This window comes from Brassica napus, chromosome C9 (assembly GCF_020379485.1).
Source record: "Brassica napus cultivar Da-Ae chromosome C9, Da-Ae, whole genome shotgun sequence".
Classification (NCBI taxonomy): domain Eukaryota; kingdom Viridiplantae; phylum Streptophyta; class Magnoliopsida; order Brassicales; family Brassicaceae; genus Brassica; species Brassica napus.
This window is the reverse complement of record NC_063452.1, coordinates 26,635,076-26,921,298: the sequence shown is the minus strand read 5'-3', so window position 1 is coordinate 26,921,298 and position 286,223 is coordinate 26,635,076. Positions and strand designations below refer to the sequence as shown.

The 286,223-nt window shown below is 36.6% G+C and overlaps 25 protein-coding genes, 4 long non-coding RNA genes, 2 other non-coding genes and 1 pseudogene across 39 annotated transcripts; 18 read left to right on the top strand and 14 right to left on the bottom strand.

Moving 5' to 3' along the window:
• Nucleotides 1-22,954: 22,954 nt before the first annotated feature.
• On the bottom strand, nt 22,955-25,189 carry LOC106350611 (trehalase-like). Its single transcript, XM_048768287.1, has 9 exons — nt 24,658-25,189; nt 24,498-24,569; nt 24,311-24,411; nt 24,112-24,220; nt 23,959-24,031; nt 23,711-23,872; nt 23,545-23,632; nt 23,368-23,467; nt 22,955-23,284 (listed from the first exon to the last, which is right to left on the bottom strand). The coding sequence occupies exons 4-9, from the start codon at nt 24,114-24,116 to the stop codon at nt 23,137-23,139; spliced, it is 576 nt and encodes a 191-aa protein (XP_048624244.1). The 5' UTR covers nt 24,117-24,220; nt 24,311-24,411; nt 24,498-24,569; nt 24,658-25,189; the 3' UTR covers nt 22,955-23,136.
• Nucleotides 25,190-31,582: 6,393 nt separating this feature from the next.
• On the bottom strand, nt 31,583-38,944 carry LOC106414752 (CRIB domain-containing protein RIC10). The gene is made up of 4 exons (XM_013855345.3): nt 36,033-38,944; nt 35,602-35,705; nt 35,369-35,468; nt 31,583-35,250 (listed from the first exon to the last, which is right to left on the bottom strand). The coding sequence occupies exons 1-4, from the start codon at nt 36,088-36,090 to the stop codon at nt 35,045-35,047; spliced, it is 468 nt and encodes a 155-aa protein (XP_013710799.1). The 5' UTR covers nt 36,091-38,944; the 3' UTR covers nt 31,583-35,044.
• Nucleotides 38,945-51,099: 12,155 nt separating this feature from the next.
• Nucleotides 51,100-56,855, bottom strand: LOC106376378 (vesicle-fusing ATPase). Its single transcript, XM_013816449.2, has 21 exons — nt 56,558-56,855; nt 56,126-56,221; nt 55,943-56,024; nt 55,780-55,830; nt 55,243-55,413; nt 54,900-55,054; nt 54,710-54,818; nt 54,358-54,457; nt 54,221-54,276; nt 53,972-54,037; nt 53,818-53,900; nt 53,512-53,645; nt 53,181-53,391; nt 52,628-52,759; nt 52,477-52,537; nt 52,333-52,392; nt 52,192-52,250; nt 51,994-52,081; nt 51,766-51,888; nt 51,521-51,586; nt 51,100-51,405 (listed from the first exon to the last, which is right to left on the bottom strand). The coding sequence occupies exons 1-21, from the start codon at nt 56,731-56,733 to the stop codon at nt 51,262-51,264; spliced, it is 2,223 nt and encodes a 740-aa protein (XP_013671903.1). The 5' UTR covers nt 56,734-56,855; the 3' UTR covers nt 51,100-51,261.
• Nucleotides 56,856-63,739: 6,884 nt separating this feature from the next.
• Nucleotides 63,740-71,167, top strand: LOC106415388 (mediator of RNA polymerase II transcription subunit 16). Of its 2 annotated transcripts, none has more exons than XM_013856078.3 (16): nt 63,740-64,182; nt 64,257-64,325; nt 64,404-64,492; nt 64,581-64,693; nt 64,877-64,978; nt 65,443-65,539; nt 65,766-66,362; nt 66,483-67,101; nt 67,179-67,258; nt 67,572-67,654; nt 68,093-68,329; nt 68,727-68,898; nt 69,183-69,727; nt 69,901-70,077; nt 70,180-70,527; nt 70,623-71,167. In XM_013856078.3, the coding sequence occupies exons 1-16, from the start codon at nt 63,929-63,931 to the stop codon at nt 70,767-70,769; spliced, it is 3,729 nt and encodes a 1,242-aa protein (XP_013711532.2). In that variant the 5' UTR covers nt 63,740-63,928; the 3' UTR covers nt 70,770-71,167. The 2 variants fall into 2 exon arrangements, with proteins under 2 accessions (XP_013711532.2, XP_048624242.1); XM_048768285.1 differs by having other exon boundaries at nt 65,437-65,539.
• Nucleotides 71,168-74,180: 3,013 nt separating this feature from the next.
• Nucleotides 74,181-85,147, top strand: LOC106374594 (sphingolipid delta(4)-desaturase DES1-like). Its single transcript, XM_013814588.2, has 2 exons — nt 74,181-74,351; nt 84,311-85,147. Exons 1-2 carry the CDS (start codon nt 74,181-74,183, stop codon nt 85,145-85,147), a joined length of 1,008 nt encoding a protein of 335 aa, XP_013670042.1.
• Nucleotides 85,148-85,757: 610 nt separating this feature from the next.
• On the bottom strand, nt 85,758-87,132 carry LOC125592828 (F-box/kelch-repeat protein At3g23880-like). Its single transcript, XM_048768286.1, has one exon. It carries the CDS (start codon nt 87,130-87,132, stop codon nt 85,903-85,905), a length of 1,230 nt encoding a protein of 409 aa, XP_048624243.1. The 3' UTR covers nt 85,758-85,902.
• Nucleotides 87,133-87,381: 249 nt separating this feature from the next.
• Nucleotides 87,382-89,366, top strand: LOC106375158. Its single transcript, XR_001275218.3, has 3 exons — nt 87,382-87,980; nt 88,100-88,176; nt 88,269-89,366. It is a non-coding gene; the product is annotated as an uncharacterized LOC106375158 (long non-coding RNA).
• Nucleotides 89,367-96,375: 7,009 nt separating this feature from the next.
• On the bottom strand, nt 96,376-98,099 carry LOC106376380 (monothiol glutaredoxin-S17). Its single transcript, XM_013816452.3, has 3 exons — nt 97,820-98,099; nt 97,670-97,744; nt 96,376-97,335 (listed from the first exon to the last, which is right to left on the bottom strand). The coding sequence occupies exons 1-3, from the start codon at nt 97,988-97,990 to the stop codon at nt 96,523-96,525; spliced, it is 1,059 nt and encodes a 352-aa protein (XP_013671906.1). The 5' UTR covers nt 97,991-98,099; the 3' UTR covers nt 96,376-96,522.
• Nucleotides 98,100-105,438: 7,339 nt separating this feature from the next.
• LOC106376382 lies at nt 105,439-121,238 on the top strand. 5 transcript variants are annotated; one of them, XM_048768283.1, is made up of 3 exons: nt 105,439-107,704; nt 111,035-111,127; nt 114,109-121,238. In XM_048768283.1, exon 3 carries the CDS (start codon nt 114,788-114,790, stop codon nt 117,860-117,862), a length of 3,075 nt encoding a protein of 1,024 aa, XP_048624240.1. In that variant the 5' UTR covers nt 105,439-107,704; nt 111,035-111,127; nt 114,109-114,787; the 3' UTR covers nt 117,863-121,238. The 5 variants fall into 5 exon arrangements, with proteins under 5 accessions (XP_048624240.1, XP_048624239.1, XP_022566162.1 ...); XM_048768282.1 differs by adding an exon at nt 110,507-110,533 and having other exon boundaries at nt 111,035-121,238; XM_022710441.2 differs by having other exon boundaries at nt 105,439-107,661; nt 111,035-121,238.
• Nucleotides 107,822-108,506, bottom strand: LOC111210098. Its single transcript, XR_002661553.2, has 2 exons — nt 108,221-108,506; nt 107,822-108,133 (listed from the first exon to the last, which is right to left on the bottom strand). It is a non-coding gene; the product is annotated as an uncharacterized LOC111210098 (long non-coding RNA).
• On the top strand, nt 118,628-120,015 carry LOC125592565. Its single transcript, XM_048767805.1, has 2 exons — nt 118,628-119,061; nt 119,112-120,015. Exons 1-2 carry the CDS (start codon nt 118,628-118,630, stop codon nt 120,013-120,015), a joined length of 1,338 nt encoding a protein of 445 aa, XP_048623762.1.
• Nucleotides 121,239-127,141: 5,903 nt separating the features above from the next.
• LOC106376384 (allantoinase) lies at nt 127,142-130,987 on the bottom strand. 2 transcript variants are annotated; one of them, XM_013816453.3, is made up of 15 exons: nt 130,740-130,987; nt 130,529-130,619; nt 129,990-130,113; nt 129,829-129,902; nt 129,654-129,730; nt 129,546-129,582; nt 129,381-129,466; nt 129,236-129,295; nt 129,002-129,141; nt 128,785-128,911; nt 128,561-128,716; nt 128,377-128,487; nt 128,127-128,237; nt 127,944-128,042; nt 127,142-127,491 (listed from the first exon to the last, which is right to left on the bottom strand). In XM_013816453.3, exons 1-15 carry the CDS (start codon nt 130,830-130,832, stop codon nt 127,363-127,365), a joined length of 1,515 nt encoding a protein of 504 aa, XP_013671907.1. In that variant the 5' UTR covers nt 130,833-130,987; the 3' UTR covers nt 127,142-127,362. The 2 variants fall into 2 exon arrangements, with proteins under 2 accessions (XP_013671907.1, XP_048624241.1); XM_048768284.1 differs by having other exon boundaries at nt 130,529-130,616; nt 130,740-130,896.
• A 5,407-nt stretch (nt 130,988-136,394) lies between these two features.
• On the top strand, nt 136,395-139,734 carry LOC125592827 (glutathione S-transferase T3-like). The gene is made up of 2 exons (XM_048768279.1): nt 136,395-137,269; nt 137,477-139,734. Exon 2 carries the CDS (start codon nt 138,081-138,083, stop codon nt 138,942-138,944), a length of 864 nt encoding a protein of 287 aa, XP_048624236.1. The 5' UTR covers nt 136,395-137,269; nt 137,477-138,080; the 3' UTR covers nt 138,945-139,734.
• Nucleotides 139,735-154,090: 14,356 nt separating this feature from the next.
• Nucleotides 154,091-155,734, top strand: LOC106373389. Its single transcript, XM_013813565.2, has 4 exons — nt 154,091-154,267; nt 154,340-154,467; nt 154,579-155,174; nt 155,241-155,734. The coding sequence occupies exons 1-4, from the start codon at nt 154,091-154,093 to the stop codon at nt 155,732-155,734; spliced, it is 1,395 nt and encodes a 464-aa protein (XP_013669019.2).
• Nucleotides 155,735-160,019: 4,285 nt separating this feature from the next.
• Nucleotides 160,020-160,481, top strand: LOC125592564. Its single transcript, XM_048767804.1, has one exon. The coding sequence runs from the start codon at nt 160,020-160,022 to the stop codon at nt 160,479-160,481; it is 462 nt and encodes a 153-aa protein (XP_048623761.1).
• Nucleotides 160,482-161,532: 1,051 nt separating this feature from the next.
• On the top strand, nt 161,533-167,422 carry LOC106376385 (L-type lectin-domain containing receptor kinase VII.1). Its single transcript, XM_013816455.3, has 2 exons — nt 161,533-163,682; nt 166,996-167,422. The coding sequence occupies exons 1-2, from the start codon at nt 161,806-161,808 to the stop codon at nt 167,183-167,185; spliced, it is 2,067 nt and encodes a 688-aa protein (XP_013671909.1). The 5' UTR covers nt 161,533-161,805; the 3' UTR covers nt 167,186-167,422.
• Nucleotides 167,423-168,701: 1,279 nt separating this feature from the next.
• On the top strand, nt 168,702-170,002 carry LOC106374596. Its single transcript, XR_001274994.3, has 2 exons — nt 168,702-169,500; nt 169,590-170,002. It is a non-coding gene; the product is annotated as an uncharacterized LOC106374596 (long non-coding RNA).
• A 3,156-nt stretch (nt 170,003-173,158) lies between these two features.
• Nucleotides 173,159-179,275, top strand: LOC106376386 (callose synthase 11). Its single transcript, XM_013816458.3, has 4 exons — nt 173,159-174,274; nt 174,355-178,662; nt 178,746-178,967; nt 179,070-179,275. Exons 1-2 carry the CDS (start codon nt 173,264-173,266, stop codon nt 178,648-178,650), a joined length of 5,307 nt encoding a protein of 1,768 aa, XP_013671912.2. The 5' UTR covers nt 173,159-173,263; the 3' UTR covers nt 178,651-178,662; nt 178,746-178,967; nt 179,070-179,275.
• On the top strand, nt 176,294-176,377 carry LOC125593738. Its single transcript, XR_007329632.1, has one exon. It is a non-coding gene; the product is annotated as a small nucleolar RNA J33 (small nucleolar RNA).
• Nucleotides 179,276-182,202: 2,927 nt separating the features above from the next.
• Nucleotides 182,203-183,969, bottom strand: LOC125592563. The gene is made up of 3 exons (XM_048767803.1): nt 183,635-183,969; nt 182,689-183,487; nt 182,203-182,622 (listed from the first exon to the last, which is right to left on the bottom strand). Exons 1-3 carry the CDS (start codon nt 183,967-183,969, stop codon nt 182,203-182,205), a joined length of 1,554 nt encoding a protein of 517 aa, XP_048623760.1.
• Nucleotides 183,970-184,424: 455 nt separating this feature from the next.
• On the top strand, nt 184,425-185,037 carry BNAC09G22370D. The gene is made up of 2 exons (XM_013814590.3): nt 184,425-184,625; nt 184,734-185,037. The coding sequence occupies exons 1-2, from the start codon at nt 184,490-184,492 to the stop codon at nt 184,934-184,936; spliced, it is 339 nt and encodes a 112-aa protein (XP_013670044.1). The 5' UTR covers nt 184,425-184,489; the 3' UTR covers nt 184,937-185,037.
• Nucleotides 185,038-185,069: 32 nt separating this feature from the next.
• On the bottom strand, nt 185,070-189,863 carry BNAC09G22360D (uncharacterized protein At4g04980). The gene is made up of 8 exons (XM_048768278.1): nt 188,925-189,863; nt 188,116-188,487; nt 187,789-187,884; nt 187,500-187,623; nt 186,341-187,406; nt 186,103-186,268; nt 185,715-186,032; nt 185,070-185,512 (listed from the first exon to the last, which is right to left on the bottom strand). The coding sequence occupies exons 1-8, from the start codon at nt 188,988-188,990 to the stop codon at nt 185,291-185,293; spliced, it is 2,430 nt and encodes an 809-aa protein (XP_048624235.1). The 5' UTR covers nt 188,991-189,863; the 3' UTR covers nt 185,070-185,290.
• A 7,834-nt stretch (nt 189,864-197,697) lies between these two features.
• Nucleotides 197,698-202,801, top strand: LOC106373394. The gene is made up of 2 exons (XM_048768277.1): nt 197,698-198,975; nt 202,171-202,801. Exons 1-2 carry the CDS (start codon nt 198,474-198,476, stop codon nt 202,542-202,544), a joined length of 876 nt encoding a protein of 291 aa, XP_048624234.1. The 5' UTR covers nt 197,698-198,473; the 3' UTR covers nt 202,545-202,801.
• Nucleotides 202,802-206,280: 3,479 nt separating this feature from the next.
• On the bottom strand, nt 206,281-206,387 carry LOC125593670. Its single transcript, XR_007329570.1, has one exon. It is a non-coding gene; the product is annotated as a small nucleolar RNA R71 (small nucleolar RNA).
• A 12,142-nt stretch (nt 206,388-218,529) lies between these two features.
• Nucleotides 218,530-220,276, bottom strand: LOC111204807 (annotated as a pseudogene).
• Nucleotides 220,277-221,734: 1,458 nt separating this feature from the next.
• On the top strand, nt 221,735-224,564 carry LOC106376387 (vacuolar protein sorting-associated protein 28 homolog 2). 2 transcript variants are annotated; one of them, XM_013816460.3, is made up of 2 exons: nt 221,735-221,772; nt 223,794-224,564. In XM_013816460.3, the coding sequence occupies exon 2, from the start codon at nt 223,816-223,818 to the stop codon at nt 224,458-224,460; it is 645 nt and encodes a 214-aa protein (XP_013671914.1). In that variant the 5' UTR covers nt 221,735-221,772; nt 223,794-223,815; the 3' UTR covers nt 224,461-224,564. The 2 variants fall into 2 exon arrangements, with proteins under 2 accessions (XP_013671914.1, XP_013671913.1); XM_013816459.3 differs by lacking the exon at nt 221,735-221,772 and adding an exon at nt 223,259-223,486.
• Nucleotides 221,867-222,962, bottom strand: LOC106376388. The gene is made up of 5 exons (XR_001275502.3): nt 222,660-222,962; nt 222,480-222,570; nt 222,360-222,400; nt 222,213-222,261; nt 221,867-222,107 (listed from the first exon to the last, which is right to left on the bottom strand). It is a non-coding gene; the product is annotated as an uncharacterized LOC106376388 (long non-coding RNA).
• Nucleotides 224,565-251,704: 27,140 nt separating the features above from the next.
• Nucleotides 251,705-252,838, top strand: LOC106374599 (F-box protein At4g05010). Its single transcript, XM_013814593.3, has 3 exons — nt 251,705-252,151; nt 252,237-252,311; nt 252,389-252,838. Exons 1-3 carry the CDS (start codon nt 251,927-251,929, stop codon nt 252,599-252,601), a joined length of 513 nt encoding a protein of 170 aa, XP_013670047.1. The 5' UTR covers nt 251,705-251,926; the 3' UTR covers nt 252,602-252,838.
• Nucleotides 252,839-260,419: 7,581 nt separating this feature from the next.
• Nucleotides 260,420-264,430, top strand: LOC106376389 (external alternative NAD(P)H-ubiquinone oxidoreductase B2, mitochondrial). The gene is made up of 10 exons (XM_013816461.3): nt 260,420-260,658; nt 261,105-261,366; nt 261,580-261,786; nt 261,953-262,203; nt 262,312-262,528; nt 262,618-262,722; nt 262,813-263,088; nt 263,234-263,355; nt 263,806-263,925; nt 264,099-264,430. The coding sequence occupies exons 1-10, from the start codon at nt 260,567-260,569 to the stop codon at nt 264,184-264,186; spliced, it is 1,740 nt and encodes a 579-aa protein (XP_013671915.1). The 5' UTR covers nt 260,420-260,566; the 3' UTR covers nt 264,187-264,430.
• A 921-nt stretch (nt 264,431-265,351) lies between these two features.
• LOC106376390 (vesicle-associated protein 4-3) lies at nt 265,352-267,464 on the bottom strand. Its single transcript, XM_013816462.3, has 7 exons — nt 266,833-267,464; nt 266,428-266,498; nt 266,258-266,339; nt 266,037-266,155; nt 265,875-265,952; nt 265,669-265,794; nt 265,352-265,556 (listed from the first exon to the last, which is right to left on the bottom strand). Exons 1-7 carry the CDS (start codon nt 267,137-267,139, stop codon nt 265,500-265,502), a joined length of 840 nt encoding a protein of 279 aa, XP_013671916.1. The 5' UTR covers nt 267,140-267,464; the 3' UTR covers nt 265,352-265,499.
• Nucleotides 267,465-267,849: 385 nt separating this feature from the next.
• On the bottom strand, nt 267,850-268,414 carry LOC106374600. The gene has a single exon (XM_013814594.3). The coding sequence runs from the start codon at nt 268,276-268,278 to the stop codon at nt 268,033-268,035; it is 246 nt and encodes an 81-aa protein (XP_013670048.2). The 5' UTR covers nt 268,279-268,414; the 3' UTR covers nt 267,850-268,032.
• Nucleotides 268,415-278,636: 10,222 nt separating this feature from the next.
• Nucleotides 278,637-280,996, top strand: LOC106376391 (putative PAP-specific phosphatase, mitochondrial). 2 transcript variants are annotated; one of them, XM_048768276.1, is made up of 9 exons: nt 278,637-278,809; nt 278,889-279,088; nt 279,195-279,406; nt 279,626-279,685; nt 279,854-279,944; nt 280,044-280,179; nt 280,392-280,470; nt 280,556-280,606; nt 280,696-280,996. In XM_048768276.1, exons 1-9 carry the CDS (start codon nt 278,721-278,723, stop codon nt 280,843-280,845), a joined length of 1,068 nt encoding a protein of 355 aa, XP_048624233.1. In that variant the 5' UTR covers nt 278,637-278,720; the 3' UTR covers nt 280,846-280,996. The 2 variants fall into 2 exon arrangements, with proteins under 2 accessions (XP_048624233.1, XP_013671917.1); XM_013816463.3 differs by having other exon boundaries at nt 278,638-278,809; nt 279,854-280,179.
• Nucleotides 280,997-286,223: the final 5,227 nt, after the last annotated feature.

Genomic DNA, 286,223 nt, shown 5'->3' with positions numbered 1-286,223 from the left:
AGGTGGATTATCTCGCTCTATCTCTAATTCCTTTTCCCTTGTGGCACTTACTGTCTCTACTGTGCTTCAATGGGAAGATTTGTATAAGGAGATTGGAGAAGATGTTGGTTTGCAAGACATCATTCGAAAGATACGCGATGGAACGTTGGTCTCAACTAAATACCAAGTCATCGAGGGGAGGTTATGGTCTAAAAGGCGCTTGGTCATACCAAAAGCTTCTTGTTTCATTCCGGTGATATTGCAAGAGGCCCATGACAGTAAAGTAGGAGGACATTCACGAGTTCTTAAGACCGTGAAGCGAGTTCAGGGGTCGTTCTTTTGGAAAGGAATGCAAAAACAGATACAACATTATGTGGCGGAATGTGGGATCTGCAGACGCATAAACACTCAACTTTATCTCCTGCGGGGTTGCTACAGCCACTCCCGGTTCCAGAACGAGTGTGGGATGACATTAATATGGATTTTATCGAAGGTCTTCCGACTTCTAATGGTTTCAACGTTATCTTGGTGGTCATTGATCGATTGAGTAAGTTTGCTCATTTCATCAGTATCAAACACCCGTTCACAGCTTTGGATGTAGCGAAGAAATTTGTCAATGAAGTGGTTCGTTTGCACGGATTCCCTCAGAGCATTGTTTCAGACAGGGATCACATCTTCTTAAGCTCTTTCTGGACTGAAGTTTTTGGTCTAGCGGGTACGACTCTGAAGTATAGTACAACGTTTCATCCCCAGACAGATGGTCAATCTGAGGTGTTGAACCGGTGTTTGGAAACGTATTTGCGATGTTTTAGCTCTTTCACACCCGCGTTCTTGGCATGCGTATTTGGTCTGGGCCGAGCTTTGGTACAATACGACGTATCATAAGTCCTTACAAACAACTCCGTTTAAGGTTCTTTATGGTAGAGACCCTCCTGCATTAGTACGCTTTGAACCGGGTTCCACCTCTAATTTTGAATTAGAGACAGTGTTACGTGAGCGAGACATGATGCTGGAATCCCTAAAGAGTAATCTGTTGCGTGCTCAGGATATTATGAAGCGTCAAGCCGACAAGTCTCGACGTGATGTGGAGTTAGTGGTTGGAGATATGGTTTATTTGAAGCTGCAACCTTACCGTCAGAAGACAGTGGCACGACGTTTTTGTCAGAAATTAGCTGCTAAGTTCTACGGTCCATACAGAGTCCTTGACCGCATTGGGGCTACTGCGTATAAGCTACAGTTGCCAGAGGTGGCTCGTGTACATCCTGTGTTTCATATCTCCCAATTGAAGCTAGCATTGGGTCCTCATGATCAAAGTAAATTTCTTCCACCGGGGTGTATTGTTGAGGAGGAAGATCATGTCTTGCCTGAGGATGTTTTGGACAAACGCTATGGCACACAGGGGGAGTTGGAATTGCTGATTCATTGGCAGGGCAAGCCTTCTCTTGAGGATTTTTGGATGTCTTATGAGGAGTTCCGTGCGTGTTTTCCCACTTACCAGCTTGAGGGCAAGCTGGATTTCGATGGGGGGGGGGGGTATTGATAGACTCAAGAAGGTTTATTACCGTAAGAAAAGAGGAAAGGAAAGAGTGGGAGAACTAGAACCGGAGGAAGAGTGTTGAGAAGAAAAGAGAGTAGCTTCCATCTGAAGTAGAGCCTTTGCAGTTACAGAAGAGAAGTATAAATAGAGTAGTAATTGGATAAGTGTGGTTCATGCTTTGTTGTAGTTTGTTATAGACGTCATGAGTCTGTACATCCCGATCGATATGAGATCGGTGATTTAGAGTGAAGCTCGTCATGAGAGTGTAACTCGAGATCGACTACAAAGTTATAAACACTTGTACTTCGTTATTCGATACAGAGTTTGTTACATTACGAGAGAATAGACCTATAGTCTATCAGTATGCTTTTAGGTGTATTTAACTATTAACATGCACTACATATATGTTTAATACACAATTGTCATGATTCAACAAAAAAAAACCTATCATTTAGTTCCTAACCATAAACCTTCAAAGGAAGCTGCACAGTGTCTCTTCCTGGGTCGCTCAAGATCGACGCCGTATTTTTATGCGCACACAGTCCCATACTGCAAAATTAACAAAACGGCAAACAGTGTGTCTATGCACGAAACCGTATCAGCGATTGATTAGTACACGGCACGTAGTTCTGGAGTTTAAAATGGAAACGTTAGAGTGTGTTGGATCAGAGGGTAATTTAATGGATGTTGCAAAGGTATTTCTTTAAACTAAAGGAAATGAAATACTAGGAGCAAGAGCAACGGGACGTCACGCTTCCAATAATGAGCTAGTGGGAAAGAGTGCTACTGTTACCCACCAACAAACTCATTTATTGCTTCTAAAATATTTATTTTTTGTTTCCTTTAATTTTTTTAAATGATTTTTCATATTTTTATTTGATTATTTCAAATTTTCAAATTTTATTACATTACATGAGTTATTTAGAATATCTTCAAACGTATTCTATTTTTAACTTGGAAATGGAATATGTGTCAAATCTTCTCCATTTTCCATTCTATAATTAAATAAAAAGAATCTAGTTAAAATGGACTTAATCTATAATTGAGGTAGTGCATTGGCATTTAAGTAAAAAACTCAATCACTATGTAATTCTCTATTTGAAAAATGAAGTTTTACACTAGAGATGCTCTCATGTAATTGTTCTTTATATAAGAAGAAGTGATATATAATTTTGTTTTCCATTAGAATAAGCAAAATTTAGTTAAAATATTATTGACTTGATTTTATATTTAGAAAGTTTGTAGAAAACAATAAAGAATGTAACGAATTTGTGTGTGAATAGCTAATTTGTACACTTATTTATTTATTTTTATCAAACGAGTAGACATTTCTATATTTAAATGGATTTGCAGTTTTTTCAGTCGAAGCCGTGTGGTATTGGTGGTTTACCAGTGAGAAAATAAAATGTGAGGGTGCGTTTTGATCCGTTACAAAACTACCATTGATTTCCTTTCTCCTTGTAGCCTATTTCGAAGATGGTATGCGGGGACTCGAGATGGAGCCTTCTAGTGGCGGGGAGGCGATCCGGTTATTGGTACACCAGAAAATTATTCAGTTCCGTATAACTTCCCATAACAGCGTTTATCTAGCTTATTTTCTTGCTTTCGAGCTGGTCGGCTTTGCTGTTGTGCTTAGGTCGTGATGGTTGCGGCAAAGGCATCTTCATGTTTCTTTTTCTTTCTCTCTCTCCTTTGTTTTCAGATTAAGTTCTCTTCAATTTTGGAAACGGTATGCTTTGCTCAGTTCAAACTCTGCATATTTTTGGTGGACAATTGGGTTTAGTAGATGTGGCGACCGTTCTGGCGGTAAAGTTTCGACTGAATTCTCTGTCCTGGTTTTTTTTTCTTTTTGTCCTTTGGTCAACTGGTTTGTTTCGGTAGAACTGGTCCAATTTTAGGTTTTGAAATTTTCTCTTTTTATGTGAAAAAATTTGGAAAGTGGGTCGCAGCCGAGTTATCAATTTGGGCTTCGGGTCGCGTTAAGTTTTTATTTGTGTAATGGTCTGCGAAGGTTTACGACCCTTGTGCAAGTTACGTGTCAAATACGACCAACACCATGGTCAACCACTATAATCACAAAAACGCCATCGAGTCCTTGCACGTGAGAGACTGTCTCGATTCCCAACGCCGTCGGCCCATTAACTTCGTCGTCTTTACTGACTGACATGTTATTGGCGGTAAACCACCGCGGTAATTAAACACACCTTTACTCTCTCTCTCTCTCTCTCTCTCTCTCTCTCACCTCTCGTCTCGCTTCAGCGATTAGTCGTGGAATCTAGAAATTCCGAGAACTCTTTCGCGGCTGTGAGCTCTGTTTCAGCTTGGAGAGCGGCAAATCGTCTTATATTATACCGCTATGGTGTTGGGAGCGGAGAAAACGGAGATGTTGGTGCGTCGGCGGACAAGATCGAGGGCCGAAAAAAAGAAACAACCCACCTACCAAAGATCAACGGTACCCAGGTTCGTCTGCTCGTTTATTGAAAATGTTTAACTATTCCGCCGGTTCCTTGCATGTCAGTCTCGATTCTGGGTAGAATTAGGTTTTTGTAAAGTTTTTGTCTTAATTTTTCTTTTCTCGGTTTTTTGTTTATCTTTTTCTGGTTTTTTAGTTTCTGACTCCGACGCCGGTGAAGCGGGATCAGAGATGGAATCGACCGCAGAGGGATCTTCGCCAGTAGAGCCCCAGGGTGGGGACGTCGGTTCTTCGGCGTCGCAATTTCCTTCGAGACTTTTTGCTGCGAATTCTTACCCAACTGCTTTGCGTCTGAACATTTACTCGAAGGCAAACGTCATCGGTGCTGTGGCGGCTTGTCTTCAAGGTTCATCCGACATGGACATTTTGCTCCGCTCTCAGTTTGGCAAGCTTTTTCAGCTACCTGTCGTCTGCTGCCAGAACTCTACAAACTCATTGGTAGCCTCCTCTGCCGTCAGCTTATTGCGATCCGCAAATTTGAACTTTGGTTCACCTTCGGTCGTCATCCTCTACGCTTCTCGCTCGATGAATTCCATGTCGTCACTGATTTAAACTGCGGATCATTCGATGTTGAAGATTCTGACGCTGACGAAGCTCCAGGTTCTACAATGTGGAACAAGTTATTTGATACAACATTGGGGGGGGGGGGGGGGGCATTACCGTGAGTCAGGTTCTTGAGATGCTGCAGAATCCATTCTTGGCTGGATGGAAACGTGTTCCTTTGGCTCTAATAGCCTTGGTGGACGGGGTTGTGTGTTGCAATAACAAAACCCTTAAACTCACCCCGAGGTATGTCGAGATGCTCGGTGACATTGAAACCTTCTTGCCGTATCCATGGGGTAGAGAATCGTTCTTGGCGACCTTACCTCGTTTTTTACCTCCCTCAGTCAGTAAAGTTATAAAAGACACAGTGGAAGCAATGCGGGTCTGGTTATCTCAACAAACAACAGCTTGCTATGGATTTCCACCAGCTATCCAGTTGTTCGCTTTTGAAGCTTTGCCTCAGCTGTTGTGTAAGATTCCCGATGGAGCAAGAACTGCAACTTTCTTGGACGACCCTACAGCTTGCAAAGATACTGTTACTATCCTCAGCGTACATGACATTTTTGTCGTCGAAGCAGATGCAGCTGTAAGTTCATTCTCCCTTGATCGTAGATAATAGATTTATAATTATGTAACCGATTGAAATTTATAATTATGTAACCGATTGAAATTTATAACTATTGGAACTCATCTGCTATTTATATGTTTTTTTTCAATTTCGTAACTTATAATCGTGTATTAAAAATAAATACTCCAACTTCTTAAAAAGGTGTACACCAAGAATACAATATGTCTAAAGAGTGTACACAATATATCTAAAGAGTTTACACCTAGATTACCACCGACGACAAACCCTTACTGCCAAGTATCAAAGTCCGGAAAACTGGTACATGGCTGAAATTCAAGTAGAAAAAGAGCAACGTCTTTTGTCCAGAAGCAGCGGGTACACATGTCTTCACCCTTGATGTGCTCAATGTGCCAAATAACCCAATCATTTTGGAAAATAGGAGAACAAGGGCAACTGTAGAATAACGGGACGACTGTTGATACGAACACGTGCCTCTTCGTTAGGAACGCATCATTATGATCCCTATGCCATATCCCCTCGGAGGATCTAACCACCATTCTGATCTTAGCAACGTATTCTCTTGTAAATCGAGACAAGTACTCCCCATCATCACTGAATATTTTTCTTGTCATTGCATAGGTATAAGACGCTCGCTCGAATCATGCATCTGCTGCTCTCTTTATCAAAGCAAGACCCTCTACATGACGATCTAACCTGTAGAAATACTCTACACCCTTGACGTAAAGAGTACTAGGGTTGGCCTCCTCAAAGCATCTTCTCAACAATAAATTTCTCTTGCCGACGTACCAAGGGAATTTGAACAAATCGAACGCAGCATAAACCACTTGCAAGTAGCGCGAAGTCTATAAAGATCTGCAGAGGAGTTATGTGCCACGCGTTGCACCACTAAAGCCTGGACCTCTGCCGGGAGGCTGAGTATTGGGAATTCTGGCATTATGAGAAGATATCTGATGATACCTTACTATTATCGGGTGATGTGTTTTAAGAACTAGTACAGAGAGAAATATTCTAACACACAAGTAGTATTAATAAGGAGTGGACCTGTAAGTAACCAACACAAATGAAGGGATGTGTTTTCGAAAGAGTGTCTTGTGGATTAAACCAACACTTGCATCTGTAAGCAGATTATGCAAAAGTTTGCAATGAACCCAATTCGGCAAACCCAATGCGCCAAACCCTAACACCATACCCTAAACCCTAAACTTATAAACCCTAAACCCTAAATACTAAACACTAAACCCTAAACGAGTTTATTGTTTAACTTATAAACACCCCCTAACGAGTTTATCGTTTAACTTACTACACGATGTGATTCAATATAATTCAAGTACAAAAGAAATGCACATGTTTTAGTACGCAAAATGCTTTATGTGGGAATAAAGAACTACTACTTAATGAAACTTATATCATTCCACAAACAACAAGAATTCCAAAATGACAGGTTGCTCCAAGTTAAAAAATAACGAGTTCGTCGGAACTTAGATCAGGGCACTGGTTCCTTGCATGTAGTCTTCTTGTGACCTTCCTTAAAACACCTAGAACACTTGTTCGGTTTCTTCTTTTTCTTCGGCCCCTCCTATTAAAGAACAAGTATATATTACTGGAAGGTGTGTACTATGCCTTTCTAAAATATTAGTGAAGGTGTAAACAAAGTGTTTTACCGGAAACTCTCCGGCTGAAAGTTTCCTTTTGATGTCTGGCCTTCCTTTCGTCCTTTTGGTCATTGGTTGATAAAGCTCGACCTTTAGTATTTCGGCGGGAACAAAGACATCTTTTGGATCTGGAATAGGAAGTATGATACCCTTTACAGTTTCGACCCATGTTTGTTTGACATGGTATTCCGAAACAAACAGGTTGTAGTCAATGTTCCGAGAAGAAGCAGCAGCAATGGCGTGTCGGTAAGGCAACCCACGCATCTGGAATTCTAGGCACGTGCAAGTTCATTTTTCCAGATCAACAGTGAAACCAAATCCAGTTGGCTCATGTGTAACTTCGAATTTCCAAGTGGAACATGGCAAAACCAGAAGTCCCGTAGACAAATCTAACTGTCCAACCAGTATTCTGTCAATATCCTTTGGAATATTTCCCTTCATCTTACTGATCTCGCGGCGTCTGCTCTCTTACCATCTAGTCAGCATCTGTCGAATAAACTCTAGCAGGGCCATTATAGGACTATCACGTGCTGGAATCAGAGCATTATTCAAAGATTCGACAATGTTTGAAGTCATCATGTTATACCTCTTCCCTTCGAAATGTAAACGTGTCCTCAACTTACGGTCGATTTTCTCCAAATAATCTCAACATCTCCAATCCGTAAGCTTTATAAGCTCATAGAGCTTATTAAATTCTGAAACCTTGAATGATTCCCCTGCTCTACCGACCATATCCTTCTATTGCAGCCCTTTATACTTGTCAGACACGTTTCGCTGAAAGTGTACAAGACATATACCATGGTGTGCACGTGGATACCATTTCTCTTTAGCTGCAAAAATTGCGGTGCATCTATCGGAAATTATACTTAATTCACAGTTATCTTCTATAATAGTTGACAACCTCTCGAAAAACCACTTCCAAGAATCCCCGTTCTCGCTATCCACTACTGCGAAAGCAACAGGGAATACGTGGCTATCTGCGTCTTTCCCGCTGGCACTAAGCAAACACCCTTTATACTTCCCAACCATGTGGGTGCCGTCCACCACAAGAACCTTCCACAGATGCTTCCCCCCATCGATACATGTCTTCAGCGACATGAATGCATACTTGAACTTGTTTTACCTTCTTTATCCACTTCAGTTTTAATATCGGTGATTGTTCCAGGATTTGCGTATTTAAGTACGTGGAAGTACTATGGTAGCATCTTGTAAGACTCCTCTTATGTTCCTTGCGCAGACGCAATTGCTAGTTCTTTCGCTTTCCAAGCTTTCCAGTATGTGCATGTATAGCTGAATTCCGTTCGCAATACTTGTTTTTGGCTAGAGAAAAGAAGCCTTTCGCTGTAAGAGCGCTGGCCCGGAAGTTCCATTGCACGAGGTCCACAGTGGAATCTTTCGTATTTCGACCGCAAAAGAGCTGCAAGCACTTTTGATGTACCATGTTTTTTGTACTGTCCTCGAACGTCGGAAGTGCATACATGTCCCAAAATGGCCTTCTTCACCATATAAGTAGGAGAATCACCGAGTTGTTTTGCCATTACCCTCCAACTACATTGTTTGTCAACGCATTTCGCCGTGATGAAGCGTTTGCAATGCCTCAGCTTAAACATGCACACCTTCGCTAGTGCATAGATCACCATTGTCAACTTGAACTGTGCTTTGTCTTTAAACAGCCTTCCAACGTATATATCTGAGTCCTCTTTGGTGTAATCGATCTCCGGCAGCTCGAAACAGCTTCCCCTCATTTCATCAAACACAGGATCTACATCATTATATCCATACATTTTCGAAACTTGTATACCTCTAATGAATGATTCTCCACCCTGTACTTGTGTAGACTGGGTGACGGGGGGATCAACAAACTCTTCACTATCTTCGATCACAAGGTTTTGTTTTGGAGGTGTACACCTCCAAGGATCAACAAACTCATGATTAGCCCCTACTCCATCATGAACATCCGTACACTAGGCGATAGGAGGATCAACGGCCTCAACATCGTCTTCGATCACATGGTTGTGTTTGTTATGTTTTTTTGGTGGAGTAACCAGCACAACATCAACACTTTTGCCGGTTTCACCGCTGCGAACACTTTCAACAAAATTATCATCATCTTCAATCACACGATTGTGTTGGTTGTTAGGTTTTGGTGGAGTTAAAGGAACAACATCAACGACTTCTTCGGTATCTGTTTCTTCGGTGTACGCAAACCGAACTGTTCTAGAAGTGCATATATAATCTCTTACTTCATCGGTGTTCACCTCGGAACGTTTCCAAATGCAAGCCTTTTTCGTTGATTTATACCCGCCCGTAGCACTTGATCGTTGACCTCTACCAGACGCCAGTTTTCCAGATACTTGGCCTCTACCACTCGTCGGCCATATCGCCGATTACGGTTAGTTCCAGAATATCCACCACCCCTTCTTTTTGGTGGACTTGCTTCAAAATCGTCATCGTCATCTTCATCTGTCACGCAATCATTTCTACAATACTCATGCCAGTAATTATAGTCATAGTCCCCATCGTCGTCTTCATTTTCTCCCATATCATCTCCCTTGTTTTCTCCACTGTCAACTTCCATTTCTGCTCCACGCAAACCAAACTGTTCATTGTCCACTGCCATTTCTGCTCCACAACTCTTTTCCTTATCTTGTACAATACAGTTTTCTTGAGGAAGATCATCTGAAACCGGATTAACTCCACATCCCCCTTCAACATTAGCTTCCTTATTTTTTCCATTATCCACCGCCAAATTTTCTCCACAAATATTTTCCTTCTCTTGTTCGCTAAAGCTATGTTGACACGGAAACACTGAAGCAGGATTAACCCCACATCCTGCATCAAAAGGTTCTCCGGATTTATCTTGATCCTTTGAATTTTCCCCCCTCCTACCAGTCTCTGTGTTAACTCCAAAAGATGCTTCAATTGCTTCAACGGGATGTAGTAGAGCTTCATCATTGTCGGGAGCGCCGTCAGATGCATTAATTTGTGACATAATTACTCGTTCCGACCTTTGAAATATCATTTCAGCCCCAACAAACCCTCTAAATGTCACGAAGACATTAACTGATTTGTCTGCTCGGTGAAGAGCCCTGAAAATTTTGTAATCAGTGTCAGTTGTTATCTGAACTGGTGCAGCTCCTACACCAACCATGTCACTCTCTCCATCATTAAGCCAATAGGACATTTCAGCCGAAATTTTCCTTCCCAACAGACAATACTCCGCATAAATACTTTCTTTTAACCCGTCAACGCCTTTGATTTTCGAGCAATCAACTGTTCTACCCATTTTATCATTATCTATCTTGAAATCCCAAGCTCCATTGTAATACATTATCCACCTTCCCGCCATTACGACAATGTACGACTTAGAGAGACCTACACTCGAAGATAAAGTTCCCATTAAATTTTATCTGACAATAACACACACATTCCAACTCAATTTCGTGTTGAATCGGGATAAAACACAGTACCTTCGCTGATGCTGTTACTGATTTCCTTCCCTTTACCAAAAGAACTTTCACCGCAGCTCCGAACTCTGTCAGTAGTGTCCATCAATTTCAGATTTGGTGGATGCATCTCGGTGAAATCAGAGGCACAAAAGCTCTTCAACTATTAGGGTTCCTCTTTATCATCCACCTGTCTTTATTATGTCTCACAGTTAACGATTAAGCAGACCCTAATCTTTATTATTATTATAATAACCCAAAAAATCAACACAATTCTGGCGGGAAAAAGCAAGAAAAGGTCCCACATTTACCCAGATAAAACCGGTTACCAGTCACATAAAGTAACTCCGAGGGGTTGCGAAAAGAAAAAAATTCCCTCCGGCGGAAGGTGGGGTCGGGCTCGCATGTGTGTAGAGCTGCTTTTCATTGGGTCCGAAAGTGTTTGGGTCGTTTTTAAATTGTTAAAAATTTAAGTTATGTGGGTCGCAAGTTCAAAGTTATTGGGTCAAAATGCCAAAACTGGAATCGATTATTTCTCTCTCCCTTAGGTATGCAAAACGCAAATAAAAACTTGGACCGATCCGATGCACAATTAAAACTTTTGCGCGACCCACTTTCATAAGCGACTCCTTTTTATGTTCTTTTTATTTTCAGTCTTATCCTTTCAACTATAATTTTTAAACAAAGCACCAACAAAGTTAAATACGAAATATATTCAAAATGTGGAAAAATAAGAAGCCATATGTTGAACAAAAGAAGAAGCCATATATATACACATGGACCGAATCATATAATTTTATGTAGTAAAATTTCAGTTTGTAGAAATTCATTTTGGTCCACATTTTCAACTTCAATTCTGTTTTTGTTTTTATTCGAATCATAATTTTGTTCGGTGTAGACTATAATGTTAAATTCATTTTCTTCTTGAAATGTCAAAAGTACAATTTAGAACATATGTGATACGTATAAAGTGTTACTACATATTACTAGTAAAGTATAGTGTGGACTAGGGCTGGCACAAAATCCGGAACCCAAGATCCGAATTCGATCCGAACCAAAAAACAACCCGATATCCAAACTGAAATGTAAAAATATTCGAACGGATCTAATGGGGTGGTAGTAACATATCTGAACCCGAAGTGATATTAACCGAACCTAAACAGGTAATCCGAAAAATCTGAATGTAATAGTCAATATAAATATTTGAAATATATATAAGTATTTCAAATACTCAATTCAATGGTAGCAGCAGCGCGATGGTGAGGTGGCAGCAGCACTTGGCATAGAAGGGCTCGAGAGTCGGCTTTCTACGGATTCCGTCGATTGGGGCCGCATGATGCCTCCGAGGATTGCTCTTGCTTTGAAGATTAACTGCGTATGGATGGCTGGTTTCGAACACGCCGGCCAGCGGGAAATTCCGGTGACATCGAGATTTGCAATCCATCTGTGTTCGTCGGAGAGGGTATTTCACAAACCTTACGCCTTCTTTCCCTCGCTCGTGTTCTATTTTTCTCTTAGATCTGAGATTTCGATCTGGATCTTGTGATCTGTAATGTTTGTTTCATCTTGTCTTAGCTACTGCTCTCTAGGTTTCCGACGTTTCTCCATCGTAGGACTGTACTTTCGGACTTCCACTATAGGGATCATTACAATTAATTATTAAAAAAAACATAAACAAACTCTATTACAACTCTCTTAATCAAAATGTGACTCCCTGTCTATATTTGCAAAGTAAAAGTAACCACATGCAAGATTATCTGCCTCTTGTGTTTTGAGTCCTAGCTACGTGATCAAACGTTCTGAAATTCTCATTGGGTCTTTGTATTTTTTCAGGTAAATTGCAAAATCGGGTCATTCTTCAGGTTCCGAAACCATCTTCAATAGCTGAGAACAATCTGTTGCAAAAGTCACATGAAATTGTCTGAGATTTTTCATGTTTTCCATCTCCCAAATGAAAGCTTCAATTCCACATATAAAAGTGATATGGAGGCTCTTGTATTTCTTGTTCCCATCAATCCTTCAAATTCTTCTAATGTACTATACCAACCAAGTTGTGAACATAATTTTTTATCCTTTCAGGACCCATCCATAAAGCATCATCATCTTACTCGGCGTAGTGTGCTATGTGTTTCCTCATCCCTACTTTGTGTGGATGTTGTTTGTGTAACCTTGTGCACCATTGCAAATTATGCCTCATTCTATAAATTCGCCTATGTTTCTGCCAACTGTAAAGTATCTCTGAGAACTTTATCAATACCGTAAAAACCTTTTTGTTACTACCATTCCAAATATACCATAAAATCCAAGCAAAGTGATTATTTTCTATGTGTGATGCAATTCTCCAAAAAAAATAGTCCACATTCGCGTAAACCGATTGCATTGAAAAACTAGGATTTGTGGGAATTCTTGAAAGAATCCATACTTGAATGGCCGATAGACATTCAAAAAATGCATTATTATTCATTTCATCTTCTGCTCCACATATATTACAATGTGTATTGACATTTTTTCCCTATACTATTGAGATTTCTCCTAGCCTGTAAGCAACTTGAAATAATTTGTTAAAAAAATGTTAAACTTTGGAATTCATTTTCCAAGAATGAGCTTGCAAAAACTTAGTGTATGGGCCAAAAGCTAGTGCTTGACGTGCTTTACTTGGGTATTGATGTTCCAATTCATATCCAGACTTAATAGTATATCTTTTTTTTTCCCCAAATTATGTTATATTAATATTATGGCCCAAAGCCCAAGTACCTGAGTACCAACAAAAACCACATAAAACCAATGGGCTACAAACAATCAGGCCTAAACCCAAATACACTAAAACGGGCTCAAGGCCCAATATCTAAAGACAGCAAACCATCGGCCCAAGTCCCAAGCGAGAAACAGAATTCAGCCGCTTCAATTGCGAGCCGCAACCTCACGTCCTCCTCAACTACTACCGGAGAATCACCTCCGACTCACCGCGCCACACCGGAACACTTAGGCTCCTCACCTTCTTCACCGCGACCGCCAAACCTCCCTGGTACGTCTAATCTCAGAGAGAATCAATCGTGACCGAGATCTCATCCGCGCAAGTTCAAAACAGAGACCAAGGAGGAGGCTTCGCTCAAACATCGACCTTTCCACCGGATGTCCTCCATCGTCCTCCGACGAGAGCTCATCCAACAAACCCGAGGCAAACTTAACTTACCTAGTGAACACAACAAAAAGAAAAGAGACTAAACCCTATAAAGGAGCTAAGGGACCAGAAGCCGGCAACAATGAAGCTGTAAGAGCTTCCACGTTCCGGGAGCTTAGCCGACGCCACAGAGCTGAAGAAGCCTCCACAACCCAGAAACTTTAGAAAGTTCTTTTTGATAAAATAAAATGGGTAATTTCATTATTTAAAGTTTATTAAAAGATGGTAAATCTATGGTTCAATGCTGAGGTCAGAGGGCCGTCCAACCTCCTCCAAGGATGCTAATAAAACTCTGTTTGACCATCCAAAACCCGTCTGCAATAATTAATGTCAACAATGTTAAAAAAAAAAAATCATCCATTCAAACATCTCCCATCATCCAATTTAACCCTGATATTCATGTTTGTACAGTCTAGACCCCTGAAAAACTCACTAACTTAAAATAGTTGAAGAAGAGAGCTCGAATAAAAAAAAGTGTTACATGTGGCTTATATTCTCCACCACCACCATACGCACCAAACTCTGCAACATTAAGCTTCTCATGAATAAATCCACCTGTCTTGTAAACACGACAGCTACTTCTGATCCATCTCATTGCAATCTCCTCTGTGTTGGGGGTGGATTTTACATCAACCTCAAGGCCCATTAGACAATAATTAGGCCCATATTGCTAAGAAGCCCTAGGCTTCATCTTTCTATAAATAAGGAGCTCCTTATGAGAAAATGGCTATCTTCTCCCATTTGACATATTAAACACTTATTACAAAGGGTTTATGGATTCTTAGATTACTTTACACTAGAAACTATTCTTGTAATACAATCTTTGATCAATAAACTCCTTTTGATGTTCATTTCTCATTTGATTCTTTCAAGATTTCTCCTAAACCTCAAGAATCTAATCTTTTGTCTTTAGATTCTTTATTGATTGATTCCAACAAACATCACCAGCATAAACACCGTTTTTGGATCAAACAGTTGGCGCTAGAAGGAGGGGGCTAAGGAGAACTATCTTGAAATCTATCAAACTTGAGAAAAAAAAAAAAAAAATCGTCTTGTTTCTTCACCAACACACGGGTTTGGTTCGACGGAGAAGAGATATGGGTAAAAGGTCGAAGCTTTCTTCACCAACGACAAACTTTGCTTTGGACGACGGAGCCACACAAGAGCCCACCAAAAATTCATCTAGGAGAGGCCGGTCAAAACTCAGATCGGCGGAGTTCCATTCCATGATCGCCGACAACAAGGTCTTCGGCGGCTAGGGACGACGATTGGCAATGACGGTCACTTCTGGGAAACAAACAAGACGATACCCGGATTCAACGGCGACCATGATTCAGCCTCGAGACATTCTCGCGGAATCCTCAAGACTGACACCGAATCTGTTCGCGGCAGTCATCACCTACCCTTGACGCGGAGAGTTCCTGATTACGATTACAACGAAGCTCCAAGCCCACCCCAAATCGTCATCTGCTGCTGTCGAGGATATCTCCGCAGGAGGACAAATCGATGGCTCAAGTGTGTCTGAACCAAGATCGATGGCTCGGAGTGAGAAGAGAGATGGCGACGACCATGATTAGATCCCGGAGAAGCAAATCTTCTTTGCCCGACGACGAGTTCATCATGACCAGAGGAGTAAAGTTTCGAACTTGAGTTCGTTTCAATCTTCACCTCGCCACACCGATCTCGATCCTGAGTTCTCTGCACGATCTCATCAAACATGAAGAAGCGTGGTCATGACTTGAAGAAGAAGATGAAGAAGCGTGGTCATGACTTGAAGAAGAAGATGAAGAAGCGTGGTCACGTCAGCTCTGGATATGGTTTTAGCGGAGAGCATCGTCACCTCCGATTGGTGGATCAAACAGTTGCTGCTTTCGAACTTTGGTGGAGCTTACAAACGACACCACACCAGCTCGCTATCGGTTTGACAGAGCTTCTCTGCTCAACGACGAGTCCACCACAACCAAAGGCGTCGCGGTGAGGGAGTTGGAGTCAGATGTGGAGTAGTGAAGTTTCAAATAAAGCTCCGGTCTTGTCTTGTGATGTCAAGAATAAAGCGTACGAGTCTCTTCTTGATCCACACGAGACCCTGGACAGTAGTGAGCTCGATGAACAGAGACGACCCTGAGACGAGAAAAGTTTGATAAGAACAAAACCTGGAGTTAGGATCGTTTCCTTCCACAACCTGCGGTTCAGGGTTGCTGCTGAAATTTATAAGCTTTCCTCCCCACGGCTCTTCCACTAGCTCGCAGATGGGAACAAGCCCAAGCTCAGTCACGATCTTTCGAGCAGCTCAAAGGTTTGAGGAAGTCGTCACCGAGAAGCCCGAGCTTGCCATCACAGATACAATTCTGGTCTTGCTCTGGAGGTATGAGACATGGCTTTACCTGCACCTTTATACGTCACCACACTTCCGTAAAGCTCCTGCTTCTACCTCACGTGTCATGACCGTCTGCGTCTCTTCATCAAGTTGGAGGCCTCTCATCCACTTCTTCGTTAAGTGCCGATCAAGAGCTCCCTTCTCGATCCAAGACTTCATGCAATTTTGGCAAAAGCGATGTGATGAGGAAAAATCAAGACTTCGATGCTCTCATCTCCGAACTCTGCTAAGAACGCAAACTTCATAGCATAGAGCTCTTGCTTCTTCAACAAGCAAGCTCTACTAATTGACAAGATAAGTTTTCCTAACAACCTTATCAAATCATTATTATCCTTACGGATTTACAAGCTTTAAGATGTAGTCAAGTTGTAGTTTGCTTCTTTAATAATTTATTATCTAACCACGATAATAAAATATTTAAAAGAAGCGATAATGGTTGTTACAACGTATTGACTTATGTTCAAAGTCACTGTATTTGATTATATCAATGTTCATGACATGTGGTTGCTAACAAGACTTAATTTTCTTGAAGCTTTGTCCATCCCCTCGCACTGGTCTTTGCATGATCTTGTCGCAAACCATCTCGAGATCATAGGCAGAATGCCTTCGGAGGACGGCTCAGCTACGAGCTTCTCGGAAGCGGCACAAGCGGAACAAGTCAGAATTTTCTCGTCACCACAGCCTGACGAACATACAAGCCAACAACTTGCTCGGCACACACGATCTCAACACGAGACTTCGGGTCGGCAATAGTTCGGTAAACATGTATTTTAGGCACAAGTTTAAATTGAACTTGCTTGTTACTAGGCATGAATTTGCAGTTGACTCGCTTATCGTTAGACACGAGTTTGCAAAAACTTGTCTTTGGCTAGGCATGAGTTTACAGAAACTCTCCTTCTACTAGGCACGAGTTCTCAGTAAACTCGCCCTTGTCTCAGCATGAGTTTAGTAAACTCGTCTTTTGCTAAGCACGAGTCTAAAGCAAATTCGCCTTTTATTAGGCACAGGTTTGATATCTTGTGAATTTACATGTTTTTAACTTCTTATTCTTGCATGGTTTGGTCATTTAGAGTATCATCTAGGCACATTTAGGTTGCATATCATTGCATTTGTACATATCAGGTATTGGAGAGCAACATGGATGAGTTAGAGGACCATTGGAGGGATTTTGAGTCCAAAGAGTGAAAGATGAACACGGATGAAGGCCTTAAAGATCTTTTCTGAAGCTCAATATTTGTGGAGACACTGGAATTTGAGTTAGCTTTACAATGGAGGTGGTTTCAAGTCGTTTGGAGCTGTATTGAGGGATTTATGATCAAAATACTACACACATATCAGTATGACATTCCTAGCGGCCAGGCGTAGCGGCAAACGATGGTCGCTACAGAAGATAGAGCTGAGGCGCCTAAGTACCGTAGCGGGAGTATGTAGCGGGTTAGAGAGACCGCTATAGTTGAAGCGCTTTCTGTAGCGGTCTTCCGTAGCGGCATAATGAGGTCGCTATGAGTTCAAGAATGCGAAAAAATCGTCTAAGTGTCCTAGCGGCCACCCGTAGCGGGCATTTCAGGTCGCTACAGGCGTAGTGACCTCCTGTAGCGACCTTTTATGGTCACTACGGAGAAAAATATCTGTTTTTATGGGTCAACCCCAGCTCGAGTTTTTGTAATATATAACTACTTTTCAGACAATAATGGGGGATCTATCTACTTTTTTATGAAGAACACAAGAACTCTTGAGAGAGAAAGCTTGAATCTTTAGTTTCTTTTCTTCTTATTCTCTTGAATTTGCTTGTTTAATCCTTGTTTATCTTTATTCTCTGTTGTATCTACTTGAATATGCTTCAATCTATTATGAGATTAAGTGTTTTCATGGAGATTAGTGAGTAGTTTCCTTAAGAATTCATGGGTTAGGGAGATTAGAGTAACTTAGTGAAGATCTATGGTGTTATTGTATTAGATCCTTGTATGAACTTGCTTGTTGAGTATTTTTAATGCTTGTTTAGTCTTGATCACTCTAAACCTGATTTCTAAACACTTCTCATCAGACATGATTAGATGAAGTGTTTGAATCAACTCAACTAAGCTCTAGTGAGATTAGCCAAGGACACTTGATGTTAAAATTGCTAGATAGTTATTAAACTTGAACTTAAAGATTGCTTGATTGAATTAAGCCAAAGACATTTGATGTTTAATGATTTCTAAGCAAATGGACATTTACCTAGACATAGGACTTGTCTAAAATTGTGTTTAGACTTAAGAGATTACTTTGATTGAAAGCTTGTCACCTAGATTGGATCTTAGTTACTTGAAGTCAATTCCCTTAGCCCATGGATTCACTTGTTTATATTTCTAGGATATTAGTTTGTTACAAATCATCTATCTTCTTGTTTGCTTAGATTAGGAAGGTTTGTGTATTCTTGGTGTTATAAGTCTCTAGTTCTCTGTGGATTCGATCCTAAAATGCTACAATGACATACCATTCGATTGTGGTATTGTTGGCACATTAGGTTAATTGGTGTGTGCTTAAACGCGTAATCAATTTGGCGCCGTTGCCGGGGAACTAAGTAGATTTGTCATTAGGATTTCAAACTTTCTTGAGACTAAGTTTTATTTTCATATGTTTTATTTTGCTTTGTTTGGTTACTAATTCCCTTTCAAGTGATTGCTCTTTTGCAAGATACATCCACAAGAGAGGAAGATCATGTCTCTTGACTTGGAATCAATGCTCAAGGCTATTTTAGAGAGTCAAGAAAGGGTGATATCTAGAAGCTCCACATCTTGTGAAAGAGCTTATGAACCAACCACCTCATTGGAGTATCAACCACACGGAGACTTTGGTCAAGGACACCAATATAGATATGGTGAGAGACACCAACCTTGGGATTTAGAGTATGAAGAAGAAGAAGATAACTTCCCCCAAGACTCAAATGAAGAAGACATCACCAACATGCTTGAGAAGTTGTTGGAGAATCAAGAAAGGGGAAGGATTGAGATGGAAAGGCAACTTGATTCTCTTTCTAACAAGATAGATGCTAATGGCAAAGCTCTTAGCTCAAGGTTGGATAGAGTTGTAGCACATGTGAAGTCTTTCAACAACAACATCTCTCACATGATCGAAGACCAAGAAGAAAGCGCCACTCCTCTTCACAACGCCAACACTTATGAAGCACATACCACATACATGGAATGTGATTTTGAAGAGGATGCTCAGCTTGAGGATGATTTTCAACATGAAGCTGAAGAGCCTATATACGAGTCTAAATCACTCTCTGAATGCATGGTAGATGAGAATCTTATTATAAGATCTGAAGAACAAACCAAGACTATGACATTCATGAGTCATTATGCAAACATCGATGAAGAAGAAGTAGGCTTTGTTGAGAACACTCTTGAAGATCTGGGTGATGAGAATTTGGTTGTTGAATGCGTTGAGGAGACAAAAGAGAGCTTGGTTTTTATAAACGAGCTCTTGAGTGAAGAAGAAACGCGTGTGATCCCTGTAGCCAAGGAAGAAGCAAAGGGTGAAGAGTCTGTGGAGAATCAAATGAATTACATCAAAGAATCCTCCGAAGAGGTACAAGAAGAAGAGTCTCCAGTAGAAAAGCCCTTTCAGAATCACTTTGGTATTCTCTCCACCAAAGAACTTAAACGTGATGATCCAAGGAAGATACCATTTGAGGAAATCAGGATGAACGAATTCAGGGGATGGTTCTACGACGAGTATGATCCTGGTGATCATGGTTGTCTCGATAAGGCCTTCTGTGGGCCACCTCTTGCCTGAAAAGGCTCTGCAGTCAAGCTTAAAGACTTAAAACAAGCGCACTTGGGAGGCAGTCCACTGTTATCTTTCAAAGGTCAATCAAAATCGCTAGAGGTCAAAAGACGATGCTTTCTCTGTCTACCCTCCTCTGAACCAGCCAATAACTCCAAGTAAGTGTCAATCAACCTTGTACATATTTAGTTTTCATGTTTATCTTAGATCTCTTCTTTGAGCTTACTCTCACACAAGGGACTGTGTGAAGTAAGTTTGGGGGAGAGTCTACTATCTCACATTGTGTTTTGTTTTGTTTACTTGTAATGAGTCTCATGCATTGCATTGCATAGAAAATTTCAAAAAAAAAAAAAAAAAAAAAAAAAAATTTAAAAAAAAAGAGTTGTGTGTTTTGAATTATGCATAGGGAGCCATGATTGAAATTGCCATGAAAAGAACATATCTACAAGCATCTCTTGAGCCTTGAAAACTCTTTTTGAAACATGTTGCTCATATGATATTGACATTGTTCTTGAAACCAATTACAAACTGAACTTGGGCATAATGAATTTAATCTCTCTTGCATATGGGCACTTGCATACTTGATCATGGATTTCATACACATTTGGGTTATCTTATTCCATGTATTATCCTTTGATTAACCCAAATGGCACTCCCCTACCCTTGAACCCTTGCCATTCTTTGAAACCAATATTGATTTGTTGAGTGAGGTCTCTTATTGATAGCTTGTTATGTGCAAAATCTTGAGAGTATTGGGAGCGACATATGTTTGTTCTCATCTATTGCTAGCATAAGATCCTCATTTGAACTAGCATCTAGGATGGTGAGTGAGTTTTTGTGTTTTTAAGTTGTTATATCTTGGGTTTGAGAGAAGAAAAAAAAAAAAAAAAAAGATCAAAGAGTGTCAATAAGAAAAGAAAACCAATAGGAACCAAGAAAATAAAAGAAGAAAAACTCTTAAGTGTGTCAATTAGAATTCCCCAAAGTAAAAAAAAAATGAATGAAAGATCATAATGGGGAAAGAAAAAGAGTGTCAAGTTCTTAGTTGGTTGATCATGTAAATAAAAAAAAAAAAAGAGAGTTCACTTGGTGAGAAATGTGAGTGAAGTGTATATACTTGGGTTTTGAAATATAAAAGATGGGTAGAATTTGTAATCACTTAGGAAGAAGAGTAGAATGATGTGAATGAGCTATGTATGCATGAATTGCTCCTAGTCTTAGATAAATTTTGCATAATGATCATGCTCCTTGTTCTTGAGTGATTACCACCATTAAAAAGATTGTATTTGAACCTTTCTTTTCATTCATAAAAGACCATTAATCTACCAAGCCAAGTGATTGAGATCATGTGCCCATTTGTGAGAATCCACCTTGTGTGTGTGTGTGTGAATGAATGTGAGAATTGGTTGAAGTTACTTGTTGATTGATGAGCACTGCACTTTGTATAAAGAAATAAAAAGAGTTTGATAGGCATTGAGAAGCTAGACTGATAAAAGAATGACCAATGATTGTTTGCTATGATCATTTGGAATGTTGTAGAAGAGCTAGGATGTGTGTCTTTTGGATATGAGCTCCCTTTTTCAAACTTCTTCCTTCTTAGGACTTGAAAGTTTACTTGAGGACAAGTAAAGGACTAGTGTGGGGGAGTTGATATCTTGTGAATTTACATGTTTTTAACTTCTTATTCTTGCATGGTTTGGTCATTTAGAGTATCATCTAGGCACATTTAGGTTGCATATCATTGCATTTGTACATATCAGGTGTTGGAGAGCAACATGGATGAGTTAGAGGACCATTGGAGGGATTTTGAGTCCAAAGAGTGAAAGATGAACACGGATGAAGGCCTTAAAGATCTTTTCTGAAGCTCAATATTTGTGGAGACACTGGAATTTGAGTTAGCTTTACAATGGAGGTGGTTTCAAGTCGTTTGGAGCTGTATTGAGGGATTTATGATCAAAATACTACACACATATCAGTATGACATTCCTAGCGGCCAGGCGTAGCGGCAAACGATGGTCGCTACAGAAGATAGAGCTGAGGCGCCTAAGTACCGTAGCGGGAGTATGTAGCGGGTTAGAGAGACCGCTATAGTTGAAGCGCTTTCTGTAGCGGTCTTCCGTAGCGGCATAATGAGGTCGCTATGAGTTCAAGAATGCGAAAAAATCGTCTAAGTGTCCTAGCGGCCACCCGTAGCGGGCATTTCAGGTCGCTACAGGCGTAGTGACCTCCTGTAGCGACCTTTTATGGTCACTACGGAGAAAAATATCTGTTTTTATGGGTCAACCCCAGCTCGAGTTTTTGTAATATATAACTACTTTTCAGACAATAATGGGGGATCTATCTACTTTTTTATGAAGAACACAAGAACTCTTGAGAGAGAAAGCTTGAATCTTTAGTTTCTTTTCTTCTTATTCTCTTGAATTTGCTTGTTTAATCCTTGTTTATCTTTATTCTCTGTTGTATCTACTTGAATATGCTTCAATCTATTATGAGATTAAGTGTTTTCATGGAGATTAGTGAGTAGTTTCCTTAAGAATTCATGGGTTAGGGAGATTAGAGTAACTTAGTGAAGATCTATGGTGTTATTGTATTAGATCCTTGTATGAACTTGCTTGTTGAGTATTTTTAATGCTTGTTTAGTCTTGATCACTCTAAACCTGATTTCTAAACACTTCTCATCAGACATGATTAGATGAAGTGTTTGAATCAACTCAACTAAGCTCTAGTGAGATTAGCCAAGGACACTTGATGTTAAAATTGCTAGATAGTTATTAAACTTGAACTTAAAGATTGCTTGATTGAATTAAGCCAAAGACATTTGATGTTTAATGATTTCTAAGCAAATGGACATTTACCTAGACATAGGACTTGTCTAAAATTGTGTTTAGACTTAAGAGATTACTTTGATTGAAAGCTTGTCACCTAGATTGGATCTTAGTTTCTTGAAGTCAATTCCCTTAGCCCATGGATTCACTTGTTTATATTTCTAGGATATTAGTTTGTTACAAATCATCTATCTTCTTGTTTGCTTAGATTAGGAAGGTTTGTGTATTCTTGGTGTTATAAGTCTCTAGTTCTCTGTGGATTCGATCCTAAAATGCTACAATGACATACCATTCGATTGTGGTATTGTTGGCACATTAGGTTAATTGGTGTGTGCTTAAACGCGTAATCAAGGTTCAAAGTAAACTCGCCTAAATCGTCATATGCATACGTGTCTAATTAATTGTCTAATAAACCCTATTCGTAAAATTCATAGAGATCGACTTCATCTCTCTCTACGAACATTGGGGGCTTACTGTTGGGGGTGAATTTTACATCAACCTCAAGGCCCATTAGACAATAATTAGGCTCATATTGCTAGGAAGCCCTAGGCTTTATCTTTCTATAAATAAGGAGCTCCTCCTTATGAGAAAAGGGCTCTCTTCTCCCATTTGACATATTAAACACTTATTACAAAGGGTTTATGGATTCTTAGATTACTTTACACTAGAAACTATTCTTGTAATACAATCTTTGATCAATAAACTCCCTTTGATGTTCATTTCTCATTTGATTCTTTCAAGATTTATCCTAAACCTCAAGAATCTAATCTTTTGTCTTTAGATTCTTTATTGATTGATTCCAACAAACATCACCAGCATAAACACATATCTCTTTTGCTTCCTTCAGACCGGATTTCGCTAGCCCTGTAACAATAATCTCTTGTTGCAGAGCCCATCCATTTGGATAATCCCTATTATGTATATTTCAAAAAATATTAAAATTCAAGTAATATAAAGATTTAAAGTGAATACTTGAACCACAAGTTTCATTTACCATTGCTGTTCTGAGTTTGTCAAAGAGGTTAAGATCCCAGCAGGAGCAATGAGCCATGGGTTTTCAAGAGCCTTCACAACTTTCTCGACAAGATTTTCATCTACATGTTACAAAGATAAAACGTTCATCCACAAGAAAATGCGTAGTATAATAGGATACGTGTAGGCATATTTTTACTTGAGTCGAAGGAACTGATCCAGATTGGAGCAAAGTTAAATGCAAAAACATTGGTCTTTTGGTTCTCAGTTTTCCATGTCTCAGGCTCCTGAAGACACAAACACGCTCGCAATGTTTAAGAACCTACACAAATCCAGCATTGTAACTAAGATATTATGTAACTTACATCACCACTGGAGAAAAGCCAGTAATCTAGCCACTGTCCTCCTTCTGCGTTCCAAAACACAGCTTCAAACGCTTTCATTCTCGCTTTTGAAACTTTCACAAAACGGTCTGAACCATTTTTATCCCCACAAATCTCCATTATGAACGCTATATCGAGTTCCATCTACGGTAAACAAAAAAATATCATTTCAAGGCTCACAAGCATATTCCTCTACAAATCTTTAACCATAATTAATAGAGTAGAGAAACCTTAAGAAGAAAAACGTTTAAATCAACAGGAACAACTGACGTAGTAGCCATCGTTGCGAAATTAGGAGGATCCCTGTATATATTATTTGATATTAGTTAAGTGTGACACTTATATAAACTAATCTAGTCGCAGTTTTTGATAATTGATGTAACCTCATCCATCGTGTGCTGAAATCACATCCGTTTTAGCAGAAGTGGCTATATCTCTATGGAACCGTTGTTTCTCTAACGTATTCGAAAACCCTGAAAGAGATTCTTGATCCTGTGGTATACATAGAGATAAGAGAGATTAAACATATTTTCACAGTTAAAAAAAAAGAGATTACTTGCAGCAATGAGACAAGAAACATACGAAAACATAGGAATCAGGTCTAGGCATGTTCCGCATGGCGTAATAGCGGCTTAACATGTGATCATAGCCATTAGCATCACGAATAACCACCTTGCGTTTTCCTACAAAAATTAAAAGATATAATATAACCAACAATTAAACCACAGAACACACCAAATCATTGCTCGACTCATCTGAAAAAACTAACCTGAGGGTTTTTAGTAATGGAGGTTACAGACATGTTAAGCTAGAGAGCAGGCGACTACATCGACTGGAGCACCTGATGAAGACATTTTCGTAACGGCGGTTGCGGAGTTAAACAAAAGAAAAAGTGAGGGAGAAAAGTGAAGAGTCAAATATGAACTCACCATTCTCTATATATAGGAGGCTGGAGAAGGCGTTATAGGAATAGGATTCGTTTCGTTGGCAGAGAACGTGGCTGGATTCGAAGAGATCGAGTAACAAAAAGATACACCGGTATAGGAAGAGCACAGAGGACGAAGGATATCGAAGAAGATGAAGGTAACCCTAACGATTACCGAGTCCACAAAGACAAAATAAAAAGAAACCAATCATATGTTGCTTACCGGGCTGAGCTGTGAGAAGCCCATTAAAATCTCTACAAATAATATGTTGCATTTTAAACACTATCACTTTCTACCACTTTTTTTTACTAGCATTTTAAATCTTTAAAGTGACATTTTTATCATAATAAACTTCCAAAAACGTTTTTCTATTCATAGACGACCGGTACTGTTTATTTTACATGTCAAAATGATGAAGTGTCGGTAATTTTTTTGAAAAAAATAAAAAATAAAAATACAAAAAAATACAGAAAAAATCGAATGAAATTGGACAAAAATGTAAAACATTCAAAACAAAACTTTAAAAAAATCTAAAAATTCAAAAACCATAAAAATTAAAATTAAAATTTCAAACTTAAAAATAAAATAAAATATTAAAAATTCAAAAAATTCAAAAATAAAATCTAAAATTAAAATGTCAAATTTAAAAAAGAATTTTTTAAATTTTATTTTAAAAATTCTAAAATAAGATCTAAAATTAAAACTTTAAACTTAAAAATTAAAATTGTAAAAAAAAAATTGTAAATATTTAACCAAAAAAATTATATTTATTTTAAAATTCCATCCAATTAAAGTGACTGTCACTTATGATGATATCAAAACTTGCCTCCATCAAAACCAATATATCAAAACTTGCTACCTTCAAAAACTTTTTTTTTATAATCTGAATATCCAGACACTTTACATAGCCCGACTAGCGCATAAGTACACTTCGCAGAAAGCATTTCGGGGACCGCTAATTTCACCCCATGTTAATTGATGGTGACCATACGCAAGACTAATAATTCTCTCAAATAGATTATATTGAGTTTTGTCCCAAAAAGATTTTCTAAGAAAGAAAATGACCAAAAATGTTTTATTAAAGATGCAAAAGACTCTTATGCTCTAAATATATAAATACAAATAAATAAAGAAAAATCTCAAATTATTATTTTTTAAATATTTTAGATCTTATATTTAGAATTTTTAAAATTTTATTTTCGTTTTTAAATTTGACATTTTAATTTTAGATCTTATTTTTAGAATTTTTAATATTTTATTTTATTTTTAAGTTTGAAATTTTAATATTTATGTTTTTTGAATTTTGAATTTTTTTTAGTTTCGTTTTGATTTTTTTATAATTTTTTCCAATTTCATTCGAATTTTTTTGTATTTTTACATATTTTTTTTTAAGAAAAAAAACCGATATGTCATTATTTTAACCTGTAAAATGAACAGTACCGCTCGTCTATGAACTGGAAAACGTCGTTGGAGGTTTATTATGATAAAAATGTCACTTTGAAGGTTTAAAGTGCTAGTAAAAAAACTTCAATGTTTAAAGTTCTAGAAAGTGACACTCTCGGTGTTTAAAATGCGATTTTCCCAAAAATATTATAATAGAGGTGGGTCTTAAACACTTTTGTGTTTTAGAGAATGATTCAAACAACCAGAGATACTTAGATTCAAAGATTAAAGAGATTAAGAGATTTTAGTGAGAGAATCAAGAGAGAGAGACTCAAAACTCCATTAGATTAATTATGAGAGAGTTTACATCAGATATATACAAAAGGAAGAAGCATTTTCGAAATCAATCTAAGGGGATAAGATAAGCATGTGTAGTCAAAGGCCAGGCTGTAAATCCCATGGCTGAGATTGCTCACATGCTTCTAATAGTGCTAAAGCACTCTTCTCCTTTCCAGCCAGTGACAGCCTGTCCAAGTCTCCTCTCTTATCCCTTCCCATACTCAGATCAAGTGTAGACAACCTAAGGTAATTCCTCCTTGTCATCCGAGTTGCCCTGGTTACTATGGTAACTTCTTTAGTTACCACAGTAACAATAAAGTTACTGTGGTAACTCTCCAAAGTTACTGTCTGCTCCAAATCTCTTCCTCTCTCAATATATCACATCTTTATTCTCTCATCTCAACACTCCCCCTCAAGCTTGACCATGTGGAACAAGTCAAGCTTGGAAACCATGAAGACCTCCCTCATTAAAAACCTTACCAAAGAAAACCCATTGGGATAAAACTTTGATGAGGGAAAAAGAGTGGAGACTCCATGGTTAAGGGGCTCAGCTCCTGGGAGTAAGATCAATGAGTCCAAGCCTTGATAGTATGGACTCCATTGTCTTCAATCTCGCTGCCTTGGTAAACACATCTGCAAGCTGATCTTCACTTCTTGTATAACATGGCAGAATCACTCCTAAGATTATCATCTGCCTCACCTTATGACAATCCACCTCTATGTGCTTTGTTCTCTCATGAAACACTGAGTTAAAGGCAATGTGGATAGCTGCTTGATTGTCACAATGCATAGTCATAGGAGTACTCTGCTCAATCTCTAGATGCTTCAAGATCCCCTTGATCCACACCAACTCGTTTGTCAGCTTCAACATGGCTCTATACTCAGCTTCAGCACTTGAACAGGAGATAACCTTCTGCTTCTTACTCTTCCAAGTTACCAAGTTCCCTCCAATGAATGTACAATACCCAGTAGTTGATCTCCTGTCCACTCTATCTCCTGCCCAATCAGCATCACAATAACCAACCACTTCTGTACTGCCATTGCAGCCCATCCAAACTCCTTGTCCAGCCGTCCCACTTAAATACCTCAGTATCCTATCAACCATCTTCCAATGATGGACCTTTGGCGCCTGCATATGTTGACTCACTTGATTCACAGCGAAGCATATATCTGGCCTAGTAATTGTCAAGTAGATCAGCTTGCCAACCATCTTCCTGTATAGCTTAGGATCCTCAAACAGCTGCTTCTCTTCAACCTCCCCCTCACGCAGAACCTTATATCCCTCCTCGAGGGGTGTCTTAGCTATCTTTCCTCCAAGCACATCAGTCTCCTTCAACATATCCATAGTATACTTCTTTTGAGACATAAACAAACCCTCCTTTGATCTGCATATCTCAATGCCCAGAAAATACTTCATCTCTCCCAAATCCTTGATGTCAAACACAGATTTGAGAAACTCCTTAGTAGCTTGAATCCCTGCCTTATCACTCCCTGTGATAATCAAATCATCCACATACACTAGAATCACAATGATCCCTGAAGGTCCTGTCAAGGTGAAGAGAGTGTGATCTAATTCAGACTTCCTAAAGCCTCTCCCATTGAGTGTTGTACTCAGCTTCCTGTACCAAGCTCTAGGTGATTGTTTCAGCCCATATATTGCCTTCTTCAATCTCAAAACATTCCCTGGCTTTACTAGATGCTCAAGACCAGGAGGAGGAAGCATGTATACCTCATCTTCTAGCTCACCTTGTAAGAAAGCATTCTTCACATCCATCTGCCACAAATCCCACTCCAAGTTTGTTGCAATGGACAACACAATCCGAACTGTATGTAGCTTAGCTACTGGTGCAAAGGTATCAATGTAATCCTCTCCATAGGTCTGTGTAAATCCTCTTGCAACCAATCTGGTCTTCTTCCTATCAATCTGTCCATTTGCAAGATACTTGATTGTGAAGATCCATCTACTAGATACAGCCCTCTTTCCCTTAGGCAGCTCACTCTCATACCATGTATCATTTTTGATCATAGCACCTGCTTCAGCTCCCACTGATTCTTTCCATTCCTTGTCTAACATAGCTTCTTCATACGTCCTTGGTACATAACTCTCATCCAGACTAATCATAAAGGCATAATGCTCCTTTGGAAACTCAGCAAAGGAACACACGGCTTGAGAAGGATGCTCCACAGCCTGGGCATTGTAGTACACTCTCGTGTTTACCCAGTTGGAAGGATCCCTCTTTATCCTTGTGCTCCTCCTCAAAGCTTGAACCTGATCTTCAGTTTGCACACTAGCCGGCTCCACTTGCTCGTCTTCTGAACTGGCCGGTCTGACTTGTTCTTCTACACTAGACTGAACCTCATCCACTTCTCCACTAGACTGAACCTCATTGTTCTCAACTTCTTGTGATGTATCTTGATCATGAAGACCTGAATCCTCTTGGTTTTGCTCTTGCTCACCAGATTCAGTTCCATTCCCCCTCTCATGATCAAGAGGAGTTGTTCTTCCAGCTCCACCACTCTGATTGGAAGACTCTCTCCTTCCGGTTTCCTGATCCTGGGATAATCCTATCCCAAGCTTCTCTAATAACACTCTCAGTATTGTTGCCTTATCAGATGGAGCTTGAGACAAATCCTTCAGATTTTCCCACTCCTTTTCTTCATAATAACCTTTTGTTTCAACAAACTTCACTTCTCTAGATACCATCACTCTCCTTGCTTCAGGATCATAGCACTTGTACCCCTTCTGAGTGATAGAGTAGCCAATGAACATAGCCTTAGTACTCTTTGCCTCCAGCTTGTTTCTCTACTCTCCTGGAACCATGACATAGCACACACACCCAAAGACACGTAGATGATCAATGACAGGTTTGCTCTTGTTCAACACCTCAAATGGAGACAGATTCTTCAATATCTTGGTTGGAACCCGGTTGATGAGATAGCAAGCAGTCTGCACAGCATCACTCCAAAAACGTTTTGGGACATTTGCATGAAACATCATCGATCTAGCAACCTCCATCAAGTGCCTGTTCTTCCTCTCAGCTACACCATTCTGCTGTGGTGTATAAGGGCAGCTAGTCTGATGCACAATTCCATGCTTGGCTAGATGATTCTTGAAGGCATTGCTGATGTATTCACCTCCATTATCTGATCTCAGTACCTTCACAGTAGCATTGTATTGATTAGATACATATGCTTGGAAGTTCATAAATGCTTCTAGCACCCTATCTTTAGATGGAAGCAATGTAAGCCAAGTATACTTAGACTTCTCATCAATGAATGTCACAAAGTACTTCTGGCTATCTCTAGACAGACAAGGAGCCGTCCACACATCTGAATGAACTAGATCAAAGCAATGCTCATAAGTAGTTTCTGAAGTTGGAAACACAGTCCTACAATGCTTTCCTAATATGCAAGCCTCACACTCTAAGTGATTAAATGACATATTAGGCATGATCAATTCAATTGCACGAGCATGAGGATGTCCCAATTTAGCATGCCAAGTCATACTATCACACCTATCAACAGCACTACTTAAGCACACAGAATCAAGGAGTTTAGAATTCTTAGCCATTTGAAGATGGTATAGCTGATTCTTGCTGTCTCCTCTGCCAATAACTCTCCCAGTCTTCAAATCTTGAAACTCAACTTCATCAGGTCTGAATACTACTTGACAATCAAGATCAATGGTAGCTTTCTTCACAGATAACAGATTTGAAGTGAACCGGGGCATGTAGAAGGCAGTTGTGTCCTTCCCAAACAGCTTGAGCTTTCCCACTCCTTCTATTGGGATCATAGCACCATTAGCTATCATAACACTCCCTGTTGCAGCCTTGATCTCACTTATAAGCTTCCTATCACTGATCATATGATGGCTTGCTCCAGAATCAATCACAATGGGTTTAAGAGCTCCGGATTGTACCTCATGTTTCTTGCTTGCTGCTAAAGCTTGTACACGTTCCATGAACACCCTCCATTCCTTCCTGGTGATAGGATCATCAGCTCTACCTTCTTCCTCCTGCTCTCTTAGTCCCATTGTCTCATTTAGAGAACCACTTATGAGGGCTGAGTAAGAACACTCTCCCACAACTTTCTTCCTACCCTTTCTTATGTTGATATAAGCTTTGGATAGCATTCTGCACCTCCTCCTCTTCCGGAAGCCCTCACTCCTACTCCCGGTTAGCCTCCATGAGCCCTCACTCCTACTCATGGTTAGCTTCTGGAAGCTCTCACTCCTACTCCCAGTTGGCTTCCATGAGCTCTCACTCCTACTCATGGTTAGCCTCTCATCATCTCTTATTATCTCATACGCCCTTCTTATAAGCACACAGATCTCTTCCATTTCCGGAAGCTGTTCCCCTCTTAGAACCATCTCCACCAGCCACCCATATGATGACTCCATGCTCGCCAAGAGCTTCAAGACCATCTCTTGCTCTGGTGTAGCATCCCCATCCACATGGGATCTCAACCCTTGTAGTTCAACCCACAAGTGTTGTAGCTTCCTCACATGGTTATTGCACTCTTCTCTTCCTTGTTTAACTCCACTGATCACCTTCTTGACTTCATACACTCTCCTAAGATTGATCTTGTTCTCATAAACATCTTCAATCTTCTCAAGCAGTGTACTTTCTTCAAGACTAAAGCAATCTCCAATTGTTTCTCTTGCTGTCTGATCTTTCTCAGCAGCTTTACCCTTCAAAGACTCTTCCTTCTCATGGTTTCTCCAAACTCCACACCTTTTCAGAGTTGTTTTCATCTGTGAGAACCACCCCCACTCATTCCCTCTCTCTGTCTTCTCTTCACGCCTTGTTGTACCAGATTGAAGCAGCTCCATTTTCTTTAGCCTAAAGCAACAACCTTTAGCCTAGATCTTCCCCCAAATGCTTCTAATCTCACACGCCAAGCTTACCAACCAGCTAGACCCCTCTTCTGACCTTGTCACACGCCTAAAGGAACTCCCTTGAAGCTGACTCTCCAAAAGAAACACCAACAGACACAAACTTGAATTTTAAAGGATCTAGCTCTTGAAAACTCTCAAGAACTCTCAAGAACACTCAAGAAAAACGAAATCACTCTCTCCTTTTCAAGGAACCTGGCTCTGATACCATAAACACTTTTGTGTTTTAGAGAATGATTCAAACAACCAGAGATACTTAGATTCAAAGATTAAAGAGATTAAGAGATTTTAGTGAGAGAATCAAGAGAGAGACTCAAAACTCCATTAGATTAATTATGAGAGAGTTTACATCAGATATATACAAAAGGAAGAAGCATTTTCGAAATCAATCTAAGGGGATAAGATAAGCATGTGTAGTCAAAGGCCAGGCTGTAAATCCCATGGCTGAGATTGCTCACATGCTTCTAATAGTGCTAAATCACTCTTCTCCTTTCCAGCCAGTGACAGCCTGTCCAAGTCTCCTCTCTTATCCCTTCCCATACTCAGATCAAGTGTAGACAACCTAAGGTAATTCCTCCTTGTCATCCGAGTTACCCTGGTTACTATGGTAACTTCTTTAGTTACCACAGTAACAATAAAGTTACTGTGGTAACTCTCCAAAGTTACTGTCTGCTCCAAATCTCTTCCTCTCTCAATATATCACATCTTTATTCTCTCATCTCAACAGGTCTCACAATATGCCCATGTAGAGTGAGTACAAATTCATCTACTATTATATAGATTTAAACGATTAGAAATAAATATTTTATAAGATTTTATTTAGGAAATATGTAAAAGTTAAAATACATAACTTAATGGAACAGTCTCATTTATAATTGCGAATGATATTAAAATAATCTATTTATAAATAATGATTTAACTACTACCATGAATGAAAGTTCTAGGCTTCTAGCCATGGTTGTTTTTTTTTAAATAGTCTATTTTCTGTAATATTCCATAAATAAAATAATCTATTTTTTCTGTAATATTCCACTTAAATGCAAATTTACTTTCATATGATAATTCTGTTTTTAATTGATATAGATACGCATTTTTTCCTTAAAATGTTTAGAAGTACAATTTAGAAAATATGTGATACATATAAGTGTTACTAATTACTAGTAAACTATAGTTAAGACTTTTTCTTGTCCAATAACTAATTTTATTTTCCCCTCTTTAAAAATGCTAAACTAGTGGGCTGGGACTTGGCTCAATTTGTAGTACTATTTTTTGTCATCTTTGTTTGTTTCTTTCAAACCAATATGTAGTTGTCAATTGGTTTAATTTATAATTTTTATATGTTTACCCAACCAATATATGCTCTAATATAGAGAAGTCAATGTCTATATGTAAAGAGACTGAGTTGGCAACATGCCCTTCAAGTTATCAAGGTAATCCTTTACGCAAATGATTCCTAAGTCGCCGGAGTACTCCCACAGTTGCATGATAAAAACTGTTTAAAATCAAAGTTTGGTTGCTTTTTTTTTTTTTGCTAGCAGTTTAAATTTTGGTTGTTTATAAGAATTGTGTAAACTATTTCTAATATCGATTTTATTTGTCTTTATAGTTTCAAAGTTCTCCCTCAGTTACATTTTAATTTTTTTCCATCAAGTTGTGGTTAAGACTTTTCATGCCGTCATATTCATCGTATAGATAGTTGATCACTAAGAATATTTTCAACGGCGAAAAACTTATATTAAGAATCTTAATCATAAAATATTATTATTTTAATATGTTCTATTAAATAGTTAAGTTTTAAAATTATTCTCAAGTTGAAATAGCTAAAGAATTTCTGTAGAGAATTTAAAAAAATATATATTAATAAAAAAAGTTTCTGTTTTTCTCTACCTTTCAAATTTTAATTATTTTATTTCTGAGTATTCAACAAAAACTCTAAGCGGAGATGCTCTAATAAAATGATATAAAGTTGACCAAAGAAATGGTTGTTTTACCCTTTTTTTTATTGAAACTTTTGAAAAATAATAAATTTAATAGATCTAATGCTTCACCGTTTTGTAAGTACCTAAATTATCAAAGCCATATTTATAATAAAATTTTATATCTATCAAACATTAGAATCTTATAATCACATATGTCAAAGATTAGAATTAGTAAATATTAAAAAAATCACAAAACAGCGGCGGATAGCCAAAAACCCGAAGAAACAATGAAACAACGGTGCAAAACTCTACAATTAGAAGGAACTAGTATTATGGCCCCTGCTATACAGGAGCACATTATATTTTTAATTTAAATGTTAGTACAAAAAATTATTATCATTCTAAACATATGAGCGGTATAAATATACATGTTTTTAAAAAATATATATAAATGTTATTTAAAATATTTATAAAAATATTAAAAAAAATCATACTCGTTTAAAAAAACATATAAGTCAAAATTCATAAAAAAATTAAACACACGATAAAACAACAAACAATACGTAAGGTTTATAAAAAGGAAAGAATACACCTATAAAAAACATGATTTACAAAAATGTATGGACTCTGGAAGCAGTGGGATCATGATAGTCATTTGTTTTGTCTGCAAATTTGGGAAGAGTGTCAATTAAAATCCTAAATACTCACAACTCAATAGAAGAAAGTGTAAAACAATACTTACCCAGGAGCACAAAACTTCTTAACTTTGAGATCTTTATAAACCAATAATGGGGATTTATCAAACAAACCCAGTAAAACGTATATATATGTTTGTTTACATCGAATAAAAGAGAAAAGCTATTGGTGATGGTAAGTTTTAAAAGAAAATTTGTACTTATTTATATAATTTCACATGTGAGTTGAGATAGTGGGCATAAAAACAAAAACAGTTATAGAGTGAGTGATAATGGAAAGTGGTAGTCGTGTAATTAATTTCACTCGGGTTAATTAATTTTTGTTTCAATCGTTTTTTTCAAAACCAACACAAAAAAATTTGTTAAAACTTTTTGATGACACAGGTCATCACTTCCAAAATTGCCAATTGACTTGTGCTTTATATTATAAAAGATGATAAATATGTTGCGTATTAACTTTTAGATATATCTTATTAAGTAAAAAACCGAGAAAAAGTGTAAGACTTTGATAGTAAAATCGTTGAAAAAGTAGACCGTCTTGTGTATTTAAGTTAAATAAAGCATACGGGTGAGAGAATTAATTGATAAGTAGAGTTTTATTTATAGATTTTACCCCGATGAGGTCAAATTCAAGATCATGAGGGCGCTATCCGCAGTGGATAAGAACTATTGATACTAGAAACAAGTTCAAGGCAGGAGAGCTTAACATAAGTTCCCCAGATCTCCTTTCTCGCCATACATTATTTGGTCTATAGCTTTTTTATCCATCGCATGTAAAAATAAGTCTGTTTGAGTCAACTATCTCTAAAGTTCAAATGAGTATCATTACATAATAATATAATATTCACTTTTGGAAAATATGACCCATTTTCTGGAGATATATAACGTTGTCTCCAAAATGAAGGTGTGATACTTGTTCGAGACTTGGATAAAAACGTCTCAAAGTTTCGATTTTTTTTCTCTAAATAGTTTTACCTCTACTTTCAAAAAAAAATTTCCTAGTCTTTTTATTTTATATAAAACATTCAAACTTTGAACACATGTCTACGTATATGAACAAATCAAAAAAAAAATCAGCAAAAAAAATCCCCCTCAATTATGCACAAAGGCGATCAAACTTTTGACTTTTTTTTTTCTTTCTTGCACCTACTCTTATATGTTTAGATTAGTTGGGATACAGTTGATTTATACGAAGATTTAGAAAAAATAGATGATCTTGAAGATTTTGGAGATGATGATGATGAAGCTGACTTCTTTCTTCTACTACTTTTCTTGTTGCTATGTTTAGGTAAATTTATTGGAGTAACTGGAGGTACATCTCTTAGTGTATCAGATATTGTTCGTTTACTCGACCCTTGATCAAAATCTGCATATACAAAAACAACGCAAATGTAACTATCTATCAAGAATACTCCAATTAACACAATGCTTACTAAGATGACCAATTTTTCATTTGAGAGAAAACACTGATTAAAAGAACTTACCAGTTGAAGACGAGGTGAAAAAAGAAGTAGAAGGTCTTGCATTACTAAACGATGATGCCCTTGGAGACAAAACCTCAGCTCCGACCTTGAACTCACTCATCTTCACAATAATAAAAAAGTTCATAGATTAGCTATAAATTACTTATTGACATCTTTGGTTTTACTTGTTAGTATAACTTTAGTTTTGACATATGTATAAAGCCAAGAAAAAGGAAAACATCAAAAGAACTTACCCAACCAGGACCACTACTAGAAGAACCCTCCCAGCCAATATGAGAGACATGTTTTACATTTGTTGGATACCCAATTTCAATTTCATCGCGCTCTTTCTCCCCGGCTGAGAATTATTATTATTATTTTCACATCAGAATTTATTGATAGTTATATTTTCTGAAACATAAGGACATTTCCTTAAAACTAATTAATAATTACATGAAACAAAGTATCTTATGTATAAGTGATTAACTTTCTTGATACATTAAAAGAAACAAAAAAAACTATGCGGACGCAATATATTATATGTGATAGCCATTAGGTTTAAGTGACAAAATGTTTTTGCTACATAAAAAGGAATTATGTTGACCCATAGCATTTGTTCAAGTAGTAGTAGCACGAGGAGAAACTTAATTAAGATAGTATACGAAGAGAAAATGGGAAAGATTACCAAATATTTGAGAGATACATTTGAAGCCCTTGTAGATGCCCTTCATTTTCATTGCCATGTTGAAGAGATCACAAAAATGCAGACTAAATTTGTCTTGGATTATTGTTTTGTAAACTTGATTACTAGGAAAATAGTATCCTTTCTAGGTGATAGTTGAAGCCCAGCAAACAATCTCCTCTCTCCCACTTAAAAGTTTTATTTTCATTAGCAAAAAACATGAAGGTTTTAGTAATTACTAATAAATCATATACATTCATATATACAAAATAAAGAAAGAAACGAAGGAGAAGATAATAAAGTGAAAATAGTACCTAAATGCATGTGATATATGAATAAGGTTTTCTGTACAACAAGATTGGAACTAATGCCTTTGTGACTACAACTTTTATTGTAAGATCTTAAGCATCAAAAATTAACTGTATAAAAGAAACACATTGATGCTGGTATTATATAATTTGACAGTATTTTAGTCAAAATGAATGATTGTTAAGTTGATCATCGTCTATACACAACTACATCAGTTTAATACACGAGCACTATAATTGGTTTGTTTTGTCTCAATGTTTACAAAAGGTAGTATATGACTTAGGAGAATTTTACCTGAAATTAATCTTAGAGATTGATTGGAGAAAAATGATAAAAGCAAAAGTAGAAGAATAAAGGAACAGCCTCTCTTTCGATTCTATGCTTCTTTCATCTTTTGGTTAAACCTCTCTTGATAAATCACAAAACATATTATGAACAAAATGAATCTTAATGAAAAAACATAATTTCGTGAGAAATTATGAAAAAAAAAGAGTTCAAAAGAGAGAAGATGGTGAAGGCCAAGTGAAGAAGGAAGAAGAAGATGGAGACTCAATCAGGCCTAAGGTAAGAGATAAGTAAGTGGGTCACCATGAAAAGGCATCTACACATACATATATATGTGGTTAAATAAAAATATTATAATAGGAATGTTTCAATATGCGATATGATCAGTATTCAATGATTAGTTGGTCTGTATAAATATGACACATAGTATGAGGAGCTTAATAATGATTTTCCTTTTCATAATGATTTATCACCAGCTAAAACTTTATGTGGGTTTAATTAACTAGCAACTAGTTAGTTTCATAAGAAATTAACATGAAGTTCATATATAGATTTATTATCTGGCGTTGGGAATTGATCTGGGGGGGGGGGGTTTAGACCAATGTTGTATAGAACTAGAGACAACTGTTAGTGCATGCATATTTTAATTACAAACCAAGATTTCGTCATATTGTTGAGCTCACGTTTGACTTTTAGCTTTCTTGCAGGTATAAATCTCCTAACTGGACGATAAAAGACAAATCTCCTAACTTTTTTTGTACATTTGTTTTAAAAAACACACAATATATATAATAATAATTAAGCGATATATATATATATATAATATATAATATGATATATATATATATATATATATACACTAATCACTGCATTCAATCCGTGGAAATAGTTCGTTTTCACAAACAGGTATTATGACAATTGGAATAAGTACATTCTAAAAAATGAATATTTAACTGTGTAGGTTCATAAATAGACACATTTCATACACACATGTAAAAAACTCAAGCTTTTTGTGTAAATTTAAAACTAAAACTTTTGATCTATGGATATGCAAAATTTGTTTATTACTCTTGAATGCAAATTAGCAGCTTCAACCTTCAACTCCATTCCACAACACAATCTTTTTTTTTAAATGTTGCAAGTTGCAACCATGCTATGTTTTTTAGCACTGTTTGCATTTGTGAAAAGGAGATTCTCAACCGCGGGACTGGAGACCACGAGTGCGAAAACAAATAGGGCAATGCACTCATCATAAATGTACGTAGGTCGGAAAAAAGATGTTACCAAGGGGTAAGTCGAGACTTTGAGTTGTCTTATACTAATGGTGGTGGGTGAACACACCACTAAATGGTCAAGGAGGTTCTTGTAAAAGCAGATACGTGATGACCTGTGAACCATCATATCGAGTTGGAATTTGAAATCCAGTAATTCAGGTGGCTCCTATTATATGGGGTAACGTTTCATAGCCACAGTTTGTGGGAGTTTTTTATGTCCGTTTTTTGGTCTGTGGGGTTACATTTTCGGTTTTGATAGGTCTAGCCCTGTTTGTGTCAACATTTGTTACTATAGTGGACAAATCTATATTATAATGATTGAGTTTGTTCTTTGAGGTGTTCACCTCAGCATTTTATTTATTTTGGTGAGACCCATCTTTATGCTTTTGTTTTAATATATTATTTATTCGTAAAAACTTACAATAAATATCAGTTACAGCAGTGGTTTACGCATCTTTAAAAATGTTAACAACTCGAATTCGAATAAAAACCACGGGTGTTTTGCATGTTTTATGATTAAGTTTAATTAAATGCAATTATGACTTTTACAAGTTGTCTTCTTCTTTAGACTTTTAGGTTTTATGCAATATTGATTCAGACGGCTCATAATTTTTCACGAATTATACATCAATTTCTTCGCTTTTTTGCCATTTTCATGAAAACATCATGAATCTTTATATATACTACGCGATTATAGGATGAAACGAGTAAAAATTAATTTTTTTTAAGAATCTCGATTTTTGAACCGAATCAATCTAAATCGTCACCGCTGGTGCCCGAGTTACGTTTTCCAACGATTTTACGGCCCTTGGCGGTGAGTTTTCTAACAAGATTGTGTAATGAATTAATGGTTGTTGGATCATTTTAATTAACTCGCGGCCTATCGCACCCAGTTTCTACATAAGCTTTAAAAGGTAAGGCTGATGCGTCAGACAGACCCAAAGAAGCCTCCTAATCTTCTATTCTTTTTCACCGTCTCTAAGCTAGGGCCTAGAGTTCTCCCACTTTGTCGCTTAACTCTCACCTCCGATGATAAACCGTTAGACTCTAAACCGCTCTATTCAGTGTCGCGTATCATTGAAACTCTTTAAATTGATAGAATTTCATAGTCTTACTGAAAACTTGATTAATATAACTTTTCTTTGTTGTTTGTTCTACTTTCCGAAGTTGTCCACTAAGACATGTACGCCATGGAGGGATTCACTAATTTCCCAGACTTCAAATCCGAATTAGAACACATTGGTAGTTTCAAGGAGGAGGTGAACAAATCGTTTACACAGCCGACAACTATAGGAACAACCAATGAAAAAGAAACACAGCTTCTTGGACAGACTAAGAGAGTTTGCATAGACCTGAGGGAGCTCATGGAGATTCATTTTTTTATTTCTGTTAAAAGATCTGGCCACCATATTTATAGGGTTATGTATATTCTCTTTCTCTATGTCTAATAAAAGGTTTCACTATTGTTTGAGGTTTCTAAACTGTGGTAGATAATTATTTTCTTATACTTGCACATCTTGCATATTTACTGGATAGCTAATGAGGATGACAATTAGTCAGCGTATCAGATGTTGAATTTCATCGGATGTCGGTCTCTGTCCGACATATTCATGGGAAAAATGTTGCTAGATGTCAAATTCATGAAGATAAATCGGAAACTCTTTTAGACATCCACACATAAGATATGAAATATGAACACGTAAAAAATCACCTGTTATTTTTATATCAACCTAATCAATCTATTATAATATAAATTATATATACAACACAGAAAAATAAAAGTTAAAATAAAAAAAATCCCGACTAAACAATGCATCAATAACGTACCCGTCCCGCAGTCTGAGCTGGGGGCTATGTGTAGCATCCCCGCCCCGCAGTCTGAGCTGGATCAGTCCAAAGTCGAGTGTTAGTTGGACTGATCAGACGAACAAGGCATGTGCAACATGTCGTCTGGATTGTATTGGCCGGATTAAGAATCTACTGTGGGTCTGGACTTAGCAGTTGAGCTTGTCGGACTAAGCTGGTCGGATTCAGACAAGGCAGTTGGACTTGTCTCTTGAGAGTAGTTAGTCGGCCAACGGACTGATTAATATACGTTCTGGCAGGAACGAATACAGAGCTAAACATAAACTGATTAGCCAAGGAAAATGGCGGAAACGGTTACTCGCGGTTACCGGAACGGTTACTAAGCAGTTCCGGAACGGTTACCTGAACGGTTACTGAGCAGTTCCGGAACAGTTACCTGAACGGTTACTGAGCGGTTACCGGATACTAACTGACAAGGACAATTGAGTCTTGGAACTGCTACGGCAGTTATAAAGCAGTTGGCTCGCTGGGATATTTATATCTAACGGGGAACAATTATGGAACTGCTGGGAGTTATGTTAAAACTGTCCGGGAGCAGTTATGGAATGGGAAAAAGGTGATTTCCGAACGGATGGAGAGCGGGTAATAACTGGCTTGGATGGTTAAGTCCAAGAAGTAACCGCCAACTCCTTTTAATCTGATTTCCGCGGAAATGGAAGGACATTTTTTCTCTACGCGGTTCTGGACAGACAAGAGGAGGGAGAGAGCCGAGAGAGAGGAAAAATTGATCGGAAAGAGAGAGAGATGGCCGGAGGCATAGCTATTTCTCTAAGCATAGCTAGCGTATTGTCTGTTATGGATGGCTAGTTGGAGACCAAGCCGTCTCGCTTTGTTACTTGGGTCACGTGGGGATGGTTGGCTGAGTGACTAAGAAACAAGGGGATTCGGTTAAGTGTCTCATCAAGCTACTGGTTAGATAAGGAAGGACGGGAAAGCATGTAGACAGCAAGGAAGGAGTGTATGGATGGATTGTCACACAACGAAGCACCGAGGCATTAAGGTACATATTTATCATGCTGCGAAAATTAGTAGACTACTAAGTTGCTGGATTAGACTTAGCGAATCATGTGTACTGAACTGAACCTCATAGAGGAAAACTGGGATAAAATCCTAAATTAGAGAAAAATCGGGTATCGATCATGTTTGGTCGAGGGAAGCAAACTGGGGTCGTACTGGCGGTAAGGAAAACCAGGTCGGGGCCTTTCAAGTGGTATCAGAGCGATTACGGTTCTAGGACAGAGTTGGAAGGATTATTCAAGATTTGTCTAGACCGAAAGGATGTGAAAAATGCTAAGCGCGAGCATTGGAGAACTGACGAGAGACTTGATCTTGGGAGTGATCAAGTCAGACTTACAGTTTGAATGGGCAAATGTAAGTTAGAAGTCTAACTGGAAAGAAACCGCAGATAAGATCATTGATGAATGATTGGATTCGTTGAATGAAGTCTGAGTTAAGATCATTTGGAGAATGACCGGATTGCTTAAGGTCTTTTGGATTACTCGAGAGAGTTATCGAATAAATTTTTCTAAGTGTTGGAAACAACCGAGAGGTTTATTTAAGTCAATGGATCCAGATACTGAAGTGAAGAACGGGAAAGATTGACGAAGTGTATTTTGAAGCTTAAGGATAATAAGCTGATTGGAGTTAGGATTGAATCAAGTGGCTCAAGAAAGCCAAGGATGCTTCGGAAAAGTCTAAGTAAGACAAGGAACTGTCAAGGACAATGATGTCGGATATTGAGCCAAGGAGCTGACGAGTTTAACTTTGTATGGACAAGACGTCCATAACTGAATTTGGAAGGAAGACTTCATCAGAAAGGTTCAAGGCAGAATAACCGAGTGGATGAGCTGAATGTTGTAAACGGAAACAGAGTTGAACAGGTGGTCCGAGGATTGAGATGGAATCTCAATGAACTGGCTAAGGCAATTGATGGATTGCTAAGAGATAACCTGAAAGAGTCAGGAAATCGGAAAAACTGAATTGGACAAGTCGTCCATGGAAGAGCCTAAGGACTAATGGCCAAGGCACCGATGCTGGAATGTGAGTACGGAGACTTACATTCGAATGGAACGTCTGTTGAGAATGCTTAGACGGATTCTAAGATTTTCAAGGTAATGGACAAGCTCGTCCGGGAAAATGGAACTGGGAGTGTCATAAAAAGATTTTGGAAAAATCTGAATAAGACTTACACTTAGCAAGTGGTGATTGTAGGCAAGTCTGGATATAGGAACTGGACAAAAGAATTGTCAAGGTTGACTAAGCTTGATCGTCTTAGTAGGCTCGTGCGGTCCGAGAGTTGAGATCATCGGAACAAGAGATTGGAAGTCAGGTGTACTTGCCAAAGACTTGTTAGGTGATCAAGAAACTACTCGGATGTACAAGATACTATAGATGATGAGTTGTGGTCAAAGTTTCAAAAGTGGTAAATGATCGGTTCCTACCATGAGCGTCTAGATCACACAAAGTACTTAGGGGCGGTGATGCTTACTAAGACTTGCTGGATTTTGGATGACGGCTCGATGAATTGGGACGATCATTTGAGTTTAAATTAATTATCCCTTTCATGCGAGAGTCTAGATCAGTCTAGGAGCTTATGGCTAAGATGCTCATTAAGGCTTAGCTGGATTGCAAGACGGCTTCTCGATGACTTGGAATAATAATGCTAGATCAGACTGAGTGTCTGATTAACTTGACAAGTGGGGATACTGAACATTAGTGCTAGTAATGATGATAAGTCCTTAAGAACCAAGTGGGTTTGCTGAGGCATAACTGTACTGATACTGTATGTTATGGCGTCTATGGAAACTGAGAGTTTCCAAGGCGTGACTGTCTGTCATCGCGTGTTCTGTCCTGACGTATGTGGGAACCGGAGAGTTGCCAAGACGTAACTGTTATCGCGTCGGTGGGAACTAGATTAGTTCGACATCGCGTGTTTGTATTGTAGTCTGCGGAAACCCATTCTGATGTCTATGGGAGATCTACCTTCCAAGACATAACTGTACTGTCACTGGAACTCAAGGAGTTCACTACTGTGGGTTTCCGATCGCGATGAAAGCATGGATGGGAACTAGTGAGAGTTTGCCATCACATGTCTGTAGGACGTCTGTCTGTTTAGTATAATGAACTGAGGTCGTTGGGAACTGTTGAGTTTATAAGACATAACCGCGACTGAATCAAGACATAACCGCGACTGAATAATGGGAACTAGAAAAGTTTGCCATTTTGGAACTGTGAACCAGGAAGGACTGGGGAATCTGAAAGGAAAATTGTGTAAGGGATCAAGTGTAGGATCTGGTAAGAAATGTCTGTAAAGATCAAGAATGATCTGGAGGTGTCAATAAAGATCAGTAAAGATCTGAGAAAAACTGATGTCAATCATAAGTGGTCAGGGACTGGTTAGGATCAAGGAGTGATCCGAGGAAACAACTGTAAGGATCAAGATGAGATCCATGCGTTCTGAAAAGATTAAGTTCCTAGTACTCGGAGTTAGTCCATGCAAAGGAACACTGGAGTGCGAGAATCAAAGAGTCAAGTCAGGATTGGACTGAGACGGGTTGGAACTGAGTTCCAGAAGGACTAAAGTTGAATCAATAAGTGATTGTGATCGGTTAAGGTTTAAGCTGGAAAAACTTAACTAAGATAGTGAGTTAACACTTCGAGAATTGAGGTAAACTGGTCAGCACTGTTGGGAGTCTAGTGTGTGTCCAAACACAAAGAGAGTGCTCAGAAGTAAGAACTACTATGCCTACTGAGTTGGTGAACTGAACTGAGTCTGCTGAGACTAAGTATGTGGAAAGGCACTGAATTGAGGAAATCGATAGCTGAGATCGAATCTGTGAGTGGGATTTTGACCAGAAAGTCTTGAGAACAGTAATGGTCGAATGACCGAAAGTATGAGAACTGAGTTAAGGCATGAGTGTCGTATGTTGGAACAATTCTGATTGGATAGAACAAATTTCTATTAACTGCAGAATTCGAGTTCGTTACAGACGAAGGTGGATTCAATGCAAAGGTGGCTTATATTATTTATTCGTAAAAACTTACAATAAATATCAGTTACAGCAGTGGTTTACGCATCTTTAAAAATGTTAACAACTCGAATTCGAATAAAAACCACGGGTGTTTTGCATGTTTTATGATTAAGTTTAATTAAATGCAATTATGACTTTTACAAGTTGTCTTCTTCTTTAGACTTTTAGGTTTAAAGCAATATTGACTCCGACGGCTCATAATTTTTCACGAGTTATACATCAATTTCTTCGTTTTTTTGCCATTTTCATGAAAACATCATGAATCTTTATATATACTACGCGATTATAGGATGAAACGAGTAAAAATTAATTTTTTTAAGAATCTCGATTTTTCAACCGAATCAATCTAAATCGTCACCGCTGGTGCCCGAGTTACGTTTTCCAACGATTTTACGGCCCTTGGCGGTGAGTTTTCTAACAAGATTGTGTAATGAATTAATGGTTGTTGGATCATTTTAATTAACTCGCGGCCTATCGCACCCAGTTTCTACATAAGCCTTAAAAGGTAAGGCTGATGCGTCAGACAGACCCAAAGAAGCCTCCTAATCTTATATTCTTTTTCACCGTCTCTAAGCTAGGGCCTAGAGTTCTCCCACTTTGTCGCTTAACTCTCACCTCCGATGATAAACCGTTAAACTCTAAACCGCTCTATTCAGTGTCGCGTATCATTGAAACTCTTTAAATTGATAGAATTTCATAGTCTTACTGAAAACTTGATTAATATAACTTTTCTTTGTTGTTTGTTCTACTTTTCGAAGTTGTCCACTAAGACATGTACGCCATGGAGGGATTCACTAATTTCCCAGACTTCAAATCCGAATTAGAACACATTGGTAGTTTCAAGGAGGAGGTGAACAAATCGTTTACACAGCCGACAACTATAGGAACAACCAATGAAAAAGAAACACAGCTTCTTGGACAGACTAAGAGAGTTTGCATAGACCTGAGGGAGCTCATGGAGATTCATTTTTTATTTCTGTTAAAAGATCTGGCCACCATATTTATAGGGTTATGTATATTCTCTTTCTCTATGTCTAATAAAAGGTTTCACTATTGTTTGAGGTTTCTAAACTGTGGTAGATAATTATTTTCTTATACTTGCACAGCTTGCATATTTACTGGATAGCTAATGAGGATGACAATTAGTCAGCGTATCAGATGTTGAATTTCATCGGATGTCGGTCTCTGTCCGACATATTCATGGGAAAAATGTTGCTAGATGTCGAATTCATGAAGATAAATCGGAAACTCTTTTAGACATCCACACATAAGATATGAAATATGAACACGTAAAAAATCACCGGTTATTTTTATATCAACTTAATCAATCTATTATAATATAAATTATATATACAACACAGAAAAATAAAAGTTAAAATAAAAAAAAAATCCCGACTAAACAATGCATCAATAACATACCCGGCTCCGCACTTTCGCGGGGGCTATGTGTAGCATCCCCGTCCCGCAGTCTGAGCTGGATCAGTCCAAAGTCGAGTGTTAGTTGGACTGATCAGACGAACAAGGCATGTGCAACATGTCATCTGGATTGTATTGGCCGGATTAAGAATCTATTGTGGGTCTGGACATAGCAGTTGAGCTTGTCGGACTAAGCTGGTCGGATTCAGACAAGGCAGTTGGACTTGTCTCTTGAGAGTAGTTAGTCGGCCAACGGACTGATTAATATACGTTCTGGCAGGAACGGATACAGAGCTAAACATAAACTGATTAGCCAAGGAAAATGGAGGGAACAGTTACTGGCGGTTACCGGAACGGTTACTAAGCAGTTCCGGAACGGTTACCTGAACGGTTACTGAGCAGTTCCGGAACAGTTACCTGAACGGTTACTGAGCGGTTACCGGATACTAACTGACAAGGACAATTGAGTCTTGGAACTGCTACGGCAGTTATAAAGCAGTTGGCTCGCTGGGATATTTATATCTGACGGGGAACAATAATGGAACTGTCGGGAGTTATGTTAAAACTGTCCGGGAGCAGTTATGGAACGGGAAAAAGGTGATTTCCGAATGGATGGAGAGCGGGTAATAACTGGCTTGGATGGTTAAGGCCAAGAAGTAACCGCAAACTCCTTTTAATCTGATTTCCGCGGAAATGGAAGGACATTTTTTCTCTACGCGGTTCTGGACAGACAAGAGGAGGGAGAGAGCCGAGAGAGAGGAAAAATTGATCGGAAAGAGAGAGAGATGGCCGGAGGCATAGCTATTTCTCTAAGCATAGCTAGCGTACTGTCTGTTCTGGATGGCTAGTTGGAGACCAAGCCGTCTCGCCTTGTTACTAGGGTCACGTGGGGATGGTTGGCTGAGTGACTAAGAAACAAGGGGATTCGGTTAAGTGTCTCATCAAGCTACTGGTTAGATAAGGAAGGACGGGAAAGCATGTAGACAGCAAGGAAGGAGTGTATGGATGGATTGTCACACAACGAAGCACCGAGGCATTAAGGTACATATTTATCATGCTGCGAAAATTAGTAGACTGCTAAGTTGCTGGATTAGACTTAGCGAATCATGTGTACTGAACTGAACCTCATAGAGGAAAACTGGGATAAAATCGTAAATTAGAGAAAAATCGGGTATCGATCATGTTTGGTCGAGGGAAGCGAACTGGGGTCATACTGGCGGTAAGGAAAACCAGGTCGGGGCCTTTCAAGTGGTATCAGAGCGATTACGGTTCTAGGACAGAGTTGGAAGGATTATTCAAGATTTGTCTAGACCGAAAGGATGTGAAAAATGCTAAGCGCGAGCATTGGAGAACTGACGAGAGACTTGATCTTGGGAGTGATCAAGTCAGACTTACAGTTTGAATGGGCAAATGTAAGTTAGAAGTCTAACTGGAAAGAAACCGCAGATAAGATCATTGATGAATGATTGGATTCGTTGAATGAAGTCTGAGTTAAGATCATTTGGAGAATGACCGGATTGCTTAAGGTCTTTTGGATTACTCGAGAGAGTTATCGAATAAATTTTTCTAAGTGTTGGAAACAACCGAGAGGTTTATTTAAGTCAATGGATCCAGATACTGAAGTGAAGAAACGGGAAAGATTGACGAAGTGTATTTTGAAGCTTAAGGATAATAAGCTGATTGGAGTTAGGATTGAATCAAGTGGCTCAAGAAAGCCAAGGATGCTTCGGAAAAGTCTAAGTAAGACAAGGAACTGTCAAGGACAATGATGTCGGATATTGATCAAAGGAGCTGACGAGTTTAACTTTGTATGGACAAGACGTCCATAACTGAATTTGGAAGGAAGACTTCATCAGAAAGGTTCAAGGCAGAATAACCGAGTGGATGAGCTGAATGTTGTAAACGGAAACAGAGTTGAACAGGTGGTCCGAGGATTGAGATGGAATCTCAATGAACTGGCTAAGGCAATTGATGGATTGCTAAGAGATAACCTGAAAGAGTCAGGAAATCGAAAAAACTGAATTGGACAAGTCGTCCATGGAAGAGCCTAAGGACTAATGGCCAAGGCACTGATGCTGAAATGTGAGTACGGAGACTTACATTCGAATGGAACGTCTGTTGAGAATGCTTAGACGGATTCTAAGATTTTCAAGGTAATGGACAAGCTGGTCCGGGAAAATGGAACTGGGAGTGTCATAAAAATATTTTGGAAAAATCTGAATAAGACTTACACTTAGCAAGTGGTGATTGTAGGCAAGTCTGGATATAGGAACTGGACAAAGGAATTGTCAAGGTTGACTAAGCTTGATCGTCTTAGTAGGCTCGTGCGGTCCGAGAGTTGAGATCATCGGAACAAGAGATTGGAAGTCAGGTGTACTTGCCAAAGACTTGTTAGGTGATCAAGAAACTACTCGGATGTACAAGATACTATAGATGATGAGTTGTGGTCAGAGTTTCAAAAGTGGTAAATGATCGGTTCCTACCATGAGCGTCTAGATCACACAAAGTACTTAGGGGCGGTGATGCTTACTAAGACTTGCTGGATTTTGGATGACGGCTCGATGAATTGGACGATCATTTGAGTTTAAATTAATTATCCCTTTCATGCGAGAGTCTAGATCAGTCTAGGAGTTTATGGCTAAGATGCTCATTAAGGCTTAGCTGGATTGCAAGACGGCTTCTCGATGACTTGGAATAATAATGCTAGATCAGACTGAGTGTCTTATTAACTTGACAAGTGGGGATACTGAACATTAGTGCTAGTGTTGATGATAAGTCCTTAAGAACCAAGTGGGTTTGTTGAGGCATAACTGTACTGATACTGTATGTTCTGGCGTCTATGGAAACTGAGAGTTTCCAAGGCGTGACTATCTGTCATCGCGTTTTCTATCCTGACGTATGTGGGAACCGGAGAGTTGCCAAGACGTAATTGTTATCGCGTCGGTGGGAACTAGATTAGTTCGACATCGCGTGTTTGTACTGTAGTCTGCGGAAACCCATTCTGATGTCTATGGGAGATGTACCTTCCAAGACATAACTGTACTGTCACTGGAACTCAAGGAGTTCACTACTGTGGGTTTCCGATCGCGATGAAAGCATGGATGGGAACTAGTGATATTTTTCCATCACATGTCTGTAGGACGTCTGTCTGTTTAGTATAATGAACTAAGGTCGTTGGGAACTGTTGAGTTTATAAGACATAACCGCGACTGAATCAAGACATAACCGCGACTGAATAATGGGAACTAGAAAAGTTTGTCATTTTGGAACTGTGAACCAGGAAGGACTGGGGAATCTGAAAGGAAAATTGTGCAAGGGATCAAGTGTAGGATCCGGTAAGAAATGTCTGTAAAGATCAAGAATGATCTGGAGGTGTCAATAAAGATCAGTAAAGATCTGAGAAAAACTGATGTCAATCATAAGTGGTCAGGGACTGGTTAGGATCAAGGAGTGATCCGAGGAAACAACTGTAAGGATCAAGATGAGATCCATGCGTTTTGAAAAGATTAAGTTCCTAGTACTCGGAGTTAGTCCATGCAAAGGAACACTGGAGTGCGAGAATCAAAGAGTCAAGTCAGGATTGGACTGAGACGGGTTCGAACTGAGTTCCAGAAGGACTAAAGTTGAATCAATAAGTGATTGTGATCGGTTAAGGTTTAAGCTGGAAAAACTTAACTAAGATAGTGAGTTAACATTTCGAGAATTGAGGTAAACTGGTCAGCACTGTTGGGAGTCTAGTGTGTGTCCAAACACAAAGAGAGTGCTCAGAAATAAGAACTACTATGCCTACTGAGTTGGTGAACTGAACTGAGTCTGCTGAGACTAAGTATGTGGAAAGGCACTGAATTGAGGAAATCGATAGCTGAGATCGAATCTGTGAGTGGGATTTTGACCAGAAAGTCTTGAGAACAGTAATGGTCGAATGACCGAAAGTATGAGAACTGAGTTAAGGCATGAGTGTCGTATGTTGGAACAATTCTGATTGGATAGAACAAATTTCTATTAACTGCAGAATTCGAGGACGAATTCATTCCAAGTGGGGGAGACTTGTAGCATCCCCGTCCCGCAGTCTGAGCTGGATCTGTCCAAGGTCGAGTGTTAGTTGGACTGATCAGACGAACAAGGCATGTGCAACATGTCGTCTGGATTGTATTGGCCGGATTAAGAATCTACTGTGGGTCTGGACATAGCTGTTGAGCTTGTTGGACAAAGCTGGTCGGATTCAGACAAGGCAGTTTGACTTGTCTCTCTAGACTAGTTAGTCGGCCAACGGATTGATTAATATACATTCTGGCGGGAACAGATACAAAGCTAAACATGAACTGATTAGCCAAGGAAAATGGTGGGAACGGTTACTGGCGGTTACCGGAACGGTAACTAAACAGTTCCAGAACAGTTACATGAACGTTTACTGAGCGGTTACCGGATACTAACTGACAAGGACAATTGAGTCTTGGAACTGCTACGGCAGTTATAAAGCAGTTGGCTCGCTGGGATATTTATATCTGACGGGGAACAGTTATGGAACTGCCGGGAGTTATGTTATAACAGTCTGGGAGCAATTATGGAACGGGAAAAAGGTGATTTCCGAACGGATGGAGAGCGGATAATAACTGGCTTGGACGGTTAAGGCCAAAAAGTAACCGCCAACTCCTTTTAATCTGATTTCCGCGGAAATGGAAGGACATTTTTTCTCTACACGGTTCTGGACAGATAAGAGGAGGGAGAGAGCCGAGAGAGAGGAAAAATTGATCGGAAAGAGAGAGAGAAGGCCCGAGGGCCGATCGGAGTCTCAGATATGGCCGCGGGTCTGTCTGTTTAATGTGACTCCGTCTGATCCGAACGTTGATCAGATCGTACTGATGATACCGGAGAGAGACAGAGAAAAATACCGGGAGAGGGTGATTCTGATCGAGAGAGACAGAGATCGCAGAGAAGAGACCGGTCGGATTCTAATCCGTCTTTCCGCGTACTGAGCGATGATAGGGAAGCCATGTTCTGATTGATAGCATGCGTCTTGATGGTTCGCGATTTTATTGGATGCGGTGGCTCATGCTATCAGACCGTTCTGATGAACTGAAGGAAGGATCGAATACTGTGCATTGAACGATCCTAGCCGTGGAGAGATGTGGTACTGAGGTGATCGATTTGATTGGATCGTTGGAGGCGATCGGGACCAGCAACATACTGAAGGAGGATCGACTGGAAATAGGATCGAGTTTGCTGATGCGTGTGGCACAAGAGGGCGTGTTACTGATACTGGAATGACTGAGGAGCAGGATGGCCGTGGGGAGAACTGACTGGATCGAGGGCTGTGGAGCCGACTGTGTACTGACTGATCCGGGTGTGATCAAGGACTGGTTCTGGGGCGCTAAGCATAGCTAGTGTATTGTCTGTTCTGGATGGCTAGTTGGAGACCAAGCCGTCTCGCTTTGTTACTTGGGTTACGTGGGGATGGTTGGCTGAGTGACTAAGAAACAAGGGGATTCGGTTGAGTGTCTCATCAAGCTACTGGTTAGATAAGGAAGGACGGGAAAGCATGTAGACAGCAAGGAAGGAGTGTATGGATGGAGTGTATGGATGGATTGTCACACAACGAAGCACCGAGGCATTAAGGTACATATTTATCATGCTGCGAAAATTAGTAGACTGCTAAGTTGCTGGATTAGACTTAGCGAATCCTGTGTGCTGAACTAAAACTCGTAGAGGAAAATTGGGATAAAATCATAAATTAGAGAAAAATCAGGTATCGATCATGTTTGGTCGAGGGAAGCGAACTGGAGTCGTACTGGCTGTAAGAAAAACCGGATGGGGGCCTTTCACTATGTCATATTCTATTTAAGGTTTGAATGATAAAAAGACAACGCATTTGAAACAAAAACAAAAAAATAAAATAAAAAGCAATATTGTTTCATTCACCAAACGAAGAATGTAACAGCATAAGAAAGCCCTCTTAGTTCCATCCATTCCTCCACCGAATAAAATAAAATCCAAAGAGTTTATACCAACCAATTGTTCAAAAGCGAAGAAAACGACTAGCGTGAGAAATTTTTAGAATCGGACAACATCTTGGAGACAATCGAAGAAATGAGTGATCTTGATTTTTTCTCTCCCGGCATAGATAGCTTCTGCCGATCCACCGTCTTCTCCTTGCGCTGCCATCTCTATTAGCATGTACAACTTCTTGATTGGCATCTGCACATAATGTTTGAAAAAAGATTTTAGAATTTATATCATAAACATAAAGTTTGTTATTCTGTTTTTCTGTCAGTTTCATTTATCTGCTAGAAACTATGTTAGAGACACATACATCATCGAGAGCCTCAGCTGCTGCATCGATATCATCCTCTGAGAAGACATTAAGCTGCTTCAGCACCTGGCCAACACAAAAAAACGAAGAATTAAACCCATTCAAGAATCGATAATTGATGGACTATGGAGAGAGAGAGACTCAAACTACTATCGTGGTTAAGGAACTACAATTCTACATACGAGTCCATGCATAGTCCACGAGGTACATGAGGCAAACAATTAGTTACTAAAGACCATTTTTACCTTCTTTGCGTCCTCTGTTCTCAATGTTGGAACAGAGTAAGTGATGGAGAAGGCCTCACAGATACCAACAGAGTCTAAGAAGGTTAGTTGACTTGTTGTCCCAAACACGAGAAGTTTCTTCCCCTGTCAAGACAACATTTTACCAAATCAGAGATGTTCAGTTTTAACTTGTAATGATCGAACATAAAACAACATGGATGATAATTAACAATATGGTGAATGAAGCACCTTAGGAGGAAGTCGTTTGAGAAGGACCATCAACGTCTGAGAGATAATGTTTGAGAAACGAGGACCGATTGCTACGTATTCCAACAATCTGCAATTTTCAGAAATTCAGTACTGAGCCGGAGAAAGAAACCGCCAAAGTATGCTATAAGATTATCGAGCAGAATCTTGAAAGGAAACAGATATCATGTAATAACAAACCTTTCGATATCATCAAGGATAATGATGCTCATAGGTGATTTATATGCATCCTCAAAGACCTGTCTCATTCACACCAATATAGTTTGTCAGCAGTTGACAGAACATAAGAACAACATATACAGTTCTCTCCCAAACACAGACCTTGACAATGTGAGCACATTTTGTGCTCTCCTGAAGACCAATCATAGTTTCAGCAGAGACCTACAAAATAGCGAATCAATATCACACTCAGAGAAAACAATAGTAAGGTCTGAAGATAATTTACAAAGAAAGATAGACACTTACGATCTTAACATATGGGAAGTCACTATCGATACCAACAGTTGCAGCTAAAGCAGTTTTCCCACTGCCCAGAAAAAAATGTTTAAAAATCAGCCAAAGGCTTGAAAAACAGCAAGCCATAAAGAACGTGTGCTATATAAACTACGGAAGATACCTTCCACTCGGCCCCTCTAGAAGACAAGTGACAAGAGGACTTCTAGTACTAACTTTAACTTGCTCGACTAGAAGCATAGCTCTTTTGTAAATGTGATTATGTCGATCACCAGAATCCACCATCCCATTGAGTCTGCATAAATGTCAGAATTGTTAAAGTTGAGGCACTGGTAAATCAAAATCCAGAGGTAATGCATACAGTACATGCGTGCCAAGCGGGAGATGGAAATACAATTAGACTGGACAGAAATAAAACAACAAAAAATAAACAGGGACAAGTTTAGATCGAATCAAAAGTACCATTGCATCTAATTACAATTTCAAAAACTAGACCCTCTTTACAGTTTCAGAAATCAATGAAAATTGCCTAATGGAATAAGAAAGGCAGTCCCTAGGTAACAAAAATTTAGAACTGCATTTTTAGAGCAAGACGCACATGACAGAAGAGAGTTAAGTTTGGCTTTGAAACTAGCATATCTTATGTTCAAAGGGGCATTCTATCAAGAAGTATCCAAAATCGTCCAGACCACCAAACATTTATGACAGAAAATTACCTGCAGCGCTCCAGGTCATCTGTGGAGGCTCCAAAGGCAGGCTGAACTTCATGGATTGCATGGAGAAAATCCTCCATAGTGATCTTGATATTCTCTTCTTCCACTGGCTTTGTAAGATCATCCATGCTTAACTGTCTGTTTAACGCATATGATGTAGCACTTTTAACAACACCTTCAAGCTCCGCCCCGCTGTAATTTTTTGTTCGAGCAGCTGCGAGAAAATATTGGCATATCATGTCAGTGACACACTTATGCAAGTATCTAGTAAAAGATAAAGACATGAATACCAAACATTCCATGATTTGAAGAATCATCATCTAAGAAGCCATACCAAGCTCTTGGAGATTGATATCATGACCAAGGAAAGAATTTTCCTTCATCTTGTTTGTGTGAATCTGAAGAATTTGGAAACGTCCAGCTTCATCAGGAAGGCTTATCTCAACTTGAACCTCCAATCTTCCCGGCCTATAGTCAAAATAATAAAAATAAGAGGCGCATGAGCGAATACACTCTGGATAGTATCTTCTCAAGTGAACATTAACGAAAATTAAGGTATAAAGCCTACTTCAAAACATTGCGGTTATGTAACTGGAGGATAAAAGAATCGGTAACTATCTATTACACAAGATCGATATACCTTAAAAGAGCTTCATCAAGCAAATCCTTTCTGTTTGTCATTCCAATAAGCAAAACATTGTTCAACGCCTCCACACCATCTATCTGGAAAAGAAGTGTTAGCCACATCCGTGAAAATACCGAATTAAAAGATATTAGCAAGATCTTTGACTGACCTTTGTCAAAAGCTGGTTCACAATACTATCATGGACACCTGTGCCATCTCTGGTCGAGCCTCTTGACTGAAAATTACAAAGCATACAATTGTAATTATTTTTGTTTAAAACTCATATAACCAGCACATCATGACAATCAATATCCAAACTCTATTAACCGGAATCAATGGGGCTGGTCGTCATACTTAAAAGTATATTTACAACTTCAAGCTAGCAAAATTTATCTACTGTATCGTCAAAGTCGCATACCTTACAAATAGCATCGATTTCATCAAATATAATGACGTGTAACTCACTCGCATCACCTGAGAAATAAAATAAGAGTGCCTCATTAGCACATGCGTACAAAAGGAAAACACAGATCAGGGAAAACAATTTTTTCTTACCAAGGGTCCTCTGGTCTTGCTCAGCATCAGCAAATAAGTCTCTTACATTCTTTTCTGTCTCACCAACAAACTTGCTCAGCACCTCAGGACCATTAACGATCTATTATTCCATCAAAATAAAACCAGAAGCATTAAAAATGTTGGTTTCTGGAACACTAGCAGTGAATCAACTAAGAAACTAAGTTAATCAAACATTAAAAGAAAGTAAAACAGGTGTAGCAAACAATAAGCTAGAGATTTAAGCTACTAATGTATGAAGAAAACTAAGAGAACTAAACAGTCAGTAACAGGTTCACGCGAAAGGGAGTCCACCTATCAGTAACAAAGTTCATCATACAGTGATCAGAAATACCTTTGGATCCTTTCCATTCAGCATCTTTCCAATTTGCCGTGCCATAAGGGTTTTGCCTGTACCAGGAGGTCCAAAAAGAAGCATTCCCTTAACGTGCTTTATCCCCAATCTGCACGATCAAGAAAAACTAACATAAAAGGAAAATCCACAACGAAAGTCTAACATTTGCTTAAAGAATAAAGCACAGAACCTGCTCGTGACATGAGGTGGAAATACACGAGAGGCAAAAGCTCTTCTAAATATATCAGCAAACTCTGCACCCAGACCACCTATGCCCAGCGACTCAAGGTTAAATTCCTTATGCTTGAATATATTGCTGCTAGCAGCTTCTCGTTGGTTAACAATCTGCATAAGAAAGGACAAGTCAAAATGATACACGATAGTAACCTATATCTGTTTCCATAAAATAATATACATCAGATGTGATATTAAGTTTGCTATTTCAAATGTAAAACTGAATCATCAATTGATAGGAATTGTTAGAGTAACTGATTCAACAACACATAGCACTACATAGTTTATCGAAATCAAACCTTTATGCCACTTGCGTTTGATGCTTCAAACACAATATATGTATCTGGAGAAAGCATCCCTCTTTCGATGCCATTAGATTGATTTTGACCCTCTACATCCGCTCGATTGACCGTAAGAATGTAATTAGTTCCATGATACTCAAACGTCGCTTTCTGGCCTACAGTCAAGACCTGCAGCAGTGTTGCATAGTTAAAATAAATCAGGGCTAATGTGATTTTGTGAAAAAAACTAAAGGCCAAATAACCATATAAAGGATACCACATAATCTATAAAGAGATGGGAAATAACCCAGAATATTAAAGGATTTGCAGAATAGTCCCGGGATGCATGCACTAAAAACCATTGTTTCAGCAGAAAAACATCCATCTACATAATGCTCCAATTGGAAATGTATACCAGCTAATTTGTTTTTTATAGACCCTTGATATTTAGGAGTCATCGTTTCTGTCAGTTTCATATTAGATGCATGCTTCAAAATCACAATAGAAAAGAAACATGAAACAAGAACAGACACTGCAGAAGAAGAATCTCTCTACCTGGTTGGTGTATTTCCTCTTAAGTTGGGTTGAAAGGAGAGCAGCATCAACCTGTAAAGTAATATTTTCAGAGAATTAAAGTTCAATCACAAACTGTAAGGAGATGCATGATTCAAAACCTGCAAAGATCCCAAGAAACACATAATAGATATCAACAACAAACCTGCTCGCTTTTAGTCCCTTTCTTAACAAATTCTAACTCAAGCGTCAGCATAGCCAGCTCAAAATTTTCTGGAGGAACAAATCTGCAAGAACAAGACAGTCTTTTTATAGAAGCCAGAAAGTCCTAACGCCAGAAGATTTTGGTAAAAGAAAAAAAAAAAAGAAAAGGCTATATGAAAATTACCTGCTAACAGATACCATGTCACCAGTGGAAACTCTAGCATGCCTCCGTTGAATAGCATTGAGAGCAAGGTTTCCATCACGGATGCTTCCATGCCCAGTAATCAACAGTTAAGTTCACAAAATTTAAAAAAAAAAAAAAAGTAAACGCCATCACGAAGAGAACAAGTTCAACATTTGTTAGGAGATCTCCGGATAGGAAATCTAATTTATACACAGATGCTAACTTATTCGAGGCGATCTTTTAATCCACGAGATCTACTAACAACATTTTGATCATCCAAGAAACACCTAGATGGCTGATATTCGAATTCCCGAAACCTAGAAAGCTATGCTTACAAAATTGGGTCAATTTCACATAAACAATCAAACTCATGAGATCGCATTTGGCATCAGCAATGTTGACAATATAAAGAGAGAATGTTAAAAAGGATATCATAGAGAGAGAATGAAGGTGTCGGCGACGTTGGCGAGGAAGAGATCGGAGCCGGGAACGGAGAACTGACGGAGATCGGAAGAGGAGCAGTAAGCGAGGTTAGTGAAGGCTAGATCTGCCGAGGGAGTACTGGTCACCGTCATCGTCATGACCTGGGATCCGGAACGACCTGCCATGGCTGTTTCGATCGCAGTCTTTGTGATTTTCGTATCCTTCGCGAGGAAGAAATTGAACGAGAAGAAGAAGAAGAAGAAGGAACCAAATGACGAGGAGTATAATATTTTCTTCTCGAAACATATGTCCTAGTTTTATGTCATTCGTGTCGTGTGTTTTACTAAATTTCTCATTCTACTCTTTTTAATTACTTTACTACATCTTCAACCGCACAACCGCGCAGATTTTTGTTTTTATTTATTTTTGTATAAATATTTTGTATATTTACTGTATATTTTATTGTATATTTTTTTCATTGTATAGATTGTTTCAAACTTTCACATGTATTTATATCTTCTTCTATATATATATTTTTGGATTATTATTTCATTATTAAAATCGTAATTATATATATAAAGATAAGTAAAATATTGTTTTATTGTCATATTCAAAGATATTGTAACATTTCACAAATTTAGAAAGTTTTTTAAAAATTAAACTTTCGCTTCATAGATTTATATTATCGAGTAAATAATTAAACATTAGTTTTTGTTTAATTTTTAGAATAAACTATATAGTTTAAAATTTGTTTTCATTGGTTTAAGATAGTAAAGATTAATCATTGTTAGATAATACTCCCTCCGTTCCCGAAAGTAAGATGTTTTAGATTTTTCACTTGTTCAACAAATCCACAAAGATAGATTTTCTATATGTTTAAAGTATTTTTTTGTACTTTTAAGAAACATTAAATGATATTATTTGAATTGATTAAATTTCATTGGTGAAAAGTTATTGTAAAGTGTATAATAAAGTAAACGAACAATTAAATTATAAATCATTGATTGAATTCTTAATAAGCGTGAACACTTTAGAAAATCTTACTTTCGGAAACAGACGGAGTATGACTTTTTTATTTAAAAAAAAAATATTTATAATTTTAAAAATTAACATCGACAAATATTTAAATATTTAGCATATAGAGATATAGTATTACAACATTAAATTATATATATTTAATTTATACTATCTATAACTCCAATGGATCATCTATTGTTTAAATCCAATTATTGATAGCCCAATAAAAATTTCTGGTATACCCAAAATTTAAATGATAAGATTAGATATTAAATGAAACATAACTTTCTATGAATAGGTCCATTAGGTCTATTTTTAAAAAAATCACACATGAATCAAGGTTGTGACTTCTGTTTTAATATATAAGATAAAAATGATTAAAAGAGGTTTCATTAAGAGTTAAAAAGCCTTTTTGTCTTTACTTATAAAATATATAAATATAAATAATAATTTAAAGAAATAATAAAAAACATTTTTATTACTTTCAAATATATGTTTTTCAAGTTGAATCATTTTTCAAAATGTGTTTTTTAATTATTTTGAAATACAATTTTTTTGAAACTATTTTAGGAATTATTATTGTATATCTAAAATATTTTCTAAAATCATAAACTCGACCCCTAAGTATATATTTGTTTACTTAAGAGTATACTAGATTTTGATTTCAAATTTTAGACTTGATTTTTAAAATATTTAAAATATTTATTGACTTGATTTTTTCATGAAAATTACGATTTCAATTTTTAGACATTTTAAACATTTTAAAAATATAATTAAATACCATTTAAGTTTTTGAACTACAACATAAATCCAGTAATTTTAAATCAATACAAACAATGCCGATTCTGAGTGGAAGGCATATAAACATGTGCTTCCGGTCTTGTTTACAATATTTAAAATTTTGACCGTTCATTTCATAAAAATCAAATGTCAATCAGTTGGCTAATGCCTTTAACTGTTACCATTTTAGAATTTTATTACAATTTTTGTTCATTTTAAGATACAATTTTTTTTGTTCTCTGGCCCAATATGTTTCAGAGCCAAGCCTACGAATTGAAAATTTCTATCCGAACACCAGCATAGACAAATATAAATGATCACACACTGAAAATTTGCATATATAGTGATACTTATAGACATATTACGTCAAAAATGTTACGTCAAAAACATTTTTAAAAATGTTTAAAAAAGTTGATTTTAAAAAAGATAATAAATTAAGATGTTGATTTTAAAAAGATAATAAAAATGTCTAATAAGAATGTTCATGAGATTCATTCTTATTAAACATTGACGTAAAAAAATTTGTATTATATATTTATAGTTTGACTGTACAAAAAGTACTTATATTATTGTTAAAATTGCAGAAGCAACTCCTAAGAAGATTGTGCAGGCAATGGGTGTAGAAAAGTCTCACACTATCTCATGTGAAAAGCCATCTCCAGGTCATTCATTATATACACACAAAATATGTCTATAAGTATCACTATATATGCAAATTTTCAGTGTGTGATCATTTATATTTGTCTATGCTGGTGTTTACAGAATCAAACGAATCTGTTGATCTCAATAGATGTATAGGAACAAGATGCGGAGAGTACACGGTAAATAAATATCACACGCACTTATGTTTGTTTTATGATGTCCATGATTTGTTTCATTTCGTTCGGATAGAAAATTTTCAATTCGTAGGCTTTGGCTCTGAAACATATTGGGCCAGAGAACAAAAAAAAATTGTATCTTAAAATGAACAAAAATTGTAATAAAGTTCTAAAATGGTAACAGTTAAGGCATTAGCCAACTGATTGACATTTGATTTTTATGAAATGAACGGTCAAAATTTTAAATATTGTAAACAAGACCGGAAGCACATGTTTATATGCCTTCCACTCAGAATCGGCATTGTTTGTATTGATTTAAAATTACTGGATTTATGTTGTAATTCAAAAACTTAAAAGGTATTTAATTATATTATAAATATTTTTAAAATGTCTAAAATGTCAAAAAATTGAAATCATAATTTTCATGAAAAAAATCAAGTCAATAAATATTTTAAAATATAATTAAAAAGACAAAAATACATGTTAGTTTTTTATAGGCTTAGCATTTTACTCTCACAAAATCCAAATCAGAACAGATAAAAAATTACAGATTCAGTTTGGCCAAGTTTAGGTGAAAGTACATATTATGTAAAAGAATTGACCTACGGGTCTTGTTTTGGGTCTATGTCCTATTCGACATCCCATCAGATATTTGAAATACCCAAAATTTCTTGTATATATTAGTTATATTTGAGTATAATAGTATATTTTTGGTATTACGAATATTTTTTATGTTTCGGGTTAGAGTTTGCGGTTACCGTTTATAGTTTAGAGTAAAATTTCATATTTTCATAAATATGATTCAGATATTCGGGTAAATATTTTTGTAGTTTTGTTCAGTATTCAGATCAGATTTTGGATAAAATTTTGGGTATTTGAATATTGTTAGGTATTTTGACTATTTTGAGTTTTCGGATCCATTTTGGGTATTTTGGGTCTTTTGAATCCTAAATATATGAAAATACCAAAACATATACTCGAATACCCGAACTAAAGCTTGAATGTAGTTTTTTTTATTTTAAAAGCCATAGTTCGATAAAAAAAATAATATAGTTTGGACAACTCTCTCAAATAGCTATTTTAAAGTTTTTGTCACAAAAATATCACTCAATAAGGAAATGACCAAAATAGCTCATTTTTATTTTGAAAATTTTAATATTTATTTTTTATTTAAAAAAAAAATAAAACTATATCCTCAAAACCTACCTCTTAACTCTAAACTCTAGTCTAGATTGATTATCCCTAGGGTATAGATGTATTTTTACTCTTTAATAAAAAAATTTTTAGTCATTTTTCTCATTTATGGCTATTTTATGACAAAAACTTAGAAACGACTATCCTATGAAATTTCTCATATTTGATATATTGGGATACATGTTTAGAAATGATGATATTTTAGTATATTAGATTTGTAAATATGATATATTGATCCGAGGGAAACACTTAAATTAGCTAATTAGAATCATCACTTTGAACTGAGACACATGTTATAAATAACTAGAGGCTGGTACATGAAGTACAAACCAGACCCATTCTAACGACTCCAGGAAGATGGTGCTTAACAGACGGTTCCTGGAAAGATAAAGACCTATTTTCAGGGCAAGACTGGTTTAGCACGTTACCAGGTTTTGATGGTTTGTTAGAGGCAAGGAATGTAAGGGCATGTCTCTCACCTCTTCATGGAGACATTAATTTGGGTAATGGAATGCATGAAGAATTTAAGACAGTTTCAGGCTACGTTTGCAACAGATTATTCTCAATTGGTGAAGATGGTTTCAGAACCAAAAGAATGGCCAGCATTTGAAAGCTACCTGGAAGACATTAAGCTTTTGAGAAAAATCTTACTCAACTCAGAAATCGTTCATGTACCTAGGACGAAGAACCTAAGGGTTGATAGCTTGGCATGCAGTGCTCGGAAACAAATGTCTTTCGTCGTACACATGGATGGAAAGTTACCGATTTGGTTTATAGAGTTAACATGAGTCTGTGAATGTTTGTTGTCCAAAAAAAAGATTTGTACATATGTATAATTTTTTTTGTCCACTTAGTATACGTACCATAAGATGATTTATAAACTTGATCCACTGAAGTTAATCAAGTAATAATTAAGAACAAAGTTAGTCGAGTACTAATTAAAAATTGTTAGGATTAATTAAAAGCATTGAATGTTATATAGTTAGAGAAATATAAGGTATGACCAAAAAATAATTAATTAATAAAATGCTGCAACAACCTTTCATAAGTAAATTTTTGGGAATATATTTTTTTTAATAGTATAGATGTGTTTCTTACCTATTTAATGAAATATTTTGGTTATTTTGACTCATGTATATTATATTTTTTTTAAAAAATTAGTGATATCCTAAAAAGTTTCTCAAGATTTTTTTTTAATTTATACTAAGTCTTTTTGTCTTATGCATGGATTATATATTATAATTTGTTCTCAAAATGTTATATGAATTTTTATGGTTGTCATGATACGGTGTTTGCCATGTGGATCATCATCATCCCCAATGTATTAATCTTGGAGGATTACAACATGTTTTCGTAGCCAATTATCATCACTAGGATGATTCTTAGAATCTTAAGAAGAATAAATTGGTCCATATAAATATATATTATACTTTTTATTAAACTAATTATCAAATTGATTTTGTAGTTAGTGTACAAAGGAATAATCTCAATTATTTTCTTAAATTAAAGCTATGAAATTACCTAATATGATTAACATATATATGATAATTAATGATTATGAATAATATATATTTGATAATTATTTTTGTATCATCTCTCTTTCTGTTTAATTTTATATTATTAAAAAATTAAACAATCACATTAAGCATATAAATTTAGCAAATAATAAAAAATTTAGATTTTTTCTTATATGTTATATTTTGAATTTCTAAAAACGACTATAATTTATTAAAAAAGTAAAAGTCCCACACTAAAATTTTTGTAATCAATGATTTAACTTTTTTTTGTTCAAGCAAGATACAAATGATCATAATTCGTATGAATATAAAGTCTCATTAATAGATATTCATATTATATATATATATATATATATATATATATATATATTAATATCATTGAAATTAAATTTTATACTATATAAAAATATAAATATGCTAATTTTCAAATTTGCATTGAAAAATTATTGAAATCATAATATTTTAATTTGGAATTTATATTGATAAATCTCACATTAAAACTTTTGTGATTAATGGTTTACATTTTTATTACAACAAATATACAAATGTTAATAATATCATATGAGTAGAAAGTGTCAATAATAAAAATTATATTAAAATATATTATATATATGTCAATATCACTAAAATTTAATTATATACCGTATAAAGTACATAGAATGATTTTTTGATTTATTTACCAAAAACACGATTGTAAATAAACAAAACGCATTGGTTTTGATTAATGTTTTAATATTGGAAGCACTATATATATATATATATTATTTCATTCAGATTAAATATTTTAGTCTTGATTTTTATTCCTAAAAAGTTTTTATGAAATATCATCACAAGATTGCAATCACCTCCTTTTGATTTTATTCGAAGAATGAGAGATTTGATCGTTCGTCTAATATTTGTTTCTCCCTAATATCATATCTAGCTATTATAATTGTAAGAATGAGATATTTGATCGTTCGTCTAATATTATGTTGTTTCATGCGTAATTAATTTGTTTAATAACTAAATGCAAATACAATAAAATAAATATATAATAAGAAACAATAAATACGTATAAATGTTTTAAACAATTGATTAATCTACAACATATAAACTATAAAATTATTGATTAACTACAATTGATTAAATATTGTATCTGAAATAGTTATATAATCATTTAAACTTTTTAAAAATGTATACTACTAATGATCTAAAATAAATATCTACGTATATAAAACTGAAAACAAACATCTGCGTGGTTGCACAGATCGAGATCTAGTATTGTATTTAAATATAAAACAATAAATACTAGATCTCGATCCGCGCAACCACGCGGATTTTTGTTTTCATTTATTTTTATATAAATATTTTGTTTTCAATTCTAAATTGGTATATATTATAATATATGTGTCTATCAATTTTTAAAACATAATAAGTTTACGGTATATTTTTTTCATTGAAGAAATTGTTTTAAACTTTCACATGTATTTGTATCTTCTTCTATATATATATTTTCGGATTATTATTTCATTATTAAATCGTAACTAAATATAAAGATTAATAAAATATTATTTTATTTTGATATTCAAAGATATTGTAACATTTCACAAATTTAGAAAGTTTTTAAAAAATTAAACTTTTCCATTCATAGATTTATATTATCGAGTAAATAATTAAACATTTAGTTTTTGTTTAATTTTTAAATTAAACTATATAGTCTAAAATTTGTTTTCATTGGTTTAAGGTAGTAAAAATTAATTATTGTTAGATAATATGATTTTTGTTATTTAAAATTTTTTTTTATATAAATAGGGTTAAATTGCAAAACAAAAAATTTTCACCACATCGTTTTCATTACACCCACCGTGTTTTTTTATTGGTTGGTCATCCCGGCGACAACCGTGGCACAAACAAACCCTAAAAAAAAAATTGGATAGTGAAATTGAATTTTGGGATTTGGAATTTTCTACGCACTAACTCTCTTTCTCTCTCTACACGCACAGTGCTTTCTGTCGCCTTCAATCGCGACTTTTTGTGCTTATAAAGATTAGGGTTTTATTGCTCTCTCGCTTGACATGAATCAGCCCCAAGTTTCTTTGGGTAACAGCACTGGAGGAGACGCGGAGGAAGAAGAAGAAGAAGTGAATCAACATCAGGAGGAGGCTGAATCTAGGGATCAAATCGTCGTCGAGGAGAAATCAGCTGAGGGAGACGATCAGATGGAGGTTGATCCCGTGAGTCCCGCAACTGTGTTCTGCGTTACTCTTAAACAGCCCAACTCCAATTTGCTCCATAAGATGAGCGTCCCTGAACTCTGCCGTAACTTCAGGTCTCCACCTCACTTACTACTCTCCCTTCCACAAAGTTTTCAAATTCATCTTTTCTTCTTTTGTTTTATGTCAGTGCCGTCGCGTGGTGTGGCAAGTTGAATGCTATTGCTTGCGCTTCTGAGACCTGCGCCAGGATTCCAAGGTTTGATTTTTTCCTTTTTCCTTTTCAATCTTAGAGATGAAAGTTCTTACCTTTCACCCTTGTCATCTCTTGTTGCAGCTCCAAGGCAATTCCACCCTTTTGGATCCCAATTCATATCTTAATACCCGAGCGACCTACTGAGTGTGCCGTGTTCAATGTTGTGGCAGGTATTTTCATATTACTTTTCTTTTCTTTTCAATTGAAACTAGTCTTGTGTTGTTAAAATGACTATGATACTTATTTTTCTTTTTGTAGACTCTCCTCGTGACTCTGTCCAATTTATTGAATGGTCTCCCACTTCTTGTCCTCGTGCATTACTCATTGCCAACTTTCATGGACGGATTACTATCTGGACGCAGCCTACTCAGGTTAGTGCTCTTATGGATGTGCTCTATTAGTAATCAAACAAACAGAAAAGAGAGTTGCCGTTTTCCAATTGGTCCACCTGTATAAATCTTATGTGTCTTGTTCTTCTAAATGTTGATCTCCCACTTGTGTCAATATGTTTGGCAAAACCTCATGTAATCTTTTAATCTGGTTTGGTCTTGCAGGGTGCGGCTAACCTAGTGCACGATGCTACCTCCTGGCAGTGTGAGCATGAATGGCGTCAGGACATTGCTGTTGTTACAAAGTGGTTGACGGGGGCTTCTCCTGTACGTACTTTATATTTTTACTTCTCTGACACTATCATTTAATTACTTTTTTTCTTTTTACCTTCATGAGTTTGTTAACTGATTACCGGATGGGTTGCATGTGAGAGTGGGGAATGGAATTGCTAAATTTTGTGTATAATTGAACCTGAAATATCTCTACGTTTTGGAAGAAATGAGACAGAGAGACCAAAGTTTCCTTGAAGTCCAGCTTAACTGATATATATTAGCTTTCGTTGCAAAATTACTATACTCCTAAAATATCTTCCATTTGCATTTCTCTGATACGTTTCTGTAATGATTGGCATGAACACGTAAGGAATGAATAACAGCTAGATGATACTGCCTTTGCAAAGTATATGTTGTGAAAGACTAATTTAATATTGTTTCTGGCCCATCAGTTTGCTGCTCTAGTTTATCCTGGAAAATTTATTCTGATTGTGTTTTTTTTTCTTTTCGAGAATCAGTATAGGTGGTTATCCTCCAACTCCAAGACAAGTTCTGGAACAAATGCAAAGTCAACTTTCGAGGAGAAATTTCTCTCACAGAGCTCCGAAAGCTCAGGTTTTCTTCTTCTCATCTCTTGTATCTTACTTTATATTGATATATTTTGAATTATGAACGTAACTGCGAGTTTTTTTTAACATACCTTATATATATATATATGTATTGATTTTCATACCTATATATGTGACAAGATCAGTGCAACATGTTACGCTTTCCATGGTTGGCATTTGTGCATTTTCTTTCACTTCCAGTGACGGATCTGATTCTTGACCATTTGTTGCAGCTCGGTGGCCCAACTTTCTCTGTGTATGCTCTGTTTTCTCATCGGGGTCCGTTCAGCTTCATTGGTCCCAGTGGCCTTCTAACCAAGGAGGCACTGCACCAAAGTGGTTTAGTACAAAGAAAGGTCTTTTAGGTGCAGGGCCTAGTGGGATTATGGCTGCTGATGCTATCATAACGGACAGTGGTGCCATGCATGTAGCAGGGGTTCCGATTGTAAATCCCTCAACAATTGTAGTATGGGAGGTGACCCCTGGCCCGGGAAATGTACTCCAGGCGACTCCAAAAATCTCTACAGGCAGTCATGTGCCACCATCCCTTAGTTCTTCCGCTTGGACAGGCTTTGCTCCTTTAGCTGCATACTTGTTCAACTGGCAAGAATACTTGATATCCGAGATAAATAAAGGGAAGAAGCCTACGGATCAAGAATCCAGCGATGCAATATCACTTAGCTGCTCGCCAGTTTCCAATTTTTCTGCTTACGTAAGTCCCGAAGCTGCAGCTCAGTCTGCGGCAACCACTACATGGGGATCTGGAGTTACTGCTGTTGCTTTTGATCCAACTCGTGGTGGTTCAGTAATAGCTGTTGTTATAGTTGAGGGTATTGTTCACGTTCTTCTCTGAGCCTCATACTGATTTCATGATAATCAACATTTTCTATACATTGAGTTGTTTTCTTTAAAACAAAATGCTAATCCCATGCATCTGCATACGTTTGCAGGACAGTACATGTCGCCATATGATCCAGATGAAGGTCCTTCAATCACAGGTTGGAAAGTACAGCGCTGGGAATCAAGTGTTCAACCTGTTGTACTGCATCAGATATTTGGAAGCCCAACTTCGAATTTTGGTGGACAGGTCCCCACACAAACTGTCTGGGTATCGAGAGTGGATTTGAGCATACCACCTACAAACGATTTCAAGAATCATCAAACAGCTGTTGCAGGGCCTAGTGTGGATGCACAAAAGGAGCCTGATTCTGGTGATGACAAGGCTAACAAGGTTGTTTTTGACCCTTTTGATTTGCCAAGTGATATTCGTACACTTGCACGGATTGTCTATTCTGCTCATGGTGGTGAAATTGCGGTTGCTTTTCTTCGCGGCGGAGTTCATATCTTTTCGGGTCCAACTTTTTCACCCGTTGAAAACTATCAAATAAATGTCGGTTCAGCTATTGCTGCACCCGCATTTTCTCCAACGAGCTGCTGCTCGGCTTCTGTATGGCATGATGCTGCGAAGGACTGTGCTATGTTGAATATCATTCGTGTTCTTCCGCCTGCCCTTCCACCTAACCAATCAAAGGTTGATCAATCAATGTGGGAGCGGGCGATTGCTGAGAGGTACGTCATCCCTGGTATTTATTCGCTAGCCTGTTTGGTTGTAAAGAAACTTATATGGTTGCACTTTGTTTGAACAGATTCTGGTGGAGTCTTTTGGTTGGAGTTGATTGGTGGGATGCAGTTGGCTGTACACAGAGTGCTGCAGAGGATGGCATTGGTATAATTTGTGGTGCTTATAAGTTTTCTTGATTTCAATGCTGTTTAATCTTTTCACTCAGAAATTAGTTGTTCTTTAGCTCCAGAACAACCATTTTTTAGTTTGCTTAGAAATGATCTCACTTTTAATAAGCTCCATGGCATTCAAAGAACCTATTTTCTACTTGTTTATTTTGTAGAGAGTATTGTACTCTATGATTTTATGATAAGCTTTCAATAACATAGAGCATAATGATTCAGATGTTACTGTCTTGATTGGATGATACACGGTTGAAAGCATCGGATGACACATTTCCTTTTCTTGATGATTACAGTTTCGCTGACCAGCGTGATTGCTGTCATGGATGCTGATTTTCATTCCCTTCCTTCAACACAACACAGGCAACAATATGGTCCTGTATGTTTTTCTAAACTCATTAATCTTTTCACCTTTTCAGAATATTTGAGTTGTTTGCTTGGCCGTACCGTATCGTTAGCCTTCATAAAACTTGGTTTACCTTGTGCTTTTTCTGTTTCTTAATGATTAATTTTAGCTGTATAAAGCTACTCTATTATACGAGCCTGTAGACTCTATTTGTGTTGGTTCTTCTATTCGACTATGCGATCGTAGTTTTAAACATTAACGTTACCCCAAAAAACGGAAAAAACACCTCCCGTAGTTATCTGAATTTGAATGGGTTGAGTAATATGGATATTGGATCTGACTCTTAAGACGATGAATAGAATCTTGGCAGGGATTTTGTCCTCTTGTGATGCTTTGTTTTTTTTTCTTAAACTTTGTTTTCAAGTTTGGTTTCTACTCTTTGGTAAAATCTTGTAATTTTATGGTTTTCAGAATCTAGACAGGATCAAATGTCGGTTACTTGAAGGAACCAATGCTCAGGAGGTTCGTGCCATGGTCTTAGATATGCAAGCAAGATTGTTGTTGGACATGCTTGGAAAAGGAATTGAATCAGCTCTTGTGAACCCTTCAGCGTTGGTTATTGAGCCATGGCGAACAGATGGTGAGACCATATTAGGCACCGATCCTGAGGCAATGGCTGTCGATCCTGCTCTTGTTTCCAGTATTCAGGTATATCTACCTCCAATTCCGAGGATGGCGTTACATGTTTTTCTTTTTATGAGATGGAAATGTAAGTATGAATATTTTGAAGGGATCATGCAGTGTTTTCATTTAAAGTCTTCACTGTGTTAGTTTTGATGAGGTATCTTCCTTCTTACAATCAGCCAAGACACGTTGTGTTTAAAACTTTGAATTAGATTTGGTTATTTTGCATATATAATTTTAGTTAGCTAATTGCGCTAGTGATTGTTTCCACGAAGTCAACATATCATTTTTCTGTTCATGATCATATATTACTGAATATGAAATAAGACCATATCACTATCTTGATATGCAAAACTTATTTTCCTGTTGCTACTTTTCTGTTTTTTTTTCTGATTCTTTTTCTTTTTCATATCTTGTACAGGCTTATGTGGATGCTGTTCTTGACCTGGCTTCTCATTTTATCACACGTTTAAGACGCTATGCGAGTTTTTGTCGGACACTTGCAAGCCATGCTGCTTCCACTGGAACTGGCAGTAATCGCAACATGGTTGCCAGTCCCACACAAAATGCATCGTCTCCTGCAACAATCCAGGGTCAGTATGCTGTTTATTTTGTCATTTCTTATTTTCTCTAGGCGTGAAGAATGGATAATGGAGCATAGCGGTAGAAATATCATTGTCTTGTGGGTAGGTTAGAATTCATGAAAATGAGATGAGCTTCTGAAGTCTAGATTTTCTTCTGGTCTGTAAACTTTAGTGTATAATCCATGTATCTCCCCTTCTTAGGTTAGTGGGTGGTACATTTGGTTATCTGTGTTGTTGGACTTGGCATGTAACTTGTAGCACATTGAGGGATATCTCAACTCTTTTATCTGCAGCTGTTCCTGACAAGTCAGTGAATCACGGACCAGGGCAACCTACTGCTACTACTAGTACTACAAACTCCAGCGGAAGCACACAAATGCAAGCTTGGATGCAAGGTGCCATAGCGAAATTTAGTAGCTCAAATGATGGAGTGTCAAACTCTACTGCAAGCCCAGTCAGTGGTTCAGCTACCTTCATGCCAATAAGCATCAATACAGGAACATTTCCTGGAACACCAGCTGTTCGGCTCATTGGGGACTGTCATTTCCTTCACCGGTTATGCCAGCTGTTGCTATTCTGTTACTTCCAGAGGTTACAGGCTTCACGAAATCACCAGAGAAATGCTGATGCCAGTTCACAAAAGCTTCAAACGGGGGCTACCAGCAAGTCGGAAGAGGTCAACTCTGCTAAACCAAACCCTGCCTTGAACAGGATGGAGGAAGCCCAGGGATTCCGGACTTCTCAGTTGGGTGCTGGAGTGAAAGGGATTGATGATAATTCTGCCCGTACAACAAAGATGGGATCTGGGAATGCTGGTCAAGGCTATACTTTTGAGGAGGTAGGCACTTGTATTCCTTGTCTTCACTTTTATACAATTATACCTGGGCTTAAGCTGATCATCATGGGTGAGAATAATGAAAACCCTAGGTTGGTTGATCGAGAAAAAAAATATGCCCTGTTGATAAGTTCAATATTCTAGAAAGATCTTTTAGTTACGCTTTGATCTTTCAGGTGAGAGTTCTTTTCCATATACTAATGGATCTCTGCAAGAGAACAGCTGCGCTTCCGCATCCCTTGCCTGGCTCTCAGGTAGGTAGTGGGAACATCCAAGTTCGACTTCACTATATTGATGGAAACTACACTGTGTTGCCTGAGGTGGTAGAAGCAGCTCTTGGACCACATATGCAGGTAGTGCTGTTTGGTGAACTACTTTATGAAATTGTATCCTTTTAGCTTTCTTTCATCCCTGATTCTCATTATAATTTTTTTATAATAAAACTGAATAAACAGAACATGCCTCGTCCAAGAGGAGCTGATGCTGCTGGCCTTCTACTTCGGGAGTTGGAGCTTCATCCCCCATCCGAAGAATGGCATAGAAGAAATTTATTCGGTGGTCCCGGAACAGATCCTGAGGATGCGGTCCCGTCAGATGATACTTTTTTCACGCAGGGTCATTCCCTAGATGTGTACGACAGAGTCCAAAGTCTTTGGCCAAGAAAACGCAGAATGTCTGAAAGAGATGCGGCTTTTGGTTTAAATACTTCTGTGGGTTTGGGTGCTTATCTTGGGATCATGGGTTCTCGTAGGGATGTTGTCACCGCCACGTGGAAAACTGGTCTTGAAGGAGTTTGGTACAAGGTTAACTCTTGATACATTTCCTTCCCTGCACATTTCTTTAATAATTGCAATACGAAAGTCTGCCGTTTGTAACTTGACTGTTTTCTTTATTACAGTGCATAAGATGCTTAAGGCAGACATCTGCATTTGCTTCACCAGGTGCTTCTAAGCAGCCAAATCCGAATGAACGTGAGGCGTGGTGGACCAGCCGTTGGGTTTATTGCTGCCCCATGTGTGGTGGAACGTGGGTCCGTGTTGTATAGAAGATCTACTATGCCTGGTTTGTCAAATTACCAGTTAATTTGAAGATAGTGCAAAAACCAAACCAATGGGATTAAAGAGGTATAAGGTTAGCTTGTACACCCAAAAGCTATTCACCATACTTGCGATAATTTAAGTTTTGTTACTTGACAAAATTGCGTGGGATAAGAAGCGAAAGGGTATCTGCAAGGGTCTTTTTATGTAGTGACTTGTTAGACTTGGTAGAAGCCCGTATGGTTTATAGCTTTGCTTCTTGTGGACTGTTTAAACTCTCCAGACTATGGTGATGGTGTAATATATAGAGTCCATGATGTAGTAGAATCCATGATTAAACTTATGTATTCGTTGACTTTTGATTCGTCATGAAACCAGTAGATGAAGAAAGACTAAATGTTTTATATTTTTTCTATGTTTTTTATTATTATTGTCAAAGCTTTTTAGACTAGACCCGCGTTTAGACGTGCTAGTCTCCGCTTATAAAAAACATAACTAGATATTGACCCGCCCTCAGAGGGCGAGTATACTTTTTGTTTTTTTAATTTTTTGCCTAATATAATTTATGTCTGTGTTTGTATAATTATATTTTTGTATGATATGAATTTAATAGAATAGATATAATTTTCTCTACTTTAAATAAATAATTTATCAAGTTTCATAATTATGTATTTGTGTCGTACACATTTGGGAAATTATTTTTAATCTTTATTCACCAAATTTGCAATTTGTAATATTTTTTTGTACTTTCATATATGATAACATTTTTAATTTCCCACATTTTATTTCTAAACTTAAGTAGGTGTTTTAACAGAATAGTTATAACAGATGACCCTAAAAATTGTTTGATAATAATATAGATTAGTAATATCTAATTAAGATCAATTAGGCAAAATAATTTTAAAACGATAGGAATTTTAAAAAGCCATACAAATACACAATGCAAAACAATGTATCAAATTTGAGGCCTAATACCCATATAAATAAATAAATCCCGACCACAAACTTATTATAGAGAAAAAAATCTTTTTAGAAAGATCAGCTCTTTTGATCAAAAAAAAAAAGATCAGCTCGAAAATAGAGTTTCTCTCTCCCTCTTTCTATTACAACCGACCGGATCTTGTCTCAGCTCAAACTTAATCGATCTGTAAAAAAGATTGCTCAGATCAGCCCAGGTACATGTAATATCACTCGTTTTGTTGTTAGATTAAATATATTTTGTTGCATGTAATCTTATTTTGAGGTGGAATCTGAGAATTTTATTTTGAATGAAATTTCAGATGTGACGGATCCTCTGTTTCTTCCGATCTGAGTGAAGCTGATCTTAATCGAGCTAATATATGTGTCTGAAGTGTACTGGAGGGAAGGAAAGGTTAACAAAACCAAAGCGTTGATCTTGTCTCCATTGAAAAAGAAGATGTATGAAAAGAAACACGTTTTTGTGTCTATAGCATCACCAAACAATTTAACTCCTACATCTGAAAAGCCTCTACTCTACTATGGCCTGTAAGAAATATTTTAAAGCTTTGATTTTGTATATTAAACAGTCGACATAAGTAAGGTTAAATATTATTAGCTATCGTAAATATAGTGGTAAAGTCCAGAAAATATATTAGTAGTAAATTTAAATGGTGCTAAAGTCCAGAAATATATTTTAAATGGTTCCGATCAAATAGAAAACAGCTTGTAAAAGCGGAAGTTGCATATAAATAGAGGTTTCCTACTATTAAAGAGTGGTGGTTATTTTCGAAAAAGAAAATGATGCGGTGGTTAGTTATGAAAATTAAGAAGGCATAGTAGTTATCACATTAAAAAGGTATGTATCGTTAAAAATAGTTGTTGGATCCAATTTTTATCAATGGGTCAAACAGGTGTTTTAATAGAATAGATACTACAATAATATAATGACATAAATAATGCTAATGTTTTTTATTTATTTTATTATATATCTTGTAGCATTTAGATCGTCTAAATAATAATTTAATCTTCTTTTTTTTCTTCTTTTTTGTCAACCAATAATAATTTTGTCTTCTAACAAGGTGTATGATCACGATCGATAGCTACTAATTGCTTTGATTTTTGGTCAACTACTAATTTATAATATACATCTGTTACATATTCCGCTTAAATGGATCAAAAAGCATCTAAAGTTATTAGAATAAATTTACGACGTGTGAAGACATGCGTTGATGAATGTCCAAAATTAGACAGATATTTACCTAGGGTTTTGACTTCCTGATTAATTCACAGATCATCACAAAGATCTCTGTAAATATTTTCTTTTGTAAATTGGTATTTCAATTTTGTTTGTTCTTTAAAGATGTTTTAAGTGTCTTTTTTTGTAACATATATTCTATTTTGTAGAATTATCAAACAAGATCTTGCAAACATATTCGCTTTTCTGGCAGTTCTCGATATTCACAATATTTGCTCAATTTACTCCAAACGAAGTAGAATACAGTTTGTCTGATCGGCAACTAGGATAGTTGTACTTGTACGGTGATGAACTATAATTTAATAAGTTGAGAAACTTTGATGTTGAACTTGACTGTAATTTATCTCTCCATGGTTAGACTTAGAATTTTGCACACGAAGTTATAGATTATCAAACGACTAGTGTTCCACCCGTACTGCGTACGGGAAAAAATGATTAGTTTATTATATTAATCAGTGTGTTTTGTAGCAAATGTATTGCGAGGTTCATGCTAATACTCAACGTATTGCAATATCTGTAGACAACAAATATATATGTACTTAAGTTCTGTTAGGATAATTGTCACCTTCTCTTATTTCTTAGAGGGACAAAGTGATTAATAGTTTTTTTCTAAATCTTATTTAACATTTTAATTCGTTTTACTTGGTTGCAAGGTTTGTGTTAGCTTTTGTTATGTTATGTATAAACTATTGAGTCCTAAGTCCAGAACTATTTCAAGCTTTTAAATCCCAGGCTGGCCTTGAACATGCTAATTTTTCAAAACATTTTTCCTTTGTAGGATAGTAGAGGAAGAGATCACGCCAAAAACTCATGCATGTTTTACAAAACAAAAAAACAATTGATAAAAAGTGATAGATTGATCCAAAAAAAAGTGAATAGTTTAATCTTATAAGTTTGAACTGTAAAATGCCAGCCCAATTCTATTATACTACAACAAATAAAAACAAAATAAGATGTATATTAATATAAATCATTAAGAAAATCACCTATCACAGTTAAAACAACTGCATATTACTGGCTTAATTGTCTCCCTCATACACCTTCATGTGCACGTTCTCTTCGTTCCTCTCGTTGCACCATCTTCCAAAATTGCACCTCCATTTTTTTTTCCAAAACCACATCTCTCTCTCTCTCTCTCTCTCTCTCTCTCCTCGTCTCACAAGAATAATAAGCCGAGGGGAGAGACAAAAGAATAAAAACAAGAATGGGGAAAGGAGGACGTGAGAGTATATCAAAGGAAGAAGAAGGAGTCATGGCTACAGATTTCTTCTGGTCTTACACTGATGAGCCTCACGCTTCAAGAAGACGTCAGATTCTCTCCCGCTATCCTCAGATTAAAGAACTCTTTGGTCCTGATCCATGGGCTTTTCTCAAGGTCTTTCATTTTCTATCATTGTTAGATCTGTTAATTTTTTCCTGATCCTCTTTTTGATAATTTGTTTGAAGATGTACATCACATGAACGAATTAGTCAATATGAGATCTCAAACTGATTTGAGTTGGCGTTTAATGAAATCTGATTTGTTTTGATCCCACAACATTGGAGTTTGTGACTCATTTGTGATCTTCCATGCTCCCTTTACGATCAAGTAGGATTTTCTTTGGTCTCTAATACGGTTTCACATTCGGTTTACCGTTACGGTTTGTTTGTAAGTCGGGTTTGATTTGGGTTTACATTGGAAAAGTAAAAATAAACAAAGTTAACTAATATGAGGATCGACCAGATTTAAAAATTAAAATAACTATGGGTACAAGGTCACATGACTATCTATATTATTAAAAGAGAAGTACCCATTTGAAAACACTACAAGAAAACACAAATTTAACGACGGCCAAAATCGTCGTTATTTCCTCGGAAAAGAAGGCTTACGAGGAAATGGCGATGAAAGACGTTTCGTCGTTATATGATTGTCGTAAGAGAAGATTCGTCGCCATTTCCTCGTTAATTAGCGAGGTTATATTTTCCTCGTAAAGAAGAATTAAGTTTTCGTCGTAAAGACCACGTGGGGTTTCCACGTAACGCGGTCGTTGTGCTTCCTCGTAAGAAACTCGTAAATGATTCGTCGTAAAAGACCCGCAAAAACCTCTAAATAAATTCGTCGTAATAAAAACGTAAGGAACACGGAAACAATTCGTCGTAATAGAATTGTAACTAAATCCACGTAAAATCCTCGTTAATTGTTCCTCGATATTTCGTCGTTAATTTTCCTCGTTAATACATCGGGAATTAGCGACGCAATTACTTTGTTTTCTATTTACTGAATTTATAAATAAAAATTATATTTATTTAATTTATTAATAAAATTTTAATTGAAATTAAATCGAATAGAAAATTTTTTTTGGCCGAATTAAAATGAAATTATATAATATATAAATAAGTTTTGAATTTTAAAATACAATAACAAAAAAAAAAACTAATGCTGCATTGCCGCGTCGTAGAATTCCTCGCTCCTTCTCGAGAGATCTTCCTCGTTGACTTGCACGGATGTCTCGCCTGGAATGGGGTTTTGTTGTCTCATGGTCCTGAACATGGCCTCCCATTCCGGATTTGTGGCCGCTATGACGTCCAAGAAGTTCTCGAGACCAGTCATACGAGCTGTGAACGACGATTTTGTCGAGGCCAACTCGTTTTGTGTCGACGACAGCTGATGTTGTGTCGTCTCCAACACGTCGCGCAGCTGAGAGACTTCATCATCCCGTCTCTGGCCATAAGAGGAAGTCGCTCTCGGAACATCGTTGACGGAACCAATCCCCAACACACGTCCCTTTTTCTTGGGAGCGACCTTAAAAAACAATAAAATATATATTAAAATTTAAATTTTAAAGTAAAATGGAATTAATAAAAAATTTATATAAAATTTACCTCCTCGTAAATTCTATCCACTTCTATTGTGGATAAGACGACGGGTGATCCGTCGGCGGACTCCTGCGCCAGCTGGGTCTCACGCTCGTCAATACGAGCTGCCACATCATTGTAGATCTTCTCAGACTTCTCATCTACAAATGCGCCCGCCTTGTTCTTGTGGGTCCGATCGAAAAGTTCCATAAGAGTCGGTAAACGTCCCAACTCCTTGGCCTAAAAATAGTTAAGAAAGTTTTTTTATATATATATATATATATTAAAAATCAAAAAGTTAAATATTTAAATTACGTACCATTTCCAAACGGACGCGGGCGTGTGGCTTTTGGCCCGTACTATGTTGCATCGCCCTGTGGCCGTGCTCATCTACCGAGTTACGGGAGGCGGAGCAAGACTGGACGACTCTCATGGCATCAGGATCCCTCCAGTAACGGATGAGGCCATCCCACACGTCCGTGGTGATGGTTGTGGGTTTGCCCCGCTCATAGCCCTTCACGATCCAGTCACCCTTCCAGTTGGAGACCGTGTCCAACAAACGTTTCTTCGCGTTTCTTCGCCTTGTCGATAAACTCTTTCCGCACCTTCTCAGTGACCCCCATGGACCAATTAAATTTTTGCTGCAAAAAAAAAAAATATTAATAATTAGTTTAGAAAAATAAAATTTAAAAAAATATAAATCAGGAATAAATTGTAAAAACTTACAGCGTAAATCTTGAACCACGTCCTTCTGATGTAGATCGGAGTGGATTTCCAGTTGGGATGTGCCATGGAGAAGTAACCTTTAATCGTCTCGGTTACTTCTGTTGCAAGGCAGTTATCAACCCCAAACCTGGAAAAAAAAAACAAATTCAAAGTTTTAAATATTTATTAAAGTCACAAATGAATTTTAAAAAATAAATGTAACATACATACCAAAGTGTTCCTTCAGGTCGGTCGGGGTCTATGATCGGTAAGCCTTCTCTGCCTGGCAAACCGAGAATGTCCTCAACAGTGTACTGAGAGTAAGGACAACTCGCTGGCACCATCAAATCAGCATGAACCTGATGGGCGGGCATCTGAGGAGGCACATGAGGAGCTGGCATCGGAGGAGGAGCTACCGGAGGAGGCACATGAGGAACTGATGGCGATGCCGTAGAAGAAGGCGAGACTCTCTGAGAAGATTGAGTCTCGGGGACGGTCTCCTGCTGACCCGAAGAACCGGGAGCTGAAGAAGAACCGGGAAGTGAAGGCGGGTCTAACCGACTACCCGGTGGACCGAACATCTGCGAGTAGTGAGCACTACGCTGGTGTCTACGAATAGTCTGCAAAATTTAAATTTCTAAATTAAAGTCAAGAGTAAATAAAAAATTATGAACAGTATTAACTACGTAATTAATAAAATGAGGAAACCTAAATTTTGTAAACTAATTTCGTAAACTAAATTCCCTAAACTAACCACCTAATCTAAATTCCCTAAACTACTTAGAGAGGAAAGAGAGTTACCATGTTGAGAGGAAATGGAGAGGCTGTAGAGAGGAATTAGAGAGGAAATGAAGAGGGCTGCGGTTTCGCCTATATATAGGATTAGTGTTCGTCGAAAATTCGTCGCAAAATAACGAGGAAAGACAGAGGCCCGTCTTTCGTTTTGTCGCAAGGCCCAAGCAAATTAACGAGGATATACAGAGGCCCGTCTTTTATTTAACGTCGTTCTTGCGATGATTTTTGTTTTATCATCGATTTTACGTGGGCCCGTCTTTCGTTTCGTCGCAAGGCCCAAGCAAATTAACGAGGATATACAGAGGCCCGTGTTTTATTTAACGTCGTTCTTGCGACGATTTTTGTTTTTATCATCGATTTTACGTGCAAATAGCGAGGCTTTTTTTGCTAACCCCTAAAATCTTAAACCCCAAACCTCAAACCCTATCTTTCTTATCTCCAAACCTCAAACCCTATCTTTCTTATATTTCTTATCTAATACTTCATATATTTCTAACCCTTTAACTTCAATATATATATTTTTTTGAATTTGAAAGGTTTAATACGTTGGAAAACAATTTTACAAATTTTGAATTTGACGTATCACACAACAAATCAAACACACGCTACAAATCATATATGAAAGGTTTAAAAACAAAAAAAAAAGAGAAGAAGATATTTGAATACAAATGATGTAGATTTATGTGGGCTACACTTACGTATCTCGTCATATGTGTTTCCAATATCTTTCTTCTCTTTTTTTTTTTAAGTTTATATAAAATTGAAAATTAATTTTTTTTTAGTTTATATGAAGTAGGATGGGGAGTTTTAGGGTTTGCACATTTGGGGTTTAGGGATTTGGGTTTCATTTTAGTTTAGGGTTTATATTTACCGACGAATTAACGACGAAAAGTAAAATAAAAAAGCTAACCTCGCTCATTCCACGTAAGTTAACGAGGCTCTTACGACGTTTTGGTCTTACGTGGAATAAGCGAGGTCCGCTTTTTTAATTATAAATCGTCGCTTAGTCCACGTAAGTTACGAGGCTCTTACGACGTTTACTGTTACCGTGGAATATGCGAGGTAATGTATTATTAATCGTCGTAAAATTCCCGTGAGATAACGTGGAAAGTACGACGACTGTCTCTAAACCCCTAAAACGAAACCCCAAATCCCAAACCACATCTTCTTTATCTTCTACTTCATATATCAAACACTTCTATCCTTTAACCTCAAGCAATTCATTCTAATCCAAACCGAAAATTATAAAAACACAATTCCTTTACTTATAATTAATGTCGATATCTTATTTATAAATAAACTCCCATTATCTTTAATTATATATAATAAATCAAACTCATACAAATATGAAATACATTAATCGGATTCATCGACATTCTCGTCATCACTTGAAACATCATCATTTACATGAAACTCGTCTTCAACAGCTTCCTCCGTGGGATCTTCGGTAAGATCTTCATACTCGTGATTATGCGGATCAATGAGAAGGATGTCATCAATTTCTTGTTCAGGTTCATGAACTTCATTTATTTGTTCTTCTTGCAATGGTGGTTCTTCTCCTACGATGATTCGTCCTCGAGGTGTAACTTTGATCACGGCTAACCAATTTATACCCGACTCTCTCATCCGTGGGTATGGAAGGAAGCTAACTTGGTCTGCTTGTGAAGCTAAGATGAAGGGCTCGAATTTGTTGTACCTCCGGCCACCGTTGACATCTACTACACCGAATTTGTTCAACCGAACACCTCTATTGACGACGGGGTCGAACCATTCACACTTGAAGAGGACGCATTTTAGCTTCAATATCCCTGGGAATTCGACTTCAATAATCTCCGTCAAGATTCCGTAGAAATCTGTTTCTCCTTTCACACAAATTCCATAGTTACTGGTTGCCCGCTGTTTACCATACTCATATGTGTGAAAAGTATAGCCTCGTGTGAAATACATCTGTGATGTGGTGACCTTTACAAGTGGAGATTGAATTACTTCGTGTAACCACTTAGGATAATCTGCATCGTCGTCATAATCAACCTATTTAAAAATAAAAAGAACGTTGAAATACAAATCATTCATGTATGAAAATTTTAAAAGTATTTGATTAATACCTGATTCTTCAACCACTTAACAAAGTGTTGATCTTTTCTTTTGTCTACGTCACTTGTGGATATACCAGGAAATGTTTCTTTGACTTGTGAAACAAACATGCTGTAAATTCACATTTTACATGAATTAATCTCTCTCAATTATATAATGTATACTCAATTTAAGTTACCTTTCAAAATAACGCATCAATGGATCCTCGCAATTGAGTAGAATATAGGTGTGTGCACTATGAGCGTCTTCTTCACTCGACCACCAAACCTGTTTTGATTTCCCACCAAGTCGTCCAATCTGGCTAAAGATTTCTGGAACACCAACAACTGCATATGTGGGCGCAACGCCACCATCATCATATCTTCTTGGAGCTCTTCTTCGGGTACGTACTTTTGACGCAAAGTAGTACGATGTGAAGTGAGAAACTTCTTCTGTCAAACTTCCAGCAATTATAGAACCTTCAACTTTGGCGAGGTTCTTTGCTTTTCCCTTCAAATATTTCATGGCTCGCTCGTACTGATACATCCATCCGTAATGTACCGGTCCACGAAGCAATGCCTCATATGGGAGGTGGATAGCTAGATGCTCCATCACGTCAAAAAAGCCTGGAGGAAATATCTTCTCCAAGTTGCACAATAAGATAGGAATGTTCTCCTGAAGCTGTTCTACGACTTCTTCTTTAAGAGTGCGTGTGCTCAAATCCCTGAAAAATGCTCCAATGCCTATTCCAAAAACAATTAAACACATTGTTAGTCAAATACTATTATTGTAAACTAAACCAATTTAATATTATTGTCCTATTGTAAACTACCTGCAAGTGCTTCATGTACGTTTGTTGCAAGTAGCTCCGCAAATGCAAATGGCAGAAGTCGTTGCATAAAGACATGACAATCATGACTCTTCATCCCGGAGAACTTTTGACCCTTTTCAACACATCTTGAAAGATTTGAAACATACCCATCAGGGAACTTCACTTCTGATGCCACCCAATTGAACAAAACCGACTTTTTTTCTGAAGACAATCTAAAAATTGGAACGGGAACTTGGCCATTGCTTTTTATATGTAACTCACTTCTTGAGCAAATATCCGGCAAGTCCAACCTCGATTTTATGTTGTCTTTTGTCTTCCCTGGGACATTCAATATTGTATTCATGATGTTCTCAAAGAAATTCTTCTCTATATGCATCACATCAAGGTTGTGGCGCAGAAGAAGATCCTTCCAATATGGTAACTCCCAAAATATACTCTTCTTGTGCCAGTTGTGATGAACACCGTAAGAATCAGGCATATTACGAGGGACATGCCAATTACCACCCCAGCGAACTGTTTCGTTAGCTCCGTAGTAGTCGATTTGCGCTTCAATTTGTTCTCCAGTTAGATATGGAGGAGGAGTGTCTCTCACAACCTTTTTGTGCCTAAACAAATTCTTGTTTCTTCGGTACGGATGGCCAACTGGAAGAAATCGACGGTGACAATCGAACCAACTTGTCTTTCTACCATTCTTCAGTTGAAATGCATCTGTCGTTCCATTACAATATGGACAAGCTAATCTCCCATGTGTAGTCCATCCAGACAACATCCCATAGGCAGGAAAGTCACTTATGGTCCACAAAAGCATAGCTCGCATCGTAAAATTCTTCTTCGTTGAGCAGTCATACGTCCTCACCCCTGTTGACCACAAATCCTTCAACTCTTTTATCAGTGGTTGTAGGAAAACATCAAGTGACCTTTTTGGATGCTTCGGACCGGGTATTAATATGGTCAAGAATAAAAACTCCTGTTGCATGCACATCTCCGGTGGCAGGTTGTATGGCGTAAGAAAGACAGGCCACAATGAATATTGTCTCCCTGACATTCCAAATGGACTAAATCCATCTGTGCATAATCCGAGGTACACATTCCGGCTATTGCTAGCGAAATTCGGATGTACTTTGTTAAAATGTTTCCAGGCTCTTGCATCTGATGGATGAGTCATCTCACCATCCGTCTGAGTATGCTCGGCATGCCACCTCATCTTTCCAGCAGTCTGCTCCGATTGGTACAATCTTTTCAATCTATCTGTAATTGGTAGGTACCACATCCTTTGGTACGGTACCCTATTACGTCCCCTTCCTTGCGGCTTGAATCGTGGTTTCTTGCAGAATCGACATTCTTCCAACTTCTCATCATCTCCCCAGTAGATCATGCAGTTGTCGATGCAAACATCTATCATCTCCGAAGGCAACCCAAGACTATAAACCAGTTTCTGAATCTCATAATAAGAATCAGCAGACTCATTGTCTTCCGGCAAATACTCTTTAAATAAATCTGCCCATTCGTTCATGCAACTTTCAGGTAGATTGTGATCAGTTTTAATATTCATCATTCTAGCAGCCAATGACAATTTAGAGAGACCTTCTCTACAACCACTGTAAAGTGGTTGATTTGCCGCATCTAACATTTCATAAAACTTTTTTGAATCTATGTTAGGTTCTTCATCTTCATCATCATGAGCTACGAATGCATCAGTTACCATATCATGAACCCTATCATAATCTACCATCGGCTGATCCTCCTGATGGTAACTATGTGCATTATGCAATTGATGATCAACCGGTTCTTCTTGAAAGTTGCTATTACTACTACTAGCTTCATTCTGATCATAACTATAACCTTCTCCATGTTGAAACCAGATATAATAATTTGGCGTGAAACCTCTATTTACTAAATGCTTCCAAACATTTTCACGATTTGCCAACTTTGAATTGTTACATTTCCTACAAGGACAGAATATTTTACCGCTTTCTTGGGCGAGCGGTGTAGAATCTGCTTGATGCATAAAACGCTCCAACCCAGCAAGATATTCTTTCGTCACTCTCCCGTTAGCATCTCTATGCATATACATCCACCTCCGCAACTCGAAAATATTTCCCAAGCCCGACATTTTTTTCACGTTTTTTTTCTTGTTGGTGTGCTTAAAATTATGTTCAAACCTCCATATATATAGAAAATTTTTGAATCTGGTAGTTGAATTTTGCTAGGAATTTACGACGAAAAATTAGGTTGGTGGCAAAAAAAACGTGTTAAGTTGGTGGATTTCTCGTTCTTTCCTCGTAAGTTATTTCCTCGTAAAAATCTTGCTAAAATTACGACGAATTTGCGACGAAACACATTTTTCTCGGAAAAACCACGTCAACTTACGACGATTCTACGAGGAAAAGCTTTACTCGGTATTTTACAAGGCCATTACGAGGAAACTTTATTTCCTCGCAATTTCATCGTTAAGTCATCGTAATTTCACGAGGAATAGTTTTCCTCGTTAAATTTCCTTGCTAAAACTGTGTTTTCTTGTAGTGAAATGTTCTTACTTCATTAATTAAACTCTTTTTTTTTATTGCTTGTCTTTTTCAGTTGCATTTATAAAGTATCTTAAAACGAATAAAACTGCCTAATTTATTACTTGTCTTTTCAGTTACATTAATGAAATATGCTTAAATGAATTTAAACTTCCTATTTTATTGTTTGTCTTTTTCAGTTACCTTAATGAAATATCTTTAAATAATTTGGACATAATGTCATTTAATCAACCAAAAAAACTCATGAGTTATCTTTACGTGCATAATTTTAATAATGGAGATTTTTAAAAGTGTTCATCATTAAAATATTACCTAAAACATGCAGCACTAATATATAACATGCATCAATAAAACTAGAATTTGACTCACACAATTGTATGAATATTATTTTCAGTTGATTAAATTAAAAATAATTATTTATTCAAAAAATATTTAAGAATGGCTATGGTTTTAAAAATTATATGGTATTATTTGCTCATAACTCATTTGTCATTTGATAAATTGTTAGAAAAAAAATTTTAGCATAATATAACTCAGTTGTCATTTGCTAAATTTATGGTTTTTATTTATATTTTTTATTATTTAATTATAATATTTTCATTTTATATTTGAAAGATAAATGAATTTTCTTTCAAACAATATTTTTGTAAATGTATTTTTAAAAAATAATCAATTAAAATTGTTATTATCATTATTTTTGACATAATATGAGTTTTCGTTTACATCAAAACTTATCATATTTTAGGATAATTTTAATTTAAAATGTAATTTTCATATTTTTCAAACAAATTCTAAAAATATTTTTTAAATATTTTGTTATAATTGATATTGAGTTGCATTTCAAATAAAAAGGTAAAGATATTAAAAATATTATAATTAAAATATGTAAAATTTAATATAGTTTTGAGTAAATGATCAAAATAAAAAAAATTACACATAAAATAATCATGATTTTTGTTAATTGGGTGGATCATTATTTATATGATATCGCACACGAAAGAAAAATTTTTGCTTTTAAAATTATCTAATTAACTCTATACTCATTTTTTTAATATTTTTTATATGATATCACACATTCGTAAAAAAATAGATAGTTTAAGAAGCAAAAAAAAATATTTACTTAATGAATATAATATGAACGAATATTACAAATACATCATTTAATAAAATAAATAATTAAAAACTGAAAATTCATATCCGCGCTGGCGCGCGGATCAGAGTCTGGTATATATTTAAAATTAATAATTTAGTGGATACAAATCTACTAAATTAATTAATTAATTAAATTTTCGATGTAATTAGGATGAATGTTTGGTCCCGCTATTAGTAAAGTGACCCTGAATATTATTTGGGGTTTAATATACTTTCTCAAAATATATTTAATTAAAAAATACGTTTTAAAGAATTTTTCAGTTTATTTTGTATTGAAATTTCTACCATACGGGTTGGTTTGGTTTTAAGTTTATGAATTTCGGTTTGGTTCAATTTTATCATTTCTAGCTAGCCCTCATTTTTGTTGTTGTTGTCTTTTGAGTAATCTGATTGAGAGATTGATTTTGCGGTGTACAGGTCACATTAGTCGTTATTCTCCAACTTTCAGCAGCTGCAACCCTTCACGACTCAGGATGGCTCAAGATTCTAACCATTGCTTACTTCTTTGGATCATTCCTCAACCACAATCTCTTCTTAGCAATCCATGAGCTAAGCCACAACCTCGCCTTTTCAACTCCGGTCTACAACCGCTGCCTCGGTATTATTGCCAACCTTCCAATTGGTGTACCAATGTCAGTAACATTCCAAAAATACCATCTCGAGCATCACCGGTTCCAAGGAGTAGACGGTGTTGATATGCATGTCCCTACTTACACAGAAGCTCATTTAGTAACCAATGTTATTACCAAAACCATTTGGGTTTTGTTACAACTCTTCTTCTACGCTCTTAGACCATTATTCATCAAACCAAAACCACCCGGTTATTGGGAATTATTCAACTTTATTATTCAGATCGGTTTAGATGTATCCGTGGTTCTCTTCTTCGGATGGAGATCTTTTGCCTATCTAATCTTATCAACGTTTGTTGGAGGCGGAATGCATCCAATGGCTGGACATTTTATCTCGGAACATTACGTTTTTAACCCGGACCAAGAGACTTATTCCTATTACGGTCCACTGAATCTGCTAACATGGAGTGTTGGATACCATAACGAGCACCATGATTTCCCGAGGATACCGGGGCATAAGCTGCATAAGGTGAAGGAGATATCAGGAGAGTATTATGAAGGATTGGAGTCGTATAAGTCATGGTCACAAGTGATATATATGTATATTATGAATAAAACAATTGGACCTTTTAGCAGAATGAAGAGAAAACTCTCAACAGCAGCTACACGTAATAAGTCTGAATAGTTTACTTGTTCATTACTCAACATGTGTTTTTACATCAAGCTCTATGATTTTGTTCTGTTTTGATTTTTATTCGTTGTTTTTTTTTTGTAATGTATTCAAGAATTTCAAGTGACCTTATGTTAGTTTATCTCACATTAAGACTTTAAAACATTTGATAAATTTGTTTTTGAACCATCACCAGTGCAATGTAAAATTCAAACAACAAAGACTGCTGCCATATGTAAGATGCTTGGGCATCCTTTTCTACCATTCCAATAGTATCATTCTAGAAATAAAAATGCTAAAAACTCTAGTGGACGTTTTGATATTTTCCATATTTGATTGGCCAATAATGTTTGATTAATTTAAAAGTAGGTCTGTGGAACCCAAACCTCCATTAGTTTTTTTGATAAATTGTTCTGAGATTTAAGGAAAAGTTATATATAGCATATAAACATTATACAGGGCAAAGTAATCATTGTTAAAAAAAAAGGCTTAAGACAGGATCAAAGGAATCCAACCATGACTAAGAGATTGTGAAGGAACAGAACAATTTATATATGAACCACCGATTCAGATCAGGTACTTTGGAGAAAACACTTTCCAAGCCAAAAACTATAATCAATCGATCAACCTTTTAACAGTAGCTAAACATTCTATTTAGCTTCAATCAGGATTCTGCTTCAACAAGCAAGCATTTCAACATTCAATCGTTTTTCATAAATAAAAATACAAAATTCCAGAAACTATCCTTAATTAGCGAATGAAGTAGAAAACTAAAATATCCATGTAAAAAGACAAACGAACAAATGATGAGATGTGTCTTGCTTGCTGCAGATAGATAAAAACAAAACCACGTAAAGGAGGCTGCATTCAGGAATAGGGACGGGGACAAGCGTTTCAACATACGTCTCAAGAAAATCACAGGTAGAGAGGGACAAACTAGTCTCAACATTTGTCAAACTTTTCTCCTCTAAGTTGTAGGAAAGCAATTTTGATTCTCTCCCAAATTTTACAAGAGCTAATAGCAATCCTGCATAAGTTACCGCAGAGGATAGCCAGATCTTATCATCGATACGACAACTAGCCGAGATTTCAAGAATGCCAAGCGAGAGATTGCAAATCTTGCTCCAGGATTTGATACCACCACCACCATCATGTTGGGCAGACCAAACGATTAAACCACCAGACATGTCGTCAACCCCTACTATACATAGACCACCTCCTCTCAATCCCGCTATAACCTGAGGAAGTCCTTTACCACAATTACTCGGACATGGGCACAAGTTGAATGTCTCAGACACCAAATCAAAGCTCAAAAGCTTATCAGTTACTTTTACATTATCATCACATAGCTGCCAGTAGATAGTTTCACCAACCAGGGTTCCAGAAATTGTATCGTGGATCATGTCAAAGTTTTCCAAACACAGGCAATTAATCATCCGAGACACACCTGACTTTAAGGATAACACAAGTGCTTGAGAGGAGCGGCTGCGTCTGCCTTGCATTTTTAGAACCAACACAATCTTGTAATCTTGACTTGAGTGGTCATACCCAAAACCCATCTCATACCAGTTGTAGCGATAAGGTGGGTGTATTGTTCTTAATTCTCTCAATGAAGGGTTCCAAAGACCAAAAGTGTTATTTTCAAAATATAAGCAAAACAGTCCATGGCAGTGACCAAGTACTACAGTAGTATCGTTAAGCAAACTACTGTCATCTCCGACGTTTACGCTAACCTCTTCGAGTATCATCATCTCAGGCTTGGCACTTTCAGAAAAACGACCAAGTAGTAGAGTATCCTCAAAATGGAAGGACACGATCCTCGTTGGGGCACGGGTCATGTGCTGTCTACAAAACCTCTCTTCTTTGAACAAAGATCGCCAACTTTTGCAGACACATCTAAACCTCATTAAATCCTTAACAGGAACCCTAGTGAGTATTTCCACCACTAATTCAAACGGAAGCTCTCTTCTTCTCCTCATCTTCAGATTTCTAGATGACATACCTTAACAACGGCAATCGAATTGAGCAGCTCTCCTCTGGCAGGCGAAGATTCCAATAATCTCTCTTAACCTTCAGATCTGTTTTTTTTTTATGTCTTACAAAAGCGTCTCAAACTGATGTCGGAAAAAGCTCTCTCTCTCTCTCTCTTTATAGGCAGGCTGTTTGTCAAATCTAACCTAAGACCATGATTATTCCTAAAAAACCTAGTTTAAAAAAAAAAAAAAAAAAAAAAAAATTAAAATCAAACCAATCGCGGGTCGCCACGAATCAGTGGGGCCCACGAACAGTGTAAGAAACTCACTAAAATCGGTTCTTAATTAGTAGTTTTTGTAACCGATCCTTAGGAATTTTGTGGGGACCCACACACTAAGAAACCCACTAAGAATCCGGATAATCATGCTAGAATAAGATTTTCCAAATCTGTTAATGGAAGCGTCTTTAGTTTAAATAAATTTCCAATCGTCTTTTTTTTCCTTTTTTTTTTCTCTTCACCGTGACTTTTTTTTTCTATGCGAGATCGGGATTTCTGGGTCCAACAAAAATTATGACTAGGATCAGGTCTCGGTTGAGAAAAGGAAACACCAGTTTCAATATACCTTTTGTTTAATGAAAGGAAACACCACCGTTGGTGGTGAAAGAAGAATATTGGTATAAGATGCAAAAGAGCCACAGTCATGTTGATCTTAAACCACCAACACCGACTCGACTCTGTCCAGTTTCTGCTTCTTGTCCTAAAATCTTGGAACTTAAAGTCACCTGCTATTCTTCTTTTTGTTTTCAAGGCATGCACATCTTGATGATCCTGGAAGCAGTGAATGGGAAGGAGGAGCAAAAGCTGCTGCTGCTGGTAATCAAATTTGTTTCACTGACACTGTTCTAGTTGCATGTTTTGTCTCTTTGTATACTTTCTTGTTACTTTGTGTCTTTCTTCAAGTTGATGATGATATTGTCTTTTTTATCCGGCAGGGGGTATCACCACATTGATTGACATGCCCTTAAACAGTGATCCTTCAACTGTATCTCCTGAAACTTTGAAACTCAAGGTAACCAAGCCTCTTAAGTTTTTTTTTCTTCTAATTCTACTATGTATACACGCATCATTGCTGTGTCTGGAGCAATGTCTGGTATTTAACAGATTGAAGCTGCGAAAAAGAGAACACATGTTGATGTTGGTAAACACTATTTGCTATCAACACTTGCCACATTTGTTGATTACAGGGAAAAAAGAGCTCCTAAATCTCTTTTTGTGTGTTTCTGGGAGGTTTGGTGCCTGATAATGCACTTAATTCAACTGCTCTTGCATCTCTCTTAGATACTGGAGTTCTTGCAATTTTGGCAATTTTACCAAAAGAGCGGTGAGCCGAGAGAAGTTTTGTCTGAGAAAGGAATCACTGGGACACATAGTCTTGAAGATAGATTGAAGACATTGATCGACTCCAAAAAGGTTATGCTTTCCATGAAAGGTTGGTTCACTGGATGAACTAAAGTGTGGATTTAGCTCAAAAGTGGTGAAAACACTAAGAGGAGAGGATGTTAGTTTCGGGTCGTGTGACATCTTGAGTGATGAATAAGTAAGACAAGGGATCAAGAGTTTCTCAAACTGATCCACGTTTCCTCAGCTTTATTGAGTTGATTGGAGGATGTGATATCTTATGGAGCTAAGTAACAGTGGTGACCTCAACTTATCTGAGTAACAACAATAGTCTCTCCTCTCATGAGAAGATTCTTGTTCCGGTAATAATAATATGTTGAGGTGTTACAGCTTATGGTTTGTCTGGTTATTTTTAGGATTTGAGGAAACTTTTTTTCGCATATCAGATTCATGATTTGTTGGCATGCTCCATTTTCCAGTTGTACAACATGTTTTTTTACATCAAGCTCTATGATTTTGTTCAGTTTTGATTTTTATTCGTTGTTTTTTTTTGTAATGTATTCAAGAAATTTCATGTGATCTTGTGTTAGTTTATCTCACATTAACACTTTAAAATATTTGTGGATGATATAAAAATTGTAGTAATTTTCACACATCCCCAAAACATTAATTACAAAGTGATTTCACACATGTCAGATCTGCAATCAGTTTAACAAAAATACATGACTACTAAAATTGATGATGTGACTTATGAGTACATATGACATGGACAATTACATTTGATTTATATTTTTGGTAAACTTTTTAAATTATGGTAATAAACAATTTTTGTTGATTTATATTTTTGGTATTTTTTTTGGAATATGATAATAACTCATACATTATTATTAAAATAAATATATTCAAATATGACATTGAAAATTTCAAAATATTATTTAATTCTAATTTTTATTCTTATAAAAATTTTATCACTAAAATTTTCAAAATTGTTTTCAAAAGTTATAAATTTATAATTGTAATATCATTAGTTTCTTTTATATATATACAAATTTAAGAAATACTATTTAGTTTTATTTTTTTGATAATTATACAAGTTTTATATTAAATTTTTATTAATTTTATACAAGTTGATTTAATGTATTTAACCAAAAAATTGATAAAAATCTATCTAAGATTATAATTCTAAACATATACATGTATATTCTTAAATATAATTTAAACTAAACAAAATTACTTATTTTATATTAATTTAACATTTAGTTAAATCAAATTTATATTAATATATTGGTAAGAAACTAATAAAATCTAAAGTATTAGTAAATTTGTTTTACATATAATTTAAATTTTAAAAATTATTGCTGGACATTGTGCAGGAAAAAAAACCTATTTTACTAATATAGTATCATCAAAACACAGCTTCAAATTTTAATGTTAACAGTCTCACAGAGAATCACTTAGCTAAATAAAAGAATAAAATTACTTTTTTTTCATGTCTATTTATTAAAAAAACTCAGAAATACAATTGAAAAATAAGTTCATAGAAAATACATGTAATAAGCTAAGTAATAAAATAAAGTTATTTAAAAAGATGTAGAAAAAAATATTTAAAAACACGTCATAAATTTCAACTGAAAAGTTTATATGAAAATTTATAAGTAAATAGCTGTTACTTTTAAGTTCTTATATCCCCCGGCCCCGTTAATGTATTCTTAATTCTATTTTATTTATTTTAATGAGTGATCTAATGTTTTCAATAAGATACATATAATAAAATTAATACTGAGTTATAAACTCAACACATGAATCATATATAATTTAGTTTTATATAAGAAGAAGCTTAACTGAACATCTTTTAATCTGAAACAAAAATATATATTATTACACTTTTTTAAGAAAATATTTTTTTGTTAAACAATATTTTTTTGCACTTGGTTCATCCTATTTATGGAAGCCTCCACATCCAACAATTCACCATGTAATAAACTTTGAGGGATCAACATGAAATTGTCTTGAGGAATTTGATGTCTCACTTTACGAATCCTTTTCACTTTTAGTGATTTGTGAATAATTGTTTGTCCACCCATGGTATAAGAGAGGTAGTATGAGAACTCTTCGGCTTCTGGAGAAGATGGTGCAATGCAACATATGCTTACATACACACCATACAGCTCTCTAAAACACTGAACTGAAAACAATAAACTGTTCCCATGTTCCCTCATAATTGATACCTTATTGTTGATGTTCAACTTGAGAATAAAGGAAATCCCAGATGTGAACATATCATGCATAGGTCTTTCCCCGCTGTAACTGTGCTGGTGGCCAAAGGTAAAGTGATCATAGATATCCTTGTATGAGGCAGTGTAGTTGCAGAGTCTGGTACAGGGCATGAGCAAAGAGAGAGTTTTCATTCTTTTTCATGGGCTGATAGTTCTCCATAGCATACATTTTTGGTGCAACCTAGCACAGAGCATGGGATAGAAATCGATTCAAAAACTTTTTCCATAGCTCTACATCTTTTGACGCCGATAGGCAAAGCACAAAAAGGACATTTGTTCCTCAATTTAGGGCAGCAAATAGAGCAAACCGTATGGCCATTATCACACTGGCACACAAAACCAACGAATAATAACCAAAGTTACATTCCAAAAAGAAAGATTGAGAAATCACATTAAATCATGAAATCCACTTTAAGAAAACAATAGAAAATGGCACGCAATCTCAAATATCATCTTTCTAACTCAAAGTTCTCAAACTGTAACCTGGAATATCGGAGCAATGAGTGGCTCGGTACAAATAGGACAATCGAGAACTTCAAGATCGAGCGTGGCAGAGCGTATTTTATCATCTGTTCTTTGCCTTTTTTGCAAGTGAATGCTGCTTGAATCATCTGTATTGCTTGAACCACAATGCATAGTGATATACTTAACGCAAAAAATGGAAATAGAATTCAATCAGTTTTTTAATCAACTCATATAGATATGATATATGATTTCTAAAGTAGAAGCTAGGGTTTCGTTTGGGTTTGGGCCTTGGGCCCAGTTGTTTTACTTTGTTGTATGCCCTTTGGTTTTAGGCTTCTGTATGTAGTAATGTTTGGGTTGTGCCCTTTTGGATTTCATCCTAATAATAAACTTCAATTGGAAAAAAAATGTAGAAGCTGGCATGCTACATTACTTACTTGGAGGGAAATCGTTTTAAAGTATACTAAATTAAGACATGCGTCTTGCGCGAGATAAACATTATATATAAAAATTATGTATTAAAAATCAGCAACTATTAAATATATAATTAAATTGGTACGAACATATAAATCAATTTTATTAATCTAAAAATATATTTTTTTAATATTTGATAGAATATGTAATTAAATTTAAATGATACTAACATACATAGTACATTTTAGTATATTTTTAATATTAATGTCTATTAAATGATGATTTCTACTCATATAGTTTTTTTGATCATCTGTATCTTTTATAGAAAAAAAATTAAATTACTCATAACAAAATTTTCATTGTGGGATTAATAGTTTTAATAGTTTATAATTTTTAAAAAAATAAGTTGTCAATGTTCGTTCAAAACTTTTACCAAAAAATAGTTCAAAATAAATTTTGAAACTATAAGATTTATGTATTTTATATGGTTTATAGTTTAGTTTAAAACGATATATATATATTAATCTTAATAATTAATTAAATTATATTTTTTACTTATATAATTTTGTAATCATTTGAATGTGAGACTTTTAACAGTTTTAGTAATTTATAGTCGTTTTTAAAAATTCAAAATATAACATATACAGAAAAATCTAATTTTTTTATTATATGGTTGTTGTGGTTGTTTAATTTATTTAATAGTTTAATATTAAACAAATATGATAGAAGATACAATAATTTTTATCAAATCTTTATTATTCAAAATCATTAATTGTCATATATACTTTAACCACATTAGGCAATTCCGTAAATTCTATTTAAGAAAATAATAAAGTACATTAATAATGAATTTATTGTTAGTTTAATAAATAGTTTATTATATAATTAGATGGACCAACATATTTCTCTAATGATTATACGAATCATCTTATTGATGACACGTGGTTACAAAAAGAAGTTGTAATGTTTCTCAAATAATATATAGGGGATAATGTGACTAATTAACCATGCACATAACCCTTCTATAAGGCCTCAACCGTCTGGACGAGATCAATATACTTTTATACTAACCAAAATCAGACTAATACAAATTTATGTTAAAAACAGTTATATTGGGATCAGACATATTGTCTTGTAACATGTACTATTTGCTTAATTATAACTCATGTGAAGTTATGATGTCCAAGTGCCCACCTTTTATAGGGAAATTTTAATTCATATTTTTTCCAATTTCGGATGTGGGATATTTTTTATTTGCATGAAAACGCGTGTCTATTTTTGGTTTATTATTTTTTCACAAATTGAGTTTATTTATAAAATTTATACAAGTATTGACTTTTTATACATTCAATGCAACATTCCATCATTCATACGTAACTTTTAGTTTCTGGTAAAATATTTATTATTCCCTCCGTTTCGTTTCTGAATAAGTGTCATTTTGCATTTTTCACACAGACTAAGAAAATAACGGAATATATGTAAATTATTATTAATTACATCTTTTTGACCAATAGTATTTGAAATAAATAAAATTATTTATAAAACCAATGTAGTTTGCAATTAATTTTCAGATGAAAGTAACTATAATTTGTATTGGAATTATAAAACGATACTTTCTGTTTCTGTGTAACAAGAAAAGAAAGTTAGAATAATACTTATTATGAAACGAGTAACATATTTACCATATCAACAAGATATGAATTAAATGTGATATACTGTGTTTCCAATTCGGAGCAGAAGAAACAATAAACCGTGTTTTCTTCGACTGTCATCCACCGATTCAAATATCGGTTTTATCAAAAAAAAATTACAAATCCATAACGTTTTTTCAAGCAGTCATTTATTTTTTTCACAAAATTGAGTCTATTACTAAAAATTATACAAGTATTGACTTTTTTTACATATTCATTCAATTCAACATTCCATTATTCCTATGTCACTTTTAAATTTTGGTAAAATACCTTTAGTAATATACTAGGTAATTTTCCCGTGCTCATGCACGGATATAAATATTTATAAAATAAATATACTACAATCATTGATTGTTATTTATTCTTAATTTTAATTAATTTATAATTTGTACGCATCATTTATATTAATAATATTATATTACTTTAATTAGATATATGATTTTATATATGTTACGTCTAGTCGGTTTTATTGTTTTTTACAGTCGATTTAGTTATCATTTAGGTATATTTAGATTGCATATATTCTCTGAATTCAACAATAATATTTTTTTAGATATATTAAAATTATGATTACTTTTCTTATTTACGTTGGTTGTTGTCTTAGATATGTAAATATATTTGAGGAAGATTATATATAACTTAAGATATATATTGTGTTTATAATGAAATATAAAATAAACTAAAGTGTCTGGTTCAAAATTACGTAAATTAATATAACGATAATATTCTATAGTTTCATGCATATATATAAATTTTACAAATGAAGAAAAATAAACAAAACATTTCAATAATACTAATTATAAACTATTTTTGCCAATTAAACATATATCAGTTTATGTTACTTAATTATTTTATTGAATCATCTACGAAAATAAATAGATACATAAAAAATTATTTCGATTACTTTGAAAATATATATTTTGTATTGCTTAAAATTATGTTTTAAAAGAAATAATGTTTATTTTTCTAGTATCAAGATTATTTGTGTGAATGCTGGTTTATGAAATCACATTATATGCAAATATATATATTTTCATCTAAAAAAAATATAGATATAAAGAAATATTTTATTACTTCAAAAGTAGATTTTATGTTATTTAAAAATATTTTTAAATGGAATATTTCTATTTTGTGAACTTTCTTTTTTAATGAAGCCATATTATATATACATATATTTTTGTTTTTAAACTTTATACATGATTCCTTTTTATTATATATGTTATTTGGAAAATTTTAAAAAGAACTAAATAAAAAATTCAATAATAGTATTAAAGTGTAATATTTTTAATTCATTAAGGGTATCAGTGTAATCAACCATCGTGAGAGTTAACGTGAACGCGACACATAAGAAACTTACTTCTCAAATAATCCCCTATATATTAAAAGAGAAACATTATAACATTTTTTGTAGCCACGTGTCATCACCACAATCATTTTTAGAATCCTTAGAAAAATATGTTGGTCCATCAAAATATATAATAAGCTTTTTATTAAACTAATCATAAATTGATTATTAATGTTCTTCATTGTTTCCTTAAATAAAATAACAGAATTACCAAATGTGGCTAAAGTATATATGACAATTAATGATTTTGAATAATAAAGATTTGATAAAAATTAGTCTATTCTCTATCATTTTTTAATTTTTAACATATAAAAATAAATAAAACAACCACATTAACTATATAGTAAAAATTTAGATTTTTTTTGTATATGTTATATTTTGAATTTTTAAAAACGAATATAAATGACTAAAATTGTCAAAAATCTCACACTGAATTTTTCATGGTTTAAATTTTTTGTTATAACAAGATATAAATGATTACAAAATTATATAATAAGAAGTCTCATTTAATAAATATTAATATATTAATATTTTAAAAAATAAATTATATACCATATAAAAATACATATGTATTTTAATTTCGAAATTTGCTTTGATTTTTCGTTTGATAAAAATTTTGAACAAATATTGACAACTTAATATTTAGTTTTAAAACTTTTCATAATGTTTTTAAAATTATAAATGACTAAAACTATTAAACATCCCACAAAAAAAAATTGTTATTGGTGATTCAAAAATTTTGTTACAGAAAATACACATGATCAAAAAACAATATGATTATAAAATATTATTTAACAGATTTCAATATTAAAAATGTACTATATATCTATGTTAATATCATTAAAACTTAATTTTATATCATAAAAGAGAAAAAGTGTTTGTTTGAATTAATAACATTTATTTATGTATTTGCACCAATTTAATCATATACGTAATATTTACTGAGCTTTTAATTATCAATATATATGTATTATTTAATAATATGTAAAAGAACATATAATACGTAAAACTAATTTATATAATAATTATTCCGCGCAAGGCGCGGATCTTAACCTAACCTAGTATTACAGAGATTTACCATAACAATAAGAGAAGAACTAAATGTGATATAAAAGCGTTTCCAATGTGAAGCAAAAGAAACAATAAACCGTGTTTTCGTTGAATATGGGCTTAATGAATATGGGCTTTATCAAAATAAATTACAAATCCATAAAGTTTTTCCATGTAATCATTTATCTTTTCACAAATTGAGTTTATTACTAAAAATTATACACGCATTGACTTTTCTACGCATTCATTCGATACAACATTCCACTATTCCTATGTAACTTTTAGTTTCTAGTAGAATATTTTATTAATTTATTTAGGGTATAAACTAGAGAGGAATTAAATGTCATATACAGTATTTCTAGAGCGGAGCTGAGGAAACAAAAAATCTGTTTGAATGTCATCCAGCGTTACAAATCCATAAAGTTTCCCCATGCAGTCAGTATTTCTTAATGTGGACTACTCGAAGAACCGGACAATATGTGAATGATCATCATTTAACCAATATTTTATATATATTCCACTCCTCCCCTTGGTGTTAATATGTTAACGAGCGTAAGATATAGAGTTCTATCAGTGGACGTTGGAGCATGCAAGGACTTACAACAAGCCAACAAATCATGATTCTGATATGCGAAAAAATGTTTCCTCAATCATTGAAATAACCAGACAAAACCTTAAGTAAATAACAATGTCTTATAACACCTAAACCGGAACTAGAATCTTCTCACCACAAGTCCACAACCAGGCAAAAAAGGGAAAGAGAGATAGGCTAGTGATTACTCAGATAGTGTTGCTCCGAGGTCACCGCTGTTACTCAGCTCCATAATGATATCACATCCTCCAACTAACTCACCTTTATAGTAAAGCTGAGGAAATGTAGGCCAGTTTGAGAAACTCTTTATCCCTTGTCTCACTTCTTCATCACTCAATATGTCAAACGACCCGAAACTCACATTCTCATCTCTAAGTGCTTTCACCACTTTTGAGCTAAACCCACACTTTGGTTCATCCGGCGAACCTTTCATAAAAAGCATAACCTTCTCCGAGTTAATCAACGTCTTCAACCTATCTTCAAGACTCTGTTTCCCTTTCTCAGACAACACTTGTCTCAGCTCGCCGCTCTTTTGCATCTCCAGGACAATGTCTGATCCTCCTAGAAGCTCCCCGTTGCAGTACAGCTGAGGAAACGTTGGCCAGTTTGAGAATTTCTTCAGACCTTCACGCACTTGGTTGTCAGAAAGTATATCGAAGCTTCCGAAATCAACATTCTCCTCTCTTAAAACGCCCACTACTTGCCTGCTAAACCCGCACCTAGGCTCTTCAGGAGTGCCTTTCATGAACAACATGACAGGGTGAGAGTTAGTGAATTTCTCCAAACGGTCATTGAGATTTTCAGTGGTGGGCGCAGGCTGAGCTCGGTCTTTCACGGTAGCTTTCGCGTTCTCCTTCACGGTTTCAAGAATCGTCGGCCGTGCAGCTAACCCTAGGCTTGCAGGCTCAGAAGAAGTACTAGAACCAGCTATTTTGCCAACCTTGTTGGCTAAACTCGATGGATCTGCGCCTTCAAGGGTATCCACAGCTTTGCCATCCTTCAATAACAACAAATCGTGGGAGACAAGAAAACACTTTAAAGTCAGACAAAGGTAACAACTTTCAATATCAATCTCAACAGTTACAGTGACAATAAGCAAAGGTATGAACACAGATGAAGTATTACTAATGTCTTCTTCTCCTATATGCTCAAAACCTAGATTCATTGGGAGGGTTTCATCTTCTTGCTCTACCAAACTCGGTAAACATTCTAACAAGAGACACAGACTAGTCAAAAAAACTAAACCCTAAATCATAATACTTCACTGCTAAACTTTCGATCAAAAACCCTAAACCCTAATCTTTCACTGATCTAAAGTTGTAAACTTTTACCTTGAAGAAGACGAAAAAGGGAACAGCAGAAACAGAGTAAGCTTCAGATATCTCAGGATGTTCCTCAGCTTCTACCTGACAAGAGCATCAAAAGGGGAGATGAATTGATTGGTCAGAGATTCAGAGAAGAGAGAGAGAGAGCGAACGAACCCTAAAGAAGTGGGCGCGAGGGAAATCAGTAGCGAGGTGAGAGAAGACTTGATCCATCTGCTTCGAAGCATCACACCACGAAGCCCAGAAGTGAAGCGCGATTGGTGCGCCGCTCTGGCGCAAGTTATCAAGCTCAGACTTTGAAGCGATATCCTTCACCGCACCACCCATCTTCCAAGCGATTAAGATTAATACAACAGTGGCTTCTCTTCTCTCTCGGAAGGATCTCCAGCACTTTTCTGTGATCGATTACTAATAAAGGTTAGGGATTTATGTAAATAATGCTGATGACTTTTTTGATCAAAAACATAGTTTAAGGACTATACAAAAACAATTAGGATTAGTTTGGCTAAATTGCTAAATTGCCTAATCCTTTTAAATTAGGCAAACATATCTTTGTTTATAACTATTATTTTAATTAATCATATCAGTAATAACTAAATACTAAAATTAAAATATGCAAATTGCAAAATTTGTGAAGTGAAACCCGGTTAAGGATGGTGCACCGGTTCCTTACAATATGCATAACCAGAGCCATTATTGCAACAAAGAGATATGTTGAGTCACTTTGGGCATTTCTAACCGTAATTTATTTTCCACTCTAAAATAGAATTTAAAGTAAAAGTATTCTAGCAATATTTTGTTTTTCATTCTATAATAGAGTAAAAAATAAGTTTATATAATTTTTTTTTTTCATCAGTCTATTTTTCTCTCTAAACTAGAATATTATTAGAATATAACTCAATTTTATTATAAAATTACTACATTTTAGTATGAAAAATAGAATAAACCATTGAAGATGGTCTTACATGAACCCGTTCGTCTGATAATCTTCTTACATGAACCCGTTTGCCTGATAATCTTGTTCCAAAATAAGCTCATGCTCTCTTTTATCACCACAAGAGGCAACACAATACTTAGGCTAGAGAAGTGTAGACCGGGCTGTGAGCCTGTGACCTCACCACATGAAACACCCGGTAAAGCAAAACTATCTCCCTTATAGGGAAACCCAGTTAAGGATCTAACGTGAATCAGTTATTTGCATTATACACAACCAAATCATTACAACAAACCTGTTGAGTTCACTAACATTAAAAGCAAAAGTTTACCACAAAAGAATGATGCCTATAAGCATAGTGTCACTGAACCTTAGAACTGAAAAAACTAAAGAGGCTTGCTTAACTTGAGTTTCAAAGTTTCAGGAGAGAACAAGTGTTTAAGGGCATATCAATCAATGTGGCATAACTTACTTCCCTTCTCATGCGTCCACGTCGGCAAGCACGAATGGGCATTTTGCACCACCTGTCACATAAAAAAAAAGCAACTATACTAATTTTTAGTTCGCAAGATAATTCTGAAAAATATTATGGGCTAATATCAGGTTTGTTTGTTTAAGCCCATTTGTTTGTCTGTCAAGCACATGACGTCTTTCATCCTAGCCGCCTCTGATTAGATTCTTGTAACGTCTTCTCTTTCCCATTAATTTTCTCCTTTAGTCAGACCATTAACATCGTCATACCACTCGCTGCATTATTAATTCGAGCTCAGACTCTTAGTTACCTAACCGGCGAAAGGTCTCTTCATACGCTTAGAAAAATTTTACTATTTTTTGGTGATATTTCTTCTTTCCTTTTTTGCAGATTTGGTTTCGTCGATCGACTGCGACTCGACTTGGGTTTGTGCTTTCAGTCCGTAAAAAAACAAGAGCTGATTGGCAGCGTTTATTCAGGTTTGAATTTTCCCAGATTCCAGTCTATAATCGTATTTGAATGGCTTCTGGATTTTTAATATTATTATTGGTTTACAGTATTGGGGAGGTGAAATCCAATCCCTTCGCTTCGAGCCAGGCTTTAGCAACGCGAGGGGAGAAACAGGCCCGGTTCACCATAATGTAGACCTGAGAACGTAGGCAATTGTAGAAAATTGATTCTTTTTCTTTGAGTAAAGTCATGGCTTCTCAAGCATGCCTCCTTTATTCCTCCCAGCATGCCTCACATCTCTCTTGCAATATGAGGCTATCTGACGGCCCTTTGTTCAATCGCTAATACCACTCAAGAATTGTATCTCAAGTGTGAACTAACACTCTAATTTCTTTGCAGGTTTAACACAGTCAGAACTCAAAGCTACATGAAGGGATGAGTGAAAGAAAAGGCAGTGCCTCTCAATGATATACGAAGGTAAAAACGGTCAGTTGACTAAATAAGGAGAATATATCCTCAATTAAACCGAAGCTCATATCAGATGTGGTGTATTACTGTTCATCACCATAATTGAGGTTTATGAAAAATTTCTTTTATTTTCATAAGTCATAATCATTTTTTTTTTCTTCTGGAAAAGGGAATTTTGGTCGAGAGACATTTCACGACTTACATAGCTCGAGAACAACTTTTTCAAGCAAGGTGATGACTCTGTAAAAAAAATTCCAAGCTATTTTCTTTTGACAACTATACATAATTTTGGCTTATTTCTTCCTGGTCAGATTAGTAGATATCTCTAATGCAGAAGCTTTGATTTTTGTTAAGTAGTCAACAGGACGGTTGATGCTCTATGTTTCTTCAAATGCTGAAGATTTTTCTTACAAAGCAATTATAAGAAACAGAAAAACTTCCGTTAACTTGAACCATTAGGTTTGGCTTTGCTAGGAACCATATCATACAATGATGCTCTTTTCATGTTTCCTGTTAAGAACTACTAGATTTTCTTTCTTAGGAAGCGACTCTTTTTCTTCAGGGATACAGCTTCTGCATCGAATGGAGCCTTTTATTAATCAGGTCTGATGATACAAAACTCTTCGTAGCATGGTTTTCTGCCTCTATGTATCCGGTCGTCTCTTATCTAAGAGATAGCTCACGAAATATGTCTTTAATTGAAATCTCATTGAAGATGTTGGCTGAAGAACACTGGTGTAGAACTATACGATGGCGTCACTTAATGAAAGGATGTAGGAATACCAAAGGCAAGTTGACCGAGAAATATAAACTCAACTGATTCTCTAGCAGGGGATGGCATGAGAATACCTTTTGTACAGAAACGTACTCATATCTTTATACTGTTTCTGTCTTGCTCATATTTTATACTATTTTGTCTTATAAAATACATTATCTTAAAGAAAAATAAACGAAACATTGTCGTTTGTGGTTTGGACCACTGAAACAATTTATCATATATCATTACTTAAGATATGTTTATGGCTTTTGACTACTTCCAATAAAACTTATTACAAAAATGTTTTTAGATCATTTTAATTGATTTAGGAGTCTCCACCCCCATCAACCATGGTACCTTTAAATTACTTTCCATATTTTAGGTTAAAGCATTCATCATAAATTTAGCTAATACCAGCTACGTTCATGTCAAGATCAACTTTAGGTTAAAGCATCCTCGATGAATTTCGATAAGGTTTTCAAATTTCCAACTCTATTTTCTTATAAGTGTTTACTTAAGAGCTTAAAGTGATAATAGATGTATGTTTCAAATATAACAGATATGAAAGGTCTGTAATCTTCTACGCAACCAATGATCAATACATTTACATATGTTAATGCGCTAATGTATCCAACGTATTTTAATGTAATACCTAAACATAGAATGCATTCATATTAAAAGTCTCTTACCTATTTTTAAATTATTTATAAAATAAACAGATTATTTACTAAAATTAAATAGTGAACAAATTAAGGTATTAAAATAAAATATAGCTTCAATATTTACTAAGCCAATGTTATTAGTCATCAAATTATAAATTTCGGTATTCAAGATATAATCTCTCAAATAATTAAACTAAATTTATAAAATATTATAACAAGTTGAATACATAAAATAAAATGACATTAATGTTTAAGTTAATTTTTTTTACTTTAAAACTATTACAATTTATAGACAAAAAATGGGTCGTGATGGCACATCATCTTTAGTATTCTAATTTTGTAACACCCCATCACACAAAATTAAATCTAACTAATGAAACTTTAATTAAAAAAAATAAAAAATAATAATTATGCTCATATAAACCTAACCAAAATATATATAATAAAAAACCATTTAACCATATTCTAAAAGTAATCAATAGCAACTGTTTTGAAAATTTTAATCGGTTATATGAAGTAGATGGTCTACTTGATCATAAAATATTAAAACATACAAACAAACTATAAAACAATAATATTAACTTTTTAATAGTGTCTACTTACCTTAGAGTCTAGATGATAACATAGAGAACAAGTGTGAAACAATTGTGGTGTGGTCTTAATAATAACAAAAATATACATACATATATATGTAAAGATTTATGTTGCTATTAACAGCGGTGCGGTTCGGTACGGTTTGTAAACATTCAAAACTTTATTTATTATATTCTACTACAGTAATTCAATTTTTGTTTTGTTATTTTGATTATTTGAATTAAATTCAAGATAAAATGTCACCGGTAAATGAAATATCTGTGCTAATAAAGTTGTCTTTTCTTTTTCCACAGACCGCCACGTCAGTAGGGATGGTGGACGTTTTTGGACACGCGGCAGCTCCTGAATCTGCAAATTATTTTTTTGTTTATGAAAGTTATATGGACCGTCTACTTGCGAAATCGTGAAAGCTGCAACAACGAAACCTATCTATGCTCTTTTACTTGCGGCCATACTTTCCATTTCTACTGCATTGATCAATGACTTTGTACAAACATAAATTGTCCCATATGTAGAAAATGTCATCTATGATTCATCATTATTACAATTTATAAGGGGTTTCTTATGTTCCAATTTTCTGTTTTATTTACAAACTGTTTTCGATTTTCGTTATTATTTTCAAACAAAAGATATAAATGTTTTTCCTCTTTTACTAATATGTTCTATTGCTAGAGTTAGTTTCATACCAAAAATCAAATAAGAAGAATATATGAACAAAACTTCATCACACACGTTTAAATTCAGATTACTCTCTAAAATAAAATTTCGATAACGTTCCTTTTATATAATGTCCACATGATACTTAACACTATAAGTATGTTCTATAAATAAAACATCAATACTATATGTTTAAATTCCAACTAACTTTGTTACGATTATCAGTTTTTTATTATATTTTTATTGAATCCATTAGTCACAACCACTTATGCTATTTCACTTTGAACTAAGTATCATCAAAACAAAGTAATACACTATGGTAGCTAACTACTATCAAAAGGATCAGAAAAAATATCAATCTCTTTCGACATATTTTTATTTTCATATTTAAGAACATATTTTTTTTACTAAGACCATAAAATTAATTGTGAATTCATTTAAGAAAAAAACATACGAACCCGGCGCTTAACGCCGGAATACCACTAGTATAGATAAAAGTAAGCAAGCAAAGAGACAAAACAGGATCTGTCTGGTGGTTTAATCGTTTTGTCTGCCCAACATGATGGTGGTGGTGGTATCAAATCTTGGAGCAAGGTGTGCAGTCTCTCGCTTGGCATTCTTGAAATCTCGACTAGTTGTCGTATCGATAAGATTCGGTTAGTGTATGCGATAACTTATGGAGGATTGCTATTAAAATTTGGAAGAGAATCAAAATTGCTTTCCTACAACTTAGAGGAGAAAAGTTAGACAAATGTTGAGACTAGTTTGTCTCTCTCTACCTGTGGGTTTCTGAAGACGTATGTTGAAACACTTGTTAGTTGTCCCCCTTCCTATTCCTGACTGGAAGCTTTAAAAGTAACAAAGCGTGTTTATTAAAGCTTTACTTTAATAATATGCCCTCTTCGCTTCTCTTTCTTATATTTCATAGAAATGAGAGTTACTCCTTCACTCTGATTCTCAAGAGAGAATTATATTTTGGCTTTTAAAAGTTTATCTTTGATCTATTAAGATAGATTGTGTAGTTAGGATTCAAGCATGTTATTTCCCTTAGTTGATACGTAAAAATGATTTGTCAATAGTCTCATGTATAATATACATGAATCAAAGTATGATATACTCGTATTGGGAAAAAAAACTCATATACTTCTCTCTTTTTCATTTATTTTTAATATGAAATCTATCAAAAACACAATTAATCCCTAATACATCTATCGATTTACAAGTTCTACCATTCCTACTTCAAACCTAATTCCCTTCTCTTTATTACAAATCTAAACTTTTGGCTCTCTCTTCTTTAGATTACTTTTTCCCCATTAAGAGTATATGAGACTTTTATCCATAATAGATGTACTACTGTAAGCTAATTTACGTTCTGATTATTGTTAAGCTCTGTACAATCTTTACTTCTATGTTTTACTTTTGGGCAGTGGCTAAAATTTTAAAACCTGCTAAGACAATAAAGTTCTAATATGAGTATATTCTGGATAAAATAGTTTTTTATTTATTGTTAAGTGGGTTACTATTTTGGAATTATATTCTTTACACAAATTTAAAGACTTTTATTACTAATACATACCTTAGAAATCCAATCATATGCTCAATATCTTATACCAATTCATTTATTAAGATGCACTATATTCTCTATGAGCTAATGTAATCCAAAAGTTGCCCAAATTTTGTTATCATGTTCTTTTTTATTTATTTAAAGCTGTCAAGCAACATGTAAAGCTACATCAACCAACATGAAAAATAAAGTCATAATTCGGCAGTTGTACAAAGAAACTATCAAGGGAAGCAAAGAATTTCCTAGATCGGAGCTCGGCTATCACTCGAGGCATCTTGGTCGAAGGATATTAAAAATATAATTCAAAAACTTTTAGTAATTAAAAAATTGTTGAAATATTAAAAATTAGCAAAATTTTGTTGAAAATTTAGAAATTAACAATAATAATACCGTCTATGGGTCTAGTAGTCCGTAAAGATGAGGTGCTACCTGCCTAAGTCAGGTGAGACTGATCTCTATGACCTCTTGCATTGAATGTGTGAATGTGTCCGAATGCACTACATACCTCGGTCGGGGATGATACTGAAATAAAAATATAAGCTAAATAACTAATATTGCTATTAACTATTGTATATATGGGTTTTAGATTTAAGTTTTGATTTTTAGATTTTAGTTTCTAGTTTTTGTGTTTGAATTGGTAAAAAGGTTAATTACTTACATCGTATAATATGGAGCTTGGGTCTATTATTTTTGCCGTAAAAGGAGACTTGATGCTTTGGTGAGATCTGTCTCTCTGAAATCTGGAGCAGCTATCGAAACATCTTGCACAAACATAAAGACTAATTAGACATCTATATACACACATGTAAAAGAACTAGTTACACATAACACATATATATATTGTTAATGTGTAATATATGATTACAATATCCATTTTCAGAGATCTGATGTATTCCACTAGACACTAGCTATAGACTTGTACTGCAGATGTTTGTATTTCATATTGAATATATAGCATTGTGATATATGCATTTCATATTGAAAACAATGTGATATATCTATATACAAACATAAGACTAATTACACATCTATATACACACATGTAAAAGAACTAATTACACATATATATTGTTAATGTGTAATATATGATTACATTATCCATTTTCGGAGATCTGTTGTGTTCAAAGTAAGATGTATTCCACTAGACACTAGCTATAGACTTGTACTGTTTATATGCATTTCATATTGAATAGCACTGTGATATATGCATTTCATATTGAAAACAATATGATGTATCTATATACAAACATAAGATAACTTTTAGATGCTTGCCAAAACAACTAAGCTCCATTCACTCTGATTGAAATGGGCGATGAGAAATGCATTAGACACTAAGAACGAGATAGGATTCATTGATGGAATTCTAGTTCGTCCTGAGGAATCATATCTTAGTTTCGTCTTTGGTCTTGATGCAATTGTATAGTTAAATCCTCGTTTCTGAACTTGGTTTAGTGAAGCCTAAGAATAGAGTGAATTAATAAATAAAATAAAAAGAAATGATATAGTAAGCAGACCAAATTCATTTCTGTTAAATAGACAAAAAGAATCAACGTCCGCATACTTATCAGATCATCGTGCTCATAAAGACATAATGTAGTATACAAGAGAAGTGTATCATGCCTGAGGTAAATCGGTAGCGAGGTGAGAGAAGACTTGATCCAACTGCTTCGAAGCATCACACCACAAGCCCAGAAGTGAAGCGCGATTGGTGCGCCGCTATGGCGAAAGTTATCAAGCTCAGACTTTGAAGCGATATCCTTCACCGCACCACCCATCTTCCAAGTGATTAAGATTAACAATTTATTGATTTAACACAGTCTCTTCTCTGCTCTCTCGGAAGGATCTCCAACACTTTCTGTGAAAGGTTAGAGATTTATTATGTAAATAACGTTTAGGACTTTTTTGATCAAAAAAAATGTTAAGGACATAACTGAAACAATTAGATTGTCTTTGTAAAAAATTCTAAATTGTCAATTTAAATTGCTAAATAACCCTCTAAGTTACCTAAACCCTACTCAATACAATAGGTACACTAATTAGAGAACTTGGGAATACAACACTGCCTCTCAAATTGGATTCTGAGATAAAACTGAATATTTCTCTCCAATATTCCTTAACTGTCTTCTTTCTGTCAGAAGAGGATCTTATTCTGTGAAAATTTTATAAACATCAAAAAGTTATTCTCTTTGAATAATCCCCACTCTACGATCGATGGTCCAATAGTATCAAAATATGCAGAACATGTGAAGTGAAACCCGGTTAAGGATCAAATGTGAACCGGTTCCTTACAATATACATAACTACACCCATTATTAAAACAAAGAGATCTGTTTAGTCACTTCTATTAAAAAAAGTCAAGTTTTACAACAACCCATTTGCCTGATAATCTTCTTCAAAACTAAGTTCAGATGCTCTCTATTATTACCACAAGAAGCAACACACATCATTAAAGATTGTTAGAGGTTCTTAAACTCTAATTGGAATATGAATTACACCATAAGCTCTAATTGGCACTCTTTTCCCCACTCAATAACATGAAGGTAATATGTAGTAAGGGGATCTTATTAGCAGTGTCGTCTCTTAGCCATGACAATATTGACATTTAACATGCGTGTCCGCTCCATAAGTCTATAAAAATTTTAGTGTTATTTTAAAAGCCTAATTTTTTGGGTAAAAGAAAATGTGTTTTCACCTCTTTACCGGGAATTCAAATATTGAAAAAAATCTCTTCCAACGCGAATCGAATCCTGGTGGCGGAAGTTACAACCGCAGCCCCTTTACCACTGGGCAACTCGGCGATGGTTTTTAAAAGCCTATTTTAATCTGTTAAATTATAAAAGAAAGTATTACATTATAAGTCACATTTTGAGTTTATTATATCACTCTAGGACACTTGTTGCTCCGCACACATTTTTTCACAGTTTTTGATGTATGTTATCCTTCTATCGTAACTACAAGTTATAATCTAACTAATATTTAACCTTCACAAAAATGAACACACTAAATTGATTAACAAAATAAAATAGAAATGAATTAAGAGAAAGAAAAAGTAAACACACACAATTCAACAGCTAGCATTCCTCTCTCCTCTTTTTAATTTCCAAATCGTATTGAATTTTCACCATCTCTCCTGATTCAGCTTTCACCATTTCATATTAAAATTTTCAAAATCCATAAGCTGGTGAATCTGATGGCAAGAACTTCTTTGCTTGATCCGACATCAAGCAGAAGAAAATTTCTAAGCTTCAGAAGCTTGTAGCGATGGAAAACCATTCGAGGCTCATCTGCGTCTTCCAAATCCTCCGCATCAGAAACTGCTGCTATAGCTGAATCCCTAACCGTCGAGAAAAACACCAGACCCTAGAAGAGCAAATCGAGAAGAAACCTGTGAAGTTGGGCCTCCAGAGGATCAAATCGAGAATCCACAATCATCGTTTGTGGTAAACTTTCTATCATATCGAGAATCCACAATTATCGTTTGAGGTAAACTTTCTTACTTATAAGTGTACACATGTACAATATAATATGTGTACACTTATATTATACTGTACACCTATGACGTTATGTTGCCCAGTTGTTGAATATGGAACTGTATGCAACTTGAAGATCCAACAAATATGATGTAAATTAATTTACTGCAACATACCATGGTGCCTAATGTACTTACTTATACATCAACAAATTTTCAAATTTGTACTACAAGGAAGCAAATTTTGCTTTTAACAAACAAGAAAATGTTGAGCCAAATTGGCTATTAGATCACTGAAATTACAGAATTTTCCTATTGAAAAAGTTTAAGCTTTCACTTTCTGGTAGATTCATCGTCATCTCTACCTCTAGTGCTCCTTCCTTCGAACACCACTCCTGGCACGCCTCCTCCCGCATCTAGCTTCTTTTTTTGTCTTTCACATTCTGATATATCCACCAAGAACAATTCACCAATAACAAAAACAACTTTTCTCTTTCATTTGTTCTCTTGTCAATTTGTTTCTTAAGTACCCGAATCAAAGACGTGAACAAATTGGAAAAGATGTGTCGAGGACAAAAGAAGATCCACCACCATTCGTCGCAACTTCCGATGTGTATCCACTTCGTCACAGATCTGGGAAGAAATATAAAAGAGAAAGCAAATCAGATCCATGAGTTTTTTTTCTATATGTAGATCTAAAATCTGAAGAAGAAAAAAAATTAGTGATACAGAAAATGAAAAAAAAAATTGTGATGGTGAAAAGGAATCATTTGCAAAAAAAATGTATTTACGGAAAAAAATAAAAATAAAAAAAGAGCTAATTAGGTAGATATACTAAAAGAAGTGGAATACCATGGTTAGGTTGGGAAATGGTTATGATGGCGGGAAAAAAAGGAGGGAAAATAGGGTATGAAGCTAAATATAGGAAACATGGTGGATAGGGAGTACATTTACTTATAAAAAAAAGCAGAAGATATTCCTCAGGAAGAAGGAAAACAAGGCAATGAACAGAGAAGATGATAGTAAAGAACATTTCCGACGAAGGCGATAACACAGAAGAAAACTCCGACGAAGAAGAGCTAGCTCCGGCCACAGTCTCGACGGAGCCGGAGGCGTTTCCCTTCCTTCTTTGATCTCGTTTAATCTTTGCTCTCCTCTCCTCCGGTTCTCTTTGGTCGATATGCAAGTCACTCTGTAACTGTCGAGGCTTCAACCCGAGCTCTATTGCGGTTGACGGTGACGGAGTCTAGCCTCCTATGGAGTGATGGCGAGACTCACAGCGGGACGGTGGAGATGGGAGTCGGCATTTAGGGTTGAAGCTTTTGTCAGATCTGTTTTTCCTTTCTGCAGACGGTAGCTTTGTGACGGCGGCGCGTGACGAGGTAAGACAGCTCCTTCACCACGGATCTACCTCCCTCTGTGGCGGTGAGACTGTTGGAGGAGTTTTGTAATGGGCGGCGGTTGCGATTTGGTGTTACTTGCTTCGCTTTCGATGTCAAGACCTGCCTTTTTCAGTCTGAATTGTGTTGTTCGGTTTCTTAGTTTAGAGTTGGGATGGTGATTGTCGGAGGGATGGATTTTGGTCGGAATGCGCCATTGGCGATTGTCTGTTAGTACACGAGCTGAATTCTTATCAATAGGAGACTAATAGTTGGAGCAATTGGAAACCATCAAACTTCATCATCGCTTGTTGGAGCATCATGTTCTCTAGATGTTGTAGTGGCTCAAGTTTTAGTTTGTTGATGTCAAGAGTACCCATGTTGAGAGTTGATTTAGCAGATTTTACTTCGTATGGTGGTGGTTGTAGTGGTCGCTTGCCGTTTCGTGTCTTCTTCCATGAGTGTGTCTAGAGTGGTTCGTTTCGTTTGGCAAGGCTTCATAGTCGTGAAGAGTTTGTTGGACTTCTATCTTGGATTAAGTGGGCGTTGAGAACGTCGCAGCCGTCTCTGAAGGTTGTGTCAATCTGAATCATATAAGGGTTCGTCCTGTCAGGTTATGAAGTCATAGGGTCTTGGTGTCTTGGACGTTATCGGGTAGCGTGCGTGAGCAGCAACGATAAGTCGTGGTGTCTTGGGTGCAGGAGGTGGAGTTTTTCGTGTGGCGAGCTATGGGCAGCAACGACAACTCCCGATCATTGGTCTCTACTATGTTTTAAATTTTTCTAAGTCTACTTGTTTAATGTTCTTGGGCAATTGGTAATCATATGTCTAGTTTTTGTATTAGCTTTGGTCTGTTGTTTTGTTGCAAAGCTACCCTGGTGTGGGTTCTAGTTGCCGCCTTCATGTGGGTTCTTGTGTCTGGGGATTGTTCTTTCATCCGCCAGTTGATGTATCAAACCGTGTTTCCTCTATGGAATGAATTTCATCCGTGAAAAAAAGAACAGAGAAGATGATAGAGATAACGCATGTGATAAACTGTGAGGCTCTTTTGGTTAGATAAATCACTTTACTTAACGATTGTTATTGGTTTTAGTTACAAAAAGCACCTCAGTAGCAAATATGCGTGCTCTATAATGTAATAAGAAAACATAAAGTGACCTGCAGCGTAAAAAGCTCATTATAAAAAGGCCCAAAAATTAAGTAAACCTAGTTTACTTATTAAAAGTTAAAACAACAAAAAGTCTGTACTCTAGAACCGAAGCGGTGTGCATTAGACGTTAGCAACACAAATCACAAACCAAAAATCATATTCTATTCATCGATCTGTTAGTGGAATCCCTTTTCATAGAGGTATGTTTAATCAATTATATGTGTGTCTTAGTTTATCGTTTCAGATTTTTATTTTATAGCTATTTCTAAACCCAATTTTTTATGCAGTTCTAAAATTTTCTATGGTGGGTCTCGGTAAGTATTTGGGCAAATCAAATCCAGGTGACTTTGTTCTTTTATTTTAAAAAGAGATGGTGTGTGGAAATGATCAGAGAAAAAAAAGAAAACGTGATGAACAATTTGTAGAATCTCAAAGAGGAGCTTTAGATAAATTTATTAAGAAAAAAGCACAAATAGGGAGAGTTATAGAGCAGAAACTAATGTTGAATCTCATGAAAAAGAGTCAAATCCGTCTATTGAAAATATTGACATTGATGAGCCACCAATTCTTCCTTTTGATATCTATGATCCTAGAAATAGGATTAATCTTGATAGTAAAACAAGAATTTCAGCAAGAGATTGCAAAAGAAAAAGAACGTTGGAGACAAGTTTTATATAGAATAATTGCTGTTGTGAAATGTCTTTCAAAAAGAAAATTTAGCGTTTCGAGGATCAAATGAGAAACTTCACCAAGATAGTAATGGTATTTTTTTAGGAATGATTGAGATGATTGCTGAATTTGATGTGATTATGCAGGATCATATAAGACGCATCCAAACTCATGAGGTACATCACCACTATCTTGGTCATAACATTCAAAACGAGCTAATTTCTCTTCTCGCATATAAGGTCAGATTTTCTATCACAATGTTATTAAAGAAACAAAATATTTTCCTGTTATCCTTGATTGTACACCAGATGTGAGTCATCAAGAGCAAATGAGTATAATTGTACGATGTGTGAATACGCCAAATAAAAATATTAGAATAGAAGAGTATTTCTTAGAGTTTCTTAAGGTAGATGGTACATCGGGACTAGGCCTCTTTAATGAATTACAAAGTGCTCTTAAGTCTCTTGATCTTAATATTAAAAATGTGAGGGGACAAGGTAATGATAATGGTTCTAATACGAAAGGAAAACACCAAGGAGTTTAAAAATGATTGCTTGAAATTAATTCAAAAGCATTGTTTATGACATGTGCTTGTCATAGCTTGAATCTTGTTGTTAGTGACATGGCACATTCTTGCGTGAAAGTTGTTTCCTTTTATTGGATTGTGCAACGCGTATGCACTATACTTTTGAGCTCTACAAAAAGATTGAATGTTTTACTTAAGCTTATTTCATGTTTCACAGTAAAAAGTTTGTCTAATACTAGATGGGAGAGTCGAATAAAAAGTGTAAAAGCTATAAGATATCAAGCTCCTCAAATAAGATCAATTTTACTAGAGCTATATGATTTGTGTGATGATGCTATTTCGAAAAGCAAAACTGAAAGTTTGGTTGATGCACTTGAGAATTTTGAGTTTTTGCTTGGTATTGTCATTTGGCATGACATATTATTTGATATTAACATAGTAAGTAAGAAATTGCAAGACAAAACCATATTTATTGATAATGCCATGAAACAAGTAGCAGGTGTGATGTCTTATTTTGAGAAATATAGAAATGATGGATTTAGCTCTAGTATGAACATGGTAAAGATCTTGCTCATGAGATGGATATTGATGCTATATTCCCAAAAAGCGTCGTTGTTTTAGAAAAAAAAAACAGTTTGATGAAACTAATCATGAAGAAGTAATTCAAACATCTGAAGATGATTTTAAAGTCAACTATTTTCTTGTTGTTGTGGATATGGAAATTACTTCTTTGAATGATAGATTTGAGAAAATGAGAACATTTGAAAATGTTTTTGGTTTTTTATATAATTCGGCGAAGCTAAAGTTACTTGATCCTACTGAATTTTTTTAAAAAAAACTGTACTAATTTTTATAAAACATTCTCTCATGATAATTTATCAGATGTTGATTTGGTTGGTTTTTTCTCTAGGTTAAGAATGTTGCATGTGAGTTTATATGATGAAGCAATGACACCGATTCAGGTTCTTGAGTTGGTGAAAGATATGAGTTGTTATCCAAATTTTTATATTGCTTACCGGATTTTACTAACAACACCTGTAACAGTTTCATCAGGTGAAAAAAGTTTCTCTAAGCTAAAATTGTTGAAAAATGATTTGAGATCATCAATGTCTCAAGAAAGGTTGAACGGTTTATCAATTTTATGCATTGAAAACGAAATTTTGGAGAGTTTGAATTTTGAATTAATTATCAATGATTTTGCATCATCAACTAAAGCTAGAAAAAAACGTTTCATGTGACAGTTTTTTCATCTTTTAAAGAATTGATACTTTTTTCTATTTGTTTCAGGTCTTAGAACTTCTTTTTGTTCAAGTTAAAGGAAATGCAATGAAGAAAAAATATAGAAAATATTTTTAAAATGGTCCATATTCCATGTTTCGCCTAGGGCTATTATATTGGTTAAGACGGCACTGCTTATTATAGACAATATAGGCTCTCTCTCAACTTCTGTGAAAACTGCATTCTAGGAAAATCAAAGACAAGTCAATGACAAGATAGAATAGACACAAACCTAGTTACACCTATATACAGAACAATGTACAAAAGTTAAGAAGACAAGACAGTCACACCTTCCGTAATGCATCTTTTGATAGATGCAATATCACTTTGTTTGGAGGAAACTAATATGAAGTTTCTCCAAAGTCTTTCCAACTTTTGGAGGATGTTTTTTTGCATTTTCCATTCTAGAAAGCTGCCAATGACCACATTAATACTAATTGTAAACAAAAACAATAACAAAATCGACAATATAATATAACCATAAAATACCGTAACATCATTTTCGATACACCAATTTTTAGAAAAGTTAGTTTCCTGCCGCGATTCATTAGTTTTCTGCCATGATTCATTAGCTACCAGCATCGATATGTTGTCTGAACAAGATACTTGCATTCACTTTGACAAACATCATGGCGGAAGCTTTGATAATTTCTTCTCCACATCCAAATCTCTTTAAAGAAATTAACATTCTTCTCATCTTATGCTTCACATCCAATGCTGACATTTTCTAACATATTCTTGTTAACTTTCCTTTACTGTCTATGGTTCCAAGAGAGTACAAAATCTCAGTATTTTGATGATTGTTCACATGTTAAAAGTTGATTTTTAAAGGCGTTATTGATTTGACAGAAAATTCACGTAAGAACAAGAATTACCTGCTTGTTACATTCCCCCTGATCTGTTTCATCTTCCTGGCTATTGGAAAGCTTATCGAGCAGACCTTGTGCATAAACATCTGTCTCCTTACTTGAGACAAAACCATAAGTTGTGTAGAAACAATAGTCTCCTCACCACTAGGTCCACAAGTTGAGCATGAGAGCTGGCCCTTCTAGCTGCACGTGGGAGTATAATTGATTCAAATCTGAACCAAGAGGTATCTAAGTAAAAAATATTTACCTGATTGGATGCACTTTGAGATGACAACATTGTGTGTATTCTCTAGTTTTAGTGATTTCATTTGTCCGTTAGTCCACAATTGGATCTCATCATCATCATTATCATCTCCACAATCTTAACTTAGATATCTTTAATATGTAGTATCGAAAGCTTCTAAGTTTAGTTTTGAGGCAATAAAACATTCAATTTTATCTGCAAATCTATCTCCGGCTTCTATAAATCTACTTACAATCCCCAAAATTCTTTCTTTAAACTCTTTTATTAACTCTGATGTTGTAACTTATTTTTTTTATGTGACAGAAAGAGAAAAAGAAAACAAAATAAGATAATAATTTTGGGTGTTTCGAAGGAAGTTACCAAAAGAGGAACAAATGATGCAACTCAGTTTCTCTCGATCCTTCTTTTACTTGATGTCTCTGTAGAGGATGGATTTGACCATCCCACAAGGCCCGAGGAATAGGAAGGCCTGGCCCGAGTTAGGAGGAACGACGGCTCGATCGGTCGGCTCGAGAGTCAGGTCTCTCGGCTTGACTCTCGAGTACTTTTAGTCGATCATCATCGACTGAAGTACGTTCGGCTCAGCAACTACCCGAATGCCTACGGACTTTTCGGCCCAACAGAGGAGGCCCACCAAGACGGCGTAAATTAGGTCAAGGGCGAGACGCCAGGACGCCTATATAAGGAAAAGGAGAGGAAACGAGAAAGGGATCGAAAATCATCTGACTGACACCTGGCGGCTAGATTAGGGTTTTCACCTTTTGCTTCATCTCGCCGTTAGTTGTACTATTCCGGTAGCATATCGAGCCACCGGCTTTCTTTCTGTCGCGATCTCTCCTTTTCCCTTGTAACCGATTGAACGTTCTTTCTCCGACCATTAATAAGACGTCTTTGCTTAAACCCACATCTTATTTATTTACCGTTTCTCGATCAAACAGTTGGCGCCCACCGTGGGGCCTACTAGCAAAGTAACGTCAGAACTATGGTCATTGGCAATGACAGTTCTTCGTCAGGCGAGGAGCGCGAAGCTCTGGAGGCGACACCGGCTCCAGAGGTGACACCTACGCCTACACCAGTAACTCCACTTCCCCATCCTGCAACCATGGAAACTATCCTGGCACGCCTCGCCCTACAAGAAGCGGCGCAGAAGGCGGCAGTTGACCAAATAACGGCGATACCAAAGATCCTTGCTCCTCTCGCTGCAAACGCCGAAGCTTCGACGGCGCAGTATCGTCGACACCTGTTCGCCACAGAACGAACCACCGACCTGGTACCTACGCGGGATGACGATAACCAAAGCGCCGATAACAACACCAATGCGCACACCGCAAGCGAACTAGCCGCGTTAAAACAGTCGGTCCTCGATATCAATTCTAAGATCCACCAGGTGACGACATCCGCGCCCCAAATCGAGCATGTACTCGCGGAATCTCTTCGCACACCCTTCACGCAAAAGGTTGCCGGCGTGCGGCTACAGAAGATGGAGAAACTCCGTCTTCCAACCTTCAAAGGTCTCTCCGACCCTTCTACTCACGTCACGTCTTTCAACATAGCGATGCGACGCGCAAACCTGACCGACGAAGACAAAGACGCCGGCTTTTGCCAACTCTTCGTCGAAACCCTAGAAGGCCCGGCCCTTACTTGGTTCACCGGCCTCAGAGAGAACTCCGTCGACTGTTTCCACGACCTCTCAACGGCTTTCCTTAAGAACTATATAATGTTCACCAACCAGGAAGCGACCGTGTCAGATTTGTGGAACCTCACTCACGCCAGCGACCAAAGTCTCCGTGACTTCATGGAGAAATTCAAAGCTATCGTCTCGAAGATCGATATTCCCGACCATATCGCCGTCGAATCTTTGATGAACACCTTGCACATCGACTCCACATTCCGCCAGGATCTTTACCGATACCCGACCAAATCTGTCTCCTACGCCATCGCTCGCTCGCACAATTTTATCCGCAAGGAAGAAGACACCAGAGCAAAGTTCGCGAAAGAAGCAGCGGCGAGACAGAGATCCTCCCGAACAAACGACCCCCGCCCCGAGCCTCGCCCCGAGCCTCGCCAGCACTCCTCAGGTGGAAATACCACTCAGAAGCGAGGCTACGTTAGCTCAGTCGTTGATGAGGAATCTCCAAAGTCGGCGGCTATCGCGCGAGAGAAAGGCTGGAACCACTGGGATCGAGATTCTGCTCCGAAGCAATCAACCCCAACCGAACCAGCGAGTTCAAACTCCGAGGAGCCAAAAAAATGGTGCCTCTACCACAAAAGGGATTCCCATGACACGAAGGAATGCAAGGTCCTCATCGGGCAGTTTTTCGACGGGATCACTAATGGGACAATCCAAATGCCCACTTCTCCCACGACGCCGAAAAACACTAAAAGCTGGAGTAAGAACAAGGAGAAGAAGGCACAAAAGTCCCAAAAGAACACGGCCCCGAATGAGGAAAGAGCAAGCCCTGAGCGCGCTCCCATCAACAACGTCGGCCCCGCCAACGATTCGTCAGAAGACGAACACCCGCGTCGCCGGCGACGAGTGGAAGTCATACTCTCTCGCCCTTGCGACTCCTCTGATGACGACGTTCCGACAGCGCAACCAGATCTGCATGGTAAATTGAACAGCAAGGATAAACAGTCTCTCGTTCCCTCGAAAGCAGATAAAGACCTACGCGTTCTATTAAAGCGAAAAAATGCCGCGAACGTAAACACAGGAACAACCGACCTTCGTGCGACCATCTCAAAATGCAGCGCTCGGAGAGTCGGTCAAACTGATGACCTTCGTGACCAGCTCAATTCGAAGGCCGACGATCTGCGAATCCAACTCAACCGTTCGAAAGGATCCGATCTGCGACGACGCCTTGAGTCAAAAAAGAAACAGCCCGCAGAAATTCCTACATTCGAGAACACAACCGACGACTTGAGGAAGCAACTCGAATTAATGCGAGCTACCCGAGCCCCGCACATCAGCGTCATAATGGGCGGATCGCCGCCTTGCGGTGACTCGGTTCGAGCCGTCAAAGATTATAAACGTCAAGCAACCACCTCTCAGAAGTGGCCTTCTCCGGTCGAAAATGATCGCCAGATCACTTTTTCGGCACTAGACACCAAGGGTGTCCACATGCCACATAACGATCCTCTCCTCGTCGACCTCGACATCGGCGAATGTCTGGTCGCAAAAGTCCTTATTGATACCGGCAGCTCAGTCGATCTCATATTTCGCGACACACTCGACAAAATGGGAGTTGATTTAAAAGATATGAAGCCTTCCTCTCGCACGCTCACCGGCTTCAACGGAGCCTCGGAGCAAATGATAGGGACAATTCGCCTTCCAGTTTACGCAGGCGGTATAACCCGCACCGTCAAGTTCTCCGTCATCCGCGCCAAAGCGCCCTACAATGCCATACTCGGAACACCGTGGCTGCATTCCATGAAAGCCGTCCCTTCGACTTATCATCAATGCATCAAGTTTCCGGGAAAAGATGGTAAAGCTCAGACGATTCGGGGCGACCAACAAGCCGCGAGAGAACTACTGATCGCAGCTGTAAAGATGCAGCAGCAAGCTTCCCTTGTCAACTCCGTCAGTAAACCACTCAACAAGATATACCCTCAGAAGGAGGAGGTTCGCGAAGTCGCAATTGATGAATTCGACCCGACGAAAACCATCCGAGTTGGCGTCTACCTGTCCGACGACGTATGTTCACAAATCATCTCTTTCATCAAAGACAACGCCTCGACGTTCGCCTGGAAGACTTCCGACATGAAGGGGATCGACCCCGCATTTACCTCTCATGAACTGCACGTCGATCCAACGTTCAAACCCATCCGACAGAAGCGACGAAAACTCGGTCCAGAACGATCTAAAGCCGTAAACGAAGAAGTCGACAGGCTCCTCGACGCTGGTTTTATAACCGAAGTCCGATACCCCGAATGGTTGGCTAACCCGGTTGTCGTCAAAAAGAAAAACGGCAAATGGCGCATATGCGTCGATCAAAGGACAGTTACCCACTCCCTCATATCGATCGTCTCGTCGAATCAACTGCCGGTAACAAACTCCTAACCTTCATGGACGCTTTCTCGGGATACAACCAGATCTTGATGCATCCCGACGATCGCGAGAAGACGGCATTCATCACCGACAGAGGGACCTACTGCTACAAGGTGATGCCCTTCGGACTAAAAAATGCCGGCGCGACTTATCAGCGACTCGTCAATCGAATGTTTGCCGATAAGCTAGGCAACACCATGGAAGTGTACATCGACGACATGTTAGTCAAATCGCTCAAGGCCGACGATCACTTAAACAACTTACGCGACTGCTTCAAGATCTTGAATGACTACGGGATGAAGCTCAACCCGGCCAAATGTACCTTCGGTGTCACTTCGGGAGAATTCCTCGGCTACATCGTCACTCAACGAGGAATCGAGGCTAACCCCAAGCAGATCTCGGCGATCCTCGATCTTCCAAGCCCGAAGAACAGCCGCAAAGTACAGCGACTAACCGGAAGGATAGCAGCTCTCAACAGGTTCATCTCGCGATCAACCGATAAGTGTCTCCCCTTCTACGAGCTACTAAGGGGCAACAAGAGGTTCGTCTGGGACGAGAAATGCGAAGAGGCGTTCAATCAGCTAAAGCATTACCTCACAACCCCCCCCAGTACTATCAAAGCCAGAGGCCGGCGACACATTGTCTCTCTACATAGCCGTCACATCCTCCGCTGTCAGCAGCGTGCTCATTCGAGAAGATAGGGGAGAACAGAAACCAATCTTTTACACAAGTAAAAGAATGACAGAGCCGGAGACGAGATACCCAACACTCGAAAAAATGGCCTTAGCTGTCGTTACCTCGGCCAGGAAATTGCGACCCTACTTTCAGTCGCACACGATCGAAGTGCTCTCCAACCAACCGCTCCGAACGGTTATGCAGAATACCAACCAGTCAGGACGATTGACTAAATGGGCGATGGAGCTGAGCGAACACGACATCGTGTACAGGAATCGCACAGCAGCAAAGTCACAGGTTCTTGCAGACTTCCTGATCGAATTAACACCAGAGTTGGAGCAAGACCTCATCCTACCAAGTTTGAACTGGATCCTCCACGTTGACGGTTCATCCACGAGTAAAGGGTCGGGGGCAGGAGTGCAACTGCAATCACCAACAGGAGAACTCATCCGGCAGTCATTCGGTTTTGGTTTTGCGGCGTCAAACAACGAGGCTGAGTCGAGTCTCTCATCGCAGGGCTCCGTCTCGCCAAGGCAGTAAAGGCCAAAAGGGTCAGTGCTTACTGCGACTCTCAACTTGTTGTCAGCCAGTACCTCGGCGACTACGACGTCCGTAACGAAAGGATGGACGCCTACCTAAAACTCGTCCAAGACCTCACGCGAGACTTCGAGTTTTTCGAACTCACGAAGGTTCCTCGCGGAGAAAATGTCTGTGCCGACGCCCTCGCTGCTCTAGGAAGCAAGCTACACGATCAAGTCAAGAGGACAATCCCAATCCATAAAATCGAGAAACCAAGCATCGACACTAGGGCGGAACAGACCGCAATCGCAGCAGCGATTAGCGAAGCAATGGACATCGACGAAGCAGAACCTCCTTCGCAAGACGATCAGCCAACAGATTGGCGCAAGGAACTCATCAATTACCTCACTGAAGGTTCATTGCCCACCGAGAAGTGGGACGCGCGGCGACTGAAGCGACGTAGTGTACACTACGTTGTCATGGACGGGGAACTACACCGATGGACCGCGACGAAGGTGCTACTCAAATGTATCTCCGGCGAAGAAACGAGATTAGTCATGGCCGAAACACATGAAGGAGCAGCAGGCAATCACTCGGGGGGACGAGCTCTTGCATTAAAAGTGAAGAATCTGGGATTCTACTGGCCAACCATGAACGCCGACTGCGAAAAATACGTGCGCAAGTGCGACAAATGCCAGCGTCATGCTCCCACCTTACACAGCCCAACGCAGTTCCTTCATACCCTGACTGCTCCATACCCATTCATGCGATGGGGAATGGACATCATCGGTCCAATGCCGGCATCTCGCCAAAAGAAGTTCATCCTGGTTCTCACAGACTACTTCACCAAGTGGGTCGAAGCCGAAGCCTATGCCAACATCACCGACAAGGAGGTGCAAAATTTCGTCTGGAAGAACATAATCTGCCGACACGGGCTCCCATACGAGATCATAACAGACAACGGTTCGTAATTCATCTCGCATCATTTCAAGGGATTCTGCGACAGATGGCGAATTCGACTCAACATGTCGACCCCGAGAAACCCGCAGAGTAACGACCAAGCTGAGTCGACGAACAAGACCATCATCGACGGTCTGAAGAAACGACTCGACTTAAAGAAGGGTTGCTGGGCGGATGAACTAGATGGTGTCCTGTGGTCCCACAAAACAACTCCTCGCGGAGCGACGAAGGCCACGCCCTTCTCAATGGCCTACGGCGTCGAGGCAATGGCTCCCGCAGAAGTCAATGTGACGAGTCTGCGCCGATCACGAATGCCGCAAAACGTCGAACTCAACCGTGACATGCTGCTCGACGCACTCGACGACATCGAAGAAAAGCGCGACCAAGCACTGCTCCGTATCCAAAATTACCAGCATCAAATCGAGAGCTACTACAACCAGAAGGTTAAGTCGCGTCCCCTCGAAATGGGCAATCTTGTTTTAAGAAAGGTCTTCGAAAATACTAAGGAGTGGAAAGCCGGCAAGCTCGGAGCCAACTGGGAAGGACCGTACAAGATCGTCGAAGTCATCAAACCAGGAGTATACCGCCTCGAGACTTCAACGGGCGAAGCAGTACCGAGAGCTTGGAACTCCAAACATCTCCGCCTCTTCCATCCTTAATCAAGACAAATGCCTCACCGGGTAAATGCGCCACTAAGGCCACTTTTACTCACAATCTAAGAACTACGAATGGCTTGATTCCCACGAAGGGATACGTAGGCAGCCCAAAGAAAAAGGGGGTCCAGCCGAAATAAAAAAAAAAAAAACCTCCTCCCCGAGGAGTCGATCTCCAAAGAAGACGACCACTTAAGCGATGCCGACACCCCACTTTGGATATGTCTCGATCAGACACGTATTTATGGGAATCGACCGTGTTGCGATATAAACCAGCACGGCCGAGACAATGACTTCAACCCACCCTGTAATTTACTAAAGTAATGTTTGGCCCACCGAACGCTTGGAAATTACGCTAGGGTCGATTTGGAACCATCAACGTCGATCATCATATAACAAAACTCAAATGACGAACGATCGCGAGTCAAAGAAATCGACCGAGACAACGTCATAACGAACCCAAAACTACAACGATTCGATATCTCGAATACTGTTATACCAAACAAATAGTCACTTCAAATCTTGACAAAACATGCATTTGATAGACGAGTACAAATAAAAAAAAAAAAAAAAGATGATACGATTCGAAGAGTTATAACGGAAGAACAACAAAGTAAAAGCCTCGAAAGGCTAAGTCCAAAAGAAAACAACAAACAAGGAAAACTAAGCTTCCCGATCACTCTCGCGATCATTAAGGGCGGAAAGCTCCGAAGCCCTGACGCTCGACTCGCGGGCAGTCGGAGAAACTTGCGCCGCAGCATCCCCCGACACCTCGCCAGTGTTTTCCTCGCCATCCCGACGAGACTCTTCTGGAGGCAGCGAATCGCGACCCTCGACTGAAGTGTCCGAAAGCACGAGGACAGGAACATCATTTCCATCGACCCGGGCTCCTCGACCAGGCACCCCTTCCTCAAGAACGGTCAAAGGGTTTTCGATAGGAAGCATCGGGTCCTCGCGCCTTTCTCCGACCGGAAAAGTACACGAGACATGCAGATTCGCCGCGGCCTCCGGGTCAATTAAACCATCGTTGGAACCATACGGATCGAGACCCGCCAGAATCCGAGCATCCACAAACTGAGACTCCAACACGAGAGGAGAGAGTATAAAATCGCTTTCAGGGATCTCGCCAATCTTTCGCTGCTCAGCCTCTTGTTCGTACTTCGTCTCGTAATCGACGAACATATCGATAGAGGCTTGCGGTATATCGTTCCCGGCTCCTTTCAAGGCCTCGAGGCACTTCCTAGTCCCGAAGGCTTGGCTGTAAAGTAACCGAGCCTCGTCGTAAGGACCCCAGCGCTCCTCTCGAGAACGAATCCTGGCGAAGCAACGATTAGCCTTGGCGGTCATCTCTGCCTCAACCCTTCCCCTTTCTCTCGTCACCTCCAAGATTCTGGAGTCTCTCAGACGTTTCATCTCTCGCTCGTGCGTGGCAGCGAGCGAAGCCTTCTCGCTCTCGAGATCAGCATTCTTCTGTTCAAGCTCGCGGATGGTTCTTCGAGACGACTCCAGCGCGGCTTTAAACTCATCGCGCCGAGCAACGGTGCGAGCCATCACCCCATCGAGCTTCTGCAGATTGGCCCTTGACTCATTCAGTCGACGAGCGGAAACCTTTTCCTTCTCAGCAAATTCTTTCTTGGCCAGCTCGAGCTCCCCCAAGGCTCCCTTAAGCGCCGTGTCGTATTTATCGATTACGACATTCATCGTGCTATCACCCTGAACACGCGACACAATGGAAATCGTGAGAGGTTACGAGTCAAGGAAATAAAAAAAAAGAGAGACCAAGCCGTTTACCAGCAGTTTGGCCCTTGCAGCTTCTTCGTATTCACCCCCAAAGATAAGGTCCTTCACGGCAGGAAGAGGTTTCGCCCTCCCCCTCAGTTGACAGAGAAACTCCCCACATTTCTCTGGAACGTACGCTAAGGGAGCCGGTCCCTCATAATGGAAGTCGACCTTATCGGAAAAATTGAAACCGGGAGCCCTCCTTAAGATAGCCGAGCCACGGGAAGAAGTACCGATCTGGACGGCCCCCCCTCCGACGGGAGCTGGAGTTCTCTCGCGAGGAGACGTCAGGACAGGAGACCGCCTCTCATCATCATCTTCGTCGTTTCCCCTCCTTATCAGGAGTGGCGACCCTTCGCTATTTTCCTCGGAATCACCCGAGCAGACGGCGTTAAGGGAAGTCTCGCGTTCCTCTCCTTCGCTTACTCCCTCCTCGTCATTCCGTCCCTCCAAGGCTTCAGCCCCAGAACCCCCCTCTTCGGGCTGTATTCCTTCTCCTCGAGCACCCTCTTCCTCTAGCTCGATCTGCTCGTCAGCATCTTCCAACTGCTCGCCGGTGGACTTCGTCTTTGTCCTTTTCTTCTTGCTCTTCTTCCGGGGCTCACTGGAAGGAGGGACATCACCTGTCTCCTCAATACTCCTCCCGGCTCCCGAACCATCGCCTCTTTTTCTTTTCTTGCCCTTCCCCGCGCTTCTGGCATCGGAAGGGAAAACCTCGTCAGAACGAGGAACCGCCGTCGAGGGCCCTTCCCCGCCAGCCAGCCCCAGCTGGGCCGCTATTATTGCGCTCAAATCAGGAAGAGTGCCCATCTTCTTCGCCTCGGTGATTTGTTTTTGGATGTCCCTCGGGAAAATGTCCAGTCGCTTAGCACGAATGGGAAGAACGGTCGGAAGGTCGGATCTCCACTCTCCTGAAAACATAAGGCAAAAGGGTCAGGACGCGACAGAAAAAGAAATTTGCGACTAGAAGAGCACTCTCTAGAAGTGCGAGAGAACATACTTCGAGCGATTCGATCCTTAAGCTCACGGATCTTTTCGACGGAGATCTCAGACCAACGATAGACTCGGAGAAGAGCGACGGCGCGAACACTCCTCAAGAAATCTTCGGGATAAGCTGGGGAGGTAGGATGGCCAACTGCATACAAAGCAAAAAAAAAACGGTGGGTTAGAATCGACAAATCTCGTATGGTTCGCGACAGAGTATTCTACCGCAAGAACGGTTCCAAAGAACTCGGTGATCATCTTGGGGAGGCTCCTCGAAGGCCGAGCTGTCAGACTTAAGGAAGAAGTAGGAGCGCTGCCAATTCTGCGTCTTATTCGGATGACCGGCACACACATTGCAGTTCGGTCGCATCTTCACCGAGTAAGTGCCATCTTTCACGTCGGTTATCGAGGTCATCTCCTCGAACGACCTAACGCTCATCGGCATGTCAATCTGCTCCGCCAAAACCGACAAAGTGACCGCTAGACGCAGCGAACCATTCAGCAGCTGACTGATCGCGAGATCTCGACGTCTGACGTATGCTGTGATCAGTCGCGGGATGGGGAACCAGTAACGAGTGTCTTCCTGAAAATAGGACTCATACACCGTCTGGTACCCCACCGGAGGAGACCAGGGTCTCTGCGCTTCCGTAGGCACAAGGAAGGTCACGCCTACGGCACCCGCGGCCCGAAGAACCCTCTTCACGCTTCCAAGAGTCAACTTTGTCTCCTCTACGCCTTCCCAGTCCTGGCCGGCCAAGAAGGCAGGACGCAATAAATCGGGATGGAGTTGAGGAAGCTCTTCGAAAATCCCATCGGGGTAAAAAGTGGTCGGGAAGAACTCGGCCTCAGAATCGTCGTCCTCCGAGAGACCAACCTCCGCAGGTCGAGCCCTCAGAGTGATCGAGTCAACGGGCATTGCCCCGCTCTGCCCGTCTCTCGAACATTCCATTGCATCCCTCGCAACGACGTTCTGACATCCTTCTCTCGCGAGTCTCGCAGCATCCGCAACAAGAAGCCGTTGAGAGCGGGATAGATTCGCCGTATCCATCATCGCCGCGCGATGAATCGCCTCCGGGTCACCGACACGACCCCCGCCGGGATTCCTAGTCGGATTCGACGTCGCTGCGACTGCCTTTCCCTTCTGTTGCTTCGATAGCCTCTGACCCGACGACATTGCAGAACGAAACGGCGAAGGATGTTTCGAATGAATCTAACAACGCTTAGAGAGATAAAGGATAGAGAGAGAAAGTACCTTTGATCGCGGAGAAAAACTTGAAGAAATGAAGGGGGGTCTGCGTATTTATAAGGAAAAGAGAGAGGGGGGGAACTCGAGGTGACATCATTAGGTCTATTCAGGCCTAAACGGGCCTCGAAATCCGCCCTAGAAACCCAGCGGACCCTCGCGACGTTTCGACTTCTCGGTTCATTTAAAAAAATGAGGGGGAATCCGAGGCGTCGTCATTAAGTCTAAACAGGCCTAAATGGGCCTTGAAACTCTCCCAAATCTCCAGCGAACCCTCGCGACGAACCCTTCCTGCGACACGACGACTAAAAGAAGAGACAAAAGCCTCTACTGCTCGCGTTCGAGAGAACAACGCAATGCAACTCATCGACCAACCGTTCCAACCTTCCGATAGGCTTCCTATTCCCTCAAACCTCCAAACCTTAGAATCCATCACGAGCTGGAAAGCACTCTGCTCACTAATGGACTAGGGGGGGGACTTACTGTAGAGGATGGATTTGACCATCCCACAAGGCCCGAGGAATAGGAAGGCCTGGCCCGAGTTAGGAGAAACGACGGCTCGATCGGTCGGCTCGAGAGTCAGGTGTCTCGGCTTGACTCTCGAGTACTTTTAGTCGATCATCATCGACTGAAGTACGTTCGGCTCAGCAACTACCCGAATGCCTACGGGCTTCTCGGCCCAGCAGAGGAGGCCCACCAAGACGGCGTAAATTAGGTCAAGGGCGAGACGCCAGGACGCCTATATAAGGAAAAGGAGAGGAAACAAGAAAGGGATCGAAAATCATCAGACTGACACCTGGCGGCTAGATTAGGGTTTTCACCTTTTGCTTCATCTCGCCGTTAGTTGTACTTTTCCGGTAGCATATCGAGCCACCGGCTTTCTTTCTGTCGCGATCTCTCCTTTTCCCTTGTAACCGATTGAACGTTCTTTCTCCGACCATTAATAAGACGTCTTTGCTTAAACCCACATCTTATTTATTTACCGTTTCTCGATCAAACAGTCTCCTATAGCTTCTTGATGTCAGATAGGATCCATGCATGTGTTGGCTGGGTTGTGGCTTTTCCTAAGCAACTCTTTTGGTTGCTTGTAGCGGAGGCTCATTCTCGGTAGCAAAGGGTTATTTGGCTCTATGGAGTGTATGTGGTGTGTCTTTTCACGTCTGTTGTTTCTGCTTTTTCTTTTGTGTACTTTGCGATAAAAATTTTAAAATACTACTTATGAATTTACTTTTTATTTTAAAAATATTATTTTATTGAATTTCACATCTACTTGTCTATTTGTTTTGTAATAAAAACGTTTTTAAGTTATATTAGTGAAATATGCTCATTGGTTAAATTGTCTTCTTTCTGTCGGTAGATCTTATTCTCCGACAAATCCATAAACATCAAAATGTTATTCTCTTCAAATTTTAAATTCCTCTGAATCTCCACTCCAATAGTATTAGAATATATGCAAAATTTGTGAAGCGATCAAATGTGAACCGGTTCCTCACAAAATAAGCATAACCACACCCATTACAAGAAAGAAATCTGTTGAGACATAAACCCCCCGGTTAAGGATAAAAGGTGAGAACATGTTTCTTACAATAGACATAAATCATCAATAACATGAAGGTACTAGGTAGTAAGGGGATCTTATTAGACAATAGGCTGTTTACTCAGAAATAATATGGCTGTACTTTCTGAAGAGTTAAGGTGAGACATTTGAACTGTGAGGGGCTTGAGAAGAGACAATGGGTTAGACTTTAACAAATATATTATTTTTACAAAGAACATGGTATTGAAAGGAATAAAACATGCACTTATTTATAGTAGCCGAGAAGACGAGTGCTAATCGGTTACTTCGAAGTCAGGACAACTTCCTTAGATTACAAGTCTCAAAGAAGAGCTGGGCATGACTCAACCAAGTGAGTTTTAAGTGAAAGCTAAGAAAGAAAATACCTGTTTATGATAAACGACTTCTCACAGTTACAACATCACATTAATATGAACTTTAAGTCCTTGCACAACAGTTCACATCAGCAAAAAGAAAGATAAAAAATCTAATTTTACATCACGTTTACAACATCCACTCTCCAGCAACTTAAAGTTCTAGTGTATAATGTTTCTCCAAGCCATATATATCCTACAAAATCCTGAGATGAGACAAAACTGAAACATATCAGTATATCAATTACTGAACAGAGTGATCATTAGAAGATTCTTTTTTTTTAATGAAACAGATCATTAGAAGATAAGAAAGATCAATACAGATGAAAGCTAACAAGAAAGCTCCATGATCAAACCGTTGTGAAACCAAACAACAATTTAAAGCAAAAATTGCACTCTGATATGCATATACCACAGTAAGAACAAAACATGCAACACCTACAGAAGAGCCAACGTCGCCCAACTTATCATCAGATCATTGTGCTCCTCACGAAGACGAATGTAGTATATGAAAGAAGTGAGTCCATGTCCTGAGAAAAACCCTTCCCCTTCCACAAATGCACATTTACATTACCACTCATAGGTAAGTTTAAAAATACAAAGATAAACAATCCAACAAGACGAGTCTAGGCAACAGCAGCATGTCCTGAACAAATCTTTGAACAAGAGACTTCTTCGTTTTAAAGGCCACCCTATTTATGTCTTAATTACCTATTTACATTTGTAACTTTAGTGCGGAATAAGATCCGTTTACAATCCCTTTTTCAGTCTCAAGTGGCGAGTAGCAGAGATCCACAGGCATCAGAAGCATGTTTGCCTTCTCCAAACACCAAGTTTCCTCTTACAAATGTTGAAACTACTTTACCTGATAACTTTCTTCCCAAATAAGCTGAGATGCTCTGTTGTCAACAACACAAAAGAACAAACATACATAACGGTTAGACATTTGGCGTTTTCAGGTTTAACCGTTTAACCATATGCTCTACTACGTTTGGTTTTGGTTTAGTTCCAATTTGTTTTTGTTTTTTTGAGATAAATGAACCATTCGGTTATTTATGAAATTTAGTTCGGTGTTTTGGTGTTATGTTCGAGTAACAATGTTAGAAACCAGCTAATATCTGATAAATTTTGGATTCAAATTGGTTCTGGTTTTTCAGATATATCGGATAAAAGGTAGATTTGTTGGAAAAATTTTAATATTTCGGATAAAAAAGTATTTCGGGTAGTTTTTTTTTTGTTTGTGTGAGCATTGGTTCGGGTTCGGGTCCTGTTCCTGGTTTATATGCCCAAACATATGCTCTACTTATGGATCTCTTTCTAGTTAGAAAAAAAAAAGGAAGACTGTACATACAGGGTGTTTGAAGTGAATAGGATGGTCTTCATCAAGATCAAACTCCACTTCAGGTTCCCACACAACAATATCCGCATGTTTCCCAACCGCAATAGCTCCCTGTAATTTAAAGACCCATTTTACTCGGAACAAATACATAAACACTGTGACTAATAGAGGATATTGACATTTAATATGAGGCACCTTAGAGTGTAGTCCAGCGAGTTTGGAAGGCCTATCGCTCCACCAAGAAGCTACCTGCTCGAGAGTCACTCCATACTTTCTTCCGTATGACCATGTTACTGGTAGAACAAACTGCAGTTCGCTCCCCAGACAAAAAATTCCATGAGTTTTTTTTTATTTCATAGTTTCTACATGTTTCAGGCTTCATCATTCATGACTAATAATATCGATATGTATTACAATCAATAGTTAAAAGACTTGTGTGACAAACCTGTAAAGACGATATCCCACCCCATGCTTTCAAGAAATTACCATCACTCAAGAGTTTGAGTTCAGGCTTTGTTGGTGAATGATCAGAGCTCAGCATATCAATGTCTCCTTCCTAAACCCAAATCCAAAAAGTTTAAAAATCAAGAACTTGTGGTAAAATATATAATGGCTCAAGATTACTATACCATCATAGCTTCCCACAACTTCTCTCTATTCGCTGCATGGCGTATGGGAGGTGAGCATTTGAAACGTGTGTCGCCTTCTGGAATCTCTTCAGCTGAGAAAGCTAGGTAATGTGGGCATGTTTCAACGGTAACACTGTCTCCTTTGCCTTTCGCTTCCTTCAAAATATAGCCAAATTTAAGAAAACCTAAGTGATGGTGCTTTAACTGCTTGAAGTCCTAAGTACCTTTATCATCTCCAAGGAAGAAGAGGCATCAGACAGATGAACAATATGAACATGTGCTCCTTCTGCAGAACCACCAATCCTTGTGTTCTCGGTAACCGATAACAAGTTTCTGATTGCTCCCTCCTCCCTAGTTGCTCGGATAAAGATTTAACAGGAACAATGACCGATGATGTTTAAGAACTTTTATATAGAGTGAAAGAATGAAGCAGCGTCTCACCATGAACTTGGCCTGGTTTTTAAGTAAGTCAGGTAAGAACGAGGATCATTATCGGTGCCATCATCAATCTCTGAATCCATTTCGACCTCTGCGTGTACAAGCAATGGTCGTTTGTATTTAGCTAATACAGAAAGACCTTCCTGCAGAAACAAACAATGGTGGATAGGATAAGATATAGTCAGCATTGTCTTGTACTAGTTGTTCCTATATCATAGTTGACTCAAGAAACAAAACCTTTATGTGAGTGATGTTTGTCATGGGGAAATCGTTGATCCCTGAAGGACACATGAAGGACTGAACAAAGAGATTGAGAGAAGTCATGTTAGAGAGATAATAAGAAGCAATACGTTTGATAGGCCACGTTAGACATGATACATACCTTGAGACCAAGAACTCCAGCATCTAAGAGAGACGAAAGAGCACTTGAGTTGAGTGCATTGTCAGGCACCAACCCTCCCCAGAAACCTGGACAAAAAAGAGATTTAGGAACTCAGCCTTTTTTCTCCTCTGTAATCAACAAATGTGGTAAGGATTGAGTGTTTACCAACATCAACAAGTATTCTCTCTTTTGCAGCTTCGATCTGTTAAAGCACAGACATTGAAACAATGATGTTGTATGCATAGAGTCAACCAACTAAAGAGGATTGCTTACCTTGAGTTTCAAAGTTTCAGGAGATACAGTTGAAGGGTCACTGTTTAAGGGCATGTCAATCAATGTGGTGATACCCCCTGCCGGATAAAAAGACAACATCAATAACTTGAAGAAAGTAAGAAAAGAGACAAAACAGGACAATCTTGCAACAAGAACCGAGTCAGTGTTTGATTACCAGCAGCAGCAGCCTTTGTTCCAGAAGGAAACCCTTCCCATTCACTTCTTCCAGGATCATCAAGATGAGCATGCCTTTACCAAAATCAAAAAGAAGAAAGCTCCAAGATTTTAGGACAAAAGAAAAAAACAGAAACTAGAAGGAGTCAAAGATCAACTTACACATCAACAAGACCAGGCATGATGACAGCTTCTCCATAATCAGTCACTTTCACTCGGCTCCTTTGCTCCTTATACCAATCTTCCTCTTTCACCACCGACACAATAACTCCTCCGTTCACTTCCACTGCAATCCGTAACGTTCACACAATTAATGGGATCCCCGACATTTAACTCAAAAGTATGTCGAAACTGGTGTTTTGTCTTCTCAAACAAGCCCCATACAGTCTAATAATCCTAATCATAATCATGTCCGAAGATTGATCGAGTGTTCCAAGGCTACTAATCAACTTACCAAAACAAGATTCTAATAAGATTCTAAAGATTCCCTCAAGATGCTTTAAGACAATCTCGAACCACTTGTATTTTGTTCCTCATGAACTCTAAAATAAAGGTAGGTTTTGTCTCCAATGTGTTCCTTTATAATAGAAGAATGTTTTGTTTTTTTCTCAAACCAACGACCTAATGCTAATCCTAATCATAATCATAATCATAATCATAATCCTAATCATAATCATGTGTGAAGATTGATCAACTCTCACCAGAGCCGGAGATGAGACCGTCTGGTGTGAGGATGCGTTTGCTCGAGATCCAATAGTGATCATGAGGAAGAAGACTGCACTGCGTCTCCTTCTGTAAAAACAAACAAACAAACATAGGAATCAGTAGAAACATGAGTGACAGGAAGGAGAAAGAGACAAAGCCGCCATTTTGGACGGCTATCACGTGACAGAAACATAAAACAAAACAGACCTCGTAAGAGCGAGAAGCGAAGAAGACGGAGAGAAAAGAAGCGATGAGAGCGAGAAGAGGCAGTAATCTCCATTGAAGCAGCGACCTCTCCATCTCTCTCTCTTCTTTGTGATGTGAGAGTAGTGAGGAGGGAGAAGAAGACTCTTATTGGTTGCAAGTTGGGCCCTCTATGATTATAAAAAGCCTTTTAAACCTTAAAGATTCCATCAAGATGCATTATTGAACAATCTGAGGACTCTTTAGTGACCGTTGGATTGTGGAAACGATTCTAGAGATGGACGGTTGTGGAAACGATGATGTCGAGCAACTTGGAGATTCCGTCATGGCGCCTCACTTGCGGCACTCATGTTGGATCCCACTCCTTTGCTTATCACATTATTTAATAACCGAGACGTGGAAAACATCTTTTTTTTTTTTGGAATATTGAGAACTAATCTTTTTGCTTGGAATTTAGTAAAACAAACCCTTAAGGCCTTACCAGATTTGGTTCCCATTAAACCAAAGTAAAGAAGCATCGATCGGATCGGTTCCCATTAAACCAAAGTAGTGAAACCAAATTTGGTGATCCCATTCAACAAACTGTATTTATAGCTAGCTACAACTAGCCGCCACGTACCAAATTGTAACTTTATTGAAAAATAACCACAAAGTGTAATTTTAAGACACAAAAAGCTACATATATAATTGCGGCTATCTTATAGAAATTAATTAAAAAATACGAAAATTATATAATCAAATTAATCAATGAATACCGAAACAATAATTATCAAACTGAGTTTCTAATTTAAAAAAATTAATAATATAGTATTTTGTAATAGACAACATGAGTCTCTAAATAATTAAACAATTTGTAAGATACAATATTACTCTTCAAAATTTCTTTTCACGTTCCATGTTCTACTCCGCTGGTGCTCTCGAAGTTGTAGCTGAACTATCTCGAATCCAAGCAATCCCAAAGCAACTGAGTTCAAACTGTTTCTCTGCAAATTATTAGATAAAACAACACATGATTAGGGCCCAAACAAGGATAATCATTAAGAGAAACAACAGGCCATGTGATGTGACCACATTAATTAGTCTAGCTGCATATTTATGGTTAGTCAGATCGAAAGAGTTTACACGCACTAGTCTACTTACTTCGTAGTGATGAGGAGATTACAGCACGAAATTATGCTATACTACTCGACGAACGATCACCTTGACTTATATAACCTGATACATATGGGCCTCACCATTCGTCTGGCCCATCCGCTTTAGTTATTCTGTGAAAACCATTCGGGCCCAACACAGAAAACCCAGCCGTGTTGCTATTGAAAAGCAAGCCCAATTAACTCCACCTTCGGCCTTCAGACAGAACACCCGACTTTTGAGCGGTCTCTTCCACACTTGGTCTGTGTTTACAACTGATTAAAGTACTTGTCATTATAGCTAGAAAGATTTACACGGAAGCTCGCATTCCTCTTATTTAATTACACGCTAGGACACATTGTGTCACCAAGACACTTTTTTTAGGAGCTAGTTTATCTGATTTGTTCCCAGCTAAATCTTAACTGATTTGTTCGATTCTAACCAGGGAATTGCCAACTAGCTTATCACTTTGGCAGGCTTTATTCACAGCCCTTGATGCTGAAAAGATTTAAACGGCCCAGATCAAACTTAACAGATCTTGATAAGACATATATTTGCCACTTCACCACAACCATTAGATTTACCACCAATCGACGGCCCTGATTAATTCTCTTATTTCTCACCTTCTTCGGTTCTCCACATGGTCATCTTCTCCAAAATTGTTCATCCTAGAAATTTCAAGCTTACTAATTAATCAAGCAAATTTAACCCTACTGATGATTGGATCCTAAACTCTTATAACTCGAGGTTTGTGTTCTAAGTTTGTTTAATTTTTTTGTTCACATTGCGTCTAAGCCGTTAACTCTAGTTTCTCCTTCCATCTATCTTTCATGGCGGACCAATGTATGGTTATCGCCGGTGAATGGAAGATATCCGACGACGGTTCAACCCCGTCGCTATGACCATGACTTTTGGGATCCTTTTTCCTAGACGACACACTTGCGGTTCTCATGCCCCGAGGTGATTGTTGGCATCAATGTAACCAAAATCGCCCCACACATCATTCATTGCACCACCGGTAATGCGTTCGACCACACTCTGCTTATCTCGGGGGTACTACCAACTTATTGGAAGCCTGAACCAGACGACACCGGCATACATCATCATAATTATCCAGATGTACACCAATATTCATCGTCCACACGTACAACTCACCGGCTACATCCAACACCGGCGTACATCATCACAATTATCCGAATGGACACCAGCCTACGCATCCACACGTACACCCCCACCAGACGACATCCAATTCACCCCAACCTCCCCTGTTACCCCTCAAGTGTCCGAGACTAGGCCACATTTTCAAAGTGCATAAATCGTTGTACATGTATATACCTTGATACATGTATAGCTTCATACATGTATATACATTGATACATTGATAGCTTGATACATATATACATACACGTTGTGTGTTTTGTGTGTTTGTTTATGTACTTGATATTTCAAATTGTTCTATTTATTGTTGTACACAACACATTTATGCTTTCATTTTTTCTGTACATATTGAATTTGCACTTTAGACGAAGCTTATACACTATAAGTTAGAGTCTTGTGTACATAATTTTCTTGAGTTTTAAAACTGTGTACACATGTACACTATAAGTTCTAAGTACACATTGACATAGAATAATGTGCGCATTGTTTTACCGTGACTCCAAAAGGTGGGTTCCTATGTCATTCCATGTACTTAAACTCATCAATTCTATTTGTTTTTACACATATATCATTCTCATATATCTTAACATTTTCTGTAAATGATTAATTGTCTTTATAGCTAGGTTGTCTACTTTATTTGTGTCTATGCTTTATTGTCCATCGAGAAATCTTTAATAATATTCATGCATAAACTAGTTTCCCAGACATCGTACACCTTCTTACGGATAAATTGAACAATTTACCAAACAAGAACCATGTTGCACATTTACAATAAAAAATCTCACTGTCCCATACTCCCCAATCCTCTTCCTTCTCCTCCCCACACTCCATCATCAGTAGCACAGTCAGCTGCAACCAAAATTACACAACAAAAAAAAACAAAATCAATAAGCATCTCAGATTATGTACACATGTACAACACAAACATCATTTACGCTCGTGTTCATTTAAAAAGTACCTACATTTCAGAACATGTACACAAGTACAACTACGTTTACCATTGTACACATGTACACCACATATTCAAGTGTACAACCTACAATGTGTGTACACGTGTCCACCGACTAACCTGAGGATCATGCTCAACATCTATTCTTCGTGGTTGTTGTATCGTAATCAATCACATACCCATCCTTAAACTCCCCCACAAGGCAGCCCAGTAATGAACCCAACGACCTCTCCATCTCTTCACTTCCTTCAAGCACTTATCTTCACCGGTATCGGTTTGTGTCGGTAACCTCTTATTAACCGCTTCATCCTCCTGTTTCGCGGCCTAACCTGCATGTACTATATTTGATAATTACAGACCAAAATAAAATTTACACATGTACAACCTGTTCAACGCTCTCAATGTACTCATGTACAACATGTTTCGTACATCTGTACATTACTCATCCTATTTTTACCTTTCTCTCATTTGGTTTACCCACCACTCCATCTTTGTTGCCTCTAGCTCCGGAATCCTCTCCATCTCTCCTTAGCTTAGTCTGCGCCTCCCCTTCTTCATCTCCCGCCCCAACCTACACGTACAACATTTCTTAATCACACACCACATTAAAAAACGAAACCCCAAAACCATAACCCTTTTCCGAATCCCACAACTCGAAACCAGAAATTCCAAAACCCAGAATCCCAAAAACACATCAACGATCTTAGATAACTCCAATATTGGAGCCCTTTCGCGAACCCAACCCCAAATTCGACACTTAAACCTGGACGCATTCGAAACCAGAAAAAGATCTAACCTTTGTCTTTCCCCTTTGATGCTCGCTTCTTCCTCGGCGACATCATCTTCTCCGTAAGTCTCCGCCGTATTCCGCCGTGTAAACGTTCTCCGCCAGCCTCCGCCGTATAAACGTTCTCAGAACCATCTCTTCGTTTCTTTCTCGGTGAAAATAGTTTTACCAATTTAGATCTGAAAAGATCTACTTTCTACGGGCCCAAAGATAAAAAAAATAAACGTATTTCAACTTTATTTCAAGTCCACCACCCATTACCCAATATTTTTGAATTTCAAATATCCTAAACAGTCTAACTAGAAATAAAATGGCTTTTTACCTAATTGCCCATCCCTGGTTTAGCGTTTATGAAGATAAATGAGTCTTTAACCACAATAAACTGTCTTGGTAGCACATTGTGTTTTACTGTGTAATAAAAACACACAATGTGACCATTTGTGTTAATAACTTTTATAGTTAATACCAGTCGAAGAAGAAGAAGGTGATGGCTCTAAGGAAATGACTGTTCGTATTTCTGGTGATAAAACGCAAATTGATAAAGCGACAGCGTTGCTAAAGGAAGCCATGGATCAGATCTGTTGTTTCTCTTAGCGAATGGTTAATGCCCTAAACATGTAATTAAACTTATATACCATTGTTAGAATATAACCAAGAAAAAAACTTGAAGCAATATTAAAATAAATCAACATCTTGCCACGTTTTTTGAAGCTCACTATTTTCTTTTGTAATGGTCTTCATTTTGTTCATCAGGTTTTGAAGTTGGATGTGACAGATTCAAACACAAAATTTGATAGAGTGGTTAGTTTACATTGCTAATGACTTTAAATAAGTTTATTTTACATTGTATAGATTATCAAAATCTTTGATGACTGACTGATGCAGCGTGTGCCCAAAGCTTTCGTAGACCAGAACAGTAAACGTTTGAAAAAGGAAAATCTGTCGGTAGTTTTGATGAACGAGGAAGGAGCAGCATGCCATGCGAGACTTCTGTGGATGCACACTGGGTGTTTCATACTTTCTGGCTGGAAGGAATTTTGCACCAGAAACGAGTTGCAAATTGGAGACACATGCGAATTTAAGCTTCTCCAAAGCATGGAAGAACCTATGTTTCAGTTATGCACCTGCAGAGAAAGAAAAAAAGAGGAGCAGTTAAGTAGCCGGTTTGTGGAGATAACTCCTACACTGTATAGCTTTGAAAAGGATAAACAGGTAACTTTTCGACCCCTCTCTTTCTCTCTCTCTCTCTCTTCAAAGCATTCAAGTTACTAATTAATTTATGAATCTTTTGCAGCAACTACCAAAAAGATTCACGTATGAGTTTCACTCAGGATCTCAAGGTTTTGCTGGTCCCGGGGAAGAAGGTGAACACAAGTCTCATATTTTATGCCTAACCAGTATATCTACTAACTTATCTTTTATTTGAAAAATGTTTTTGATGTTAAGTAGTGCATCCATCACCTCAACTGGTTCTTCGGCCAACACCTCCCCGGACAAGGGTTGATAAGGACGTAGAGTTAACTAACAGGTAATAACTTTTCTATTGCATCATGTATTTGAAGCCTTGAGAATGAATAAAAAGTATAAGGAGGGTCAGATTTTCAGTGAGCCCTTGCTTAGTCGTACCTTTCCATTTGTTTTCCACGGTTCTAACTTATTTTATTGCATGTCTATGACTAACCGCAGGCTGCTCAGATGTTCTACCCCGTGTCATTGAAGAGGAGGACTGTGTAGCTTTAACGCCATATTCTACTGTTTCTGATGAAACTAGTCCAGAACCTACTCGACCAGCTGAAACTGGTGATGTCCAAATGCTCTGTACTTCTGTAGGAAGAGAGGCAGCACAATATACACCGCTTTTTAGTAATGAGTACAACATGCCCTACCCACCTCCAATATATCCACATTCGAGAACTGACTTCACTCAGCCTGGGGTTCGGGAGGCAGAAGAATCTTATACAAACACCATTTGCCTGTCGGATACAGGAACTTCATTTCCTAGAGAGCAGTGGCAATACCTCAACAGCTAGTCAAGATTCTTTGAAAGGGAGAACAAGGTAAGAGCACCTCCATTGGTAGTTTTAGGAAAGGTTCTTTAACAAAAAAACACAAAAAAATAAATGAAAAATGAATAAACAGCACATAACCGGTTATAAACAGAGGCATTTTAGTACGTGGCGGTTTTGTATTGGGTACTTGTAAAAGAGAAAAGGAATCCAAAACCCGTCTCTCTCTTTATCGCTTTCTTTTCATGTATGTCCTTTGACGATCGATCCAAGCTACCTCCTCCTCTTCCAAATCCATGGATGAAATCACCGAAATCTGCGGTCGATTGGTGGTAGCTCTCTTCATCGGCGATCGATCGGTAAAATCAGCAAGGGAACGACTCTACCCTTGTTCGCCGAAATCAGCAAAAAAAAATATGGAGAAAGCAATCGAGAGAGAACGAGTTCTTCTTCAACATCTCTGTCCTTCTTCCTCCTCACACAGTTTTGAAGCTCTCTCTCTGTAAGATTTTCATCTCTCTCGATCTCAAGGCTACGGGATTCTGGATTGTTCTCGATCTACATTTTTTTTTAGACTTTTGAGTTTTTGATAGTGAATTAATTATTTGATTTGAGCTCTGTGTACACTTGATTTAAGGACCATCTCTCAATTCCAATATGAAGATCTTCTCTTCTTAGATTTTCTGATTAATTGTCTGTGAATTAATAGGGATTAACGTGATATCCGATGGCTTCAAGTTCCGACAACAATCGTGGTATTGAGTTTTATCTCACGTTATTAGTCAGATACGTTTACTGATTATCTCAATGTAAGCCTATTTATATTATTTTTTTGGTTTTGGGTATTGTTTGATTCTATAGTTGAACTGGGTTTTGTTTGTTTTGTCTTTCAGGATCCAAGCATCAAGGAATTAGCTGAGCAAATTGCCAAAGATCCCACCTTTACTCTGTACCAAGTGCATCAAGCTAAGTCCAAACGTGTCACTGGCAAGTGGTTAGTATACTTGTCTTTTAATGCATGTTAGAAACGGTTTAGGTTTGGAATTAAATGGACTTTAGTGTGATGTGGTCGTGTCTGAGTTTGAGTTAAATGGACATTAACTGTTTATTGGTTAGACATAAATTGTGTCCGAGCCAGTATTGTGTCAATTGTTAGAGAGTGATTATGGTAGGTGTGCTTTACAGTAACTGTGTATTGGTTAGACATAAATTCAACAACCAAACACTCTCTTTTTAAATATGATGAATTCACCCTTCCTCCTTTGCACATTCCTTTTCCTTTATATATTTCCTTCTAGCTTTAAAACTCTCTTATGGATTCATACGGCCATACATCAGGCTTTATAAACCTTCTAAACAGTCAAAACCCTCATCCGTCAACTAGTGTAGATGAACTTGGAGCCTCCGATGTCTCTGTCTTCGGTAGTAAATGGGCCCAAGATGCACAATTTGTTACTGACCGTAAAGAAAGGCGTAAGTGGACACCAACAGAAGATCTTGTTCTCATCAGTGCTTGGCTGAACACTTCCAAAGATCCTGTAATTGGTAATGAGCAAAAGGCCATAGCGTTTTGGAAGAGAATTGCTTTTTATTTTGCATCAAGTCCCAAGCTTGTCGGTTTGTCAAAGAGAGAGCCTGATAATTGTAAACAAAGGTGGGGGAAAATTAATGAGGGTGTGTGCAAGTTTGTAGGCTGCTATGAAGCTGCGGTTAAACAAAAATCCAGTGGCCAAAGTGAGGATGATGTTATGAAGATGGCACATGCGATTTTCTTCAATGACTACAAGGTAAAATTCACACTTGAGCATGCATGGTTAGAGCTTCGCCATGATCAGAAATGGTGTGGAGTTTCTAAAGAAAATTTGAAGTCTAAAAGAAGAAAGATTGATGATCAATCTGCACAGTCATCAACCAGTGTGCCTGTTGGGGAAGAAGAAGCAGTTGGTCGGCCAGCTGGTGTTAAAGCGGCAAAGGCGAAGAACAAACGCTCTGTGAGCAAGGAGGAAGGAGTAGTGGATTTTCAGAAGATGTGGGAGATAAGAGAGAGGGACTATGTTATGAAAGACAAGCTTAACAAGCAAAAAATACTTGATAGCCTCATTAAGAAGATAGAGCCACTTACTGAGACTGAAATTGCTTTGAAGAACAAGCTAATTAATGACATGTTAGCAAGTTAGGTTGTGTTTCAGTTTAATGACTAAGTTTGTTTCAGTTTGATGTATCAGTTTTCGCACAACCGAAATCAAACCGAAGTTCACAAGTGGATTTTACGTATTCTACAGATATGCCTTCAAATCTCGGCAATATGATGAGCGTTCGGAATCAAGTTCGTGATAAAACAATACATCAACAATTGAAAGCTGATTTGGTTGAACATATTTGGCAAAAATTTGGAACAAATCAAGATTTCTACTAATCGGTTTTTCTCGTTTTTGATTTGTATTTGTACCTTTCATATGTTTTATGTAATTTTTATTAATAAATTTATGTATGCTTTTTTTTTAAATCATTCTAATAAAAAAAAATTTAAGAACCCCTATGGGGTTCTACCATTGGAGGAAGAAAAGGGGTTCTACCATTGGAGGAAGAAAAAATTAATTTTACTAACCAAGGTTCTAAACTTATCAAATCACATTTTTTCCAACTAATTTAATCATTAGAGCTTCTTAGGTGTTCTAATGGATGGAGTTGCTCTAAGATTCCAAAATCTATGTAGCTCTCTATGAGCCTACATTTTCTCTACTAACATGTTACAAAAAACATTGTAGAGTCAAGTGTAGAACGTTTTGTGAGTACTCCCACATCAGCTGGTCAAGGTGCAGTATCAGATCAGGATGAATGCTCTCTACCATCTCCGTTGGTTGGAACTAATCAGGCGGACCTATCATCAGCAAACACTGAAGGCCAAAATATTGCAGCAGAAACTGGTCGGTTTTACTTCCCTTTGTGCATTTCAGTATGAGTTTAAAATCTGATAAATCCCCCCCCCCCCCCCCCCCCCCCCCCCCTTGTCCATGAAGGTTTTGTGGAGTCTTCAGCAGGTGTAGCAGCTCCGGGACAGAGTGCTACTCAACCTGTTCCCCCTGTGTTCAGTGATCCATTTCCGCATAAACTGGAGATGCTGCAAGATATCAGAAAGAACTATGTAGAAGCGGTTAGTTGTTGTCAATAAAATACCCCCGGTTACCTCTTAAATTGTTTGTGAGCAGAAATCACTCTTGAAAGCTGAATTCCAGAGGAGGAGTGCTGAATTAAATGAACAATTCAAAAGAAAGGATGATGACGTAGAAGCCGAGTATACAGCCAAGAACTCCGACCATACATCATCTTTACGTATGTTCAGTAACCTTCAGCTTGAACTTGACAAGAGTCAAAGACAGTCAGAGATCAAAAAGAACTATGAAGAAGAGGTTAGTTGTTGTTAATATCTAAATACCCGGTTACCTTCCCCAGTGTTGACTGACTCTCTCTTAAATTGTTTGTGAACAGGATTCACTCTTGACAGCTGAACTCAAGAGGAGGAGGGCTGAAGTATATGAAGAGTTCAAAAGAAAGCATGTTGACAAAGAAGCCGAGTATACATACAGCCAAGAGCTCCGACCATACATCATCTTTTCCATCTTCAGCACACTGCCCAATGCCTCAGCCAAGATAGCCTCTCATCTCTAACACAACTCCCATCATTATCAGCTTCTCCTGTAATTGCAAGTAATGTAGCTGTCAATGTAAGACACTGATGAGTTAGTGATGTTGACATCGTAAAATGTACTATGCGCTCTGTTTGCTTCTTTGGTTACTCATGTTTTTTGCTTTAATCCTAGGATATCTTCTTTCTGTTTGTTTTTTTCTTCCCGGGTAGTATCTATCACCAAGCCAAATTTAGAACTTGCAAGTGTTTCCACATATCAGTGCTGAAAAAAACCAGAAACATAATCTTCAAAATTCGTTGAGAAGATTCATATAAGTATACTCCTCCCATCTATATAATTCGTCCCTTTTGAATTGATTCTGATTTATAATTATTAAAATTGGGTGGGTTTCATAATTTTAACCCGGGATTACGGGATTATTTAACAATGGGTTGGGTTAGTTGAAAATTGGTTTTTATAACGCTCTTGCCGGTTAATTAAAGGCAATCATTATTCCAAATCGGTTCGTTATAATGAGTATTTGTATAGTTCATGATGCATGCCAAATTAAAGTAAAATTATTTACCATGTATAGGAAAGATGCAAGAAATTATGAGGTTTATACCCAAGAAGCTCTATATCGTATAACAAAGACAACCCCCGTTGTTGCTTCCTTTATACATTGCTGAGCTTTTTAATTGTCATTTGCAGGTGCATATCACAGATACTAACTTCAAACACATTTTCCTGTTCATGATTTCTGAGATTTATTACATTAATATATTTTGATCCCCGTTTTTAAAATTCAATATTATTTTTATTTACAAAATTTTATATAGTAGAAATTATAATATTTATCTATAGTTTATTTATTTTAATTTTAATATAATTTATTTAAATTTATGTAAACTTTTTTTTTAGTTTTCTAAAATTAGGTTTGAATGTTTAAAAAAATTTTGAATAAATATTATACATATCTTAATTTAAATATTTAAAATTATGGTCACTTTTGTTTTTGAAACTGAAAAATTATGGTCACTTATATGTTTTTAATCCAACTCACCACCAAAACTATATAACCCATGTTTGTGTCAAATTTAATGAAATAACTAAAACAAAAATCAAAAGAGTTTTCTAGAGAGAGGGTAGAGAGAGATATGAAGAGAAAAGAAGAAAGAGAATGTGATTTTGGTTACTTAGTTTTGGTTTTTTGTTGAGTGATTGGGTGCAATTTCTCTAAAATTATAGGTGACCTCTGGCAATCAAAAAATATTTGTAGAACATATATACACTATATGAAAAAATAAAGAGCTTAAAAACTCTGCTATTTTCTCTACTTGACCCTAAAAATAAAGATCTTAAAAAGGTTCGCTAAATAAGTCATTTGGAATTCTTAATAAAATTTATAAAATACTGAAAATAAAATATGGGTTGAACAACAACAACAAAAATGCTAGGAGAAATAGTCAATATGTAATTATTCTTTTTGAACAACCACTACCATTAACACTAAAGGTTTAGTACAAGAAACACTACAAGAAAACACATGCTTAACGACGAAAATTAACGAGGAAAAACAATCCTCGTAAATTTGCGTCGAGTTTACGACGAATTTAAGTGAAAAACTAAAGTCATCGTTATTTTCTCGTAACGTAACGACAAAACTGTTTCGTCGTAAAGTGGATGTAATTTTACGAGTATTTTACGAGGAAAAACTATTTCCTCGTAAATACGACGTAAACTTTGCGTGGTATTTACGAGGGAATAGTTTACGTATATTTAGCGAGGAAATTTTTGAATCCACCAACTTCATAGGTGTTACACGTTTTTTTTGCCCACCTAATTAATTTTCGTCGTAAATTCATAGCAAAATTACAACTACCAGATTCGAATTTTCCTATAAATATGGATGTTTGAACATCATTTTAAACACACCAACAACAAAAAACGTGAAAGAAAAAAAATGGCTGGCTCCGGGACTATTTACGAGTTGCGGAAGTGGATGTATATGCATAGAGATGCTAACGGGAGAGTGACGAAAGAATACCTTGCGGGTCTGGAGACATTTATGCATCAAGCAGATTCAACACCGCTCGCCCAAGAAAGTGGTAAGATGTTCTGTCCTTGTCGGAAATGCAACAATTCGAAACTGGCAAACCGTGAAAATGTTTGGAAGCATTTAATAAATAGAGGTTTCACGGCAAATTACTATATCTGGTTTCAACATGGAGAAGGTTTTAATTATGATCAGAATGAAGCTAGTAGTAGTAATAGCAATTTTCAGGAAAAAGAACCGGTTGATCATCATTTGCATAATGAACATAGTTACCATCAGGAGGAGATGGTAGATTATGATAGGGTTCATGATATGGTAGCTGATGCATTCGTAGCTCATGATGAAGATGAAGAACCTAATATAGATGCAAAAAAGTTTTACGAAATGTTAAACGCGGCGAATCAACCACTTTACAGTGGTTGTAGAGAAGGTCTCTCTAAATTGTCGTTAGCTGCTAGAATGATGAATATTAAAACTGATCACAATCTACCTGAAAGTTGCATGAACGAATGGGCGGACTTGTTTAAAGAGTATTTGCCGGAAGACAATGTGTCTGCTGATTCTTATTATGAGATTCAGAAACTGGTTTATAGTCTTGGGTTGCCTTCGGAGATGATAGATGTTTGCATCGACAACTGCATGATCTATTGGGGAGATGATGAGAAGCTAGAAGAATGTCGATTCTGCAAGAAGCCACGATTCAAGCCGCAAGGACGGGGACGTAATAGGGTACCGTACCAAAGGATGTGGTACCTACCAATTACAGACAGATTGAAAAGATTGTATCAATCAGAGCAGACTGCTGGAAAGATGAGATGGCATGCCGAGCATACTCAGACGGATGGTGAGATGACTCATCCATCAGATGCAAGAGCCTGGAAACATTTCAACAAAGTACATCCAGATTTCGCTAGCAATATCCGGAATGTGTATCTCGGATTATGCACAGATGGATTTAGTCCGTTCGGAATGTCAGGGAGACAATATTCATTGTGGCCAGTCTTTCTTACTCCATACAACCTGCCACCGGAGATGTGCATGCAACGGGAGTTACTATTCTTGACCATATTAATACCTGGTCCGAACCATCCAAAAAGGTCCCTGGATGTTTTCCTACAACCACTGATAAAAGAGTTGAAGGATTTGTGGTCAACAGGGGTGAGGACGTATGACTGTTCAACGAAGACGAATTTTACGATGCGAGCGATGCTTTTGTGGACCATAAGTGATTTCCCTGCCTATGGGATGTTGTCTGGATGGACTACACATGGGAGATTAGCTTGTCCATATTGTAATGGAACGACAGATGCGTTTCAACTGAAGAATGGTAGGAAGACAAGTTGGTTTGATTGTCACCGTCGATTTCTTCCCATTGGCCATCCTTACCGAAGAAACAAGAATTTGTTTAGGCACAAAAGGGTTGTGAGAGACACTCCTCCTCCATATCTAACTGGAGAACAAATTGAAGCGCAAATCGACTACTACGGAGCTAACGAAACAGTTCGTTGGGGTGGTAATTGGCATGTCCCTCGTAATATGCCAGATTCTTACGGTGTTCATCACAACTGGCACAAGAAGAGTATATTTTGGGAGTTGCCATATTGGAAGGATCTTCTTCTGCGCCACAACCTCGATGTGATGCATATAGAGAAGAATTTCTTTGAGAACATCATGAATACAATATTGAATGTCCCAGGGAAGACAAAAGACAACATAAAATCGAGGTTGGACTTGCCGGATATTTGCTCAAGAAGCGAGTTACATATTAAAAGCAATGGACAAGTTCCCGTTCCGATATTCAGATTATCTTCAGAAAAAAAGTCGGTGTTGTTCAACTGGGTGGCATCAGAAGTGAAGTTCCCCGATGGGTATGTTTCGAATCTCTCTAGATGTGTTGAAAAGGGTCAAAAGTTCTCCGGGATGAAGAGTCATGATTGTCATGTATTTATGCAACGACTACTGCCCTTTGCATTTGCGGAGCTACTTCCAACAAACGTACATGAAGCACTTGCAGGTACGTAGTGTATTATATCACAATAATTTACAAAATAATATATGACTAACAATGTGTTTAATTTTTTTTTGAATATAAAAGGCATTGGAGCATTTTTCAGGGATCTGAGCACACGCACTCTTAAAGAAGAAGTTGTGGAACAGCTTCAGGAGAACATTCCCATCTTATTGTGCAACTTGGAGAAGATATTTCCTCCCGGATTTTTTGACGTCATGGAGCATCTAGCTGTCCACCTCCCATATGAGGCATTGCTTCGTGGACCTGTACATTACGGATGGATGTATCAGTATGAGCGAGCCATGAAATATTTGAAGGGAAAAGCAAAGAACCTCGCCAAAGTTGAAGGTTCTATAATTGCTGGAAGTTTGACGGAAGAAGTTTCTCACTTCACATCGTACTACTTTGCGTCAAAAGTACGTACACGGAGAAGAGCTCCAAGAAGATATGATGATGGTGGTGTTGCGCCAACATATGCAGTTGCTGGTGTTCCAGACATCTTTAGCCAGATTGGGCGACTCGGTGGGAAGTCTAAAGAGGTTTGGTGGTCGAGTGAAGAAGACGCTCATAGTGCACACACCTATATTCTACTCAATTGCGAAGATCCATTGATGCGTTATTTTGAAAGGTAACATATATTGACACTTCGAAACACATATAAGTATAATTAATTGTATAATTGCGAGAGATTCATTCCTATAAAATGTGATTTTACAGCCTATTTGTTTCTCAAGTCGAAGAAACATTTCCTGGTATATCCACAAGTGACGTAGACAAAAGGAAAGATCAACACTTCATTAAGTGGTTGCGGAATCAGGTATTAACTAAAACTTTTTTTCATACATTATCTGTATTTCATTAACATTCTCTTTATTTTTGCAGGTTGATTATGACGACGACGATGCAGATTATCCTAAGTGGTTACACGAAGTAATTCAATCTCCACTTGTAAAGGTCACCACATCACAGATGTATTTCACACGAGGCTATACTTTTCATACATATGACTATGGTAGACAGCGGGCGACCAGTAACTATGGAATATGTGTGAAAGGGGAAACAGATTTCTACGGGATCTTGACGGAGATTATTGAAGTCGAATTTCCAGGGATACTGAAGCTGAAATGCGTCCTCTTCAAATGTGAATGGTTCGACCCCGTCGTCAACAGAGGTGTTCGGTCTAACAAATTCGGTGTAGTTGATGTCAACGGTGGACGAAGGTACAACAAATTCGAGCCTTTCATCTTAGCTTCACAAGCAGACCAAGTTAGCTTCCTTCCATACCCTCGGATGAGAGATTCAGGTATAAATTGGTTAGCAGTGATCAAAGTTACACCTCGAGGACGAATCATCAGTGGAGAAGAACCACCATTGCAAGAAGAACAGATAAATGAAGTTGAGGAACCTGAACAAGAAATTGATGACATCCTTCTCATTGATCCGCATAATCACGAGTACGAAGATCTTACCGATGATGCCACAGACGAAGCTGTTGAAGACGAGTTTAATGAAAATGATGATGTTTCTAGTGATGACGAGAATGTCGATGTATCCGATTGATGTATTTGTTTTATGAATAAGATGAGGGAGTTTGTTTTATGAATAAGATAATGTGGGGTTTGTTTTATGAATAAGGTAATGTCGGGAGTTTGTTTTATGAATAAGCAAATGTGGGAATTGTGGTTTGGAATGGAAATAAAGATGGGGTTTGGAGTATATGAAGTAGAAAATAAGGAATATGGGGTTTGGGGTTTCGGATTCAAGGGATTTAAACATAACACTCGTTAATTCCACGTAACAAAAAATCGTCGTAAAGGACTCGTAGGTCAACGAGGAAATAACGAGGAAATATAAAAATACAGAACGCGGGACTCGTTAATTCCACGTAGGACAAAATCGTCGTAAATACCACGTACGATGAATTCGTCGTAAAAACCACGTAGGATGAAATCGTCGTAAATACAACGTAAGACAACGAGGAAATAACGACGAAACCTAAAAATAAAGATGGGGTTTGGAATATATGAAGTAGAAAATAAGGAATATGGGGTTTGGGGTTTGGGGTTTGGGGTTTCGGGTTTCGGGTTTGGGGTTTGGGGTTTCGGGTTTTTGGTTTCGGGTTTCGGGTTTAGGGGTTCGGGTTTGGGGTTTGGGGTTCGGGTTTAGGGGTTCAAAGTTTGGGGTTTCGGGTTTAGGGGTTCGGGGTTTTGGGTTTCGGGTTTTTGATTTCGGGTTTCGGGTTTCGGGTTTGGGGTTTCGAGTTTGGGGTTTGGGTTTAGGGGTTCGGGGTTTGGGGTTTCGGGTTTTGGATTTCGGGTTTCGGGTTTCGTGTTTCGGGTTTGGGGTTCTAGGGATTTAACCATAACACTCGTTAAAAATAACGACGAAACTTAAAATTAAATATGGGGTTTGGAATATATGAAGTAGAAAATTAAAGATGGGGGTTTGGGTTTCGGGTTTCGGGTTTGGGGGTTGGGGTTTGGGGTTTCGGGTATGAGGTTTCGGGTTTCGGGTTTCGGGTTTTGGGGTTGGGGTTTCGGGTTTCGGGTTTGGGCTTTCGGGTTTCGGGTTTCGGGTTTGGGGGTTGGGGTTTAGGAATAACGACGAAACTTAAAATTAAATATGGGGTTTGAAATATATGAAGTAGAAAATTAAAGATGGGGGTTTGGGTTTTGGGTTTCGGGTTTGGGCTTTTGGGTTTCGGGTTTGGGGATTGGGGTTTGGGGTTTCGGGTATGGGGTTTCGGGTATGGGGTTTCGGGTTTCGGATTCTAGGGATTTAAACATAACACTCGTTAATTCCACGTAGGATGAAATCGTCGTAAATACCACGTAAGCATAAATCGTCGTAAAGACCACGTAACCAGAAATCGTCGTAAAGATCACGTAAAAAGATTTAAACATAAAACACGTTAATTCCACGTAAGCATAAATCGTCGTAAATACCTCGTAGTGTAAAAACAAGAAAAAAGGAAAAGTGATCAAAATACCAGAATAACATGTGGCAAGACTTCCAGCAATTATAATACGTAAGTCTCGCCCACATGAATTCTAATATCTTATCCTTTTCCTATTTTTTTCAAATATTTATAATTTGAATATGATTTTGCTGAGGAATGTGATTTCAGATAGGTGTGTGATTTGGGAGTTTATGTGTGGTTTGAGAATGAGAGTTGTGGGTATATTTATAGGAAAGCAAGCCTCGTTAATTCCACGTAGGCAAAATCGTCGTTAATACCTCGTAAACAAAAACACGGGCCTTTGTGATTCCTCGCAATTTCCTCGTAAAAAAAAACACGGGCCTTTGTAACTGCTCGCTATTTCGTCGTAAACTTACGACGAATTTGCGACGATATGTAATCTTATATATACACCCGAGCGCTCACTCTTTCTTTCCTCTCTACTTCCTCTCTACTTCCTCTCCATTTCGTAGCAATGGTAAGCCTCTCTGATTCCTCTCTAATTTGGTTAGTTTAGGATAGATTAGGTGGTTAGTATAGGGAATTTAGATAGGTTTGCGGATTTTATGTTATTTAGTGTTGATTAGGTGGATAATGTTGGGAAATATATTGTTGATGTTAATTTTAAAAATTTCATTTTTTTCCCAGGTTCGAAAAGGAAGACTTACTGCCCATTACAGAGAGATCTTCGGTGAGCCGGGTAGTCGTTTAGACCCGGCCTCTTCTTCCGCTCCCAGTTCTTCGGGCCAGGAGACTGTCCCCGAGACTCAGTACACTCAGAGAGTCTCTGGGTCTACTTCTTCTAGTGCACCATCGGCTCCTCATGTGCCTCCTCCGATGCCTCCTCCTGTGCCTCCTCCGATGGCACCTCCGATGGTCGCCGATATTCATCCTGATCTGATGGTGCCTCCGAGTGCTCCTTACTCGCAGTACACTGTAGAGGACATTCTCAGTCTGCCAGGCAGAGAAGGTTTACCAGTCATCGACCCAGACCGACCGGACGGAACGTTGTGGTATGTTGCATTAATTTTTTTTTAATTCGTTTAAATTTCTTTTATAACATTAAAAATAATTTATATTTTAAATTTGTATTTTCCAGGTGGGGGGTTGACGGATGTCTTGCATCGGACGTAACCGACACGATCAAGGGTTACTTCTCCATGGCACATCCAAACTGGAGTAAGACGCCTCACTACGTCAGAAAGACGTGGTTCAAAATTTACGCTGTAAGTTTCTATTAATTAATTATATATATTTTAATTTTTTCATGATTTATATATATACTTTCTAAAAAACTAATTGTTAATTTATTTTTTCCAACAGCAAAAATATAATTGGGCCTTGGGGATCACTGAGAGGGTGAGGAAGAAGTTTAACGCGAAAGCGAAAGTTCGCTTGTTGGACACGGTCTCCAACTGGAAGGGTGACTGGATCGTGAAGGGGTATGAGCGTGGCAAACCCGCTGAGCTCACCACGGATGTGTGGGATGGCCTCATCCGTTATTGGCGCCTTCCTGATTCCATTAGAATCGCCCAGGCTTGCTCTAACTCCCGTAACACGGTCGATGAGCACGGGAACGGGCCGATGCTTCACACTACGGGCCAAAAACCCCACGCCGGTGTCCGTTTGGAAATGGTAATTAAATATTTTATTAAATAATTTTTTTAATACATATATTAATTTATTCTAACTTTCTTAACTGTTTTTTAGGCCAAAGAGACGGGACATCTCCCGTCTCTTATGGAACTTTACGAGAGGACCCACAAGAACAAGGCGGGCGTATTTGTAGATGGCAAGTCCGAGCAAATCTACAACGACGTAGTTGCTCGGGTTGAAGACCGCCAGACTCAGCTGACCCAGCAGTCTACCGACGGATTACCCGTCACCTTATCCACACTTGAAGTGGATAAGATTTACGAGGAGGTAAATTTTCAAAAAAATTAATTTTTAATTATTCATTTAATTTAACTTTAAATTTTTACTTACAATATTTATTTTTTGTTTTTAAGGTTGTCCCTAAAAAAAAGGGACGGACGTTGGGTATTGGTTCCGTCAACGATGTTCCGAGAGCGACATCGTCTTATGGTCAGCGACGGGATGATGAAGTCACGGAGCTGCGTAGAGAGTCCGCTCAGCTGCGTAACGAGTTGACCGCGACAAAATCTCGTATGGGTGGAGTCGAGGGCTTCTTGGACGTTATTGCGGCCACAAATCCGGAATGGGAGTCCATGTTGAGGAACATGCGACAACAACATCCCATTCAAGGCGAGTCATCCGACGTACATAACGAGGCGGATGTTACGAGGAGGAGTGATGAATTCTACCGGGCGATGAACGACCCTTAGTTTTTTTTTTGGTTGTTGTATTATATAAATTCAAAACTTATTTATATATAAAATATTTTCATATTGATTTATTTTTATTTTGAATTTTAATTTATTATTAAATTAAATAATTTTAATTATTTTTTAATTATATTTTTAAATTCTGTAAAATAATAAAAACGAAGTAAATTCGTAGCCAATGTACGACCTCTTTACGTGGAAACCTTACGAGGAAATGACGAGAAACATTTAACGAGTAGTTTACGAAGAAATAACGAGGAAAAGTTTACGACCATTTTACGAGGAAATCATTTCGTGGTTGTTACGTGTATTTTGCGAGGAAACTCTTTCAAGGTATTTACGTGTAGGTTACGAGGAACTATTTTCGAGGTATTTACGAGGTATTATAGCGACGTCCTTACGTGGAATATTGACGTGGTCTTTACGACGAATCGTCCTACTTCGTCTTTACGACGAAATATATTCCTCGCTAAGTTACGACGAATTAGCGAGGAAATATGTGTTACGACAGACGTGTAACGAGCAAACGCGTTTCCTCGCTAATTCGTCGTAAAGCCTTTTTTACGACGAATTAGCGAGGAAAACCACCCTCGTTAAGATTATGTTTTCTTGTAGTGAAAAGCATACATCTAAAGATAATAATCAACAAACTATAAAACTAATTTAGTTTTGACAACTTTTACCAGTTAGAGATATAAATATATGTGCCTTACAGGAGAATATTTATGCAAGAGATCTACTAAATTTTTTAAGTTAAAGTAGCTATTAAATTTTGTAACATGTGTCACAAGTTTTCTTAAAAAGTATCAAACATTATTTACCTGTATATTAATATTTAATAAATTTTTAGAAAAATGATTTTCAGCTACACGAAAATGATGCCTAGACAAAAACAGATTATATGATTCACATGACAATATCCATGCAACTTATGAGTTATTTTGCTATTATCATCAATATTATTCTAATAACTAAAATATGTGTCAAATTTGAAAAATGGAAATTCTATAAAAATACTCTAACTAAATTTTTTAAGCTTTTTGGTATCCAAATTTTTTTACTACCCAGTTTACTATTCTAACTAATTATTTTGTTCACTTAAATACACAAACTTTTAAAATGGTACCCCTTTTAATATCTAAATTTTGTTTATTTTAATTAAAAAATACTAGTAAATTTCAAACAAAATTTTAAAAATCTTCAAAATCTAATAAAAATATTTTATTTTAAGATTTAGGAAATAATGAGAATTTTTTTAAAAATAAAATTTAATTTTAAGAAAAAAAATTAAATTTGTTTTTTAGAAATAAACTATATTCAAGATTTATATATTAATATGAGCAAAATAATTAGTTTAAGTATTAAACTAGGTAGTTAAAAAGTTTGAGTATTAAAAAGTTTAATAAAATTATTTGGGGTATTTTAATAGAATTTTCCCAATTTAAAAAGCGTCAACTTCTAATGAAAATTTGACATATTTTTAGTTGTATAACATTGCATTTGAGTACTTGATCTATGTATTTATTTTATTTATTGATTTTTTTGTCTCTGTATTATTGTTCTTTTCTAAAAAAAATAATTGTTGAATTTCTATCAATTATTGATGGAAATTCCAAATATAATACATTTTTAGGTATGAAATGATATTGATGGTGTAAGCAATATACTGCATAATATTTAAAAGAATGCTTTTGTTATTCAGACTAACACCACTCGTCATTCATCACCCATTACATATTAGTATTATTTATACGTTTACCAGTATATAATTGACCTTATATGATACATAATTTCTTTCTAGCATGTCATCTTTTCTTTTCAACATTTCTTGCTGTATTTTCTTTAGTACAGCTGTATTTTATAAAGAATCATATTTGTGGATATTGTTTTTATATGTCCAAAGATTGGCAGATTTCCCTATTCTAATTTAAACCAAATACGATATTAATAATTTTGTGCGTTTAAGGCAAATACGCGTTGACCAAGAACATTCTGGCTGCGTCATAACTCCTTAAACGCCGGATTTCTCTTCTTTTCATTTCCCCCACACTTTACCTATGTACTGAACAAATCATTTATTTTTTTTGAATTATACACAGTTTCCCCAAAGGCTTCCCAGGCCCAAGGGACTAATCTGTGTCGCTGCGGCCCGAATGTTAAATTTCGCAGTGGCCGGGAATCGAACCTAGGTGGCGGTACTCACAGCTGTGAACCCTTTACCACCAGAGCTAGACGCCCCGGTTGAACAAATCATTTAACGCCCATCTTATCTTGTTTTAGTTCACAAAAAGATTTTGGTCAAAAATTTTAGTCTTTTGACCCTTTCGTTTTCATATCTAATAATGCAGCTGCGCATTTTACCAAGAGCGGGCCCTAAAAATCATGGGATTTATATACATTAATAACTAATGTTTTGAAGACCATAGGCCAAAATTTTATCTCGCTATTATTCAATTAGTTCAATTAATTAATTAACTAACTGTATTCAATTAGGCCAAAATTAGCTCAATTAACATAGCGAGATAAAATTGAATTCTTAATAAAGAAATTTTTAATAACAATAACAAAATGTACTCCATCCGTTTCAAAAAGATAACATATTTTAGATTTTTCACACATATTAAAAACACACATTAAAACTTGATTGTAAATGCATTGTTTTTTGTGAATAACAATTTTCCATAACTTTTAACCAATAGAAATCTAATAAACACCATTAACTTTTTTAAAATTTACAATTTTTCATTAAATAATATATTGAAAAGGTAAAAAAATGTATCTTTTCGAAACAAATGTTTTTTCTAGAATGTGGATCTTTCTGAAACGGATGGAATAATTTTCAATTACTCTCTCCATATCACTTTAAATTGTGTTTAAAGAAAAAAAATTATTACAAAATAATTGATGTTCTCACTATTCTATACAAAATTTAATTTGACCAATTACAAAATACTTTTATTATTTTTTATTGGTCGAATTAGTTTTATTTAATGATATTTTTATGTATTCAAGATAAATTGTATTAAAGTTTGTATTTTTTAATCTATGTACAAAATCCTTAAACACAATTATATTGAAACACATGGAGTAGTAGACATAAAGTTCAATACTTCAATATTGGTATCTTGTACAAACTCTAAAACTGAATTCTTAATAAAAATAATTTAGAGTTTTGACCACATAACAAAAATATTTAGAGCATCAATCATTGAAACTCAACTAGTTTCTCTGGAAAAGAAAGAGAGGGAGAGAAATTGTTTTCATATGAAAATCTTTCAAACAACTCTACAAAGTATTTTAATCTCATTGACTCAGCCTTCTACTTGTAAAATTTAATAATAAAATAAAAATACATTACTCCCTCCGTTTTAATGTAAGTGTCGTTGTAGAATAAAATTTTCGTTTCAAAATAAATGTCGTTTTATAATTGTAATGTAAAATTTATTGACTTTTTATTTCAATCTATTATTGGTTAAAATGTGGTTAGATGTATTGGTAATGATATATTTATTTTAAAAATATGCAAAATTAAATATTTTATTAATCTGTGTGCTCAAATCTAAACGACAATTAAAATGAAATGGATGAAGTAGTATTTTATAAAACGTATATTGATAATGAAGTTCTTGCAAAAGTCTTCTGTTGGTATTAAATCACTAATATGTACACCCTCTGGATTTAATTATAAGATGTTTAAGGTTTTACACACATATTAAAAAACAATAAATACACTATTTTAATTGTTACCTTTTTATTATATCAATATACAGGGATCCGGGGATGGCGACGGCGATTATTTTCTAGGTTTCAATGGTTGGGCGTAATTGGGATCCGGGGAATCGAGGTGGAGATCTCTTCATACGAAGAGAAGATCCTATAGAATCTGGAAAACGGGGTTTTGGGAAAGGGTCGAATCATTTGGAATTTCGGTTTTGGAGCTATTTATGGGGAATAAGAGCCACAATATCTCGGTGGAAGGATCTCCTTGATTGGATTTCAAACGGGAAGAGAGTTTTGGTTCTTTTGGGAGATATCTTTAGATCTTGGATTTCCCGAGTTTGGAATTTATTAGAGGGATTGTGGGAGTTGATCAAGATTTCCCTATTTTCCGATTGGCTACGTGCCCTACGGGAAGAGATTTGCCAAATCAACCAGATAATTTTGAGTTTAATAGGTTTGATTCTGTGGCTTGGGAATGAGGAGTTGCAGTTTTGCTATAAAAGGAAGGGTGTCCTCGAGGTTTCAATCATTCATTCTACATTTCTCTTCTTCACGCTCTCTCTTAATTTTGGTGATTCCAGTGATTTTGGTCTTCGTTTGGAAATGTCTCAGAGTCAACTTATTGGGAAATCTGGTGTTTTGGGGAGCGGGGAGAATACTCGCAAAAGGTTAAAGATTTTGGTTCCTCATTTTGATAACAAGGATCTTATCAAACAGTATGATAAGACTCTCATTGGGAGGTGTTTGAACCCTGGTGCACAAGATGTGAAAGCTCTTATAGTGATGTTGCCCAAAATATAGAAGGTGGAGGAGCGTGTTGCTGGAACGGATCTTGGTTTTGGGAGGTTTCAGTTTGATTTTGTTGAGGAGGAGGATATCGAGACAGTCCTCAAGGCGCAACCTTTTCACTTCGATTATTGGATGATTGCGCTGGCTCGTTGGCAGCCAAAGATGCCACGGAACTTTCCATCAGCCATACTGTTCTGGATTAAGGTTTTGGGCGTTCCTCTGGAGTTTTGGGATGCATCATCCTTTCAAAGCATCTGTGACGCTCTTGGAGAAACATAAGAAGTAGATCTTGACTATGGCAGGATCAAGGTGGTCATCGATGTGGGAAAGGAGTTGAGTTTTGACACAACAGTGGATTTTGTCGGGGGAGAGTTCCATGAAGGAGATGAGGCCTTCATTTCTTTGAAGTATGAGAAACTTTTCGGTTTCTGTGACCACTGTTTCTCTTTATCTCATGGTCTTGACGAGTGTCCTTTGATCACAAGGAGTCCCCAGAAAAAGAAAGACGTCAGGGAACTTCCGATAAGCAGACAGGACGACCGTGCTCGGAGCTACAAGGGTGTGGTGATCAATGGTGCAATGGATCAGCAGGGTCAGGGGAGAGATAATAGGGATCACACTGGAAAAGGAAAGGGGAAGATGTATGAGGAGCCTGAATCAAGATGGGTTAAGGTCCCCGAGAAGAGGGGTAATAGGTATCAATCTTACCGAACCAATCAAAGAGGTGAGGACGGAGGTTTCAGATACAGGAGCTCCCGTTCTGATCGTTTCAGGGGCAACAATGCTGAGGAAAAACCAAGCCTCCAAAGAGAACTAAGGCGTGGTATTAGCCTAAGAGTGGGGGAAACTGGGGAGGTTCCGGAGGAGGGCGAGATTCCCCGGCAGGAGGAGAGGCAAAGTAGAGGGCAATGACAGGAAAAAACGCGGGAAAGTGCTGTTGATTCAACAATCATTCTCGCATCAGTTCAAAAGGTAACACTGGAACCTCAGATAGTGGAAAATGGGTTAGACGTGATCAATGATTTATTAGAAGAGGGGAATAATGAGACTGTTGGTGATAACATGGTGTTAGATGAGAATCTGAGTAATGTTTTAGGAACTGTTGAGGCTAGTGATGACGGGTTTCTGAATCTATCTGATGGTGAGGTGGAGGTGAGTAATGAACAGGTTCAGGAAGAGCTCCCTGAGGTTAAAGAGGATGAAGAAATCAATGAGGAAACGGAGGGAAAGGAGCAACCCCCGGGTGAAGTGGAAAAGAAGAAGGTGGTGCGTAAAGGATTGTTTAAGCAAACGGCGGTGGCAGGGGCTTCCTCTAAGGCGCGCAACATCCAAGCTATCATATCTACTCGTAAGCGCGCAACCAATAACACCAAGCCTGCAACTCGTCAAGGTGAAGGAGCGAAGCATCATGAGGAGAAGGGTCCTTCATACCCTTCGGCCACCTCATCCAAACCCTAGTTCTGATGATGATACAAGTATCAGAAGGGGGAAGCGAGCATGGAGTGTTTTCTTGTTTTCATTTTGTTGTTTTTGTGGTTTTTCTTGGTTTTGTTCTAGTAAGCTCTATGAGCATAGTTATCATTTCTGTGTTGGGTTTTCATGTGAGTTTGGTCTTTTTGGAGTCTTTGGTCAGATCACACTATAAGATCTTGATATGGAATAATAAATTTGTTTTGGTTTACTGGTTTTGCTATGGATCTGCGGTCTTCGTGTCTGGCCAGGGGTTGATACGATACGGGTTTCGTAGTGATGGCATGAGATGTCTTGTTATGTATCCTATGTGTTTGACCTCTTTAAGTCAAACATAGATACCATTGCAGTTTTTTTAGACAAAGTTTATGGATGTGGAGTATGGGTGCACATTTTCTCAGATGAGGTTAATATGGCACGTTTTGGAGGTTTTTATTGAGTGGGTTTTGTTTGGTATGAAGTGGACTCAATGGTTAATGCAACTATGGAGTGGTTATTTGGATTACGGCAACTGTATGGTTTTTCCTAAGATATGGTTGTTGTGGAACTTTAGGTTGAGACAAAGGATTTATTTTAAGTGTTTATGGGTTGTCCCGGTATGTTTTGGTTATGAGGTTTGGTTCGATGGGCTTATTACATCTCTGTGTCCAAACTTATGCTCTCTTTTTATTTATTTATTATATTGGATATCATGGCTTTATGAATGTTTGAATGGGTATCAAGCTACGGGCTTTAGGCGGTCTAGTTATAAGTATGCCGTTTGGATAGAGGTAATATTAAGGAGACGGGTTGATGTTTTCACGAGTTACGTTGGTATCTTCATATCGGTTTATGGACAGATAGGGCCTCTTCACTCCCGGTTGACTAGCTCTGTAGAGCTTATTTTTTGGAATTTTTTATGAAAGTATTGAGTTGGAATTGTAGAGGTGCGGGAAGTAATTGGACAATTAGCTATCTAAGGGAAATTTGGCATAAACATAAACCGGATTTTCTGTTTTTGTCGGAAGCAAAACAAGATTTCAATTTCATTCAAGGTTATCAGGCTCACTTCGGTTATGACAATTTAGTTACGGTGGACCCAGTTGGTACAAGAGGAGGACTTGCTTTATTTTATAATAATGAATTCCAAGTTAATATTTTATATACTAGTAATAGGATGATTGATGTGGAAGCGATGGCTCTAGGGAAACAAGTTTTTATGACTTTTGTGTATGGAGAGCCGGTACAACAGTTGAGGGATCATGTATGGGAAAGGTTAACCAGGTATGGTCTTGCAAGATCAGAACCGTGGTTTATAATAGGAGATTTGAATAAGATTACTGGTAATCATGAAAAAGAAGGTGGGACGCTAAGGCACCCATCATCTTTCTTATCCTTTAATAACATGATAAGGGATGCAGGATTAATGGAATTCCCAGCCAGAGGAAATAAAATGTCCTGGCAAGGGAGAAGGAACAAAGGTTTGGTTAAGTGTCGTTTGGACCGTGCGCAGGCTAATGAGGATTGGCACGCACTTTTTCCATGTTCTTATATAGAATATTTAGGCATGGTGAGTTCTGATCATAGACCAGTGGTGGCTTATTTGGATAATAAGATACAGAAGCGACGAGGACAATTCCGGTTTGATAAAAGGTGGATCGGACATGATGGTTTGCTGGATTCGATTGAGAGGGGTTGGGGGACACCGGCAACAGAGAATACAAGGGTTTTCGTTTCAAAAATTATTAATTTTCGACACGAGATTTCCACTTGGCGTAAAAATAATCCACCATATGGGAAGGAAAAAATCAGTGAGCTGCAACAGGCGCTGAAAGAAGTTCAAAATGATAATAGCATAACTCAAGAGGATATTTTGGATGTCTCGAGGAAATTGCAGGAAGCGTATAAAGACGAGGAAGAATATTGGCAACAGAAAAGTCGTAATATGTGGCATACATCAGGAGATTTAAATACAAAGTTTTATCATGCATTGAGAAAACAACGTCGGGCTCGTAATAGAATCGTTGGCCTATATGATACGAATGGTGAATGGGTTGTTGAGGAACAAGGTGTAGAGAAGGTAGCAGTAGATTATTTTGACGATTTATTTCAGACTACCTCTCCTACAGAGTTTGAAGGTTTTTTGGAAGAGATTATACCTACAATTACTCCTCAGATGAATAAGAGTTTGATTCGGCTAGCAACTGAAGAGGAAGTACGTCAAGCTTTGTTCATGATGCATCCGGAAAAAGCTCCAGGACCGGATGGGATGACGGCTCTTTTCTTCCAGCACTCTTGGAATATTATAAAGAAGGATTTACTGGAAATGGTTAATGATTTTATGTCATCAGGGATTCTGGATGCAATGTTAAATATGACGAATATTTGCTTAATTCCTAAAACGGAAAGGCATACGCGAATGACTGAACTCAGACCGATCAGTTTATGTAATGTAGGATATAAGATTATATCGAAGGTCTTATGTCAGAGATTGAAGGTGTGTCTTCCTTCTCTGATCTCGAAAACACAGTCGGCTTTTGTACCGGGAATGCTGATCTCGGATAACATACTTATAGTCCAGGAGATGTTTCATGGATTGCGGACTAATAAGGCGTGTAAGGATAAATTTATGGCCATAAAAACGGATATGAGTAAAGCTTATGATAGAGTTGAATGGATTTTTATTCAACAAATTATCTCTAAAATGGGTTTTGATCAACATTGGATACGCCTGATGATGGAATGTATTTCCTCAGTACAATATAGAATATATTTCGGCAAGGGGATCCTCTTTCTCCTTATTTATTTATTATGTGTATGGAAACGTTGGTAGCGAATATTAAAAAGGCGGAGAGGGAGAAACTTTTGACGGGTATAAAAGTCGCTAGGGCTTGCCCTTCGATATCCCATTTACTCTTTGCAGATGATAGTCTTTTCTTCTGTAAAGCAAAAAGGGAAGAATGCCGGACTATTCTCCGGATCCTTAAGGAATATGAAGTGGTATCAGGTCAGCAGATAAACTTTGAAAAATCTTCGATTCAGTTTGGGCATAAGATTGAGGAAGATTTAAGGCAGGATTTACGGGACATCTTGGGAATACAAAATCTAGGTGGAATGGGATCATACCTGGGAATACCTGAGAGTTTGGAGGGCTCAAAGGTACAAGTTTTTGGTTTTGTTCAAGAGAGATTAAATAATAGGGTCAATGGATGGACTTTCAAGTTTTTCACTAAAGGGGGTAAAGAGGTGATTATAAAATCCGTGGTAACAGCTCTACCAAATCATGTAATGGGATGTTATCGTATTCCGAAAACAGTGATGACAAAAACTGACCAGTGCAGTGGCACGGTTTTGGTGTAGTCCAGGAGGTAATACTAGAGGGATGCATTGGAAATCTTGGGATAAAGTCTGCGTGCCTAAGGCTGATGGAGGTTTGGGTTTTAAAGATCTCACAGATTTTAATACGGCCATGCTCGGGAAAAAATTTTGGAGGTTAATTGAGAAATCAAACACTTTATTTGCAAGAGTGTTCAAAGGAAGGTATTTCAGGAATGCTTCACCCCTGGAACCAATTAGATCTTACTCGTCATCTTATGGCTGGCGTAGTATTGTCTCAGCTAGATCTCTGGTTAGCAAAGGACTAATCAAAAGGGTGGGATCAGGATCATCTATTTCAGTATGGAATGATCCTTGACTTCCATCCACCCGCCCGAGACCAGCAAACAAAAATCAACACAACGTTTTCCCGGATCTCACGGTGGATTCTCTTATTGATGAAACATCAAGAGCATGAAATTCACAGGTTATCAGGACTTTAGTGGACCCCAATGATGCGCAGATAATTGAGAGTATACCGTTAAGCCGGTTTCGGACAGCGGATCGGGATGACTGGCATTTTACAATGAATGGGGGATATACAGTTAAATCAGGATATGAGGTGGAACGAGTGTATCCAGACAAAGTTAGGCCACCACCAGAGTATGGCCCATCAGTTTCTTTATTGAAAGCACAATGTTGGAAAGTGCGCTGTCCATCAAAGTTAAAACATTTTCTTTGGCAATTGGTTACATGTTGCATAGCGGTAAAGAAAAATCTAAGGTCTCGAGGTATTCAAGGGGATATGATCTGTGCACGATGTGGAGCACCTAAGGAGTCCATCAATCATGTTTTTTTTGAATGCCCTCCGGCAATCCAGGTTTGGGCATTGTCACGGATTCCGTCAAACCCAGATTTTTTTCTCCTGCAATCACTATTTGCAAATATGGATCATTTATTTTGGAGGGTGCCCCCACCAATGGACGATAATCATTTTGCATGGATTCTATGGTATATATGGAAAGGAAGGAACAATAAGGTCTTTAGCAATTTGGATATTGATCCCCGCGATACCCTCAAGTTGGCGGAAACAGAATCGGCCCTCTGGGCTGAGGCGCAAATTAAAAATGAACAGGGATCTGATCAGACCCGATTGGTAGTGAATGCGACATTGCCCACTATCTCCGGTAGATGGTGTTTCACGGATGGTTCATGGAAGGAAAATGATCGGTTTTCGGGACAAGGATGGTGTAGTACTCTAGAAGGTTTTGACAGTTTGATGGGAGCAAGGAATACTAGAGCGGGTCAATCCCCACTGCACTCGGAGATGGAGGCGCTCATATGGGCAATGGAATGTATGAGGAACTTAAGACAATATAATGTTACTTTTGCGACGGATTGTTCTCAGTTGCTGAAGATGGTTTCTGAACCCGAAGAATGACCCGCATTTGCAAGTTATTTGGAAGATATCAAGATCCTGCAAAGAAGTTTCCACAGCTCAGAGCTCATCCATATACGAAGGACGCTAAACACAAGGGCGGATAGTCTAGCACGCAGTGCAAGAAAGCAACCCTCGTTTGTAGTCCACATGGATGTGGAGCTACGAGTTTGGTTCACAGAGTCTATATGAGCCTGTTTGTTTGCTGACAAAAAAAAAAGATTATATCAATAAAGTTTCACCACTCATAATTTTACTTTTTAATTTATGTTTAAATTTTAAAAATAATTGCATTAATTATATTTCAAAATATCATACATTTGATAAAAATATAGAACTCGTATCCGGAGGGAGTAACAATTAGCCCAAAATTACAATATAAAAAGGTAATATGTAACTAGTAAGAACAAAATCCAAACTTCAGTAATTGTATCCTCCACAAGCCATATAACTGATTATTTTAGGGCAAATCTCCAAAAATAGCACATTTCTAAGTTTATATCACAAAAATAGCACTCAAAAACTAAAATGACCAAAATAGCATTTTATCTTTTGAAAATTTTAATTTTTTTATTTTTCAAAATTTGAAATCTTATCCCCAAAACCTCATTTCTCAACCATAAACCCTAAACCTTAAACCCTAAACTCTAAACCCTAAACCCTAAACTCTAAACCCTAAATCTTAAACCCTAAACCCTAAACTCTAAACCCTAAACCCTAAACTCTAAACCCTAAACCCTAAACCCTAAATCCTAAACCCCACCCTTTAACTCTAAACCCTAAGTTTGTGACTTTTGATAAAACATTAAGTGTTATTTTTGTGACTTTTGACCTTGAGTGCTAGTTTGGGAACAAAAACTTGATTTAATGCTATTTTTGTCTTTTTCTCATTATTTTAAAATAATAATAATATGAAATTTAAGGCTGTTATAAACTTCTAGATCCAAAACTACATCAAATACTTATACTAGTTTGTCTAAACGTCTCCTCTCCAGTTTTACGGCTATTGTAGTTGAGCTTAGGACATTTCGTATTTTTGTTCAAAGAGGAAATTTTGCAAAAGTCTTCACTTCGTATTAAATAACTCATATGTAACTTTCAGACCAAGAGTACAACAAAGTACAAGAAACTGACCCAACAATCCCAAAGTCATATATATACTTTGACAAAACAAAACTAAACAGTAACGGTGAATAAAAAAATAGTATGAAAAATCAAACCTTTCAACTTTCCCTTTCAACAACTGTCATTAATATTATTAGCTGAAAAGCCATTACCAATCCCCAAGTATGACACTTAACCTCACGCGTAGCTTCTTCCCTCCGCCATGAAAGCTCCTCTCTTTCTCCTCACCCTTCTCCTCATCCTTCTTCTAAACCCAATCTCAGCCGTCGATTTCGTCTTCAACGGCTTCGACGACTCTCCTTCACATCTCTCTCTCTTCGGAAACGCGACAATCGAATCCAAAGTCCTCACCTTAACCAACCAAACCTCATACTCAACAGGCCGTGCTCTGTACAACACCACCATCCGCACAAAAGACCCAACAACCTCCTCCGTCCTCCCGTTCTCCACCTCCTTCATATTCGCCATGGCTCCATCCAAGAACGCCGTCCTCTCCGGCCACGGCCTCGTCTTCCTCTTCGCGCCCTCCACCGGAATCAACGGAACCAGCTCCGCTCAGCACTTGGGTCTCTTCAACTTGACCAACAACGGCGACCCGACCAACCACGTCTTCGGCGTCGAGTTCGACGTCTTCGCTAACCAAGAGTTCAACGACATCGACGCTAACCATGTCGGAATCGATTTAAACTCGCTTGAATCTGTCTTCTCCAACACGTCTGGGTTCTGGTCGGGAGATGATGAGAGGAGTCCGGTGTTTGAGCCCTTGAAGCTTAACAACGGAAGAAACTATCAGGTCTGGATTGATTACAGAGATTCTATAGTCAACGTTACTATACAAATCGCTGGTAAGATCCGACCTAAGACTCCCTTGCTTAGCAAGCCACTGAATCTCTCTGGAGTTGTGGAGGACGAGATGTTTGTCGGGTTCACGGCGGCTACAGGGAGATTGGTTCAGAGCCATAAGGTGTTAGCTTGGAGTTTTAGTAACACCAACTTCTCTTTAAGCGACGGTTTGATCACAACTGGTTTGCCTTCGTTCGTCATACCTAAAGACACAATCTTGAAAAAGACATGGTTTGTGTTTGTATTAGCATTGATCTGTTTCTTGGTTTTGTCCTTGGTGGGGTTTGTTACGTTTGTTGTGGTGAGAAGGAGGATGGAGATAGCGAGGAAGAGAGCGTTGATGGAGGATTGGGAGATGGAGTACTGGCCACACAGAATCTCGTACGAGGAGATTGAGTCTGGAACCAAAGGGTTTGACGAGAAGAATGTGATTGGTGTCGGTGGGAACGGGAAAGTGTATAAAGGTTTGTTGCAAGGAGGAGCTGTAGAAGTTGCGGTGAAGCGGATCTCGCAGGAGAGCAGCGATGGGATGAGGGAGTTCGTAGCTGAGATCTCGAGTCTCGGTCGGTTAAAACACAGGAACTTGGTTTCTTTAAGAGGCTGGTGTAAGAAAGAAGTTGGTAGCTTCATGTTGGTGTATGATTACATGGAGAATGGAAGTTTAGACCGGTGGATCTTCGAAGAAGATGAGAAGAAGCATGTGCTTAGCTGTGAAGAGAGAATACAGATTTTGAAAGGTGTGGCTTCGGGGATATTGTATTTACATGAAGGATGGGACTCTAAGGTGTTACATAGAGATATTAAAGCTAGTAACGTGTTGCTTGACCGTGACATGATCCCTAGGCTGAGTGATTTTGGGCTAGCTAGGGTGCATGGACATGAGCAAGCGATTAGGACGACCAGGGTTGTCGGTACAGCTGGTTATTTAGCTCCTGAAGTGGTTAAGACAGGACGCGCATCGACACAGACCGATGTTTTTGCATACGGTGTGCTCGTTCTTGAAGTAATGTGTGGGAGGAGACCTATTGAAGAAGGGAAGAGGCCGTTGATGGATTGGGTTTGGGGGTTGTTGGAGAAGGGTGAGATTGTTAGTGGGCTTGATCCTAGGATGGTGGTGATGAGAGAAGGTAGTGATGAGGCGGAGAGAGTTTTGCAACTTGGTTTGCTTTGTGCACATCCTGATCCGGCGAAGAGACCGTCGATGAGACAAGTGGTTCAAGTGTTTGAAGGTGAGAAGTGTGGAATCGAGATACAGCGAAAACACAAGGCACAAAGTAATTCCAAGAACTCGTATATCTTTTATTAGAAATCCTTTACACAATCTCTTACAGATTTGTTTGATCCGAATTACACAACTCGACACGGATCGATTTCTAACAAACCCAACTTGCTTGACTCAACACCTGTTGATCAAGTCTACCAATTCACTCAGCTATGAAACCCCAAAACCCTTTGTGTTTCTCTCTGAGAATTACAACGTGAAAGCTCTAACCCTAATCTTAGGTAAAGCCACCATATATATTAAATAATATTTTCCTATTATCTAATATAGTATTTCCTATATTTTAGCATCACCAAATATTCCAATTCGTGATCTAATAACATTCCTTTAATGCTTATTTCGTCAACCAAGCATATGGAAATATGACACATCATCGCATCTTGACGTTTCCTTTTTATTCTCCGAAGCATGTGTCACACATTACTCTCCATGTGTAACACATGTACACGAACCAAAACTCCACCACAGCAGCAACCTATCAAGCTCCAAGTTCTTGAGCTTACATTCTCCCCCTTTTTCACTGAGTTTTACAACTCAAGCTCAATAACATCTAACATCTAACTCCCCCTGAATCAAGTACCATCTCCCCCTACTTGAGTGGAAAACTCTGTGAAAAAATTCATTATACTTGTTGGACCATCAAAACCCTCAACTCCTTCTACGCCATCGAACTGGTTCTTCAAGTTCAGTATATTGATCAACCATTCGAGTGTATGACACATTGGTATGCTCGTGTGACACACCTTTCGTAAATTTGGGATACAGATCTTTCTTAGCTATCCATACATATCCATACCTTCTAGGTTCCACATAACAAGGGTTCATCCTCCAAGCTCGCTCAATCTGGTGTCTTCGAGAATAACAAAAATCAACCTTATGACCATGATTCCCACAAAACAAACAACCATTCCTCCTAGTTATTGCAGGCTTTGGAGAGTGTAGTTTTGTCTGAGCATTAGGTTCTTTTTCCACAGGTGTAGATGTATGTCTTTTCTCAGCTTTCGAGCTACTTTCGGGGTTAGATGGAGTACCTTTTACAAACTTGATAACATCGAGTGGAATAGCTTGATCTTTTGGAGCAGCACCCTTGTATCCTAAGCCCCAATTCACCTTTGGAGGTTGTCCAACTGATAATATCTGATCTAAAGTTTCAGATCCTCTGTTCAGCATCCTTAACTTTTTGTAATTTTCACTGAGTTCTCTTTGCAGCAGCTGACTTTTCTCGCGTTCCTCATTCAATAGTTGTTTCGTCTGATCATATTTAGTCTCCATACTCTTTAGATTGTAGGCCTGCTCAGAGATTTTCTTATGTGAACTATGTGGATCAGACTCCTTCTCTTCTTTTGACACTCTAGTCTCAGATTTATTGTTGGTTTCCAACTCTAGAATGTTCACTTTTGCTTTCAGCATTGTTGTATCTTTGATAAGCTGAATATTTTCTTCACTGAGTTTAGCAAATTGACCAAACAAAACCTGATACTCAGCTAGAAGATCCACATTTATATCACTTTTTGCATCACTATGTGACACATCGGAGTTGGTGTGTGACACATCGGAGTTGGTGTGTGACACACACGACGCATGAAATTCACTTTTAGTGATGTCTTTTTCAGACCCCATAGCTCCATGAAGAGCCACGAAATTTAGAGCATCTTCTTTTCTTTCTGGCTTTTTATCATTGCAAATTCTCCTCATCTTCATCTTCTTTGTGTTCACACAATCTGATTTTATATGCCCATAACCATTACATCCATTGCACTTGATTTCGTTTCTCTTGAATGATGGACAATCTGTTTTGACATGTCCAATACCATGACAGTTAAAACACACCGCTCCCTGCATTTTATTTTTTCCTTCTTCTTTAGGCAGTCTGTCGTTGAACATCTTATACAAGAGATTCATGGTTTCTTCAAGTTTCTGAATCATCAGGTGAATAGATTCTTCAAGTTTTTGAGCTCTTTGGATGTCTTCATCAACTGTAACTGTAGAGTCTTGAGCAGGCTTTGAAAACTTAGATTCCAGTTCCATCTCCTCAGCCTTCAATATCCCTACTACCTCAGCAAACTTGAGTTCATCAGTGTTCATCGTCAAGTTTATTGCTGCTTTATGTGCTGCAAACTTAGTAGGCAAACATCGCAAAAACTTCTTCACCAATTTCGCATCTTCGTATTTTTTACCTAAAACTTGTGATTCATTGGCTATGGAGCTAAGCTTTGCACTGAAATCTCCTATCTTCTCATCATCAGTCATCCTTATGTCTTCAAACTGTGATGCAAGCAAATCCAATCTTATCCTCCTAACTTTCGCAGTACCCTCAAAAGCATTTTGTAGTATATCCCAAGCCTCCTTAGCTGATTCACATCCCTGTATAAGCTCAAATTGCTTTCCATCTACAGAACTGAAGATTGTATCCAGTGCTTTCGCATTAAACCTTGAAAGTTTTTTCTCTGTTGCAGTCCACTTTGTCTTCGGTTTAAGTGTCTTCAAGCCATCTTCTTGCATCACACATGGTTCTTCCCATCCAGATTGAACAACTGTCCAAATATCTTCATCAGCTCCACATAAGTTTGCTCTCATTCTCACTTTCCAGTACCCATAATTCACATCATTCAGCAACAACATATTATTTGCCAAAATCGCCATATTCTCTTCTCAGGATCTCACCTTGGTTCGAAGAACTCTTCTTCGTTTAGATGTCCTGCTCTGATACCAATTGTGGAATCGAGATACAGCGAAAACACAAGGCACAAAGTAATTCCAAGAACTCGTATATCTTTTATTAGAAATCCTTTACACAATCTCTTACAGATTTGTTTGATCCGAATTACACAACTCGACACGGATCGATTTCTAACAAACCCAACTTGCTTGACTCAACACCTGTTGATCAAGTCTACCAATTCACTCAGCTATGAAACCCCAAAACCCTTTGTGTTTCTCTCTGAGAATTACAACGTGAAAGCTCTAACCCTAATCTTAGGTAAAGCCACCATATATATTAAATAATATTTTCCTATTATCTAATATAGTATTTCCTATATTTTAGCATCACCAAATATTCCAATTCGTGATCTAATAACATTCCTTTAATGCTTATTTCGTCAACCAAGCATATGGAAATATGACACATCATCGCATCTTGACGTTTCCTTTTTATTCTCCGAAGCATGTGTCACACATTACTCTCCATGTGTAACACATGTACACGAACCAAAACTCCACCACAGCAGCAACCTATCAAGCTCCAAGTTCTTGAGCTTACAAGAAGGCTGAGGTCTTTGGGGCTGAAAGTAGTGAAGATGTCGAGTCATGGATGGTGATGAAGTTTGGATCTTGGCGAAGTTCGAGAGAGTTTTCGTATGGAAGCTCGTCGCATCCGACCATTGAGCAGGTCAGATTACAGTCTTTAGACGTGTCTCTGTCGTCTTGGAATAGCTCTATTTTGGACGGGCGGTGATGATGATTAACATAAATGGCTTAGGAGAACTCGAGGATGTTGTTGTTTTGGGAGATGGCCTTACTTTGGTTCTTGCTGTGCACATACAAGGTTTTGTAAAGGCATTACATTTATACATGTATTGTTGTTGTTAGTGTTTTTGTTTTCTTTTTGGATTTTTTTTCCAATTTTTTTTGTATTGTAAAATAAATAAAATAATAATTTGTGTCAAAAAATTAAATAAATAGATTCATTTTATTACCGCAAATAAAGATTCAAAGAATGCTAATTTAGGAATAAACACAAGCTAACTCTAAATAAGATCAAATTACTAAAACGTATATGCTGCGTATCATCTGTTCTATTAAAATAAAATCTTACTAGACCCTGATCCGTGCGTCAATTATATTCGTTCATATTATATTCATTAAGTAAATATTTTTTTTTTGCATCTTAAACTATCTATTTTTTACGAATGTGTGATATCATATAAAAAATATTAAAAAAAATAAGTATAGAGTTAATTTGATAATTTTAAAAACAGAAATTTTTCTTTCATATGCGATATCATATAAATAATGATCCGCCCAGTTAACAAAAATCATGATTATTTTATGTGTAATTTTTTTTTATTTTGACCTTTTCCTTAAAAATATATTAAATTTTACATATTTTAATTAGAATATTTTTAATATCTTTACCTTTTTATTTGAAATGCAACTCAATATTTTTAGAATTTGTTTGAAAAATATGAAAATTACATTTTAAATTAAAATGATCCTAAAATATAATAATTTTTGATGTAAATTAAAACTCAAATTATGTCAAAAATAATAATATTCAATGATAATAACAATTTTAATTGATTATTTTTAAAAAAATACATTTACAAAAATATTGTTTGAAAGAAAATTCATTTATCTTTCAAAATATAAAATGAAAATATTATAATTAAATAATAAAAAATATAAATAAAAACCATAAATTTGGCAAATGACAACTGAGTTATATTATGCTAAAATTTTCTTTCTAACAATTTATCAAATGACAAATGAGTTATGAGCAAATACTACCATATAATTTTTAAAAACATAGCCATTCTTAAATATATTTTGAATAAATAATTATTTTTAAATTTAATCAACTGAAAATAATATCCGTAGAATTGTGTGAGTCAAATTCTAGTTTTATTGAGGCATGTTATATATTAGTGCTGCATGTTTTATGTAACATTTTAATGATGCACGTTTTTAAAAATCTTCATTATTAAAATTATGCACGTAAGGATAACTCATTAGTTTTTTTGGTTGATTAAATGACATTATGTCCAAATTTATTTAAGGATATTTCATTAAGGTAACTGAAAAAGACAAACAACAAAATTGGAAGTTTAAATTCATTTAAGCATATTTCATTAATGTAACTGAAAAGACAAATAATAAATTAGACAGTTTTATTCGTTTTAGGATATTTTATAAATACAACTGAAAAAGACAAGCAAAAAAAAGAATTTAATTAATGAAATAAAAACATTTTCAAATGGGTACTTCTTTTTTAATAATACAGATTTGAAAGTTACTTTGGCATATTTTAAATTTGGGTCTATTGAACAATGTTGTGACTAAATATTAAACATGATTCCTATACACTTAGATGATAACCAATATATACTTAAATTAAACCAACCATAATATCGAAATCTATCTAACTTTAATCTTAAGTCATCTCTGACCGTCTGTCATCTTCTCCATCTTCTTCCCCTCTTCCATCATCTGACTAATCATAATTTAAAAATCATGAAAGCTATTCTTGATGTTACCAAGCTTTTCGATGCGGAGCGAGTACGAGGCGGAGCGAGACCTTCCTGTTATTATTTTCCATTGGATCTCCGTAGATCTCACGAGAGTTATTCCAGATTTTTTTTTTTTTTTTTTTTTGATAATCCAGGGGTTCTCCACTTACGTGGGTCATTCCCTTGGGTCCGGTTAGGCAGCGGTCCACTTCAACCGGGAGGGCTTTATCTGGGCTGGGGACAAGGCCCAACACCTAGTACCGCATTTGGTGACAGAATGGACAGTTCGCCTCCGCCTGGCGTCAAACTCGTGAGCATGACAATTGGCCCACAGAGTTATTCCCGATGTTACCAAGCTTTGCGATGAATTCTTGATAAGGAAGATGTTATATGAGAACTTAGAAGTATTCGTGGAACGATTTGGAAATTTCTGAATCAATTATATTGTTCCCACTGCAGAGAACGCTCCCATTTGCTGCTGCTAAGCAAACTTGGATACATACTTAGTTGATTCACTCTTACATGTTATTCATATGTTCTGATGGTTGATTTCTCTTTCTATGTTTACTTAGTTGATTCACTCTTACATGATATTCATGTGTGCTGATGGTTGATTTCTCCTCTATGTTTCAGTTTTTCTAAATAGGATATCGAGGATGTGATTGTAGTCAAGAAACTATAGAAAAATTCTTGGTTATCACTGCTGAGACAAAGTAGCTTTAATTCGCCACTGTCAGGGAAGTCTACTCAAAAGGGCTCACCTACATTTTGGGAGAGTGCATTAAGGTCGGACTCCACGTAGAGACGACATAGATGGTGACAAAGCTGTTCAGTGTTTCAGAAATAATCACTGAACATCATAGATTTTTTAAGTCTGAAAAGAATAAATCTACAACATACCGCCATATATGTTACTAAATTAAAGCCATCCAAGTTAAGCGAGTTGACAGGTTTACAACACACTGTATCAATATATTTGTTTCTCCAGTAGCTCCTCGTGTCTTTAGAATCATTGCTTTGACTTTTTAACAACTACGGAAGTCATTAACGTTTCAGAAACTACTTCGACCAGATTATTTGATGCATCTCCACTTGAATTCTCCTCCTTTTCAGTTTGAACCATTGCATCAAAAACAACTACATGTGAATCATACAACCTTTCTTCGTTAATCACTTGAACACCAATGATCTCTTCTATGGTTACATCTGAGCTTTGATGCACTAGAGCTTTCCTTTCTCTTCCTTTGAAACACTTTTGGCGGAAGCTTTATCAGAAGTATCACCACCAAGGGTCCTAAAATAACTGAGCCTACGTTTTCATCAGTATCCTTATCTATATGTAATTTGGCTACCATTGTTTAGAACAGCATGTTGCTAACATTACTGTCACTAGCATCAACTGCTCTCTTTCCTTTCTTGAACAAACAACAACAAATATTTTTTAAAAGACAAGCAACAAAGATACGAAGAACCCATTTAGCAAAGTTACTCATCAGAATGTATACAGAATCACAAACTCACGAGTAGATCGAAATCGAAGGTTCAGAAAAAATAACTTTTGCGATCACTAAACCCAAGAAGTAGAGAAAACTAAAACTAGAAATCAAAAGTATAAACATATAAAAATGAAAGATATCCTAGTTACAATAAAGTTAGTTATCCATATTCTTTGGGGCAATTCTTTCGTATAGTCATTTTTAAGTTTTTATCACAAAAATAACTTTTTAAAAAGAAAATGACCAAAATAGCTTATTTTTATTTTAAATTTTTTAATATTTATTTTTCATTTTTTAAAATTTGAAACCATATCTCCAAAACCCCAACCTTTAATTCTAAATCTTAAGTATAGATTAGTTAATCCTAAGATAAAAATGTATTTTTACCCTTTAATAAAAAATTTTTTGGTCATTTTTTTCTTTGGATATTATTTTTATGACAAAAACTTAAAAATGACTATCATAGAAAATTTCTACATTCCAAGTGGACGATTAATATATCCAGCTAAAGCTTAGGAAATTATAGAGTGATGTTTGTTTTCTGGACATAGGAAATTTGGGTCAGTTTTCCTTGAATCTACTCCGTTCAATTTTTTCTTCAACTACGAAACAGATATGGATAATATATTTTACGATGCAGTATCATCAATTTGTTTATTTTACTTTATCAAATTTGTAAAAATTAAGAACAAAAAAGTTATCAAAAGTTACGCAAACTAAATTTTAATAAATTATTTAGAAATAATAAAATAATTTATATTTATAATTTTATTTTATTCAATATATATATATATATATATATGATCTTTTAATATATTAAAATGATGATTTTCAAGGTAAATTTGAAGTGGTATCAAATAAAATTAGATTTTTTTGATAATATTTTTAAACATAAAATTAATTAAAAATATGTGCAATGTTCTTATATAAATATTATATTTGTGGTCTTATTGATAATTTTTTTTTTGTAACAAGTCTTATTGATAATATAATTTGTAATTTTTTAACGCTGATTTATTATGATATTACAATTATGAGAAATATTATATAGATGATTCGACAACCGACAATACTACATACCTTATAAGGATCTACGTTTAATTGCATCACCTGAGTAGTCCTATGAAGATTCATGCCTGACCATACTTACTTGCACCATGTTGAAGATCTCTTGTAAACATTTCTTCCGTCTTTCGTAGTCTGCATAATTGTTTAATAAATCAATTTTTCCGGGAACTGAAATATGGACCTCCTATAGTATGCAATCTGCAAAAAATTGTATAGTATGAGATTCGTACCCTATACTTAGGTGTAGAAACCTTTAAACCTTAAGGACTAAGTAGGGGTTATTGGTTGTTGTATTTTAATGGATTTGAAAATCCGAACCAAATTTAGTGTTATTGGTTCTATGATTTTCAAATCTGTATTAAAATCATGTGTTATTGGTTTAATGATTCATAAATTCTGTATCAAATCAAGTGTTATTCAATCGTACGGATTTACTAATATATTTGATTTTATAATGGATTTGAATGGATTTGTTTGGATTTTTTAGTTAAAAATACAAATAGTCAAATTTGAGGGAAAACTTCCGGATTTACATATTTTACTTGGATTTATAAATACTATTTGGATTTCTAAATCAATCAAAACATATAAATCAGTAACACTTCATAAGCTACGGTGATTCTACGATATAATCCGTAAATTTAGATCAGATAGATTATGGATTGAACATTTTTGGAAATTATGTGGATTTGGTTTTTCTGGGATTTATCTTTTAAAAGTCAATAGAAGATCTGGTAGCTGGTTATTATTTTTTTTTTTTTGAACAATCTGGAAGCTGGTTATATAGAACGATTTTGACCCGTTTCTTTTTTTTTTTTCTTTTTTGCTAACATTTGGACCCGTTTCTTGAAAACCTTTAAATGAAGATTCTTTAATTTACTAATTAATGTTTATGTATGCCAGATAGCTAGGCAAAATAAATGTTTTTTTTTCATCTTTGGGCAGAGCATAAAGTTGGTGCACAGAAAAGGGAAGAGCATAAAGTTATGGTCTTGACATCTTATAATGTTTTAAAAGACTACTATACAAAAAATGACAAATTGAACGACAACAAGATTCGACTGATGCCTAAAAGTTTCTCTTTCTTTAGGGATCAGAATCCAACAAAGAACGTGCTACTTACCAAACGCTTTCTTCTTTGACTGTGATATTCTAGACGTTATTCCCTCGTGAGTTTAGCAAAAGAGTTTTTACTCAATACGTTCTTAACTTTCTTTTAAAGATTAAAAGGAGAGATACCAACGCGAAAGTGGCATCACTTTCATTAATACCTCATTAGACTTGAGCACCTTCGCTAGTAATGCCTTTACCAGTCTGTCTTAGTCCTCGTAAATGCGGTGTCGTTTTGATCCACGAGCGAGCATCGAATAACGGGTATATAATGCGTTTTTGGCTTGTTTCTCTATCGATCTCAGTGATTTGTCTGGAGCTTCTGACACGCGCGTAGTCGCACGTGTTTCACCACTTCACTAACCCTACACGTCTCCACTTCGTAGACGCTCACCCTATCTCATATCCACCGTACAATTACATCCGAAAGAGAAATCGAACGATCGTTATTTAAAGGCGCATGTATTATTGTACGACGCGACACACGTCCTTATCTTCTCCACTACTTTATTTTTAGTAACACCATTATCTCCACGCACAGTTTCGTTTCGTCACTGTCTTTGAAAACTTAAAGAAAAAAAGATGAAATTATTTTGAAAAGATTCCAAGTGAAGTAACCGTTTTAATCCGACGATGAGTATGAGACCCCGGCCATCTCCGGCCACCGCGCACGCGCCGTCGCAGGAGGTGTACAACATCATCCCGATCCACGATTTCTTAACGGAACACCCGTCGCTGCGTTACCCGGAGGTTAGAGCGGCGGCGGCGGCGCTTAAGGTAGTCGGAGACCTCCCGAAACCTCCGTTCGTCGATTTCACGCCACGCATGGACTTGATGGACTGGCTAGGTCTCCTCTTCGGTTTCCAGCTCGACAATGTTCGGAACCAGCGAGAGAATCTCGTCCTCCACTTGGCTAACTCCCAAATGCGTCTCCAGCCGCCGCCGCTTCATCCCGACGGCCTCGATCCGACGGTTCTCCGTCGTTTCCGGAAGAAGCTCCTCCGCAACTACACCAATTGGTGCTCGTTCCTCGGAGTGAGGTGCCACGTCACCTCCCCAGCTCATAGCCGTCATCAGACCAACGTCGTTTTGAATCTCCGGAGAGAGCTGCTTTACGTTGCTCTGTATCTATTGATTTGGGGAGAGTCTGCTAATCTCAGGTTTATGCCGGAGTGTATCTGTTACATCTTCCACCACATGGCGATGGAGCTTAACAAAGTTTTGGGGGGAGAGTTTGATGACATGACGGGGATGCCTTATTGGCCTTCTTTCTCCGGCGATTGTGCTTATCTGAAGAGTGTGGTTATGCCGATTTACAGGACGGTTAAGACGGAGGTTGAGAGTAGTAACAACGGGACGAAGCCACACTCGGCCTGGAGAAATTACGATGACATTAACGAGTATTTCTGGAGAAAGAGAGCCTTGAAGAGCCTTAAATGGCCTCTTGACTGTACCAGCAACTTCTTTGACACCACGCCAAAGAGCAGTAGAGTGGGGAAGACAGGGTTTGTGGAGCAGAGGTCGTTCTGGAATGTGTTCAGAAGTTTTGACCGGTTATGGATCTTGTTGCTTCTCTACTTGCAAGCTGCTATTATTGTTGCTACGAGTAGGGTTCAGTATCCATGGCAAGACAAGGATGTGGCGGTATCAAAGCCTTTCCTTTGTTTTTGATCTAAATTGTGATGTGTTAGTATACAAGACATTAACTGTTCTTCTGATTTCAGGTTGCGTTGCTGACTATTTTCATCTCCTGGGCGGGATTGAGGTTGCTCCAGTCTGTGCTTGACGCTAGCACTCAGTATAGTTTGGTCGGCAGAGAAACGTTCTGGCTTTTCGTCAGACTGATTTTGAAGTTCGTGGTGGCTGTGACATGGACGGTTTTGTTTTCGGTCTTCTACGCAAGGATTTGGAGCCAGAAAAATAAGGATGGTCGTTGGTCTCGAGCTGCATACGACAGGATTATCGTGTTTCTCAAGGTAGTATTCGTGTATGTTATTCCTGAGATGTTGGCTCTTGTGCTCTTTATTGTGCCTTGCATAAGGAACTGGATTGAAGAGCTGAATCTTGGAATTGTGTACTTTTTCACCTGGTGGTTCTATAGCAAGAGTTTTGTTGGTCGTGGGTTGAGGGAAGGTCTGGTGGACAATGTCAAGTATTCAATCTTTTGGATTGTTGTATTGGCCACTAAATTCATATTCAGTTACTTCTTACAAATCAGGCCTCTAATTAAACCGACCAGGGCGCTCCTCAACTTGAAAAATGCGCCGTACAATTGGCACGAGTTTTTTGGAAGCACTCACAGGATAGCGGTAGTGATGCTGTGGCTCCCTGTTATATTGGTTTACCTGATGGATTTGCAAATCTGGTACTCGATCTACTCATCGCTTGTAGGTGCAACAATTGGTCTGTTTTCTCACTTGGGGGAGATCCGGAACATTGATCAGTTGAGACTCAGGTTTCAGTTCTTTTCAAGTGCTATGCAGTTTAACCTTAAACCTGAAGAGCATCTTTTGGGTCCTAAAGCAACAGTTCTTAAGAAGGTTCGTGACGCTATTCACCGTCTGAAGTTGCGTTATGGAATTGGTCAGCCTTTCAACAAGATCGAATCTAGTCAGGTTGAAGCGACTTGGTTTGCATTGTTGTGGAATGAGATCATCCTAACGTTTAGAGAGGAAGACCTTATCAGTGACAGGGAGGTTGAGCTCCTTGAGTTGCCGCCTAATTGTTGGAATATTCAGGTTATTCGTTGGCCGTGTTTCCTCCTTTGCAATGAGCTCCTACTTGCGCTAAGCCAGGCAAACGAGCTCTGTGATGCTCCTGATCGCTGGCTTTGGTCGAAAATCTGTAGCAGCGAGTACAGGCGTTGTGCTGTTATAGAAGCCTTTGATAGCATCAAATTTGTGATTCGTAAAATTATTAAAAATGGCACAGAGGAAGAGTCCATAGTGAACAGGTTGTTGAACGAAATCGATGAAAATGTGGAAATCGAGAAGGTCACCGAGGTATATAAGCTGACAGTACTACTCCGGATTCATGAGAAGCTAATATCACTTCTTGAGCGTCTGATGGACCCAGATAAGAAAGTATTCAGGATTGTGAATATACTGCAAGCCCTGTATGAACTCTGCGCATGGGAATTTCCAAGAATTAGGAGGAGCACTCAGCAGTTAAGGCAGCTTGGTTTGGCGCCCGTTAGTTTGAATGCAGATACCGAGTTGCTGTTTGTCAATGCCATAAATCTCCCTCCTCCTGGTGATGTTGTCTTTTATAGGCAGATAAGGCGGGTACATACAATTCTCACTTCTAGAGATCCAATGCATAATGTGCCCAAGAATCTTGAGGCCAGGGAGCGTCTTGCTTTCTTCAGCAACTCTCTCTTTATGAACATGCCCCAGGCTCCAAGTGTAGAAAAAATGTTGGCTTTTAGTGTGTTGACTCCTTACTATGACGAGGAAGTAATGTATCGACAAGAGATGCTCCGAGCTGAGAATGAGGATGGGATTTCGACCCTGTTCTACCTTCAAAAAATATATGAAGATGAATGGGTCAATTTTGTGGAGCGGATGCGTAGAGAGGGAGTGGAGAACGAGAACGATATTTGGTCACAGAAGGTTAGGGATCTTCGCCTCTGGGCTTCATATAGGGGACAGACATTGTCTAGAACAGTGCGAGGGATGATGTATTATTATAGTGCCTTGAAGAAGCTTGCCTTTCTTGATTCGGCTTCTGAAATGGACATCAGTATGGGAACTCAGATTGCCCCTGAGCCACCCCGTTCTTACTACACAAGCGATGGTGGGGATAACACACTGCAACCAACAGCTTCTCAGGAAATTAGCCGAATGGTTAGTGGTATAAGCCATTTGTATAAAGGGTCTGAGTCCGGTAGTGCTATGATGAAATTCACATATGTTGTGGCATGCCAAGTTTATGGACAGCATAAAGCAAAAGGAGACCATAGGGCTGAGGAGATTCTGTTCCTGATGAAAAGTCATGAGGCCCTTCGAATTGCATATGTTGATGAGGTGAACTTAGGATTGGGTAACGTCGAGTACTATTCGGTTCTTGTGAAATTTGATCAACGACTTCAGAGAGAGGTAGAGATCTATCGAATCAGACTGCCAGGCCCCTTGAAGCTTGGTGAGGGCAAACCGGAAAACCAAAACCATGCTATAATCTTTACACGGGGTGATGCGATTCAGACAATTGATATGAATCAAGATAACCATTTTGAGGAGGCACTTAAGATGAGGAATTTGTTGGAATCTTTCAAGAAAAACTATGGCATTAGGAAGCCCACTATTCTTGGAGTCCGTGAGAAAGTTTTCACTGGTTCGGTTTCTTCACTCGCGTGGTTCATGTCTTCTCAAGAAACGAGTTTTGTAACCTTAGGACAGCGTGTGCTTGCCAACCCACTGAAGGTGAGGATGCACTATGGTCATCCTGATGTATTTGATCGGTTTTGGTTCATCCCCCGTGGTGGAATTAGCAAGGCCTCAAGAGTGATAAATATAAGCGAGGATATATTTGCTGGATTCAATTGCACTTTAAGAGGTGGGAACGTGACTCATCATGAATACATTCAGGTAGGCAAAGGAAGAGATGTTGGTTTGAATCAGATATCTATGTTTGAAGCAAAAGTAGCAAGTGGTAATGGTGAGCAAGCTTTAAGCAGAGACGTTTACAGACTGGGTCACAGGCTAGATTTTTTCAGAATGTTGTCTTTCTTCTACACAACGGTTGGCTACTACTTCAACACAATGCTGATCGTATTCACTGTTTATGCATTCTTGTGGGGTCGGCTTTATCTAGCACTGAGTGGTGTTGAGAAAATAGCAAAGGATAGGAGTAGCAGCAATGAAGCTCTTGGTGCAATCTTGAATCAGCAATTTGTTATCCAGCTAGGACTTTTCACTGCACTTCCTATGATTCTTGAAAACTCCCTGGAGCGTGGGTTTCTTCCAGCAATTTGGGACTTCATAACAATGCAGCTACAACTCGCATCCTTTTTCTACACGTTTTCCTTGGGAACTCGAAGTCATTACTTTGGTCGGACTATACTCCACGGTGGAGCCAAGTATCGTGCCACTGGAAGAGGCTTTGTGGTGGAGCATAAGAAATTCGCTGAGAACTACAGATTGTATGCTCGAACTCACTTCATCAAGGCGATTGAGCTGGCGATTATCTTGCTGGTATATGCGGCTTATAGCCCCTTGGCTAAGAGTTCTCTCGTCTACATACTAATGACGATTTCGAGCTGGTTCCTTATCACATCCTGGATCATTTCTCCCTTTCTGTTTAACCCATCTGGTTTTGATTGGCTCAAAACAGTTTATGATTTCGACGATTTCATGAGTTGGCTTTGGTCCAGAGGCGGGTTGTTCACCAAAGCAGATCAGAGTTGGTTCACTTGGTGGAACGAGGAACAAGATCATCTGAAAACAACTGGAGTGTGGGGAAAACTGCTAGAGATTTTACTTGATCTTCGGTTCTTCTTTTTCCAGTATAGCATTGTGTACCATCTTCGCATTGCGGATGGTCAGACCAGCATTGGTGTATACTTGGTTTCTTGGGGATGCATCATCGGGATCGCTGCGATATACATCACAACAATCTACTCTCAGAAAAGATTCTCTGTGAAGGAGCATATTAAATACAGATTCATCCAGTTCTTAGTAATATGGCTCACGGTTCTTGTGGTCGTGCTGATGCTACAGTTCACTAAACTTACAGTTGTTGATCTGTTGATAAGTCTCTTGGCTTTTATACCCACGGGGTGGGGATTGATCTCCATAGCGCAAGTACTGAGACCGTTTCTGATATCAACGGTGGTTTGGGACACAGTAATCTCCGTTGCTCGCCTCTACGACTTGTGCTTTGGGTTGATAGTAATGGCTCCAGTTGCATTGCTTTCTTGGTTGCCTGGTTTTCAGAATATGCAAACTCGGATTTTGTTTAATGAAGCCTTTAGCAGAGGGTTGCAAATTTCTATCATTCTAGCTGGCAAAAAATCCGCTTGAAGCAGATCTTGGGTATGAATCTAATCTTATCGTATAATGTTACTGATTATTTTTAAGTACATCTATTAACACGATTGGTTCAATCATATTTACAGGGTTCTTAGATTGTTGAAGATTACCATATTTTGGGAACTTGAATTCAGACGGTAACTTATCTACTTGAAGCAAGGTTCTCTTGTGTCTTCATTTGTCTTTAGCAGCAGCATAGTCTTTTACTCTCTTGTTACCGTGGCGCCGCACCAGATTACTGTTTTTTCCCCACGGTGGTTGGAGTTGAATGTGGATTAGTTGACCTTGGCCTTTGTGGGTTTGCTAAGGTAAGTATGAATCTATGTATCTTCATTGGGTCTGATGAAAGATAAAGTTACTGATTATTTCTGAAGACCAGACAACTAACTGATGATTATGTCATATTGCAGGGTTGTTATAAGATTTTACCATATTCAGGAGCTTAAAAGTGACGGTAGTAAGCTTCAACACTGCACCATTTTTGCTGATCGTGTACAGATTATTGGCTCGTGCATTTTAGTCTCAAGTTCACTTTGAACAAGCTCTTGTTTCTTGCTCTTTATGCACATATTATGCTTGTGTGAAAAACCTTTTATTTTAAGCGTCTTTCAGTTTTCTTTTTCCGCTAAAAGTTTCTTATATCGCTTTTTCAAGTGTTGATTCAGCTTCGTTACTTAATTCATGAGAAGTTTATCACGTTTGCAAAGCATTAGTAAATTAGAGGGCAAGGTCACTGTAAAAAACCAAAAAACCTTGGCAGGAATCTTATGAGAATATGAATTTGAGAATGGTTTTAACTTGACAATTCAAAACTGTAGTGAATGTTGCAGTCTTGCATATGTATACCATATACCCATTTGAATATGTTCTTAATTTATTAATTAAACTAAACTCTCTATTTTTTTGCTTGTCTTTTTCAGTTGCATTTATAAAATATCCTAAACCGAATAAAACTGCCTAATTTATTAGTTGTTTTTTTAGTTACATCAATGAAATATGTTTAAATGAATTTAAACTTCCAATTTTATTGTTTGTCTTTTAAAGTTACCTTAATGAAATATCCTTAAATAAATTTGGACATAATGTCATTTAATCAACAAAAAAAAACTCATGAGTTATCCTTACGTGCATAATTTTAATAATGGAGATTTAAAAAAACGTGCATCATTAAAATGTTACCTAAAACATACATCATTAATATATAACATGTATCAATAAAACTAGAATTTGACTCACATAATTGTACGAATATTATTTTTAGTTGATTAAATTAAAAAATATTTATTTATTCAAAAAATATTTAAGAATGACTATGTTTTTAAAAATTATATGGTATTATTTGCTCATAACTCATTTGTCATTTGCTAAATTGTTAGAAATAAAATTTTAGCATAATATAACTCAATTGTCATTTGCTAAATTTATGGTTTTTATTTATATTTTTTATTATTTAATTATAATATTTTTATTTTATATTTGAAAGAGAAATGAATTTTCTTTCAAACAATATTTTTGTAAATGTATTTTTTAAAAAATAATCAATTTAAATTGTTATTATCATTGAATATAATTATTTTTGACATAATTTGAGTTTTCGTTTACATCAAAACTTATCATATTTTGGGATAATTTTAATTTAAAATGTAATTTTCATATTTTTCAAACAAATTCTAAAAATATTTTTTAAATATTTTGTTATAATTTTAAAAAAAATATTGAGTTGCATTTCAAATAAAAAGGTAAAGATATTAAAAATATTCTAATTAAAATATGTAAAATTTAATATAGTTTTAAGGAAATGGTCAAAATAAAAAAAAATTACACATAAAAAAAATCATTATTTTTGTTAACTGGACGGATCATTATTTATATGATATCGCAAACGAAAAAAAAATTTATGTTTTTACAATTATCTAATTAACTATGTATACTCATTTTATTATATTTTTTTATATGATATCACACATTCGTAAAAAAATAGATAGTTTAAGATGCAAAAAAAAAAAATTTACTTAATAAATATAATATGAATGAATTTTATAAATACATCATTTAATAAAATATTAATTAAAAATTGAAAATTCATATCCGCGCTACGAGGATCTAGTTCTAAGTTTAAATGAGCTTGTGAGTCCACACATCATTGACTTTCTATAGAGTTGAAAAAATTACCTAATCGGTGGTGATCCAATGGTTGAAGTTGAACTGGTCGGTCATTTTGTAAGTTGATTCTTTCTATTATCCTTATTCTAACGTCATTAATTACAGTTCCATAAGGATAAGGGCCAGTCTTTTCCACTAATTGACCACATTTACTCCAAACAAAGAAATGTATATTCAAGAAATTAAAAATGGGGAAAACGTCATTTAAATCCCGAACTAACCAAAATAGCTATAAAAATCCTCAACTTTTGGGTAAGCCAAAAAATTCTCAAACTTTCAAAAATTTCCTAAAATAATCCTAAACTTATGTTGACTAAGCCTTTTTAAACACCCCGAAGTTAACCGTTAATTTTTCTTAAACTTCTGTTAAATAGTGAAACGATGTGTTTTACTCCATAATTAAAAACATAAACTCGTGTCTTTTCTTCTTCTTCATCGACTCTGCAAATCCTTAATTCCCAGGAAAAAAAAATTCCTCTTCACCATGGGATCAACTCAGAAGCTCGTGGATTTCCAAGCAAGTGTGTATGTCATGAGCTTGTGAAATGTACACGTCTAGGACGCAAGAAAATCCTGGTCGAGCGTTCTTCAGGTGCGTGAGTAAAAGAGATAGGGGCAAATTTTCTCTGACCAAAACCGATATAAATGATGATATGTTAAGAAAATTTGGTCTGAGAAGTTATTGTTTTAGACTTCTTTGAAACAATTTGTTGCTATATTGTTTAAGAAATTGTGTTGCTTTGATGTTTAAGAACATGTGTTGTTCATGATGATTAAGAAGATATGTTGTTATGGTGTTAAACAAAATAATAAAAGAGATAGTTGGAACCGTTTGGGTCACAGGAGAGGAGATGACAAAGAAACGTAACAGACGTAAAAGGCGTGTAACAAGAAAGACGTGTTATCCATGATGTGCTGTTAACAAAATGAGAGGAGATGAGAGTTTTGAGTCATTACATAATAAAGGAGATTGTTTTAGTCATTACATAACACAAGAGATGGTTTCAGCCATAACATAAGAAAAGAGATGGTTTTAGTCGTAACATAACAAAAGAGATGGTCTGAACCATTACATAATAAAAAAAGAAGAATTGATTAATCTTGAGATTGTTCTTGTGAAAAACCTTGTGTTGATTCCTCCTACAAAAAACGCAAGTGTAAGCGACATATACAACATGTTCTCGACTAAACAAGTGATTAACAAAAAGAAAAAATAGCACATCTTGAAGTCTTGGCCGACCCCTTGGCCTTTTTGGTTCTCTTTCAGCTGTCGGATTAGAACATGTAGTTTTGTTGTGACCAGTGTCTAGGCAATTAGAACAAGTCATCATACGCTTTTCTCGTCCCAGTTTTGAAGATTCATTAGCTCCTTTTTTTCTATCATAGTTGTTTACTATGTGAAGCAATGATAGCTTTTTTGGCATTACGAACCATGCATTGCCTTCTTATATCCTCTAACATTTCCAACAATAGCTTTTTTCTAGCTTCTCTAATTGTCTTGTTGAATGACTCACTAAGGTTGTTAAGGTTGTCATTGCAATCTGATCCTAACCTAAAAAAAGCTCTTGACCATGTATTGGGGTTTGTTTTCTGAAGGGAGTTAAAGGCACCTGAGCAATATTTTTTTAGTGTGTCCATATGCTCTTGATAATCCCCTAGAGTGTAGCTTCCTGTTATCTTCCAAAATAATCTCTCTAATTCAGGATCTTTATTGTCTCTTTTCCAGTTTGCAAGGATATGTCTTGAACACATTCGGTGTTCAGCTTCTGGAAGCTCATTCTTGACAGCATTCACAAGTCCCTGTTGATAAGAAGACACAATCAAATAAGCACAACACAAAAAAGCAGAAATTAGCGCACCACAAACCTTCTGCTTGTCGGATATTATTGTTGTTGTTGCTCCTTCTTGCAGTCCTAAATCCGATTTCAAAAGCTTCACAAACCATTCCCAGTTCACATTATTTTCAACCTCAACAACAGCCCAAGCAATTGGCACAATCCTGTTGTCTCCATCTCTTCCTACAGCAGCTAGTAGATGCCCTTTAATATCCCACTTCAAGAATGCACCATCTAGCCCAATGATAGGTCGACATGATTCTATCCAAGATTCTCTTTGAGATGTGAAACAAACATATAACCTGTCAAACCTTTGCTTGCTTCCTGGAGTAGCACCGGGAATAGTCTCAATAACCATTGATGTATACTGATTGGACCTTTTTATCTCGGCTTCATAATCCCATATACGTGAGAAATGCACTTCATGGCTTGTTTTTCTCTGTCGGAATAGCTTAGACTTCGCTTTTGCACATCGTTCCTCTGTGACAATCAAATTGTACTCTCTCTTGACCTCTTCAGCCATCTCCTTTTTCGTAAACTTCCTGTTGATCCTTAACCTCTCCGCAAACAGCCAAGCAATTGACGATACCTTAAGCATCTTTGAGTAGTCTGATCTCATGCAATTATGCTCATTGATATACACTTTCACTTGCATCTTGTGCCTCCTTGGTTCGTAAGAACAGTAAATCCTCCAAGGGCAATTCGACTCAACATCAGAGCATCTCGCACCCATCTTCCTTGATGTAGACTTGTACATTTTAATGTCATAACAGGTCTTCAGAGAGTACCGTAACAATGCCAACTTGAAATACTGCTGCACAAGCAAATGTCTTCCCCAATGCCAAAAGCTCTTCACTGTCAACACTATTGGAAAACAACTCTCTTCGTTCTACCTCTTCTTCGTCTTTGTCGGAAGATAATGGATCCGGTATCTTCTCATCATCCCAAATATCATCACCACTCTCTCCATCACTTACATTTCTTCTTCTCTCGCGACATCTCCAAAATATTGTGATAAGTCCTCACAGTTCTCTTCTTCCACGTCTAATCCATTTTCTCCATTCTCTTCTACTTGATTTTCTTCAACCTCATCCTCTTCGTTATCACCACCATCTCCTTCTCCATCATCTCGGTCAACATCCTCATCATGACAGTCTCTCTCAGTGTCAGGTCGAGGTTCGTTGCGTCTCTCCTCTGCGGTGATTCGTTCAAGCCCACGACCTTTCCCTGCATCGTGCTCCTCTTCAATTGTTTCATTCGATGTAGCTTTCTTCTTACGACGTTTATGATCAAGCTTCTTCGGCCTCTCCATCTGTTTTCTTCAAATAGTCAAGAGTTAAGCTTGATTCCTGTGTAGTAATCTATGGATTTAGGTGAATGATATTGGGAATTAGGGATTGTTATCGATGGAGAAAAAGAGAAGACGACGAGTTTTTTTTTTTTATGATAGAGTAAAACTCATCGTTTATTAATTAACGGAAGTTTATAAAAAGTTAACAGTTGACTTGGGGATGCTTAAAACGACAGAGTCAAACATAAGTTTATGATTATTTTGGAATTTTTTTTAAAGTTTGAGAATATTTTGGTTTACTTAAAAATTGAGGCTTTTTTAGCTTATTTTGTTAAGTTTGGGATTTTATTGACGTTTTTTCCAATTAAAAATTAATTACTTGCACATTAAATACTAAAATAGAGAGAGACTGGGATATTCAAATCATTTAAGTCATTTGAACAGAAACAAATGTCTATATAGTTTGTCACTGACTCACTAGTGAAATCCTAATTTTTAATTTATAACTCGGAACAACGTTGAGAGATCTGTTCATCAAAGAATGTCAAACCCAACATCTTTGTGTTTTTTCTATGAACTCTCAAACTCTTCTTTCATGGAAGTAAATGAAGACAAGACCCCATATATGCAAAATAATCTTCAAGGAGAAGAAACTTCATTAGGAAAGAGAAAGATATGTAAGTTGTTCTATAACAAAACCCATAAAACTATATGCCTTGGTGTTTCGTCTTTATCTGATTGATTTGGCTCCGTGTTCCAATCACAACGCTTTGATATGTTGACAGCTTCAGTTGTGGAGACAGAAGATGAAAGGGAAGTGAAGAGAATAGCCTTCTCCTCTCAAGAACCTCTAGAAGAAGAAGAAGAAGACATTGATATGATCGAGGAAGATCCAGAAAGAGAGGATCATATAGATAATAACGAGATAACCATGGAAGACAATGTTCTTGAAGAAGAGTATGTTGTTGACTTTTATGGTTTCTTTTGAAACATTGTCGTTGACTTTAATGTTTTTTTTTCTTCTTTTCGAAACCTATCTTCTCTTGGCATCTGCGTTGACTTTTTCTTATAATCTTTGCTTTATTGCTTCCTATGTCGTGTAATTATTTTGACTTATTTGGATAACTAAGAACTTCTAAGCCTTAAACCCCATAACTTCCTCGGATTAGAGACTAGATGAGATTAACAGTCCATGTAATTATATATACGAAATGGAAAAAAACATTCTCTGTTTCTTTGAATTGCTCCAAAATCAAAACTAGACACCCACAAAAATGTTATGTTGCAAATTTACAATCATCTTTCAAGCGTCAATATCTTCTTGATTTCAGCATTCCTGGCATCAGGACATGTTGGATGAATCGGCTTGATCAGGATCTGTCTGAATCTCATGTGCAAGTTGTCGTGTTAAATGATCTGCTCGTTCATCATGTCCTCCTGCAAATGTATAAACCTTGAAAGCAAACTGAAAAGCCCTCCATAGCCTTTTAGCTCTCTCTTCCTTCACATTATTCATCTTGCTTTCTTCACTGTTCTTCGCATTTTCATTCGCTTCTCGCCTCTCCTACAGAACATATAGATCTAATCAGTTTCAGAGAACCAAATTCTTGATTTATATGTATATCTACCAATGTTCTAAGAACCGGTCTGCGTTTAGGCAGCAAATTGATTATAAACGAAATGATTTTTCTAAAACGATCCTTTAAAAGAAATCCCTATAAAGCGTCTGATTACCGCCTGTCCATTTCTTGAACAGTGATATATACCTTTAATGCTAACTCCATGCAGTTTGATGAAACATCAACCATTGTTTCTTTGACTTGGACAAGAACTTCGAAATCGATATTAATGTTGTGTCTCTGGAACATTTTAGCTTCTTCATCTTTTGTTCGTTCCACCGTTTCGATTTCTCCTTTAAATTTGTTGAAGTAACGCTCAATCTTGTCGAGAAGATCGTTTAGTGGCGGCTCAATCTTCCAGTTCTTGAGCTCAACTAGAATCCCATCTAACTTCTTATACACAGCACCAGCTGTTCTTATGGCTTCTAGTTTCTTCTCAGGGAAACCTTCAAACCTCGCAAGAACCTAAAGAACCGAACCAAGTTTAGTTTAAGAAAGAACCATATATATATATATATACTTGAAGACAACGTACTTGTGTTTCATCGGTTAGTTTCTCAAGAACAGATTCCACTTTGCTATGAAACTCGAGCAACTCTTTCATGTCTTTTGTCTGAAATTTCTGTATTGAAGATTTCAACTCTTCGATTGATTTTGCGTATTTCTGAACATCTTCTTCGATTTGCTGGAAGTAACTCGACCTGTGACACAAAAACAAAAGAGTCAAAAACTCAAAAGACATAAAGAGATGACTTGTGACGCAAGTCTTTTACCTTTTTGTCATCTCTGCAAGTGCATCAGCCATTCCTGATCTAGCACCTTTAACAGGAGACTTATCTGGAACATTGTTTTGCCCTTTACTTGCTTTTGACGGCTTCCCTTCGACGCCGCGGCCTTCAAGCTTCCCTTTGAGAACCCAATAGAGATTAGCAATCTGTGCTGATCTTCTAAGTTTGCTAGTTGTTCTCTTTCCACGCAAGGTTCTTCCGCTGCCCGGTGGTGCTGGAGGTGCCGGCGTGGTCGGACTATTACCTCCAGAGTCATGTCTTCTTGAAGGTGGTGGCGGTGGTGGAGGAGAAAGAGTTTTTCTTCCTGGCTGTGGTGACGATGGAGGTGGCTGTGAGAGAGGAGTAGCTTTCTTATTGAGAAATGATGGTGAGGGAGACGGTGGTGGCGGTGGTGGAGAAGGTGGTGCCAGTTTAGTTACTGAGATTGCTTCTTGAAAAGATTCTGTGGAGTCTGTCTCTGAAGTTGTGGGTTCACTATGATCCTCATGCTCTGTTTCAGAACCTTCCTTATGATGCTCTCCATCAGTCACCACATGCTCTGTTCCAGAACTTTCAATATGATGCTCTCCTTCAGTCTCATGCTCTGTTTCAGAACTTTTGCTATGATCCTCTGTTTCTGAAACAGAGGAGTCGTTATCTTCATCGTCCTCTCCTAATTTCTCACTCTCTTCTTGTTCTTCTTCTATAATATTCTTGAGATCAAGATCTTGAAGGCTGTCTGAGTCTCTACGCGACAGTATCCGCATCGCGAGCTGCTTCAAATCAACAGGGCTTAACTTATCCAAAGCTTGAGCTCTTAAGTTCCAAAGACTCGGAGATGTTGAGCTACTACTAGACATCATTGTCCCGGGAATAACCGATCTCGGTGTTAGTGGAGAAGGGAAAAAAGAGTTGTTGCTTTCTGAATAGGACACAGATCTTCTAAAGCTTCTTCTTGCTTCTGATGGAACACCTTTAAAACTCTTTCTTCCATCAGAGTCAAGATCCATCATACCAAATCTTTCTTTTGTCATCTTGATGAGTCCATCAAGAGCTGCTAAAACATGTTCCACTGCAAAGAGAAACAAAAAGAAAAGTTCAAGAAGAGTGTTGTTTATCAACAAGATCCTTCAAACAAAGTGTTGGTTGGTTGTAGTAAACAAACCAAGACGATCTGACTTGTTCTTGCCAACTCCACTGTTCCTGTACTTGGACCGATAAATCCAGTCACTATCCATAATCCAAGAATCACCAATGGCTCTGAGATCCTCGTAGAAGAAAATCAACATCTGTTTTTGGGGCATTTCTGGGAGTCAATCAATCAGATCAACAAGACTCATCAAGTAAAACAAATAACCCTAACTCAAAAATTATTATTTACTTCTTTTTTTCTCTTTCTTGCAAAGTAATGTTTATTATGTAATTCAAAAACTCTTTAAACCCCTTCTGTGTACCTTATCCATCTCAGCTCCTTCCATGTCAAAAGATTGGTTAATGGTTACAATCTCTGGAGAAAGCTTTTGTAGATCCTTCATTGTATGTGTTATGATCTACAAAACAAACATAAAAATACATAAAGAAGAATTTAATAAAATCAGGACGAAATATTCCGCCTGGCTCCAAATTTTAAATACTTAATATATATATAGATCATCCGGCGCCACACGATCCAAAACATATATATATATATATGTATATGTATGGATCCATCAGGTTTTTATAAGCCTATAAATCTTAGGGTCAGCCCCTGAATAAGATGTTATGTCAAGAGAAATGATCACCTCGGTGACAGATAGAGAACCATCAAGAGAAGGCAAGTCAATCATATCTCTGAAAGAGAAGATGTTCTTTCTCAGTTCCACCATTAATATGAAATTTGCTGTACATTTTGGTGAAGAACCTTCGAAATCGTTGTGTCTCGGTGTGTTTGGTTTCTTCTGTACCGACAAAGGAGACACCGCGCTGCCTGAAGCAGTAGCTTGTTTTGGAGATTTGAAGCTCTTTGGAGAAGCTTCTGCAACGGAAGGTGTCTGTGAAGCTGTGCTTTTGATCTTTTTACTCTTCTTTTTTTCGACATTGTTCTTTGATGTTGATGCACGTCTAAAATCGTGTTTGCCCTTGATAAGTTTCTTTAGAGCAAGCCCTCTTGCAACCTAAAAACATCAGAAACCCTTGACTATTTCAATATATATATATATAATCTTAGTCTTAATAACTTTTTTTCCTTTGAATATTTATATGTGAATTAAATTTGCTGTTCTTTGAATATTTATATAGCCCTATTAACCTTCAAAAATGTAAAAGTCTAAGAAATCAAGAATCTTGTCCTCAAACTAGCATTTTAACATGTAAGGCAAAAGCAAACGTGATAGTTAAGAAATTAAGGAAATATTATTTACATGCAAAAACAATTTTAAAAAAAAAAAATCAAATGTTAGAAAACATATTTGGTATTCTTTTGAAACACTTCTGAGAAATTCAATGAAAACAGTACACAACAACCCTTTTGTTTGTATTAAATTTTTCATTTAAAGTTAACAAATAAAATACTAATACAAACAACTGATGAATTGAATTGTAAAAGACAAACCTGCAATCTTGTGAGCTTGCGACAGAACGTTATTGGCTTGAAGCCGCAAAGCCTCCCGCTCGACATTGCGAGTAATGAAGTCGAGAAATTTATTTCTCAACCAAAAGAGGATTTAATCAGGAGAATCCATTAGAAAGAGAGTTCTCTTTCTTGATGAATATGTTTTCAGGTAATTCTTTTAAAAGAAGACGTGCGAAGAAAGAAAGAATTGCTTTTCTTCAACCCTTTTCAGCAGATGATCTCTCTCTCTCTTTGGATGTAGCTCTTTTGGTTATTATTAGACAAGTTTCAAATGATAGGAATCGTTGACTATTATAATCACTGTTAATTCTTCTCCTGAAGGTTTTGCTAAAAATTGCACAAGCTGAGAGAGTAGATAAGGTTTAAAATTGTCATTCATAGAAGCTAAACCAATCTGAGCATTACCGTCAGGGGTTAGCTGTTATTCTTAGGTTTCCTAAGGTTTCTTTTCAACGGTTGATTATAATTGGAGTTTCTAAATTAGTCCAATTATATATTCAACTCAACGAACTGAGAAATGCAAGAAGAAAGGAACTGTAAGAAGAAGAAAAATAAGCATGTTACTATACTGTATATACAAAAACAGAGGAAGAGAAATGTGAATAAACTTCTGAGCTTTTGAGCCAAACACAAAGTACTATTGAGATAAAAACATAGCAATTGTGTTCGGTCCGGAGAACCATCGAAAACGATCTGATTGTACATTGTAGTGATGATTTCATTTCAAACAAGGACTTCCTTTTTTGGAGCAAAAAAGTGGTACACATCCATTAAAAATAACAAGGCTCGTTTATATTTTAAGTATTTTTACTTTGAATCTGAAAACGTTTCATTTTTTTAAAAAAAAATATGTAGTAAATAAAAACTAATATCAAATTCTAACTAGTATTTAGAAATTATTAAATCAATAACACAATATCATATATAGAATTGATCATAAAATGTGAACACTGATCACTACTCAAAACGAGTATCGTAATAGACTCGCAGTCGATATTGAAATATCTAGATGGTATTTTGATATGTAAGATATAATTTTATAAGTCAATTCAAAGTGTATTGTCAGGCAAATACATTTTCCACTCGACTTGGTTTTACTAGTCAACGTCGTACGACTCGTATCCAGGCACTTGAATTAATTGATGGATTATGTCGATACTATGACTCATGCATGATGTTGTGTGTGTGACATATTGAAATCTTTAGGTGATGCAAATCCAATCTACAGGTAAAAGCTCCCGAAACTTCATCATATCAGTTGATTTTTTTTCCAGAAATTAGCTGTCTGGATACGACGAATTTTCCACGCTAAACTACATAAATAAATTAGGGATTTTTGCCGATAAAGAACAAAAGAAGCATACCTTTGTCCCCTTAGAATAAAAAATCCAATTTTTATCCCTTTAGAACAAAAAAAAATGAAAAACCTGTTTTGTCCTTTTTAATAAAATACGGTTAATAGTAAGAACTAAAAAGGAAACGGAGTAGTAAAAAAAACATCACTTTCTTTGTCTCCGACTCCCGTTTCTAAAACGCAGAGGCGATTCCGCCGTCTGACTCTTTCTTTATTTTGTCCGTCTAAGTTCGTCGGAGACGACGATATCGTCGTCACGTCTCTCCTTCGTCCTCCTTCTGTCGTCTTTACTCTTTGAGAACCATCGATTACAAAGAATTGAAGGTTAGGGTTTGGAAATCCCCTTTATGATTTTTTTTCTTTTTGTTCATTTTTGTTTATGTGTATGTAGTATAAAGAGCTTGAATTGTTTAAAAATACAAATCGATTCGCGTTTATGGTTTTGATTGTCGTTTGTGGGTTGAGTTGATTGTGAGGTCATTGTGGTTCTTGTTCTCTACGATTCTGAATTCTATTTTGTTTGGTATCGACTTTGTTTTGTGTTTTGAATTCGTAATGGACTTGAAAAGGCTAATGAGTTTATGTTTTTGATAACTATGACATGTTGGCTTGGCCATTTTGTAATGTAATTTTGTCAGTATGTTGACTCTATTTGCTATTAATGTTGTTATGCTTGTTATGTTGACTCTATTTGCTATTAATGTTGTTATGCTTGGCTTTATTTACAGGAAGTTAAAACTGATGACGATGACATGTTTGATTTTTTGAAGAATTTGTCACAATCATCGAACTATGTAGATAAGGGGATGCAAGAATCTTTACAAGACGCCTTGGAAAACCTTTCTCAAGCATCACATGTTAAAGGTTTTGATCCCTCACAAAAAATCAAGGACGAAGAACCAGCAGAATGGGTTACTCCACTGTCTTCATTTAAGCCTCCGGATTGGAAACCACCTACTCTGAAAGATGAGGAATTACTTGAGGACCGGGTGCATGACATTGATCACTCACTAGTGTTTGTCCCTGAGGATTCATGGGCCAAAATAATTGAGTGGTCCTCAACTTCCAAGTAAGTTTATATTGTTTCTTAAAACGTTAGAATAGTATCATTTTTAACTGAATTTTGCATTGCAGTGAACTGAAAATAGGACCTTCTATGTTAACAAGTGAGTTAGCAGCACGCGTCATGGGACCTACAGAATGTCTTTTGAATCACGTGAGTCTAAATTTGTTCCTTAATATTTTCAGTGCACGACTTACAATCTCTTATAAAATTTTCAGAAAATTGATGCTATGATGTACTTATTCACTGAGAGGACTACTTTGCGATGATGGGAACCAAGTAAAGTAGCATTCATGAGTTGCATGTTCAGTAATCAAATGAAGACCTCTTTCGAAGAGTTTCGGAAGGACAAGAAGAAATTCAAAGTATCAGAACTGCTTCACCGGTACGACATTGGTGAACTTCCAGCACACTAACGAACATGACTGATGTGGGATCTTGACGTTACACGCATGTATGTGCCTCTAAATGTCGGTAAACACTGGATCTATATGTGTGTCAACTTTGTTTCTCGGTCGATAGAGGTCTTTGACTATGAGGGATTGAAACACAACAAGGAAGTGGAGCCATTTGCCTTTCTCATCCCTAGAATTGTCAAATCTGTTCACTCTTCAAAGAGTCGGCAGCAACTCAAGGTCAGGCAATATACTGTCAGTTACACCCCAATGCCCTACTTACTAAACAAGAGTAACAGTGATTGTGGAGTATATGCCATGAAGCACATTGAATGTCATCTTCTAGGCTTGGACTTCTCCCTGGTGAATGACAACAACATTCGAGAAGCGCTCCAAAAGATTGCTTACCACCTATGGGAAGCTGCCAATGATCATGAGCTTATTTTGAGAATGACACAATACACTCCTCCAAAGACGATCACAAATCCTCTAGTGGAACTTGATTGAAGTTCTTTTGTTTATGACTTGTTAAGGAAATAGGTTGTTATTGGCTCTCTTATTTGACTCTTGTATTTGATTCTTGTAGTTACTCTTTATTTTTTACTTTATTTGAAACATTTAGTTGCTCGATTTAACTGTTGTGACAATCCTTCCTATTGGATGCAGCACATGAATGATCAGGTACATACTTTTTGATGATAAAATACGATGAGCCTGTTAATCCATCTGCACGAACACGCCAGGTGCAATCATCATCTGAACAACGAATGTACCACACTTTTTTATCCGATCTGGCAACCACGTAGTCGAAATTATGTTTCATTGCACATATTTCGAATGTTGCCTTCAAAAGTGTTTTGGAACTAAAAGATTGACCCTTCTTCACAACATCCACCAAAGAAAACCGAACACCATCTTCATTGATCTTCTCTTTGTCACACTTTTTGTCATCTTCACTATCAGTTCCCTCAACATCTTCTTCTGAATCCATATCAGCTGCATCGTCAGACTCCATATCACTTGAATCGTCAGACTCCATAGGCGCTTCCTCTCTGTTAGGCGACTCAGTACCTTCTTCCGCTATGTTAGAGGCTTGAGTACTCACACACAACTGCGTCGAAGCTTTGTTCTTTACATATGTAAGAAAATTTCTTACTTGCCGATCACTGGTGATGATAACAGGTGGTGAGTAGATGCTATTGATCAAATCGGAAGGTAAATAACTCAGCTCTATATTGACCATGTTTACATCAATTCCAAAGTCTTCACACACCATAACCTTTAGGTTTTCAAAGCTTGAACTTGTGTCCAAAGTAAGTAACCTGCCTCCTTTTTCTTCATCAACAAGAAATCCCCATCCATTGTTCATCGACGATTTCCACAAACCACATGAAGCATATATGTTAATCTTCATATTTTAGAATGACAAAAGTTTGGAAGAACTGAAAAATGAAGAAAACTTCCACGTTGAATTTTCAAAATCGTGGTATGTTGAAGAAGAAGACTAGATTTTAGGAAAAACAATTAAAAAAGGAAATAAAAAACATTTAAAAGATTTACTGAATATTTCCTAACCGTTTTTGGCTAGATTTTTGGATTTTGTAATTTTATTAGGTAGAATTTGCATTCTATCTGTTTAGAAATTAGAAGGCCTAGTAGAATATTGTATACCACGGTGTAGACAAAAAGACAATTCGAATAAAGCATTTCATACCTTAGTAGATTATTTAGTTTTTGTAGCGCATCAAATCTACCAGTTATGTAGAGCATAGAGGGAATGAGGATTTTATATTCTTCCCTAGTAGTTGTTAATGTTTTCGGTGTATTGCGCATTCTACGACTGGTAGATCATTATGTCTTTATTAGATTATACATTCTAAACCTCCGTTGATAGTAGATCTGATTTTCTAACACTTTTACCCCATTTTTGAAATTACTATTCAAACATTTTTTGAATCCAAATTTATTTTTTTTATATGCAGTTGCTTATCTACATCAAATATACAATTTTCCAGATTTTTGTGCATTCTAAAAAAATTGATATAAATTTTTATATACAAAAAGGGTAGTGAATGTCCAAAAGTGACAAAATTTGATTTTGTTTTAAGGGGACAATACTTTAGTTTAGTTGTTCTATATTGCCAACTTTCCCAATAAATTATATATTATATATAATTTTTGTCAGCTGTGGAAAAAGAACACAAATCCTAGTTGACGATACAAGCCCATGTAGTGCATACATGCATGATGCATAAGTTATATCATTTGATTCGGTTTGGTCTATCGGTTTACAGAAAATGGATTACACTTTTCATTTCGTTCGGCTAGGTTTATCAGTATGCATAAAATTAGCAGTAGATATCGGTCTAAAACTAGTTTTTAGTTCGGTTCTAGGCTTCTAGCTTCAATAATTCTTCAAACTTGGTTTTCTTTATATATATCCCCTATATATTATTAGAAAAGCATTAAAACTTTTTTTTGTAGCCACATGTCATCATTAGAATGATTCTTAGAATCATTATAGAAATATGTTGGTCCATCTAATTATATAATAAGTTTTTTATTAAACTAACAATAAATTCATCATTAATGTACTTTATTATTTCCTTAAATAAAATTTACGGAATTGCCTAATGTGGCTAAAGTATATATGGCAATTAATGATTTTGAATAATAAAGATTTGATAAAAAATAGTATATCTTCTATCATATTTGTTTAATTTTAAGCTATTAAATAAATTAAACAACCACAATAACCATATAATAAATATTTAGATTTTTATGTATATGTTATATTTTGAATTTTTACAAACGGCTATAAATTACTAAAATTGTTAAAAGTCTCACATTCAAATTTTTATGATCCATGGTTTAAAATTTTTGTTATGACAAAATACAAATGATTACACAAATTATATAAGTAAAAAGTCTAATTTAATTAATTAATAAGATTAATATATATATCGTTTTAAATTAAACTATAAACCATATAAAATACAATATTTTAGTTTCAAAATTTACTTTGAACCACTTTTTTGATAAAAGTTTTGAACGATCATTGACAACTTATTTTTTTTTAAATTATAAATTACTAAAACTATTAATCCCACAATGAAAATTTTGTTATCAGTAATTTAAATTTTTTTCTATAAAAAATATAAATGATCAAAAAACTATATGAGTAGAAATCATCATTTAATAGACATTAATATTAAAAATATACTAAAATATATTATCTATGTTAGTATCATTTAAATTTAATAACATATCCTATCAAATAAATAAAAAATTTGGATTAATACAATTGATTTATATGTTCGCACCAATTTAATTATATTTTTAATAGTTACTGACTTTTAATTATTTAATATATATTTATTATTTTATAATATGTAAAAATATTTAATACATAAAATAATTTATATATATAATGTTGATTCCGCGCAAGGCACGGATCTTAACCTAGTATATATAATATACCTAGATGTAATATATGTCTACCAATCATGAATGTATGCATGATCGTCTATAATGTATTATGTATGCATTACGCTTTATTGTATGTGCATGGCAAGACATTGTTACTAGGAGTGGACACTTCGATTATTTTCTCGATTCGGTTCGGGTTTGGCTCGGTTTGGTTAGTTCGGTTCTAGTATTTTTCCAATTGAAATAAACCATAGTTAGTTTGGTTTGGTTCGGTTTGTGTTCGGTTTGTATTTGGTTCGGTTGGATTTATTTTTTGGATCAGTTTATTTAGGTTCTTCTTAGTTTAATTTTTTTAATAGAAGAATTATGTTTTAAAACATAAATTATGTAAACATAAACTATGTAAACTAAATTCAATATAAAACTGAAACAAAAATCTTTAAATAATCACAAAATATATAATTAAGAACTAAAACAAATGAAAGGTAACTAAAAAAAACCCAACATCATTAGTAATGTCTCTTATATCATTATTAAAAAGTTAGCAATGAATCATCTTCCATGTGACGCTGTGGAGAAGAACTTTTGTTTTTAATAAATTTTTCTTTAGGTTTTAGGTTTTTGGTTTAGATTTAACATCCATATTTTTACGTATATAAGAATATAAAGACTTTTCTATTTTTTTAAATCAAATATTTTAATGATTACATATTCGGTTAGAAGAATATATGTTAATAAATGAAAAATGGAAAATATGTGGTATGGTATTAGAATTTTAGTATATTGGTATTACTAATATTTTTAATTTAAATAATTACAAAAACACATCGGTTTCTCGTTTCGGTTCGGTTTAAAACCGAACCATTCGGGTTGGGAAAATCTTCAACCAAATGGTTTGAAATAGACTTTGATTCGGTTTGAATCAGTTTCGGTTCAGTTGGTTCGGTTTGACTCGGTTCGGTTCGGTTTTTTTGTCCACCCCTAATTGTTACACAGCAATGTCATGCAACGTTAGGAGTGTAAATAATGTATTATATTTACTTGACTTCATACGCGTATAAACTAAGACATGCATATATATTACTTATGTACACACTAGAATAATAGATCCTTATATGAAGCATGGTGAACTTTCATTGGCTCTTTGGCTTTTTAATATTCAGAAAAAAAGTTTCTCAAAGGTCACAATCTTGACCTAGCTCGTATTCTATACAATTAGTAACATGATAGCAAAACTATCTTTACGTTAACATCCAACTTAACTTGCTCATATGTTAAACCATGGAAAAATGCAACAAGATATTTAATTACTCTCATTTTATATTCAAAAGCGCAGATAGTATTCTACGCATACAGTCTTTGATATGAATATATATTAGAACTTCCATTTAGTTTTTTTTTTGAACAAAAACTTCCATTTAGTTCTTAAAGTTTTTTTTTTTTTTTGTAAAAGGAGTTCTTAAAGTTTATATTCACGTAATCACGATAGATATTGCTAAGCTTCTTGTCTCGTCGATCCAGTAGACAATTATAAAAAATATTCAAATATATATCTTCTGCAGTGAGATAAGATAGACTGCATATTTTGAGTCTTGACCTTTTCAAACAATCAATTAATGTCGACATGAGTTACATATTAAATCCATCTATGTTTTATGTACTATCTTTAAATCAATCGACGTACATAGTTAAATTTTCAAAACCAAAACTGGTTTTCATGCAAATAGTAACATTGAGGCTATTCTATTAGTTTATGTTCTAATTACTCACTAAGTTTTTGTTTTTTTTTTTGAAAGAAAACTCACTAAGTTTTAGTTGGAACGCCAGAGTTATTTTTAGTAGATAGATTAGATGTAATATCATAGTTCTCTTTTCTTATTTTTTTTTTTTGGAAAAGAACTTTTTATTTAATGTAATATCATAGCTAGAGAGTACATTCTTTATAAAAAATAATAATATCATAGCTAGAGGGTACTAGAGAATCTTTATCGTTCAGAACCTTAAGAAAACAAAATCAAAGCATTATTATTCTAATTAAATAATTTCGATGTGAACATGTGTAAAGAGAGATATTTATATGATGACATGTAGGGAGATGTTTTAGTTTTAGATACCTATTTAGAATTTCGTGGTAGAAATGCCTTTAGTGCTGCAAATTATTGTGGTTCTCTATAACACTTGAATGATATTTTTACCATTAAAATAATTGAAATAATAATATACAATACAAAATTAATAATTTAATATTTACGAAATAAATTTATTCAAAAATTTATTAAATTTTATGTTAAACTAGTATAAAATACAACATAATTTAATAAAATAATAACATTTAGAAAACTATTAGGTAATAAATTTATTTTCCTTTTAAAATCGCAAAATTTTTTATTTTTTCAACCATAATAAAAAATTGTATTGTTTATTTTTTCAAGCATAAATATAAGCATAATAAAAGATTGTATTGTTTATTTTTTCAAAATAAATTTCATCTTTAGTTCTTATTTTTATTTTAATAGTTTGATGTTATTATATTATATTATATCTTAAAACTCATTTTTCTATAATATGTATTCAAGATATGAAAATATGTCAAATAATCAAATAAATGTAGATGATATTCAAATTTATAAAGTCTAATTAATATATACATGAAATAGTATTTTTAAAAAATATATAAACATATTCTTATAAAAAATTATAATTTTGAACTGCTAACTCTATAAATTAGTAAAATAATATAGCTTAGTATTAATTTAAAAAGTTTTTATTGTATGTGTTAAAAGCTAAATCGAAGTATTTTTCAGATTTGGTCCTTTCAATGTCTGAGTTCCAAGCGGTTCAATGTATTCCCAAATGGTCTTTGTCTTTGGTTGACTAAAAAATAAGCCATACATTTTTTTTTGGAAAAGTTAAGGCATGCATTTTTATAAAAATAATAATTGTTAAAAGATAAAATAATAATTCAGTATATATATAATAGTTGTTACTTAGTTCTTATTTAAGAATATAAATTATGCTATGGTTTATACATGAATTTTTCTTATAACATCTCTATTATTAAAAACTGATTCATTTAAAAAAAAATAGACTGATTCATTATTTATCATTTTTATCGTTGGTTTATATTTATTTTAATTAGATTAATCGAACTTTAACAGAGCAAACATCGCTTTTGGTTTTGTTTGTATAAATCTAAAAAAGGGTTGAATGGGTACGATATAAGGCTTCGTACAAAGAAACAGAGGCTAAAACACACACAAAAAGAGATCAAAATAAAGACAAAGATAATGTTAACAGCGAGGGCATGGATCATCGCTTCAGGTTTGGTCGGAGCTATATCACTAATGCTCCGATCAGCGTTGAACTTTTCCGTCACCGGATTCCATTTCTCTCTCCCTACCTTTAACCCCCTCTTCTTCATCATCAACGGAATCATCTTTGCTCTAGCCGCCTCCTCTTCTCTCTTTGGCCATGGATCTGACTCTCCGGCCACGGAGCATAACCACGATCATGATACATATCATCACTATGAACATGATGACGATAACCATAGCCAGAACCATGCCCACGACCGTTCTTGGAATAACTCATCATCCGATTATTCGTTTGATCAACACAATAATAAGGTTCCCGAGGACGAAAAGTTAACGGTGAGGCCAGAGAGTGGAGGATCTTTTGGTAATCGTAAACCGGTTTCTTCTCCCAAGAGTCGTTTTCCGTCAACGGCGCCGAAGAAACCTGCTGAACTCCGACGTCCACCTACGGTCCCTTCAAAGACTTTTCCACAAGGTATGTATTATACTATTATAGTATTATATGTCCCTATGTATATCTTAGACTTGTTACTTGTTAGTAGTAGTATAGAGTATACTTAAAACTTTTTTACTTTACAACTCATAGCCATTAATTAAATCTTATTTTAGTATATGAAGGTAAATGTTCCAACCTAAAATAAATTTGTGATTAGATTGATTCAACTTTCATAATATACTTAGAATGTCTTCTAAATTACGGTTTGAGGTTTTGTTCCTATGTATTCGAAGATGATGGCTAAATATTTGGAAAAATCGATATACCAGTTATGGATAGAGTTGGATTGCGTACATCAGATTTTTATACAAATTAGATATATTTCCAACGTAAAATCGAATTGGTGACAACTGAATTGATTTATCTTTAAATGTTACTAGGTGCGTGCCGGACATTAACATTAATATTAAATTGATAATTACATATTTATAACTATATAATACTTATGTTACATGTATATGGTTAATATGAAAGATTTAATGTTACATATTGATATTTATACTATGTTCATATGAACAAAGAATACATTAGAAAGTTTAGAAAATGTTCACATTTAACACTAATATTAAAACATCAGAAAAAAATAATTGAGAAAAAAACAAATATTTCACGCGGAACCTCGATAAAAAAATTAGCCATAAAATATAAAAGAGAGATTTGAATTATCTGAGATTTATTATCATTGGTTTCATTGTAACAGCAGATATGATTTACAGTTTCTTTCTCTGAGCCTTGAATCAGAAAAGAGGTAATTCTAACAAAAATATTTAAAGATGTAAACAATCCTCAAAAGATAACAAATTATATAATTGATAGGACAACGTCAATGAGTTTCAAAGTTTTTTAAAAGCTTTGAGATTACCTTTGGCTCTCAGACGTATCGAAGAGGATCACGCACAACAAATAAATTGCACTTGATTAGCATACACATCTTATATTATATTCTTGATAAGTGATTTAACTTTATAAAAAAAAGAATTACCTTTTTCGAAAGGGATGATCAGTTCCTGGATAAACAAAGTCGTCTCTTTTTGTTAGTTGAATCACTACTGATGCAAAAATATAGATATAGATACAACATGGAGAGAAAGAGAACAAAAATAAACGGAGAAAAAGAATCTCCCATAAAATTACCAGTAATGGTGTTCCCGTCTATGAGTTACTTATTGATTATCATACACATGCGTAAGATCACAAAAGTAGAATTTAAATTAGAACGATCAAAAACATATGAAAACTTAAAAGATAGATGCGTGAAACTAATTGGGGTGGCGTGATATATATATAGCAAATTAGTTTAAGTTTCTAAATGACATAGTTTTCAAGAGAAGCTATGAGACAAAATATCCTCTAATAAATTTTAATTCAGCAATGAGATAGAATATCTTCTAATAAATTTTTAAAGATATTCTGGTTATAATATATACATAATTTTGGTAACTCAAATCTTGCTATATATATATTTAAATATTAAATGCATGATATTAGGAATGAAGATATCTCGTCAGTTGATTGCAACTGGTTTTTGATAAAACAAATCCCACTATAAGGATTTAAATAATAGATAATAAGAAAAGAATAAAAAAATTTAACGTTAAAACCCCTCAACTAAATTTGTTTTGGGTAAAAACCCCTCAAACTAAGTATTTAACGAAAAACTCTCTAAACTAACTTTATTTAATGAATTAAACTCTAACATGTCATAATTACTATTACTACCAGTAAATTTTTAGTTTAGGGGTTTCTATACTAAGTAAACATAGTTGAGGAATTTTACCTTTAAAAATGAAAACAATTCAAAATATTGTAATAGGAGGATAAATTTTCAAAATACATTTTATAAATTAATGTATAAGCTTCTATAAATGACTTAGAACCTCTTATAATAATTTAAAATGTCTGATTTTTATAAATGTATTTATAATTTTATAAATGATTTATAAAGCATGCATTGAATTATTAGACATTAATAGTTATTATGATATTTTACATACAAATATAATTCTTTCTATACGAATATAAAATCATTATATCAATTCAAATAAACACTTTTGTTTATTATTTTATGTAATTTATAAATATATAAAAAATTGATCGCATCATTACTCTTTCGTAGTTTCAATTATCCTTTCCTTTTAGATATAATTATAATAAATAAAATTAAAAATCATCGGTCAATCAAATTATAACAATTTGAAGAGTTCATTTATGATCAACACGTAATAAAAAACCACTTATGTGACTTCTCAATCAATATATAGTAGGATTTATATTTTTATAAAAAATTTATAACACTATATAAATAATTTTAAAATTCTGATAAATTTATTCGGTAAACAACGATAAATAATTTAAAAATCATATTAATAAACATGTTTAGATTTTGTAATATTTAAAATAGTTATTATATAATTATATTCGAATACAATTCATCAAGTAGAGTATAAAACTATTATAATTATCTTATATAAAAATTCGTTCATTATATTTTATAGTTTATAAATATTAAAAGTAATAAATATAACATTATTAATCTTTCTATAATTTCGAGAATTAGTTGCCATAAATTGTTATTTGTAATATTCTTTAGATTATATGGCAAGTGATGTTAAATGTTTTTAGATTTACATTAAATTTTTAGATATAATTTAAATAAATAAAAATTAAAAACAATCGACCAATCAAATTATAACAATTTTTTTTGAAACTTCACCTATGAGCGATACGTCACGAAACCTCACTAAAGTGACTTCTCTTTTAATATATAGGGGATTTTGAATCCAAGACTTTGTTTCTAATATTCTATTTCTAGCCAATTACGTTGAAAATCATATATGCAAACATTATCCAGGCCACACGAGATCTTTTTTCCAAAAGAAAAAGGGTCATTTTATATATGAATATGTTTTGCAAATAACACTAGAAACATATGATACATAAAATTTTGCCTCGGACTAATCTATGATACATTCAATTAATTTGAAATGATATTTTCATGTAATCACGTACGGTTTTCGTTGAGAAAACCATGATTAGTTTTGGAAGTAATCTAGTTAGAATATTTACTTTTTGACCCATAGTTCAAATTATACAGAATGTTTATTTAAAACTGCTAAAAGCCTCAATTAACTAGAATTTTTTTTTATCTATATGTATAAATGATTATTATATCAGATGACAAATCGGGTGATGAGAGCGAGACCATGGATGAGATGTGGAAGAGAGTCAAAGCCGAAAAACAACCAACGAAACCTAACACGGTTCAAGGCCACGTTATTTCAAGAAACGACTCAAGAATGTCCACATCATCGTGTCCATCACCGTCGCGAGCGAGGAGGCCTCCTCCGTCGTCGTCGGGGTCGGGAAAGAAGTTGACGGATAGAATTCCGTCGTGGGGGAATTTGAAAAAGGATTTATCAATGGGAAGAGATGAGCTCAATTCACGAGTCGAAGCTTTCATAAGAAAATTCAACGATGAGATGAAATTGCAAAGGTTGGAATCTTTAAGACGTTACAAACTTTTCCGTCGTCGGAGCGAGGAACAGTAAAGATGTCGATATAATGGAAGGAGCATACCAAAACGATGGTGCATTTTATACTATTTTCCTTTTTGGTAAGCTTTGTTTCATCCACACTCCATACGGGTATTAGTTTGTATCTACTCAAAGCCAGAATGTTCAAGTTAATATTCAACATTCAACGACGTGTGTCTTCTGTAATCATTATCTAGAAGGTTAGATGTGCATTTGTGTGTCTAAACTTTAGATTTGCGTTGGTATTGTAAGAAAATGTGTTTCTTTATTAATTAGTTATGTATAAAAATTGGTATAAAACATGTAAAATCGTGTGCCACATTCTTTCTGATTTTACTTGTTCTTTTTTTTTGTGTAAAGTGAATAAGTGATTATGTATCTCAATCTATAATCACATTTGAAGTCAACAGAGGTGATCTCCAAGATGTGTGGGGTATAAAACAAAAGATTATGTTGATAAAATCATCGCGAAAATCATTTCCAAGATGTGTTGGCCAATAGCACTGTGTCACACACACTTCAAAATCATCGTGAAAATCCTCAATCACTATAAAATCATCGCGAAAATCCTCAATCCACAGACTGAAGCCATTACTGCCTCATCTCATCTCAAAATCTTAATCTGTCTTCGTTTCGGGTCGGACAATTACGGATAATGTCCTTATTATTCATGAAACTCCACTTCAAGCAAGGAAGTATTGTTCCATGGCTGTCAAAACATACATGAGTAAAGCTTACGACATGAATAAATGGAGCTTCTTACACATGGTCCTCTCAAAGCTCGAGTTCGACCCTTTATGGATCTCGTGGATAATGGCGTGCGTAGAGTCGGTATCATAATCTTTTATGACTAATGGAACTCCCCAGGATTCAGTGACTCTATCTCATGGCATACGACAGAGTGATCTCCTCTCACCATACTTATTCATCTTATCCACGAAAGTACTTTCCGTACTCGGTAACAATGCACAGGAGAAAGGGACTCTATCCGGGATAAGGGTCTCATGCAGAAGCCCGCAAGTCACCCATTTCTTGTTTGTGAATGATACCATGTTTTCTGCAAATCGAGTGCAGCGAGTGTTTCAAAATTTTAAGAGATCCTTGGCATTTATGAAGCGGTTTCGGGACAGCTTATTAATCTTCAGAAATCATCTATTACCTTCTTGGACAAGACCTCGTCGGAAGTGAAGACTCGAGTGAAGACAGTCCCGAACATCAACACATAAGGGGGTTGGGAAAATACCGTGGCCTTCCCGAACTCTTCAGGCGGAAAAAGAGAGACATCTTTGCGTCCATCTTAGACACGATCAGACAGAAGATTAATAGTTGAACGACACATTTCCTTTCAGCGACATGTTCTTCTCAAGGCGGTCCTCGCAGCCATGCCAAACTACGTTATGTCCTGTTTCTGACTCCCGTCTTCTCTATGCAAATAACTACAATCCCTCCTTACCCATTTTTGGTGGGATGCAAATCCGTAGAAGAGAAAGATGTTTTGGGTTGTATGGTTTACACTTACGAAACCAAAATATGCGGGAGGACTGCATTTAGATACGTGGAGCACTTCAATGATTCTCTCTTAGCAAAGATAGGATGCCGGTAATTAGAGACCGACATCACTGCTGGGCCCATGTCCTTCTCGGTACATACGCAAAGAACTCAACCTTTTAGAATGTGGATCGTCTTCAGAAGCATCCCATGGATGGTGTAGCATCCTCGTTGGCCGTGACTTACTAAGAAAGGTTTGAGCTTGGTGGTGGACAATGGAGAAAGCATAAGAGTTTGGAAGGACCCGTGGCTCTCTTGCTCCTTTCTGGAATCTCCCATCGACCCTTTGATATATGGTGTTTTAGACATCTTGTATATATGCTTTTCAATTGGTTTTCATCGAGTCTTCCTAGTTCTTTTCGAGCCATTACAGGTCTGGAGTTGCATTGGATGGGAGATAGACCAGCTGGAGGAAAAGAGGAGAAAAACAGTGCAATTTGGTGATTTTCACGTAGAACAGTCGAGTGGAGCAACCCGAGTGCATGTTCCAGCGGCATAGGTTCTTAAGGAAGTTTCCAAATATTTTGGGATTTTACCTAGGGCTTTCCCCATTTACTCTCAGGCCGCCATAGACCTGCATATATATCTTTTCTTATTTTCTATTATTATTCGACGCGAGTTTTTACACAAGAAACCATTGAAGACTTTTGTACTTGAAGATTTGCTACCTTGAAAGGGAGAAGGCTTCATCTCTCTCACCTTGAGAAGATTCCTGAACCCTATCTTATTTATTTATTGATTCAACATGTTTTCTTCATCTATTGTCTTTGTGATTTCTCTGTTCATGGCTGAGTCGTCGCTTGTTAGGTTTAGGGTGTTAGGGATCATGGATCAATGAGTTAGACATAAATAGGATTGTTATTCTTTGATATATCTATCTATTGCTAATCTTAATGCTTGTGTTAAACTGGCCATTTATCATTTGATCATAGGTTCAATCTAATCATCAAAAGTGTTTTAGGTTGCTAGAAAAAGCATAGATAGGCGATTTGTCTTTAGCCAACGAAAGTTGATGCTAAGGCAAATTGTGAACCAATTTAATCTGAACTTAATGCTTGTCATCATTCTCTGATCCAAACGACAGTTTAGGCATTAGGATTGCTTGATAAATTGGTAGACACCACGACAGTGGGTTTATCTATTCTTGTTGTTCAAGTTCTAGATTGGCTCTTATTGCCTTCTTGAATAGTTGTGTAGCTCATGATTCTAAGTATCCCGATGAATCACCCTGAACTTAGCTCTCTTAATCTTCTGAAAACCTTAAACGAATTTATTACTTGCTTGTTACGAAACCTTAATCTCAAAACCCCATCATTGTTTTAGCTAAGTATTGATCCAATAAAGATAAAGTGTAATCGTTGGTCTCTGTGGATTTGAACCAAAAGTGCTACATCGACATACCATTCGATTGTGGTAGTGTGCACATTAGGTTAATTGGTGTGCGTATACACGTAATATCAATTTGGCGCCGTTTCCGGGGACCATCTTTTTAGCTTTATTTTTTGGTTATTTATTTAGTCTAAGACCTCTAACTTGCTCTATCCTTTTTGTTGCAGCTAATTTTTCAGGTGCATGACCAATAGACATACTCGGAGAAACGCACAAGGAGAGTTAGTTACATTTAGCGACCAGGAGCTAGCAAGGTTAGAAAGAACAAATCATCAACAATCAGGGCCGAACAACGCCATAATGGGCGACTACGGCAATCAAGAGCAACTCACTTGCTCAGTTGCAACAGATGCAACAACAGATGCTTCAAATGCAGCAGAACATCCAAGCTCAGCAGGATGCTGTTGAACAGGCTGCCCTCACGCGACGGGAACAACAGGCGCAGACTGCTTCAATCGGGCAGAGAAACCTCCCTTACAACATCCCTACTACTCGTTCTGCCATAGTTCCTCCACCCTGCACCAGGCAGGACTTCGAGATCAAGCCTGCTTTGATCGGTCTAGTACAGAGAAAGGTGTTTTCTGGTCTCTTTACAGAAATTCCAATGGAGCATATTGAGAGCTTCTAAAAAGTCTACAGTTTCACTCGCGCGAATGGTGTTCCACCAGACTACATCAGGTGCATGTTATTCCCATTCTCTCTTGATGGAAAAGCTGCACGGTGGTTGAACTCTCTCCCTACCGGCTCTCTCACTTCATGGGAACATGTCCGATCAGCGTTCCTCAGCCATTTCTACTCTAAGGCGAGAACATCTGCATTGAGGAACAAAATCACCTCCTTCGGATAGCTCACTGATGAGCCTTTATACGACGCATGGGAGCGCTTCAATGACTATCGCAGAGAATGTCCTCACCATGGATTTGATGATGACTACCTTTTGGGAATTTTCTATGATGGAGTTGACTGGAAATTTCAGAGTGCTATGAACTCTGCCAACAATGGAGACTTCATGACTCAGACCACTGATGGAGCGTTTGAGCTGATTGAGAACATGGCTGCCACCTCAGCCAATAAGAACAAGGAGAGTGATTGCTCCAAGAAAGGGAACATTTCTGACACTCAGAAGATAGATGAGCTGACTGTCAAGGTTGATCAGCTACTGAAAAACAACCAAGGGTACGTCTTCAGCATGGAGCAAGCTATGGCCGGGCAGATTCAGAACCAGAACCAGCGACAACCGCAGAGCAATCGGCAAGCTGTTCCAGCTACCGGGAACAGTCAACCAGATGAGCTGAAGGGTCTGGGTATGATGATGCAACAATTGTTGCAGGCGTATGAAGATTCATGGCAATGCATTGAATCAGGTTTCTACAGACATCAACACTAGGATGGACAACATGTTCACTGAACTGAATACAAAGTATGATACTGTGAGCAACCACATAAAGAGGATTGATGTTCAACTTGCTCAAACAACTGAGAGTGTCAAGAGTCAGCAAGGTACCCTTCCTGGAAAGAATGTGATGAATCCTAGGGTTGAGCACTGTAATGCAGTAGAGCTGAGATGTGAGAAATCTGAGGGAAAGGAACCGGAGCAACTGTCTGTTGAGACTGTTCCAGACGCAGAAGAGAGAACAGAGCACTCTGCTAGCTCTAAATAACTGCTCCCGACGAACTTGGTGAGACTCCACCAGTTCGATTCTATGTTCCTAAGGTTCCATATCCAATTCCACCAAGACATTTGATGGACGATCGCTTAACCGTCGCAAGTCGTTACCTTAACCGTCCTACGGATTAGCCGACACTTTTCACAAATTTTACGAACGGGAATTTCCTCTTAACTAGGAAATACAAGATCTTTATTTATTTTTTGAAAGGGTCCATCATCCTAAAATTAGCGCTCTTGCGCCGAAGATGAACGGGGCTAAGCGATCTGCCTATTAGTGCAGAGCAACTAGATGGGTTTAGGAAGATGGTGAGAAGGCTTCCTCAAAATATCTCATTTGAACATGCTTGGGAGATTTGGCCATTGCATATGTTCTTCAAAAATTGCAGAGAATCTCAAAAGGATATCAAGGCACTCTTTACTGAAGCACTGACACCATCGATGAAGGTACTGCCTAAGGTTGATGACCCTGGAAAGTTTGTTTTTCCTTGTTCCATTGCTGGAGTGGAATTCAAGGAAGCTATTTGTGATTCTGGGTCTAGTATGAACCTTTTCTCAAAAGCGATTGTAGACGAGTTAGGCATTATTGATGTTGAGCCTTCTCTGGTGACTCTGGCTTTTGCAAACTCTTCCATGGCAGTCCCTTATGGCACAATTCGCAACCTTCCTGTCCAAGTTGGGAACTGTATTCTCCATACCGAATTTCAGGTTGATGAGATGAGTAAGGATCAAGAGATGCCTTTAATCTTTGGAAGGTCATTTATGGCTACAGTAGGAGCAGTCGTCGACATGGCTAATAAGATTGTCTCCTTCTCCAACATCAACAAGAAGGTTTTTTACAAGGTTGTCCCAACCAGATCACAAATCCGCTACGCCTCTTGCATCTCAGTGGTTAGTGGAGAACAGCTGGAAATTGTTCTTAAGAAGGAACTTGGTAAAAAGGGTGAGATCAAAGAAGTCCTGGATGGAGATCCTCACACTGATAAACTCAGTGGAAATGCAAGGGTGAAAGAAAAAGTCCAGAAGAAAAGGGTCAAGGGTGGCCCTATGATGACTTTGATACCTCGCTTGTGTGATGAGAAATCCATTGAGTATGAGGTAAAGTGCAAGGGTACCTCTAAACCTTTCTCTAAAGTCAGAGTAATTCTCACACATGAGCTGAAAGAGAAAGGAGAAGCTGCTGTGAAGGGGTTGATGAGCAGAGTTCTGAAGTTGAACATGTCTGATTGTGAAGCTTGTTTTGGAACAAGCCCTCATGATCTACCCGACTGATCCATGTCACCAAGTCAAGCTAGTGACTTAAACCAAACGCTTGGTGGGAGGCAACCCACTGGTAAGTGTAAATATAAGTTGGTTTTATTTTTTTTTACTTATTTTTTGTTTTAGTTTATTGAGTTTCAGGTCAAAAAGCAAAAACATCTGAGATACTTCAAAAATTCTAGGTTGCACCAACAGAACAACCTGCCCTCTGAAAAGAGCGGCTGTTCCAGGCGACCATCTGACGATAGAACATCCAAAAATTTTATGGAGCGCCCGCTCCACTCAGTTTGAGTCAGTTTTTATGATCGTGTCAGTCAAAACTTTGTGGGAATTAGGACCATACTCTGTGTTTATCACTGACCACCTCGTACTTTAGTTATCTTATTCAGTGACCTTAGCAATGGTGAAAGACACACATGTGGACCTGGAACACCCTGACATTATTACATTTTGTTCTCCAGAAGATTTCAGCTTGTCGAGGTTACACTGGAAAGACTTAGCTCCATTTAACTTGAACATATTCTTGACTGCAATTCTTATTGTTATGGACATTAGATCAGGGAAACGAGAGCACACTCATGACTTCTTATTCTTTATATCCATCTTGCTGATCCTAAGTGGCTAGCTCATCTTTAGCTAGTTCCCACCCTGCACCTTAGCCTTTATTCCACCTTCATGCATTTGTTTTTCAGTGTCATATGTGCAGATATGTGCAAAAAGGTCGGAGAGGAAAGGATCAACGCAGCCTCTTACTCGTTACTGCTGCAGAAATTCAGTCAGAAAGGAGAACAAGCAGATTAAGGAAGCAACTGCTCCATAACCAATGAACTGCGCAAGAGCAGGGGTGGAGAACCAGAATGGTTGCGAAATCAGAACCACCAGTGGCACTCAGAACCATCATGTATTACCTCCTTCTTCGTCACATCACCATATCAGTCTTCAAAAAAAAAAAAAACAAGAAAAACAAAAATAAGGTGATGGAGAAGGGGAAGAAAGAAAAGAAACATGGAGCCACTGGGAAGGTCGAGCAAGAAGTTGGTACCAAGTGTTGAAGAGTATGTAGAGAAAGTGGAAAGCAGAACAATCAGTCGCATGTTCCATCATCAGAACAGCCACACCAGAGAAAACAAAAACGAGTAGAGACTGTGGACATCAATGGGTCCGTCCTCTCTTGCAGTTTTACGCGATATCCGGCATCCTCTACAAAAAAAATGGTAGCCCCTAAACACTCTTAACTCCACCATTAAATAGCCTGTTCCACATCTAGACCGTCTACCCTGAATAGTGCATGTGATGAGAAGCTCACGCTACTCTTAATTGAATGTAAGGAACTTTGTCTGGAAAGTGTAGCTTTTGCAGGTTTGAGATGTAGAGTATGAAGCCGATCTTGAACAGTAGTCAATGGGGTCTTGGTAAGAGTGTGTTGTCCTAGTTTTACTACTTGTATTGTTTAGAGATTCGTGGTTAAAGTATGGTTGCTGAGAATAGGAGAGTTCCACACTTTCAAACCTTTCTCCCAGTTCTTGATACTTGACATTGTTTGAGGACAAACAAGAATCTAAGTCTGGGGGAATTGATATATGGTGTTTTAGACATCTTGTATATATGCTTTTCAATTGGTTTCAAGTCTTTATCGAGTCTTCCTAGTCCTTTTCGAGTCATTACAGGTCTGGAGTTGCATTGGATGGGAAATAGACCAGCTGGAGGAAAAGAGGAGAGAAACAGTTCAATTTGGTGATTTTCACGCAGAACAGTCGAGCGGAGCAACCCGAGTGTCTGTTCCAGCGGCAGAGATTTTTAAGAAAGTTTTCAAATATTTCGGGATTTTACCTAGGGCTTCCCCCTTTTACTCACAGGCCGCCATAGACCTGCATATATATCTTTTCTTATTTTTTATTATTATTCGACGCGAGTTTTTCACAAGAAACCATTGAAAACTTTTGTACTTGAAGATTTCCTACCTTGAAATGGAGAAGGTTTCATCTCTCTCACCTTGAGAAGATTCATGAACCCTATCTGATTTATTTATTTATTCAGCATGTTTTCTTCATCTATTGTCTCTGTGATGTCTCTGTTCATGGCTGAGTAGTCGCTTGTTAGGTTTAGGGTGTTAGGGGTCATGGATCAATGAGTTAGACAAAAATAGGATTGTTATTCTTTGATATCTCTATCTATTGCTAATCTTAATGCTTGCGTTAAACTGGCCATTTATCATCTGATCATAGGTTCAATCTAATCATCAAAAGTGTTTTAGGTTACTAGAAAAAGCATAGATAGGCGATTTATCCTTAGCCAACGAAAGCTGATGCTAAGGCAAATCGTGAACCAATTGAATCTGAACTTAATGCCTGTCATCATTCTCTGATCCAAACGACGGTTTAGGCATTATGATTGCTTGATAAATTGGTAGACATCACGACAGTAGGTTTATCTATTCTTGTTGTTCAAGTTCTAGATTGGCTCTTATTGCCTTCCTGAATAGTTGTGTAGCTCATGATCCTAAGTATCCCGATGAATCACCCTGAACTTATCTCTCTTAATCATCTGAAAACCTTAAACGAATTTATTACTTGCTTGTTACGAAACCTTAATCTCAAAACCCCATCATTGTTTTAGCTAAGTATTGATCCAATAAAGATAAAGTGTAATCGTTGGTCTTTGTGGATTCGATCCTAAAGTGCTACATCGACATACCATTCGATTGTGGTAATGTGAACATTAGGTTAATTGGTGTGCGTATACACGTAATATCACCCTCTCTCTCAGGCGGCAGTTAACCTGCGGGTCAGTGATCTCATGTGTTCTATCACAAACGCTTGGGAACCTGAACATATCAAAATCCACCTACCTCAGTATAAGGGAACTATATACAAGCTAATCACAAACTCTGCTCCGGTGGAAGATATTCTAGTATGGCTACTGGAAACTACAAGTGAATATACAACAAAGACATGATATGGAGTTACTTGTGCAACAGCTACTGAAATCAGGTGCTCAACGATGCCCCAACCTTCAATTGGCTGAAACACATTTGGAACTTAAAAACGTCCCCAAAGATCAAGGATTTCCTCTAGAATGTGGGGAACAAAGCAATCCCAGTAAGCTCCAATCTGACCAGCCGAGGCATTCCTTCTTTTGAATGTAAAATTTGTGGAGGTTGCGAAGATGACCTTCATGTCTTTACGTCCTGTCCTTTTGCGGTGAACGTTTGGGAGAACATTCCCTTAGCATGGAAACCGATCCCCTGCTTCCGTTCTTTGCTGTGCTACTCACTCTTAGCAATAGGATGATCACTTTGCCCCCTGTGGGTCTTGTTGTGCCTTTATGGCTTTGGTTGCTGTGGAATCTTTGGAAATCTCGTAATAAATTATGCTTTGATAACAGATCCTTTACGGTTCAAGTGGTGCTCCACAAGGCGATTACAGACGCAAAGGAGTGGCAAGCTGCGCAAATATCTGACCCGACCACTACCGCTCTATGTGTACGCGCCCTCATTCCAACAACCGCTCCTCATCTCCTCAACCTCCCAAGCCTTTCAGGTCCTCTCGGCTTCGTAGATGCAGTTTGAAATCCAATTTTAGGCACATGTGGTATTGGCGGCATGTTCAAGAACACTTCACCCCTGATTCCGGACATCTGCTCATCATGCCGTTCAGTCTCATCAGCTCTAATGGCGGAAGCCATCGCGATCCGTTCTGCAGTCATGTTAGCTGCTTCATCAAACCTTCGATCACTTACAGTGTTGTCGGATTCAAAAGTCCTCATCTCCATGCTGAAGACCAAGACATCAAGACCATCACTTTTTGAGATATTGTTTTATATCTATCATTTTGATTCTGTTTTAGAAACGATCTCTTTTATCTTTGTTCCTCGCTTGAAAAACTATAATGTCGACTCTGTGGCAAAGTTGGCTCTCGCCATAGCAGACACTCTCTCCTCCGATGGAGAGTTGACTCTCTCTTTTTTAAATTAATGAAGTGGTTATTTGACTAAAAAAGATTACGTTGATAAATACATCAAATTTTTGAATTTTTTTTTTTGGCGCTGTCACTTCTTCGAAATAAATCAAACAATATAAAAAAATGAATATTAATAGTTAGCGTCAAAGTTCAAACCAAAATACTTTAGCAAAAAATTGTAAAATGTTGAGGATATTCAAATTATAATCTTCTCAATCTTTTGAAAATTCTTGGATTCTTTTATCAAACTCATTAATTATAATCTCTAGCTTAGCTTCTCTGCTTTCTTGCAAAACCCAAACTTAAGTTTTACCTGGATGTATATTTCTAGATTCAAGTTCGTGTATGAGGTCAGAACATTATAAGCCAAATTTGTGAAAAATGTCTTTTGAGTTTTGTTTCAAGTAAGTGTTATAGACACATCTTCATGTTTCATCTGGTGCTGGAAAGCGAGTATTTTTTTTTTATTTATTCAAAAATCTAATTTCATAATTCATTAAAAAGACATTATATTCATAGTAATTTAAATTTGGTGACTTGCAAGATCCATGGATAAAATTAATTACATGAAAATATTTTGTATATATCATTTTAAATAATTTAAATAATATTTTAATCAAAATTAGATAAGAGAAATTAAAATTTTGTATTTTTTTAACACTGGTTAATTATGTTATTATAAACCATGAGAAAAACTACATAGACAATACTATAGCGGCATGCCAAAAATTTCTTGTAAGAAACTCTGAATGTAAAAGCATTAATGAATCATTGGTCAAACCACTAGACCGAAAGGACTTACACAATTAAAATTTTGTATCTAATTCTTAATAAAAAAAGGTTGTATCTAATTCAAAAAAATCTAAAATTCATTCACAAACGAAAATAATACTCTCTTACCTCTTTTCTCTTCCTATCTCTTTTTATCTTTTTCCTATAAAACAAAATTTTTTTTGCTATTTCACGAATAAGCCCCAAAAAAATTAGGAAAATTGGCTGAATAGCTAAAAAATAAACCATATTTAAGAATCTAACTAAAAAAACGAGTCACCATTATTACAACATTATATACTATATTGCCCTCAGTAGCCGGTCATTAAAATCTCAAACACCTTCTTCTTTAATTACCAATCACCACCACCGTCGCCTCTTTCTTAATCACCACTGCCTTTTTTATTGTCACCACTTCCACTACAATTATCACAAATCTGTAATCTTTGTTCACTAGTTTATATTTTTCTAAGCCACAATCCTATCAACCATCATTTCTTCCTCCATAATCACCACCGCCTCCATCAACTATGTTATTTTGTCACTCCCACCGCTATGTCATCATTTTTTTTTTTGAATTATTAAATCTGTAATCTTTGTTTTCATATTTTTGCCATCACATCCTTTAAAACACTTCTATCTCTTTGACATCAGTCACCACATCTTCCACCATAACCACCACCACCCGTATGTACTATGCTATTTGAACGACATGTACTATGCTATTTCGTTGTTATTATTTTATTTTAATAATGCTTCATATTATGTATCATGTGCGTGTTTTGACATTTGGATTAGGGTTTATATTCCTTTTTAGGATTTAGTGATTAGTGTTTTGGGTTTAGTTTATGGAAGGTTTGGTTTCACATTGGGGTAAACAATTACGGGTATGAATGGTGACCAGGGAACGGCGAGGAATAATGCATTCCCTAACGTTTCTAAAAAAAAATCATCATTCATAAGGCATAATAATTCCTTCTCATTCCCTTTCATTCCTTTTTTTGTACAGAATTAAAGAATAAAATTATTTCTTGTTAAATTTGATAAGGAACAATCATTCTTTTTCATTCCTGCTATTTTATTCCCGTACATTCCTTTTTTATTCGTTTCTCTTGTTTTCCGAATGGTCACCAGTCAGACCCTACATGTTTCCCTTCAATCATAGACATTTCAAAATTTGAACAATAAATACTATACTATTTCGTTTGTTAGTATTCTATTTTGGTAATGTTTCATATTATGTACATAGTGCATATTTTGACATTTAGATTAGGGTTTATATTTTCTTCTAAGGTTTAGTGATTATTGTTTGAGTCTGGGTGTAGAAATCAGCCATAGATATCAAGGAGGTGAACACAATTCATTTTAGAAAATATACCATTCTATTTAATAATTTTACTCATACTTGCTATACCATCTAGTTTGTTCTATACTATTTCTAATCTATGTTATAAAAAGTTATTGGTTCTTACATATCCACGTTCGTCACTTTTTTTGTAACCACAACTCTCACTACCACCACAACCACAACCTATCTCATTGTCTCTTTTACATATTTCAAATTATCGCCACTTCACCATCACCACCGTACTTACTTCCATTGCTATGCTACTACGATAATCATCAACGTCACGATCCGTAAGCCACCCTTTCCGTAATCACCACAGCCGCCGATGTGATAATATTATCGACACCACTGTAACATCGAAACCGTTATCATCACCGATTGTTTCATAACCGTCACCGTTTTTCTTCCATCACTGTCACCACCCATGTTTCGTCACCTCCTCCCATTTTTTCTTTCAATTTTAACAACATTAATTATTTTCTTTACCGTGTACCCGCAAGACACAAGGTTAAAACTGGATGGAAATGGGAAAAAAATGATATCCAATTAATTATGTCAAATCGATAGCTATATTTTTAATATTGATCCCAAAATTGGTTAGGTGGCAAATTAACCCAAAAAATTATCCGAGAGAATTGCTTTTTTTTTTTTTTTTAATTTGCTATCGGCGGGCGAATATCCGAAATCTAAATTAAGTCAAGCCTGTTGTAAATAGAGAGTTTAGAGTCTGAATATTTTTCTGTTATTATTAATGATCAAGGGGGTTCCTTTATATAAGGATTACAGGATGAAGATAAATGGAAAGTATACAAAACCTAAACTCACTAGGATTAGGAAAACTACTAATACATAATAATGGAAAGATTACATCTACTAAGAAAAAGGAAAGGGTTTCCTTTTCTCCAAGCTTTGTGGCTGCCTCTCTCTCTCTCCTGAAGTCGGCTCTCTCTCTCTCTCCTCTCTCTAGGCTTCGACCATCTCTCCATCTTCTAGGTATTGGGCCGGTCTCGGTCGGGCCTGGTTAATGGCAATCCACTCCATGATTTATAACACTCCCCCTTGGATGCAATAACCATACAAGATTTGTAGTACGCTTCATGTTGCCTCATTAAAACCTTATCAGGAAAACCCAGTGAGACAAAACCATGATGAAGGAAAAAGATTACAACACGCACTACTCCCCTGATATGAACCTCAGTGTAGGTTTCTACATTCTACGCATCTTGGTGCGTGATATTTCCTGTATGTACAGGATGGGAGTAATCGGCCAGTTTCATTACTGAACCGTAATTAGACCACTTTGACTTCTTAGGTCGTTTCTCATGTCCTTTGACATTGAGTGTCCTGGTAAAGCATGTGTCTAAACAATGTGAACCATATTGTTCTCGGGGATCACTATTGGGTCTTTGCAAATCATGTTTGCATGTGTCCATAGTCTAGACGTGATCGTCTACTCTTAACTCTTTACTATGGTCGGATAAACCAAGTACTTATGGACAGTGTACTAGACATGGTTATCATGAACCTATGTCTCGATCTGGCTGATCCATGTCTGGGTCATAGACCTCGTCTGTACGTGTCCATTACTTGTTTCATGAGTGTTCAAGATCAATGATCATTGTTGTGAGTTTATAATCTCATATTATGGCTCTGAGGCCGAACACTCTCATGGATGTGGACATCGATTTCTTTGCCTTAGGCAGTACCATATCTATCTCGGACATTGTAGTCCTTTATCCATCTCTTGATGGTGTCTCATGACCTCTGTTGCTGTGGATTATATCACACACTGAAATATATATTATTAGGTCATAGATCTCGGCTCTCACAAGCTTATGCACTACAATACATTTGTATCCGGCTGATCTTTTGTCTCTATTAGCCCGTGATCAATAAGAAGGGCCAGACGCATTTTAGTCTTAAAAGCCGGACGCGTCTAGTAGAAGAGCCAGACGTTCTTTGCTGAAGAGCCGGACGCCCTTAGATGGACAGAGTCAGATATCTTTAGTTTGAAGGGCCGGGGCCGGATGCCTTTTGTTCGGACACCCTCATAAATTTATTCTATGCCTACTAACCTCCTTAAGGTTTAGTATAATCACAAGGAATTTCAAATATATATGGACTGTATTGGATTGTCTTTTATACAACTCCTAGATCAATGATCATGCGTGATCAATTTCTTTTACATACTATATGCAGCTGCTTTATGTTTCAGTCCATGAATCAGCTTAAGAATGAAACTGTTCTTTCATTTTATCCAGTGATCCATATGCTGTTTACTACAACATTTGTATCTAATTTCTTTCTTATGACCAGACCATTTTCAATTTCGAAAATCTGTAGCAGCAACCACCACATAGGAGTTTATCTCCTTATAATTTGTTCTTTTGATCTCTGTGAGTACCTTGTGTAACAAGCTATGATCTAATGTTGTTTAGTAGGAAGACATGAACACTCTAGACCTCGTGATCATGTGCCTTCTCTCACGGTTTCTTTATCTCACAAGATCCTATCTATTTCACTGGTTTATCAGATGGCGTTTTTGTATATGTATATGGCCAATACGCCCATCTCTCTTTTAGATACTTTGAACCTCCACGTTTTATCTTTTCTAATCTCTATGATCTTTTATGATTGTATGAGTACTCTTTCGTGGGTTCATGATCCTCGTTCATCTCTTTATGTTAAAGTGCTATAACTTTATGTATCTTTATACAAAAATGTGTGTTGACACCTTCATATGGTTCCATTATGTTCCAGACATGATCTGATCACTTTGAGATTTCATTATCCAGGACCTTTGTTACCTAGTAGCTTGGCGTCCCAAGCCACATGGTTTGGTACGTTAGATGTGTAGCTGCGCAGCCTTTTCTCAATGTCTGGTATGGTTTCTCTTATAATCTCGGATCTGTATTCTATGCACCATTTTTCTATCCGAGATTCCTTTATCTTATGGAACACTTGGTCTATCTTGTATAGACTGTATAGCAACTTGACCATGTCTCTTCTAGGACATTCATTTGGTGCTAAGCTGGTTAGTCATTTCTTGGGTCAGTGTCTGGCATTTCGATTAGCTTCTCAATTAGCTAGCTTTATATAATCTTTCTTTGGACGTTTTAAATTATAATCTCTAGTCCGAGGGTCTTTGCCAAGACAATGATGGTTAAAACCATTCTTATCATTTTCTTTGTCCAGCTTATAATATTTCTCCTTTAATATTGAATATCCGGATTCATTTTTTTCATGCAATCCGTACCTGGCCACTATTTTATCACCCATGTTTTGGCTCACGGTCCTCTGAATTCGTGGAGAAGATCTTATTCTTATATATTCCCAATCCTCTTCTGAGGTTCCATCTTAGACGGCACATATATGTATGTGGTGGTTTATTCAAAATCTCCTAAGATGGTGTATGTCTGGTTTTATGACCTGTATTCAATCTGAGATGGAAATATCTATGCTCACTTATATGGCCTGATGCATATGATCATATTATCATTCTATACATGTAAAACATAATGTCTCCAAGCTTATAGACTTTTAGAATCTTAGTCTTATAGATAATAGCTTACATGACCGAACCTTTCTATAGGTAATGGCCTCTTCAGCCGGTTATGGCCTTTGTGGCCGAAGGCCGGTTATGGCCTTTGTGGCCGAGCCATTTATAACATGGCCAAGTAATGGCCTTTATGGTTTGGCCGTTTGTATCATGGCCTCTACGGCCGAGGAATGGTCCTTTATGGCCGAGTAATGACCGAGCCATATAACATGGCCGAGTAATGGCCGACCATAGTGGTACACGAACTTGTAGTATTGATCATGGGTTTATCCTCTCTCCCCCCTCATGACCATACTATAAGGTCGTGGTGCTTTGGACAGTTAAGGCTAATGAGTTTCCCTTTATGTACATGTTTCACAACGTGAGATCTTTTACGGGATAACTCTGTGCCTTTTCAATCTTTGCATCAGGTTTAGACTTTAGGATGGATGATCCTATCATGCCATATAGTGTAAAATTTCGTGGTGTTATCTCAATATGGTTACCACATCTCATGCCTCTTTATCATACTGATCTGTAGCATAGTTTTTGATCAGTATAGATCATAGGTATAGTTTCGACCACTTTCTTTCAAGGTCTTAGGCGTTTTTCTTCTTAAAATCTAAAGGAACTTGTTTCCTTCCTTACCCATTGTTTCTACTTGGAAACCATACATTATAACTTCAATGGGTAACATGTTTTTTTGGGTGTGTATAATGCCTTTTAAGGCAATGCTTTGGCCATGGTTTCTTTACTATGCTTACTATACCCATTCATGATTTCTTACTTGGTTTTATGCCCCTTTAGGCAACTCTTTAAAATCATTTATATGTTCAAGTAAGATCAGACAAGATAATGAATTCAAAATCAATTCTTATTATATATATATAAAATTGTTAAACATCAAAGCAAAAACATAAAGCAATAAGACAAGTCGTATCGAAATTTAGTCCTTGAGACAATCAGAAGTCTCAAAGTCCATCTGGTCATCTTTAGCAATGTCGGAATCATTATCGGCCTCATATCCGGAATCGTGAACCATGTGAGCCTCCGGGTTCTTGTTCTTCAGACTTTCTTGGTAAAGCTCACATAAGTGCTTAGGGGCTCTACAGTTCTTGGCCCAATGGTTTCCCATTCCACATCTGTGACAAATGGATTTGGTCGAGTAAGACGGTTTGGATATGCCACCTCGACCACGGCCATAACTACCTCGGCCACGACCATAATTGGAACCACGACCACGGTTATTGTGGTTTCCTTTCTGACCGGTCGAGTAGTTGTCTCGGCTGTTCGAGTAATTGTCACTGCCACGCCCCTTGTAACCACCACGGCCATTGCCGTGTGATCTCTTATTGTTTTGGATGTAATTGCACTCGTTGGGTTCTTTCTTTTCAACCTCATTAGCTTCCTGTAATGGTGCTGTTCCAACAGGTCTAGCTTCACTGTTCTTCATCAGGAGCTCATTGTTTGCCTCGGCCAAAAGCAGGCACGAGATCAGATCAGTATATGTGGCGAAGCCTTTCATTTTGTACTGCTGTTGCAGTATCACATTCGATGAATGGAATGTAGAGTAAGTCTTCTCAAGTAACTCTTCCTCGGTTACTACTTCACCACAAAGTCTCAGCATCGAGACCGTCTTAAATAAGACTGAATTATACTCATCCACCGACTTATAATCCAAGAATCTAAGATTCTTTCAGTCGTTTCTAGCCTTTGGAAGTAACACCGTTTTCTGGTGATCATATCTATGCTGTAAAGCATCCCAAAGTTCTAGTGGATTTTCTATCGTGATGTACTGATCTTTTAGACCTTCAATGAGGTGATGACGTATAATACTTATAGCCATGTACCGATTCTTATCGGTCTCATTGTTGCCTTTGATGATAGTATGACCAAGTCCCTTTGACCTTAGACTGATCTTTGTATCTAGCGCCCACTGCAAGTAGTTATCTCCGGAGAGATTAAGGGCTGCATAGTCTCTGTTTGAGATTTTCGACATCTGAATCACATCATCATTCAAAATTAAGTCTCACAATGTGATCATGTGGCCGCAAGATAATCAACAAGCTCGGCCACAAACATGTCTTACGCATTTATAAAAATCAAGCAATCTAATCGACCATGGTGCGAAACAATCATCAAGCCACACGGCCATGTAGTTCTACTTAATGCAAACGGTTTCAAGATTTTATAAACTACATGCTGGTCGATTCCTTTTAAACAGTATGAATGCAATCCATATTCAGATTCATATGTATGCAAATAATCTTAATCAATTCTAGGGTTTCAGTTTAAACATTAGTAGGATTCGATTTTAAGATTAAGGTTTCAAGGCCTTTAGGAATATAAATTGAGATTAAGTGTTTTTAAACATTTAAACATTTCAAGCAATTCAGATTCGAGTTTTAAAAACAATCCTAATCATAGCTCTAGGCGTTCAATCAAACACTCAAGTTTCAAATCAAAATTAAAACAGATTTTTCAAAATTAGGGTTTTAGGGGATTTCGAAAAACTTTGATCTTTGATCAAGGGGATTTGATTTGAGATTCAAAAACCTTTAAGGTTCTGATTTTAATTGATCAATGGATCAATCTCGTTTTTAGGTTAGATCGAACTTATAGAGCTTCGATTTACTCATAGGAGATTGATCTATTTAACCTATGGCTTTTAGTTTTAAAGATTATCTTTTAGGGTTTCAATCTTTACAAAACAACCAGGTTCGATTCATGTTCTCAGAATTAGGATTACCTTTGTTTTGCAGATTGTAGAAACTAGACCTCCAAAGATCAGAGACGAGCTGAGACGAACGGACGCGGGACGGCTCCTGTCGGGTCGCGTTGCCGAGAGCTATCGCGAGCTTGTTTCTTCTCGCGGACGGTTGCGTCTGGTCGGGGATTTGGTCTGAGCTGGACGCAAGCTGAGCTGAGGCTGAGGACGTTGATCACGGACAGGGAACGTCTGAAGCTGAGCTTGATCGGAGTTGAGCTTGATCGGAGTTTGCAAGCCGGAACGCAAGCAAGAACAATTTAGGGTTCTTCGGGATTAGGGTTTCAAAAGATCAAGACGGCGCCGCGTATTGTTTCTGCCAGTGTGGGCGCGTCTTAGATCGGATCGACGAACAGTTTACGCTGATGGATTCGTCTCGTCAAGAGCTTCAAGATGATATGTAGCTCGTCGTCTAGTTCCTCAGGGTTTGAGAGATAGATCGATTTTAAATTGCGCCTGGTTTAGGGTTTATGTGTGACGGATTTTAGGTTATGTTTTGTCTCAGGGTTTTGGAGTCTATCGTGCTGATAACGTGTTGTAAATAGATAATTTAGAGTCCGAATATTTCTCTGTTATTATTAATGATCAAGGGGGTTTTTTATATAAGGATTACAAGATGAAGATAAATGAAAAGTATACAAAACCTAAACTCACTAGGATTAGGAAAACTACTAATACATAATAATGGAAAGATTACATCTACTAGGAAAAAGGAAAGGGTTTCCTTTTCTCCAAGCTTTGTGGCCGCCTCTCTCTCTCTCCTTTCTCTAGGCTTCGGCCATCTCTTCATCTTCTAGGTATTGGGCTGATCTCGGTCCGGACCTGGTTAATGACAATTCACTCCATAATTTATAACAAAGCCAAAATCTAGAAAAAACAAACCAGTTTGAATTAGTCACCGGTCTGATACTCTATTATATACTTTTTGTAGTTTGAAATTAATTTGGGGTCTTCTTCGTCTTCCTGATTCATCTTCTCGGATCAGAAAGTCTCTCAGGTCAAAAGATTTGTTATCTCTCTCTTTCTTTCAAAGTCGTATGATTTACGAATCTTCTTCGTCCTCCCTATAGTTTCCTGATAATTTCCATCAATTATTGTTTGTTTCCCCTAATTAACTTGAATTTTAGGGGGTTTTAAATTTCTCTAAAAATTGGCCCAGTTTGATTCGTGTAAAGGAGACAGATAGATGACTCAGGGCAGAAGCTTAAAGCTTGTTTGTTTCAAAAGGTCATAAAGAGCCAATGGCATCATCTCACTTTTACTGCCTCTACTTCATAGACAAGCCACGAGTTCTTAGGCACATTTTCCTTCTTCAATCCTTCCTCTGAGTATCTGTTTATACCACATCCAGAAGCAAGAGAAACAAAACAGGTTATTTATAGTACATATTATACTGAAAATGAATCATCTAAAGACATAATAAGTCAACTGACATACCCAAGAGATGGTGGAATTATGAGTCTTCTCTTATCACCAACTCGCATCCCTGAGAATAAGAGATACAGTCATGTTATTTAAAAAAAAAATATCAACATCTTTGTGAAAATTTCAATTGAAATTATTAAAGGTACTACTATACAATACCTTCAACACCATTGCTGAGACCTTTTATGACTTTTCTCCACCTGCAAACAAAAACGAAGCATATTGTGTGTTTTAGGATGGTTGAAACAACAATTACAATATATCTAAAATATTTTTTACCTAAGCGAAATTTTAATGGAGATCCTTCCAAGTTTGATTCAAATAATTTCCCAGTGTCTCTTAACTTCCCAGTATAGAGTATGCTGAGCAGCTGATGAAGACATTTTCGTAACGGAGTTTAGAGATTTAAACGATGGGAAAAAAGTGGAGGAGAAAAGTTGAGAGCACATGAGAGCTTACCTTCGAAGAACCCTATATAGAGGAGGCTGGAGAAATCCGTTACAGGAAGAGGAATCGCAACGTCCTTGGAATACGTGCGTAGAATCATAAAGATCCGAGTAACGGAGTTTAGACTACTATGCTAAGCCGGCAGAGGAATCGCCATAGGACGACGGATTTGGAAGGAGATGAAGACAGTGGTTGCCCTACTGACTAACGGGTCAATGCGAAGCCCACCAAACATAGACCAGAAACATTCACATGATTTTAACCGGCCCATTCATGCCAAAATTAACAGTGTTATGCTTCCTTCATTTATAAAACACTTAGCATACGTTATACAGCTAAACTCGCTGCATGCAGGTAATTAAAAAATTCCAACATTCAAAGGCTTTTCTGTAATCTAAACCGAAGCCCAAAGCTACATAAAACGTGTGCAGCTCAAATGGAAGTCATACCACGCGCACTCCTGAGCAGATCGCGTGAGACACACCGTCTCCATACCGAGGCGACACGTGGCGAAAAACCCCCGCCCTCCTTGAACGACGTGGACGACCTGAAATAGCAGATAGTTTAATTTTATTATTAAAGATATTGATCCCAAAATTGGTTACATGGCAAATTAACCCAAAAAATTATCCGAGAGAATTGTTTTTTTTTTTTTTAATTTGCTATCGGCGGGCGAATTTCCGAAATCTAAATTAAGTCAAGCCAAAATCTAGAAAAAACAAACCAGTTTGAATTAGTCACCGGTCTGATACTCTATTATATACTTTTTGTAGATTGAAATTAATTTGGGGTCTTCTTCCTCTTCCTGATTCATCTTCTCGGATCAGAAAGTCTCTCAGGTCAGAAGATTTGTTATCTCTCTCTTTGTTTCAAAGTCGTATTAATTGCGAATCTTCTTCGTCCTCCCTATAGTTTCCTGATAATTTCCATCAATTATTGTTTGTTTCCCCTAATTAACTTGAATTTTAGGGGGTTTTAAGTTTCTCTAAAAATTGGCCCAGTTTGATTCGTGTAAAGGTCTCCTCACTAAATCAGATTAAAATTTTGATTGCGCTTCTAGTGAGATTTAGTTAGCTTAGTGAAGTAATTAGCTTATGTCTGGTCTGTTGAGCTTGAACTTGTGTCTGGTCTGCTTCATTGATATAGAAAGGAAGAAAGCTCTTGTATTATGATGATGATGATGATGGAGGCCAAGTTATGGAACGACAAGAGAGAAAGAGAGATGTACGACAACTTCGCAGAGCTCTTCGCAATCATCAAAGCAACAGAGAAGCTCGAGAGAGCTTACATCAGAGACTTAATCTCTCCTTCAGAGTACGAATCCGAATGCAACAAACTCATCCTCCACTTCAAGACGCTCTCCGCTTCCCTCAAAGACACGGTCCCAAGCACCCAACGATTCGCAGACACATACAAAATGGACTGTCCATCCGCTCTCTACCGTCTCGTGACATCAGGTGTTCCCGCCACCGTGGAACACCGAGCCACCGTGGCGGCATCCACCTCCAACTCTGCCTCCATTGTCGCTGAGTGTGTGCAGAACTTCATCACGACGATGGATTCTTTGAAACTAAACATGGTTGCTGTCGACCAGGTCTATCCTCTCTTGTCTGATCTGTCGGCTTCTCTCAGCAAACTGAGTATTCTGCCGCCGGATTTCGAAGGGAAGACGAAGATCAAAGATTGGCTTTCGAGGTTGTCGAAGATGGGAGCAGCTGATGAGCTTACGGTACAGCAGTCGAGGCAACTTCACTTTGATCTTGAGTCTTCATACAACTCTTTCATGGCAGCTTTGCCTAAAGGTGGTAATTGAAAAACCAATGTAGGTTTGGTTTCTTGGTTTTCTTTGTTTTACTCTATAGATGGAGTCGAATGTGCTTGTGTTGTTCCACCTTTCCATTCAATGTTCTTTCTGTATTTAGTTTAGTACGCACGATGAACCAAGAAAGTGAAAGATTAAACAAAAACAACAAGAAGAAAGAGGGAATTTGGTTGGGTCGAGACCGGAAAACAAACGTCGATATAGAAGTCATAAGATAGGTGATGATGATCTGCGATTTCAAATGAACAGGTTCAATCAACTAAAAGACCTTCGGTCTTTAGCATTCCCGGAAAGTTTTGCACTATTCGTCTTAATTAAACAGCGACGCTAGCCATGTCTAGCAGTCTTAAGAAAGTAAACCACACCCGTACCCAAAGAATTATGATGTGACCAAGTTCAGCTTCTACTTTCTCTTGAATCGATCTTTTGGCTTGCCACGTTTCTCATAGCCTCGGAAACCCATCGTCCCTCCCTGCCTCAGTAGTCCTGTGTTTTCAGACTCGTACGTTTCTATTGGCATGCAGAGATACTATCAAATATCAAATACGAGACATCTAGTATTGCTAGAAAAACCTCCCATCCCTTATTCGTTCATACTACTAGTTTATCTAACTAAGGTTTTCTCTATTTTGTACACTGACTTAAGAAACCATGTCTGGGGCAACTGGAAAGTATTATATGCCCTTTTGTAATAGGCTAACACGTTTTCTCATTTCCAAACAAAAAAAATTATGCGGTTTTACGAATGATATTTGCCATATTGGGAGGTTCAAGCTTCTTGACATATTTTCTTTTGTGCAGGTTTGTTATGATTTATGGGTTGCAGGAGCTGTGGCCTTCTATTCTTTTATATTTCATGCCTTGTCAGTTTTTTTCTTTACAATTGTTCTAATATTTCTCGAGTAACCGTCAAGCACTAGAAATATAATCCTCTGAAGTCTGAACGATACATGTTTTCAAACATGTGAAATGGTCCAAAAGTCCCCTTTGTTCGTCTCTAATACTTTCTGCCTGGAATCGTAGCCAGCGGTGAATGGAGGAGAATTCTTAAATTATGATGGGATCCAAGTTTTTTTATTTGAAAATTGAGAGAGACAAGGTAAGCATTGATGAGATGAAGTTCTATCGATTGGATTAGCTTTTTTTACATGGTACGATTTTGCAATGGCTAGAGGACAAATGTATTTAAAGCTTTGAATCCTCTGTTCTTTAACTCAATAATGTAGGTTTTTACATTTTGTTCAAGTATACTGTATTATTAAAGGAATGACTAGGGTTAAACCCGCCCTATCAATTTAAAAAACAACTAAACATATTTCAAATTTTAGTATATATTTGAATATAGCTATTTATATATAAGTGTTTTTAATCTTTTGTATTAATCTTTAATATTGCAAAAGATTATAATAATAAGATATTATTTTTATATTGTGGAAAAAGATACAAATTTGATAGTGATATATCATTTAACTAATTATTCACTGTTTAAAACTAAAAAGAAATTTTGTTTTGTTACTTTTAATCCCAAAATGGATAATAAACCAACTGATTATTAAAAAATATAATTAAAATAAGTGCGGGTTTATAACTTTATTTTTTATTAATAATTAAATTTGATTTCTAAATTATCAATATCTATTGAATTTACATAATTTTTGTGTTTGTGAAAATATAATGTTAACCTACTTTGTTTAAAATTAAAATCACACATTTAAAAAGTATCACTGTAACTATCATAATTATCATAGTCTAAGAATGAAAGGTTAAACTCAATCGAACAATAGTTTATTAGAGCTTAATGGAGACAATAACATTATATTCATGTTTTACTGATAAATTTTAGATTAATTTCCAAATGTGGTAAATTTCTTCACTTGACGATGTGTTTCATGAGGAAAAAAACAAATTCTACTTAATTAATAGAAATTTATTTATTAGAATTTATTATTTTTTTAAAAATAAGAATTATGTTTTGATTATGTAATAATCACTGTTGTGTTTTTCTTTCAATTTTCATGTGAATATTTTTAAGATTGAGCTTCGTAACCACAAAAACAATATCCATGATATTACTTTCGTTTTCATTTCCATTTGTCGGATTTTGATGAAATGTCAAAAATAATACGTAAATGGATTTTTTTTTTTTTTGTTCTTATAAATATTTTTTAGTTTTCTGTAGTTTTATATTTTGGATTAGACATGTAAATTTTTAAATAAACTATTATTTGTTAATTATTTTTCACCAAATTCTAGTTATTCAATGTAATTTTTACAAGCAAAATATATAGTTTTATTTATTATATCTTATTAATTTTCAAACTAATTTTTATAAGATATTTGTTTTGATTATTTACTAAAACCTCATATTCTTTCGCCTAGTTACTCCTCATGCAGCTAAAAAACTTATATTATTCCTACAATATTTTTGTGCAAGAGAACAAACCAATCATTTACAAAAAATTGAAGGAGAAATTGAAGACACCAATGATGTTCCACGCCTCTTTGATCTTATTAAAGTTAAGGATGGAGGATGAAACTTCCATTCTAAGCAGCCTTGGAAAACTTACTTTCTTCATTCTTGTTAGCTTAGATTCCATGGGTTTTGAGTTTGTTATTTCTAATTTATTATGAGACTCTAAGCCATACCTCCTTATCAATCAAACTCCTTCACTTTTATCAAACCCAAATTAAGCTTTTTCAACTCAATGTTTTTCTTATTCATTACCCTTTTGTTCAAAACTTCGGTTACGTTCTCTCCTGCTAACTCGTAAGCACTTCGCGTCAGCAATGTTCTGTATACTCTAATCTTGGTAGCTTGTCCTTTCTACTCCAACCGCAGATTGCGGCTTATCTCTTGTCTCATAAGTTTCATTTTTTTCCAGAGTTTCCACTGCCCCTGATGATGTTTCTTTTGTTTGCTCTTTTTTCCTCAATCTATCTAACACGTTTCTCTAAATATTTAGAGTTCTGTAGCTCGGACAGAGTCTCGTGTGTAGAATCTAACTTCAACCTCTCCCAAGTTCTCAGTCCAGGAGCAAATAAAATTGCTAGGCCATGTCCGTTTATTAAACGCAACGACTTAGATGAGCGACTGAAAGGTCTTCTTCATTGGTCGTTCCGGTGAAACACGGGAAAACGCGGCGATCAAATAATAAAAGAGATCCAAGAGTATCTGTGATGCTAAATAAAACATCAACTCCATTTGTCTTCTTTTCTCTCCCCAGCGACATGTTTCTCTCTCATCAGCTACTAAAAACACCCGTTTTCTTTCTTTCTCTTACATGTCTTTCGTTAAATTTTGTACTGCTGGTTATTGTCACAGTGTTAACTAAACGAACAGGGTCTGAGCACTGTGGGGGACCAAATAAAGTCTATCACTGGTCACTTGCCCTTCCATGACATGAATATGCTGCGAGGGAACTCATTCTATTTGGTACCAATAGGTTATTGGTGCAGCAGGAGCAGTCATGAACCCTCGTTGCAGTTCTGTTGGATATAAAGAGAACATAATATGTTAGCTTTTCTATTTATTTGTTTCACATTAAAGGTATATTAATCGTAAGTGCAATACAAAACATATAAGTTTGTGATGGCTTGATACCTTCCATCAAAGAGAGCATCGAACCAGCATGCAAGACCATGCACTCGGGTACACACGAACACTGTAAATTTCAACGGAACATAAATGTCGAAAAATTGTGTTTTCCACGAAAATAAAGTGACAGGTATATAAGTTTAGACCATGTCATTCACCAAACAGAAAATAGTGCACACTGAGATTTCTTTTATGCGAAAGGGCAAAGATTATGTGATGTTAACGAAACACCATTGAACCAAATTTCATGTATAAAGAAGCTATACACCTATCTAAGTGAAATTTGACTCTCACCTGCCAAAGCACACACACAACACACAAAGTCACTCTTAACTCTGCTTAACCAATGAATCAGTTAACCCCAATAACTTATTCTTCTTTGTTTTGTTAAAAAAAGTGAAAAGCTTAGTCAAATCATAATCGCATGGCATAAAAAATCGACACCGCAAGCTCCACGTACTCGCGGCCTGATAGAAGTGAATATAATCAAATAAAAATATGTGATTCTGAGATGCTCCAACGCGAAGAACCCCTACAAAGTTAGTGGAGTCATTGTTTTTTTTTTGCTGAAGTCTTCTTTGATGAGGGGGCAATGGTGTGAGCTCACTGTTGCTGCGTGAATGGTTTTATAGCCATTTTTGTAGAGGGAAATAAACAGTCTCTTCATATAAAAATGTAATATTATTAGTATAGATTTGGAAATAATAAAAATGTAAAACTATACATTATTTCAGATATTATATTTAATGTAATATTACCATTTCTTTTATTGTATATTTATTTATTCTATTTTTTTTGTTTTTTTCTGATAATGTATATTTACTTATTTTAATTTCTTGTTAATTTTTTTGTATATTATGAAATGGTAATATTACATTATGGAAGATTGTTTGAACCGTAAGAAATAGAGATTGCTTATTTTTGGTTTATTCCGGTCAAAATTATTATTTTCGGTCATATGATTTAATGAGCCACATGACTTCTTTTGGAAAAAAGATTTGTATCCTAACATGGACACTCCTCTTTGTAAAATTAAATATAAAAAATGTAATATTATTATTTTCTTATATTGTGTATTTTTTTATTCTAATTTTTGAGTTTATTTATTTAACGTAATATTATTATTTCTTATATTGTATATTCTCCTATTTTAATTTTCAAGTTTATTTCTTTAACCTTTTTGTAAACTAAACGTAAAAAATGTAATATTGTATATTTTTTTATATTGTATATTTTCATATTCTAATTTTTGAATTTATTTATTTAATTTTTTATATGAAATGGTAATATTACATTAAGGACAGTTACAAAAAAAAAAAAAGCCACGTGTTGCTTTTTGGAAAAAGTTTTTTTCGCTGATGTGGACGCTCTCTGAAGCCTCAAAGGTCTATTTTATTAGTATAGATTAAATTTTCAGGAACCCTTTGCAGTGGAGAGAAGTTTCAGTTTTTTTTTCCTGTCAACTTCTGGATTTTATTAAATCCATAAACTTGGCCCAACAAGCTTACAAATGAAATCTATTTAGTACATTAGAGGCCCAAAAGACATAATAAACATAAACTGAAGCCCAATGGAAGAGAAATCCAAATGTCCCCACGTGTCTGTCCGTTTCCAGAAGAGTACGCAGTCTTGCTCCACGCGTCCTCCATGCAATCTCCGGTCACCGACAGACTTCACCACCGTTTCGTCCGCGAAACTCCTCCGTTCTCTATCTATCTCCACCATAGCAGAGAATTGGAACCTCAGTGTATAAGGCTCACTCCCTTGATTCCACTTGCATTCTTCTTTCTCAATCAACCGCCAAATCTGTAGATACTCCATATCCTATCGCCGGAAGTGGTAGTACTGCGAATCCTTGTGAAGATTAAGATCAGACCCTATGTTGGAACACTTTGGCAAAGTGAAAGTTCCATCTCTACTGAATCTGAAACTCAATCAACCAAGCTATCTCGAAAACTTCATTCATCTATTCATCAAGGTTACTTTGCAAGAGTTCAGAATATATGCACAGATTGATACCAATCTGAACAGAGAATCAAGTATAACCGAACGAGAGAAAGGAATTCTCAGATTCAACGGGATATAAAATAATCTTGAAAAGAAAGAGGGCAACATAAGCTCTGATTAAGCATCAGAGAGTTATTATATTCAACCCAATTTCAGAGATTTATGAAGATGAAGAACAGCTCAGAAAATGGATTGAAATACACATCAAAATCGCGTAGCGAAGAGATTAACCCGCTACCGGAAAGCAAAAGTTCGATCACTAGACCGAAAGAAATATTTTACAACAAAAGAAAAGGGAACAAATCTCGTACTCCCTCTGAAAAATCAGAATCTGTGAAGAGGGAAGGTACGAGAGAATTTTCTCTCTCAAGATAAGAGAGAGAAGTCCCTTCCATCGTCTGGAGAAGTTTCAGTTTACTTCCCTCTTTTACACTTAGTTATAAATTATCTTATAAAGAGCTCGTGCGTTGCAATGGGTTTTGTTTGATGTTTTAATTTAATAAAAAAAATAAAAATAATAAATAGAGCAATTTGCACACAAAATATATAAAGATTCGGTATTTTGCGTGAATGGAAAAACATGTGGCCCAAACTCCTAGCCCAACTCCTACCAGCGAGAAAATACCGTGATGCCCCTATAACTTCTTTCTTTAACATTACGAACCAGAGTAGTTGTACAATGATTATAAGCTTGTAATCAATGAGTAAAGCTATACACACACTCCGTTTATATTTGTGTACTCTCTCTCTCTCTCTCTCTCTCTCTCTCTCTCTCTCTCTCTCTCTCTATCTCTCTATCTCTCTCCCTCTCTCTCTCACGCTCATGTTATTCTTTACACATTTTTGTTTATCTCTTTCATCTCTGCATGTCCGAATCTCAGTTTTTTTTGTATATTTCAATAAAAAATCCAATCCAATCCAAGAGTTTTTGTCTTTCTTCAAGGTGTTCATATTAGAACCGCCGTCTCTTCCACTGCTCTCCATAAGATTTTTTAGGTTTATGGTAAAACAAATCTCCTTCTCGCTTCATGCTCCATAAAATGCTTCCTTTAAGACCATCACCATCCACCGCCGCGTCTGCTATATTACTGTCGCCAGGTACCATTGTCGGTGGGTCAGTTCAGGAGACATAGTTGGTTAAGGATAAATTACTCGAGTCGTGTTTTTTTTTAGTTTGTTACCATAGTTCTTGAAAATGTTTTTCATTTTTCTTTAATGATGTAATTTGTGAAATAACCGGTTAATGGATTTTACTTATCTTTGTTTGTTATAGTTATCCGGTTACGAAAACAAACACATGAAATATCATAATATAGAATTTTATAATATACTAATGCAATGTATTTATTCGGCTACATTGTATAACAAACTTATAATGTATACAAGATATCCAGTTATCTCCAGTAGTTGCTGGTTATTTAAATTAGTGATCGATTATCTTTTGCCTCTAGTAATATAACACATATGTGTCTCTATTGATATATCTATAAACATACAATTATTCGGTTATTTCCAATAGTTTCTGGTTATTTAAGTTAATGGTCGGTTATTTAAGTTAATGGTCAGATATATCTATAAACATACAATTATCCGGCTATAATCATATATCAAATAGAAAATTATTTACTTTTTTGATTATAGTTATTCGGCTACATATGGTTTCTCGATTATCGTTATCCGGCCACATACATTTTTTGATATAGTTATCCGGTTATAATGATACATCAACTGAATCGATAATCTTCTTGTAATGAGCTGGAAGGCGAGCAACTGAGACGAATTATATGAAATGTGCTTCTTCATGACATCTTGCATCTGACTGAATGAATCACGTAGTTCATCAAAGTCTATGTTTTAAGGAATAATAGGAGTAACACGTACCTATAACATAAAATACATGAAAATATGAGTTAGACGGCTATTTTTTTAAATTCATGTATATTTCCCTTGTTATCCGGTTTTTAAACGTGTCTTCGCAAAATACAACATTTCAAAAAAATGAAAGGCTAATTTATAAAACTCATGTCCAACATCTTGTTATCTGGTTTAGATATATTATGATTAACAAAAGAAAAGAAAAACAAAAAAAGTTTGAATGTGGGAAACACTTACGTTGTCGGAAGCATAAAGGAACGTCACGTTGGCGGGATTTGGGCCTGGAGTGTGGCTCCAGTGTGTCTAAAATATGCCTTAAATCGTCAGGTTTGTGGTAAGGGGTGTCTCTGAGCCCAACAGGTTCCACGCCGGCAGCGAAAAATCCGAGAAGCAAAATTGACGGACTCCATTGATGCTTGTGATACAGAGGAAAATATGGAAACTTGAAATAGAAACGATGAAGGAAGAGTGTATGAGAAGTGACATTGACAACGAAAAAACACAAAAATGATCGACAAAATGCTCGATAGATAATTCAAAACTATCAGAAATTGAACGAACATTGATTCACAACGACAAAAACACAAACGGATTAGGACAAGTTTTACGGGAATGAACTTACAAAGAATCAAGAGTACAGAATCCAGTGAGACTTGACTTGGTTATGAAGAGTTCGGACAGAGTAAACAATGCTGTTGGGAATGATGAGAGAAGTTGTGATTTTAGAACCAAGAGCTCTTGGCCTAGTGGTATTGGAACTCCGGCTGGAGTGCCCGCCCTGGGTTCGAGCCGCCTTGGCCACCTTCCCGCCTATAACCGTGCGTGCCCGGATGGAAGGTCTCGTGGGGATTAGTCTGAGCTTACCGCCTGGGAACCCCACGGTCATCAAAACAAAAAAAGTTGTGATTTTAGAGAAATAAAATATGTAAAGCCGTGTATCGGTTATAGTGAAAAAGACAATTACTCTCTCTCTCTCTCTCTCTCTCTCTCTCTCTCTCTCTCTCTCTCTCTCTCTCTCTCTCTCTCTCTCTCTCTCCTGACAATTTTTGTCACTCGGGATATATACATATATTTGTTTTGTAGATGAGTTAGGCTTTAGGTTGTATAATAAGAATAATAGGGGTACATGAGTCATTAAAAAAAACATGTAAGCATAAAAGGTTGAAATCCATCGATGCAAATTATCAAGTTATGTTTGTATAGGAAGTGCAATTTCTCTAAATCATATTTTTAGGATTTTTTTTTTGCATATGTTGTGTGAGACTTATTTTATTGTTAAGAACTGTTTTTACACATAAATTCCAGTTAATATTTGTATTTTATAATCATGGTACATAGGTGAATTTTTATCAATTGTCCTAGAAAAAATACTCATACCTATAAATTTAAATCCAACCCAACCCGAATTAAGAATTAGAATGAGAACAAAAATTGAAAGTTAAATAAAGTCATTCGAGTCAATGACAACATCATACACTTTCTTATGTAATAATTTAATATTTTATTAAACTTATCTGATTCATAATAATTTTCTTGATTCATTATTTCTTAATGATATATTTCCATAATAACATTTAATTTAAAATGAAGTAGAAAAATATTGCATAGTAAAAACAAAAAATGTAATAAGACGGCCATGAAACTTGATTTTTTGACAAAATGCATATAAAAATCACTTTGGTGACAATAATAATAATCTATTTCTTATGACCAAACATGAAAATATATGTCAAACATGAATTTGATTTTCGTATGATGAAACATGTTTGACCAAACACATATAAATAGCAATCATGACGACATCCTAATTTTTGATTTTGGTTAGTTAAATAGTTTTAACATCATGTGTCATCAAATTCTTAAGAAAAATATTATTATTAAATAATTTTAAAATTTTATTTTTGTTAGGATTTTTTTTAAAAAGGGCTCATTTTCAATTAAAATTAAATATATATATATATATATATATATATATAATACTCTTTTACATTTTTTGTTTAGGATTTTAGGAAACGAAAATTACTATCAGATAAATTTTTATAATTATTTTCTGTTTAAAATTTTAGAAAAATTAAATTGTTATCAAATAATTATTTCTAGTTATTATTAAATAAGTTTAAAAAAATTTATTTATACAATTCATATCAATACTAATTTTAAACGGAGGGAGTAATTTTTAGTATCATGTTCATCATCAAATTCTCTCTTAAAGACATTACCAAATAACTTTTTACAATTTTATTATGGTTAGAACTTAAAAATATGATACAAATTTCTTTTATTGCGTTTTCCCGCCAAAACCGAGAAATTGCGTTTTCCCGCCAAAACCGAGAAATTGCGTTTTCCCGCCAAAACCGAGAAATTGTGTTTTTCCCGCCAACACCGAGAAATTGTGTCTTCCCCGCCAAAACCGAGAAATTGTGTTTTCTTGCCAAAACCGAGAAATTGTGTTTTTCTGCCAAAATCCGAGAAATTGTGTTTTTCCACCAAAACCGAGAAATTACGTTTTCCCGCTAAAACCGAGAAATTATGTTTCTCGCCAAAACCAAGAAATTGCATTTTCCCGCCAAATTTATGAAATACATTTTTCCGTCAAAATAGTGAAATTATGTTTTCCATCAAAATCGTTAATTTTTTATTTTAACGATAAAACCGTTTTTCGGGTTAAATTGTAAAGTTATGTTTTCTTTTGTTAAACTCATGAAATTATGTTTTAGGAAGCCCATGGACACCCATTGTCCATTTGGTATTCGCCCAATTGGACCATGTACCAATTGGTCTTTTGTCCAATTAGACCATTTATTAATTGGACACGTCCATAGCCCGCCGAAAATGAATTGAACTGGGCTAGCCCATGGTCAACCCACCCAGTTGACACCTCTAACTGAAAGTAACAAATTCCATGTAAAGTTCAAAAGTCATAATAGACCATGTCATGTGAAAAACAAATATGGAAGAGGTGCTTACTTCTAATGCGTTATTTTTTTCTTTCCACTTGGTCTAATGCATTGAACCTAATCAAAGATTTTGTCATTTGAATCATTAATGTTTAAAATGTTTTCTTTAAGAAAAAGAGTACCAATGAATTCAATAAATAAACAATACAAAAACAAGAAGTAGTCTAAGCGTTTGTGTTTTTTTGGATGGGTTGTGACTAGCATTGATTCACTTAATTTGTTGAAAGCTATGATCGTTATGCTGATTTCTGAAATGCATGTGACGCATGTTTTCTTTATTTGGTTTTAGATTGGACTCAGATGATGATGAGGATGATTCAGAAAAAAAGAAGGAAACAAACACCTTAAAGGTATTTTTCTAAAAAATTAGCTCTTTGCACTAAGTGCTTATGAACATTTTAGTTTTGAAAGCTTGTGAAATTTGGATCAATAATATAAGGAATAAAAAGGGTGGAACCACCGAGCAAGGGGCCAAATGGTGGAGCAGTGAATAAGAACAACACAATTGTGTCATAGAAACGAAAGCTGCAAGTCAGCATAAGCTGTTAGGTAACTAAACTTAACTAAAGATATAGCTTTAAAGGCTAAAAATTTTGAATATGAAGAGTTGGATTGGTTACAAACGGACAAATGAGGTGTCAGATGAAACATGTTAAAATTATATAAACAGTTTTTACCATGTAACACTGAAGATTCTGTAGAACATTTGGTTACTTACCCCATCTATTGACCCCCCATAACTCAAGTTCGACATTCATGAAGTACACTTTTTCTTTGTTTTTCTAAATTATTGATATATTGGATTTTGGCCCACATTCTCTGACCCCCCCCCCCCCCTTAAAGATAATTCTGGGTCCGCCACTGGTTACAAACTAACTGGGTGCAGAAGAGAATAAGTGGCACAAGTGTGGCAGTGTTCATCCTCCGAAAAGAAACTAGAGAACGGCCAAGTCGCATTTTTCATATAAAGTTTTAATAGTTTTTCTTATTGGTGAATGGTTGAGTGGGTGAGTATTTGGGTTCCTAAAATTTTGAATTGTTAAATCATTCAAATCTATGTTATGTTGTCGTTTGGGACGTTAATTGTTTTTAATGAATTTTTATTTTTAGTTTTTAAATGAGTAGTAATAATATGCCTTATGTCTTCGGTTTGATAAAACTAATCATCAAATATTAATTTTTTTATGGTTACAGCGTGGACAAATGATAGTTCTCCTCGAAACTAGATGCAATACTATAGGATGTATGATTGTTTAGGCAAAATAATCTGTTTGTTGTTTTGGAGTTTAGGTATATAATGTTTTATTGTTTATCTTTTGACAGTATCTATAATAAATTTATTATCAATCCTTCAATATTTAGATTAACCGAATTCAGTTGTTGAGAGATGTGGTTTACAACTTTTTAAAAGTGTGCGTTTTTATTGATTCTTTTTATAACTTAAAAACAAAAGACAAAAAGAGTGACTATAAACTATTAGCTAGGTAATACTTAATTAAGCATAGAAATCAAACGTATGATAATGCTTTGCTTTTCTAGGTTGAGGACAATACACGTAAAATATAAAAACAAGAGGCATTTGTATTCGATGGATGATATATAACAGCATGCAAGCCTATTTCGTATATATAAATGAGAAATAGCTTCAGTTATAGCATGTGACATCCAAAGACAGCTATAATTTAGATTTTTAACCACAATACAAAATATGTTATACTTTGTTAATACTTATTTTGATCACCGATCCATTCTGAGAAAATAACAATATTATGAAAATACGATTATGATTTATATTAATATATTCAAACTAATTATATATAGATAGCAAATACATCAACTGACGAGGAGGAGAAAAACTAATAAATGTTCTAATACCCTTAAAAGTTATAAATTTAATGGTTTTAATCCCAAAATAAAATTTTAAAATATTGTTCATTTAAAATTTATTATATATTCAACAAAAAGTTCTTCCATTTACATATTATATTAACCTCGAAACCATAGCAAAGCTACAAAGTAAAACCTATTCCTCCACTTTATTCAAAAACAAAAAGTTGATATCAGAGAATTCAGAAAACAATTATAATTCAGACAAAAGCATTGACAGCTGTGAAAGAAACTCTTCAGACACATACCCCATTGTTTATTTCAACCTCAGCCTACGGTATTTGCAGCAGAGCCTTCGTCAAGACATCCGCCAGTTGCTCAGTTGTCCTGACATCAACCGTTTCCAACATTCTATCTTGAATCGCATCCCTGACTTGATGACAATCAGATTCTATATGTTTAGTTCTCTCATGAAACACTGGATTGGCCGCTATATGTATAGCTGACTTGCTATCACAAAACAACTTAGTTGGTTTTCGTTGTGGAGCACCTAAGTCGCGCAACAGTCTCCTGAGCCACTTTATTTCTCTATTTGCTTGCGCCATCTACCTTTACTCCGACTCAGCTGATGAATGTGACACAACTCCCTGCTTTTTAGTCTTCCATGACACCAGCGAATCACCAACCAACGCCACATACGCACTCAGAGATCATCTAGAAAAAGGACATGCAGACCAGTCTGCGTCGCATTAGACTGACAAACTCGTATCAACCTGAGACCTCAACAATATCCCTTGACCAGCTGTTCCTTTTAGATAGCGAACAACCCTCATAGCAGCACCCCACTGCAACTCTCTAGGTTTCTGCATAAATTGTGACAGAATATGCACTGCATACGAAATATCTGGTCGCGTAATGGACAAGTAAATCAAACGACCAACCAACCTCCTGTATTTCTCAGCATCACTCAAAAAGGGACTCAAATCCAGAGCCAACTTGTGTTGTATTTCCATCGGTGTAGCAACCGGCTTTGAGCCTAGTAGCCCCACATCTGCAACCAAATCAAGAGTATATTTGCGTTGCGTAAGCATGAAGCCTTCTGCTCCACGACCAACCTCAATGCCTAAGAAATACTTTAACTTCCCTAGGTCCTTCGTATGAAATCATCTCCCCAAATAATCTTTGAAGTTAGTCAAAAAATTGATGTCATTTCCACATATGAGTAAATCATCAACATAAATGAGCGCCCGAAGTTCAACGTTCCTTTTTGAATAAATGAACAAGGAATAATCTGCATATGAATGTTGAAACCCGAAACCTTTAAGTGCATCCGTGAGCTTCTGGTACCAACATCTGGGGGACTGTCGCAGCCCATATATCGCCTTATGCAGTCTACAAACTTTGTTTGGACCTGTCGCTTGAAACCCTTGCGGAAGCCTCATATACACTTCTTCTCGAAGATCTCCATGCAAGAAGGCATTATGCACATCCATCTGATGTACAATCCAGCCTTTCCCTGCTACTATTCTAAGCAAACACCGAATGGTTGTCATCTTAGCTACAGGCGCAAACGTTTCTTTGAAGTCTCTGCCTCTAACTTGCCGATTACCCAACGCCACTAGTCTAGACTTTGGTCTCTCCACAGTTCCGTCCGCATTATATTTGTATTTATAGATCCACATATTACCAATGGCTTTCTTCCCAGGAGGCAAGTCTACAATGCTGAATGTTTTGTTAACTTCAAACGCATCAATCTCCTTCTTCATCGAATCACGCCATATCTCATGTTGCACAACTTCTTTATAGCTTCTAGGCTCCTTTCCATTTGTTATAGCCGCTAGGAAAGCTTTGTGTGCAGGAGAAAATTTATCATCAGAGATATAATTAGTAATAGGGTATGGCGTTTTACTTTAGACTGCCTCCAATGACTCTGATTTTTGGATGGAAGCGGTGATGTGATCGTGATGGGGTTCTTCTGTGAGACAGCGTGCATTGTAGTTTACGTAATCTTTCAGCCTCGTTGATGGCTTTTTCTCTCTGCACCCTCTACCCATCTCTGGTTCTGACCCTACATTCTCCACTTTCTCGGCTTCTACCTTATCAGAGCCACTCTATTCCTCACTACTTTGTACTTGAGCCACGTTTGGTTCTGAAACTATGGGTGTACTGACCACTCCAGAGACTACTTCAGTTGTCCCATAACACTCCCCCTGTCACCAGTGGCAACATCAATAACCCAATCATCATCTGGACTTCCAGTCAGTTCCCTAATCTCCACGTTTTTCTCTGTTTCTTGCGCAAAGGGGAACACATTTTCAACAAAAGTTACATCTCTAGACACCAAGAACTCATTCTTTTCAATGTCATATACTCTCCATGCCTTCTTTCCAAACGGATACCCCACAAACACACATCTTCTGCTTTGTGCACCAAACTTATCCTTATTTCTGTCTCGTCTATGCACATGACACAGCGAGCCAAACACACGCAACAAGTCATAAACCGGTTTTGCCCCAAATAAGACTTCATACGGTGATTTATCTTTCAGCAACTTTGTTGGAGTCATATTGATTACGTGTGTTGCTGCTGTTATTGCTTCTCCCCAAAATTTCACCGGCATGTGTGATTGAAAACAGCAATGCCCTTGCAACATTCAAGATATGTCTTTGCTTTCTCTCCACGCGCCCATTCTGCTGAGGCGTATTCACACAACTAGTTTGATGGATTATCCCTTTATCTTGAAAGAAACCTCTCAAACACATGAACTCAGTTCCATTATCGCTCCTCACCATTTGAACAGGCTGACCAAACTGCTTTTCAGTATAGGCACAGAACCGTTGAATCACATTCCTCACTTCCGACTTTGCAAGCAAGAGATGTGTCCATACAGCTCTTGAGAAGTCATCTACCACAGTAAGAAAATACACACTTCCACTCGAAGCTGGTACTCTATAAGGACCCCAAACATCCACATGAATCAACTCAAAAATCTTTCTTGTTTTATTGATACTATCAGGAAAAACATCTCTTGTTTGCTTTGCTCTAAAACACACGTCACAATGACTAGAGCAAGCCTCATTTTTAACACCAGAAAGTTCAGATAAAGTAGAAAACACTGAAACTGCAGGATGCCCAAGTTTCCTATGCCATAAGAGCTGATCGTCAGTTCCCTCAGCTTTGCAGGCACGAGCAACTCTCACATCCTTGAAGAAATAAACCCCATCACGTTCTTCAACGGGTCCAATCAGAGTCTTCGAAGAACGGTCTTGCAAAACACAAATAGTGTCTGTGAATAAGGCAAAAAAATTTGTGTGTCTCAAGAGTTTGGATACCGAGATAAGAGTACAATCCAAATTTGGTACTAAAAGCACATCTCTCAGACATATACGATCCGCAAAACCAACTATGCATGGTCGGGTCTGTCTCACGTTAACCAGGAACGACACGTTTCCTGTCATATGGTGCGACGCACCAGAGTCAATAATAACATCACCAATAGACCCATGTGAGTATCTGAGTGATGGCTTTCCATTGTTCTGGTGACAAGTCAGAGGCACTAGACCCATGTGAGTTAGTCGCATGAGCAGTGTTCACAGCACCACGTCCACTTGCTCCCCCACGGCCATAACCACCATTAGAACCTCCACGTCCACCTCTGCATGCACCTCTTCCTCGTCTCTCGTTCTTCCACTCAGGGAAACCAATTAGCTGCCAACAGTTGTTCTTGTCGTGGCCTGTCTTCCCACAATGAGAACACACTATGTCTCTTGTTCTGTTCCCATAACTTCCATTAGTACTTTCCGATCTTGTCGTCAAACTGCTTGCATCTCGATTCTCACTTCTTGAACGTGAGTTATCCTCTAGGTGCAACTCTCTCAGTTGCTTTCTACTAGCAAACCCAATAGCCTCTTGTTGAGCAACTTCTCTAGACTTGGCTGTGTTTAGCCTTGCCTCCTCTCGGATCACCTTTGCATAGGCTTTTCCCAAATCAGGTAGATCATCTGCTTCTATTATAGCAGTCACAACATTGCTGAACCTTGAATCGTCCAGTCCCATGATGAACTGATGCACGCGCTCATCCTCTCTTTCTTTCTCATAGATCGCAGCCGCTGAACAGCTACACGCAGGAAGAGGTTTGTATGTTTGTAGCTCCTCCCACATCATGGCAAGTCGACCATAATAATTTATCACAGGCTGTCCGTTTTGTCGACAAGACGCCAACTGTTCCATCAACTGATGCACATGTACTTTATTCCCCACTTCAAAACGCTTCTTTAAATTATCCCACAGCTTGTGAGCTTCAGTTATGAATGTCACAGTAGATCTTACCCTCGGTTCTATTGAGGATCGGATCCATCCCACTATCATCAAGTTAACACTCAACCACGCCTCCAACTCAGCGCTATCATCGCTTGGCTTTGGCAGAGTTCTATCAACAAAACCCATCTTCTTCTTTGCTCTCAGAGCATTCTCCATCTCCATCGCCCACTCGTTGTAATTATCACCCTTCAACTGAACAGATGTAATCAAGGCACCTGGATTGTCTGATGAGAACAGAGCGTATGGCGAAGTCACCATTACATTACTCTGTTTCATAGTCAGTTGTTTCGCATCATCACCCATTATGAAGCTTGTTTGTCACGCAACAATTCTTGTACGAAGAAATTCTACAGATCTCCGCTCTGATACCATGTAAGCTTATAGAATTGCTTGATCTTATTCATGTACGTGCAAGAGTATTTATACAACCTCCTTAACCGACTTGGTTAGGATAAACACCTCAACTAATTACATATTTATCTGTTACATAACTTATACTTATCTCCTAAATATTCTCATCCTTATCTCCAATAGAAGTGCAGCGACGGAGTCATAGACACAGCGACAGATTCAGAGACGCGACAGAGTCAGAGACGGAAGCATCGAAAGGTCGAAGACGGAGTGAGAAGCAGCACTCGAAGCTGAGAAACCTGTGAAGATAACGGTGGAAGAGAGGATGGAAGGAGTCGCAAAGAAGAAGGATTCTTCTTCTTCTTTTTTTCGATTATTCTATAAATTAGATCTTTTCTCCACGCTACGCGCGGATAATATATTTAAATTTGTTACATTTATCATTTTTATTTGTATGTGAATGTTTGTATATTAAATTATATATAACTAATTTTTAAATTTAATTTTATTTTTATATTTTTAGTTTGAAGTAAGTATTTCTATTATATGTAACACAATTAACTAATAAAATATGAACAATCAAGTCCAAGATTTTAGAGTTATGTAAAAAAAAAATATGTATAGAACATAAATTATCATAGTTTAAAATATCGGAATCTCATTTCGAATAAATTCACGAAAAGAAAAAGTACTCCAATAACCTACTTAAAATATAAAACCCCATTTTAAAAAAAAACGTACTTAATAATATTTTTTTACGTGTAATAGTTGAAAACTGACAATTGAATATCGATCTAGAATATTATTTTAATATATCTAATGGTAAAATATTAATTGTAATAAACAAATTTTGAATTTTGTAATATTACATGAATTAGAAGTCTTTAAAATCTAAAATCTATTTTATTAACATAATATATTTTCTATTCTTTTATTATTTTGACATTACAAAATATTGCTTTAGTTTTATTTGTATATTAATTTTTTAATAATTTAGTTTCTTTTTAAGTAATTTTAAAATTATCAAGAATATAATATATTTAAAATTATTTATTTAAATATATTCAAATATGATGTCTCATTTTTATGTGTGCTTGTGTTGAGCATATTGTAGTTTGTATATTTAATAACACCTTGTTGCGTGCCGTTCTATGGTTTTAATAAATGTGTTGTCATTTCATTTTTATTACTACTAACATGATTTTTTAGTGATCAGTGATAATGTATTTTTAACGTTATGTATTATATTTTATCGTATATTTTCTAACTCTTCATGCTGGCACTTTTTTTAGAATCATTTTAATTAGATAATAAGTTTAAAGATGTAAATAAAACTGTGTATGTTGTAAATTTAGACTTTTTAGTGTAACTGAGCACTATCAATTATGAAAATTATATTATGATTTTATTTTACTAAATCTTTCTTTCTGTTTACATTTTTTGTTTTATTTTATATTTTTAAAATTTTATTGCATTATTCTTTAATTGTAGAGAATTGTTATTTCCAATTTTTGTTTCATATACTTTAAAAGTCTTCGATTTTTGTTTGTTTTCCTTCTCCAATTACAATGTATTGTTCGACTGTTTCTTTTTTTTTTATCAAACTACTAATATCATCAGATAGAAAAGCTTAAACTCCAAGAATTAAGTGAGTATTTGTGCTAGAGAAAAACTGATTTAGCCACTAATATAGTGAGATATTACAATATTAGAAGGTATGGAAACTATTCGCTGTTGTCCTACGCTGGACATAATTAAGTTGTTGTCAAATGATTTTATATTTGTGATAACTGGAAATACATCTTTATGTCTTCCTTAAATCATCCTTAATTGGTTTACACTTCGACAATTTCTAGTATACTGAGAGTAACATAATATTAGATGTTGATTATCTCCTTCCAATTAGGAATGCACAGAATGAGAGAAATTCAAGGTGAGACCACTTTACAATTTTGTCCTCATATCTATATAGATTTAGTTTATAGATTACTCTATATGTTTCAAAATGTAATCAGTTTTAATTAAAATTTGTAATATTTAAAAGTTATTACTTTTGAAATCAGTAATTTACATAATTTAATTGGTCACACAATATCTAATAAATATAAAGTTACATTGAAATATAAAAACAATTTATATAGTGAAACAAAAAATAATTTTAAACTAAAACAAAGGGAATATTCAAATTATATTGAAACATTAGAATAGTAAGAATCAGAAAAGCTGAATCTCAACGTCGATCATTTACGTCGGCCATGCCTTAGACCATCTCCGATGTATTCCTCTATTTTTTTCTCAAAAATAGAGGAATTTCATAGTAGAGATGGATTTGTCTCCAATGTATTTTTTTATTTTCTCTCCTAAAAAAAGAATATTTTTGATATATTCTTTTCTAAGTTTACAAATAATATTTTTTATTCGTGAAAGTTGAAAACCAGCCCAATTTATTTTAGTATTTTATAAAATTATGATATTATTCATATTAAATATTTCTTTACAAACTATTATGTAAAAAAATATATATAATTATATTTATATAAATAATATATTTCACTAAAAAAATATTTTCGGTTATAATTGTTTAAGTAAAAAGTTAAATGATCATTTTGTAAAAACAAATAGAGGAGGTGACATGGCAAAAATATAGTTTCTTATTGCTCGATTATTTTCGCCTACGTGGACACTCTATATGAGGCTTATATCATTCAGTTTTAATTAAAATCTGTAATATTTAAGTTATTACTTTAGAAAACTGTCATTTAATATATAAATTTAATCAATTACACTGTAATTTACATAATTTAATTGGCCACACAAAATCTAATAAGTATAAAGTTACATTTAAATATAAAAACAATTTATATAGTGAAACAAAAAATACTTTTAAACCATTATATTATAAAGCAAAGGGAATATTCAAATTATATTGAAACATTAATATAGTGAAAATCTGAAAATCTAAAATCTCAACGTCTATCATTTACGTCGGCCATGCCTTAGACCATCTCCAATGTATTCCTCTATTTTTTTTTCTAAAATAGAGGAATTTCATAATAGAGATGAATTTGTCTCCGATTTATTTTTCTATTTTCTCTCCTGAAAAAGAATATTCTTAATATATTCTTTTCTAAGTTTACAAATAATACTTTTTATTTGTGAAAGTTGAAAACCAACCCAATTTATTTTAGTATTTTATGAAATTATGATATTACTTACACTAAATATTTTTTACAAACTATTATGTAAATTAAAAATATAATTATATTTATATAAACAATATATTTCACTAAAAAAATATTTTCGGTTATAATTGTTTAAGTAAAAAGTTAAAGGATCATTTTGTAAAAACAAATAGAGGAGGTGACATGGCAAAAATATAGTTTCTCATTGACCGATTATTTTCGCCTACGTGGACACACTATCTAAGGCTTATATCCTCCTTTTATTACTTGTTTGATATATATTTTTCTTTTTTCAATACATTCATCGGACAAATAAACAGAGAAAACTTTTTACTAAAACTAACTCTAAAAGTGAAGATAAATTACATATTTTTTTTTATTTATTTATTTTTTTTTTTTGAAAAAGGACACTCTATTTAAAAAGATAGATGACATAGGTTGGAAAAGTTGGATACATAAAATAAGAAATAAAAGAGCTAATAAACCCAAAGGATTAGTACAACTCTTTAGTTTGACCAAGATAAGAATGATACTTGTCCGCTTGATTTAGGAACTTCGACCCCTACGGCCTCGTTTCCCTTTTCCACGAACTGTGAACCATTCATTTCCTTGATACTTTTGTGTAGACTTAACCAACCTACCGCTTCTTGTCATACTTCCAAATTCATCCATTTGTTCGGTAATACAGAAATCACTCTCTATATCACCAAGCTCTTGGTTGGATTCGCTTGAATGAAGGGTCATGGTTAAAGGATCATTTCCTGAGAGTTTAATACCCTCACTGATGATAATATCTGATGGAACATTGTCCATAATTTTGTGGAAAGTGGGAGCAGATGATGAACCTGCTAATGTAGCGGCTGGAATAGATTTGGCATCCAAAGATGAGTGAGAGACAGTAGAGCTATCCTTCTGAGTAGTAGCTATTAGAGAGTGAGCAGGGAAGTGTGGTGGCGTTGAAAGAACCTGCTCAACACCAGCTTGGGTTTCCATTTCTGAATTTCAACTTGTACCATCTCTTGATCTGAGACAACAGTGAACTGACCTTGTTCTTTATCAGTTTGACTCCTTGGTGATTCATTAGACAAATCTTCAGTGTGACTTGTTTCTTGAACAGCTGGGAGAAGACACCTTCTTTTCTTATGTCCTAATTGCCCACATCTGCCGCAAATACTCGGGATCCAAGTGTACTCATTACTCAACATCCACCAAAAATATATTACCTTGTTTGTCATCTAAGGCAATTTGCTTTGGGAAGGGCTTATCAAGTTCTACTTCAACCAGTAGCTTTGCTTCTCCCAAACAAGTCGGATCAAGGCGAGGTTTGTGCGTTTGCATAGGCTCACCAAGACCTGATGCAACATGGCTGAGGCCTAATCTTGAGTAGCAACAATCCGGAACATTTTTGAGGGTTACCCAAACCGGAATTGTTGAAATTTCAGGAACTTTAAGTGAGTTCACTGGTTTCCAAGGTGAAACAAACAACAAGCAGTCATCAACATGCCATACACCTCTCTGAAATACCCATTGTCGAGTTGAATCATGAGGAATGTGAAACATATAAGATGACTCGCTTATCTTACGACAACCTATTCTGCAAGATCTTCCCCACAACCTATTCACTACAGCATGAATTAAACCTCCGGGAGGAAGAGAGCAGCGATGAAACTGACCAATAACATACTCTTTTTTATTCTCCGGTCCTAAAGTTAGTACTTGAGAAGGAATTGAAACCTGAGGAGCTCCGTCGAGTCGGAATGTAGGCTTGGCAGCTCGATAAAGATTCCTGGTGGCAGGACTCCTGGTGGCAGGACTCATTCTGGCAGCCCACGGAAATCGTAGCGTTCCATCATATTTAAGTTCCGAAACTGGTATCTTCTGAACTGGTATAAGAGGAAACTCTCTAACAGTAGTTATGTGATCTCTTTTCTTCTGGTTTTGACCAAGTCTGTCAGTCAATGTCGGCCAGAAGGAATCAAGGAGTTTTTTTAGGTATTGAGGGTCAAAATCCTTTGGTGTTGCCGGTGTTGGTGGAGTAGCCGGATGAGCAAAAGTGAGAGGTTTAGCCCACGCTCCGATCGATGGAACAAAAGTAGCCGAAGGGTCGGAGGATAACTCTGACGGAGGAACAATTACTGGAGATAAATCAGTCGACTGAAGCACAATTTTTTTCCCAGGAACACCAGCTTGGGAACAATCTTTAGGAGATGAAGGAACAGAGATAGTAGTTGAAGAGCCATTCAATACGATCTCAATTTCAGGGATTGACGAGCCTGTCTTCGTGACCAGAAGAAGCGGAGGAGGTAGGCCAGGATCATGGTCGGTGTTGGAGTCAATCACGTTCTCGAGCGGAGAGATCGACGAACGGAATGCCTCGGATTCAGGACTAGACATCTGTAGCGACCAAGGCGAAGTGGGAGAGTGGAGAAGATGCACCGGAAGGGGAGAGGAGGAGACGGCGGAACCGTCGATTGCAGCGCTGTCACGAGTTAGGGTTTCGCCTCTTGAGTCGTCAAAGAAAGGGGCGCGTGTAAACGCGTGATTAGAAATTTTTAAACTCTTTCCTTGTATTTCTAATTTTATTTCATTTTTTTCTTATTTTTTGTTACCTTTACATTTTCACTGAAGCCGGCCATGATCGTAAGTATAACCATTAAAAGCCACATTAGCGGAAGCATCGCGACTCGCGAGAACAATGAAAGCTAACTGCCAGCTCGCCACAAACAAGATAACCACACCATTTGTGACAGACTCAAAACTTGTATGATTGGAGGCCATGCATTTCCAAGTAAACCACGAGCCGTAGCATAATCCACTACAAGAAAAATGTGTTTTAATAGCGGACGAATAACACAATATAACGATACTATAGCGGTTTTTGAAGCGATATATCATCGCCCGTCATAATAGGTAAAAGACATTAGATAGCGGTTTTTTGCGCTCCTATCTTTTCTTTCAATACGATAGCGCTTTTCTATCTGCAATTAGATATTATTTAATAGTGTGTCATAAATGCTATTACTTATATTAAAATTATTTATTTTAAAAATTATTTATGGAAATTTAATTGTTTGAAAATAAAAACATAATTAAAATTTAAACTGGTTTATATATTTAAAATTTTGTTTATTATTTAAACTGATTTATAATAAAACTGGTTTACAAAAAGAATATGGTATACAAAAGAGTGAGTTGTAACCATTGGATTAAAAGGAATCAATAGTCATAGATTAACTAATCAAAACTGTTTTTATTGAATAGATGTTTTAAAAATTATAATTTTATTATGTAACTAGTTTTATTTATATAAAAATTCAATTATCATTTACAATTATAAAGTTACGATAAAAACTATTGAATTTCAGATTTAACATATAAGATTTTAAAGCAAAGGTTTGTGTAATAGGGTTCAAAGGTTATATTTAAGGTTTGAAAAAGAAAATTTGAAAAGATCATATATTTATAATTATTTTTTTTAGTTTTTTTGTTTTATTAAAACTTGGAAATATTAGATTTGGGATTTTTTATTTAAAGTTTAGTGTTTATACGGTGTTTGAATAGGGATATAGGGTTTAGGGTTTGAAAAGATGCAAAAGATTTAGAGTTTGAGGTTTAGATTTAAGATTTGAATTGAAAATAAATTTTGAAAATATTAAAATTTAACTTTAAACTTAAGATTTAATATTAGAATAGGAAAATATTTGAGCTTTAGGTTTGTGTTTATAATTTAGGGTTTAAAATATGTTCTGAGTTTAGGGTTTTAAATAGCCAAACATGGCGTTTTTAATTATGTTTTGCTATTAAAACTAAGTGTTACGTTAAAACCATACACTATTATAACGTTTTCAAATATGCCACTCTATCATAGCATTTTGAAATGTACAAACGCTACGTAAGACTAAGGCGTATATCAACCATAGCAAAAAGACAAAAAATGTTATCCTCTACTGCTATTGAAACCTATATTTCTCGTAGTGATCATCATATATCAGAAAGCCTTGCTCAAGTAAAACTTGTATGGTTGGAGCCTATGCATTTCCAACAACCTACGTGGGATCAAAATGGAGACGTTGTAAACTATCAGAAATGTTTCTGGGGTGTACATTTAGTGGCCGACCTAAATCAAAACACAGAACTAATGTAAAGTCAAATACTTACGAAAACAGTAGACCCAATGTGTGACCAAAGTGAAATGATCATGTTAGAACCTGTCAAAGAAGCGATCCAGGCTGTGGTACTGGGATCTTTGCAATGACCCCCAAAGTGCACCACTTGTCCATTAAAAAACTTCAACTCTTCTGTGTTCATGATTCATAGATTTAGTTATCTCTAAGCTACAAACAGAAGCAATATAAAGTGTATACATGAACAACATGGAACACTATCAAAATAAGTTACCTTTTGTATGTATAGATTCTTTTTTTGAAAAACAGCTTCGCCTCTCCCAAGACGAGAATCGTTGAAGAATTTCTCTTTTTTGTTAGCCATGGATGCGGGGGTTTTGATTTCGGGTATGTGGAGTCGTGGACAGCGAGAGACGGGAATACTATATAATAGAAGGTGATGCTTGGGGGTTTGAAGAGGTCAATTATCATATGAGAGTTGCAACAATGAAGAGTGGAAGAGAGATCAATGAAGGTCAAAGCTTTATCCTCAGTTGAATGCGTCTCTGAGCAGAAGTGAAGAGGGAGATAGACAGACTGTAATTAAAGGATAACAGTGAGACATAAACAAAGGTGAAGAGACGATCGGTTTCAACGGAGTTAAATCTCCATCGACTCGCTCGCAACAAAGAAGAAACTAGGGCATGTCGAGCTGGCGTGGAAGTTTGAAGCTTTATGATAGTATGATTATTTAATCCTCTTTTAGTATTAGCAATTTATATTGGCTAACATAATTCAACATCCTACTCTTGTATTTCAACATTTCACATCATTTTTTCTCTTTTTCGCAAAATAATTCCATGCCTAATTATTCAACAATCACTTTTCAACCTCTACAAAAGTTTTTTGTTTAATAAATTTTCAATATCATATCTCACCATTTACAATCATATTTTTTATCTTTTATAATTTAACAACTATATATTAATAAGATGTTTTATTTTAGTTCACTTAAATAACTAAAGTGACATAACTATTAAAAATTGCCAATTTTATTTTGTATTTATATTCTTAACTAATTTTTAAAAATAATAATAAAATTAATATTATTAATTTAAAAGTTAGAAAACACTAAAACGTTGATTAGAAGCTAGTAAAAAAATATAACGAAAATAATTTTCTATATCCAATTGAAACTAGTCCCTATTTATATATCGTAAAATTGTGAATTTTGATAAATTTTTTATTTAAAAAAAATATTTTAATCTTAAATAATTGAATTCAAATAATTAAATAGAGATAAAAATGATAAATAATGTAGACAACTAAAAATTGAACGACCGTGACTCATTGAAGAAGCCGAGAGAGTCTGGTTCGGATTAAAACCCGGATTTGAGAAAAACCGGTGAAACCGACTAAAAACCGATAAAACCGGCTAAAAACCGGTAAAACCGGTGACCCGGTTCAACTTCAAAATCCGATTCTAAAGAAATCGACATAAAATTAATGTGTTTTCAATTTTTATTAAAATTTAATATTTTGTAATCAATGTTTAACTTTTAATATTTAATTGGTTTTTTTAAATTCTATTTTTATAAGAAAAATGTTTAAAAAACTCTTTTTGACTTTCAAATTCTATTATCATTTTGCCATATTCATAAATTTTAAGACTTTTAGTTGTAAAAATAAATAAATACGTAATTTAAACGGTCAATCATTTGTTATTTTTTATCAGCTTTAGTGGATTTAGTATTCACTTGTTAACTGTATATATAAATAAACTTATGGTTATTTTTTATTATCTAATTAATAAAAGAGAACATATAACATATTATATGTTGAACTACTTTTTAGGTCCAATTAGTGTAAATATATGATTATATATATATAAATAGAAAATCCAGTTTAACTGGTTGAACCGGTCCGACTACTCAACCAGGAGCTATATCGAATCCGTATCTGGTCCGGTTTTAAAAACACTGTCCTTTTTCTTATTATGTTGAGTAGATTCAACTTGTGTTAATCCAGGTCATTTTTTTCTAAATTTAACAATCTCATTGCATCACTTCAACTATTAAATTGTTGACTCAACTATCCTAGTGTTGATTTGTTATCTATAATCCTTTAGTTCCATGGTCAAATTTTTTTTTTGGAATGAGCTCACTCTTAATAAAAAGAGTGTTGATTGATATACCCTCATTATTACACACAAATTTATTTTCTAATTAATAAGCTAAAATATGGATAAAATTAGAATTGTGCTGAGTTATGTATGAACTATAAAATAGTATTGTTTGTAAATTGAACAAATCTACATAGCACTTATTACTAAACAAATGGCACTTATTATGATGAACACATTAGTAATTTTATTTTATTTTTGCTGGATTTTTACAACTAATCAAGTAAATGAACAGAACATTAACACCAGAAAAACATACAAAATCTAAACATTTCTTAACATTAATTATTATTATTATTATTGGAATTTAGTTCTATATCAAAATATCACAACTCACTATTTACGAAAAAGAGAGTAAATGAATGAGATCCTAATTCATTAGCTACATCAACCAAATCATAAATAAACATGGTAAAATCCTACTGTTAGACAACTTTTCTGTGCTTAATCACTTAAATCTAATCTCTAACTTTTATGATAATCTTATACAAAACCTTAGCCACAAAGCATGGCATTTTTGTAATTTAATACGAAAGAAACTTTCAAAATACTTATTCCCACGTGGAAAATGACATGATCGCCGTCAGCTTCCATTTGAGAAGAATTCAGTGACCCAAGTCAACTAAGTTTCAAAACACACCGTTAAATGCACATGTTACACGACAATCGAAAAGGTACACCGAATAATCCGTGAACCTTACCTCATGTGATTCCTCATTTTCGACTAACACAAAGGCGGTGTAGAGAAAAACAAGATTAGCCAGCCGAAAAAGACCGATCACCACTTACTAAAACAACCCAATCACAAAAGGCCATGTGTCATACTTCAGTTTTTTTTTATTAGCTTACGCTGAAACTGAAGATTATAAAGCTCATCAAATGAGCTCTTCTACTTCCTTAATTTTCCTCTTCCATTTCTCTCTTAATTTAAAATTACATATCTTCAATCTTAGATTCTCTCAGACGATTCACACAATCTTTTAATTTTTCAAAAACTATTATTTCCTCTGTTTAATCTATCTTAGATTTGCTTCGGGCTCAGTTTATCTGAGAGAGTTATGGCGTTCGCAAATAGAGGTTTCAGCAAGTTTCACGGCAAAGAAGAAGCGTTAGGGTTAGGGTTTGTGAGGATCACAAGAGGATTAGGGAGGAAAAGGATTCTGATATCGAAATCAAATCAAGAAAACGTTTCAAATTCCGATCAAAATCTGTTGAAGAGATCTAAAAGTGAAACAACAGAATCCAATAACTCTGTTCTTGAATCTCTGCATCAGGATATTTTGGTAAGTTAAAAAAAAAAACTCATTTCTCTGTAAATTATTATTATTAGTTTTGATTTGATTTTGATTATGGTAAATCAATTCGCAGATTCGAGTACTTTGTCATGTGGATCACGACGACCTAGCCAGACTAAAACGTGTATCTAAAACAATCAGAAATGCTGTAAGTTCCCCAAATCATAATATCATAATCTTTTTGATTAAACAGTAAATGATCTTTTATTTTTTTAATGAATTTAGGTTTTAGAAGCAAAGAAGTCGCATTTTGATTATAGCACACCTAAAAAGGCTCTGTCTTTTCGAGACCCATTAGTTACCCTCAACGAAGATTCAAATTCAAATTCTACGAGTGATCAAGATGATGAGATTGAACCTCCTAATGCACCAACTCGAAGGAAGAACGTTAGTCGTGAATCAGGTTTGTCGAAGATCTCTATGGTATTGTTTAAATGAGGAACCAGTGCAGAACATGAAGACATAGAGTTCTCTTTTGCTTCAATCCTTAGCACTGAAGCTATTTAAAATTCAAGTTTATTATATTTACTAATCCATGTGAATATAACAATTATTTGCAGACTTTGTAAGATTAAAATATTAATCTGTAAATAATTCATTTGGGTTGTGATCAGACTTCAGAGTATCCTAAGTATTGATTTTGTCCTTTTCAATAAAATTTGTTTAATTCTGCTATTTCATAACTTTTATCCTATTGTTTACTATATACATGTAGACGAACACATTGAATGAATCTAAAAATTTGCTCATATGAATAAATTGTGCCAGATAAAATTATTGCTTATAGATTGTTAACCATATATGCATATTCACTCAACAGCTCAAAATGGATTGTTTTCTCTTTAATGCATTGCTCTCCACTTGTATATGTAGAAAAGAAAATTATAAAAAGAAAAGACAGTATATTCATGAAAGTTTTCTGGCTCTTTTATATAATACAAACCACACCGACAGCTACTGTCTACTTTTACTATCTGGAAAAGTTCTAAATTATCGACCCATGAGGTCTCTCTCTCTCTAAACAAAATGGCGTATTCGGAATATTTGAGTTCGGTAGAACCATCCATTCTTCTTTTTTCAGGTTAAACAAATGCTAATGAAAGGGACTTTAACCCCCCCAAATTACGTGTCCCGGGCCTGTACCATGCAATAATACACAAACAAATGTGTTGATCATATAGTGGAATTCAGGCCACCTAATCAACATGTTCGGTCCAAAATGTTATTTTCTTTATTTTGTGGTTGACATTATTTAGAGAAATGTAAATGGGAAAATAGGATTGTAACATGATGTTTTTGTGGCATATTTTTTTTTCCATCTATTAATATTATTATTAAGGGACTAAAGCCCAAAACTAAATACATAAAACCAAAAAAAAGACAAACAAAAGAACTAACATTGGGAACTCAGCCCAACCGTCCATCCAATACGGACTACAATTAATACACCCAAAAGTCCAAAAAGGTAAAACTCCAGTCCACGAAAACCTCGCGATCCACGTGTCGAAGAAAGAGCGAGGCAAGACCACATGTTGGAACCTCAACTGCGAAGAAACATGCGTTACTCTACCCTTCCCACGTCATCGCCGTTCCGAGAAACCACTGCCGATTTCACTCGCTGACATTTCGCTGCAGTCACCGCAAACGGAAACACATCGCTCTTCTGTTAACACCAAATCACCCTTCCACGGAGAGCTTCCATCGACCAATCGAGATCTCATCCGGGAAACACCAACACACTCACCATGCTTTTGCTTACAGATCTCCGTTCATCAGAGATCAACCTGGCGGATCTACGAATCGATTAAAAGCATCAACCGCCTACAATTGATCCTACAACTCCGACTATCATACATGACCAAAATATGTATCTTTGGAGAAAATGAGACCCATCGGAGTTTGAGAAGGAGAGGCAGTGAGACAGAGGAAAACAGAGTCGTATATCGAAGGGAGCCGGGAAAAACCCGGACTTTAGCCGGTGATAGCGATGCTTGAAGGAGCCATCACCTCCCAGAAACAAAAGCCGGCCGTCCATCGCCGGGGAAGAAGGCGAGAACGCCGGAGTCAGAGCCTGTCGGATAATACCGAAACCGGAAACCAAAAACCGACGGTTTCTCTCACTCTCAAGACAAGATCTAACCTCTCTGAAAGATTTTTTTAAGATAAGAGAGAAATATTGTTTCTTTGTATATAAAAAAGGTCATCCGTCTTTAATTTGCACAAAAAGACAATCGATTAAGGATTGGTGACTGAAAGAGTATTTTATTTTTACTATGTTTAGATATTTGAAGAAGTCCCATAAAATAATATATTCGAATCAATGCATCATCATTCGAAAATTTATGTTTTCAGAATAATGGTTATACTATGAACGATTTTAAAATATAACTATTAAAAGAAAATTAAGTTAATATACTATAATTGGTTTGCTTGATGTTTAATTATTAGTTATAATTAAAAATCAAATCTGTTGGTTAATCGCGTTATAATACTCTATTGAGAGGGTCACTCTTCAGCTCACAATGTCTTGGTGACTCAACAAGCTCTCACTATCAGATTTTATAGTCTTGCAACTGTTTTTTAATTTAGCTTTCGTAATAGCCGATGAATGACCCACCAATATCATTGTTTTCCACTAATCTACCGAGTACACTAGGATGTACCCTTACAAAATTTATTCTTCTTAGTTATTCTTCTATTATTACCACCACAATCAAAATATATCATTAAACCATACAATCATGCACAAAGTCTTTCTAGCAGAAAGGTCATAAACAACATGTGGTTACATTTAAAACAATCATGTGAGAAAGACAATATTTATCCTAAATAAAGGTAATGGAATTAAATTGTGAAATATATATTTTATGGCTGTTTTTTAAGCAAGAATAAAAATGCAAAGAGTGCAAAAAATAAAAATATTTGAGAAGATTATATTAATAAGCAACAATTATTTGCGAAGTCCTAGATCGACAATCACTAATTATTAGTGAAACTAGAGATTTTTCCAGGCTACGCCCGGATTTTTTCATATATTTTAGATAAATTTAAATTATTTTATAATTTGTATTTGAGTATATATCTTCATACTTTGATTAACTACACTTATAAATTATTAGACAAAACTGTTAATTTTTTTTTTGTTCTGGTGACTACAATTTTGAGATTATTAAAATTCAATTTGTATTTATTTTCAATATCAGAAGATACATTTAAGCTGGTAAGCATGTTGAACATTTAAAAAAAAAAATAATTCTTAGCTAAAGTACATTTATTCTTTTGTCTAGTTTATATGAGTTTCTATGAAAATATGGTTTATTAATGTATATTTCAAACTTTGTTTTAATCTTAAAATCAACCAATATGCATTTTAAAATTTAACTGTTGATTTAAATGCATTCAGTAAAAACCTTAGAATCAACATAAACTTGCATCTAAAATAATCCTTAGCAAACCCAAGAAAATCTTATTTCACTCTAGGATCATGATTCCCAATTTATCAATGAAAACGACCAGTAAGACTACAAAACAAACAGCCGGTAAGCATGTTATATCCTAGTCTCCTAGATTAAAGAGTAAATAAATTACTACGGAACTGAGACAAACAAACAGCGCTGAAAAATCTTAGCCTGGGATGATAAACAAAAACATTCAGAAAATCAAGCTCTTAGCTTTGTTCTGTATTTTCCCCGCAACATCTGTTCTTAGAAAGTTATTGTTGATGTCGCAACTAACCACATAACCTTACTAACACTCTAACACTATTGATAAGAATAACTTCTGCAATCAGGTATGTAGAACCAGAACATAGTTTATTTGGCTAGCAATGCACATATATTAATATCCTCATAATCCAGTGAAAATAGAGTTAACGGTGAGAAAGGCCATAACCACCTAAAAAGATGGATTGTGTCAAAAACATATTTGCTTATTGAAATCTGTAGAGTACATTAACGCGTGCTTACTTTAGAGTGGTATCAAAGTCAAGAATCAATGCGTTTTTGGTTGATCAACCATGTCTCTCTTTCACACTAATGTACACATGCATGCATGTAAAATTCATACCCTTGAGCCATCTAAGTTTCAAACTGCTCTAAACCTATGTTACATGGAAACAGAAGCAGATACGTTGAAGCGGAAACGTATAAAAGTGCATAAGCGAGATTTTTAGAAAAATTAGGAAACGGATACGTATTGGAAGCGTATGTCCATATATATACATATATATATATATATTAAAATATAAGAAAATTTTATAAAATTTGGGACTAAAAATTATATGATTTAAAAATTAAAATAATGTATTATAATTTTGATGTGATTTCATATTAAAACTTTGAAAATACACATAAACTAAGTTTAAGAGAAATTATTATATCAATTATTTTTATTACTTCATAAATAATTTACACAATATATTTGAATATATTCTATATTTTTAATAAAAAACCTCAAAACATAAAGATAATTTATAGTATTAATTCATTATTTTTATATTTTATTCTCTCTATTCATTACTATTAAAATTTAGATTGTATATAAATCAAAAAAATATGAATTTTTTTTTTTTTTGATCTATGACATGTGCTTACAGGAAACATAAATATTTTTTCACTAAACCGAAAATCTGTGCGTTAGTTTTAGTAAAAGTCTGAACTACGGGATATAGCATACCTCGCTTGTCCTTCCAACAGTGGACAATACTTCAGCTGCAATTTCTTTTGATAATTTCGTCTTGAGATCATTTTATTTTTTGTAGACACACAATTCTAAATCAGATATCTTCATCTTCCAAAGAATTCAAGGGGATGAGAATAAGAATATTGATAGAAAGACTCATTACTAATCCAAAATAGAACCATGTAGTTTCAAGCATTAAGTTTACCTGTTCTCTCACTCCCTCAATGAACTTTGGAATATTTTCAACAGTACCCATCTCTGGCAACATCTTAAGCACAACCTGATAGAACAAAACCGTGAATTTAAAAGGCCACGGAGCAAGCAAATACATCAGACAATCTAACATATGAAGACATGAGAAAAATCAGAACATCTAGATAATGTGTAAGTCGGTTATCGCGTGATTAATCGAAAGGTTTTTGTAACTAAACTGTTGAGTTTGACGTTTACATGTATGTATCATTTTTGTGTCGTTTACAGAATCAGGTTCCTAACCTCTATCAAAATGGTGGATCCTCATCAATGATTTAAGGTAAAACAACATAATATATTTGTAGAACCCTAACACAGTTTGAATTAATGTACACTAGGTGCTAATGATTATACTGGAAAGAGCCCAAGACATGACTTCTAACAAAATGAATACTAAAAATGCATTACCTGCTTGTTGCATTGGTTCCAAGGGAAGTACTCTTGGCCGATGAGGATTGGATGGCTAACGTTCTTGACAATGATATCCCCGAAATGAATATCAAAGGTGGTGGTGGAGCACTTCAAACCTCCATGTCTTGTCCTCAGTCCGTTGTAAGCCTTATTCTATGAAATGATATCATTAAATGTCATCTCTATCTTTTTTACTCTGCTTTTTCATCATCCAATCCTTAACGCCTGCAAGCCCTATTCTTTTGTACATCTACTGCTATCACACGTCCAGTTATAGGCATGTGGGATTCAAAAAGAAGAAGAGAACACACAGAATCAAAAATCGTTTGCATACCTTGGTATACAAAGGCTAATATCACTTCCGATATTTTGCTTCTAAAGCTGCCCTTTTCTCGAAAAGCTTTGATTCCATTTCATCTTGTTGGTCCCCAAATGAAAATGGAAAAGGTATACGATATTATGTACTCCACCAAATACCATAATTTAAAAGGCTGTCTATATTTATCTAGCTGGAAGAATGACTCACTTGGATCGATCTCTCTTAGAACCTCTTTGAGTTTCAGACTCAAGTTCTCAGGGACATCTGAGTGTTGTCCAGCAAAATTATGCAACTTGTTCTTGAAAGTCAAACACAAACAGTATGCACAGACGAAATAACAATGAAATCAAGATGCAAAAACGAAAGTACTTTGTGCTAAATCATTTTACACAAACAAATTCTATAAATCAGCAAAAGGAAAAATTTGCTGCTCAAGGTTACAAAACTTTCAAAAGGGAAAAAACATTGAACGTAGAGATAATCCTCAAACAAAAATCCATTGCTATGAACCATCAATTATAAGAAAATTACCTAGACCCAAAAAAAATCCCTAAAGTGAACCCAACATCTCAACTGCAACGAAACAAAGAGAAACCACCCAAATCAGATTCAATGCTCTTAGTTTTTAAATATAAAGATAAATAGACAGTTAAACCACAAAGTACCTTCTTTTGCTCTTTTTTCCTTGATCTTCTTCCTCATCAACTGCTTTCAACCGTGACACAGCATGGGAATGATTTTTTTTTTTGGTTGATCTATATAAAAAACAGTGGAGATGGCATTAAGAATAATAGGTTTATAATATAATGATCTCGGCATTCAGGTATGCATGTGTAACTGGCTTGTTTCAATAAGAAAAGAAACAACAAAAATAGGATCTAAAAGAAGAGAAGGTCCCTTACCGTTTACCTGGAAATTGCACGCCATCTCTGAGCTTAAATCTTCAAGGATTGCACTGAGTCAATCTATAGACATAAGCCTTCTCAATCTACGTTTGTTGTTTGCTTTGTAAGATGAACAGCAAAGCAAAGCAAAGCCCTGATATCTCAAACCAAAAAGAGATTGCAGAAATTATATGAAGTGAAAAAAGTAACTGATTTTTGATGCATACATGAAGAAATCTGTAAACATATTTAGCAAGGAAGATGGATCGCTTAAAAGAGATCGTGTGGAACGAATAGTGATCGACAAATATAAGGAAGATGGATCGCCGACGTCTACCATAAAGATCCTAGAAAAATGATTAGGGTAGTATTTAGAAGTTAAGTGGATTTTAAGTTGAGGTGGCACATTTTGATTGAATGATTTTATATGCTGACGTGGATAGGTTAAGAGTTGAGTATATCCTCCTTTTAGTATAGTATAGATAAATCAAAATAATTTAAGCCAAAAAATTAGCTTATAAACGCATTATTTTAATTATTAATTTTCAATTAAACATGAATAATCTCATATTTAAGACCCGTTGAAAGTCGGTATTTAAAATTGTTAGCGAATATTTAACGGTTGACTTTCGACGGATATAATTACTGGCTATTAAATTTGTGAAAGTAGTTGAACACCTTTAAGTATTCGCGACTTTTAGAACTAATTAATCTTGGTATTATTTTTGAGATTGCGTTGTATACAAGGTATATGAAAATGTCACTTTGTACTCTTTGTTAACAAGGTTTGCGTTTTATACTATTAGGCAATATGGTCAAGATTCTGAGTATTATTCGATTCGTCATGTTATTATTTTAAACTGATCCTAATGTAAACAATGAACTGGAAATTGTCAACGACACAACTGATGGCTTTTTATCAACGTCGTCAGGACTTACGTATGCTATAGATGTGAAATTGTCGACGAAACAAAAATTGAAATAAAGGGCAAAAAAAATAATAACATGGGGTCTGGTTCAAAGAGGCCTGGCTTGGCCGCCACGCCTAGATCGTTTGAGAAATATATTATTTAAATCTAGATCCACAATAAAGGTTGTGCTTATTGTCTGATACATACTTTCTTGCTTCATAATATACAAGTGTTCATGATATAATAACGGCGTTTAAAACAGAAGAATGTTTAAATAAATATAGCGAGAACGACGCAAATTCAATGGTCCAAAAGAAAGATAGATCTATCAATCGGATGCTTGAGATCCGACATCAGGCCAGCTTATCAATGTGTTTGGTTAGTATTTGTTCTTTTTGATTAAATATGTTCATATGATCTCGAAAGATACGAAAGATCTCCCTCCAAACCATACATACGGCTTTCATTTCTAACTAGTGACCAAAACAATACTCACAATTTTAACTCAAACTATCATCAGAAGTGGTGGACCAGTAACCAGTTAGTGGTTCTTATTTTTGGTAAACTTAACTAGTGGTGTAAACGTAGGGAATGGTCTTAGTTTGGGTCTTATTGTGCTTTTTATATGATCAAATTTAGAAAAGGAAAAATGGAGAAATATTCGTCTCCAGTCCCAACCTGGATTCGATTTGTTTTTATTTTTATTTTTATTTTTATTATATCATTTGAACAAGACTTTTTCCACGAGCGCCACGTGTACAGCCAAACGATCGCCAAACACTACTTTACTTGCTCCACCGTCACAATCGTCTGGGGCCTCTCTCTCTCTTCTAGATCCCTTTACTTTTCTCTCTTAAAGCAAAACCGTTTTCCTCTGATATTTTTTCTTTTTCCAGGATTCCTGGCGTGAGCGAAATACTTTTCGATCTGAATCTGACAAGAGAAAATGAGGAGGAGTTTCAGTTTCTTCGAGCGATTCTCGAAAGCTTTCCAAGACTATCCTTCCCTCTCCCGGATCATCGTCGTCTCCACGATCAGGTCATCCTCTACGAGCCGTACCTTCATATGTTCCATTTATATGTTTATCTGCTCTTGTTTCCATGTACAAACCTTGCGATCTCTCGAATCTCTGTGTACCACGTATGATCGTTTGATTTATCAGTTTCTAAACTTGTTCCAGCTTTGATTTTAAGCAACTCTGACGTAGTACATACGCTGATTCTCCAGATGATAAAACTAGTGAACAGATTCTCTATGTTGTATGATTCGCGCAACTCGATATAACGTTTCTCGAATCATACGTTACATTTTCTTGGCAATTTCGATTTACTTATGCGAATTTCGATCTTGGATCTCTCCAGATCTCTGATTTTGTTTCTGTGTTAAGCTTTCGTTGGCTTGTTTGTGATCTCTCTCTGTGTATAACGCAACGATTTGATTCAAATTAGAGTTTACTGATGGTTTATACTGTACGATTGTTGTAGTGGTGGTGGACTCATAGCCTACTCCGAGGCAAATGGAACAAACGCTGTTGTTGAAACTGGAACCAGGAAGAAGAAGGTGGTGCTGCTCGGAACTGGATGGGCTGGCACTAGTTTCTTGAAGAATTTGAATAACTCTCAGTATGAGGTTCAGATTATATCGCCTCGAAACTACTTTGCTTTCACTCCCTTGCTGCCTAGCGTTACTTGTGGCACTGTTGAAGCTCGCAGCGTTGTTGAGCCTATTCGAAACATTGGCAGAAAGGTATTTGTTTCTCTAGTAATGTCTCTCTTTTTCCCTTCTCTGCTTGCTACAGTGCTTTGAAAAGTATTATCTTGATTAGACTCAATGTTTTTTGTTGTAGTTTATGTATTGGCCCATTAGTATGAGACTATGAGGCTTTTTCTGCTTATTAATTTCACTAGTTTTTGATGAAAAATTGCTGATATGTGCTTGTTTTCTTTTCTTGGTAAGCAGAAGAACGTTGATACGTCTTACCTAGAGGCTGAATGTTTCAAGATTGATCCAGCAAGCAAGAAAGTGTTCTGCCGATCCAAACAAGGCGTTAGCAGTGGGAAGAAAGAAGAATTTTCTGTTGACTATGACTACCTTGTAATTGCTACTGGAGCTCAGTCTAACACTTTTAACATACCTGGAGTGGAGGAGAACTGTCATTTTCTGAAAGTAAGTCATCTCGGCTCGTATTTATTTTTGCCTCCCCTTAGTATGTTGTTCTGTAAGCAGTGGTAATTTTTACAGGTCAGAAGCATACGGAAGTATATAACTACTGATTATTTGTATGGATGTTAAATTTCTGAGCCTTTTTATTTGTTTCAATGTATGCTTGTAGGAGGTTGAAGATGCTCAAGGAATCCGTAAAAAGGTGATTGATTCCTTTGAGAAGGCAAGTCTACCTGAACTAAGCGAAGAAGAGAGGAAGAGAATCCTGCATTTTGTGGTTGTTGGTGGTGGGCCAACTGGTGTTGAGTTTGCCGCGGAGCTGCATGATTTTGTTAGAGAGGATTTAGTCACACTCTATCCTAAAGCCAAAGATTTAGTGCGAATCACGCTTCTGGAAGCCGCGGACCACATCCTAACCATGTGAAATTTCTTGCCTCTTAAACTTCTATTTCATGTTCAATCTATATGTTTCATTGTTTCCATAAAAAACCCTTGTATAGTGATTCATGGGTTGCTTTTCTTTCACAGGTTTGACAAGAGAATCACTGAGTTTGCGGAAGAAAAGTTTAGCAGAGATGGTATTGATGTGAAACTGGGCTCCATGGTGACCAAAGTGAATGAGAAGGACATATCTGCTAAAACCAAAGGAGGAGGGGTTTCCTCAATTCCTTATGGAATGATTGTCTGGTCAACTGGTATTGGAACTCGTCCTGTAATCAAAGATTTTATGAAACAAATTGGTCAGGTAAAGTAATGTACTTAATTAAACTCACGCACTACAATCTTCAACGTTTTCTAGGGAACACGTTTATGAAATTGTCTTTGCAATTGCAGGGTAACAGACGTGCTCTGGCCACTGATGAATGGCTTCGCGTGGAAGGGTGTGATAACATATATGCCCTTGGTGATTGCGCAACAATTAACCAGCGTAAAGTCATGGTAATTTAATCTTGTCCCTCTTTTTTCCAATATCTGGGCGTTAGTTTTGTGTATTATTAACCGAAGAATATCAATGGTCTACTCTTGCAGGAAGATGTTTCTGCAATTTTTAGCAAAGCAGATAAAGACAATTCCGGGACGCTGACTCTGAAAGAGTTTCAAGAGGCAATGGATGACATTTGTGTTAGATACCCTCAAGTTGAGCTCTACTTGAAGAGTAAACGCATGCGTGGCATTGCGGATCTTCTAAAAGAAGCCGAAGCTGATGATGGATCCAAGAAGAACGTCGAACTGAAAATCGAAGAGTTCAAATCGGCTCTTTCTCAGGTTGATTCAGAAGTGAAGTTTCTTCCAGCAACAGCACAGGTGATATTAAGTATTTTCGTTCATCTTCAATGAAACACATGAACACACATGTTTGCTGGATTCTTGGGTGAATTATCTGTTCTTTTTAACACACACATACATTGTTTATTGGTTGAGTTATAATTTAGTTGTTGGCTGTCTTTAGGTTGCTGCGCAGCAAGGCACATACCTTGCAAAATGCTTTGATCGTATGGAAGAGTGTGAGAAGAATCCAGAAGGTCCCATTAGGATGAGAGGAGAAGGTCGTCACCGTTTCCGCCCCTTCAGGTTAGCCCTTCCAGAAAAAGTTGAAACAGTATCTTTTGATTTTTGTTGACGAAACCAAAACAAATCTAAGACGTTTGAGAATCAGAATATGAAAGCGTTTCTCATTAATACTCTACGTAGTAAACAATAATTTGGAAATGATGGGACTTCCAATAACACGGCACTGCAACTTCGTAGTGTATTTGGGGTTTAGGTGAGGTGTAGTGTAGTGTAGTGTTTGTGTCGTGGAAGATGTTAGTAAGCATGTTTAGCGAGTTTATGTAAGTATAAAGGTTTGTTATAGCTAGCTAGGATGTTTCGGTCTGAGTTTGTGTACACTGTAGCAAGACCAAATTGAAACCGTCTTGATCCGTTCGGTTCCGGTTTTCAGCGGTTACGATATATACGTAGTAGATAAAGTAAAACAAATTGTAAAGTCCGGTATGGTTTAATTTTGGGAGGGTGGTACAGGTATAGGCATTTGGGATCATTTGCACCATTGGGAGGGGAACAAACGGCGGCAGAACTTCCAGGAGATTGGGTTTCTATTGGACACAGCAGCCAGTGGCTCTGGTATTCCGTCTACGCCAGGTAAAATAAGCAAACAAACATTTACGTTCTTCTTTTTTTCAACAATTCAAAAGTTTTATTTCATTCATTATTTTTAACTTTTTTTTTTTTTTGTCAAAAGTTGGTAATGGTTTTGACAATTCAAAAGCTGACATTATTTTTATCTTTTAAAAATGGTTTTGGTAATGGAACAGTAAGCAAGTGAGCTGGCGCACGAGAGTCCTTGTGGTTTCTGATTGGATGAGGCGTTTCATCTTTGGTAGAGACTCGAGTAGCATCTGAGTATAACATCACCAAAAGGTCTAAAACTATCTACACACTCTGTCTCCCCCCCTTTATGCTGCCAACCAGCTTACACTTTTAACTTCTCTTTCTCATGTGAAAAGAAAGTTTTGATTTTTGTTGTTTTTCATTTCGGCTTTACATTTGTAATAAAATAATCACTACAAAGATTGCGAGGAGATTTGCTTCGTTCATTGGTCGTACTGAGAGTTTGCGCTATGTCTTTTTAAAAATATATTTTCCATTGCGGTTTTGGTTTTTCTGATTACAAATATGTTATTTACTGCTCTTTTTTTGCTTCCACATTGACAAAACTTCATTGCTAATTTTAGTAGCTTGGATTTGCTTCTTTCTTTTCCGTCGAAACATAGATTAATTATAATATCTTTGCATAAATTGGAATTTAACACAAAACAAGAAGAGGTTCACTCAAGATTGGATGTATATAGATGATCACTTGTCTTCTTTCATTGGCCAATTCTTTGATCGGCTTGTTGATCGTAGTAGCTGAATGTGAATTATCCTCCCCTCTCTCCACAGTTTCTGCTACTCACAAGCTCTGTCACAATTTCAAGACTAATTAGCTCCGTGATTTTGCTTCCTGACAAGACTTGTGAGACTCTTTTTATTTGCCTTTTCTTAGTTCGTGCTTGTACCGTTGCACAAAGGCGACAATAGTTTGGTGCCAAATGACCGGCAAAACTTCTGTCTCCTTACGAAATCTTATGAAGTGAGCAACGATCGCGTCAATGGCCAGATGAGCCAGCGCATATATCTTCTCCAAGATAACTTTCATCAACTTCTTGTGCCAAGAAACTCCATCTCCGCCAAACATACCAAGGCGGCACTGCAATTCATGTACATGAATAATATTGGCAAAACTCTCAGACAGATAAAGGTATTAGCATATGTGAGAGACGTTCTGCTATGCTATTGAAGCCCCCATCCTTGTGAAAGAAGACATCTAGTAATAGCTTGTTGCATACAAATGTACAATCCAAGAGAAAGGTAATTGATCTTCTTTGCCTTGGTTTTATAGGGTTTTGCTCTCTTTTAAAGAAACATTTTGTAGGTACATAGACAAGGGCTTCTTTTGTAATGGAACTTGGGGCTCTTGCTTGCTGATAGTCTTAATTCTTGGGACGTTGTCAGATCGTTCATGGCGTTAGAGAACAAATCTTTAGTTAAGACATCAAAGGAACAAGTATTTTTTTTTTTTGGATAAAACTTGACCACAGATGCAATCTTCATTCCCTTCACACATTACATATATCCACACACTTTTTTTTTTTGTCTTTGTGATACTTCTGGTTTCAAGCCAAGTCCACTCCTTTTTGTTGCTGTGCAAGATACCTCTCTCGGCGTTGCTTCTGGTAATGACAGCAGAAAGAGAAACACATTAAACATCATCCTTTCACATTTATTGTCTTAAAAACAGAAAAAAAAAAGAGAGAGAAAGAAGAAGAAGATTAAAGCTCTCACCCATTCATCAATCACAAGTCCTTCGCCAATTGGCTTCGGACCAGTACTAATAACATCTGGTGCTTTCTTCCTTGCTTCATCTGCAGCATCCGCTTCAGCTAATTGACTCTTCAGTTTCTCCATCATCTTTAGAGTATAAAGAGAGAGATGTAAAATCAGTTAACAAATGACGGCGACAAGAACCGGAAGAAGAAAGAAAGACTCACAGGGTTAGGGTTTTCAGGATCCAAGAATACCACACGCATTACTTGCTCCTCAGAGACATGATCTTTTTGCTCCTCAAACTGCAAAAATAGAAACGCAAAGACCACCCACATGACATATTTTACTCTTACAGATTCTGAACAATAACTACCATTTTTAGATACCAGCTCGGGCATATAGTCCGTGGGGATTTTTATCTTCAAGCTCATGATTTTAAACTTAACCCCGCTCTTCTGTTCCATTGGCTTTTCATTATTCTGAGGAGGCTCAACAAACTTGAAAACTAAAAGAAGTTGAACAAGACATAGAAACAGTCACGGCATAATCCTGGAAGGCCAATGGATTTCAAATAACCTCATCAAGCATAATGGATAGAAGCAAATACCAGTCGCGAGGATTTCTTCACCCGGAGGAAGGATAGCACCAGCAGGACGCATGAAGCAACTCTTTGGTTCCGTTGTTTGAAACTGTGGAAAACAGAGAGCATCAGCAGCAGATATAATGAGAAGAACTAAACTGTAACTCAAAACCGTTTTAGAACGATGACAAGGATACCTTGAAAGCTACATGTGACTTGCTGGTATTCTTAATCTTAATGGCACTCCTGACTTGCTTCCCAGGCTCATCTTCAAAACACACAAAATTTCATAAATTACTAAACTAACATCTAATTATACAAAAAAACTGAATCTTCAAATAACATTCCACCTACATTTATTAGCTTTCTACCTATAAATATATTTTATTTTCAAATTACAAGTTAACATCATCCTCATCCTCATCCTCATCATCTACAATATCCAATATCCAATATCCAATATCCAATATCAACATTCCCAGAAAGAAAGAAAGAAAAGGCTAAACTTTTTTTCATTTCTCAGTTGAGTGATCCAAAAAATCGCAACTTTCCAGTAACCCTCAAAAAGTAATGATCAGGAAAATTTGGAGGAAGTAACTCACAAGGGAAGTAAAGTTTGGAGGAAGGGTCGAGTTTCAACCGGCGTTTAGAAGGAAGAAGTGATCTCGCGACTGATGACATCGAAGGGATCGTCGCGGCTGGTTGTTGGTGATGGGTTTGACCCAATCGTTCGACGACAGGACGTGGTCCCTGATAGCGAAAATGGCGAGATTGATGTATATAATTGTCACTGAGATGAGAAGACGAAGACGAAGAGGTAGCTTGATGATCACTGGAGTTTCGAAAGGGTAGTTTGAATAAGCTTCGACGTCGGCCATCGGAATCGGATTTTTCCGACGTTAAAGCCATCGGACCACCGCGACACAAGGAAAGTGAATTTTGATTTCACGTCTGGGTTTGATTTGTTTACTGTTTCGTGAAAGCGAGTGTCACCATCGGAAGTTGAGAAGATTCAAAACGCGATGGAAATTGCGTTTTATAACGACCGCGTCTTGGATTCGCTTCTTTTTTCTCTTTCGATTGACGGCGTTATGAAGGCAACGTAATGATTCAAACAAAAAAGTAGAGATTTTGGGGAACAAGATTAGTATCCGCCTCGTAGAGTGAATGTCTCTAACCGGTAGAGTGAATGATGCAATCCTATTGACACTCGAAACTTTTACTTTTTTTCTTACAGTTACTACTTACCAACCAAAACATGTGCAATTTTCACTTGTGTGTCTCTTACGGGTCTTTTTTGTTTTGCTTTTTTTTTTTACCATAAATGCATACAAGAGACCAGTTCTCCTATACAAAATCTACCAATTTTCGGCATTTATGATTTTTTTTTAATATAATTTTGAGATTTAAAAATTAGGTTTTAACAATCCGATAATTATGAATTTGATTGATATTATCCTAAACTAGGCACTTATTAATGGGAGTTTTCCAAAATGCAAAATTAAATAAAAAAACAAAGATATCGAGTAATGTATTTATCTACCATCTATAGTTCAAAATGAAGCACATCGTAATCTATAGATCAACATACTCACTTGATAAGAACTTAAGAAAAGTGATTTGGTGAGAAAACCATTTTCTTCAACACAACTTTTCGTTTTTGTACATTGATTTACAGAAACAGCTACACAAAGATCAAAAATATTCACAGCAAACATCTTCAAAATAAACAAAGGAAAAAAAAAAAAAAAACTCAAAATCAAAGCACAAAGAGGAACGTGTTTTGATATACACCACCAGATCTAGCAAGCTCCCCAGCAGCTCAGAAACATAACCGTCCTCAGAGACTCCTCCGCCTGCCTCAGTCTCTCGCTAGCCGCCCCGCCAAATCGCCTCGACTCCAGATCGCCGTTCAGCCTCCGCACAGAGGAAGATGTCGCGACTGGACTCTGCGGCGACGCCGATTCTTTGACTGCACCGCCGCCACTTCCGGTAACACACTTGTCCTTCATTAACTTTCCCGAAAACTGACTAATCACTCTGTTCATCTGCCACAGATTCACTGTATACTACTTTTCCAGATTATAAATCTCCCGGTACTCAAGTTTTTTTGAGTTCTGCTCTGGCTTTTCAGATTCTCAAGAGATGAGTTTCTTTCCTTTCTTTTGGAGAGTGAGAGATCCATTGCTTTATATAGAGTGGGCACAGTGGAGTGTGAGAGCTAGAGGATTTGGGAGAAACAACCGGCTGAGACGGGAAAACCGGGTGCTCGACGAATCATCGAACTGCTACTTGATAAGTGACCGACACGTGCCGGGTAAGGAAGGTTCGCGACTTGTTTTGGTGTAGGATATGATCGGATGAGAGGAATGGATATTTTATTTCTTTCTCTCTTTTTTGAAAATGGTTTTCATTTTAGAAGATATTTTATTATCCGCATCGCTTTCATCTGGATAACTATGAATATTAATTATACGAATGTTTTAGTTTGTCGTTAGACATAATTGCCATGTCCGAGATAACTTATTTTGTTTTGCTTCACTTATTACAGTTTGACAAAATCTTTAATATTTTAAAATGAATTTGGTACAAGGTTAACAAATCTGAATTTAAAATTCTTTGCGAGTAATGTCAAGAGTAACTAAATTGTTTGTTTAGTATTCGGTAAAACAGTTGGGCCCAAGTTTAAACCCAAACTAGTCAAGTAAAAATCAAATTTAACACATCCAGGTTTACACCGTTCCCAAATTAGTCATCACTAGTAGACTACCATTACTTTGATCAAAGGTTTTGTTTTTGTTTTGATTTCAAGCATGTCTTTAATAGTTTATACATTTGTACTAATGTTTGAAATTTTGATTTATATTCTAAATCGTCTAAAACGTAATTGATAATACGATATTATATAACTATGATGATTGCTTTCATAGTTCACTTTTAATGTATGTAGTTACTCGATAATTTGACAGTATTTTACAAAATTTGATTTTTTTTTTCTTAGAAAAACGTCTGACTTCCGCCATATTTAATTAACGGTTTGTACATAATTGAAATAGCAAATTGGTGGTGGATACTAGTGGATATATTGACAAATAGTTGTTTTATATTGTTAAAGAACTTTTGATGTGTGCTAAAGTGGGAAGCTTGTCTGCCACTTAGTTGTTTTAAATAGTTAAACCTACTGTATCTGCCTTACAAAAATTACTATGCAGTATTTATTTTCCTTTTTAAAATGGGTGATTTTAAATAGAAATATTTTCGCTCTATGACACATTTCATTTTATTTATTATACGTAAGACACATTCTTCTACTCACCCGCTTTCTATAACTATTCTTTTCCATTTTTAACTAAATTAGTTATCTCTTAACTCAATCATAAAAGTCTAGTTTCCTTATAAAATAGATAAGTGACGGGCTTTTACCACAACCATTGATCTGTCTCTAATTTCGACGGTCAAGATCTATTTTTCTAAGATCTTAATTAGACTTATATCTACCAATATTCCTAACCATTAGATTAACTCATGTTTTTTCATCATATACGACCAAGATTATTACCATTGCATTAAGCAAAATCATCATCTCACTTGTTCTTGTTTATTTTTTTTTCTTCAGATTGCATTCCCAAATTTCAGAATTGAAAATTTGGCTCACTAAACAGTTTGAATCCGCTGACAAAAAGTCTCCAATTTCTACTACACTCATCAAAGAATCACTCATCTACAACTTCACTACTGATTCTCAAACCAAATATCATGCTGCAACCATCGTCGCCAACAACTTCCGTGGAAAAGGTTATGAATACCGTGCTCAAGGTACTTCCTTTTAATCCCAAACTTTGTACCTTTAGCTCCAAAATGATTGCTACAATGGAGTTTTTGATATGTTACAATGTTGATGTAGAGTCTCGCATTAAAGAGATGTTAGAGTGTGTCTGAATGGCATAAGAGAGCTTACCGTCCAATGTTGATGAGGACATCCTATGCAAGGTCCAAGTAGCTGAGAAGTTAAGAGCTGATTGATATTGTACAATCAAAATAGTATCTACGCGTATATATAATTTTCGATGTCCACATGTACACATAATTCATGCTATCCATGTGTACAATCAACATCCATATGTACACATATTATTGTGTACATGTGTTTGTGTACATGTATTTTTGTACACGTGTACAACTGAATATGTGTACACGTGATATGTACACATGATACATCATAAATTAGAAACCATTACTTTTGGACATCACACTCATAAGACGTACTTGTAAATCATGACCTCTGAAGATTACTCTTAAAAATGTGGTCAGTGTGGGTACTCTACTACGTATGCCTTTGACTGTTATGAATCAATTACTTTATGCTAGACGATTTCAGTTGATATTAGATGATATTGGGCCTTCAAACATTCGAACTCACAATTATATGTTAAATCGAATAGATGTAACGATGAACTGATGTACATATGGACAACGAAATACATGTGTACACGTTGACACTATAGACCTTACAAATACTTAAACTTGCAAATGTATGAAAAATAATTGGTGTACAAAGAAATCATTGTACAAATGAACTTGTGTACATGTGAATCATTGACCATGATAGTAAATTTTTTGGTTTTTGATTAAAGAGAGATCTTACAATTTGCCTACATTAGCCATTACTTTGTACAATTTTAGCTTACATGTACATTTTCAATGTGAAGAGTTTTAGTTAGAATCAACGGTCATCCTGCTACTTTACATTATATACCCAAAACATCTGAAAATATCATAGTATCATGCCAAAAATATTCATCCTTCAAAACTAACAAACATGTCAAAATACACCATTTATGTACACGTCCCAAGTTGTACATATAATCGCATGTACACATGTACGCACTCCGTGTTGTACACATGTACTTACGCTCAGCTACATCACCGCCTCTCCACTCTTGATTTCTGTATTTGTGCCGATCCTTCAGAATCTCCCCCAAACATCCTTCTTATCTTCCCCATACTCTATCACATATTGCCCAATCAGCTGCAAATATAAAAACACAGCAAACCAAATAAAAATCAATACACACCTCTACTACAAACCATACAAGCATAATATGCAAAGTAAATATGTACACATATGTTCTTGTTGTACACATGTACATCACATGTAACGTGTACAACATTAAACGTTCGTACATGTGTACAACTAGTTACCTTAGGATCATGTTCAGCCTCTAGCACCTCTGCCAAAATCAACTGAAGCGCCAACGGGAATCCCACAATGTGTCTGTATCATATTGTTCCCCGTTCCTCATATGTTGTTGCTACTTCTGCACTGCAACAAGAAACTAGTCAAACTCTAGCTCAAATACACATAGAAACCCTAAATCCGACTCAATTTGGAAACCACAAATAAACTCACCTTTTTCTTTCTCCTTCCCTGAGCGCTTCTTCCTCGTCGTCATTGTTGTTTTTGCATGGGTACGTCGCTGTTGATTTTAATTTCGTCTTTTATTGGTTAGTTTCTCCGTCATCTTCTCTCACGTAAACTGTGACTTTTCTTTTTCAGAGATAATTGAACAATTAAAACACTAACCCAAAACAAAATTATGGGACTTAATAATATCTGAAAACCCTAATACCAAAATCGAAATCATGAATCCCAAAATCAAAATCCAAAACCCTAATCCCAAAAACGAAATCCCAAATTCGAAACACTAACCCAGAATGGATAAATGGATCTAACTTTCTTCTTTGCCCTTAAAATCTCTCCTCTTTTGCAAAGACATCGTCTTCTCCGTCAGTCTCCGCCGTGACAACATCCTCTGTCAAAAATCTCCTTCATCATTTTTTTTCTGCGTTTTATTGTTACTGAAGAAAAAAAAAATTAACCTGACGAGAGTTACTTTTTCCTTGGGCCCGTGTGAAAAACAAACTCCAATTTTACCTACGTTCGCGTCCACCAGCCTAATCCCTATTTTTTAAAAAATTTAAAATTCAAATACCTAACTAGCCCAACTAAAAAGAATCACCCAATTATTTCAATATCTCATCTTGATTTCGCTTTTTAGAGGACAAATGAGTCTTCAACCAATAAAAAGTACCCTAGTAGCACAATGTGCTCTCACATGTAATAAAAAGACACAAAGTGTCTATTTATGTTAATAACTCTTTTAAATATAGTTGAGTTTTATTATAATTCTATTCTATTTTTTCTTTAGAATAATTTTACTATTTACTAAAATTTTAAAGTTGAAATAGAACATGAAAATTGAAGTTTAAGTTGAAGATGTGTTCTTGCGTGGAACCCTAATCTTAAAGATTTTAAGATCATATTTGACTTCTTCGCTGGTAAAAAAAAAGGAAAGGGTCAGTAAGATTTAGGTATGGTCTTAACAATTGGTTTGATTTTAACACCACTAGTTTGGTTCTGTTATAAACCAAGTGGTGATCGACCCATATCAGGTCCAAACCGTCCGGTCCATCAGCTATCCATCCGGCCCATTCGCTAATAATTTAGGCGAATGAGAGTTTACATTTATCTATACTTGATGTTTATCCTTTTCTATATGTATTTAGGATAAGTACTATTTCCTATTCCTATTAGGAATATGATTTCCTTTTCTCTTATGACGGTCAAAATAAGACGGTCTAATACTTGTATAAATATAGACATCTGGTCATGAGTAATAATAACCTTACATAGCATCTCTTTTATAACATGTTATCAGCACGATAGCCTCTAACCGTAAGCCCCCACGAAATTCCTTAAACTCAGCCGAATATCACAAAACTCTAATTCCGGCGGAACTTCAAAGATATCGTTCTCCCAAACCGTGAGGACCCAGATGACGAGCAATATATCAAATTGAAGCTTTCGTCGAGATGAATTAGACGCTGCAAATCGCTTGTCGATCCGTTCACTAACGCGCCGTCACGCTCTGCTACAGTACGCGTCGCCGATTTGCTTTGGAACCCTAATCGCTTTCCTAACCCAAATCCGAGCTCTCTCTCTCTTGAACTTAGCTCTTTCTAGACGTGATCAAGTAAACCAGACGTTCTCCTTCTTCCCTGTTCGTGATACGACCAAGCAAGCGGCCCGTCCGCGACCCGACTCGAAGAACGATCAGCTCGCGGCCTCCTTCTCTCTTTGGTGGTCCAAATCTACACTCCATAAGTTTCTAAAGGTTGCTAGATTAAAACCTTGATTATCTTTGATGATTGTTTGAGTAAATAGAACTGTTTAGAATCGAATTGATCTTAAAATTGTTAAATTGTTAAAAACCCTAATTTTTCTTTTTGCATAAATCGATTGATAAACAAGTTTCCATATTGTGATTAATTGTTTGAATATCAAATGAACTGATTAGGAAAATTGCTAGTTTTGATTAAAACCATATTCTGTCCAGAATTGTGAATTTCCTTTTTGCTAAAAGTAGAAAATTTCATTTTTCCTGAAATTTCCTTTTCTACTTGATGGAAATTTTCCTTTTACTGTTAGGATTGCTAGAGAATTGCTAAAATTGACTGATTGATCTGATTTAATTCTTTTGTAAAGCTTGATATTGATAAAATCAAACCGAAAAATGGGTCTTGAAACCCTAATATGATCTGATGATACTTGCATTATTATTCTGATTGCTTGATCATACTAAATGTTTTAAGAAAACTAAAACATAAGAATTATTGACCTGGTCTCACATTGATTAAAAATCGGTCTGAATATGATTGTTGTTATGATTGATGCTTTGATTGCATTCAGATATAAAATCCGACCTCTAGGGTTGTTGCATCACAATTTTATAAGGCCGTGTGGCCTAAAGCATCATATAGACCTCGCATACTTGTTTTTCTCGCACCATGGTCGAGTAGTTAATTTTTTGGTCGAGAGACTTGTGAAACCGTATGCATTGATTTTATTAACTCGGTAGCACCTTGAACTGATTAATAATATTTTTCAGATGTCGAAATTTGAGCCTTCGGATTATGCTGCCCTAAATCTCTCTGGAGATAATTATCTAAAATGGGTAATGAACACTTCAGTTACCCTGAAGGACTCGGAAAATGTATCATTGATGGCAATAATACAATTGAAAGTGAAAAGCATAAAGCCATAACAATTATGCGCTATCATCTCACTAGGGATCTGAGAGATCATTACTTAAATATTGAGGATCTTTGTGACCTTTGGACAAAACTAAATTCCAGATACTCAATGGCATTATGGCGAAAAGCCATGAATGAATGGAAGATTCTCAGGTTCCTGGATTTTGAATCCGTGGACGAATATAATTCTGCTCTGATGAAAATCGCCTATAGTCTTGAACTATGTGGTGAAGTGGTAACAAATGAGGATTTACTATATAAAACTTATTCCACATTCCATCCAAAGGATCTGTTGTTATCACATAAGGCTAAGGGTTTCACCACCTATAATGACCTATTGTTATGCCTATTGGCAACTGAACAAAGAGAGCAGAAAGTTATAGATACCATTAGCAGATTTGAAAAAATTCAGAAAATATACATTGAGCAACGAAACAGTGAGATGAGACCTCCTGAAGCCAATGAGGCTAAAAATGATAAGGAGGAATCCAAGGAAGCCGTGTGTAAATATATGGATTGTGAGGCCGACTTATACATTGACTAAAGAAACGAGATTTCGACATTCTAATTTTATGTTTTATGTTTTGCTTTGATTTGCTTGTCATTTACAATCTTATAGCAATAATAAGAGTTGTTTTTAGTTATCATGTTTGATTTGCTTGATGATTTCTTGATTGATAAATGACAATGTAAACTTAATAAAAGGATAGTCAGTCTATTATAGACCACGACATTGCCTAAAGGGGCACATATTTATTTACCCAATAAAAGACTTATTGAGTTATAAAGACTTGAGCATGAATGGTTTCCACATTGAACCAATGGGCAAAAGAAACAAAAGTTCCTTTCAGATTATAAGAAAATCGCCTAAGGCCTTATAAGAAAGTGGTCAAGACTATACCTACATACTATACTGATCTAGACTATGCCAAGGATCAGTATGATAAAGGCCAAAGCCATGGTAACCTATATACCCACAAAATTTTATACACTTTATGGCATGACTGGATTAGCCATGCAGGTCTTTAAAAATTGATGCACATATTGCAAAAAGCACAAAGAGTTATCCCATAAAATCTCACGTTGTGTAACATGTACACAAGGGAAACTCATTAGGCTCTATTGTTCCAAGTACCACGTGATTATAGTATGTCCATGAGGGGGAGTGAGGACAAACTGTGATCCATGAACATACTACAAATTCCGTGTGACATGGTCTATGACCATAGTAAGACTTGGCCGAATTCTTTATACTACAAAGACCACTACCTAATGCTTGGGGACACAAGGATTTACATGTGTAAGGTTATATGCATCAGGCCATATAAGTGAGCATAGATAATCCCATCTCAGAATGAATACGGGTCATAAACCAGACATATACCATCCTAAGAAATTTTGAATAAACCACCATATACATATGTGCCGTCTAGGATGAAACCTCAGAAGAGGATGAGAAAAAGATTGGGAATATATGTTGGATAGGAACATGTCTTTCTCCCACGTTTTTTAAGAGACCTTGTGCCAAATATGGGTGATCAAATTATGGCCAGGTATACGGATCGCATGACTGATGAATCCGACTATCCAACATCAGGGGGAGAAAGAAATAAGCTGGTAAAAGAGAATAAGAGAAATAGAATGGTATTTACCATCATTGTCTTGGCAAGATCCTTGGACTAGAAAATATGATTTAAAACGTCCAAAGAATGTGATCAAATGATACAAAAGCTAGCAGAACTAGATGCCAGACACATTGACCCGAAAAGAAAAGAATAAGTCATACCAGCTTAGCACCACGAATTTGATGTCCTAAGAGACACAATCAAGTTGCTACAGTGTCTATACAAGATAGACCAATAAGTTCCAAAAGATAAGAAACCTCGGAAAGAAATGAAAGGTGCATAGAATGATACAAATCCGAGTTCAAAGGAAACCAGTCCAGATAGAGAGATAAGGCTGGCCAGCTAAACATCTAAGGTACCAAACCATGTAGTTTGGGACGCCAAACTGCAAGGTAGTAAAGGTCCTGGATAATAAGATCTCAAATCTATTAGATCATGTCTGGAACACTATGGAACTACATAAGAGTGTTAACACCAATGATGTATTTACATATAAGAGAGCTCATAAAAGAAAGTAGCACTTGAGTTTAAAGATATAAAGCGAGGATCATGAAACCACGTAAGAGTACTCATAAAGAATAAAGATCAGATTAAAAGAAAACTTGAGGTTTAAAGAGTTTAAAGAAGAAATGGGTCTTATGAGGGAAAGAAAATCATGAGATGTGGAACGTGACCAAGTAATCAAGAGGTCGTTCACATTACTACTTACATCATTCAAAGAATGACTTGTTACACAAGGATACTCATAGAGACCAAAGGAACAGATTATAAGGAAATATGCTCCTATGTGGTGGATGCTACTACACAAACTCGAAATTGATGAAGTCTGGAAACAAAAGAAATAATGATGTAGTAAGCAGTATATTGATCACTGGATAAAGAAAATAAAGGTACCAAAAAGATGAGAAAAGAAGTTCTCAAATAACAGCATTGTTCCTAAGCTGTTCATGGACTGAAGCAAAAGCAGCTGCATTGAATATGATAAGACTAAGTAAAACTTAGTGAAGGAGTTCGATAAAGAACAATCCAAATCAGTCCATAGATTTTTATAAAAGAAATCCCTTGTGTTTATAATAAATCAGCACTGCAAGTAGGTCATGAGATGCCATCAAAGAAAGTGTGGACTGCGATGTTTTTCAAGTAATAAGATTATAGTATGAGACTGCAATGTAAGCACAAGCCATTATGTTTATATCAGTGGATAAAAGGAAACCATAATGGTCCAATAGAGTGACCAGAAGTATGTCTGGTCGAGGTCAAATGGATATGGCATTGCTGAAGGCAAGAAAGATCGATAACCATGTATAAAGGTCCTTGAGTGTATTTGACTGCAGATCCATAGTTTGATGAGATTATAAAACTCATTGCAGCAATGATTATTAATGATATGACCTTAGACACTCATGGGGTATGGACGAGTATAGACAAGGTCTATATCTCAACATCGATCGACCAATGAAGAAAGATCGGTTATAATGGATAAGCCATTAGCACATACGGGTGATGTATGTCTGAATGGACGAAGGCATGTCCGTGAGAAATCCGTATGTGTTTTGGGTCGATGACTCAATATATATATTAAAGTGTCCACGGTATGGCAAAGCCATGTGACTAGAGGATCCGTGGGACATGAGAGGACTTGCGAGTAAAGTTTGATCGCAGATTAGAGGTCCATCCGAGTACTGGTCGAGTGCCATCCGTCCGACCAGGACATAGAGTGGTCAGCTGCAAAGATGCACGTCTTGACCATGTCTTAATGAAGTTCCAGAAGATATGAGAGTTACAAGATAACTCAAGTTACAATTCGGCAAGAGCTATTCCTACATCAACGTTTAAGAAGCTCAAAGGACTACAAGTTCAGTCATATGATATGTCAGCCGACTTCTTCACCATGTCTACACCAAGCACACGTCCATGAAATTTATCTATCAGTTTGGGACGTGCCAATTAAAGGACCAGTTCAAGACTTGGCGCCCATGAAGCTAAACTATCAAATTGTCCATGCGCAAACTTGAAGAACATACACGGGGGTACAAGTCAGGGGGAGTTCATGTGTTGTACTCTTTTTCTTTATCCATGATTTTGTCCCACTGGGTTTTCTGGAAAGGTTTTAATGATGCAACATTAAGCATGTTACAAGCCCTGAACCGGATGTGTCGATCAAGGGGGAGTGTTATAAACCAAGTGGTGATCGACCCATATCAGGCCCAAACTGTCCGGCCCATAAGCTATCCATCCGGCTCATTCGCTAATGACTTAGGCGAATGAAAATTTACATGTATTTATACTTGATGTTTATCCTTTTCCATATGTATTTAGGATAAGTGCTATTTCCTATTCCTATCAGGAATATGATTTCATTTTCTCTTATGACGGTCTAAATAAGACGGTCTAATACTTGTATAAATATAGACTTCTGGTCATGAGTAATAATAAGCTTACATAGCATCTCTTTTATAACATGTTCTGTTTAGTTCCTTTTTTAAGTGTACTATCCCCACGTGGCGCTCTACGTATTTTATGTGTGGGATTTAAGTTATTGGGCTTCAAATACCTCATGAGTTGGCTTGCTTGGTTTCCGTATTCATTTTAGGCCAACGTTTGATTTTTAATTAGAAGTCTATTTTTATTAATTAATCTGAACCCAACAAAAAATAACAATTAGAGCCCATTTATCTTTTATACACATCACTAAAAATCATTCACACACTCGATAACGAACCTAGAACCGCTCATTTTATCAAATCAGAACCGGTTCAGCATCAGCCGCGATGCACATTCTCGACACCGGAGCTCGTTTCTCCGCCGTTAGATTCTCACCGGTATTAAATCCTCCCCGCAGCAGATACTTCATAGTAAGGTATCTTCAAATCGGATTCCTCCATCTGCTTCTACTTCTCCCAACACGAATGGTTTTCGTCTTTGAGTGTGTCTCACAGGGCTAATCTCCCGTTTCCGAAGCATCAAGCTAAGTATCACAGAGAGCTCGAAGCCGCTATTGATGCTGTTGACAGAGCTTGCCGCCTCTGTGTCGATGTAAAGAGATCGCTTTTCTCTTCCAAAGACAAGATTCTCGAGAAGAATGACCAAACACCAGTTACCATTGCAGACTTCGGAGTGCAAGCTCTAGTCAGCTTAGGTAAGAACAATAAAAAAAGAATTAGACTTTTCTTTATCACAGAACTAAAGGGTGATGTTGTCGAGATTCCGACACTTTTTTTTTTTTTTTTATGTCTGATTTGCAGAGCTATCGAAACTGTTTCCTTCAATACCTTTGGTCGCTGAAGAAGACTCTCTTTTTTTGCGTGAGAACAATCTTGTGAGCTCTGTTGTTAGTGAAGTCATCGCTAAAGCTAGCGTTGGAGATGATCGCTTATCTGATGCTGATGTACTAGAAGCTATTGACAGAGGTGGCAAAGATGCTTATACTTTTTGCAACAAACCTGCTACTTATTGGGTAATGTTTCATTTTTATAATGATACAAAGGACTTTACTCCCAAGTTTCATATGTTACATATAGTTTTCTATCCGCTATCTATATAGATTGTCATCCTAAAGCTTGCAAATTTTGGAATGAGAGAAGAGTGATACTCTAGATTTGATTTATTGCAAACTAATATGGAAAATGATGCACTCAGCTCACTAATTAATACTATGAATGTTGATGTTGTGCAGGTTTTGGATCCAATAGATGGCACTAGAGGGTTCCTTAAAGGAGATGATGCTTTATATGTGGTATGTCTCTTTAGCCTGCGATTCTCATTTCCTTTCACTGTTTCAAAAATGGTTCTTTTAAGAGTTACTGATATATAAAAAAAACACTACTAAAAGTTCTGAGCCATGAACAAGGATACAATCAATATATTTACATGTTTCTGATATTCTATATACAACAAATCTCAGGTAGGATTGGCCCTTGTTGTAGATAATGAAATTGTGCTAGGGGTCATGGGCTGTCCAAACTGGCCTGGTGACTCTTCTGATGGAACCACCGGTACTTTAATGCTCTCTCATATTGGCTGTGGAACGTGGACCAAAAGTTTACAAGTAACCTGTGATTGGACAAGGCGTTTTGTTGATGCATGTGGTTTAGTGAACAAGGCTCGGTTTTGTATTCAAGATAGCCAACCCTGGGAATCACTTCCACTCTCTGGTCTGTTCGACAAAAAAATAGATTCAGGTGACTTGCATGGTAATGAGATTCGGCTTTTGCCGACATGTTGTGGAAGGTATCCATCCATCCACTCACTATCTCTCTCTCTCTCTTTTTTTTTCTTTTAATGAGTGAATTTATTCGAATTAACAATTTTTTTTATAAGATGACCGGTTTTTGAATGTTTTGAAAGTGTTCTTCAAAAACTGTTCGTCAACAAATATTTGACAAACTTAGCACTTGCATGCAAGGTACTTAGATCAGTTTTTTTCTTGTCTCTTTGTACAGTTTGTGCAAGTACTTGATGATAGCTTCTGGTAGAGCATCGGTGTTTCTTCTCCGAGCAAGCACTGAGCGAACGATAAAGGTACTCAGTATGTTTGATACATATCCACGCACAGGCACAGTTAAATCTTGGTTCTTCTTATTTGTTTCACTCTTAAAACATGTAGTGTTGGGATCATGCTGTTGGGATCATATGCGTTCATGAAGCCGGAGGAAAGGTTAGTGAATGATTCTTGACAAAGTAAAAAAAAAAAGCATCGTTTGTCTTTAAGTTCTGGAGACATAATAGTGTCTCTTTGTCTCTCAGGTAACAGATTGGGAAGGAGTTGATATAAATCTGGAGGAAGATCAATCTGAAAGGAGGATCATTTTTCCGGCGGGTGGTGTTGTGGTTAGCAACGGAAGTTTACATCATCAGCTTCTTGAGATGATCTCTTCTGCTTCCCCAACTCTTTGATTTATATGACTACTCACTCTACACTAAAGAGTTTATATGATTTTTTACACACTAAAATGTGATTATAACTTCATGTCTCCATAATCTCTTTGTTTGCCTTTATGTGAGAAATTGACCATATCCTTCTTTTAGTAAATTTGAAAGTTCATCATACCTGCATTTATAATTAGTTATATTGTTGTATAGTTTGGGAAAGACTTGGGATAAATTTTTCCAAAGTTTGAATATATAACTGGAGGAAATAAACCTTGGTGTTGAACTTGAATTTCACGGATCGCAAAATTTTAATTAAGTTGTGGATTTAAGAGATTTTATTCGAACAACATATGCTCTGTGATTAAAAGTGAATTAAATTGTCCACAAATAGACTAAAGTCACGAAAAAAATGATATGAAATGAAACAACTCTTTTTTTTTTAGTATGGCAGTCAAATGGATGGCTACCATGAGCCGTTCATGTCCGGATATAAATAGACCTAATTTAGTCACATCCATTTAGACCGCGTGCTATAATTGAACAAAAGTCACAGACCATTCAGACTGTAGACTTCAGTGGTTTGAGTTATATAAAAATGGTCCGTCCAATAATTTAAAACAAACAGTCTTGAATTAAATCAAATTTGAGAAAATAAGAGTTTTAAGAAACCAAAACCGCAAAACAATTTTTCGCCTAGACCCCCGTAAAACAATTTTTTCACAAAAATCATAATATTATATTTTCGCTAAAACCGCAAAATCAAGTTTTTTTTTGCCAAAATCACGAAATCAAAATTTTTTCGACAAAAACTATTTTACTGTTAAACCAAAATTTTTCACCAAAATCGTAAAATAGAACTTTCCTACCAATATCGCAAAATCGAAATTTTCCACCAAACAAATTTTTGGTTAAAACCGCAAAACAGATTTCCTGCCAAAATCATAAAATTTGGTTTTCCCACTAAAACTACAAAAACAAATTTCATATTTTTAGTTTTGAATATTTAAATGATCCCTATACATATTTGTATTATAGTAAAAAAAATTTATATGACCTGTAATAGACCCTGTTAATTAACATGGTTCTTCATGGGTGTGGTTAGGCCTGGGCAAAATAACCGGAACCGAAGAACCGAACCGGAACCGAACCGAAATACCCGAAACCGGAACCGGACCAATACCCTCAAATACCCGAACGGTTCCTATATTTTTATATCCGAAATAACCGAACCGAACCGGAACCGAACCGAGAACCGAACGGGTACCCGAATATATAAAAACATTAATTATATATACATATAACATCACTAAATATATATTTTTAATTTAAAATTCTATTAAAAATATTTGAAAATAGTTGAGGATAACTAAATTATTATAAAGTATCCAAACTACCCGAAAGTATCCGAAACTATCCGGATATTTTTATCCGAAATATCCAAAGTAATCCGAAATATCCAAATTTTTTATCTAAATCATCCTAATTATTTGATATTTTACCTTAAATAACCAATATTTTATCCAAATTATCCAAACTACCCGAACTATCCGAACCCGAACCGGATCCAAATGAGAACCGAACTTTTTATGGATATTTTCCGGTTCCTACATTTACTATCCGAACCGAACCGAACCCGAAACTATCCGAACCGAACCGAACCGAAAATAGGTCGAGTACTAAATGGATCCTCTAGCCCCTATCCGAACTATCCGAAACCCGAAATACCCGAACCGAACCGAACCGATACCCGAAATGCCCAGGCCTAGGTGTGGTCTTTAACGAACGCGGTCAATGTTTATCCATAAATAAAAATTGTTATCTAAATATGGACAAATGGAAGTGGGATATCCTAGTTTTTCTCCCCATCAAAACATATATTTACGTATCTTTCTTAGCTTTCATTTTCATCTTTTTGAAATTGGCCATATCTTTCCTTGTTATACTTTTTCTAAGTTATTATAAACTTAGGTTGATCTTAATTTAGGAATTTCCATATAAAGAGAGTAAAGTTGAGATAAAAATACAAGAAGAAAACATTTTTCTCACACTACTATTCCCCTCTCTCCCCCTCTCTCCTCCCTCTCTCTTCTCCAACCTTCACGTAACAAAGCTCTCTTGCTTTTCCGGTGGCCGCTCTGCCGTTCGCGGTCGCTGGATCTCCTCTTTTCTCCCCCTCTTTCCTCTCGTGTGTTTCATATGTCCTTGTTTCCTTCGTATTCTCTTCTCTTTGCGGCAGGGGGAGCTCCACCTTTGCTCAGATCCGGAATCTGGGTTTCAGATCTAGGGTCTCCGGCGGCGAGTCCATGCGAGTGAGGACAGCGTCTGTCTTTCCTATGGCTTAGACCTTTGGTTTCGTCCTTGGAGTTCCGGTGATTTTGTGTTGCTTGGTGTGTGCTCTCGGGTGAGTAGTGGCGCGTGTGACGTCGGTTCTCTCGGATTTCGTCCGGGATTGGTTCGTGGTAGGCTTTGACTAGGAGCTTTGTGGCGGGATTCTTGTTTCTGTTCACTCTCGAGTTATTGGGTGTCCTTTTGGTAACGGCGCGTGAGAGCTAGTCCGGAGCTATGGCCGGTAAGCTTGTTCTCCGGTGTCTCTGGTGGCCGCGTGTTAGTCAGAACTTTTGTTTGCTCTGTCCGACCTTCGGATCTGGGTTGTTGCGGTTGTTCTTGTCTTCGTTTGTGTGCAGGTCCGGTGGTGTGGCCTCGGGTTTCTCTCACCTCACCTAATAAAGTTGTGGGGGCTTGGCGATGGCGGTCGTCGGCTCTCTACCCTCTCGGGTTCTCGGTCTCGGGTTAGCTTGTGGAGTTGTTTGGGTTAGAAGGCAATGGATAGGCTTTAATTTGACTCCGGCTTTCTAGTGTGCTTGGTGGTGTCTCTCAGGAAGAGGTGTTTCGGGCCAGTCCCACTGCTCTATATGAGTCTTGGGTTCAACGGGTGTACACGGTCACGGGTTGGTGAGTTGGAGGCAGCAATCTTCAGCACCCTTCTTCGAACGACGACATCGTCGGTTACAAGATCCTCTTCGTGCTGCCGGATAGTTGTCTCTTGGATTAGCTAGCGAGTTCGGTTTGTGATTCTTTGGGCAGTTGGTGGCGTTTGAGTTCTCCAGAAGATGTAGGAGCCGTGTGTTTCAAGGTTTGGGGTGCCTTTCTCTCTGTTAGCTCGCGGCGACTGGAAGCTCTCTCTGTTATCGACTCGCTTCTTGATCCTTCGCGCTAAAGTTAAAGTATCGTTCTAAGTCAGCTTCTCCTTTGCTTCATTTTGTTATTTCGTTGCTTAGATCCCTTCTGTTTAGTTTATTCTCGTATTTCTGCTACTAGTTTGCTTTTTATTTCTCTAAAAAATTGAAAACTTTGGTATAATAATTTAACATTTTACCAAAAAAAGTACAGATAAAACAATTGTGAAACAGTTAAAATCTTTGATTTTTATTTCTGTAAAAAATTGAAAACTTTGGTATAATAATTTAACATTTTACCCAAAAAAGTACAGATAAAACAATTGTGAAACAGTTAAAATCTTTGATTTTTTTTTCTAGTCATATCTCGAGAGAACGAATGTCTCTGTCTTTCCACTAAATTATGTAATGACTATTTTAATTCTCAGCATCAACTCTGTTAGAACCTCTAAAAGTTTATTAATCAAATGAATATTATAATACGATACTAATAGCATGATTAATCCTGGTGTCTTAGCCGGAGTTCTTAACTCATTATTTGATAAATTTTTTTTTTTTTTTCGGGATAAGAGTCGTCTCTTATATCTCTTATTTAAGAGACGATTCTTAGCTTTTCTTAATTAAAATCTAAGAAAAGCTAAGAACCATCTCTTAACCGAAGTTAAAAATTTCAGTTAAGAGACTGGGGTTAATCATGGTTTAATACTTAATATAACGTGGATAGATTCTTACGTACATGTACATGAAGTGGCACTGGCCCATCAACTACCATTCCAATATTATGTCGCATATTATAGCTATATAGGTGAATTTTATGTATAATAATCCTTGTTCGAAACTACGCTAGGCGCTAGTCGGACGGTGATGCCGGGCCTAGCGAGTTATCAAAAAATCGGGACTAAGCGGGGTATACGCGAAGCCTAGTTTTTATATATTTTTAATAATAGATATACAGATAAATATAATACACGTGAAAGCATGATGTAAAAACAACATAGTGTAGTGGTCTTTGACACGTTTGTTGTGTCTGCAGGTAACGAAATTGATGCCCTCGGATTGAAGTTTTTTTTCTCTTCATTTTTCACATTAATCAAGCACAATTACATATATACCCTCATCTTCTTCCTTTAAAATTAGAATTCCTGCGAACCCTAAACCGCCGCTCTTCAGTTTACATTACTTTTTTAATCAAATTTCTTGTTCTAACTGGCGTTTATATCAAAATATGATGGATATTTAACATAACAATTGATTTTAATCACGAAAAGAAAGAAATTTTGATTTTTTTTCGTCAGCTCCGAGTTTTCGAGCGCATAGGATCTAAACGCGACGGTAAGTAACCGCCAAGCGCCTCCATGCCGAGAACTCGGCCGCCAAGTCCGCGTTTTCGAACAAGGATAATAATCGATATATAAATATATAATGTGTGGCTTATTGGCATGCATTTGCCTTCACCTTTCAACTATTTAGGATTCAAAGGGCTTCGTTTGTGACGTAACAAAGATATGGAACAATGGGACAGTAATCTCTACGTGACGATTTTATTTTATAACATATACACAAATCAATCATATTTTATACGAAGAAAATTAGGTAAAAATCGCATTTATGTGGCTGCATTATGTGGCTGCATGCTCTATTATTGCCTAACTCTTTTGTCCATGTGGCCTAAATACAAGCAGCGAGTATTTATAAGAGTTATTAAAAGGAAAAATCACATTTTAAACCATAAAAGTTGAAAAAAATAGCACTTTAAATCTCCCTGTTCAGAAACTCACACTTCAAACCCTCAAACCAATTATATTAACATATTAAACCTTAAAACTAACTGACATTTTTACCAAACAAAAATGTGACCGGTACTATTCATCCGTGTGTAAAAAGGTACGACATATCAGCTGTTTTTTTAATTAATAAATAATAAAAATATTTAAAATAATAAAAAATTAATTTAAAAAATCAGAAATAAATGAAAAAGAGATAAAACTTAGAAAAATAAAATCAAACTAAATAAATAAAATTTTAAATTTATAAGTAAATTAAAATAAATTTTATAAAATTAAAATGAATAAAAATCTAAATTTATCAATAAAATTAAATAAATTTAATACTTAAAAAAATAAAAATAAAAATAAATAAACAAAAAGTAAAATAAATTTTAAAAACTAAAATTAATAAAATAAAATTTAAATATAATTAAAAAAATAAAAAATTGAAATAAGAAAA

What these genes read in the sequence shown, in the direction of transcription:
- LOC106376387 (XM_013816460.3), top strand. Translation starts at nt 223,816, where the DNA reads ATGATGATGATGATGATGGAGGCCAAGTTATGGAACGACAAGAGAGAA.
- LOC106374599 (XM_013814593.3), top strand. Translation starts at nt 251,927, where the DNA reads ATGGCGTTCGCAAATAGAGGTTTCAGCAAGTTTCACGGCAAAGAAGAA. An exon ending in CTCTGCATCAGGATATTTTG is followed by an intron (nt 252,152 to 252,236) that starts GTAAGTTAAAAA and finishes ATCAATTCGCAG; the next exon opens with ATTCGAGTACTTTGTCATGT. An exon ending in CTAAAACAATCAGAAATGCT is followed by an intron (nt 252,312 to 252,388) that starts GTAAGTTCCCCA and finishes TAATGAATTTAG; the next exon opens with GTTTTAGAAGCAAAGAAGTC.
- LOC106376389 (XM_013816461.3), top strand. Translation starts at nt 260,567, where the DNA reads ATGAGGAGGAGTTTCAGTTTCTTCGAGCGATTCTCGAAAGCTTTCCAA. An exon ending in TTAACCAGCGTAAAGTCATG is followed by an intron (nt 262,723 to 262,812) that starts GTAATTTAATCT and finishes CTACTCTTGCAG; the next exon opens with GAAGATGTTTCTGCAATTTT. An exon ending in TTCTTCCAGCAACAGCACAG is followed by an intron (nt 263,089 to 263,233) that starts GTGATATTAAGT and finishes GGCTGTCTTTAG; the next exon opens with GTTGCTGCGCAGCAAGGCAC.
- LOC106376390 (XM_013816462.3), bottom strand. Translation starts at nt 267,139, where the DNA reads ATGGCTTTAACGTCGGAAAAATCCGATTCCGATGGCCGACGTCGAAGC. An exon ending in CTCCAAACTTTACTTCCCTT is followed by an intron (nt 266,499 to 266,832) that starts GTGAGTTACTTC and finishes TGTGTTTTGAAG; the next exon opens with ATGAGCCTGGGAAGCAAGTC. An exon ending in ATCCTGAAAACCCTAACCCT is followed by an intron (nt 265,795 to 265,874) that starts GTGAGTCTTTCT and finishes TATACTCTAAAG; the next exon opens with ATGATGGAGAAACTGAAGAG.
- LOC106373394 (XM_048768277.1), top strand. Translation starts at nt 198,474, where the DNA reads ATGTTAACAGCGAGGGCATGGATCATCGCTTCAGGTTTGGTCGGAGCT. An exon ending in TTCAAAGACTTTTCCACAAG is followed by an intron (nt 198,976 to 202,170) that starts GTATGTATTATA and finishes TTATTATATCAG; the next exon opens with ATGACAAATCGGGTGATGAG.
- LOC106376385 (XM_013816455.3), top strand. Translation starts at nt 161,806, where the DNA reads ATGAAAGCTCCTCTCTTTCTCCTCACCCTTCTCCTCATCCTTCTTCTA. An exon ending in CAAGTGTTTGAAGGTGAGAA is followed by an intron (nt 163,683 to 166,995) that starts GTGTGGAATCGA and finishes AGCTTACAAGAA; the next exon opens with GGCTGAGGTCTTTGGGGCTG.
- LOC106415388 (XM_048768285.1), top strand. Translation starts at nt 63,929, where the DNA reads ATGAATCAGCCCCAAGTTTCTTTGGGTAACAGCACTGGAGGAGACGCG. An exon ending in GAGCGGGCGATTGCTGAGAG is followed by an intron (nt 67,102 to 67,178) that starts GTACGTCATCCC and finishes TTGTTTGAACAG; the next exon opens with ATTCTGGTGGAGTCTTTTGG. An exon ending in AAGGCTATACTTTTGAGGAG is followed by an intron (nt 69,728 to 69,900) that starts GTAGGCACTTGT and finishes TTGATCTTTCAG; the next exon opens with GTGAGAGTTCTTTTCCATAT.
- LOC125592828 (XM_048768286.1), bottom strand. Translation starts at nt 87,132, where the DNA reads ATGTCATCTAGAAATCTGAAGATGAGGAGAAGAAGAGAGCTTCCGTTT.
- LOC125592827 (XM_048768279.1), top strand. Translation starts at nt 138,081, where the DNA reads ATGGATTCATACGGCCATACATCAGGCTTTATAAACCTTCTAAACAGT.
- LOC106376384 (XM_013816453.3), bottom strand. Translation starts at nt 130,832, where the DNA reads ATGGAGAGGTCGCTGCTTCAATGGAGATTACTGCCTCTTCTCGCTCTC. An exon ending in CTGGAGTTCTTGGTCTCAAG is followed by an intron (nt 129,296 to 129,380) that starts GTATGTATCATG and finishes CTCTTTGTTCAG; the next exon opens with TCCTTCATGTGTCCTTCAGG. An exon ending in CTATTCACTTCAAACACCCT is followed by an intron (nt 127,492 to 127,943) that starts GTATGTACAGTC and finishes TGTTGACAACAG; the next exon opens with AGCATCTCAGCTTATTTGGG.
- LOC106376391 (XM_013816463.3), top strand. Translation starts at nt 278,721, where the DNA reads ATGCACATTCTCGACACCGGAGCTCGTTTCTCCGCCGTTAGATTCTCA. An exon ending in GCAAGCTCTAGTCAGCTTAG is followed by an intron (nt 279,089 to 279,194) that starts GTAAGAACAATA and finishes TCTGATTTGCAG; the next exon opens with AGCTATCGAAACTGTTTCCT. An exon ending in GAGATGATGCTTTATATGTG is followed by an intron (nt 279,686 to 279,853) that starts GTATGTCTCTTT and finishes AACAAATCTCAG; the next exon opens with GTAGGATTGGCCCTTGTTGT.
- LOC106414752 (XM_013855345.3), bottom strand. Translation starts at nt 36,090, where the DNA reads ATGGCAATGAAAATGAAGGGCATCTACAAGGGCTTCAAATGTATCTCT. An exon ending in ATGTATCTCTCAAATATTTG is followed by an intron (nt 35,706 to 36,032) that starts GTAATCTTTCCC and finishes AATAATTCTCAG; the next exon opens with CCGGGGAGAAAGAGCGCGAT. An exon ending in TTTCACCTCGTCTTCAACTG is followed by an intron (nt 35,251 to 35,368) that starts GTAAGTTCTTTT and finishes TTGTATATGCAG; the next exon opens with ATTTTGATCAAGGGTCGAGT.
- LOC125592565 (XM_048767805.1), top strand. Translation starts at nt 118,628, where the DNA reads ATGGCCTTAGCTGTCGTTACCTCGGCCAGGAAATTGCGACCCTACTTT. An exon ending in GGCTCCGTCTCGCCAAGGCA is followed by an intron (nt 119,062 to 119,111) that starts GTAAAGGCCAAA and finishes ACTTGTTGTCAG; the next exon opens with CCAGTACCTCGGCGACTACG.
- LOC106374594 (XM_013814588.2), top strand. Translation starts at nt 74,181, where the DNA reads ATGGGGAAAGGAGGACGTGAGAGTATATCAAAGGAAGAAGAAGGAGTC. An exon ending in ATCCATGGGCTTTTCTCAAG is followed by an intron (nt 74,352 to 84,310) that starts GTCTTTCATTTT and finishes TGCGGTGTACAG; the next exon opens with GTCACATTAGTCGTTATTCT.
- LOC106376378 (XM_013816449.2), bottom strand. Translation starts at nt 56,733, where the DNA reads ATGGCAGGTCGTTCCGGATCCCAGGTCATGACGATGACGGTGACCAGT. An exon ending in TGAATGGAAAGGATCCAAAG is followed by an intron (nt 54,458 to 54,709) that starts GTATTTCTGATC and finishes ATGGAATAATAG; the next exon opens with ATCGTTAATGGTCCTGAGGT. An exon ending in CTAGAGGGGCCGAGTGGAAG is followed by an intron (nt 52,538 to 52,627) that starts GTATCTTCCGTA and finishes TTTTCTGGGCAG; the next exon opens with TGGGAAAACTGCTTTAGCTG.
- BNAC09G22370D (XM_013814590.3), top strand. Translation starts at nt 184,490, where the DNA reads ATGTCAAACCCAACATCTTTGTGTTTTTTCTATGAACTCTCAAACTCT. An exon ending in ATTAGGAAAGAGAAAGATAT is followed by an intron (nt 184,626 to 184,733) that starts GTAAGTTGTTCT and finishes ATATGTTGACAG; the next exon opens with CTTCAGTTGTGGAGACAGAA.
- LOC106376386 (XM_013816458.3), top strand. Translation starts at nt 173,264, where the DNA reads ATGAGTATGAGACCCCGGCCATCTCCGGCCACCGCGCACGCGCCGTCG. An exon ending in GGCAAGACAAGGATGTGGCG is followed by an intron (nt 174,275 to 174,354) that starts GTATCAAAGCCT and finishes TTCTGATTTCAG; the next exon opens with GTTGCGTTGCTGACTATTTT.
- LOC106350611 (XM_048768287.1), bottom strand. An exon ending in TAAACGTTTTTCTTCTTAAG is followed by an intron (nt 23,873 to 23,958) that starts GTTTCTCTACTC and finishes TGTTTACCGTAG; the next exon opens with ATGGAACTCGATATAGCGTT. An exon ending in GATCAGTTCCTTCGACTCAA is followed by an intron (nt 23,468 to 23,544) that starts GTAAAAATATGC and finishes TGTAACATGTAG; the next exon opens with ATGAAAATCTTGTCGAGAAA.
- LOC106373389 (XM_013813565.2), top strand. Translation starts at nt 154,091, where the DNA reads ATGTCTCAGAGTCAACTTATTGGGAAATCTGGTGTTTTGGGGAGCGGG. An exon ending in AACTTTCCATCAGCCATACT is followed by an intron (nt 154,468 to 154,578) that starts GTTCTGGATTAA and finishes TGACTATGGCAG; the next exon opens with GATCAAGGTGGTCATCGATG. An exon ending in CCGGCAGGAGGAGAGGCAAA is followed by an intron (nt 155,175 to 155,240) that starts GTAGAGGGCAAT and finishes TTCTCGCATCAG; the next exon opens with TTCAAAAGGTAACACTGGAA.
- LOC106376380 (XM_013816452.3), bottom strand. Translation starts at nt 97,990, where the DNA reads ATGGGTGGTGCGGTGAAGGATATCGCTTCAAAGTCTGAGCTTGATAAC. An exon ending in CTCGCGCCCACTTCTTTAGG is followed by an intron (nt 97,745 to 97,819) that starts GTTCGTTCGCTC and finishes TGCTCTTGTCAG; the next exon opens with GTAGAAGCTGAGGAACATCC. An exon ending in CCTTTTTCGTCTTCTTCAAG is followed by an intron (nt 97,336 to 97,669) that starts GTAAAAGTTTAC and finishes TTGTTATTGAAG; the next exon opens with GATGGCAAAGCTGTGGATAC.
- LOC125592564 (XM_048767804.1), top strand. Translation starts at nt 160,020, where the DNA reads ATGGACGATAATCATTTTGCATGGATTCTATGGTATATATGGAAAGGA.
- BNAC09G22360D (XM_048768278.1), bottom strand. Translation starts at nt 188,990, where the DNA reads ATGTCGAGCGGGAGGCTTTGCGGCTTCAAGCCAATAACGTTCTGTCGC. An exon ending in AAGGAGCTGAGATGGATAAG is followed by an intron (nt 187,624 to 187,788) that starts GTACACAGAAGG and finishes CCCCAAAAACAG; the next exon opens with ATGTTGATTTTCTTCTACGA. An exon ending in CTTGCAGAGATGACAAAAAG is followed by an intron (nt 186,269 to 186,340) that starts GTAAAAGACTTG and finishes TTTGTGTCACAG; the next exon opens with GTCGAGTTACTTCCAGCAAA.
- LOC106376382 (XM_022710441.2), top strand. Translation starts at nt 114,788, where the DNA reads ATGGTCATTGGCAATGACAGTTCTTCGTCAGGCGAGGAGCGCGAAGCT.
- LOC125592563 (XM_048767803.1), bottom strand. Translation starts at nt 183,969, where the DNA reads ATGGAGAGGCCGAAGAAGCTTGATCATAAACGTCGTAAGAAGAAAGCT. An exon ending in GTCGCGAGAGAAGAAGAAAT is followed by an intron (nt 183,488 to 183,634) that starts GTAAGTGATGGA and finishes GCATTGGGGAAG; the next exon opens with ACATTTGCTTGTGCAGCAGT. An exon ending in TAATATCCGACAAGCAGAAG is followed by an intron (nt 182,623 to 182,688) that starts GTTTGTGGTGCG and finishes TCTTATCAACAG; the next exon opens with GGACTTGTGAATGCTGTCAA.
- LOC106374600 (XM_013814594.3), bottom strand. Translation starts at nt 268,278, where the DNA reads ATGAACAGAGTGATTAGTCAGTTTTCGGGAAAGTTAATGAAGGACAAG.